Below are 258,451 nucleotides of genomic sequence, written 5' to 3' on the forward strand. Positions count from 1 at the left end.
ACACTCATCTTTCAAATGTAGACATCATACACTCATCTTTCAACTGTCGACATCATACAGTCATCTTTCAAATGTAGACATCATACACTCATCTTTCAACTGTAGACATCATACACTCATCTTTCAACTGTAGACATCATACACTCGTGTCTCACTATGTCTACGGCCATTAAGAGCCTACATAGAATATTCAGACAGAAGTCCATCCTCCATGATTCCAGTGCAGATATTCTATTCCTAAACCAATATTTATATGTTCAGGGCTTTGTGAACTTGAAAATCAGATGACTGATTTTATGAATTGTCGGTTTGGTTCGAAATTAAAAGGAATTTATGAAGATATTACCTCAGATTGAGTTATTTTACGATAATATCCTTAATGTTTTGGAGGACGACAAGAGAACATTATGTGGTCTCTTTTTATTGGATAAGCCAGTTGACCATAAGCAGAGTTGTGGTCAGTTAGTCACTGGTTTTGAATTGTGCTGTCTCTACAGTGAGTTCACAGGTATGTGTTTTATTTTAATTTTCCCTTTACATTACAGAGTGGTGCTCTGATGCAAACACTGAATAAATATTCCACTTGATGGAGACAGTTCAAACCCAGAAGACTGCTTATTCTGGAGCAGATCTGACGTGTTAATTTGTTCGTTCATCAGTTTTTCCTGCTGTCGATGCATTCCTGTTATACCACTCTTTTCTTCCAATAAATGAACACGACACTGAAGAAATCTCTCCATCCTCTGTGTTAAACCATGACCTGATTCATCAAATATTCTTAATACATATACCCCTAGATGGGCTGATATTTACACCAGTTAGCCTGGCTCTGACCAGTGTCATAAAGTAAGCACTACCCATGTCTGAGGCTTCCTTTAATGCTACAGGTACTCAGAGTTACACAACAACGTTAAACAAACAGGACCCTAGGTTCTCAGCAGTTGTTGAGCTTGTTGAAATTCCTGTCTACCACTTAATGTGACTCGGCTAGTATTATTATTAGAAAATGTAACTTATATGTAACTAAAATAGCAATTACTGAACCCCCTTAGAGCAAGCACAATGGCGACAGGGGCAAGAAAAAACTCCCTGTTAATAAGGGGGTCCCATCTGTTAATAAGGGGGGTCCCATCTGCTTGAAGTTGGCGGGGAACAGTGGTGCCTCCTGAAAAAATTCTTAGGTGGAGCAATTTTTCTGATAATGATTAAGACGACCTATTCAGTAGGTATATTAAGCAAGACATAGACCCTTCCGCAAACTCCGCCCCCCTTAGCAACGGTTGCTTTATCAGTCAAGCATTCACGTTTCCCAGGTTCTCAGCATTGGTATGAATGGCGTGGCAACATGTTTTCAACCGTGTCAATTTCAGCTTTACCCAAAGAAATCACAAGCAATTTTTGGAAAACGGCAAGATCTCAGATCGAAGCCGTGTTTGTAGACAGACAAATGCTAAGGCTAACAGGTTCATTCCAGCGATGTTTATGTGTTCTATTATCTACACAGTCGCCGCTACGCAAACATGTAATGTGGTAAAACTGAATCGTATTTTAAGCAAGGGTTTCCTCACGTTTTCGATGCAGTGGGCAGATTTTAGCGACATAGCTTCTTGGAACAAACGTAGGTGCTTCTGTTTATGTTGCTGACATTCAGCTTATGGGGGGGGTCGTACACATTGTTTGATCCACAGCAGGCATTTCTCTCTCTGGGTCTTGGGTTTCGGGAAGGGATAAAATGTTACCCCTCCCTCCAGCCTTTTTGGATATCGACTGTCAGAATTACACACTCCATAAGCACAACATTTCATTTTCTCTTCTCGAGCAGACGTCTCTCTCATTGACTTCCATTCATCAAAATGGCTCGCTTGACTGAGGTCCCGAGCTTAGTAACCGTTGCTATGCTATGATTGATCAGTTACCGTTTTGGGGGAGTGGTCGCGGAAGGGTCAATTGTTGATAGCTGATTAACTCATACAGCAAAACCTTTTTGTCCACTAGATGGCAGCACACAACAGAAATATTTCCCCTCTAGCTACATAAGTTACAGGTGGAAAGCTATGGAAAAAGTAGCATCCATGAGCCTTCATAAGCAAAAATGATTTGGCTCCACAATACATTTTACCAATTATTCATTATTCACATTACTCAAATGTTGTATGATATCTAAAAGCTTAACAGGACACATTATATGTACATTAACCACATAAAGATATAAGACATCTAGCGTACACATTGACCCAAATGATTCAGGTTAATTGAAGCTGCGTGACATTTTATTTATTGTATGGCTTTGTAAAAAGCCGGGAGATAGATATATATGGGGATGCGAGAAACCCTCCAAAAGTTAGCAAAGTCAAGCAAGCATGGGAAGATATTGCCGTGATTGTTTCTGCTACGGGGCACCCGAAAACGGCTACACAATGCCGAAAATGCTATAATGACGTCCAGAGACGTGGGAAATCCAAGCTGGCAGGTAACACACGTTCTCGTGGCCTCACGGGAGGTGGATCTGCCTCGACCCAGGACCTGACAGCAGCAGAGGACATCGCCATGTCTACCCTCACACCTGAGAGGGTGCAGGGATTTTGGGGCATGGAAATCGGCACCCAACCCAGTGCAACAGCTGACCAAACCCAAGGTACATAAATAAAGTCCACATACACAGAGATGAGTTTACAAGATTTATAATAATACTGGCATGAAATAAATGCAACAAAGCCATACAATAAATCAAATGTCACGCAGCTTCAATTAACCTGAATCATTTGGGTCAATGTGTACGCTAGATGTATGCCTATTTTTAAAATATCTTGGATCTGGATATCACAATGATTTCCTCATGTAGTAAATACGTTACTTTCCTTGTAATTATATACGGCTTGCCAAAAAATTGGTGTAAATCTCTCGTGTAGACGACAGAAGTAAAGTGTAGCCTATAGGTCCTATACTGTGCAGCCAAGCACGCGCCCTTAAAATAGCGTCTGAATACCCGCCACAGACTCTACACAATGCGCCTCTGACATTAGACTATGTTTTTTCTGGTCAACGACGCACTGTCGTTTTGAAACTGCAAGAAACCATAAAGGAAGATTTGCGCCTGAGAAACGCCTTCTCTGTTCCGCCCCGCCCATGTCGGCGCAAGTTCATTTCGATGCGCGCCTCTGGAGGGAAAATCCCGCTGTGCGCCGGGTGCAAGATAGGAATGATACATGCGTCGGTGACAATGTCAATTGCGCTGGGTGCAAGATAGGGCCCTAAGTGTTACTTGGCAGAGTCGTCAGAAGGCATGTTGATCAAATCCATTCGTGGACAGTCACCTGATGAGATTTCAGGTGTAGAGCTGTTTGAGATGTTTCCCCACGTAGGATCACAGCTTTACCAGCACATCCAGTGGGCAGCCGTGGCCTACTGGTTAGGGTTTCAGGCTGGAAACCAGAGGGTGGCCAGTTCCATCCCCGACCAGTAGGAAAAAATGTGGGCGGGGGGAGTGGTAGACCACTGCTCTCCCTTGCCTACATCCATGGCTGAGGTGCCCTTGAGCAAGGCACCTAACCCAGATCACTGCTCCCCAGGCACCGCCAAAGGCAGCTCACTGCTCCGGGTTAGTGTGTACTCACTTCACTGTGTGTGTGTCACTTCCCTGGATGGGTCAAATGCAGAGGTGGATTTCAGAGTGTGTGTGTCTACACCACCTCTGCCATAGAGTCACTTTCACCTTCACCTTCATCCACAAGGCATTCAAGCGGAAGTACCTCTAAAGATGGCCCTCTGGAGGTCCATTATGCCAGGCAGAAGTACCTCTAAAGATGGCCCTCTGGAGGTCCATTATGCCAGGCAGAAGTACCTCTAAAGATGGCCCTCTGGAGGTCCATTATGCCAGGCAGAAGTACCTCTAAAGATGGCCCTCTGGAGGTCCATTATGCCAGGCAGAAGTACCTCTAAAGATGGCCCTCTGGAGGTCCATGATCTCAGGCAGAAGTACCTCTAAAGATGGCCCTCTGGAGGTCCATTATGTCAGGCAGAAGTACCTCTAAAGATGGCCCTCTGGAGGTCCATGATGTCAGGCAGAAGTACTTCTAAAGATGGCCCTCTGGAGGTCCATGATGTCTGGCAGAAGTACCTCTAAAGATGGCCCTCTGGAGGTCCATTATGTCAGGCAGAAGTACCTCTAAAGATGGCCCTCTGGAGGTCCATTATGTCAGGCAGAAGTACCTCTAAAGATGGCCCTCTGGAGGTCCATGATGTCAGGCAGAAGTACCTCTAAAGATGGCCCTCTGGAGGTCCATGATGTCAGGCAGAAGTACCTCTAAAGATGGCCCTCTGGAGGTCCATGATGTCAGGCAGAAGTACCTCTAAAGATGGCCCTCTGGAGGTCCATGATGTCAGGCAGAAGTACCTCTAAAGATGGCCCTCTGGAGGCCAAGAACAGCTTCTTGGTGAGCATGATGTGCACAATGCACACATTACTGCACCAGAGCTCTCCCTCTCTCTCTCTCTCTCTCTCTCTCTCTCTCTATGATGTGCACTCATCCTTTGGTGACCGTAACTGCGGAAGTCCTGTGCAACAGCCATGGGAAAGCCGCCCAAGGTGTTCTGGGGGACATGGCGCCTGGCGTTTCATACCATTTTCATCTTGTATAGCATGTGTAGTTTTTATGTTCATACATTTTAGAAAACTATTTACGTGTTTTGAGTATAGGGCTGCTCCTAGATGCAGGCTGTACACCACTGTATGAATACAAAGTGTGTTTTTAGCCTCCATCATGGCATTTTTTAACAAGCGGAGGGATACAAACCAGCATTATGAATGTTGAGTGATTTAGCACAAATGTGACGGATCTGAACACTAACATAACAAAAAGAAATATAGCTGCAAGCAGCGATGGCGGTTTCCTCCTCCAAACATTGCGAACCAGGGAAAAATGTAATTTTGTGACAATTTGTCACTGTATAGAAAAATCCATGCTGCAGACTTGCCAATGGGATATTAAATTTCAAATCCAGCATTTACAACGCTTTTGCCTTGAAGTTCAGACTGAGTGGAGGTTGTGTGTGTGCGCTTACCCTGTGTGTCTGTGAGAATGTATGTGCGTGACACCAAGCTGTGTGTTTGTGAGAATGGGTGTGCGTAAAACCAAGCCTGCGCATGTGTCAAGAGAGAGACTGAGTGTGTGAGACACGCGCGGAGGAGCAAAGTAGCAAAGTAGCAGAGAGGCAGACCTTCTATTGAAAATCACCCTAGAAATTAGCCAAGCATGCATGTTTCAAATATTCACCAAAAATCTACTTTTCATCTTACAGTCAACTTTTTTTCAGATTTGTGTACTAAACATTCTAAAGTGTCTTCACATGCACTTGTGATTGAATCAGAGTATCACTTTTTGACCTGTGGATGTGTAAAGCATTATTTTAGCGTTAACACTGTATCCAATTTGCTTTATATCAATCATTTTTCAAGATATGAAGTTGCTTTTGCACATGGGAACATGTTGTAGTGTCTTCCAGTGAAATATCAAGTTTGGTGTTGATATCTCAAAGATTTGCCAAGATATGACTTCACTTCCTGTTTGGCGGCTTTTCTGCTGAGTTTGAGTGGCTGTACCGGACAAACGGTTGTAAGGATCAAAATTCTGTTCGATAACTTTTGTGAGGCTAGGTCTGAAGATCATCTCTGGTGATTTTGAAGAAGATTTGGCAAAAATTGTAGGAGGAGTAGGCTTTCAAAGGTTTTGATAAAACCGGAAATAGCGGAAAATCTATATGCCGGAAGTTGACGCGAAGCGGGGGATGTTTTATTCGTCTTGATCCAGGGAATCCAATGGTACCTCATTTTTGAAAATCGGTCATACGGTTCAAAATCTGCGTGTGTTAAAACAAGTCCAACTTTGACCTGTTGGTGGCGCTAGAGTGGTCTAATGAGAGCCATGAAACTGAATGAAGAAGGAACTGTCCTCAATGAGTTTGCCAAATGTCACAAAATGTTACCATATGGTTCTATGGACTGCCATTGACTCCCATGGTACAAGCATTTTGCCTACAATAACAATAGGTTACCTCCCTACGGAAGAAACCTAATGACAGAAAGTTTGATTTAATCAAATACAATGTTGTTGTTGTCGCCACAACATAGGTATATATTGCACATAATGCACATTGGCAGTGTAATTTATGTCAAGCTAGCTAAAACAGGTTTCTGTGAGATTGACAAAGACTGATCAAACCTTTTGAAAACAGGTTTTCATTTATTTATTTACAAGTTAACCTGAGATGGGACTGACGTTTGGCATCCGGAAAACCAACAAACGTCCTTGAGACAAGGATGACACTGATAAGTTCAGCCTGGTCTCAATCAGCTGTCGTACATATGTATACGAAAATCTTGAACATACAAATTCGTAACAATACTTACAAATCAAGTGAAATTTTGGTATGGCATTATCAACCACGCACATAATAGATAGTGAGTCAACGTCTGTCTCAGCCATCTTGGATTTTGTTCGCTTCCATTCACTTCAAATATACCAAAATGTGTGTAATAACTTGTTTTCTGCTTCATGAAATACAGTTTTTCTGTTATATTCTTACAACTTAACATTGATTTCTCATTAGAAATGCAATCATAACATGTTTATTTTACATCGTTTGACTACACTAAGTATGTTTATGAGGAACTCAAATCCTCATTCCCTCCGAATGGGGGGACGTCATCAGTTCCATTTTACCTAAATATGTGTAATTACTTGTGTTCTGCTTCATGAAAAACTGTTTAGTTGTTATATTCTTACAATTTAACATTGATTTCTCATCAAAAATGCAATCATAACACGTTTATTTTACATCGTTAGACTATATATCAGATCGCCATAGGCTTTGCATGGGATGACGTCATCAGTGGTTGCCCGTTTTGCGCTCGCTCAAAGGACCCGTTGTGTTGGCAAAGGCTATGTACTTTGTACTCAATGTACTCAATGTTAAATTAAACTAGAATGCGTTTCGTGAACGAACTGCGAGAGTGTGCTTGCTCTGTTGCGGCCATGACCGAGAGAACAAGTGCCTTGGAATTGGGGCAGGTGTCAGCTCTCCAGCGCTCCCTGCTGGATGAGCATGCACAAATGAGTATGCATGAGTGAGTATACATGAGTGAGTATGCATGAGTGAGTATGCATGAGTGAGTATGCACGTGTGAGTATGCATGAGTGAGTATGCATGAGTGAGTAAACATGAGTGAGTATGCATGAGTGAGTATGCATGAGTGAGTAAACATGAGTGAGTATGCATGAGTGAGTATGCATGAGTGAGTAAACATGAGTGAGTATGCATGAGTGAGTATGCACAAGTGAGTAAACACGAGTGAGTATGCATGAGTGAGTAAGCATGAGTGAGTATGCATGAGTGAGTAAACATGAGTGAGTAAACATGAGTGAGTATGCATGAGTGAGTAAACATGAGTGAGTAAACATGAGTGAGTATGCATGAGTTAGTATGCATGAGTGAGTATGCATGAGTGAGTCAACATGAGTGAGTATGCATGAGTGAGTGTGCATGAGTGAGTATGCACGAGTGAGTTAACATGAGTGAGTATGCATGAGTGAGTATGCACGAGTGAGTAAACATGAGTGAGTATGCATGAGTGAGTATGAATGAGTGAGTATGCATGAGTGAGTAAACATGAGTGGGTATGCATGAGTGAGTAAACATGAGTGAGTATGCACGAGTGAGTATGCATGAGTGAGTATGCACGAGTGACTAAACATGAGTGAGTATGCATGAGTAGAGCCCTGGTATGGAAGGTGTTTCTTAATATTCCTAGTTATACAGTTGAATGGAGAGGGACAGAGAGAGAAGAGGAGCCTTGGCGCAGGTGTCAGTGAAGCACAGGTGCAAGCCAGTTTAATAACCCTATTATGATGTCATAATGGCACAGAGTTCTGCCATGCAAGTCTATGGAGAAAAAAGGTGATGGAAAAAGAGGAATAAAAAAGGAGTGGCAAGGAGTACCGCCACGAAAAGTCATAGCAGGTTGCACCGGATCGGGCCGGACGTTTCGGTGTTTGAACGGCGTCTCTATCTCAATCGGGTGAGGAGCAGTTAGCTGCAAGAAAAACGGGGAGAATAAATAAAGAAAACTTGTCAACAACAATACTTCGGGCAAGCACACTAATAATCATAACTTGCTCAATTTTCAACCGATTTTTAAACTGTTTGGTTTGTTATAAACGTCAGAGGTGTAGTTATGACAGGACATACATATGAATAATTGTGTTATTTTCTAAAGAATTATAAACACTTTAATAACGTTTGTAACAAACCAAACCATTTTTAAATCCGTTGAATAATTGGGCAAGTTAGGCCTACGGTTATTTAAAAAGTACATACCACTACCAACACAATGTTATGGGTGAGCAAGCTCATATATGTCTAAAGACATCTAGCCCTTATATATATTGTAATAATTTTCTAAATGCCACAAGATGGCGTTGCTAGGAAGTTACGTGAAAGTGACCAGCGATGCTGCCACCACCTTAAATTAAATCCCGGTCAGGTCCGGTCATGAAGCACTCTGAGCAATCAGGAAATCTGCAGCAGTAACAATTATCTTTGTTAAAGTTCATAAACGTAGCTCACGTTGGCGCCCTCGCCCCACACAACTTTGGGTACACAATAGTCTGAATAAATAACACAGCACACGCAGGCCACAAGTCTTTGGTTGCACGCTCGTAAGGATAATTCCACTGGCGTCCACCTATGCTCTCCTGGCTATCTGTGTAGTTTCCCCCACTGCCTTCCTCCGGGCCAGTAAGTGGTTCCCCGGTCTCTTCAGCGCCGGTGGTGCTAGCCAACCACGAATGCCTCAAAGCATTTCCCCAGTCCGTGTGAAACACCAGCGGCTTCCTCCAGCGTGCCCTCTGTCATGTCTCTCGACCATTTTCCTCCACCGTTATTAAAACCATCAGTCTCATCACTTTCAGGTGTGTGCAGCCATTGCTGTCAATCAACGACTGCAGTAATCAGTGTTGTGTGTCCTGTCACAGTCAATCGTTCCATTTTCACCGCAATATCTATGGTTGCTCTCAGTGATGAGGCCCACAATGGTTGTGTCAATAGCAAACCTAACGATGAGATTGGAACGGTGCGTTGCCGCACGTCATGTGTGAACAACATCATGTGTGAACGTGGAGAACAGGAGGGGGCTGAGCACACAGCCTTGGGGGGTGCCTGTGTTGGTGATCACTGTGGCTGAGATACAGTCACCCACTCTCACCACCTGTGGCCTCCCCGTAAGGAAGTCGAAGATCCACTTGCAAAGGGAGATGTTAAGTCCCAGGTCCACGAGCTTGGAGACGAGTCTGGAGGGTATGATGGTGATAAATGCTGAACTGTAGTCAATAAACAGCATCCACACATACGTATTCCCTTTGTCCAGGTGGGAGAGAGGTGTGTGCAGTCAGGGAGATGGCATAGTCTGAAGACCTGTTGGACTGGTATGCAAACTGCATAGGGTCCAGGGTGGGGGGCAGTGAGAATTAAATTCATGATTTGACTAGCTGCTCAAAGCACTTCATGATGACAGAGGTCAGTGCTACCGGCGATAGTCACTCATGCAGGTGACCTTAGTGTTCTTAGGTACAGGAACGATGGTGTTCCTCTTGAAGCAGGTGGGGAGTACAGACAGGCTGAGGGAGAGGTTAAAGATGTCAGTGAAGACCCCTGCTAGCTGGTCAGCACAACCCCTACCTGAAATGTCATTTGGGCCTTGTGAGGGTTGGTCTTTTTGAAGCAATGTCTCAAATGCTCGGCTACAGCTAATGTAGGTGTTAGGTTCCGTAGGGAGGGAAAAGAGACCCAATAGCAGACCCAAATTGCTGGCAAAACTTGTGTTTATTTGTCCACAACAGGTTACCAAAAAGGGTTCAAAAAGTCAAAACATAAAAGATGCAAAAAGTCAGAGTCCAAAAGGTAACACACAAAAGATCCAAAAACAAAGCAGGCAGAGCAAAAGAGAAAAATACAAAAACCAAGAACTTATCTCACACCGGCAGATAATCAGGGAAGGTGGAAGAGTTAAACTCTAGAATCACGGACAGACAGACAGAGTCTTTCATACAGACTTTAAGTGACGATCAGACATGGAACACTGGGGAGACTGAACTTAAATACTAGAAGGGAGACATTCAATTGGTGGGAAACAAACAGGGGACAGGAGAAACTAATTAAGACAATGAGTACTGAACTGATTAACGGACAGGTGTGGTTATTGGTGACAGGGAATCCAGGAAGTGACAGAGGGCAGGTGGGGGCGGAGTCTTAGGACAAAACAGAAAACACATGGCATAACAAAAACACAAAGAGCACATGTAAAAACAAACGCAGGGAAACACATGGAGAACACACACAAGAAACACGAGACAAAACAGGCAAACACAAAATGGACCGAGCAGGATCCTGACAGTACCCCCTCCCTAAGGGCCGGATTCCAGACGGCCTTTGCAAAACCTGAAAGAGTCCGCGTAGGGTGGGTGGAGGGGGTCAAGGGTAAGGCAGGTGGGCAGAAAGCTGGACACAGACCACGGGACAGGAAGCTAGCCGGGTGGACGACCGAAGAGCCTGGTGGATGACCGGGTGGGTGGACAATCATGGGCAGAGTGTCTGGCGGCCGACCGGACGAGCGGCCAAACAGGGGCAGGGTGTCTGGTGGCCGGCCGGATGAGGACCCAAACAGGGGCAGAGTATCTGGTGGCCGGCCGGATGAGCGGCCACCCAGGGGCAGAGTATCTGGTGGCTGGCCGGATGAGGGCCCGAACAGGGGCAGAGTATCTGGTGGCCACCCGGATGGGGACCCAAACAGGGGCAGAGTATCTGGTGGCCGGCCGGATGAGTGGTCAGACAGGGGCAGAGTCTTTGGCAGTTGGCCGGGTGGACGCCCCGAATGAGGCAGGCGACTGGGAGCCTTGTTGGGGGCGAGGAGGTCACAACACGCCTCCTCGACCAGGATAGGAACACCTGGGACAGGGGCGCCTGGGGTGCTCGGGACAGGAGCGCTCGGGACAGGGGCAGGAGAACCTGGGACAGGGACACAGGTGCCCGGGATAGGGACACCTGGGACAAGGACAAGAGAACCTGGGACAGGGGCACAGGAGACATGGGCACTCGAGACAGGGGCACAGGAGACATGGGCACTCGAGACAGGGGCACAGGAGACATGGGCACTCGAGACAGGGGCAGTCAGGGCACTGGAGACAGGGGCACTGGAGACAGGGGCAGTCAGGGCACTGGAGACAGGGGCAGTCAGGGCACTGGAGACAGGGGCAGTCAGGGCACTGTAGACAGGGGCAGTCAGGGCACTGGAGACAGGGGCAGTCGGGGCACTGGAGACAGGGGCAGTCGGGGCACTGGAGACAGGGGCAGCCGGGGCACTGGAGACAGGGGCAGCCGGGACGCTGCGGACAGGGGCAGCCGGGACGCTGCGGACAGGGGCAGCCGGGACGCTGCGGACAGGGGCAGCCGGGACGCTGCGGACAGGGGCAGCCGGGACGCTGCGGACAGGGGCAGCCGGGACGCTGCGGACAGGGGCAGCCGGGACGCTGCGGACAGGGGCAGCCGGGGCGCTGCGGACAGGGGCAGCCGGGGCGCTGCGGACAGGGGCAGCCGGGGCGCTGCGGACAGGGGCAGCCGGGGCGCTGCGGACAGGGGCAGCCGGGGCGCTGCGGACAGGGGCAGCCGGGGCGCTGCGGACAGGGGCAGCCGGGGCACTGCGGACAGGGGCAGTCGGGGCACTGCGGACAGGGGCAGTCGGGGCACTGCGGACAGGGGCAGTCGGGGCACTGCGGACAGGGGCAGTCGGGGCACTGCGGACAGGGGCAGTCGGGGCACTGCCGACAGGGGCAGTCGGGGCACTGCGGACAGGGGCAGTCGGGGCACTGCGGACAGGGGCAGTCGGGGCACTGCGGACAGGGGCAGTCGGGGCACTGCGGACAGGGGCAGTCGGGGCACTGCGGACAGGGGCAGTCGGGGCACTGCGGACAGGGGCAGTCGGGGCACTGCGGACAGGGGCAGTCGGGGCACTGCGGACAGGGGCAGTCGAGGCACTGCGGACAGGGGCAGCAGCAGGAGGGGTTGCGGGAGAAGTGGCAGGAGTGGCTGCAGTGGATGCAGGAGGAGCAGCTGCAGGAGGCGCAGCAGCAGGGGTAGCAGCTGCGGGGGCAGCAGCAGCAGGAGCTGTAGGAGAGCGGAATGGCTCAGGGGCTGAAGCCCGACGAGGCGCAGGAGTCAGTCGGGCATCTGGGGCCCGAAGAGGTGCAGGGGTCAGCCGGGGAGCTGGAGCTCGAAGAGGTGCAGGGTTCAGCCGGGAAGCTGGAGCTCGAAGAGGTGCAGGGGTCAGCCGGGAAGCTGGAGCTCGAAGAGGTGCAGGGTTCAGCCGGGGAGCTGGAGCTCGAAGAGGTGCAGGGTTCAGCCGGGGAGCTGGAGCTCGAAGAGGTGCAGGGGTCAGCCGGGAAGCTGGAGCTCGAAGAGGTGCAGGGGTCAGCCGGGAAGCTGGAGCTCGAAGAGGTGCAGGGTTCAGCCGGGGAGCTGGAGCTTGAAGAGGTGCAGGAGTCAGCTGGGGAGTGGACACTGGACGAGGAGCAGGGGTTAACTGGGGAGCTGGAGCAGGAGTCGTGTCCGCCATTTCCAGCTCATCGGTGTAGATGAAGTGCTGATCACGCATGAAATAACCCCCACCGATCCACCCACCGGGCTCACAGTGGAGTGTTGGAACGGGGATCCGGCAGGGTGCTGGCACTGGCACTGGTGTGAGAGGTGCAGGAGGTGCTGGAGATGGAGTCTTAGGTGCGGGAGCAACGGAGGCGACGGCGGTCATCTGAGCAGGGGTGGGAGCTGTGTCCATCTCTTCCTCCTCATCCGAGTCATCCTCAGAGTCATAGGCCTCCCAGTCATCAGCACCAGCTGGCTTCTCAAAAAAGCGGTCCCCCAATATAAAGCCCCCATCGATCCACTCGCTGACATCCTCCTCAATATCATAAGGGGGTGCTGGAAGCGGAGGGGACGAGAACAGAGGTGGCGTTCTGAATGGGGTTGGACGGATGGCCAACCGACTACCCGCAAACAGAGCGTCTCGGCAGGGTCCGGGTTCAGGAACTGGTTGTGGCGAGACCAGAGGTGGTGTTCTGAACGGGGTTGGCCGGATAGCCAACCGACTACCCTCAAACAGAGAGTCTCGGCTGGGTCCGGGTTCGGGCTCAATGACGCCACTCTCAGACCACTCACCCTCTGAGAACTCGTCATCAGTAACCCAGTCCTCTCCACTCGCTGACTCACCGTCCCAAAAGATCTCCCACGGGAGCAGATGTATGGCCTCATTAGCTTTAAAATCAAACGATGTGCAATACGGGTCAAACTGTGTTTGTCTGTTCTCCATCAGGTTCGGGTCCGCTGGGTCCATCTTGGTCTGATCGTACTGTTAGGTTCCGTAGGGAGGGAAAAGAGACCCAATAGCAGACCCAAATTGCTGGCAAAACTTGTGTTTATTTGTCCACAACAGGTTACCAAAAAGGGTTCAAAAAGTCAAAACATAAAAGATGCAAAAAGTCAGAGTCAAAAAGGTAACACACAAAAGATCCAAAAACAAAGCAGGCAGAGCAAAAGAGAAAAATACAAAAACCAAGAACTTATCTCACACCGGCAGATAATCAGGGAAGGTGGAAGAGTTAAACTCTAGAATCACGGACAGACAGACAGAGTCTTTCATACAGACTTTAAGTGACGATCAGACATGGAACACTGGGGAGACTGAACTTAAATACTAGAAGGGAGACATTCAATTGGTGGGAAACAAACAGGGGACAGGAGAAACTAATTAAGACAATGAGTACTGAACTGATTAACGGACAGGTGTGGTTATTGGTGACAGGGAATCCAGGAAGTGACAGAGGGCAGGTGGGGGCGGAGTCTTAGGACAAAACAGAAAACACATGGCATAACAAAAACACAAAGAGCACATGTAAAAACAAACGCAGGGAAACACATGGAGAACACACACAAGAAACACGAGACAAAACAGGCAAACACAAAATGGACCGAGCAGGATCCTGACAGTAGGCACACCACTGGCTAGGCCTGCCTGTCACTCTACGTGTACACTTTACCCCAGGCCACACACATGACTCCCAGGCAGGCCCACTCTACCCGTCTCATTGTTCAGCTCAGCCTGGGTCACACACACACTCATGCACTCACAGGCCCTGCCTGCATATCTCTTTGATTGTACAGCTCATCCCAGGCCACACACATGACACCCAGGCAGGCAGAGACTACCTGTCTCATTGTACACCTCTCCTATCCTACTCTGTACCTCAGCCACAGTGATCACCAACACAGGCACCCCCCAAGGCTGTGTGCTCAGCCCCCTCCTGTTCTCCATGTTCCCACATGATGTTGTTCACACATGACGTGCGGCAATGCACCGTTCCAATCTCATCGTTAGGTTTGCTATTGACACAACCATTGTGGGCCTCATCACTGAGAGCAACCATAGATATTGTGGTGAAAATGGAACGATTGACTGTGACAGGACACACAACACTGATTGCTGCAGTCGTTGATTGACATGGCTGCACACACCTGAAAGTAATGAGACTGATGGTTTTAATAACGGTGGAGGAAAATGGTCGAGAGACACGACAGAGGGCACGCTAGAGGAAGCCGCTGGTGTTTCACACGGACTGGGGAAATGCTTTGAGGCGTTCGTGGTTGGCTAGCACCACCGGCGCTGAAGAGACCGGGGAACCACTTACTGGCCCGGAGGAAGACAGTGGGGGAAACTACACAGATAGCCAAGAGAGCATAGGTGGACGCCAGTGGAATTATCCTTACGAGCACGCAACCAAAGACTTGTGGCCTGCGTGTGCTGTGTTATTTATTCAGACTATTGTGTACCCAAAATTGTGTGGGGCGAGGGCGCCAACGTGAGCTACGTTTATGAACTTTAACAAAGATAATTGTTACTGCTGCAGATTTCCTGATTGCTCAGAGTGCTTTGACCGAACCAGACCGGGATTTAATTTAAGGTGGTTGCAGCTTCACTGGTCACTTTCACGTAACTTCCTAGCAACGCCATCTTGTGGCATTTAGAAAATTATTACAATATAAGGGCTAGATGTCTTTAGACGTATATGAGCTTGCTCACCCATAACATAGTGTTGTTAGTGGTATGTACTTTTTAAATAACCGTAGGCCTAACTTGCCCAATTATTCAACGGATTTAAAAATGGTTTGGTTTGTTACAAACGTTATTAACGTGGCTATAATTCTTTAGAAAATAACACAATTATTCATATGTATGTCCTGTCATAACTACACCTCTGACGTTTATAACAAACCAAACAGTTTAAAAATCAGTTGAAAATTGAGCAAGTTATGATTATTTAAAAAGTACATATCTTTTGCCAACACAACGTTATAGGTCCTTTGAGCGAGCGCAAAACGGGCAACCACTGATGACGTCATCCCATACAAAGCCTATGGCGATCTGATATATAGTCTAACGATGTAAAATAAACGTGTTATGATTGCATTTTTGACGAGAAATCAATGTTAAATTGTAAGAATATAACAACTAAACAGTTTTTCATGAAGCAGAACACAAGTAATTACACATATTTTGGTAAAATGGAACTGATGACGTCACCCCATTCGAAGGGAATGAGGATTTGAGTTCCTCATAGACATACTTGCACTGCGGTCCAAAGCTAAGAGAGCTCTCTTGACTCCTCCTCTTGACTCCTCGATGCCCCGACTCCTTGATGCCCAGTCAGTGACGAGAGATCAAGAGACCGTTAATTTTCAACATTCGGGACACTCTAATCAGAGAGGATGTGGCATCATCACGCTGTGTGTACGTATCTGCTCGCACTAGCGCGCTCTGTCAGACTGCAGTATGTGGTGCCGTCACTCTGTGCGTTAGCAAGCACGTTGTTAGCAAGCGAGCAATCATAATAGGCTACTGACATCGACATGGCTAACGTATACCTCCCTAACGAATTCAGACAATTCTTTGTTAATCAATCACGGCATAATTGCCCCCGCTAGTCAAGCGAAAAGTGTCCGATTAAAAGTGCACCAACGGGCTATTCCCGGGTGGTGAAATAGCCCATTGTACAGTCCCAGGTGGGGGGATAGCCAGCTGCTTAGCATAACTGCCATTTAGAACCAATGGTAATGCTACCAAGCTAGGCTAGCTAGGTATGCTAGCTAGGTATGCTAACTCGGTATACATCGTGAATAACCACCAAAATACTCATGTCACTGGCTTTAATTTGAGAATGGCATGTTATTAGTACATTTAATATCAGTACAGTTGTTTAATTACTGCTGATATGTACATTTACGGTCTGTATCCTTGTGGTCTTCTGACTCTGCTATCATAGCCACCGTAGCCATTATGTCCGCCATTGTTTTCAAAATAAAACGAAAAGCTCTGGTTGGGAATGGCGCACAGAGTTATGGGTAATAATGCCGCCATTAGGGCATCAAGGAAGCTCAGACCCTCTCTTGAAAAACGACCGTTATGTGACGTATTTCAAGGAGTCGGACAAAAGCGGAACTGAAGGTTTAAGAGCAATGGGACACTCCTTGCTCTTTTGATAAGAAGGAAGGAAGGAGGCATTTTAGGACCTTTGGAATGGGGGGTTAGTGTAGTCAAACGATGTAAAATAAACATGTTATGATTGCATTTCTAATGAGAAATCAATGTTAAGTTGTAAGAATATAACGGAAAAACTGTATTTCATGAAGCAGAAAACAAGCTATTACACACATTTTGGTATAATTGAAGTGAATGGAAGCGAACAAAATCCAAGATGACGGCAGTGGTGGGTAGTAACGCGTTACAAGGAACGCAAATGAGTAAAAAAGTCAATTTTTCGGGTAACGAGTACTTTTTGCGTTCCTTTATAAAGTCTGCACTTTTACTCTTACTCAAGTAAATATTTGAACTAGAATTCTACTCTTTACTCCATTACATTTCCATTGTGCTTTTATTAAAATGAGTATTGTGATAAAAGTACACATATCTTTGTTTACTGGAATACAAGCGCACGGCAACCAGAGGGTAAAAACTGAGAGGTCAGTTAGCTATGCGTTATCGACGCGCCCTCCACAGGTCGCAGCATTGTTGTCATTTCATAGCGTTCAAAAACTCCACATCGAACCTTCGCAAACATGTTCAGGTAAGTTGCATTTGTTTTATCTGTACTGCAGCTAGTCCTGGAGATAAATGTTACATCCTTTACCATTTTACAAACTCACATCCTATGCACAAGGCGCAGTGCAAACTCTTGCACATAAAACCAAAGAGTATAAAACTCTATACTGCTAAGACGTTTCCATTTAACGTTAGGCTACATTGGCTGCAGTAGTCACGTTAGAATGTTAGCGGCTAGCATAACGACTAGATGGCCACCGTTAGAGTTAGCAGTTTGTTTGACTTACTGACATAGTTGCCAGCTAACGTCCGAATGCACGTTTGCTATAATATGCAAGGGCACAAACAAGTAGGATATACCTAGGCTACAGTATGTTAAAATTATGTATCACATCAATACAGCTGGTATGGTTAATAAAAAACGGTCTTGATATTTGCGTGTGTGTGTACATCTCTGGAGTTGATCTGATATCAGATCTACAGTATGTAGTCTAGTCTTGTCTGGTTGGCTCAGCTTTAAGTGTGTGTGTAATAAGGTTTAATGAAAATAAAAGTAATGTATGTGTGATCTATTAGATGTGTAATGGGAAAAAAAATACATGATACAATGAAGCAACTTGTGAAGAAATGTTTCAAGAGTGCATTTCTTTCTGAATACTCATGTTATGTTTTGCATTGATCCAAACACTCCAACACAAAAAAGTAACTTGTAATTTGAGTAACTTTTAAACAGAGTACTTTTTTACTCTTACTCGAGTAACTTTTCCAATTGGAATATTTACTTTTACTCAAGTCGATTTTGAAGGAGGTAATTGTACTTTTACTTGAGTACCAATTTTCAGTACTCTACCCACCACTGAATGACGGAGACAGACGTTCTCTCACGTTGTAATATGGGCGTGGTTACAATGCCATACCACTGCCAGTCGTAAGTTTTGTTACGAATTTGTATGTCATAATATTTCGTATACATTTTTACTAACAGGTTTTGGAGATCACATTGCAGCCGGTTACAGCCTACGTCACAATCCTTCATAACCTTTGCAGGGTGTGAACGCCCAGCATTCGGAAGGACACGACAAGGACATTTCAGCAATGCAGGTCCTTTATTAAGCCTTAAATTAAAAAAACTTGGGCACTCAAACATAACTGAAAACAGGTAAACCCACTGACTTTCACCCAATGTTACTGCCACCTTTCCCTGACTCTAAAACTCTTTGTCTTATGTGCTGTGTTATAAGGACAGACTCATTGCTTATGTGCTGTGTTATAAGAACAGACTCATTGCTTATGTGCTGTGTTATAAATCAAATCAAATCAAATCAAACTTTATTTGTACGGCGCATTTCATACACGAAGGTAACACAATGCGCCTCACAGTAGGAAGGAAAGAAAAAGGGGGGAGTTTTTTTTTATAAATACTTGTAAAGAGACACAGATAGGAAATAAGTAAACGTTACATAAATGTTAAATAGATACATTTTACATGATACCAGGGCACCACACTTGATACCAGGGCACCACATTAAACGTGACATAAATGTTAATTAAATACATTTACAGGTAACAAAACACAGTTTTAAAGAGACACAGATTTTGCCAGAGAAAATCAACAGCAAATGATGTACTAACAGCACTGGCACTGTAAAGGACTACACAGCACGGTTATCATCATACTAAGAGACAGCTGCTTGGGCTGGGGGTTACAAACAACTTGTAAAGAGACACGGATGAGTAAATAAATAAATGTTTCAACAATGTTAAATTAATACCTTTTTACAGTGAGTGATAAGCCAGATCAAAGAGGTATGTCTTAAGTCTATGTTTAAATGTTTCAACCGTTTCAGCCATTCTTAGGTATTCTGGCAGAGTATTCCAAAGGCTGGGGGCATAGAAGCTAAAAGCTGCTCTCCCACGTCTCTTAGTCCTGGCTTTTGGTACTATTAGGAGATCAGTGCCAGCGGACCTCAGGGTTCTACTGTGTGTGTACCTTGAGAGCATGTCTGTTATATATTCAGGTGCTTGACTATGAAGTGATTTATAGACTAGTAAAATAATCTTGAAATCTATTCTAAAACTAACAGGTAGCCAATGCAGGGATTTTAATACTGGTGTGATGTGCGCTCTCCGTCTTGTTTTAGTGAGGACTCACGCTGCTGCATTCTGTATTGTTTGTAGTTAACTAATCACTTTTTTTGGTAGACCAGACAAAAGAGAGTTACAGTAGTCTAGCATGCTTGTGATAAACGCGTGCATCAGTCTTTCGGTGTCAGCCTGAGCAAGAAACGGTTGCACCTTAGCAATGTTTCTTAAGTGATAAAAAGATGTTTTAATTATAATTTTATATGGGTTTCAAAATTGAGATCTGAGTCTAGTATGACACCTAGGTTTCTGGCTTGGTGCTTGGTGTTAAGTGCCAGTGTTTTTAAATGCGCAGATAGTTTCTCTCTTTCATTTTTTTCACCAATGACTAATATCTCTGTTTTTATCTTGGTTGAGCTGGAGAAAGTTTTGTGACATCCATACATTTATATTAGAAATGCAGTTTATCAAACAATCAATAGAGCTGTAGTTGTTGGGTGTTAAAGAAATATAGAGCTGGGTGTCTTCCGCATAACTATGATAATCAATGTTGTGCCTCCTTATTACACTACCAAGGGGTAGCATGTATAGACTGAAAAGTAAGGGGCCCTAAAATGGACGCTTGAGGGACCCCACAGGTCATAGAAATGTTTTTTTGGGCTGTGGTCTCCGAGGGCAACAAAGTATTCCCGGCCTGTTAGATAGGTCCTAAACCAGTTTAGGGCTGGACCAGTGAGGCCAACCCAATTTTCAAGTCTTTCAATAAGGATATCATGATCAACAGTATCAAAGGCTGCATTAAGATCCAGAAGGGCCCAGACAGATAGTTTTTTGGAGTCAGCATTAATCCTGAGATAATTTACAACCTTGACTAATGCTGTTTCTGTGCTATGATTGGATTGAAAACCAGATTGAACAGTGTCAAAGACACAATTAGCATCTAGGAAACTATTTAACTGTTTAAAGACTAATTTTTCAAGGATTTTGCTTAGAAAAGGAAGGTTGGAGATGGGTCTATAATTATTAAGAACAGAAGAGTCTAAATTACTTTTTTTCAAGAGGGGTCTCACCAGGGCAGTTTTTCCTCACCAGGGCAGTTCTTATGGGAAAACACCTGTAAGCAAGGAACAGTTAATAATGGCTAGAATGTCCTTAGACACAGAGTCAGAGATGGTCTTAAAAAATGTGGTGGGAACGGGATCAAGAGGGCATGTACACGGCTTCATTTGTGACACTACTTTGCTCAGCATTTCTATATCAGTCAGTGCAAAAAAGCTCATATTGGTACAGCATGGTCAAGGGGGATCGGAAATCAAGACATTTGGAATTTCTTGAGCAATATTATTTCTAATGTTTGTTACCTTATCTCTGAAGAATGCTGCAAACTCCTCACATTTGGAGGTGGAAAAAAGACTTTCATCTACTTTGGGTGCAGGGTTTATAAGGCTGTCTATTATTGAAAAGAGGACTCTGGAATTGTTAGAGTTTGTAGATATGAAATTAGAAAAATGATCCTTCCTAGCATTTCTTATTGCTTTATTAAAAACTGATAGTTGATCCTTAAAAATCTCAAGGTGGACCTGTAGCTTGGTCTTTCTCCATATACACTCAGACCTTCTGCAGGATCTCTTAAGTTTAAAAATGTCCTTTTTTCTCCATGGAGCTTTTTGTTTGGCTAAAACCTTTTTTTGTTTCAATGGTGCTACAGTCATGTGCGGTCCTCAATTTTGTATTTAGAGTAGTTACTAGATCATTAAAACATGATGGCCCCGCCTCTGGCGTTTTTGTACTAGTTGTGTTTTGTCTAATTATCATTATTTTGAAATTCTCAGCTGCTGCAGAGTTAAGATACCGTTTCTTAATAAAACATTCAGCACTATTTTTAACTTTAGGTACCAGTGCTGTAAAGAAAATACAAAAGTGGTCAGAAAAAGCAAGGTCATAGATGGACGATGTAATAGTTGTAAGACCCTTTGTAATAACTAAATCAAGGCTGTGGCCACGGTTGTGAGTGGGCTCAGTGATGTGTTGTGTGAAGTCCATGGAATTTAAGAGATTCATAAAATTCCGGGCCTTTGAGTCGTTCCCATTATCAATATGTATGTTAAAATCGCCAGTGATAATAATCTTATCGTAGTTTGTATGGATAATGGAGAGTAGTTCTGAAAAGTCTGGAAGGACAGACTCATTGCTTATATGCTGTGTTATAAGGACAGACTCATTGCTTATATGCTGTGTTATAAGGACAGACTCATTGCTTATATGCTGTGTTATAAGGACAGACTCAATGCTTATCTGCTGTGTTAAAAGGAAAGACTCATTGCTTATATGTGTTATAAGGACAGACTCATTGCTTTTATGCTGTGTTATAAGGACAGACTCAATGCTTATGTGCTGTGTTATAGGGATAGACTCATTGCTAATGTGCTGTGTTATAAGGACAGACTCATTGCTTTGTTTGTGTAACTGTAAGCTTGTTTAGCATGGTGGGTCAGGAGGCAATGAATGAAATCAAATTATTTGAAGCTGTATTCATAGTCATCATGTTTCACCTTTCCTGATGTGTGACTGAAGATATCTTAGGCCAAATTAGTGAAATCTTGTATGGGTTACCATTATTCCCCTTCCATATGACATGTGAATTGTCTTTGACCCATTAACCTAGGTAATCGCCCTTGGTAGGAGAAGCTATGTTGTCAATAGGTAATATGAATGGGTTTATCTGCATGAAGAAGATGCAGAAGTGTGAATGGGCGGATCAATGTCCAGAACGTACGGTTTTATTCTATTGCGACTCTCACATGGAGATGTTATCAGCAGTTCATTCTAACTATAGGCAGTGGGTATTCAAAACAACACTACATACTGACTGTATTTTTGTGTCGTGAAAATGTGGAGGAAGGCAGCCCAGATACTGCAATGTTGTGGAACACAACACATCGACTTACTCTGATACCACTGAAGGCTTCAAGGAAAGCCAGGAAATCCCCGTCTTGAATTGGAGGAGGGAGTGGAGGATGTTTCCACTGCAGGCACTGAGCCACAAGATCAACCTGTGAACCTATCAGCAGTCTGGTACAACTGAGACAGTGTCACACCACTTTTGGATGTACTTACATTTCTCTAACACTGCAGCAATGGTTTCACCCAATTTGAGACTTTGCACCCCTGTTGGCAACTGGCTTTGGTTTTGAAGGTGCAAATCATGAACAGCGGCCAGGAGACGTCGAGTCTAACAGTTTCACAAAAACAATTCTTCAAAATGTGCAAACAATTCTTCAAAATGTGCAAATAGAAAAAGTCATGTTCTCACTTCACAGGCTATGTCTTTAACCCGGAGGCCCTTGTCTTGAGATGAAGCTGCCCATGACCCCTCCTTCTTTATGGGGATCCGTCCAACTGATTCCTGTGCCTCAGGACCTGTCTGCTGTCCCTGCATCACAGGCCACCCGTGGAGCAAGTCATTGCTGATCATGTGTAGCGTTTCAGTTTCCACAAGAACACGTGGTGAGGAAAAAATATATTGATAGCCATTGATGTAAGATTATTTACTAAAAGTAGGCTAAGGAGATAAGCCCTAATTAGATAAAGGTAGAGGTAAAGGCTAGGCTAAGGAGATAGGGCCTAGTTAGATAAAGGTAGAGGTAAAGGCTAGGCTAGGTATTTAGCAGGCACTTTTATCAACGTACAGTCAACTTGCAGCAATGGGGAATCGACTTAGCAATCGGTGATGCTAACCACTTTACCACATGGGACTTAGATAGTTATGGCAGTTGCTAAGGTGTTGCTAAGGGTAGTCAGGGTTGTTGCTAGGGTGTCAAACGGTTTCTTTTTCACAGTAAATATGGTGGTTCATGTGGTTGCTAAGGTGTCATTATGGTAGTCAAGGTGTTTGCTAAGTTGTCACCATGATAGTGGTTGTTAGGATGTGGCCATGGTAGTTGAGATGGTTGCTTGGGTAGTCATGGTGGTTGCTATGGTAATTGAAATGGTTGCTAGGGCATTGCTAAGGTACTCATGGTGGTTGCTAGAGTGCTGAGTGTCAGTTAGGACATAAAGGGGGATAGAGAGAGAGGGAGCAAAATGTATGGCTTTATATGTTTTGTCATAACCTGGAAGGGCGCATTGATTCTGCAATGCAATTAGTAATGGAGATGGATGGGTCCTGACAAAAGCATTTTTTATCAAAAATCATCTATAATGAAAGTCAAAATGTCGTAAAGAAACCTTTATTTTAAATATAACGACTCCACTGACTCTGGTGAATTGTTCATCTACTGTTGACAAGGACATTAGTATTAAAAAATCCTGGTTATTACGTATTATAAAACAAGTGGGTTCTATCGCGTTATTTAGCTGTTTCTGATTGGACGAGAGACGTTCCAAGAGTTGGATTATCCGTCAACATACCAACAGTTTGGGACTTTTCACAGCTAATAATAAATCACTCCGCGATGAAATATTCGCGTTGATGATAACCGTTAATTCAAAATTCCAAACCAAGACGTTGACAATGTAACCATTTTTTGTTGCGGAGAAACAATGGCGAAATAAACCATTTTTTAATCAATAACTTTGTGTTGAAATGTTAATTTGTTGACGGTAGAATTGTTTTATAAAAGCAATATAGCACTCGTGGGAGTGGGGTAGGTAAGGAATGATCCCACGGGTGTTGTGAACCTATCCCACTCCCACTCGTGCTATATTGCTTAAATCAACTGGTTTACAAGTATGTGCTGTCAAGGAAGTCTCCATACTTCCACGCCATCCAACCATTCCATCCTTGTCCTCTTCTTCCTCCCCCTCTATGTAGGATCTGGCTGTTACTGTCAGGATAATAACCAGTGTTTCGAAATGTACTGTGGTTGGGAGTGGGGTGTAATGAATAAAATGCCGATCACTATCTGTTTGCAGATCTATCAATAAGCTCTTTAAGGTCTATCTTTCATTTGTGTGTGTGTGTGTGTGTGTGTGTGAATGAGTAAGTGTGTGTGTGTGTGTGTGTGTGTGTGTGTGTTGTCTTTGATAACTAGTAAATAAGCATCTTTGCATGCTGCCTCATTTTATAAAATGAGACCTGTGGTACCACAAGCTGGGCTGGTGGTTCCACTAGGTTGGAATGGGAGTGAATTACCTCAAAAGGCCTATACGGGGCAGGCTCTAGGACCCTGGGGAGGTGCTCTGGGGACTAGGAAGGTCAGGTCACTGATTGCAAGCTCAGGTGAAAATGGTTAGAGTAGGTTGGCACCTGAGCAGGAACGAGTTTGAAAAGAGTTGAGAGTGGGGACAGACCACGGTTGGTATGATTTAAGTTTGGAGCAACTGTTTTGCCTTTGAAGAAGTTTTATGTTTGACTTTTTGTTAGTTAATAAACCAAATTCCTCGTTTTAAAGCATTTTTGCCTGCTCTGTCCAGTGATTACGCACTGCCCTACACCCCGCTCAGTGGTAAAGCCTCTCATGATGCCACATGTGGTGGAGAATGCGGGCAAGAGGGCGTAGGTGCTAATGAGCAGAAGTGAAGGAATCGACAGCTTGGTGAAACTTTTTCCAGGACTTCACACAAGCTGAACGAAAAAAACGAAATGGAGGAACTGGTGAAGATGCTGTTGGAGAGCCAGACGGCCCAGCTGGAGACCAGTGCAGCCTTGCTACAGATGCAGCGGATGGACAATCCGTCTGAAGCTGACCTACAGGAGGTTGCGAAGAAGCACGCCCGGTCTGATGAGATGTTTGAGAGAGTCCAGGAGAGGCTAACTCAGATGAGCAGGGCCGCTGCATTTGAAATGACTGCCACAGGGAAACGTCCGGCAGAGGTGTTCAAGAACCAACAAGGGGCTGAAGGGCAGAAGGTAAGAGAAATGCTTTCTGCCGTGATTCAAATGGTGCAGCCTGAAGCTGACCAGGTCTGGGAGGCCCTGCCTGAGATTGCCGAAGAAGGGGCAGCAACGCTGGCCAGCACCAAAGAGCTGGTGGCCCTAGGGGGCGATGATGAATGTGCCGATGATGAAGAGTATGACAGCGGTGATGATGAAGATTTCGATGTTGATGAACATTATGTCGATGAAGAGTATGACCGTCACGGCTGTGTTGAAGATGTTGATGTTGGTGAAAATGATGTCAATGATGATGAAGAGTATGACAGTGACTGTGAGGTTGAAGATGCTATTGACAAAGTTACTGTTGATGAAGATGATGATGATGCCGTCGATGAAGCTGGTGGTGAGGAGTATGACACAGACGATGATGCCGACCTCGGTGAAGAGGGGGACCAGACAAGCGTGGCTACCCCTGCCGAGAGGAGGGAGATGTGCCTGTTCACCGGCTACCAGCACAGAGTGGTAGTAGCATGTCCCACAGTCGAAACTTCCAAAGAGAGGGGCCCCTTTGAATTAATTGAAGAAGGCAAATACAGCGCAGCCAAGGGCAAAGCTAGCTTCAAAATGGTCATTGAGAAGATTCCAGTGAAGCACAGCTGCAGCAAGAACCTCGACATCCATGAGGTACAGGTGGGCTGGTCTCTGGCCAATGGCAGCCTTCGGTTGGGTGAGGAAGAGCACTCCAGTGTTTACTCCAGCAGGGTCAAGAAGTCCACCAACAGCGAAACTGAGGGCTATGGTGAGCCCACGGCACGTCTTGATGCACAGAGACTGAACGCTCAGAACGAGCAAAAGAGACAGAGGGTCCACGACCGGAAGGGGGATGGATAGACTCCAAGGAAAAAAGAAGCTGGACAGACAAACTGGGAACTGACACAGGGAAGAAACGGACTTGATAATTGTTAAAAAAAGGAAAAAAAAAAAGGAAAATACCCTCAATGAAGAGGGGGGGTGGGAAGGACATTTTGTGTTTTGTTGTTAAATAACCTATTGGGGTCCTGAAAAGTGTTATGTAAGGTGGTTTTGTGCTTAGCTTTGGATAATCGAATTAAGCCCTTCTTTAACCTCCCGGGAGGGGCATGAAGTTGAGGGGAAGGGTATGTGGTACCACAAGCTGGGCTGGTGGTTCCACTAGGTTGGAATGGGAGTGAATTACCTCAAAAGGCCTATACGGGGCAGGCTCTAGGACCCTGGGGAGGTGCTCTGGGGACTAGGAAGGTCAGGTCACTGATTGCAAGCTCAGGTGAAAATGGTTAGAGTAGGTTGGCACCTGAGCAGGAACGAGTTTGAAAAGAGTTGAGAGTGGGGACAGACCACGGTTGGTATGATTTAAGTTTGGAGCAACTGTTTTGCCTTTGAAGAAGTTTTATGTTTGACTTTTTGTTAGTTAATAAACCAAATTCCTCGTTTTAAAGCATTTTTGCCTGCTCTGTCCAGTGATTACGCACTGCCCTACACCCCGCTCAGTGGTAAAGCCTCTCATGATGCCACAGACCCAACAGTATAGTAGCCTGCTGCCCCTTTTGTGTTGTTCAGAGGACATTAAATGCGGGATGGAAAACAACCTCCTTCAGCTGAAAATGAAAACAAACCAGAGGTCATCATTTCTGGAGCGCTTTCTTACACTGAATTACCTATTTAAGTCCCTTTTCTACAAATGTGTAGGCCTGAGCTAAAAATAATCAAAGCCACTGTTAAAATAAGGTCTATCAGCTTAAAGCTATAGTTTATCTTAGGAATGGAAGGGAGCAATTCATGCTTTTGTTACATTGGATGAATGTAACTCCTTGAATCAGCCTTAATGTGGGAATAAATCAAATCGCCTTCAATAAGTCAAAACACAGCAGCCAGATTTAAACTAGATATAAGACATCAGTCAAGTATTATTACATTAATACAGTGCTCCCAAATAACATATTTTCACTTTGTGCATTATACATAAAATCCATACTAAAATACTTGACATGTTTACCTTACATATATAAATTCAATACTAAAATACTTTACATATACCTCACATAGGCCTACGTCTAAAATCCATTTGCGTCCGAGATTCTCCTGGACACTGCAGTCAGAAACTAAATTTCAGCTTGTCCAGCTGTGTTACCCAATCAAGAATACCACGCATTAAATAAAAGCCTGTATCAAGTATGTCTTGCATGATTTAGCAATGATACTAACACCAACCTACAGAATTTATGAGCAACTGAATTTTAATGAAATGCAACAAAATGCATAGTTGTGTGTTTAATAGACTATTCTAGAGTATAGTGTTCATAAATGAAATATTATTAACCAGTCGCACGGTTCATTGGGGCTTGGCCAGGAAGGAAACTACACGACGTGAAAGCTGTCCTCCAATGAGAAGTTGAAAAGGATAATCTTACACAAAGTCAATGATTTCGAAAGTTCAGAAACCGTCTTTTGTGAGGAGTTTCTGCTTGTGCTAAGTCTACGTGACAACGCAGCGAAGCCTCAGCAGCGGCGATAAATAGGTTGGTCCCTTCTAAAATATCCTTTCGTGAGTTTGATTCAGACAAACGCGTATAACATAGGATATAATCATTCATAGACAACGATTGTTGTCCATGATTTAGGCAACATAGGAACAACTGTTCGAATTTCATGTAGGCCTAGTTGTAGAAAAACATTCTGAATCTGAAGATCTCAAGCTCCTGCATTAGCACCGAATCATATAGCGTTTCCAAACGTATATTCTGGTAAAACAGTAACAGGCCTACTAACAGGTGTAAGAGGCAGTAGGCTTCCATGTGTCTTTCTACAGACATGGTGTGGTCACCATTACACTGTCGGCCTTGTGTATGCAGTTTCAAGTGCTTAGCCTATCTGCAATGTTCTAATATTAATATGTATTTGTATTAATGCACTGATTTCACTTAATTCCTGTTTATTGACATTATGTAAACACCCTACATTTGGGTAGACTTCACTTTCTTGCATCTTATAAAAAATATAGTGTAAGTACAGATTTGGGCTTACATAGTTATTTAGAAAGCTTAAGCTGGCTCAAAACAGGAAATAACAGCTTGTAAGGTCTTTCGGTAGCCTACCGCAAACGAACAATATCACAGTTGTCATTGTGAAAATTGCCTTAAGTACATATTTGGAGAAGTAATACATTTTGAGGGAACTAGGATGTCAAGTGACCACTGATATTTTAAGCTGAGGTGGTTGCTAATGTGAGACATTATGCTTGAAAAAAAAATGAGGTGATAAACACATTTTGTGAGCAGGGAAATAGGTTACATGAAGTAGACATAACTCAGTAATCAGGCTCATATTACCATCATCACCATACATTTCAGTGACTTGAAAATTAGGATTAGTGTGAAGTGTAGGTGTCACTTTCTTATGAAGCTCATATTCACACCAGTTCTGAGAATTTGACTCTTGCTCAGCACTCCATTATTAAGAACAGTTGAATAAGTAATGATAAAGATCTAGAATGAGCCTGCTTGCCTCCATTACCATTCCCATAGACCTAGTCCAGCTTGTGTAAGCCCAGAACTAAACTTCACTGCAGCACATTTCGTTTCCATTTTCTGGTGAAAACAGTGTAGTTCATAACACAACTGTGGTTATACTCACTGTCAGGAAGTGGTGTTGTAAGCTTGCGGTTTCATATTAGAACTGCCTTCTCCCTCAGACTTGTCTGTCGCTAAGGAATCCAAAACAGTTATTTATTCTGAAAATAATTCTTTATTAAACACAAACATCTGTTTATGTTTAGATCCCTTTTGCTCTTTACCTTCCAGCTTCCAACTGGCCAATCTCTTGCAATGAACCTACTCAGCAATATTTGTTCAAACTTCCAACTCCATTTAGTTTTTCTATATTGCATATGTCAATACAGTGTGACCTTCGTGATGCTTAATATCTGAAATTATTACAGAGGACTTGGACAACCATTACTGAGCATTACTATCTTTCTTAAATGGAACTTCCCATCTCGTCTTAAAGGAAGTTGTTCAAATGAAAAAGGACATGGTAAACTGACATACAGTAAATCAGACCAGGGCCACGTGGGTGAATCAGTTCTGCATGGACGTTACCCTTGCTTATTATCCCCTGTTATTTAACAGTTTTGTTACTTATTTGGTATGATCTGCCCAAATAAGAGCATATTCGAACTTAAACTTCCCCTAACATCATTGACTAGTGTTATGATATCTGGTAGACTGCCAACATACTGTTGTGATCTAAGCTTAAATCTGTATGGAGGGAGAGGCAATCTCTCAGATGAAGCTAGGCTGTTGTGTCAAAGGTATCAGGCCAAACCCAGAGAGATTCAAAATGTATGCAGACATTACAAACTTGTAAAGTTTTCCAATGAATGGTGAATTACGTGGTGCATAGTCTCCTAAACCTTACGAATCACTTGCTGAATCACTTGCCAGTGAGACTTATTTTACCCAAGAGAACAGGGGTGTGAGGCCCCCTACTGGAGAAGGGCTTTGCTGAAACAAAGTCTCTCATCTTAGCACAGATGCAAGGAGCTATGGTTTGGTTAGTGTCGAAATGCAGGACCACAGTGATTTTCTAAAGTCAAAAGTGGGTGTTGTGTGTGGACCTCTAAACACGTCTTCCTTTCTCAATGCACCCTAGTGATAGAGATTATTTCCAAACACTGTTAATGACTTAAGAATATAATAATCAAGTTTTCACCTATCACCTAGAGTCATAGAAGCATCTCAATGCCATTTGTTGCATTGATCAATTAAAGCGAGCTAGACATAGGACTTTGCTGTTACTGCCTTCTGATATAACCAATGAGGTTAAACACTCTTGACTCCAGTGGCAGGTGACTCTGACATGCACTGATATTTCTCCAAATGTAACCGACTTTAAGCACTGCTTCCAAAACCTTATGTTCAGATGCAATAATATGTATGTGGTAGTCAGGACATATTTGTCATAGTTAATAAACATATTGTAAAAGTAGTTTGTAGCCCACTCCTGCTAAACACAACAACTTGGCCAGCAAGAAGAAGTAGAGAATGGTGTGACAGCCTATGGGTTTTTGATGCATTAATCATGATTATGGGATACTAAAGATGAATGTCTTAGTCTCGGTTTGAATATGGAAAGGGTGTCTGCATCTCGGATGGAAGCAGGAAGATTATTCCACAGGAGGGGGGCTCGAAAATCTTTGGAAATATAAGGAGACCTGCACTCTGGGAATGAAGTGATCTTGGTGAACAATAGGGGACGGCAAATTCCTTGAGGTAATTTGGACCTAATTCACCGTCAGGAGCTTCAGTAGCGGGTGGAAGATCCATACGCAGCCACAACAGCCTGGCACGTACTCTAAATGTACATGTTAGAGGGACCAACACAACCACGCTGGCTGACCTGGCAACAACTCATGGTTGAGGAATGGAATACTATCCCACAGCAACGCGTGACCAGCATGAGGAGGTGGTGCCAGGCTGTTGTGGCTGCTGAGGCTTCCACCCGCTACTGAGGCTCCTGACGGTGTATTCAATTAATAAAGTGTAAAATTGGCGATATGTCTTTTTTGTCCCTAGTTACTGATTGAGAGTTCAATCATCCTATCCACAAAACAACTCAAAACAAGAGTCAATACCAAAAGGAGAATACACTGTTAAGCATTGGCACAGATTTTTGGCACATTTTACTTGGGCACTACCCACATAATCATCCCACAAGTGCATGACCTTAGAGGTTGGACATCATTGTAAAGGTAAATAAACAGGCTTTACAAATTTATAAAATACAAGGCCAATTATCATTGTATCAACAAAGGAATAATCGACAAATCACACATTTCCAAACTTTTTTTCCAAGTGTAGTTGAGTCTAAAACAGTTCTCATCTGTGTTTGTTTGTTCATTTCATTACATGCGAAAATGGTTGGTTTGGTTCCTGAGCAAACTGCTTCTCTCAACACAAGGTATATTTAAGCAATATGACTCAAGTGAGAGTGGTTGGTAAAGGATAAACCCACAGCTGTGTGTCATATTGCTGTAACACAACAGTTCTACCACCAGATTGTGTTTCATTTCGTTTTTGTTTGATTCATTCTCTCTGCCAAAATGACTTGCACATGTTAATACAATACCCCTGTGTAGTGAAGTGTGAATGCAGCTCAGGCTGGGCACAGTTCATCCACGGGTGTAGGTGTCTTGTGTGCTTTTGCTTTTTAAGAACAAATTGAATGTTGAGGTTGTAAAATGAAATGTTTAAATGTTCAAACTTGGAGTGATTACTAGTGGTGAAGAGTCTGCATTGGGTTGGTCCAAGATATCCCCACTCATGGAATGCTTCTTTTTCGAGCAAAGCTAATAGTTGTAGTTAGCCTGGATACAAAAATGGACATATTTTATGTGATTTAAGCTATCTACACGACTTTTTTATGTTTACATTGACTCGGTTAGTTGTGTATGTGCAACACGAATGTTGCTGAGGATTGTAGGTCTTAACTGAAGCACTCTAGACCATTATTGATAGGTTATTGCTAACGCTTAGACAAAAAATCCATTGAAACACATAGTAACTAGCTAGCCTTGCTGCTAATTTTTAATTTTTAATGTGAGCAGGCATATCTCAACAGATATTGACAGCGCATTCATTTTGAAAGAGGAACAGAGAAACGCGATCAAGGCACAAATTGCCGTCCTTCCTACGGGATCAGGTTAAAGTTTGAATGTATCAGATGGTCATACTACGTTGCTCTGATTGGTTTTAGGTATCCAATTGAGCAAAGAGGCATTTTTTCCCCCTGGTTCGTTGAAACACGCCCCATAATCACAGCCCAATAGTTCAGTATCAGACTCATATTCTGACTAGAATTATGAGTATGACATCGTCAGGCTAAGTTGTAGTATGTGTTTTATTTTACTGTTTACCACTTTATATGTGGGAACTTGGATACTCTGCAGGATTGGTCTATGAGTGAAAGATTTCAGTTCTGTAGTTAGTTTGGTTTTATGCAGTATCAAACTGTATCAACAGTACAAGGGGATACAATAATAACTGGGTGATGTTATATTTAGGGCTGAACGACTTGGGAAAATAATCTAATTGCGATTATTTTCCCAATATTGCGATTGCGATTTAATGTGTGATTTTTTTTTTATCCTCTTTTTTTCCCAACACAATATTAGATACATTTAGTGTAAAATATTGTTTCCCACATTTTACATTTGTATTTAACTGCTCATTACAGGAACAAGAACAACAAATTGGTGGCTTTGTCACTGTGCGTTAAAGTAATTTAAACAAAGTCGTTGTAAGTATAAACACAAGGCATGCACTTTTTAAACACTGTGTGCAAAATGTACCATCTTTAGACCACGTTGTAATCGCAGACGTTGCGGTTAGAAAATCGCGTTACACCATATCACGATTTAATCGCAAATGCAATTAATCTTTCAGCCCTAGTTATATTTATGGGTATTTTTACAAAGTTGAGTAAAAAGGTTTCAACGGAACACAAAAATGTATCAGGGTTCTTAGAACTACTGTATGTATTTAAACAGGTCTATTGGTGTGGCAGTATGCGCAGAGATATTTACTTTTACTTAATGTTGATGAATCTTTAATGTTACCTTTAATGATTTCATTATGATGTTCCTAACATGTGTTAGTTGCCACAAGCTCATGCAGTGATATTGACTATTCCCATGCTCCTCCATGCAGTGCCAGATCCAGGAGACAGCTTGGCAGAGGACTCAAACTCAGTGGAAGTGTGTCAGGACGTTGGAGCTATGGAGCCTTCTCCTCACAAGGTAGAAACACCCTAACCAATACAGAACCAACATATCCTTATAGTGTTATGTGCTCCATTCTGCCAAGGTTGTCACTTACACTAATCAAGCTTGATGTGCCTCTGCCATTTGGTATGGTTATATTGAAAACAAATTAAAACTATTATTTGGTACAGTTATTATTATCATCATTGTTACTATTATTGTTATTATTTGTTTTGTAAGTCGCTTTGGACAAAATCTGGATCTGGAAAAAGTGTGGACATCATTTGAATCATCATCATCATCACCGGCGCAAGTGTCAAATGGGTTGGTCCAAAGGAGTTTACTCAGCCATAGGTGTGGTTTGGGCGTAATATTCAATAAACCAATCAGAGCGTCATCTCACATTTCCTTTAAGAGCGAGGAGCGCATATTCCATAGCGGCTTGTTATTATAATGGCGGAATTACCTGGAGGAAGACCGTGAGGCCACCAGAACGTGTGTTACCAGAAACAATCACGGCAATATTTTCCAATGCTTGTTTGGAGAAATGTTTCTACTTTTCATTTCTCGTTTGTATTTTTTCAGTTACTAGCATTCGTTTTTTGGTGGCAACATATTTGAAATAAAAGTCACAAAAACATACTTTCCGATGTTTTGGGTTCACCCTCACTGAATCACTAGGTTATGTATGCATGGTAATAATAATGCACCCATCGGCACATGCAGTTCAACCTCACGTCTTCTAAAGTCCTCTAATCTATCCTCATTTATGTCATTGACACATCCATGATTCATGGCAATGTTGTGTAAAACACTGGGGGGGCACGTATGTGAATATGGGTGCAGTCTATAGCGCCAAGGACGCCAGGGAACCCATACTTCTCCCAGAACGCCTGCTTAGCCCTCTCTTGGCTGTCGGGTGTATGAATTTTTATGAATTCCCCAGCATGTCGGACTAGACCTGACGTAACTGCATGTATAGCCGAACTTATTGCAGACTGTGATAGGGACAGTGTGCGTCTGTCCCCAGCTCATCTGCCAGAGAGAGAGCGAGTGAGTGTGAGTGTGAGTGTGTGCGGCCAGCCACTGATCAGGCTCTCCTCTCTTCCGATCTCTCCCTCTCCCTCCCTTTTCTCCTTATCTCGCCGCAGACTGTGATAGGGACAGTGTGCGTCTGTCCCCAGCTCATCTGCCAGGAGATGGCAGACATCAGAACCGCCATTACAATTAACCTGAATCATTTGGGTCAATGTGTACGCTAGATGTATGCCTATTTTTAAAATATCTTGGATATGGATATCACAATGATTTCCTCATGTGGTAAATACTTTATTTTCCTTGTAATTATATATGGCTTGCCAAAAAATTGGTGTAAATCTCTCGTGTAGACGAGAGAAGTAAAGTGTAGCCTACTGTGCGGCCAAGCACCGTCCTTAAAATAGCGTCTGAATACGCGCCACAGACCGCACCGATGCACCGATCCGCTTTACCGATACCGATATCTGAGGTTTAGTATCGGCCGATACCGATCCGATACCGATATAAAAAAAACAGCGCGAAACTATGGTAACTGTGTGTATGTGTGTGACCACACGTGCGAGAGGGAGAAATTAGGAGTGCATGATATGAGATCTTGGTGCATTTTTTGCTCATTTGCTACTTAACATCATGTCTAGTCATCACTATCAATTCATAACATAGGCTAAAAATAATCACAAATAATGTACGTTCTAACTAGCGCTAGTGTTCATATTAGTTAGCAATCATATATCCGCTAGCGTCAACTTTAACGTTACATTGTAGAGGCTCAGCATGGTGACCTGTTAATGTATTTGCTGGTTCTAATATTACTAATATTAAATTACACAACTAATATTACTCGATACATATAATTGTGGACATTACACAAGGCAACATATATCTCATTCATAGCTCATCCAGTCGAAATCTTAACAGGATGAACCCATCTTTATTACAGCCAATCAACATCAGGACATAACTAAATCTCCGCTTAGCATGCTAATCGCTACTAATAGCAACGTGAACTCATAATACACTACCAATATACATAAACATATAAAAAATAAAAAATAAATGTTTTTTTTTTTTTTTAATTGTCACCGATACCCGATCTAGAAATGTCTGCAATATCGGTACCGATACCGATACAAATATCGGATCGGTGCATCCCTAACAGACTCTAGACAATGCGCCTCTGACATTAGACTAGGTTTTTTCTGATCAACGGCGCAATGTCGTTTTGAATCTGCAAAATACCACTTGCGCCTGACAAACGCCTTCTCTGTTCCGCCCCGCCCATTTCGGCGCAAGTTAATTTCGATGCGCGCCTCTGGAGGGAAAATCCCGCTGTGCACCGGGTGCAAGATAGGAATGATACATGCGTTGGTGACAATGTCAATTGCGCTGGGTGCAAGATAGGGCCCTTAGTCTCCCTAGGTTGAAGTAGTAGTTTGCCGAGAGGGCAGATTTCTGTTTGTGAAATTCCCAACCCACACATATTTAATGTAGCTTATGCTATGCCTGCAGTAGGTACCATAGCATGTCATTCAAGACAAGATGGTAAAATGGTGCTTGTATGTATGTCACCTAAGTGAAATTAAGCAGGAAAGTTTTCAGCTAACCAGATAACATGCCTGAAACATACTCCAGTTAACAAGGTTGTGACGTTGTGTGTCAAGTGTAAACTGAGGATAGTCGACACATTTAAAACATTTTCAAACTATTTAATGGATTTTGTGGTGTCATGCCCCATATTTGGACCAGTGCTCTGTATATTTGAAGGAGTATTTCGACAGGAGGCCAGTAAGCAGAGGCCAGTACAGGAAACATATATTCATATTTACTAGTTCTTGGAATTGTGTGAGCAGCTGCAATTTGTATTAGTTGGAAGCTCTTAAGCTTTTTGCTACAAGACCATTTAAGCATGAATAAGGTTCTCTGTATTTTGAAAGGATTAGACTTCAATCAAGTGTAAGTAGCTGGCTAGATAGTGTGCTTCTCAAATGTTTAAGGCCTACAATCACAACCTCAAATATTCTCATTTCAGAGGTCAGTAAGTGGCGTTATCTGTATTGATGAACATGTACAGTTGAGTGTTATTAGAATACCAATGAAATATCATGCCATGCCTCCTTATAACAGTGCCTAAGGGCAGCATGTACAAATAGAAGTGGGAAGATCCAAGTACAGAAGCCTGGGGAACTCCATGACTTACTTTGGTATGACTATGATTCTCTGCGGGTGTGTGCAAACTGAAGATCGTCTGAGAGATTAGACCTATGCCAGGCAAGGGCATAGTGCAAGTGTCACACCAAGTCTTTTTGGTAGAATGTGATAGTCTATAATGGCGAGAACAGCACTTAGATCTAAAATAACTAGTATTGTAACGCATCTATCATTAAATCATTAACAACGTTGGTCTTTACTGGAAGTTTTCTTGGATGTTGTTTCTGTGTGAAAAAGAGCAAAGTTGCCTTGATACTGCTTTTGAAATGAATTTAAAGGAGAGGGAGGTATGCAAGTAGCCTGTCAGGGCCAAGGTTTGGCTTTTAAAAAATGTTACAAATGCTTTTTAAGTGTTACCATTTTATGCATTTTAATGGAATACAAAAGAATAATGACTTTAAAATGGTTTGATTACATTAGATTGTACACAATTGTAACAAAGACAGCTGTCTACTACACATGATCCAATCATGTTCTATATTTAATATATACTGTATTTCATCTCTGCATTGTCTCTTTTGAGGGCTTATTTCATGGCTACAAACAGACTAAATGTAGGACAAGTAGTAAGTTTGTGTGGGAAAATGTGGGGCATGTTACCAACGCTGAGAGGAAACCTAACACTTTGACATCATTTCTCTTTGACTGAATAAGAAACTTTGTTATTTGGCCTTTTGTCTTCCCTTGTAAACACCTATACTTTGATCCGTAGTCAAATCAAAAGAACACCAGTTAAGCCATCAAATATACAGGCTACAGCACAATGCTGTTTTAGGTACAGTAAGAACTAAAAGAACATTTTCTTTTCTTTGTGGCCATGCCATGATTTCACCTGGTAGCTTTTACCTTTTCTGCAAAGTTTGTGGAGGCCTAAGTTGTTTGTTTTTCTGACAGGGAAGAGATGTTCACTGTAGCTCACATGACGGGCACATGATGGGCGGGTATAAGAACACATCCATGCGTTCTTATTTCTGACCATCTCAAAACTAAATTTCAATATGCAGGATGCAAGACAAATGGTCAAAATGCTATGCAGGACACCTGGGATGCGGGACACCTGGTCGCCCTATGTGAATACATTCAGAAAGCAACTGGTCAACTGTAATTGAATACCCAAACAGGTCTTGCCATGGCAAGATAGCGAAGGGATGTGAGTTAATTTCTCACACTCAGTTATGGTGGAATGAGGATTTATTTCAACCCAATTTCCTGAATGATTTTATATTATGGTGTAAGAATGGCGAACAATGTGGAGTGTTTTTTTTTTTGTATTAACTTTTTTTTTAATTTTGTTTTGTCTTTGAGCCAGGATATAATGAACATTAAGGCATATGACTCTTACTATTGATTGTGAATGTGCTTTGTTATAGGATTATTATTTACGTGCATCATGTGTAATATAATATACTGTGTTAATGTGTGTTATACAGAATATCCCTCCCCACAACTTATAACCACAAACCCTAGAAACTAAACTGTGAGCTCGGAGTCCATGGGGTATATTCCCTTTCTTTATTCCTCCTCATTCATTTCAAAACACAAAGGGGTTTCTCTAGCACACCCATTTCCATACGCTCTGATGTGTAAAACTGACACAGTCCAACACACATTTCTGGTAATTGCAGAGAAGTTTGTGCAATGTCACTGAAATGCTTTTAATTTCCAAGACATGCTGAAGGTTGAAAGCCTGGTGGTTTTGTGGTGAAGGCTAGCCATGTGATAGCATCTGCCCCGGCGCACCGCCAGTGATCATAACGAGAGTCTTATTGACACACTGACATCAACCGTTCCTACACACTTTTCCGAAATTTGAATGTGATGGAAATTTAGAAAGGCCTTTTTACTGACAGTCTGTCTGTAAACAGCAAAAGTAATTTGGGGCCTGTGGTTCAAACCCAGGGCTGGGAGTGCAGTATTTTGACAGCTACTTCCTGTTTGAAACCTGTAAGGTACATTTTGCACTTTTCTTTCTACCCTGTTGTGGTCTAAAAATGACTCAAATAAATATCATCTATCAACTGTAACGAGAATAATAACAGGATTTGAGATTTTAATGAAATCCAGACTAATAACAAAACAAGAGCTTCCTCTGCACTTAACTGTTTACTCACGATACAGTTGTAAAGAGATAGGTCATCAAAGAAAAGGCAAAGTTTGTACTGGTTGTCTGTTTGTGGAATTGCCTCCTCCTCTGACCATGTGTCTGTACAGTGTCAAAAGTCTCTAGTATGGAGGCCAAGAGTGCTGTTCAAGTTGCCAAGCCTTTTGCAGAGGACTTGGATGTGACTCACTTAGGGCTATCCCAACCAAAGGCATCTTCGTTTTACTCACATCCACTGCGCTGTTTCTCAGAAACCAGTGACCACACAGGAACACAATTCAGTGTGAAACTCAATGTGAGTGTGAGTGTGTCTCTGTCTGCACATACACATATGATATGCAAAGTTACATATCCACTTGCCATTACAATAAATCATTGAAAGTTCAATGTTTAGAGGAGAATTTATTTGAAATTTGTTCAAATAAAAAAAAAACAATCATGGGGAGTTTTGCTTGAATTCTGCTTCCTCTTGATGGGGTTAGAAAACAGGTGTGCTAAAAGGGGCATATGAATTTGTGTAAATCATTACAAATCCACATATGTTTAAGTGGGTGTTTGGTTTAGATAATGTTGGTCATCTTTATACAAATTACATTTTAGTTAGTTTTAGTTTTGTGATCTTTGATGAGTATTTCGCTCGCACATACAGTTTCATTTCGCATTTGTAGCATATACCGTTGTCCTATGCGGTTTTCTGCAGAGATTCACTCTTTGCTAACCCATTCATTTCCCAACCTCAACCCATATCTCCAATTTTAGCAGAAATGTAAGTGTAACATATGTATCATGTCTGCATGTGTATACAATGCCAGCTGAAAGCTAAAGTCCAAAGAGTAAAACGGTGAATTTAGTATACTGAAATTGAATACTTAAAGATTAAATAATAGACCCTCTCAGTCTTCATACACATGAAATTGTTAGAATGTGAAACTAATCATAATCTTTCCCTAACAGGTATATTTTGGTGTTTTTTATCGTAAAAATCCCAATTGACCAATTTCTGATATGAAAATACTGTAAAGCGTTTTGATTTCATATTGGTATCCAAAATGTATGTTAATGTGAAGTGCATTCTCTGAGACTTTGAAAAATGAATTCAATAATATGTTAATACTAAACAGAGAGGCTGCAGCTTAATCCATCTTGCCTAATCTCGCAATGAAAGTGAAGTGAAGAGAGTGATTGTTGTGGATCCACTCCAAAATCGTATTGGTTCTTTCTTGGCCCATGTTTCACCCCTTTACCAAGTTTCATGAAAATCAGCCTGTTAGTTTTTGCGTAATCCTGCTGGCAGACACAGACAGACAGACAGACAAATAAACCAAACCGTCTAAAGCAGCTTGCACACTGCCCCGACTTTGGCCAACATTCTCCAACTACCGCCAACAAACCCCAACAGTCGGGGCAGTGTGCAAGCTGCTTAATAAAACATTTACTCCCTGGCACAGGTAATAATACAATGTACCCCAAACTGTAATACAGGCTCCAACCTTATCAGCTTTACCTCTGTGTCCATGAAGTTTGACATTGCTGATGTAACTTTCCCTTTTCAAGGACACCGGAGGGCATGAAACACTTGACCTTACCGATACAACTGATGTGACCTCCAGCCCTGATCAATTAGAATCTGAGGATAGAGCCTTCGTTGATAACCTTTATCGTTTCATGAAGGATCGAGGCACACCCATTGAGAGAATACCACATCTTGGCTTTAAACAGAGTGAGTAAAGTTCCACAAATGTTTTTTGTTAGGCACATTATGGGTTCAGTTTCTTTTGATTCTTAAGGGTTCTCACTATTTGTTTTCTGTCTACAGTTAATCTGTGGAAAATCTACAAAGCAGTGGAGTCTCTCGGGGGATATGACTCTGTAAGTATTAGTCTTAAACTTATAATTAATTGCTAACAAATTTGGATGAGACAAGGCAATTCTCTTAATCATACATCAGGTAGGAATTTGCTAATGCAATCTGCAACTTACACCATTCTTCAAGGCTCGGTATAAACAGTTGTCTTTGCTTTTGGAAAAAGTCCCCGGGTCAGTTATATTTACAGACACAGGCTCTTTGTGGTGCGGGCACTTCCTTGTGTGGAAAAAGTGTCTTTGACTTGTGAAGTGCACACACAGCAACGTGTGACCACAGTGAGAGCAGGATGTCCATCTCTTAATGTATCTGTGTAACAAGGCAGGCTTCAAAGGCTCTCAACTCTTTCAAACCTTGTTCTATTCATCTAGGTAAAGTTTCCCCTCTGTGACTGATGGGACTGGAAAGATCTTTCTCTGTTATACATATAAAACAGTTCAGTTTCATGTGTTTGTGATATTAGGAAGCCCTAAGAACAACACTTATTGGAGTTAGTCAGCTCAACCAGACCAACAAAACGCCCCATAAGAAAAGACAATCTAAAAAAGAGATCTCCTTACTATCTTCTTAGTTTCTTCTAGAAAACAATGAAATTAAATGGAACTAAAAAGTGAGATTTAGTCTAAAAACTCAGATTTCTATATGAAACACATTTCTCAAAGGAAAGATCTAAACAGGTTCCCAAATCATTCTGAGTTTTGACTAAAAGCTTTCGTCTTAAACACAGACTTCTCAGTATTAACCCTCTCTGTTTCTCAACATCAACAACTTCACAAATGTTAACAATCAAGTATATTTCACTAGTCTATGAATAGTGGAGAGGGGTATGAGAAGAGGACATTTGTGGCAAATATGAGTTTTATAATGAATTATCATTTTTCACTGACAAACCATTTCTCCTAAGGAATTTTAGGAGAAATGTCGGTGATTCAATTTATATTAAAATGAAACAATAATGAGTCACATCTAGATGTCCTGAGCTCTTTGGGAATTAAAAACAAACAACAAAAGGCATTGTTGATATATGACTAAATACATTCAACAGAGTGTCACCATAAACGTAATGGTTTGTTACAGCATTCTCATAGCATGGTTTAAATCACTAGGGCCATTCATTGGTGATATCTGTATCAGGTGAACATTCTCAGGTAGTTTTATGACAACATATGCAATATTCTTTTGTAGGGAAGTCACTGAATGAATTTTAAAGATGAAGTGCTCAACAAAAATTCAAAAACTAAATCCTGTAGTTCCTGTCATTTAACTTGTGACACATGACGAGTACAGTCAAGAAGATAAGCCTGTTGGATTCCAACACAAACACAAGACACAAGACGAGCAGTCCTCTTCACGCTAAATTATTTGGGGTAAAATCATCAGCCTTGACTGCAGCAAGTGTGTATTTGCATGTTGGATATAACGTGTGTTCAGAATTCCTGCATTCAAATAATGTATCATGAAAGTTTTGGAAGAAATGGTCATTTATTATCACATTAGCATTTAATTATCACGGCAAACAATTACGCTGCACTGAATTGCAGAGCCGGACAGGAACGGAGTACATTTACTTGAGTACAGTACTTAAGTACAATTTTGAGGGATCTGTACTTTACTCGAGTATCATTTTTGGGGAGTACTCATGACTTTACTCAAGTACATTTGAGAGGCAAATATGGTACTCTTTACTCCGCTACATTTGTATTCATAAACGTGAGTACCCGTTACTTCTACAAATAAAAAAATAAATAAAAAAATCCTCAATTTGTTGTTTCACTTTCAAACGTGATTGGATTGTGCAGGCACCACTGATTGGGACAGCCTATCAGCAATCACCTTCAGTTTTCCGCTAAAGTCAACTCCATGGTCAGATTAGATGAGAGATGAATCCATGGACGAAACGAAATAATGGAAGATCCCGGGAACGTGTTAACCCGTGGCCCCACCTCGCCAGCCTATTTAAATTTTCTGAACAAGTTAATGATAGTTTTCGCTTCAAGTGTTTGCTCTGTTTACCAAAAGAGAACTTCATCACCGCCTACAAAAATTAATCCTCCAACTTGCGGAAGCATGTCAAGGTACGTACATTCAACTTCCTTACATTTCTAAGCTAGATTCTACCTACAGAAAAGTCCACTAAATGATTGGCTAGATGCGATATTGCAGCTTTTTACATTCTCGGTTACGTTTGAGTAGTCGAAGCCACATGCACCTAATTTGCCACCCAATTTGCCACCTGTAGCTAGCCATTCAGATAGCTAACTTTTGCCTGACAATAGCCAAGGCAAGCTAATCGTGTAACACAGATAATCAACTGAAGTCCTTTCAGCTTCATGTTTTGACATGCCCCTGACAAATAGAAAGAACATACAGTGTATCTTTTCTAGTCTAAGATCGAGTATGAAACGTCTTTTTTAACCATACAAAAGTAAAAGCCTAATTAGTTCAGTTGTAGGCTATGCTAGTTGCAAGCAGGGCATTTCAGCTCACTTGTTTCACTGGAGCGAAAAACTAGAGCTAGCCCTACAGATAGTCTAAGGGGCTATTTGCCTTTTTAAAAAGTAACATCTCGGCTGGCCTAGACAGGATTACAATAGTGTTTGTTGAACTGTAAGGCTTAAATGCCTATTTAAGTGGGGGTACGCTCTTGAGTGTACTTATACCTGTCTTGTTATACCATAACATAAATGACTCTAGCCTACAATTGTAATTAAATACATGAGAGATATGCTACCCAAAGTCTTGTATTTGCCTGACCTAATATTGCAGGACTTGTTAGAATGTCAGAAGCACCTGGTGGTCCCCGTAAATTAAAGTTAGTTGCACCAGAAAAAACTATTAAAAAGTTAGTCTGGAGCCATTGGAAAATTATGAAAAACCAGCACTTCATAAGTAATACTGCTATGTAGACTATATGATGGGTATCTTTTCTAATATTTATTAGTTTTTAATAGTGTAAACTGAAATGTTATAATGTGTTTTACAGAGAAGGCATGAGACACATCTAGAGGAATACTGTCAACTGACTTCAACAGCCTGCAAGAGGCCATCAGAAGGTGGAACAGGCTTCAAGGCGAAGCAACTGAAGTTGTTGGAGACCAAGAATTTTGAGAACAGAATTTTGAGAACCAACTTCTCCTCAATTTGAACAAGGACTTCATGACATTTGATTGAACTGAAGTACAGTACACACACACACACACACACACACACACACACACTGAGGACGATGCGATACACATCTCGATGCACTGCCAACGATCCGATACATTAAAGATACATAAAAGCAGCTATAATGCGATACAGTACGATTCACCCCTATTGCGATGCAGTGCGATTCGAAACGATGCGATTCAACGAGATGCGATGCAAAATAATATAATTCTATGCAATTTAATATGGTACATAATGAGTCATTTATTTGTCATACAACGAATCATCAACAAGGTGTCTAACAAAAGATAACATGTGTGGAGGCTTCCGGAATGCAGCGTGTGGAGTAGACGTGTGCGCAGCTCGCTCCCACAACTAAACTTTTCATCTACCTTTTTATGCTAGCCTTTAAAAAAAATTATCTCTTGCAAAAAGTTTTAGAAATAGTATTGACCATATAGGCAAACTCACAATGTCCAAACCTAAGGGCAAAGTAGATAAAAGCCATCCTGCACTGTCTTCTGCGTCTGCTAGTGCTAGCATCAGCGTGGCAGAGATTAGCTCATTACTGGAGGGCACAGACTTGCGCTTGCTGCTGACTTCAAGAAATCCTTCGATTTGCTGACTTCAACACTGGACACCCTGCACACAAAGGTCGCTGACCATGGGCAAAGAATATCTTCTTTGGAGGATAATGCCTCCGACACTGATCAACGCATCCTAAGACTTGAGACGGCGTGCTCTGCCATGAATCGTGACAATGAGTCTCTTAGGACCAAGATGGCTGATCTTGAGGGTCGTAGCAGACATCAAAACATATGGATAATCGGCCTACCTGAGAACACAGAAGGCAATCGTCCGTCCACTTTCTTTTCTCAACTGCTCCTGGATGTCTTTGGCGCAAATGTGATTGGCTCTCTCCCTGAGCTGGACCGAGCGCATAGAAGCCTTGCTCCAAAGCCTGCTCCAGGCGAGCAGCCACGACCTGTCATCTTACGGTTCCACCGTTTCCAAGGCGACCTGCTCTACAATTGCCACAAGATTCGCTTTTTTAGCCAGGACCTGTTGAAACAGCGTGCCGAGTTCAAATCCTGCATGTCTGAGCTCTACCAGCGGGGCTACAAGTCGGCTCTTCTTTATCCAGCAAAGCTACGCATTACCATGCCTAATGGAGAGAGGGCATGGCTACCTACTATCGCAGATGCTACTAAATTTGTACATTGTTTGCAGGTGGATAAACAACACATAAGGGACTGAACTTTGCATTTGCTGAACTTTCCATTCACTGACAGAAGTGCCCCTTTTCTTTGGGTATGTATTTGGCAGCGTCAACTAGCGCAATGCGTTTCATTTGTCTCGTTAGCCAAAAAGGCTAGCACTAGCTTGAAGTTTCTGCTACATTAACAACGAGGCTAGCTTTGATTTGCGTAGCCTATAATGCAGCCTTTATACTGATGTATGCTAGGTTCATGTTTTCGGTCTGCTTGGATGGCACACTATTGCTAAATCTAAACTATTCAACTGTTTTTTTTAATATAATTATTTGTAACATTAGCACAATCAGAAATATGAAATATGAAATGAAATATGAATTATTTTTCTTATATGTTTACTTCCATTACTGTGGTTATCTTTGATTTGCGTAGCATCCTAGCACTAGCCTCTTAGCACTAGCCTACTATGCACCTGTTATGTAGCACCAGCAGCAGTTGTTTCCGGCCTGCTTTATGCAAGGTTCGTCGTATTGGGTTTCTGACAATGTTTGTGCTTGTCTGGCGGCCATTGCTAAATGTAAGCCTGTTTATGCCTGTTGCAACTGTTCTTTTTTTATTTTGTGACACTAGCAGAATCTAACACGTGAGTTTTTTAATATATATACACTTCCATGGCTGTGGGAGCAGCGCGTTGACATTAGGAAGTTTGGAAAATATGCTGATCAGAGAATCTGAGTGTTCCATGTTACTGCGTGTCAATGCAGTAGCGGGAATTATGGGGGGGAGGGGAGGGGTTTTGGGTTAAAGTAATATCATTTATTTGTTATGTGTTTTATGTGTTTTTTCTTTTATCATACGTGCATGCTGCTCTTAGTGCCCAACTTAATTTAGTGCTTTACCTCTCATCTATGGTGCTGGGATGGGAACAGGCGTTGTCTCTAATGGACGAATCAATGAGTGTTATTCCCACACACCCCCAAAAGTACCCTATCATATGATGGCGAACACAAATACCCTGCGTACACCTGGTGGCGCTTTGGGATTTGTTAGTTGGAATGTTAAGGGTATGAACTCACCTGTCAAACGCAACAAAGTGTTTAACCATCTTACTCATTTAAATACTAAAATAGCCTTTTTGCAAGAAACTCACCTTCTGCCTTCAGATCACCTTAAACGCCGGAGGGGGTGGGTGGGCCAATTCTTTCACTCCTCTTTTTCAAGTAAAGCCAGGGGGGTTGCAATTCTTATTCACAAATCAGTGCCATTCTCCATGACCAAAGTGGTGTCTGACACAAATGGGCGCTATGTCATCATCACAGGCAATATAGGATGTCATAACCTGATTTTGGCAAATGTGTATGGCCCAAACTGGGACAATGATAATTTTTTCAAAAATGTTTTTTTCTCTCTTTGACTTGAACTCCCACCAACTCATTCTTGCTGGTGATTTCAATTGCTGTCTTGACCCTTCACTCGATCGATCATCCAATAAGCCCTCTGGTCTATCTAAATCACATGTGTCAAACTTAAGGCCCGACAAGCCATTTAATCTGGCCCGCCAGCTCCTCAGAATGTTGCAATAAAGTTCCATTGATTTGAATGAGCAACAGTGAAATTTTATTTGGTTTGCCTAATTTTCCCTCAGGATTAATAAAGTATCCATCTATTTATCTATCAGAGCTTGTCTGCCTCGGTCGCTGGTATGTCAAACGCACCACAAATACTGCAAGTCCCACAATCACCGTGTTGGTCACCGCGTTGGTAGCATACGCCTATTTAGGGAGTGCTTGCCCCACTGTCTGGCCCTCGACTTACACCCATTTTTTTTATTTCGGCCCTCTGTGTATTTGAGTTTGACACTCCTGATCTAAATCCTCCAAAGTAATTCAGATGTTTATGGAGCAATATGCAGTCACAGATGCCTGGCGCTTTCTCAACCCTAGTACTAAACAGTTTTCTTTCTTCTCTCCTGTTCATGGCACATCCTCCCGTATTGATTACTTTCTCATTGATAGCAAACTCCTACCATCTGTCAGTTCATGCTCCTACAATCCTATTGTGATATCTGACCATGTAACAGTGGTTGTCGACATCTCTCTTCCTGGTAGATCTATGAAACGCTCCCCCTGGCGCTTTAATTCTTTATTACTTTCTGACCCAAACTTTGTTTTGACTTTTAAGAGCCGCATTGATCTTTTTATCTCTACCAAAGTTAACCCAGAAACATCGGCAGCAGCCATCTGGGAGGCATGCAAAGCTTACCTGAGAGGAGAGATAATATCTTACGATTGGTGAACTCAGTAGTGCTTTAATGCTGATGCAGAGTGGCAAGGTTTCGGGACCAGATGGCCTACCTGCGGAGTTCCTTAAAACATTCTCAGATCAATTAGCTCCAATTTTACTTAACATGTTCAATGAATCTATGCAAAATGCCAATCTTCCCCCCACGTTAAGACAGGCCACTATCTCTCTCCTTTAGATGGCCTACCTGCGGAGTTCCTTAAAACATTCTCAGATCAATTAGCTCCAATTTTACTTAACATGTTCAATGAATCTATGCAAAATGCCAATCTTCCCCCCACGTTAAGACAGGCCACTATCTCTCTCCTTTTTAAAAAAGGACAAAGACCCACTTCTTTGTGGTAACTACCGTCCAATCTCTCTGCTATGTGCAGATGTCAAAGTCTTGGCCAAAATGTTGGCTAGGCGTTTGGAGACTGTACTACCAACTATTTTAGGTACGCACCAAACAGGCGTTTGGAGACTGTAACTATTGTAGGTATGGACCAAACAGGCTTTGTTAAAGACCGACATTCTTTTCATAATGTTAGACGTTTATTTGATATTGTTTATGCACCGACTCCCTCTGGCACCCCTGAGGTGGTTAACTCCATGGATGCAGAGAAGGCATTTGACCGTGTAGAATGGTCCTACCTGTTCTCTTTGTTGATACGCTTTGGCTTTGGTAATACCTTCATATCATGGATTAGGCTTTTGTATACGTCCCCCCAGGCTTGTGTTCGTACAAACAATGATTACTCTGACTACTTCCCCCTCAAGCGTGGGACCCGTGAGGGGTGTCCACTCTCTCCAACTTGTTCGCTATTGCCATTGAACCATTGGCAGTGGCCCTAAGGTCAAGTCAGATACCAGGTATTACAAGGGGTGGCGTCGAACATTAAGGGCCCTATTTTAACGATCAGAAACGCAAGTAGGACAGCGCCAAACGCAAGTAGCTGTGTGGGCGGCTCTATGGCGCATTTGCTATTATAACGGCGGAAAAAACACACTTGCGTCCGGCGCAAATGTCAAATGGGTTGGTCCAAAGGAGGTTATTCAGCCATAGGTGTGGTTTGGGCGTAATATGCAATAAACCAATCAGAGCGTCATCTCACATTCCCTTTAAGAGCGAGGAGCGCATATTCCATCGCGGCTTGTTATTATCAGGCGGAATTACCTGGAGGAAGACCGGAAAGGTTCACAGCCGAGGAGACCGACGTGCTCGTCAGGGCCGTAAAAAGCCGGGAGATAGATATATATGGGGATGCGAGAAACCCTCCAAAAGTTAGCAAAGTCAAGCAAGCATGGGAAGATATTGCCATGATTGTTTCTGCTACGGGGCACCCGAAAACGGCTACACAATGCCGAAAGCGCTATAATGACGTCCGGAGACGTTGGAAATCCAAGCTGGCAGGTAACACACGTTCTTGTGGCCTCACGGGAGGTGGATCTGCCTCGACCCAGGACCTGACGGCAGCAGAGGACATCGCCACGTCTACCCCTGGATATCACAATGATTTCCTCATGTGGTAAATACTTTATTTTCCTTGTAATTATATATGGCTTGCCAAAAAATTGGTGTAAATCTCTCGTGTAGACGAGAGAAGTAAAGTGTAGCCTATAGGTCCTACTGTGCGGCCAAGCACGCGCCCTTAAAATAGCGTCTGAATACGCGCCACAGACTCTACACAATGCGCCTCTGACATTAGACTAGGTTTTTTCTAGTCTACGGCGCACTGTTGTTTTGAAACTGCAAAATACCACCAGGGAAGACTGGCGCCTGAGAAACACCTTCTCTGTTTCGCCCCGCCCATTTCGGCGCAAGTTCATTTCGATGCGCGCCTCTGGAGGGAAAATCCCGCTGTGCGCCGGGTGCAAAATAGGAATGATACATGCGTCTGTGACAATGTCAATTGCGCTGGGTGCAAGATAGGGCCCAAAGTGTCCCTGTATGCGGATGACCTCTTACTTTACGTCTCTGATTTAGACAGTGCTCTCCCTCTTGTCTTAAACTTATTGGAGGAGTTGGTCAAATTTCAGGCTACAAACTACATTTTCAAAAAAGTGAATTAATGCCTATCAATGCTGCAGCCATGGCATATCCATTGTCTGACCTGTCTTTCAAAACATCTCTTGAACATTTTAATTACTTAGGTGTTTGTATAACCAAAAAATACTCAGACTTACAGTACTGTGCAAACGTTTTAGGCAGGTGTGAAAAAATGCTGTAAACTAAGAATGCTTTCAAAAATGGAAGTGTTTACAGTTTATTTTTATCAATTCTTCATCAATTAACAAAATGCAGTAAATGAACAGAAGATAAATGTAAATTAAATAAATATTTGGTGTGACCACCCTTTGCCTTCAAAATAGCATCAATTCTTCCAGATACACTTGCACACAGTTTTTGAAGGAACTCGGCTGGTAAGTTGTTCCAAACATCTTGGTGAACTAACCACAGATCTTCTATGGATGTAGGCTTCCTCAAATCGTTTTGTCTCTTCATGTTATCCCAGACAGACTCAATGATGTTGAGATCAGGGCTCTGTGGGGGCCATACCATCACTTCCAGGACTTGTTCTTCTTTATGCTGAAGATAGTTCTTAATGACATTGGCTGTATGTTTGGGGTTGTTGTCCTGCTGCAGAATACATTTGGTGCCAATCATACGCCTCCCTGATGGTATTGCATGATGGATAAGTATCTGCCTGTATTTCTCAGCATTCAGGACACCATTAATCCTGACCAAATCTCCAACCCCACTTGCAGAAATGCAGCCCCAAACTGGCAAGGAACCTCCACCATGCTTCACTGTTGCCTGCAGACACTCATTATTGTCCCGCTCCCCAGCCCTTTGGCAAACAAACTGCCTTCTTCTACAGCCAGATATTTCAAATTTTGACTCATCAGTCCAGAGCACCTGCTGCCATGTTTCTGCACCCCAGTTTCTGTTTTTGTGCTTAGTCGAGTCACTTGGCCTTGTTTCCATGTCGGGGTAGAGCTTTTTGGCTGCAACTCTTCAAAGAAGACCACTTCTGGCCAGACTTTTCCAGACAGCAGATGTGTGTACCTGGGTACCACTGGTTTCTACCAGTTCTGAGCTGATGGCACTGCTTGACATCTTCGATTTCGAAGGGAAATAAGCTTGATGTGTTTTTCATGAGCTGCATTAAGTCTCCTTGGCCTACCACTGAGTCTATGATCCTCAACGTTGCCTGTTTCTTTGTGCTTCTTAAAAAGAGCTTGAACAGCACATCTGGAAACCCCTGTCTGCTTTGAAATCTTTGTCAGGAGAGACCTTGCTGATTGTTGTGTCTTGTTGCTGTGCTCAGTCTTGCCATGTATGACCATTTGACATGAAACTGTCTTCTACAACCTCATCTTTGTAGCAGAGTTTGGCTGTTCCTCACCCAGTTTTAAGCCTCCTACACAGCTGTTTCTGTATCAGTTACTGACTGTGTTTCAACCTACATGTGAAATTAATGATCATTAGCACCTGTTTGGTATAATTGGTCGATCCTACACCGCACTATAATCATACAAAATCCCTGTCTTTGTGCAATTGTACCAATAAGAATTGATGCTAGTTTGAAGGCAAAGGGTAGTAACACCATATTGATTTGAATTTGATTTTTCTTTTGTTCACTCACTTTGGATTTGGTAAATTGATAAAAATAAACATTTATTGTTTATATTTTTCAAAGCATTCTTAGTTTACAGCATTTTTTCACGCCTGCCTAAAACTTTTGCACAGTACTGTATATAAATTAAATTTCTCCCCTCTACTGGCAAGGCTGACTCTGGATCTTCAGCGTTGGTCTCTTTTGCCTCTCTCTCTTGCAGGGCGGATAAACTGTGTTAAAATGAATGTGCTCCCGAAATTTCTATATCTCTTCCAATTTTCCCATTTTCCTTACTAAACGTTTTTTTCGTTCACTTGACCACACAATCTTCCAATTTTTATGAAACAAGAAGCCCCCTAGAATTAAAAAAGACACTTTACAAAAACCTGAGGAGTTGGGTGAGCTAGCCCTCCCCAACTTCTCACTCTATTACTGGGTGACAAACATTAGGGCCTTGTTACACTGCTGTTGCACTAATGACCTACCCCCGCCCTGGCTACAGGTTGAGGAGGCCTCATGTGGTTCATCTTCTCTAATGTCCCTCATGTGCTTCCCCACAACTATTTCATCATATGTGCATTCAGACAGTGTTGTTGTGAAAAACTGTCTTAAAATCTGGACACAATTTAAACAACAATTTACATTGCAATCTATACCTGGTCTGGCTCCTGTTTACTCTAATCCCCTGTTCACTCCATCCATTATTGATAATGCTTTCTTAATCTGGAGAGACAAAGGAATTGTATCCTTTAACCATCTTTACATCGATGGTAAATTTGCTTCTTTTGGTCAGTTAGCAAAGGCTTATAACTTGCCTTCAACCCACTTTTTCAGGTATTTGCAGATAAGAGATTTTGTGCGTAACCGTTTTCCCAATTTTCCAACCATTCTGTCTCCCACGCTTATAGAAACCATCCTCAAAATTAACCCTTACCGCAAAGGTACCATACAAGGATTTACTACACTCTTCTTACACACCAATCCTCAACCTCTGATGCCCTGCACACTGCATGGCTGGTTGATCTGAATTTAGAGATAGACCCTGCAGTATGGGATCATGCTTTGAAATGGGTCCACTCATCCTCTGTCTGTGCCCGGCATGGAGTCTTGCAATGCAAAGTAGTGCACAGGGTCCACTGGTCCAAGAGTAAACTGGCTTGTGTATTCCCAGGTGTAGACTCGCGCTGTGACAGGTTTAATTTAGGACCAGCCAGTCTTGGCCATATGTTCTGGGCTTGTCCTGTACTTGCGCCGTTCTGGAAGGGTGTCTTTGACACTCTTTCAGCTGTCACTTCTACCAATATCTGTCCCTCACCATTAGTTGCCCTGTTTGGTGTCCTTCCTTCTGGGAACTCACTACCATCTTACTTCTGTGAACTTGTGGCCTTTCTCTCACTTTTAGCGAGGCGTGTTATCTTGCTACATTGGAAGAACCCCCAGCCCCCCTCCAACTCTCAATGGCTTAGAGATGCCCTTCATTTTATGACTCTGGAAAAAATTAAGTACTCTTTGCGAGGCACCTCTTCTAAGTTCTGTAAGGTCTGGGAACCCTTCTTAGACCACGTCAGGTCTATCCAACTAGATATTGCCACCATTTATTTGATTCGCCCCAACAACGCACCAGTGCCCTGTTTTAACTAGCTTATTGGTAGCATATATGAGCAGCATGCAGCAGTACTAATTTTAATTTTATGTATATTAGGTTTATTATTATTATTATGTATTTTTTTTAAATGTATTATTTATTGTTATGTATATGTTTTTCTCTCCTTATGTATAGTCTTTACTTGGCTCAATTAATGCATGTGTGTGTGTGTGTGTGTGTGTGTGTGTGTGTGTGTGTGTGTGTGTGTGTGTGTGTGTGTGTGTGTGTGTGTGTGTGTGTGTGTGTGTGTGTGTGTGGATGTGAGTGAGAGAGTTGAAGGTCAGAGAAGGTGGGATAGAAATAATGAGCATAAGCATATGTTTCTACAATATTATCTGCCACTGCAAGCACTTAATAGCCAGTTATTGTTGTTGATGTGTTTTTTGTTTGCTTTTATAATTTTCTTTTCTGTCTGTGTCTTATATTGCTTTAGTTGTATATTTGTTTTTGGAAGGGGGGAGGGGGTGGGTGGGCTGTATTGTGTATCCTCACCATTTGGTTGTCTGATATGTTATCCTCTTACTTCTTATCTTTGAGGACTATTGTACATTTAAGTCTTGTTTTGAAATTTCTACAAATAAATCATATATATATATACAGTGGTGGCCAAAATTATTAGAACACCTTACAGATCTGAGAATATTGACCTTTTTTTTGTCTCCAAAACATTATTTAATTTCATAATGTAAATGAAACATGCAGATGGTTGTTCTAAGCACAACAAATATCAGATGAAGTGATTCCTACTGTTTTTATCCACTTTTAACTCTAATATTTGGTACGCCCACCTTTTGGCAGCAATTGCAGCAGCACATCTCTCTGGCATAGTCAATATATTTCTCGAGAACTTCAACACTAATGTTATCCGATGCCTTTTGCAACTTCAGCCAAAGGCTTTCCTTTGAATGTACAATAGATCTGTCCAGTTTATTTTCCAACTCGCCCCAAATTTGCTTGATGGGTTTGAGGTTAGGACTTTGAGGGGCCCGGTCCATAGATTCCTTCTGTCACAGGTCGTACTGGCACAGTTACAAGAATGTTTAGGGTCATTGTCCTCTTGGAAAATAAATCCAGGCCCATTAACACCACTCCCAGAAGGTACTCCATGCCTCACCAGAATGTTATGGTTTACTTTCTTATCCATGATGCCATCAATTTCGCCAAAGTCATCTGTTCCTAAGAATTAAATGGCACCCCACACCATAATACAACCCCTTCCTTGTTTAACTGTTGGCCAGAGACACTCATTTTCTCAATCTCTCCCCCTCACTTTGTTAAACATACACTCTTCGCTTGTTGCCAAACTATTCAAACCTGGACTCATCAGTCCACAACACTTTATACCAATCTTTCTTTGTCCATTTCTTGTGTTCTTTTGCAAATTTCAGGCGTTTCACTCTATTCTTCTCTTTCAGTAATGTTTCTGTGCTGCTATTCTGCCAAAAAGTTATTTTTCTCACAGCTTCCGACGCACAGTTCTTGGGAACACTATTGAACCATTAGTCATTGTGGTGTTGATCTCGTCACCAATTCTCGTGAAGTCTTTCTTCAGTCCTTAAGACTGATAATTCTGAGATGATTCACTTCACACAGTTTATTTTTTTAGCCTCTCCCCTTTCGGTTCTGGTGGCATGGCGGTCTAAAGTGTATTTTACAGTGCTTGGACTGCATGTCAAGTCCTTGGCTATGCGGCGGTAACTACAGCCAGCATCAAAAAGTGCCTTTATTCAAACCCGTTGCTCACTCATTAGCTCATTCTTCACCTTAGCCATGTTCAAAGAGCAACATTTGCTTCAAGACTGCCTCTAGAGGCTTTGAATCTATACCAATTGGTGGTGTGGCCTCAGTGACAAAACCCTTATGTTACCAATCACTTAATGCGGAAGATAGGCCTTGTACATTCAAAAGAATCACTGAGCTGTGTCCTGAGACTCTTGCATCACCATCAATTTAACCACGACCACACCTGACAATGATTAAACAAGTAATTTTTCTTCTTCTGTGAAGGAACATGATTGTGTGACATTGACAGTGAAATAGGCCTAGTTTGTTTTTGTACGGAAATTGACCTAAATCTACTTATGATCGCTCTATTCTATGGTTTAGAGAGCATAATGATGACTTTGTAGGTATTTCATTAGTTTTAAGGGTATTTTAATGGCCAATTCAACAAAAACAACTGAAACCTCTTAAATATGCCTAGTGTTCTAATAATTTTGGCCACCACTGTATATAAAAAAGATAACATGTGTGTGTATATGTGTGTAAGTGTTCTTTGAATGGATTTTAACTATACCTGGCAGTCACAACACAGTTGGCTTCATCCTAAACGTGTGGATCATCTGGATGAAGCAAACTGCGCTGTTCTGTAACTATGTCACCAGCTATGCAGAACACTCTTTCAGAGGGTACACTTGTTGCTGGGATGGACAGGTAGCTCTTTGCCAAGGCTGAAAGCATTGTTTTATAACTTTCGGCACAGTTCCTATCAGAACAAACCTCTATTTTCCCCTTTGTGTGCCACTGCCCTTCCAAAAATCAGCATAATGGAGACTAGCTGCTAGATTTCCATTTCCAATTTAAGGAAGACAGGTAAATTCAAGTCACAAATAGAGAGTTTAGCTACGGTATATGGAGTATATTCTTACCTCTTCCTCCATCATTACCGCCTCTGCTATTATCTTAATGAATATTATGTCTTTGGTGCTGTGGTCTTTCAAGAAAGCCAGGTCTTTGAAACGTGGATCAAGCGCCAGTGTTGTGTCTGAACGCGTTCATTGAAAGAAAGTGCATGAACTTGTTCATAATTTTGGTGAACGTGAACTAAACGTACTGTATTACTGCCGGATGGCCGATACTGTGAACGCGAATAAGGTGCCAGATTTCTTGAGACTTCCAGGTGAAAAACAAACCGTTAACAGTCCTTTATCCAGGGTTGCCGCACTGTCTTTGCCTGTGAGAGCGCCAAAGTTGCGCAGAGGCACGACAGCGGTATTGCAGACAGATAGAGATTATAGAAAAAGTATAGACTTCACGAGAATCGGCCATTGACAGCAGTGGAGATGAGAGCGCACTTAAAGCAGCGCAACGGAACAATAGCTATTCGCTAAAGGTATGCTAGCAGCTAAAACTAACGAAATCTCTTGAAATGAGCTGACTTTGACATTATGACAAACTAGTTACTCAACGACTGTCCTTACACTGTGGAACATCAAGCAAGTGCAACATAAGACAAAGCAAGACGGCAAATAAGCTACTCACTAATAGTAAACAAGTCAGGTCGGCGGGCTGCAAAACTACAGAACGCAGTTATATGCCTATAGACCCTGCTATCGCAATGGCACGGACGCGATTCTCCATATTAAAAGTCATTGTAGCGCCCCAATTTTTTTAAGCTGTTATTTTAAGGTTAAACTGCTTATCCTAACCCTAATCCGGAAGTATAATTGTTGCATATCTGGGCTTTAAGAAACAGTTAGAGAGGAGGAATCTATCTAAATATAAAATTATTGGATTTATATTCGGATTATACCGATGCAAAAATGTTAGAAACGATGCATCGCGATTCATCCCACATTGTATCCGGTGCACACTTTTTTGATCCGGGCCATCGCATCGTGAGCTTTTATGCCGGTGCATCGATGCGAACCGGTGAATCTTCCCATCCCTAGTGCATATACACTCTCTTGGTGCTGCTGACATCTATAAATCACAAACAATGTGCATAAACACTCTCCTAGATGTGACATTTATAAATCACAAACGATGTGCATATACACTCTCATAGAGGTGATATCTATAAATCAGAAACAATGGTGAAATTGTGCACAGCTGAAAGGTTTTTGATCTCCGCCTTTTAAAATGCTCCTTCATCATCATCATCAGCAGCATATAAAAATGCTTTATTGAAATCTATAGCCTAACTAAATGGTATCTTAAAATGAAAGTTTAAAAAAAAGAATTCATGTCTAATTTGAACTAGATGCACTCTCAACTGTTGGACTAACCTGTAGCCTAATGAGTGTCATAGTTTGTTTATTAGCACATACTGGAAAGGGTCTTATGCTTGCAATCAGTCCTGCTTGCACTGTTGTGCAGAACCAAAATTTTACTTTGCAAGGTCACAGGTTTACCTTGGTAGGGAATAGTAACGGCTGGTGACGCATTCCCCTTAAAAAACATTCCAGCAATCATAGGCTCTTCCCCATTTCTTTGGAACACAGTTTTTGACTCAGCATAGATTGAGGCAGTCTGGATGTGCAAATTAGTGAATGACTTGTGGCACGCCGGTTTCGATGTAGGCCTATATCTGCAAGTGATTCAGTGATGGTGGCATGACAGGTTCCTTGTTAAATGTCTGCCTAACACTTTGGGCGAGAGGGAGTGTAAGTCTGAATGATGAAGTTAAGGTAGACCCACTAGTCACTCTGTAGAAAAGCATTAGTGGCTGAATGATATTTAATGTAATAGCATAGCAACGTTTATGATTAGATAGATTAGATTAGATTCAACTTTTTTGCCATTGCACAGAGTACAAGTACAAAGGCAACTAAATGCAGTTAGCATCTAACCAGAAGTGCAAAAGCAGAAGAGTGCAGAGTATATGCATATGTATGGTGGTAATATAAAAATAGATAAATAGGATATATACAGTATGATTTAAGATATAAGTGGTATGAACAGTAAAAACAGTAGAAGTATGTGCAAATGTATAGTGGTAATATAAACATAGATACATAGGAAATATGCAGTATGATACAAGATATAAGTAGTATGAACAGTAAGAACATGAGCAGCAATAGTGGTGATTAGTGCTGATGTGATATAGATATATGTAAAGTGCAGGTGAAGTACAGGTGAAGTTGACAGTAGATGTTATAAATGGGGTAGGAGACATGATAAGATATAAATACGATTGAATATGGATATGGACAACAATTTTAAATAAATAGATATAAACAAATGAACAATTTTAGTGCAAATGTTCAGTGGCTGGAGCGAGGTGTGTGGCAGTCAGGCCAGGGTAGAGGGGGGAATACAGTCACTGGAGGAAGGAGTGTGAGTGGGGTAGCCAGGGGGGCTATCACCGTGGTGCAGAGTTCAGCAGGGTGACAGCCACAGGGAAGAAGCTGTTTCTGAACCTGCTGGTACGGGAACGGAGGGCCCTGTAGTGCCTCCCTGAGGGGAGGAGGGCAAACAGTCTGTGGTTGGGATGGGAGCATCTTTTGCGCTGGACAGCCTCGATGGTGGGGAGTGGGGAACCAGTGATGCGTTGGGCAGTTTTGCGGTCCGCAACAGAGCAACTGCCATACCAAACTGAAATGCAGTTGGTTAGGATGCTTTCAATGGTGCAGCGGCAGAAGTTCACCAGAATCTGAGGAGACAGATGGGCCTTCTTCAATCTTCTCAGAAAGAAGAGACGCTGGTGAGCCTTCTTAACCAGGGTTGAGGTGTTCAGGGTCCAAGAGAAGTCCTTGGAGATGTGGACACCCAGGAATTTAAAGCTGGCGACACACTCCACCTCCGTCCCGTTGATACAGATCGGGGTGTGTGCGCCACCTTTGGTCCTCCTGAAGTCCACAAATAGCTCTTTGGTCTTCATGGTGTTGAGAGCCAGGTTGTTGTTGGCACACCACTCTGCCAGGTGCTGGACCTCTTCCCTGTAGGCTGACTCATCGTTGTTGCTGATGAGGCCAATCACTGTTGTGTCGTCTGCAAACTTTACAATGGTATTAGAACCATGTACAGCTGTGCAGTCGTAGGTGAAGAGGGAGTAGAGGAGAAGGCTCAGCACGCAGGGTACACCAGTGTTCAGATGATGATGATCTTCTTTATTTAAACCTCAGGAAACTCATTGAGGGAAAAACCTTCATTTCCAATGGCGCCGTTAAAAGTTAAAGATCAGAAATAGCAATTCCAAATGATTGATGTGTGACCCATTCAAAGCATCCATCGTCTCCACAGCCTGACTTTCACCTAGTTTTGCAGCCTCCTTCAGTGCATCTAACGTTAGATGCTGTTGCTCCCCACCAGACATGTTGATGATTGAGGTAAACTTTAGCTATCTGACACTTAATCTAGCTGAATGTCATGGCAGAAGGTACCAGTAGGCCACTTATGTTGATACAATTGTCTCGCATATCACTCGAAACAGCCATGGTCTTCAAGTTGAGCGCTTGACTGTGACTGAAGAGGAAATACTTCAAATATTGCAGACTATTTTCTCTATATTTTAATATATAAAGGTAGCATCTAACTCAAAATTCATAAGGTGAAAGCCAGCTCTGGGACATTTCAATTAGAGATGAGTGTAAACCATAGTTTGTCCAGAAATATCTTCCAGTGTTGTTGCCTCCTGACAGATAATGCTGGCCATCCAACTTTGTTGTATATAATACAGTGGCTTGTGCTATAGCAATCACCAGTGATAAAACGCAAACACAACCCACACACATACATACATTCAAACAGACTCAATAATGTGTCTTCAGGCATTCAAAGTGAACCAAGACTCATTCCTACAGAAGAGGACCAGTTGTGAGCAAAGCTTTTAAGCAAGGTAGTCAACATGAGTTGTGAAAGCAAGCTTTTATATAGAGGTATTCACTCTACAGTTATCACATATAATGCCACACTTTGACATACATAATTGAGAAGTGACCATTTCTGTCTGTGAGGCAGACAGACTTCTGGGTATGCATGAATTCATTGCAATGTTGTTGTGCCAGTGTAATTACTGCTGTGGATCAATGTTGTGCCAGTGTAATCACTGCTGTGGATCAATGTTGTGCCAGTGTAATCACTGCTATGGTTCATTGTTGTGCCAGTGTAATTACTGCTGTGGATCAATGATGAGCCAGTGTAATCACTGCTGTGGATCAATGTTGTGCCAGTGTAATCACTGCTGTGCCAGTGTAATCACTGCTGTGGGTCAATGTTGTGCCAGTGTAATCACTGGTGTGGTTTGCCAAAACAGGTGACTGCACGACGCTTGTGGAAGAATGTATACGATGAACTGGGTGGAAGTCCAGGAAGCACAAGTGCAGCTACTTGTACCCGCAAACACTATGAGAGGTAAGATCAAATCATTAAACACTATGAGAGGTAAGATCAAATCATTAAACACTATGGGCCCTATCTTGCACCCAGCGCAATTGACATTGTCACCGATGCATGTATCATTCCTATTTTGCACCCGGCACAGCGGGATTTTCCCTCCAGAGGCGCGCGTCGAAATGAACTTGCGCCGAAATGGGCGGGGCGGAACAGAGAATGCGTTTCTCAGGCACAAGTGGTATTTTGCAGTTTCAAAAGAACAGTGCGCCGTAGACCAGAAAAAACCTAGTCTAATGTCAGAGGCGCATTGTGTAGAGTCTGTGGCGCGTATTCAGACGCTATTTTAAGGGCGTGTGCTACCAAACGTGAAGAAAAATTGCGATTGTGAACTCACTTTGACCTTTCATTATTTGATTCGCTTTGGTAAAAAGGAACGAGAGGTTTTACTTAATGTAATGGAGTAAAAAGTACGAAGTTTCACTTTGAAATGTAGTGGAGTGAAAGTATAAAGTCTCACCAAATAGAAATACTTGAGTAAAGTACAGATACAAAGATATGTTACTTAAGTACAGGAACGAATTACATTTACTTTGTTACTGTCCACCACTGAGTATAGGACTGTATAGAACAGGGTGGAACAGTAGTGTAGAACTGAATCAAATGGTTCCATGTCAATGTTCCGAAAGCCCATTATTCCGACAGCCCGCTGTTCCGAAATTGTGAGCACAGCAACGTGAACCACTAAGGCCCACATGCACATCCCAATGAATTGAACACTCATGCACATCTAAATGCATTTATTTCACAAGCATGAACTTTAATTCAGATTATTATTATACACACATGGCATTTGCATCGCGATGATAAAATACTTTTATGATAGCCAACGCATGCATGCTTTATCAGTGCTTGAAATGTCCTGCGACAATCTGCCGGTGATTTCCTTCGCACGAACGGTACCCTATATTCAAAACCAGAGTTGGCTAAATTAACGAATATTGCATAGAAAAGTGATACGTGAACCTTTCCGGTTTTCCTCCAGGTAATTCCGCCATTATAATAACAAGCCGCTATGGAATATGCGCTCCTCGCTCTTAAAGGGAATGTGAGATGACGCTCTGATTGGTTTATTGCATATTACGCCCAAACCACACCTATGGCTGAGTAACTTCCTTTGGACCAACCCATTTGACATCTGCGCCGGACGCAAGTGTGTTTTTTCCGCCGTTATAATAGCAAATGCGCCATAGAGCCGTCCACACAGCTACTTGCGTTTGGTGCTGTCCTACGTGCGTTTCTGATAGTTAAAATAGGGCCCATTGAGAGGTAAGATCAAATCATTAAACACTATGAGAGGTAAGATCAAATCATTCAACTATGAGAGGTAAGATCAAATCATTAAACACTACAAGAGGTGAGATCAAATCATTAGACACTATGAGAGGTAAGATCAAATCATTAAACACTATGAAAGATAAGATCAAATCATTCAACTGAGAGGTAAGATCAAGTCATTAAACACTATGGGCCTGATTTACTAACATGCGACCGCTGCTTAATCTGCGATCGCACATTAACGCACGGTGTTTTTGCGCATTTTCCGTGGTATTTATCAAACCACATCCGCGTTGGGCGCTGTGTGCTTACTCCGCCCTGTAAGGACCTGATTTGCGACCGCAGCTTAATCAGCGCCTTTGCCAGGCGCACATTAACGCATGGTGTTTCCCCGCATTTTCCGTGATATTTATCAAGCCAGAATCGCGCTGGGCAATCATTATTTAGCGCACCGTTAAAAGACTGGAGAAATTGCCTGCAAGCTACTGCCACCATGGAGGTTCAGCGAAGAGGATATAGATATATTGGTTCACGTTCGCTCAATCACTGAACCTGATTCAATGGGTCATATTGTTGTTTTGCCCGCCATCACCTACAGCGAGATGTTTAAAAGAACACGATTATAAATAATATGCTATTGGTGGCATTAATGCATAAACTGTCTATTACGACAATATAGATGTGTACATGGCGAGATTAATACGTTCTACAAGGGACATGGGTTCACTACAATATATCCCCACTGAAACAAATACATTTACCAAGTAGCCAGGCCTCTCCAAAATCACTGTTGCTCAATCATGGATAGATGGCACTATTCCGGAAGATAAAACGGTCATGGACAGACCACTACCACGTAAGTAATGGTCATGTTGGCATCATATATGACCTGGACATTCATTGAATATGTGTGTTCTCTGTTTCGTTAAACGTGTTCGTGGATTGAAGGTGGGACTGTTTGCATGTGGGTGCGATGAATGGCTCCAATTACGTTCGGAAAGTTTAATTTCAGCTATCGTAGTGGGGAAATGTATATTGACCAGTGCGCCGTAGCAATGCGTCGAGTACCTGGGTGAATATTTGGCTGAGTGAAGGCTGAGATATACCAACTGCTGATGCTATAACTGTTTGAAATGATCCGATGCCAATATTTGCAATGTTGTCCGGAGTTTACCAGCTGATTGAATGGAATGTGATCTCCGGTTGGAGGGTTCGATGTCGTCTCTGATCTGGTTCAGTAATTGAAGTATTGCGTGGCTGGTTAACCTGTACCGTCTAATGATTTGTGGTTCGCTTAACTGAAAATGTGTTATACGAGTTGAAAAAATGTATTTCTGTGCGCTGTCTCTGTCTTCTTTCTTCGCCTTGCTCTTATTACTGCTGCCATATCAATGTTTTCAGACTCAATGGAAATGCGCTTCCTGGTTAAGACGTGCTTTTATGAGGCGGAGAATTAGCCCGCAAATCAGAGACGTGCGCTCGCCGGGCAGTTTAGTAAATACCACGCAATACATCATTAGGCGCACTCCTCCCATTAAAGTGCGCTTCACGCCTACGTTACCACCCACGTCTCCGTGCCATCCCACCTGTTGGCAGGTACACACCCTTGAAGCGTTAATATGCGACTCTACTCAAATGTAAATAGTAGTATATTTAGTAACTTAGTAAATACCGTTTTATGTTTACGACCGCTATTTTACGCCAGAAATGGGCGCAATCCTGTTAGTAAATCATGCCCTATGAGAGGTGAGATCAAATCATTAAACAAACTGCTGTCTTTGGTATTAAAAGGAAAGTAGAGTATTGAATGGACACTAGTCACCCCTCTGTGGCCTTTCGTTCGCCACACATTATATAACATACAGTATTGGTGTGAATATCACATGCCCAACACATTATATAACATACAGTATTGGTCTGAATATCACATGCTCAACACATTATATTACATACAGTATTGGTCTGAATATCACATGCTCAACACATTATATAACAAACAGTATTGGTCTGAATATCACATGCCCAACACATTATATAACATACAGTATTGGTCTGAATATCACATGCCCATCACATTATATAACATACAGTATTGGTCTGAATATCACATGCTCAACACATTATATAACATACAGTATTGGTTTTAATATCACATGCCCAACACATTATATAACATACAGTATTGGTTTTAATATCACATGATCAACACATTATATAACATAAAGTATTGGTCTGAATATCACATGCCCATCACATTATATAACATACAGTATTGGTTTTAATATACCACATGCCCATACATTTGTGCATTTCCCTCATCTCATTTAGGGTAGATAGACCAGAATACTTTTCTAAATTAAGGTGCACAGTTGATCTCTCTGCTAAATATTAAATTGTCCTGCTGCTCAATGGGTAATCTAAATGTGTTGGCACCTAATAGTTAAAACTGTCATCTAACTTAACACCACTGTTGGTGATGTTGATCTGTCTCTCTATAGGCTTGTTCTACCTTTTGAAAGACAGCTAAGAGGAGAGGAGTATAAACCTCTTCCCCCATCTAAACCTCGCAAACTGTACAAGAAGAGCCCAGACCTTAAGAGTGTCAAACCTGAGGCCAAGAGGAGGAAGAAGCTGACTGAGAGGAAAGAAAAGACACATTCTAAGGTGCCCGACACACTCACACTCTCCCTGAACTAATACCATGTTGCAGGAAACTCAAAACATGTTTTTTCCCCATTTGAAATTGCCCTGTTCCAACTTTGGTTTTGGTTATAGCCCTAACCCTTTAGCCGACGCTTTTGTCCAAAGCCACTTACCAAATACTAGAAAACACATTAGGAAAAAGACACATATTTAAAAAGGAAGTAATACAAGTTCAAGTTCAAGTATTTTATTGTCAGATGCACAGATAAACACAGGTCAGACTGGGCACTGAAATTCCTATGACAAGACACCAAACAACAACCTGACATAAATACTCTTAACATAAGTTACACATAAACATATAATAAGCCCATACTTACGTAGGACTAAAAATATAATAAATATACAAACTATTTCAATATAGAAAATAAATATACAGTACAATATACTACACATATAATAAACCTATACTAACCTAGAAACAAAAGTTATGCTTAATATACTTACTGTACTAAATAAACACTACAGAGGGACAAGTCAAGTTTGGGGATAACGGGTAGTGTAATAATACCAATAGTGCAAGCAGTAGTTGAAAATGTCTAGGTGAAAATTGGTGAATAAAGTGGCGAGAGTGAATCACTGTCCATTTAGAAGCCTGATGGCCCTCGGAAAGAAACTGATCTCCAGACTTCGTGTACGACACCGAATGCTCAGGTAACGCCTGCCAGAAGGCAACAGGGTAAAAAGTCTGTAGGATGGGTGGTAACAGTCTTTTAGAATCCTGCCAGCTTTTCTGAGGCATCATGTATGGTAGGTGTCCTGCAGTGCTGGGAGCTCCCTGTCGATGATGAACTCTGCAGACCTGACCACACTGCGTAGGACCTTGAGGTCCCTGGCTGTGCTGCTCCCATACCTCACTGTCAACACTGCAACCAGTCAGGATGCTCTCTATTGAGCATCTGTAGCAGATTTTGAGGACCCATGCCAAACTTCCACAGTCTCCTCAAGAAGAAAAGATGTTTCCGCTGATTTGACCACCTAGTATGTGTGAGCAGACCAGGAGAGATCTTCTCTGATGTGAACCCCGAGGAACCTGAAGCAGCTGTCCTTTTCCCGATGGATCCGTTGATGTGTAGGGGTGCAGGGTCCTCCTCCTGCCATCTCCTATAGTCCACATTCATCTCCTTTGTCTTACTAACGATAAGAGAGAGGTTATTATCCTTTCACCATGTTGGCAGGGTATCAACCTCCTCTCTGTAGGCTGACTTGTCGCTGTCTGTGATGAGGCCCACAATGGTTATGTCGTCAGCAAACTTAACGTTGAGGATGGAACTGTGCGTGGCCGCTAGTGGTGGTGGGGGGGGAAATCGATTATGTTCAGTATCGCGATATTTTACGAACGCAATTATATCGATACAGTAGTGCAAAGTATTGCAATATTTAATTATATAATTATGTGTTTTACTTTTGGGTTTTCTCCATTGTTTTTCTCGGAGTTCACTCTGATAATATTACATTTGCATATTACATCCACAAGGTGGCGCTTGTTGCGTTGCTTTGTTGTCGTGCATTCAACAGCAAATTCAAAAGGAAAATGGCGTCACCATTACAAGCGGTTGTACACGACGCTCTGTCTTCTTTCAAATCGAAAGTGTTGGTAAATTCCGGTTTTCAACAAAAGGGAAAGTAAAGACCTTGACATACAGTATGCCATCTGCAAATAATGGCAAATGAAAATCTAGTACTGTTGGAATTCGACAAACTTTAGAGCCCATCTCACAAGGTACCATTTTGAGTTAGCGGTCCCTATACGGATCAAGCAAAACAGAATGAGAACGGCAGAAATACAGTCAGGCCGTCAGACGAGAGGACAGATCACAGTGACACAGGCTGTTTTTTTTTCTTTATATGTAAAGAAGGAGACATTCATACCATTAAATTCAGTTTTACTGGTGGTCCTCTTACATCAATGGAATGTTAGCGAATGAGGGTGAGAAGCATAACTTCTAGCTTCGTTTGAAGCGTAACTTTTAGCTCCGGCAGATTGTTAATGTCAGATCAGCAAGACTAAATAGGTTCTACGCATGCGCTCAACCCAGTTTGTCAGGGATTGCGCAATCTGAGATGAGGCTCAGCTCGTCACTGCCTCATCTTCTCGCTGTCTCCTGTCTGTTTGAACAGGACATGCTCAAATTCAATGATTTGATTATATCAAATGCTCAAAATGATTGAAATCATGGATAAATTACATTTATAGCACAGATCAGTTGAGAAATATTAATTTATTTTATCATATATATATATTTTTTTTACTTTTCATGCTCTGCCTCCCCTGACCGCACATCCGTGGTGCAAACAGCTAAAAACACAGCAACTTTTTGGAAAAGTTTTGGCACTTGTTTTTAATGTTTAGAAAATAATGTTGTACGCAGAATTAAATGTGACATTTGAAGTGAGTTAAGCAGTCTTCTTTTCCTAATTTTTTGTAATGCCTTCTGAATAATATTGGGGCCATGAATCGCAATGTATCGCAGAATCGAATCGCAATACTTGCTGTATCGCAATATGTTAAGAATCGCAATAATATTGAAACGTGGCCCAAATATCGCGATACTAGATACATAAAAGCAGCTACTAATGCGATACGTTATGATTCACCCCATTACGATGCAGTGCGATTCGACACGATACAATTCGACTAGATGCGATTCAACGAGATGTGATGCAAAATAATACAATTCTATGCAATTTAATATGGTACATAATGATTCATTTATTTGTCAGACAACAAATCAGTAACAAGGTTTCTGACAAAAGAAAACATGTATGTGTATGTGTGTGTATGTGTGTAAGTGTGTTCTGAATGTAACATTTTTGTTTGTCAGACAACAAATCAGTAACAAGGTTTCTGACAAAAGAAAACATGTATGTGTGTGTATGTGCATAAGTGTGTTCTGAATGTAACATTTTTTCACTATACCTGCCAGTCACAACACAGTTTGCTTCATCCTAAACATGTGGATCAACTGCCTCACACACTAAATTTAACTCATTTGTCCTATTTTAAGGTTTTTCTTAAGGAATATGAGTTGATCCACATGATCAGGATGAAGCAAACTGCGCTGTGCTGTAACTATGTCCCCAGCTGTGCTAAACACTCTTTCAGAGGGTACACTCGTTGCTGGGATGGACAGGTAGCTCTTTGCCAAGGCTGAAAGCAGTGGAAGATCCACTTGTTTTTTCCACCACTTCAACACATCACCACTCAAAGCTAAAGAATCCCTCTCTCTGTACTTTAAGATTTCTGCCCTAGCCCTCTCCTTTGTGGTCTTCATTGGTGCTCTCGCAGTGAGGAAATCCCCAAACATCTGGTTCAAGGCTGTCTTCTTGGGGGGGACATCATCTATGGAATGGAACAGAAAAGCACAGTGGATTATCAGTTGTGTTAAAAAAAAATGTCAAAATTATGATTTACAATACTTTCTTACTATATAATATATAGCAGGGGTCTTCAACGTTTTTCAGGCCAGGAACCCCCAAACTGATGGCGAGATGAGCAGGGACCCCCTACTTTATAAATTGCATAAAATTTTGTTTATAATATACTGGGCCTAGTGCCAAATAAACATAGCTACCCTGTTATTGTGTATTCCAGGGGTCTTCAATAGGGGGTCCATGGAGGTACTGCAGGGGGGTCGGCGAAATCTTTGGTTGATAAGATTTTTTTTTATATATTTAAAAAAAATAAAAATAATAATAATTCAACCAATTTTTTTCCCCACAAATTTAAATGTCTTCCGAATCAGAATTGTATTTATTCCCTTTAAATTTACATTAACATAAATCCAACATATTGTAGCGAACGTATAAATTGATCGAGAAGACGTTATCTTTCAGTCCAATCGACACATTCAGCTACCCACAGGAGCTCTCTCAAGCTGGGCACCGGTTCACTCACAGCACCTTTCATGAAAAAACGACAGCACAGGCACTAGCCAATCAGATCGCGTTTCTGCTCAAGTCTAAAGAGCGCGAAGATCAAAAATAAAAGATGGCGGACCAAACTCCATAGATGGTCTTGTTTGTACCTATAAATTGTTAGTTTGACATTTTTTTGCTTAGATTTAAAAAAATAAATAAAGAGAAATAGACACTGTACAAGGTCAAAAAACAACTTTCATCATACATAAAAAAGGGACAGTGAATCCTCAAGCATGTGTCGATGGCACACATCCTCCCACATTAGTGAGATGTAGCCTATCTTCTTTTCAATAACTCCTGACTGACACGATCCAACGGATGACGGAGTTGTGTTGACAACATAGATGTTATAGGGAGATTGACAGGTCAACAAACCAATCACACCGCTAGCAAGTTGTTACGATTGTAGGTAGTAGCATGCTTACATTAGCTAGGGGGCTCATACACCTCGCAAATCCTCTCAGACTTATTTTTCAGTTACAATTAACATTTTTTGGCCTTGTACGGTGTCTATTTCTCTTTATTTATTTTTTTAAATCTAAGCAAAAAAATGTCAAACTAACTTCTCGATCAATTTATACGTTCGCTACAATATGTTGGATTTATGTTAATGTGAATTTAAAGGGAATAAATACAATTCTGATTCGGAAGACATTTAAATTTGTGGAAAAAAAATGTGGTTGAATTTTTTATTTTTTTTAAATATTAAAAAAAACTAGAAAATGCATTTCCTGAAGGAAATACCAGTGCATGAAATGCAAAAGTTAGGAAAGGAAGAAGAAAAGAAAGAAGAGTGAAAGAAGGAAAGAAGAAAGGAAAGAAGAGTGGAAGAAGGAAAGAAGAAAGGATAGAAGAGTGAAGAAAGGAGAGAAGAGAGGATGAAGGAAAGAAGAGTGAAAGAAGGAAAGAAGAAAAGAAAGAAGAGTGAAGAAAGGAAAGAAGAGTGAAGAAATGAAAGAAGAGTGGAAGAAGAAAAGAAAGAAGAGTGAAGAAAGGAAAGAAGAGTGAAGAAAGGAAAGAAGAGTGAAAGAAGGAAATAATAGTTGAAGAAGGAAAGAAGAAAAGGAAAGAAGAGTGAAAGAAGGAAAGAAGAAAGGAAAGAAAAGTGAAAGAAGGAAAGAAGAGTGGAAGAAGGAAAGATGAGTGGAAGAAGGAAAAAAGAGTGAAAGAGAAAAAGAGAGTGAAAATATTGAAAAAAGGAGATAAAAATGGAGTGAAGAAGAGAGATTGAGTGTGAGAGAAAGTAGACTGAGAGGGATAGAGAGAAAGATGGAGAGATGGAGAGAAAAAAAGTAGAGAATGGAAGGTGTCTTAATGTTCCTAGTTACAGTTGAATTGAGAGGGACAGAGAAGAGGTTCCTTTGATTTGGCGCAGCTGTCAGTGAAGCACAGGTGCAAGCCAGTTTAAAGACCCTATTATGATGTCATAATGGCCCAATGTAAGTCAATGGGAAAATTTCGATTCGTTTTTATTTACTATCTTAAAAATTATAAAGTTTAGAAGAGTGAAAAATACATAGCATAAGTCTCCTTTACAAGACCTACGCGACAAAGTTTGAATGAAGTTTCTACGTTAAGCGGTTCGGGCTGAATTAATCGCAGAAAAAGGTAAGAAGAAGAAGAAGAAGAAGAAGAAAATGCCTAGGAATAACAATACAGGGCATTTCATGCACTGTAATAAATCTTATCAACCAAAGATTTCGCAACCCCCCTGCAGTACCTCCTGTTGAAGACCCCTGATATATAGTAAGATAGAATTGTCAGTCATAATTTTGTAAGATAGTATTGTATGTCATAATTTTGACATGTTTTTTTTAACACAACTGATAATCCACAGTACTCTTTTGTTCCATTCCATATATATTATTACAGTGCATGAAATGCCCTGTATTGTTATTCCTAGGCTTCTTCTTCTTCTTCTTCTTCTTCTTATTCTTGTTACCTTTTTCTGCGATTAATTCAGCCGAACCGCTTAACGTAGAAACTTCATTCAAACTTTGTCGCGTAGGTCTTGTAAACGACACTTATGCTATGTATTTTTCACTTTTCTAAACTTTATACTTTTTAAGATATTAAAGAAAAACGAATATAAATTTCTCCCATTGACTTACATTGGGCCATTATGACATCATAATAGGGTCTTTAAACTGGCTTGCACCTGTGCTTTACTGACACCTGTGCCAAATCAAAGGAACCTCTTCTCTCTCTGTCCCTCTCAATTTAACTGTAACCAGGAACATTAAGACACCATCCATTCTCTATTTTTTTTCTCTCCATCTCTCCATCTTTCTCTCTGTCAACTTTCTCTCACACTCAATCTCTCTTCTTCACTCCATTTTTATCTCCTTTTTTCAATATTTTCACTCTCTCTTTATCTCTTCATCCAGAGCCACTCGTGTTCACTCTTCTTTCCTTCTTCCACTCTTCTTTCCTTTCTTATTTTCTTCTTCCATTTTTCTTTCCTTCTTCCACTCTTCTTGCCTTTCTTTTTTCCTTCATCCACTCTTCTTTCCTTCTTCCACTTTTCTTTCCTTTCTTCACTCTTCTTTCCTTCTTACACTCTTCTTTCCTTTATTCTTTCCTTCTTTCACTCTTCTTTCTTTTCTTATTTCCTTCTTCCACTCTTCTTTCCTTCCTTCACTCTTCTTTCCTTTCTTCTTTCATTATTTCACTCTTCTTTCTTTTCTTCTTTCCTTCTTCCACTCTTCTTTCCTTTCTTCACTCTTCTTTCTTTTCTTCTTTCCTTCTTTCACTCTTCTTTCCTTTCTTCTTTCCTTCTTCCACTCTTCTCTCCTTTCTTCACTCTTCTTTCCTTTTGTCTTTCCTTCTTCCACTCTTCTTTCCTTTCTTCTTTCCTTCTTTCACTCTTCTTTCTTTTCTTCTTCCTTTCTTAACCTTTGCATTTCATGCACTGGTATTTCCTTCAGGAAATGCATTTTCTAGTTTAAATAATACTTTATAACTATACACTACCGTTCAAAAGTTTGGGGTCACTTAGAAATGTCCTTATTTTCAAAGAAAAGCACTGTTTTTTTTACTTAATCAGAAATACACTCTTTACATTGTTAATGTGGTAAATGACTATTCTAGGTGGAAATAATTGGTTTTTAATTAAATATCTACACAGGTGTATAGAGGCCCATTTCCAGCAACTATCACTCCAGTGTTATAATGGTACATTGTGTTTGCTAATCGCCTTAGAAGACTCATGGATGACCAGAAACCCATGAAAACCCTTGTGCTATTATGTTAGCACAGCTGAAAACTGTTTTGCGGGTGAGAGAAGCTATAAAACTGGCCTTCATTTGAGCCAGTTGAGTATCTGGAGCATCACATTTGTGGGTTCGGTTATACTCTCAAAATGGCTTGAAAAAGATAACTTTAATATGAAACTCGCCAGTCTATCATTGTTCTTCGAAATGAAGGCTATTCCAGGAAAGAAATTGCGAAGAAACTGAACATTTCCTACAACGGTGTGTACTACTCCCTTCAGAGAACAGCACAAACGGGCTCTTACCAGAGTAGAAAGATAAGTGGGAGGCCCGGGTGCACAACTCAACAAGAAGACAAGTATATTAGTGTCTAGATTAAGAAATAGACGCCTCACAGGTCCTCATCTGGGAGCTTTTTAAATTGTACCCGCAAAACGTGAGTGTCAACTTCTACAGTGAAGATGCGACTTTGGGATGCTGGTCTTATAGGCAGAGTGTCAAAGAAAAAGCCATATCTAAGACTGGCCAATAAAATGAAAAGATTGATATGGGCAAAAGAACCCAGACATTGGACAGAGAAAGATTGGAAAAAAGTATTCTGGACGAATTTAAAGTTTGAGGTGTTTGGATCATACAGAAGAACTTTTGTGAGACGCAGAACAGGTGAAAAGATGCTGGAAGAGTGACTGACGCCATCTGTCAAGCATGGTGGAGGTAATGTGATGGTCTGGGGACGCTTTGGTGCTGGTAAAGTAGGAGATTTGTACAAAGTAAAAGGGATTTTAAATAAGGAAGGCTATCACTCCATTCTGCAACGCCATGCCATACCCTGTAGACAGCGCTTGATTGGGGCCAATTTCCTCCTACAACAGGACCCAAAGCGCACCTCCAAATTATGCAAGAACTATTTAGGGAAGAAGCAGGCAGCTTGTATGCTGTCTGGAATGGAGTGGCCAGCGCAGTCACCAGATCTCAACCCCATTGAGCTGTTGTGGGAGCAGCTTGGCCGTATGGTACGCAAGAAGTACCCATCAAGCCAATCCAACTTGTGGGAGGTGCTTCAGGAAGCGTGGGGTGAGATTTCTACACATTACCTCAACAAATTAACAGCTAGAATGCCGAAGGTCTGCAATTCTGTAATTGCTGCAAATGGAGCCTTTTTTGAAGAAAGCAAAGATTGAAGAACAAAATTAATATTTCAAATAAAAATCATTATTTCCAACCTTGTCAATGTCTTGACTATATTTTCTATCCATTTTGCAACTCATTTGATAAATACAAGTGTGAGTTTTCATGGAAAACATGAAATTGTCTGGGTGACCCCAAACTTTTGAACGGTAGTGTATATATATATAATAAATGCATATTAAAACATTATTTTATAACTTTTGGCACAGTTCCTATCAGAACAAACCTCTCTCTTCCTCTTTGTGGGGACTCCTGTCAACCTCTGCTTCACCTGCCTGGCACTCATTGAGTGTGCCACTGTCACTTGCCTGACAAAAATCAGTATAAAGGAGACTAGCTGCTAGATTTTCTTTTTACAATTTAAAGAAGACACAGGCAAATTGAAGTAACAAATAGAGAGTTTAGCTACGGTTTATGGAGTATATTCTTACCTCTTCCTCCATCATCACCGCCTCTGCTGTTAGCTTTGTGAATATCATGTCCTTGGTGCTGTGGTCTTCCAAGAAAGCCAGGTCTTTGAACAGTGGATCAAGCGCTGCAGCATAGTAGAGGAGGTCTTGGAGATATGTGTAGCGACCATCAAAGTCCTGTCTGAATCGCTCCTTCATCAGAGAAATTTCCAGTAGATCACTCTCATCTGGCTGGAAATGCTTCTGCAGTAGGGCCTGGATTGGGGAGATAATTGAGATGGTGTTTTTTTTTCCTCCCTGAGGAGTGTGGTTGCCACTTTCAGAGGGGACATCAATTTGATGACCTCTGGGATCAGTGTAATCGTCTTCCTCTGTCAGGCTGGCTAATCCTTCTCCCCTCTTTATGTTCCTTGACAGAAGGGTGTTCAACACAGCAGGCTGCTGCTCCCAAAAACGCTACAACATGTCAAGGGAACTGTTCCATCTTGTGGGGACATCATGGACGAGCTTGTGATTTGGCATGTGTAACTGGGCCTGCATTTCACATAGAACCTCAGTTGCTTGTGGGCTTCTGTAAAAAGTTGTCATCTTCCTCACTTTCACCAGAAGCTCTGACACCCTGTCCACCTTCAGGGATTTTTGCGAGGCCAGATTGAGTGTGTGCGCGATGCATCGCACATGGGGGTTTATCTCTGCACAAACTCCAGCCAGTATCATATTTTTAGCGTTGTCAGTGACCAACGCTGGGTTCTTGTCTCTGATCTTCCACTGGCAACAAATGTCGTTCAGTAAAAGTCCCAGATTATTCTCTGTGTGAGCCTCGTTGAACGGTCTGGTTTGAAGGACGTTGTTTCGCAAAACCCACTCGTCATCGATGTAATGTGCCGTTACTGTGACATACGAGTCAGTGGAGTGAGACTTCCAACCATCAACAGTAATAGCAACTCTTTGGGCATTGCTCAACGATTCAGCTATTTCATGCCTTACTTTTTCGTACAGAAGAGGGATTTCTTTATCTGTGAATAGCTTTCTATTCGGGATGTGGTACCTCAGCTCCAGAATGTTTAGGAGGTATTGGAAGCCCTCGTTTTCAACAACACTGTAAGGCTGAATATCTTTACAAATAAAAGAGGCAATGGCTTCGGTTATTGCCTTTGAACAAGACAAGTTGGTAGCCAGCGGGGCATGAAAACAAGTGGAAATACTTTGCTCAGTCTGCTTGCTAGATGAACTTGTTGAGGTAGCCACTGTAGCCATACGTCTCACCATGGCGCCTCTTCAGGTGAGTACCTAAATTAGTACATTAGACATATTTTGCATGGGTCTTATAAAATTTCCCATCTTTCTTTGTAAAGCCAAAGTGTTGCCAAACCTTAGATTTATTGCAAGATTTAGGGACGTATAACTCCTCATCAGCCATGGTAACTCTCTCCCGAACACGCCTTCAACTAGCGCGATACTTGGCTGCGACACTTCACGAGAATCTGCCACTGACAGCAGTGGAGATGAGAGCGCGCTTAGGAAACCGAAGGGGGAATCTATCTAAATATAAAATTATACAGATGCAAAATTTTTAGGTACGATGCATCGCGGTTCATCCCACATTGTATCCGGTGCACCCATTTTTTATCCGGGCCATCGCATTGTGAGCTTTTATGCCGATGCATCGGTGCAAACCGGTGAATCTTCCCATCCCTAACCTATTCTCACCACCTGTGGACTCCCCATCAGGAAGTCGTAGATCTCCCTGCATAGGGAGGTGTTAAGTCCCAGGTCCACAAAGTCAGGGCGATGGCGTCATCTGTAGAACTGTTTGACCGTCATGCAAACTGCATAGGGTCCAGGGTGCGAGCAAATTAATGATTTGACTAGTCGCTCAAAACAATTCATGATGACAGAGGTCAGTGCTACCAGGTGAGAGTCATTCATGACGGTGACCTTGGTGTTCTTTATAATTTCCACCAGGGGGCGCTCCAGGGTATGGCTATTCATTGGCAGTGCCTCTGACACCTTGCACTAAGCACGGATTAGGATCTGTCACAACCACCATCAACTTATGACTAATAATGATCATTTCAGAAGGAGAAACTCTTGAAACTTGGCTGTCACCGGATATGTTACTCTGTTTTGAAACATTTTCAGAAGACTAAAGGCATTTGCATGGTTATCCAATTCACCTCGTACGACTTCACGAGAGACACGCCCTTTCTAATCTGATGATTGTACGACTCACCTCTACCTGCATGGTTCTACGAGGGGCTGTGGAGATTACCAACGGTTTATTATGATGTTACAAGGCCATTACATCATCAACAACAAACTATAAAATAAGAAATCGTTTGTTTTTATCCGTGTATTTTCAGTTAATGATCAGAGGCTGTTGTTGTGAAATGAATTACTAACGACAATGACCAAGCTCGCGGTTATTGCCGAATATTTTCTATTATTATACCACACAAACAGTTCTGCTTTTTTACGTCTACAATTCAGGTTATTTTACAATTTAATCATTTACACTGCATGCTCTGCTAACTCAAACACAAAGAGGCTGTTCGAAAACCAAGAAATGTTTTTATTATTGCTGTAATTAGACAACGTCTCCCTATGCTTTATATGCGGCGAGAGCCACGATAGAGCAAGGAAGAAGGGAGATGTCGGTTTTCCTCCTGCATCGCCGCTGGTGCCCTTCATAGTTTTTTTCATTTTTACAAACTTGTCCCTGATCTTCCTCCAACTCCTAATGCACTCCTGGACCTCCAGCCTCAGGTTCCCAGCGATCTCTCAGAGATTTTTTAAAAACGGAGGTGCTGTCATAGGGAACGAAACAGGAAACGTCATTTTAGCTAGGGGTGTCGGACAGCTCGGATCGGATAGTCGGATCGGATAGTGAGAAAATTCAAGAGGTGCTCCAGATGGCTCTCCGAGGTGCTCAAAGGTGTGGTCCCACTTCAAGGAGGGCGTTTAAATGCGTGCCTCGTGAGATCGGAGAGCACGATCGGATAAGCATGTGAGCGCCTTAAGGGCCTCATTTACTAACATTGCGACCACAGCTTAATCTGCTCTGCGCCTTTGCCAAAGCACGCACGGTATTTTGCATCCTATTTATCAAACAAGAACGTCGTCATGTCATTACCGCCTTACCCCGCCCATTAGTGTTAATAGCGCCCCGCTAAAATAGGGTAGACATAGCCTGCGTTTTCCTGCCACCATGGATGATGAGTTAGAATTAGAGCTTTTGGTTGACAAGGTTACAGCAAACTAACCCGGGTAAATATAGAATCTCATAAATATTTTTTCAGACATATTAACATGAATTTATCACACACAGGCAACTGCAAACTGTTAAGATGGTTCCCAAAGCTAGAGATAGCTAGGATAGTTAATAGCCAGGTTAACTGCCCATAGCATCCTGTTAAAAAGTCTGGTAGGTATACACAACACCCCTTACTTTAAAACGGTGTATTCCAATACTTAAAACCATGCTTTTCAAAAACGCTGCCCTCGGCGGATACATTTGAAAACTGGATTTGTAGTGTGGACAGGGCAGGGGAAACTGAAGTTCAGACGTTCGGTTGCCTTGGCACTGATTTGGGTTATAACGTCAAAATAAACATGGAAGGTGAAATGAATATGCTGATCTGGCTCTACAATTTGGAAATGGGAAAAGTGTAAGTCGTGTTGAAAAAATTCTTTCTGCGCGTTGTCTTTGTCTTTGTCTGTGTCTTCGCCTTGCTCTAATAACTGCTGCCATATCAAAGTTTTCAGACTCAATCAAAACGTGCTTCCTGGTTAAGACCTGCTTTTATGAGGCGCATAATTATCCCGCAGATTTGAGACGCACTCTTGCCAGGCAGTTTTAGTAAATACTACGGAATACATCATTAGGCGCACTTAACACCTCTCCTCCCATCTCTTTGCGGCACACACCCACTTTCCATTATACCCTCCTAGCAGCGGTAATCTGCGCTTCTACTCAAATGCACCTCCTTTGTAAATACCGATTTATGTTTACAGCTGCTATTTTACGCCTGATATGGGCGCAATCAGTGGCGGTTCTACATGGAAATACGCCCCGGGCGAGACCCCCCTCCAAGCCCCCCCCCCCCCCCCCCCCAGCTGTGGCTGCAGTTAACTTTGTGAAGTCGAGGCCAAAGCAGTCGCGTCTGTTTGGGCAACTGTGTCGGGAAATGGATGCGGGCTAAGACACATTGCTGTATCACTGAAGTGAGGTGGCTGTCCCATGGAAAGGTCCTTCAGCGGGTGTTCGAGCTACGAAGAGAGGTCGCAGAGTTTCTGGGAACGGAAAAGCCCGACATAGGCAAGTTTTTTTCCGACCCTGAGTATGTTGCCAAATTGGCATATCTGGTGGACGTATTCAGCGTTCTCAATAGCCTCAACCTCTCCGTCCAAGGACGCTACTCATCCATCCTTGATGTGAGTGATAAAATGACTACGTTCATGAAAAAGGTTGAACTGTGGAGAAGTCGACTGTCAGATGGAGTGACCGAGATGTTCCCTCAGCTCACTGACTTTCTAAACGCAAACAACCTTCCAGGGACTGTAGTTAAAGAGGTAATCACCTCTCACCTCACTGCACTTAGCAAACACTTTGCGGACTACTTCTCTGACGTAAACACGGATGCTTGGGACTGGGTGCGTGATCCCTTTGCTCCAGCAGCTACACGTAGCCTCACCATCAAAGCAGCGGAGGAGCTCATCGAATTGTCCTGTGATCGGACTTTGAAAGCCCGATTCAAGCAGGAGAGCCATGTGGACTTTTGGCCCTCCCTCTCACTTGAGTATCTCGAACTAACAGCACAGGCCATGCAAATATTGCTACCGTTTCCTACGACCTTCTTATGTGAGTCATCTTTCTCGACTTTGACTGCAATGAAAAACAAATACAGAGCTCGTTGAGAAGTTGAGAATGATCTTAGAATCACCTTGTCATCCAGTGCACCAAGAGTGGAGAGACTATGTGCTGAGAGACAGGCACACCCTTCTCATTGAATTGATCAGACACACACACACACACACACACACACACCCACACACACACACACACACACACACCACCACTGAAAAAAGTGAATCATATTTTTTGTTAAGTGATTTGTGTGGGGATTTCATGTTTGTTAATGTTTGTTTGTTAATGTTTCATGTTTGTTAATGTCTTTGTTCAAAATAAATCTTCAGAATCATCTCTTGTAAAACCCTACAATTTATTAATAAAAAAAACATTATTTAGCTTCTCAGCACATTTTACAAAAAGATAATTTTAAAATCATCCTACATACTGTCAAGTAATGCCAAATATAATCAAATGAAAAAATCTAAACTCTTGTGGTATTAGTACTATATGAATTTAGAGAGTAATAGAGTCCAAAAGCATATAACACAGTGGCGGTGCGTCAATACAGGGCGCTGGGGCGCCGCCCACCCTACAATTTTGAGATGAAAAAAAAACAAAACATTATATATCAAATAATTTAATAAGAAATGTACTGTTTTAAAGCGTTAAATGTGTGCCGGAGACCGTAAGCCCCTGTCAAAAACCACTTAAATGTGACCAAATATAATATATTGCCATTCGTTATCACTGAGAGAGAAGCCACTCCTCCCTGTGGGCACCGGCCAAGTGGAAGTCTATGGAAGCCAAAAAAAGGGGCAGGAACATTTGAGCAAGGACAGCTTCTCATTGGCGGATGACAGTTCGAGCCATGGGCGCACTTCACTTGCGCCCCCAGCCAATGAAAGGGTTTCTTATATATCATGCTGACAGGACTGTCCAATCAGAGACCTTTTGTGATTCCCTCACATCAGATTTAAATATTACATATCTACCAGAATCATAGCCAGCAGAAACTTTTAATCTGAGAGTATGGCGACTGAAAACTCAGTTGTATCTATACGTGGAACACCTTTCAATCGACGATCAGATGTCGATAAAAAGAAATTAAAACACAGGGAACGTCCGGATTTAAAAAATACAGACAACCACTGATCGCGGGAGGACCTAGTTACTTCTCCAGCCTGAATGCTAACCGGAGCTGATAGAGGGCTGTTCAGTGAGTAATGCGTTTTCAAGTTACAGTTTTTTGATAGTTGTTATTGGATAGTGTTGAGCACTGTGTGTTCTTGAAATAAAGCTTTGTTTTTTTTTTAAATATTGTACAAAAGACTCCGTTAGTAATGGCGTGACGTGTGTAGCTCCCTCAGTTAAGATTAACAGTTATATATCGATACATTTCATTCCTAGCCAATTCAGTGGCAGTAATAGTTCATTTGTTAAACATACTGAGTGCCTAGTTTTCCAATCATCATTGTTTCAATTCGTATGTGAGGCATTGTGTGCGTACCTGATAAAAGTAAGTGTGTTTCATGAAGTTAGTAGTGGGATTTACATTGCTATTAGCAGCGATTTGCGATTAGCATAATAAATAGCATAATAGTAGCCATTAGCATGTTCTCTAATAGGTGATCTTATATTGACTTATGTAATAAGGATTGGTTCATACAGCTAATACTGTAAATATAATACGAATGAGACCTATGTTGCTTAGTGTAATGTCCACTATGATATGTGACTTAATAATATTGGTTATGTGTAATTGTTATAGTGTAACAAGCATTCATATTGATGTAATCCAGTGCAGTGTTGATTGGTCCCTATTCCCATTGCAGACCACACCCATATGTACCATCTCATGCAGTGCCATGTAGTGAAAGCAGAAATATGCAGTCCTTTAACCTCAGTAACAAATGTTTTACTCAAAACCTGTTTTCTTCTCATTGTGGAGTGCTATTTAAACCGCGCCGCCGAACTGCGCCCCCCCTCAAAAAAATGTCACCAGCCGCCACTGATTACAAATAGCTATAAGCCTATATGATTTTATTTGGGATGCAATTATGAGGGGGTCCCCGGAATATTTTTCGACCGTCAAGGGGTCCCTGGCCCAAAAAAGTTTGAGAACCCCTGTTCTACAGGGCACCATCACATTGTCCCCCTGAAAAGGGCAAAGTAAACCCATCGAGCCGCTTCCTTTTCCTACCTCAAATATCTTGCTTTACCCATAACTGAGATTACATGTTATCACATTGAATGCATTTTATCATGTCTGCTCCACTGTTGGGGCAACATAGAGGTAACTTTTACTGTATTTTATTTACCCAAACTGCTTGAGTCTGCCAGATAGTGAAATGGGCTGAATGTAGGTAGGACCAATCCCATCATTAAAGGTATTTGGAATCCAAATTCCAAATGAATCAATCTATGAGTCCAGATAATTCACAGATGAAAAGCCTTGTTGGCATTTGTTTTTGACACACTTCTAGGCCACACTTTCAGCCACTTGTCTCCAGACAGTATAATGTCATCACATAAGTGCATAGTGAGGAGACTATTATGAATGCAACCTTACACAACCCTGTCGATTTCAAAGTGCAAATCCAATATATAAAGGATCTATTGGTCTTATTCTGTGTACAAAATCAAAACTGACTACTCAGGTGCGGTTTAATTAATAATAGTTGCAATAAACATTAAAATATAACAATTATGAATACAGCAAGTTAATAACCATATTATTAACTATTACTATTATTAAATGCAAATAAGTATAGCATAAATGTAATATGATAATGATGATGATTACCTTGTATTTTTACCACATTTTGTCTCACAGCCTCAAGATTGAATGTTGGATAAGCTCACTATTAAAATCTGAAACCTGCAGGTTCATTAAAATCCTCCTGTAACTTTGCCTTGAGCCCTGACCTGGTGTCCAATTCGTCAGCCTCATCTGAATTCACTGGCATTTTTCAATTGTACATTTATTGCCATTTTTAGCCCATGCTGTTCTCTCTAAGTGGTGTTAAAGTTAAATGAATGCTGGTGTTAAATGAATGCTACATTTATGTCCTCAGGAAACAGCACATCGTGGCCACCACTGTCAGCCAGGGACATGCCATCACTCCAGTCCCTGGGCATTTTACCAGGACCAATCCCACCTGGATTGCCCAGAATCCCAGAAGAAATTTGGGGATGATCAGACAACTGCCCTTGTAGTCCATGAGCCTCCCCTTCCTGCCCCTTTAGGCCCCACTGGGATCATCTCTCCCTTGGAGAAGAAGAAGCTTCTGGCACAGGCCAGTCTGTGTCTCCTGAAGAATCCAAAGGCAGAAGACAGCTCAAAGAGGCCATCGGTTATCCAGTGTCCTCCTTCCCCAGACTGTTCAGTGCAAGGCAGTGCCCACAACTCTGTGGATGATTCCCCACTCCCTCTGTCCTCACCCTCTAGCACATGCTCTCGCAGCCCCTCACCTAACTCACTTTCATCTGACGAATGCTTAACAACGACTAACCCCATCAGCAGCTCATCCACAGACTCAAAGAAAAGGACCCAGTCCTCTGCTCCTCCTGCAGGACCCAGCAGGCCTGCATTATGCAAACCTGTAAGCTGTTACCCAACACATCTGGACAACCGTCACCTGCACCATCACCAAGGTGTTCTTCAGGCAAGCCCAAACCAACCCGGTTCCTCTTCTGCTGCCAGTGAAAGAGCCTTCCACACCTGGAGCCCTGAGAGCCAAGGGGGGGGTTTCCGGCCCCCTGTTCGAAAACGTCCCATACTAACCCAGTCCTGGGTGTCCTCAGCTTCTAGTTTCACAAAAGTCATGCCCAAATCCAAGGATGTTTTCTTACCAGTGTCCCTCCATCCTTTTTACAGAGCCTTGCCTCTTACCCATGAGCCAACCTATAAAGTCTATATGAGGAGCGGTCAGGAACTCAATCAGTCCCCCAATAAACTCAGAGTGCTTCCTTTGCACTTCACAGACAAAAAAGATAAAGGAATGCATGTCTTGTCCAAACCACCACCCATCCAGCCGTCTATACAACATTCAGCCACAGATCTTCAACTACCTTACTTGGGGGCAGAGAACCACCTTAAAGGTCTACAAGGTCAAAAGGCAAATCACTGTTCAACCCACCTGACCATGCCTCAACTGAACCCACACCAGCCACATCTTATGCCAGCGGTTGCCAGCTTCTCTCCCCAATATGACTTTGCCCTTCAATCATACTCCTATACCCTGCCATTCTGGCAACCCCTGACTGGCCTGTACCCATATCCATCCAACACTAGACTATGACAATAAATTGTCCTACAAATGGCCAGAACAGATGTTGGAAGTGAGTGTTATACATATGTGTGTGTGATTGTTCAGATAGTTTCCTAGGATTTTACACAGACTGCTTTTTATTTCAGTTTGATAGTTAATCCATCCTGACAATCGAGGACTGAAAATATGGTCACACTTATCTCTCTTTTTATCATGAATTTTGATGAAATATTTAATTATCTATTATTATTATGTGTCTTAATATCTTCTCTCTGATATCTAGGGTGACTGATTGTTGACACCTTCTTTAAAGCACTGCAGTTCCTGGAGGACGACCTAGTGTTATTACAGTCATAGTTCTGAACATTTGCTTTTCTAGAACATTGTCATGTATTTTAAAATGTTACCAACAAAGTGTCTATTTCAGGGGTCTTCAACGTTTTTCAGGCCAGGGACCCCCAAACTGATGGCGAGATGAGCAGGGACCCCCTACTATATAAATTGCATAAAATTTGGTTTTTAATATACTGGGCCTAGTGCCAAATAAACATAGCTACCCTGTTATTGTGTATTCAATACTAAGCTATCCAAATAATACCAAGGTTAATATATTCATTAACATTTTTATTTTTTTACATTTTTGAACAACGAATTTAACTTACCATTTTTTTTACATTGAATTGAATTTAACATTTAACAACGTGAAAGGTACAGGGTGGCCGTGCCACTGCCATTTATAAACATACATCTTGCAAACAACTCTGAGCTAACAATTAATAACAACTTATTAAAATAATTTACAGATATGTTTTTATTTCATCATACATAAAAAAGGGACAGTGAATCCTCAAGCATCTGTCGATGGCACACATCCTCCCACATTAGTGAGATGTATCTTCTTTTCAATAACTCCTGACTGACACGATCCAACGGATGACGGAGGAGGAGTCTGGCGCATGGAGTTGTGTTGACAACATAGATGTTATAGTGAGATTGACAGGTCAACAAACCAATCACACCGCTAGCAAGTTGTTACGATTGTAGGTAGTAGCATGCTAACATTAGCTAGGGGGCTCATACACCTCACAAATCCTCTCAGACTTATTTTTCAGTTACAATTAACGACCTTGTACAGTGTCTATTTCTCTTTATTAATTTTTTTAAATCTAAAAATGTCAAACTAACAATTTATAGGTACAAACAAGACCAGCTATGGAGTTTGGTCCGCCATCTTTTATTTTTGATCTTCGCGCTCTTTAGACTTGAGCAGTAACGCGATCTGATTGGCTAGTGCCTGTGCTGTCGTATTTGCATGAAAGGTACTGTGAGTGAACCGGTGCCCAGCATGAGAGAGCTCCTGTGTATAGCTGAATGTGTCGATTGGACTGAAAGATAACGTCTTCTTGATCAATTTATACGTTCGCTACAATATGTTAGATTTATGTTAATGTTAATTTAAAGGGAATAAATACAATTCTGATTCGGAAGACATTTGAATTTGTGGGGAAAAAAATTGGTTGAATTTTTTTTATTTATTTTTTTAGAAATATTAAAAAAATCAACCAAAGATTTCGCGGACCCCCTGTTGAAGACCCCTGGTCTATTTGATGTGAAATGAGCTTGTGTCAAACACTGGCAGCTGTCTGCATCTCCCTTCACGATGTACGCCACAGGCCAATTACCTACTAACACACCAATCATGTGTCTTAATTATGTGACTGAGCCTAACCATCTCTAATGTGATGGCATGGCTAAATGCACTTGCTTTTAATTACCAACTGCACAATGCAATCAATAATATCTCAGAACAATTGCTAATCAGGTGAGTTGTATGCCTAATGTAACCATTCTTTTGTTTCACAACCAGAATAAAGTGCCTTTATGAAGAATAAAGTGATCAACTGTTTTAATATCATTCAGTTTTTCATTGACTTGCCCTGCAATGCGTTGTACAATTCTTGTGGAACAAACCCCCTTTTTCACAGCACAGATGTGACAGGTATATGCTGGTAGGTCAGCACATGAACGTTAAGGCTCCACCTTTTTTAAATGGATTTTTGCTGGAGGGGCTTACTAAAAACTTAAAAACAACGCCAAATTTCTCAGTTGCGTTTTCAGGCTCAGTTGTGTCCTCAGCCCTAAGGCCAACATATGCTTCTACGACTGCATTAATGTGTGGCCACGCAGTTGCCTTGACGGAGTCCCTGATCAAGACGGATCACTTGACTTGGTCCCCGGGTGCCTAACGGCTGCTCCTGGGGGGTCCTGGAGGAAGGACAGTCCATGAGGGAGAAATGCAGAGACGTGTTTGTGTGTGTCCTGTGTCGCCACTATATATGCACGTGTGTGTGACTGTGTGCCGTTTGTGCGTCTTAAAATTGCCTGAAGTCAACCTTGAAATTATGTCACTGGTGACGTCTGAGGCCTCATTTGCGATCAAGTGCTTCACAAAGTGGTTTGTTCGTTCACTTTTGGCGGGACGTTTCGACTAAATTATGTCCCAATTCCCATCTCGTATTCGTGGTTGTTGTTGTCAGTGGTTGGAGATTAAGCGATTGTTGGAGATTAAGCGATTGTTGGAGATTAAGCGATTGTTGGAGATTTAGCGGTAGTTGCAGATTTAGATTGTTTGGTGTTGTTAGTAGTATAGATTATTTTAGATAGAGTTATGAGGAGCCAGTTAGGAAGAAAAACCCCTTGATCCAGTTGCACAAAGCACTTTCGCCCCCTTTTCACTGTCCCGAGAAAATCTTTCTTACACCGTATCTTTATTGACCAGCAGCTGTCACTAGAGAGCGAACGATACTTTGAGTAGTGAACCTTTTTTCAACACGTCTTGCTTGAAAGCTTCGAAGATCATGAAGCTCCAACTAGTAAACATTCCTTAGACACCTCGGTCAAAGACATTGGCGATTCTAGAACATTTTACATGGGGTGGCAGCAGGGTGGCAAGTTGAAATTCAAGGGTGGCATATCACAAACACATTTTTTTGTAGGGATAGGCGCGCTCTACATCCAAAATAAAGGCGTTTTTGGGTGCGAGTAAAAGATTGTTTACTTACAGTAGAAAAAAAATGTTGTCTTTTTTAATAAGACTTAAAACACTGTCAGATATTACATATATTAACATATTCAGCAGCAAAACGTTCATAACATATTTCCCTTCATAATGACAAATGTGTTTCTAAATGGCCAATTTCATTTCTAATGGCTTGTTCTGTATGTATTGGGTTATCACATACAAAATCATTTATACGTGACAGAACGGTTAGTGGTATCTAAAATCTGATTTCTTAATGATACGTAATGAAAATAAAAACTGCAATAACATTTTCTGTCAGTCCACTTTACTGTAGCCTACTAAAGACGTTAGTAAGACGTTGGTTAGCTAAGCTAGCTAACAGTGGTAACTTCAAGGTTAGCTAGCGCAAGCAAGCTGTATAGCGAGCTAGCTACTGTATGCTACCGATTTTTGCAAGCTAGCAATAAATAAACGATTGAAATTACAACGGAACTGTCTACCACATATGACCACCCATCACATTTTCTTGATTCACGATTCAGCTGTACTGTAGATTCTTTTATCACTGCAAGCCTACAAAAGGCTTGTCTAAAGTTTGTTTTTAGCTTCTCAAATGCTTTCAAACTGGTTCTTTCCTTCACTTGAATGTAGCGGGCAAGTTGGGGCAACCATGCAAGGAGCAAAGCGAACTCATGGACTCAACCATTTTACAGGGGAGGGGGAATTAAAAGATTTAAGAACAAGTTGCCAAAGAGATCAACAGCTTAAGTAGCAAAAATATAATACCATTCAATAAATGAATAGTATATTATAGGAAACACTTCTGACAACCTGGGTGGCAAGTGGGGTGGCAAGCAAAAAATGTAGGGTGGCAGCTGCCACCCCGGTGGCTTCGCCACTGGTCAAAGACAATGGCCTTTACGCAGTGGTTTATAAAGTACTTAAAAGCCATACTTGAGTAAAAGTACAGATACGTGACTGGAAAATGAAGCAGTTCCTTGAAGCTCCATTAAACCACCTGTTGCTAGTGATGTGTCGTTCGTGAACGATTCGTTCATTTTGAACGAATCCTTACAACGACTCGAGAGTAACGAGTCCTCTCAAAAAAAGATTTGTTCTTTTTCTCGTTCATGACCGCGCATCGGGACAACTGGGACTGTTGCATTGGCTAAGCCAAGAAAACAGAAATGATTTGTTGAATGCAGGTCACGTAAAAATGATCCAAAGACCCGTATCCGAGAGACCCAGTCGGAAAAAGAACGAATCATTTCTGTTTCCTCTAGCTGACTGTACTGAGCCTATGCAGGTCACGTGGAAAAGGATCCAACGACCCATATCCGGCATATGAACGAATCATAGATCCAAAGACACGGTTGTCAAAAGAACGAATCATTGAACGAAAGACACGTTTGGCAAAAGAACGAAACATTGAACGAAAGACCGATATCCGGCAAAAGAACGAATCATTGAACGAAATACCCATATCCGGCAGATGAACGAATCATAGATCCAAAGACACGGTTGGCGAAAGAACGAATCATTGACCCAAAGACACGTTTGGCAAAAGAACGAAACATTGAACGAAAGACTGATATCCGGCAAAAGAACGAATCATTGAACGAAAGACCGATATCCGGCAGATGAACGAAACGTTGATCCAAAGACGGTCGGGAGGTGAACGATTAGGTCATCTGCCGGATACAAGTATTTGGATCATTTTTCACGTGATCTGCATAGGCTCAGCATGGGAAGCTAGAGAAAACCGAAATGTTTCGTTCATTTTGCTGGGCTCTGGATATTTTTTCACGTAACCTGCATAGGCTCAGAAGAGGAAACAGAAAGGACTTATTAACCTCGTTCACTTTCGAGTGTCTATGTTTAGTAAGACGTGAATGATATTCGTTCACAAGAAATAATTACAGGTTTAGTTATTTTAACTTTTTAAAACTTTACTTACAGTTCAGTGCAGCGTAATTGTTTGCCGTGATCATTAAATGCTTATGTGACCATTTCATCCAAACTTTCATAATATATTATTTGAATGCAGGAATTAGTATATAATATAGTGAATTGGCTATAAAATTTAAAAATGTTGAGTAGCCCCGTCCCCCCACCCCCCCCCCCCCCCCCCCCCCCCCCCCCGTTGAAATGAACGAATGAGTCGAAAAAAGATTTGTTCATTTTACTGAACGAGATTCAAAGATTCGAGTCGGTAAAATGATCCAAACTTACCATCACTACCTGTTGCTCCTGTGTCTGCGTCGCGTGTATGACGTAGCTTATTTTTGCGTTGGTTAGAACTTTGCGTCAACCATTAGTTGAGCTGGTGAGTCCTTCCGCTCCCAATTTAAAATTAAATCACAATTTTTTTGTCCGTTAATTTCTTCTTTTTTTTCAGTGTATTTTCTTAAACCCCAAAGTGAAATTAAAACCACAGTTTGACTCGAGACACACACACACACACACACAGTAAGCCTAGATACATTGAACAAACTGTAACATGATAGGCTTGGCTGGTTAGGCAACTTATCAGAATGAAATATGTGATTTCGGAAATTGTGAATAGATACTACTTAATTTAATAATGTAATTGTCATGTTTACAATAAACTAATTTCAAGAAAATTGGTTCAGACGAGTTACAGTCGATTTTGTAGACTACAGAATGTTGCGCATTGTATGCAAATGGAGTGAATATCTACTGCCACGGGGTTGCGTCCTAGGCGTATATGGCGGGATTAAATCACTAATGTGAGCTAACAAATACGGCTAAAAATGACTTACGTGTTGTTACTATCAGAATTCTATCAACTGTTGATAACACTGCCATAATATAATATAGCCTATATAACACTAGCCTACACTGCACAAAACACACCTAATTTGTCAACGACAACCTAACCTATTTGGCAATTGACTGAACGAAGTCATCAAATGATTTTAGTCAGTTTATCTACCTTACCTTACACGTTAAACACGGCCTGAAAGTAGCGTTAATGCTGTTACAAACGTCGAAAACGAATCTGACGACGGGCCTGCTTGCTGTATCAATCAATCAGGAGCAAACTAATCCAGCAGGATGTCCCCCTGATCTAATAACTAAATCTGAATCCGGCTCCGTGGTTTATGGATCTGCGCTTGTTCCGAGTTGGTTGCTTCAGATTCAGTCTAGCAATCTGAATCCGGACCCATCGGACTCATACCGAATGGGATGGCCTCGTATCCGGTTGGGTGGAAGACTAACTCAAAGGACTCAGGTGAAATGGGTCGGACTGGTATCCGGTTGGGTGAAAGACTAACTCAAAGGACTCATATTGAATGGGTTGGACTCATCCTGTTGAGTGGAAGACCAACTCAACGGACTCATACCAAATGGGTCGGACTCATACTGAATGTAAATCGTTAAACTCTTTTGTTACAAAGGCATTATTTTACGAGAGAGGGTATTCTAAAATGAAAGTAGTGTAGAAATTGCATTAATACGTCAGAGACAACTTCTCACGTTCTCAGTACACAAGTGTGTGACTCGTTTAATTTTACAAGCATAAATCCGAATAAACAAGATGGCGTTGAACCGTGACTAAACAAGCAACGTCATAATCAACAATGGATATTTAAAGGGAAACCGATCCCTTAACAGTCAGTCATACAGTATGCATTATACATTCATATGTAGGTATGACAACGGTGTGTAGAACCACACTATAACACAGGTGAATTATGTAAGTCACATTCACTACACACGTCCCCCCAGAATTCACCATGTAAGAAAAAAAATATCATCGGCGAGGTGGTCGTATCAATCGGCCAGAACGGCTTTTAACAGGGGGTCGAGGAGACACTACCGTGGCAGGTGTCCCGCCCTGACACGGGTGTGGGGCATGGAGTGTGGGAGTTTTTGGAGGGCGGGGAGCAGGGGGTGGGTGCAGAGCTGGAGGACGCCCGCGTCGTGGGGGCTGGGCCAATTCAATAGGCCTACCCACGTCCAAATGAGCTGGTTTGAGGCGGTCAATGGAGAGTCTCTCCGGTTTACCGCTCATGTCCACCACAAAATGTTTGTCTCCCGTCTCCAAAACACGGAATGGGCCCTCGTAGGGTGGGCGTAGTGGTCCTCTGTGAGCGTCTTGGCTGGAGGGCCGCTGACCAAGGAACGGTGGAGGCAGGAACAAAATCCCCTGGAACCCGCAGTGGCTGGCCATAGACCAGCTCCGCGGATGAGGATTGTAGGTCTTCCTTCGGTGCAGACCTGATGCCCAGCATCACCCACGGTAGCTTGTCGACCCAGTTGCAGTCTTTGAGGCAGGCACGGAGAGAAGCCTTCATGGACCTGTGAAACCGCTCACAGAGTCCATTAGCCTGCGGGTGATATGCAGTTGTGCGGTGGAGTTTCACTCCAAGGCTCTGGGCAACCGCGTTCCACAGCTCAGACGTGAACTGTGCGCCCCGGTCAGAGGATATGTCTGAAGGGGTGCCGAAACGGGCAACCCAGGTACCAATGAATGCCCGTGTCATCTCAACAGATGCCAATGATGTCAGTGGCCAACGGGTGGTCCTGTCAACCATGGTCAACAGGTAGGTGTAACCATGAGAGGAGGGTAGACCAGACCAGGCCAACCAGATCCACGTTGACATGGTCAAACCGCCTCTCTGGCACCGGGTACAACTCTAACGAGGCTTTAGTGTGACGGTGTACTTTGGCCCGTTGGCAATCAAGGCAAGTGGAGGCCCAGTCTCTGACGTCCTTTTTGAGGCCATGCCAAACAAACTTTGCCGCCACCAGCCTCTGTGATGCTTTCGAACCAGGGTGGGAGAGACCATGGATGGCATCAAAGACGCGTCGTCTCCACCCCGTGGGAACGATTGGCCGAGGACTGCCTGTGGAGACGTCATACAGGAGCGTGGTGTCGGCTTCACCAAAAACCACATCCTCTATTTTCAAACCTGTAGTCGAGGTCCTCCAGGTGTGCACGTCTGGGTCTGTGGACTGGTCTGCTGCCATGCGGCTGTAATCCAGGCCAAGATGGACTGCCCCCGCCACAGCCCGTGACAGGCAGTCCGCCACCTGGTTGTCCTTACCGGCCACGTGCTGTAAATCCGTGGTGAACTCGGAGATGTAGGACAGATGACGTTGCTGGCGGGCGGACCACGGCTCGGCCACCTTTGCCATGGCGAAAACCAGCGGCTTGTGGTCGACAAAGGCGGTGAAGTGTCGTCCTTCCAGCAGGAAACGAAAGTCCCTGATGGCGAGGTAGAGACCCAGCAGCTCTCGGTCGAAGGTGCTGTACTCGTTGGCACGAAGTTGGCGGCTGAAAAAGGCAAGCGGCTGCCAGGCCCCGCCAACCCACTGCTCGTAGACGGCACCGACAGCGTAGTCCGAGGCGTCCGAGGTGATGGCGACTGAGGCTGTGGCTGAAGGATGAGCCAGCATGGTGGCGTGCGCTAGGGCTGCCTTAGTGTCGTCAAAAGCCTTGGACATGTCCTCAGTCCAGTCCACAGCGTGCATGGGCTTACCTTTCAAGGCCTCGTGCAAGGGCTGTATGAGCCGAGCGGCTCGAGGGATGAATCGATGGTAAAAGTTCACCATGCCGAGGAACTCCTGTAGGGCTTTCACTGTGAGTGGGCGCGGAAACTGTGTGACTGCCTCCACCTTTGATGGAAGAGGGACTGCACCGTCTTTGGTGACTGTGTCCCAGGAAATAAATGGTGGAGAGACCAAACTGGCACTTGGCAGGGTTGACAATGAGGCCATGCTGGTTGAGCCGCTCCAAAAGTGTTCGGAGGTGCGACAGGTGCTGAGCTTTGGTTGTGCTCGCTACTAGAATGTCGTCCAGATACACAAAAAGAAAAGGCAGGTCTCGTAAAACAGAGTCCATGAGGCGTTGGAAAGATTGGGCTGAGTTTTTAAGGCCAAACGGCATCCTCAAAAATTCAAAAAGGCCAAACGGCGTAATCACAGCTGTTTTTTGAATGTCCAGTGAGTGCATAGGCACCTGATGATAGCCCCGGACGAGGTCTATCTTTGAAAAAATCACCGTTCCCGCCAGATGCGCTGAAAAATCTTGAATGTTCGGGACTGGGTATCGGTCAGGTGTCGTTGCCTCATTAAGCCGCCGGTAGTCGCCGCATGGGCGCCAGCCGCCACCAGGTTTGGGGACGATGTGAAGGGGTGACGCCCACGGGCTGTCGGATCGGCGGACTATGCCAAGGCGTTCCATGCTGGAAAACTCAGCCTTGGCGACGGCAAGCTTGGTCGGGTCGAGGCGCCGAGCGCGGGCGTAGACGGGTGGACCTGTAGTGACGACATGGTGCTCCACACCATGCTTCACGGCAGACGTGGAGAAAGTGGGCTGAGTGAGTCCTGGAAAAGCAGCCAGTAAACGGTTGAAGTCATCAGAAATGGAGAGCATGCTAGACAGTTGAATGGAGTCAGTCCCGCTAAGCGTGCACGTATATGAACAGAACGTGATGGTGTCGATCAAACGGCGGTTCTTGACATCCACCAACAGTCCATGCGCACACAAAAAATCGGCGCCAAGGAGGGGAACGGCGACCTTTGCCGTAACAAAATCCCAGCCAAACCGATGCCCTCCGAAACTCAATTCAACATACCTCATGCCATACGTGCGGATGGGGGTCCCATTAGCAGCTTCCATAGGGGGGCCATGGCTGTCAGTCACCATGTCCAAACGGGATGCAGGCAGTACGCTCCTCTGTGCACCCGTGTCGCACAGGAAACGTCGTCCGGAGATGCTGTCCCGGATAAAAAGCAGCCTGCCTAGGCGGCCGACACTCATGGCCACTGAGCGCCGGCCCTGGCGTTTCCCAACCCGCCGAAACTGCATGGCGAACGGCATTTAAGGGCCTTTAGTCCAAACTTTTCATGGTAAAAGCACAAGCCTGAAGAAGACTGCTGGGGGCCTGAAGACTGCTGCCGCCCTGAAGACAGCTGCCGACGAGAAGAGGTCGCCGCGACGAGCGTGGGATCCTCCATTGTCACCGGAGTGACGTGCGTGGGAATAAGGGCGGCCATGACACCGTGCCCTTGACTTGCAAGAAAAAATGTATCAGCCTCTTCAGCCATTTTTCTACAGTCAGTGATAGTGGTGTTGGCCAATGCAGCTCTGACTTGGGAAGGCAGCTGACGCAGGAAAAGTTGGGTGAAAAGAAAATGCTGCGGGTGTTCACCCAGGAGATCCAGCATACGGTCCATGAGCTCAGATGGTTTGCTATCACCCAGTCCTTGGAGGGACAAAAGCCTGCTAGCTCTCTCAGCATCAGACAGTTCAAACGTTTTTAATAGGTGGGCTTTGAGCGCTGCATATTTCCCATCAGCTGGAGGATGTTTAAGCAGACTCACCACTCGGGTCGCTGTTGAGTTTCCCAGAGCTGACACAACGTAATAGTACTGTGTTGTATCTGCGGTTATCTCCCGCAAAGCGAACTGCGCTTCAGTCTGGGCAAACCACGCCGACGCTGACGATTCCCAGAATTCGGGGAGTTTGAGAGTAACAGCGTTTGCGGCCATGTTCGAGTCGTGTTTGTGAAAACGTCAAGCAAACAAATATCGTGGTCACCAGTGTAGAAATTGCATTAATACGTCAGAGACAACTTCTCACGTTGAGTACACAAGTGTGTGACTCGTTTAATTTTACAAGCATAAATCCGAATAAACAAGATGGCGTTGAACCTAATTAAACAAGCAACGTCATAATCAACAATGGATATTTAAAGGGACAACGATCCCGTAACAGTCAGTCATACAGTATGCATTATACATTCATATGTAGGTATGACAGCGATGTGTAGAACCACACTATAACACAGGTGAATCAGGTGTTTGCTGACTATGTGAACTTTCAGAATATTTCTGTGTTTGACGAGCTTCAAAGAGAAAACAAATATTTAATTCATACGTTTTTCCTAATTCAGATAGCAGTCACGTTGGCGACATCTCTGATGTTTGCATCCTTTTTAACATTAAAATATGTTCAATGTTCCACCCATTCAATATGAGTCCTTTGAGTTAGTCTTCCACTCAACCGGATACGAGTCCGACCCATTTCAACTGAGTCCTTTGAGTTATGGTGCATTCGAGAAAGCTGGGATGTCGCATTCATCCCACTTGGAGTGTACTAGGTGCGACCTCAAAGTGTTCGAGGCGAACGAAGTTGAACGTAAACAACAAACATGTCCGACTGCGCCAAGCTCTTATTTGCGTTGTCTTTAAATAGACATTTTGACGTGAAACAATGCTGTCTTCTTGCATATGCGAACCAAGCAGAGGAGGCGAAAAGACGGATGAGGTATTGAGACACTGTAGACTGTCTCTTTTATTTATAATCTTGCTAAAACATTGTATTACATGACGATATCTAGCATAACCAAAAAATACAGCTACATGCATTGTTTTTAGCCTAGAAAATTATATTTTACCATTCACGGTGTCCATGGCACACATCTCCACGGGCGCCGCCATTGTTATGTGACGTCAGGTTGCTCCGATTCGTGGAGTCGGGGTAGATCATTTTGCCCCCACCTCACGACTATAATCTTCCACTTCAAGTGCCGTTCGAGTGCACTTTTCCTAGTTGGAGGTCTGAAATCTCCGATCTCCCAGCTTTCTCGAATGCAGCATATGTCTTTCACCCAACCGGATACGAGTCCGACCCATTCCACCTGAGTCCTTTGAGTTAGTCTTTCACTCAACCGGATACGAGTCCGACCCATGAGTCTGCTCAGTCTATGGATCGGATCTGTGTACAGCTCTGTCTACAGGAGGTTCTTATTCAACCACGCAGCTGGCAGCTCCAGGTCCGTATATCAATAGCTATGCTTAATCTTAGTTACTACGCAGATGAAAAACGGATGTGTTAATGTTGTTATAGACCTACAGTTTGATGACATTCGTGCATTGTTTTAATAATGTCGTCCGTAGCAGCCAGAACCGAAAGATTCGGGTGAATTGAGACCACGGACTCGTGACTCATGAGTGAATTTAAGGATCCGGATCTTTGAATCCGATTGACTGAGATTCAATCACCACTACAATGCTGAACTAAGTTTGTATAGCCGCCTCGCCAGACCGAGTCTGAAGGTGAAATCAAATTGGCCGGAAGAAGAGGGGCGGGACTTCCCAGACTAGTTGAATATGTGTGTGCTTGGTACAATGAACTCATGTTGTTCTAGTTGCTGCACTGAAAAAAATCAAACATTGGCTCAAATTAAAAAAATTGAGGTAATCGATCACACCTAATATTGTAGTGTTATACAATATAAATAATCAATTTGATTTGACCTGAAATATTTCATTTCATGTAAACCCATTTCTGAAGGTTGAACCAAAGCAATTATTTCAGATTTTCCTAAATTAAAATAAATACATTGGTTTTATTACTTAATGTAAATAATCTACTTGGTTAAACCTGAATATTTTAAATTAATTTAAACAACGTTTGAATATGGGAGCAAACTATTTTTTTAAGTTATCTCAAATAAAAATGTAAAGTCATCATAATTTGTTTATAGACCTGAATTAAAAAAAAAAAAATCAATACCTTTTGATTTACACTCAGAAGCCATTCCTTTTCAGCACATGTTGTTGAACTTTTTTTTTCAACATAGACCCGTAACGGTCCTTCAACATTTTATGTTTTACAAACAGCAACTGTTTTTTTTCACAAAATGTATTACCATAGTCCTAACAGTCCTTCTGAATGGTATTTTCCCTCAAATACAACAGCAACCAGTAAAAGTCTGCATCTTCAGGTAAAATGATTTTTTTTAACCACAACATTTTTTCTCCATATTGTAGTAACATAGAACAGTGCTTCTCAACCATAAGTTATTTTTCTCTCAATTAGAAACGGTAATCAAGACATGCATTTTCAAGTGAACAAACAGCATTTGGGCACATTTCTTCCTCACTGAACAGTGAACATTTGAAAATGGAATGTAATACAGTCAGAGAGGAATTATTAAATAGCAAAAAAAAAAGAGGGAATGTCCTCAGTTCCATAACCTGTGAGGTAGCTCCTGACCCTCTCTTGGTCTGAACAAATCAGTGCTCTCCAGTTTTTCAGCACAATGCCCACTTGTGCCTGTGAATACTTAGGCAGATTCTTTTGTCAATAGGCCTACTGCTGCAGAAATGCAGTTATGCAAGTGTAAGTTTGAACATCAATCCCAGATAAAAGGGTACAGTCTTGGTTATAGAAATACCATTAAATCAGGCCAGACAGTGGAACTCAACTGTGCTTACTCTTGGCTGTAAAGCTGGGTACTCAGCCCATGAATTTTTGGGGACATCTTTTTTCCACCAAGCTCCATCAGGACTTTTTGCACAAACTCAAGGGTGTACTGCAGATTTTTTGGATATTTTATGTTGAGAGCATAGGTGAGCCCAAAGAACATAGCAACAGCCGTTGCTATTGGGCACCTCTCTGAGGACCTAAGCTCCGTCAATGACGATTTTAATGTCCTCGTTTCCACTGACGATTGCCATGGCTGCTTCATTTTCCTGCATATCCTGCACACACAAAAAAACAACAAATGAGGACAATAAGAAAGAGCATTTCCTGAAGCCAATGCATTTCAATGCTGAACAACATTGTTGAAGCAATGCTGAATCCACTGAAGACTGCTGAAGATGAATTTAAGTGTAATAGTTGAGTAGTTTGAATAATTGTTTTAGTGGATTTAGATAAAACAGATCAAACTAAAACAGTGGATTTAGATTCTTCAATCATATTTGCTGGAACTGTCACTATATTTTGATTAATTAAATGGGTAATTTAGGACAAAATCTGACTCCTCTGGTTCCACTTACATCCAATCACAGTTCTTCACCTTCACCCTCTTCCTTCAATCAGTCTTAAGATGACATATGTAGTGATGTTTTCTCTCTCTACCCTCATCCAGCACACAAAATTACTCGACCCACCTCCACCCCTTCACCCCCTCAATCAAGATATAGACCATCTCCATCTTAAACCAGAGGTTTTCATGTCAGGAGGCATCATCCCTACCACCTACCTGTCTAGGCCCGGGGAATATTTTCTCAGAAAGAAGCTTCACATCCTTTGTTTTCTAAGCTGATCTACTCCCCAGGGTCTAAGCACCTAAGTTGATTTGTGCACAATAAATGTCTATCTGCCTCACAACCTGTCTTATTTAAATCTTAATAGCCTGTCCTGATTGAAATAAAGTGTTTTGCTTCTCAAAACTATGTGTTCAAAAGAGTAATACATTTTCATCACAAAACTCCAGGAAAAAGTCGTATCACTGTGTGCTGCAGCTCGTACAGTTAACATAAACATGACACAAGTGTTGAAGACATCCCTTTTAGCACAGAGCCAAAGGGATAGGCTACTTCGTTAGCTGGAGTTTGAATGGGCAGAGAGAGGGGAGCTCTGAGCCCACTGAGCTCTGGCTCCACTGAACTCTTTTTACACAAAGTGCAGCAAAACACCAGGCTGAGAGAGACAACTAGCAGAGACCCCTCTGACAGCTGCAGGTGGGCTACAGGTGACTGTGCTGCATTACTGATCATCAGGTCACCCTGTCATCACAGCTACAGCTGTGGGTCCAACTTCAGCTCGGACCACTTCTGTCCCTCCTCTCTCTCTGCCAATTCAAACTCCAGCTGACGAAGTTCAGCATCTGTATATTCAGGGTCATGAAGGTAGCCTATAGGCCTACATTTGGCTCTGTGCTAAAAGGGATGTCTTAATCACTTGTGTCATAGACATGTTTACATTAACTATCAGAGCAGTAACCACCGTGAAACAGGTGATGGAAAACTGTTCTCAACAGACTGCAGCACGAAAATAGCACCACGTGATTGTGAGGTCTGACTTTTTCATGGACAACAGTTTGGTGACGTAAGCAAAAAGCTTTATTTTTGTGATTTTATCAACACCAAAACCAGGTTGCCAGGACGTCAGGTTGCTCCAACTTGTGGAGTCGGGGTAGATCATTTTGCCCCCACCTCACGACTAGAATCTTCCACTTCAAGTGCCGTTCGAGTGCACTTTTCCTAGTTGGAGGTCTGAAATCTCCGATCTCCCAGCTTTCTCGAATGCAGCATATATCTTTCACCCAACCGGATACGAGTCCGACCCATTTCACCTGAGTCTTTTGAGTTAGATTCAATCACCACTACAATGCTGAACTAAGTTGTGTGTGCTTGGTACAATGAACTCATGTTGTTCTAGTTGCTGTATTCAAGTCCAATTACCATATTTTGCTGCCCTCCCTCCAAAAGTGACATTTCTCCCTACTTAGAAATTATCTGAATGTATGCTGCGTCGTAGTTGGCCTTTATACGTCAACATTGCGCATAATTTGCGCAACCTTTTGCGCTCTGAATTACGTCACAGAAACTTGTGCGAGAAATGGCGGGAGTTTTATTTCGAGGCGGAAGTTATTTGTGTTACCAAGTACGTCGGCTGCGCCCGTCTATACGGAGTGTGTAGGACAGCGCGACGTAAACGATTAATGTCAACCGTTTGTTTGCGGCATGTTTAGAGATTCAGAATACTTCCAACAACTGAATATATTGTTTGTGGGATGTGTTACCGAAGCAGTAACATATGAACAAAGAGACGCTGACTATTACTTCTTTGTTAGGTTTTAAGGGAGCCACAGTCGGCAAGCAAGACGGTTTAATTTTCCTACTAGTAACTTCATCAATGAGGAACAAATATGTGTTAACACTGTAAGGGGTAATTTATAAAGCGATCTCATTAAGTCGTCATCTAATATTAATTACCCGTGTGGAACGTATTTGCACTATGTCGGATTGTCAAAGTGACAACAGCGATGAAAACGAAGATGTAATCACCCCTGCGGAGCTCATCGTGAAATTAGAAGAGGTAACGTAATCACTTAACTTAGCCTATTTTGTTTGTAAATATCGTATAAGTTGTCGTGGAGATTCCAAGGCGAGTTAGTGTGTACATATACTGAAGAAAGAAGAAATAAGAAAAGTGGATATTTGTAATTAACTCTTCCTAGCTGAAAAAAACATATCCGCCAATGTATTTCACGAAGAGAAAATATGCATGAATGTCGGTTGTCATGAAGGTATTAAACACAGTTTATACGTTAAAGATCGAGGACTGTTCCTTTTGACGTTATCCAGTGTGTTTAGAATGACATTCATTGCTAGTGATGTGCATCAGTGCATGCCATGATGAGATGTCCTTCAGGTCTTTGCCAGAGTCTTCCTGAAGTGACATGTCCTATAGGAATTTGGAATATGATTTTGGCAAAAGGTTATTGATATGATCAAATGGCTTCCGTGTTCCTGAAGCAGTTATTGATTTGCTTTAACTATATGCCTCGGTCCTTGCTACTATGTTTGTTTCCCATTTACAGACCCTGCTGGGAAAAAAAACTGCTGCTAGATGGTGGATTGACCTACAAAACCCTTAGAAATCATGCAAAAAAAAATACCTTAAGGTTGTGTACTAGTTGGTCAACCACTGTGTGCAAACCCCTGAGGGTTTTTATTTTTGTTTCTTTTTTGAGTGCACACACTTAACGGACAGCTACAGGACCCAGAGGCAATTCACTGAATTTGACAAAAAAAAAAGTGTTTTGAATTAGAATTGTGACCTATTCCTTTTAAAATGTATTTGGTTTGCTGTTGAGCTCAAATATCAACAACCTTTCCCCAGAACTCTGGACTGTAACTCTTAATTTCTGGAGTTTTATGTGAGCGATGGTGATGTATGTTCACGAGCGATTGGTTCTTTCTCCTCATAGGCATGGCTCAATGAGAAGTTTTCCCCTGAACTGCTGGAGCACAAGAGTGAAATTGTAGAGTGTGTGATGGAGCAAATTGGGCACATGGTGAGGTCAAATGGTCTAAGACATTTTATACAATCCTGTTTAGTTCATAACAGTTCTTATCCTCTTGTGATATGTGAATGAGTGACTGTGGATGTTAAGGGGTATAACCTTAGCACTAAGGAATGAAGGTGCATCTCTGTCTGCTCATATTGGATGTATAGATAGTCATCTATATCTAATCTCATTGATCTGCCAATTTATCAGTGGGTGGTATAGCTGTAAACTTAATCCAAACTGTTTTTTAGAGAGATAACAACATTTGCATTTCAAATTAAGTAAAATACTATTAAAAGTAATTCAATGTTAGTAGGGAGACGGATAGAGTAGAAGGAAGGCAAAAAGGAAGAGGAGGGAGATAGAGCGCAATACGTACAGACTGATCAATTGAAAGAGGGGTTATTCCAATGTATTAAAGAAAGATGTAGACAGTAAAGTGTATTTAATGAAGAAAAAAGAGTGAAAGAGTGAGACAAAAATGTAAAGATAGGATAGAAAGAGAAAAAACAAAGAACATGATTGAGACGTTGGAAATTAAGATAGAAATTTGAATTCACACACATAAACCAATGCCACTACCATCACTACAACACATACACTGGTCATTTATTATTTTAAAAGAACAACTACTACAGCCTTTTCTTCCCTGTGTTTTCGACGAAGCCAGTAGCCTGCATTTTATATCCAACCTTGCTCTACCAAGTAATATCTTGCACAGAATCTATAAGCCTACCATTATTATCATAATATGCATGTAAGTCATTCATAAAACCTATGCCTTGAGACCTCTTGTGAGAGACGATGGCTTGAAGTTCAAAGCTCAAAGTGTTTTCTGACCATGGTGATATAAAGTAGAACTTCTTGTAGAATTAAAACAGTACGGTAACAGTTATAATGCGAGTTAACTCCTTCCTTTAACAGTGCATCAGCTGACAAGAGAAAACATTATTTCCCTCACACATGTGCACACATGTATTTAACACGTACCGTAATATAACAAGTTCCAGATCAGCTTCAGCTGGCCTACACAAAGCTTGCTGGCCGGGTGTAACTATGTTGGTCTTTTTAGCCCTAGCTTGCCTCCGATCAAAACCAGTTGTCAGCAATACAGTACTGTATACAATATGCATGCACGAACATCCCAAACGAGAAAGTCTCCCACCAGTTTGACAAGCCTCACTGTTTTGTCAGTGAAACCCATCATGTCATCGAAAGAAAAATACTCACACTATTGGATTAAACAAGCTGCTTAGCAAACAGGCTTGCCTCTTGAGTCATTATCACCACATGATGGTTTTAAGGGTAAAACATAATTCAAACAATAATATTAAATTGTAAATAGAGAGACGATGGCTATGCTCCAGCTATATGCTGCAACATTATCGTTCATATATAAATCTTTCTGGTGTTAATGGTTACAATGCCTTCTCTACAGATCCACAAAAAACTTGAGTGTGCCCAACACCCCAGCAACCAGCGTAGCAACCACTTAAATTACCATGGCAATGACCATGAGCAACATCTTAGCAACCACTACTATAAAATACATAATTTAAAAATGTAGGTTTTGGGAGTTTAAATGGTTCATAGCTATGGAATATGTTTATGGGCTCAGTTATGACAATTCAATTAAATGGCTGTTTTAATTTAATTAAAAACTGAACTGGAACTTGCCCACTTCAAATTGTTTGTGTACTACAGGAAGAAAATCTGCAGCGAGCGAGGAAGGGTGATATCAAAGCCAACATTCATCGTATGGAGATTGACCGCATCCGCTTTGTCCTTAACAGCTACCTGCGCTCTCGCTTACAGAAGGTACAGAATGTTTTTATTGAAACTGAAATGATGTGGCTTTTGCCATGCATAAGGTGGGGATTTACTGTTTATGAATTTGCTATTTCAGAGGTGTTAGGAAATGGCTTGGGGTGCCACGTTGTGTACTGTAGCTTTGTATGGAAAAGGAATATTGGAGTAGCCAATGACCATTTTGGTAGAGGAGTTCAAGTGTGCTCAGACCAGCCCGGAGAGAACTTTGTCAAAGTCTAAGGATCCTGTAGTTAAGAACACTGCTCCAACAGTAAAAATAGGAGGAAGTTGGCTCCCCGAGAAGTGGTTCAACATGCACAAGGTGCAATACAACATAGGGTTATCATTGGAAGAGCAGGGTTTGAGCTAGTTTACAGTGGGAAAGCATGAGGTGAGGCTACATTCCTCGAGTGGAGGCAGATGTAAAACTAGCACAACCCAGGGTTGAAGACCTAAAGACATAATCAGATTTTGAGATTATTTGCATGTCTGTTTGAGAATAAACGAGTTGAGGTTACCTCTTTGCCAGTTAATGACAGTAATAGTAGGATTTATTTTGTACGAGAGGGGCAGAAAGGTGGACATCAGGCATGTACAAACAGCACTGGAGAATGGGGCAAAGCATGGGATTAGAGATTGCTAGCTGATGTTGGTAGGGAACTTCAACTTCCACGATGCATTGTTACATCTATGAGAAAAATGTAAGGGTTTTATTGTTTATTTTTACAAACCAATACAAAACTTTGCACGGATATTTGTCAGCATCATTAATTATGCTCGTCACTGTGTTTTCTTAGACAGTGACAAAATAGCAAAGTAGTTTGTACTGTGAAATGAGTGCTGTGTGTACTAACGACAATAATGACGACATGCAAGGTACTACACGTCACTATTTCATACCTAGTGCTCTTTTGCCATGATGCTTCTCTGTCACTTTGAAAGTATGGGCTAAGTGACCAAAAGTAGATTTCATATGTATTGTCCAATTGTACAGATATTTGAAACCTATTTGACCTGTAGGAGACAACAGTATACTGTATATGAATTCAACATTCTGCCACAAATAGTCACATCATTGTAGTATCAGTTAGATTCAAAGATTCAAAAGATTCAAAAAGCTTTATTGTCTAGTATGTTGCCATACTAGAAAATTGTCTTTTGACTGAAGGCTTGGAGGTGTGTGTGCGTGTGTGTGTGTTATTTGTGTGAGTTCTTCGAGGAATGAGTGTTCTGTGTGTGTATAGCTATGGGGATGAATGATTTTTTTGTAGATAGCTTTCCTGGCCAAAGGCATTCTGAATCTTCTGCCAGAAGGAAGTAGATCAAAACAAGGATGGAGTGGGTGGGAGGGATCTAAGAGGATGGAGTTGGTCTTCCTTCACACTGCCTGGATATACAGATCCTCCAGCGCTTTCTGGTGTATTCCTATTAGCTTGCTTGCTTGCTTAGTTAATCTATTAAGTCTGCTTTTGCTTGGGTTTGTGAGGAAGCCGTACCAGGATGTAATGTTGCAAGTGATGATGGATTCCACCAGAGATTGGTAGGCAGTTGACAAAATGTCTTTACTGACATTGAAGGTGTCTAGTTTCCTCAGGAGATACATTCGTTGTTGTCCCTTCTTGTAAACCCCATCTGCATGCTGGCTAAAGGACAGACGTTGGTCGATCTCTGTGCCAAGGTATTTGAACTTCACCACCTGTTCAACTACTTGTCCTCAGGGTCAAAGGTGAGTTAAGTGGATGTGGGGTGTTAGATGCCCTCCTCCTATGGCAACACAGTTCTTTGGTTTTGCTGATGTTCAACTGCAGTGAGCTTTCTTTGAACCACAGGGCCATTTCAGTGATATATTGGGTGTACTTGGACAGGGTGCTTTGATCTGTCAGTTTGGCCACCAAGGCCAGATCATCTGCATATTTAAATAGCTTGAATCCACTGATGTTGCATGTGATCTCATTGGTGTATATTGAGAACAAGATGGGAGACAAGACACAACCCTGTGGGACTCCAGTGTTAAGGATGATGTTGGACGATGTTACACCCTGGACCTTTACATGCTGGGGTCTGTCCTTTAAAAACTCCTTGATCCAAAGTGTCAGTGCTGGGTTGACCTGAAGCTGCTGAAGGCGATGCAGGACTGTGTTGATGTTAACTGTATTAAATGCTGACGAGAAGTCCATGAATAAGATCCTGACCAAGGAGTTCTGGGAGTCCAGGTGCTTTGTGATGGTATCCAGTAGATGTAATGTAGCGTCCTCCACACCTCGTTTTGGCTTGTAGGCAAACTGCAGTGGATCCAGATTCTCACCGATGGTGGTGGTGAGCTCTCCTGCAACAACTCTCTCCATGCATTTGCACAGGATAGAGGTGAGTGCCACTGGTCTGAAGTCGTTCAGAGCTTTAGCCCGGGGCTTTTTGGGAACAGGGATGATGGTGGTCTCCTTCCACGCCCTGGGAACAAAACTGGCATCTAGGAAGAGCTGAAACATTTTCGTCATTACACCGCCCAGCTGACTTGCACACTCCTTCAGTATTCTGCCCTTCAGCCCATCTGGTCCAGGAGCTTTGGAGGAATGGAGATGGGAAAAGATGGATATAACCCGCTTCTCTTCTATGCAGATTCTGGGGGGTGTAGGAGAGTGACCATTTCCTCCATAGAGTCAGTGTTGTTGAATCTGGCATAGAAGGTGTTGAGTTCTTCAGCAAAGGCAGCAGGGTCCGGGCATTGTACTGCAGCAGTGTTCTTATTCCTGCCCATCATGGTGTTTAGGCTCCTCCATGCATGCCTTATATCTCCACTGATGAAGAGCATTGAATAACTACTGTTTGTAATATAATACATAGAATAATAAATAAAAATAATAAAATACACAATGGCTTAATGGCAATGCCCTAAAGAACAGGTGGTGTTGCTTGTGGTTTGACAATATCCAGAAGATTATTTTCATTTAGAATGCATGTCAGCCAAAAATTGTCTGGCAGAACAGTATTGTAGAATTATGTGGCAGTAAAATTAACATGGTGTTCTCACAGTCTGGTCTCGTCATCGGGTATTTTATTGGCAGACGAAATTAAGTAATCTTTATTTACCTTCTACTTGCAGATAGAGAAATTCTTCCCTCACATTCTTGAGAAAGAAAAGTCCCGTGAAGAAGGAGATCCGTCATTCTTGACAGCTGAAGAATCAGTATTTGCCAGAGAGTGAGTTGTGAAATATTAATGGCCAGAGTCCGTTGTCTGTAAATATTTTGTACAAATATAATTTTGTCTTGGCGCAGGTACCTGGCTAACACAGAGAGCTATATGAATAAAGTGGCTCTAAAACACATGCCCCCAAACCTGCAACATATGGACATGCTTAAAGCAGGTGAGCACGCAGGAAAAACAGCTTGAAGTGAAGTAATTCTTTATCCGTTGTTAATGTTCTTTATGTCCTTCAATTCGCAACAGGTTAGTATGTTCCTTAATTCAACATCCAACATACAGTATTTATTTCCTTCATGCCAAAACTACATATTATTAAAAAATATATATATATACAGTACTGTGCAAAAGTTTTAGGCAGGTGTGAAAAAATGCTATGAACTAAGAATGCTTTGAAAAATGTAAACAATAAATGTTTATTTTTTATCCATTTACATGATAAGACTGAGCACAGCAACAAGACACAACGTAGTTATACTGCATCAGCAGGGTCTCTCCCAGACAAATATTTCAAAGCAGACAGGGGTTTCAAAATGTGCAGTTCAAGCTCTTTTGAAGAAGACGTTGAGGATCGTAGACGCAGTGGTCAGCCAAGGAAACTTAATGCAGCTGATGAAAAACCCATCAAGCTTATTTACCTTCGAAATCGGAAGATTTCAAGCAGTGGCATCAGCTCAGAACTGGCAGAAACCAGTGGTACCCAGGTACAGACATTTACTGTCCGGGGAAGTCTGGCCAGAAGTGGTCTTCATGGAAGAGTTGCAGCCAAAAAGCTCTACCCCGACAAGGAAACAAGGCCAAGTGACTGAACTAAGCACGAAAACATAGAAACTGGGGTGCAGAAACATGGCAGAAGGTGCTCTGGACTGATGAGTCAAAATTAGAAATATTTGGCTGTAGAAGAAGACAGTTTGTTCGCCAAAGGGCTGGAGAGAGGTACAATAATGAGAGTCTGCAGGCAACAGTGAAGCATGGTAGAGGTTCCTTTCCAGTTTGGGGCTGCATTTCTGCAAGTGGAGTTGGAAATTTGGTCAGGATGAATGGAGTCTTCAATGCTGAGAAATACAGGCAGATACTAATCCATCATGCAATACCATCAGGGAGGCGTATGATTGGCACCAAATGTATTCTGCAGCAGGAACATAACCCCAAACATACAGCCAATGTCATTAACAACTATCTTCAGCTTAAAGAAGAACAGAAAGTCCTGCAAGTGATGGTATGACCCCCACAGAGCCCTGATCTCTACATCATCGAGTCTGTCTGGGTTTACATGAAGAGACAGAAGAATTTTAGGAAGCCTACATCCACAGAAGATCTGTGGTTAGTTCTCCAAGATGTTTGGAACAATTTACCAGCCGAGTTCCTTCAAAAACTGTGCGCAAGTGTATCTGGAAAATTGATGCTATTTTGAAGGCAAAGGGTGGTCACACCAAATTTTGATTTAATTTAGAATTTTCTTCTGTTCCTTCACTGCATTTTGTTAATTTATGAAGAATTGATGAAAATAAACTGTTAACACTTCCATTTTTGAAAGCATTCTTAGTTTACAGCATTTTTTCACACCTGCCTAAAACTTTTGCACAGTACTGTATATATTGCAAACATACGTCATAACGGTTATTTCTTCGTATTGTGTTGCTGTCTATGGTTCATTTTGAAATGTGTCCTTCTTACATGTATTAATAGTAATAAAGTTTAATACATTATTCATTTTCAACATTTAAAATTATCTGGTGCTTCATCTTACTGGTTCGTTTGACCGATATTTCAAAGATTTAATTCCACCTTGAACATATGAACATTGGGTTTGGACAACACTGTTACTCTTCCAACTTGAGCATATGGGCATTGTGTTTGGACCACTCTAATACACCTTGAACATATGGGCATTATGTTAGACAGCATTGATACTCCTCTCCACCTTGAACATTGGGTTAGACAGCACTGATACTCCTCTGCCTCACCAGCAGTTTGTCACCAATATTTCTTATTTCTTCACAGTCCCCAAGCCCTGTCTGGACACTTTTGTATTTCTCAATGTGAAGGAGAGACAGGAGAATATTCTAGTCGAACATGAAACCGATGATCAAAGGTAGGCAACTGGTTTGAAGATACTGCATGGTTTTCCAGGAATTCTATGCTTTTTACCATTTCCACTGTATGGAAGAATGGACCTTTTTATGTCAATCATACTGTTTGCAGAGGAATGTCTATTATTGACTCCTTCACATCATTCCCTGATTTCTTTGTGTGACCTCACAGACCCATGTTCTGTCTTTGTGTGAACCTGCATACCCATGTCATGTCATCTCTTGCAGAGAATATGTCGTGGACCTGGAGAGGGGATCTCAACATTTGATGTGCTATCGCACAATAGCGCCCCTAGTGGCCAGTGGAGCAGTGAAACTTATGTGATCGATGTTTGTGATTGATGTTGGTGTGACTCATTTTATCATAGTTCTGATAAGAATTGTGAACGTTTCTTCACAAAATAGACATTGTCCTCCTCTGTCTCACTTGCTCAACCAATATGTCTTTTTTTTTTCAGCAGCATAATAAAATGAAATGGCAGTATTTCAACACTAACCATTTATGTGTGTTGTGCTTAAGAGTTTAAAAATGCAAACTGTACATTGATTAAGAGTCTTCACTTCCCTGAGGGGAATATTGAGGTTTTTGTAAGGGTAGGTTTAGATTTGATTTAAATACATTTTTTTCCCCTAAATTCCTTTTACTGTCATGGTGTTATTGCTGAGGACTTCTAGAATGTAATCAAACATGCCACTTTTGCTTCAGTGTTTTTAGTTGGGGGAAATAAACCAAAACATTAAGGCATGTCAGACTACCTAAAAGAGTCCAAGACTACCAAGTGTTACGTTTTTTTACTGCAGGCATTTCTCCTCGAATAGAGCAGGATCAAAACTGCTATTTACAGGCTTTGGAGATTCTTCTGTGCTTCGGCTCTTATTCTGAACTTGAAACAAAAAAGGATGAAACATGACGGTAAGTCTGTACATCATAACATATTTTATTTTTACAGTCTCCTAGCCTGTAAAATGATATCGTCATAACATAAGTAAGTTCATTGGTTTGTTTGCTGGTTTAATTCTGAAATGTGAGATTGTGGCATAGCAAAGCCCCATTTGTACTTTGGTGTGTAGCAGGCCAGCTTGTAGGGCATGAATTCTGATCACTGCATGTTTGTACCACACCTAAAGAAACCTATTTTATTTTAGTCAGTTACCCTTGTATAAACCTTCCAATACAATTCCATCTGTTGACCATACATTAGAAATAGACTGTAAATGAGAGATGCATTAGGATGCAGACAACCTCTGGAGAACATAATATCTGAATGTGCCTCGCAAAACTGATGTGAATAGGCATCAGCTACAGGAAACCCCTTTTATTATGTTGAGGTTCCACCAACAACCCAGTGAGTTGGTTTCGCATCCCCTCAACCTGTTGTGAGTTAGTATTTTTGGCTTTGTGGTGAACTATTTAATTTATTACATGTATACTTTGGCCAAAGCAACATTAATAGTCATCTATTGTTCCCTCAAAAAGTTTGCAACATTGTCAGCTATGGTAAATGTAGCCTTCATGGTTAAAAAAAGTTTGTTTTTAAGTCTTTAACTCCATTGACTTCATTTCCTAGGACGTTTAGTTTATATTTTGGATTGTGTTTAAATCTTTGGCGCTGGGATTTGTAGTTTACTGAAGCTGATACTTTGTGTTACAAACAAAACAAATGTAAGGTCTACAAACAGGCTACAGACAATTATTTGGTAGACAAAGTTACTCAGATTGTGTGTAAGTAAGTAGTTCAATGTTGCATTTACATTTTGTCATGCAACAAGAAATACGCAAAATCTGATAAATCTAAATATCTATGTTAATATTTAAATAAAACACAATGATTGCAAAGGTCAACAAAATATACATGGACATCTAATTTAGCAAATTTTCTGTATGAATACCCATGAATTATTTAAGGCATTGCTTTCTTCACATGAATTTCATGAACCTGCATTCTACTCAAGCTTTTCTATGCCACAAAAAGCAAGTACAGCAAGAAAGAAGATGATGGATTATGAACTGTATAACTCACTCGAAGGTCACTGTGCGGTCCTCAAGTAGTTATCACCATTCATTAGGGACAATAGGTTTGGCATTTCCTAAGGGGACCAAGATCAAACAACTGGTTATGATTACATAATATGAAGGGGGGCATTTGACCGTTGAGACAGCAGGTATTTCTTACCCTCTTGATTATAAATAATGTGGCTTTTCACAAATACAATATTATTTCACTTTTAAAATAGCATGCAACAACTTATCTGAACATTTGTTAATAAATACCTAGAATCAATTTTGCACATACTACACAAAGGTCAAGTGTGTGAAGGTGGCTGGTTGACGAATACTTAGGATGGGCATGCCTTCACAGCGATCAGGATGAAAGAAAAAGGGGACTGGGCTAAAAGGTGGCTCAAATACAGCAATGGTAAAAAATAAATAATTCCTTTTGAAATTGTTTGTAGTTTCAATGGCAAAAAAAGTAATTTAATACTTAATCACTATCAATGTATTTTAATTACCAGGCAGCAAGCCACTGCAAAATGTAGTTAAACTGTAAGTTTAATGTAGTTCTTTACTCCCCAACACTGAGGCCAACTTACAAGTAATACACAAATGTTGTAGATGTTGGCCTAGCTCATTTTGGTGTATCTACCTGAAAATAATGTAAGCTGAATATAAATATGAAACAAAACAAATATTGCAGCATTAAGTTTCAGATTTTTTTTTAACCAGATGAAAATGCAATGTTTCCGTCCTTAAATAAAAATTACAAATACAGAAACAGACAGCCCTCATGTTGTAGACTGTAGCACTTAACTTAAAGACTCGAGTCTTTGAAATGAATCACCTGAGTCAGTATCACCAAGAGCATAGAAATCCTACTTGTGAAACACTAGGACAGTCCACTACTTCGTAAACCCGGCTCTGTTTAGTGAGTGAAGGAAGAACTCGAGTCAGTGAAAAGAGTGGAGCTCGTTATCACTACGGGGGGGTGTGGTTGAAGGAAACGAGCTGTTGCTATGACGACTCCAAACTTTCAGTTGGTGTCATTCTGCTAATACAGGAGGGTCGTTTGCCTTTATGGAGATAGCATGTTGTCGTTGTAACGTACACGTTCATTTTAGTTTTGGGAATGTCTCTCGACGACCCACGAGTGGAATGGATACGACAAAGAGTATGCTCCGCATTTCATATGATGGAGACAAGTTGTTTCGAGGACCTGCTCAGCCGTGGAGACGGAGAAGACGGGCAGAAAATAGTACATTTTCTGAATGAGGTTACTGAAGACGAGATACCATCGACCCTTCTGTTTTCCCAACAGATACGAGAGGAGGAAGTCGAAGTCCCAATAACTATTGGTAAACTGTTTTTTTTATTTTTTTTCCCCAACTTACTTACACCCCAGACACATACAATGGTAACGTCAGTTGGCTGAGGTCAGCTAGCGAACAATAAGACATTATAGCTATAACTAACTTTATTCAATTACTCTTCAGCCAGAGGACCCTTCCAACGTTTAATTTTCATTTTGACACTTAACTCTTGGTAGTCCTAGGCCTGTTAGGCTCTTTTAGGTTGACTGACATGCCGTGACATGTTTGTATATTCCACCTAGCTACACGTATCGCCTTTTGCCATTATAATATATAATAACTTCCTGAGAACCAACCCATAGACTTGTGCCCTCTGTATTTGACATTTGTTTTTAATGCACCCTCGTGCTCTTTTGATCTATTCTGTTCATATTTCTTGTTTCAAAGGAGGCTAGAGCGTTTTTTGGTCGGATATGATCGCACACGTACACACACTGTAGCCATAACAACGAGTTTGGCGTTTAAGAAACCGTTTATTTTGATATGTGATTCATGACTTAACTGTCAAACGTTAGGACTTCTATGCTTTTAGAATGACATAATTCCCAGAATTACCTTAACATTATTGTGATGGTAAAAGTGGCTGGCGAAAGTGGACACAAAAAACAGCATGGGTCAGCGTTCATTCAAATCCATTTTTCTGGCATTGTTTAAATGCCTAATTACTCTGCTCTGTTCCTCAAAATGACATAAATCATTTTTTTTTTATGAAAACAACTTATTTTACTCATTTAATATTGGCATATCTTTGAATATGAAAATGAGCCCCGCCCCTATATTAAAGCAGCACAACGGATCAATAGCTATTCGCGAACGGCATGCTAGCAGCTAAAACTAACGAAATCTCTTGAAATGTGCTGACTTTGACATTATGACAAACTAGTTACTCAACGACTGTCCTTACCAGTGTTGGGCAAGTTACTGAAAATTAGTACTTAGTTACAGTTACTAGTTACTTCTTTTAAAGGTAATTGTATTACTTCCCAGTTACTGTACATCAAAAGTAATTAGTTACTAGGGAAAGTAACTTTTAAGTTACTTTTATATCTGCGTTTAATATAATGAATATGAACAGTACTGACCAAATTAAAAGTTACTTTTAATTAAAAGTTACTTTTATATCTGCGTTTAATATAATGAATATGCACAGTACTGAACAAATTAGTACTTAGTTACAGTAACTAGTTACTTCTTTTAAAGGTAATTGTATTACTTCCCAGTTACTGTATATCAAAAGTAATTAGTTACTAGGGAAAGTAACTTTTAAGTTACTTTTATATCTGCGTTTAATATAATGAATATGAACAGTACTGAACAGTCAAACCCAATAAACATATATATTTTTTACCTAATTATTTTAAACAATAGGGCAACATGCCTTCAAATCAAGCAGTAGTACAAAAGTCCCTTTTAACACTTAACTTAACACAAAATAACTGTCTCAGTCATTTAACAGTTTTTTTTTTTTACTACATAAGGCCCAATGTAGCAGAGTACAATACATTACCCTAGCAGACATAGTGCCACTTACAGCAAGAGTCAAGACAGTGTTGAACAGGAAGTGGTTCAGTGTGCCAACCATGATACTTGAAAGCAATCCTTTTGAATGAGATGTTATGACCTTAATGGTAGACTTCAATTCATTGAGAAAATACTGTAAGCTAGATTGATTTAACATTGTGTCTAATTTTATTTTGTGCATCATTCTAGAGCAAGAGCCAGAATGGGAAACTGAAGGATCAAGGTTTTCTGAGGTTCAGAAGGAGGAAGCTCCAGACCATGTTGATGGTTTCCAGAGTCAGCCACTTGAGTCTGATGCTGATGCTGATGCGGATGCTGAAGATGGACCCTCTGTCCCTGTAAGAGAGCCATTATCATTTACAAATTCCTTACTATCTTGACTTAATCATTAGTTTCACAATCTACAGTATATGGTACCAAGTGAATGGCCAATGTCTTTTTTTGTGAAGAGGGGAATTAAGGCAAATTTATACTCCAGACTCAAGTGTTGCTTGACAAAAATGTACGTGTAAGAGACAAAATGTGTGTCTGCTAGGCATATTGATAGGATGCAGATGTTTTAAGTTTTAATCGGTGACTGTGTTTAGATTAGAAGAGACTCAATGGATGCTTTGTATTGTTGACGTTGATATGGACATTTTGCTAATCAATGTTTTTAGCGTCGAGGTAGCTAGCAGTGCCACCTGTAGTTAATATCTGATGAAACATTGACTTAATTAACTGTCCGATAGATTTCACTTCTATGTTAATGATAGGATCACAAAATGTAAAGATTGTTCTGCCTGTCTTCGGTGGTCAATACGACTTGAACTAGTTGAATGAATGTTTGTTTGCCAGTTAGCTGAGTTACTATAGAAATAGAAATACACGTTATGCTCTGAGACAGTTTATCATCAGCGACAGATCTTATTTAATTCAATACAGTAAATATTAAGTAATGATCTGGAGGGATTGGACACGAAGATAGCACAGGGTGTCAAATTCAGTGACATTCCAAAATGTGTCTGTGTTTCATTAATTCATCAGAGGTTTGAAATCCAAGTTGTGTACCACATTGAGCTTCACGTGTCAGTGAACCAAGTCTCTGAGAAGTGCTTGAAGTCCAACATTTTCTACATCCTCCGGAATACCAAAGGTGAGTGGGCATAATTCATGTGGATTCTCAACTTTAATGATCTAGTTCTGCTCACTGGCAAGCAACAACTAAACCTAGCAGATATTGCATACATACTGTAGAGGCAGTTTTAGAAGTACCTTTTGATGACCTTTTTGTTCTTTGTGTTCTATGACCTCATCTTTCGTAGAAACCATCTATGAACCTGTGGACATAAATGAGGCCAACAACGTCATGCCAAAGTTACTTGAGTTTGGTATGCTGAATGGGCATTCCCTGTTGATGCTGAAGGACATCCTCAATCATGTGTGTAGCAACTAGCTTTCACTTTTGAGTCACTTTGCTTCTAATGTTGTATGTACAGTATATTACATTGTTAACTTGGAGAACAATTTGTGTGTATACTCGTCGTCATATTGTTGGGTCAGAAACATCTCAATGATGTGATCTGTCCTACTCTCAATATGTAGGTGTACATTCCATTGCTTTCTTGGAGCCAACTGAAGCTTTCAAATGGAGGCTACGGGCATATGATGTCCTTAGACAAAGATGCTGTGGAGGAAGACAACATTAAGCCTAAGGAAACTCGTGGGTCAATCATGATCCGGGATGAGTTGCTCAACAGTACGCATAAATTCCTAGGCCACATTGAGAGGACTCTTCAGCAGCTGGAAGGTATACTACTATGCTCACTTGCAACTGATTCTATGTGCTTTGTACATCTGCTTTGTTTTTCTTGAATTTAAATATGTATGACTGCTGGGGAAGAGTATCTATTGGTCTCTTTGGTTGTGTACCGTGAAGGCCTGTCAAAATTAGATCAATATATTTTTTATTTATGTAGTGCCTAAACAAAAAGTTGTCTAAAGGCGCTTTACAGAGCCCAGAGCTTGAATCCCTCTTGGAGCCAGCACAATAGGCGACGGGCAAGGAGAAATCCTGTTATCAGAAAGAAACCTTGAGGGAGAAATGGGGAGAGAGGATTCAAGTATTGTAGAACAGCTTAGTGGGTATACAGTGTGCTGGTAAGTTTTCTATTACAAACAGAAAACTATGTCGATGGTGGCAATTATTTACATTGACATTGTGGTGGGTTTGGACAGGTGTAGGCAGAGGATTTCTGCAAGTAGATCAGGTGGAGAAACTACAACTGCATCCCATAGCGGAGAAATGTGCAAGCGGCAGCATTTTGCATTAGTTGGAGGCTCTTTATTGAGATTTTGCTACATCCAGACAGAAGAACATTACACTATGTAGTCGCAAAGTAATAAAAGCATTCATTTGTTTTTCTTTATCTTGGAGGTATAGGAGGGGAAGGAAAAAGAAACTATGCAGAGCTTGTTGGCCTAAAATGCTTGTATGTACTTAATGGTTATGGTGATGACGATGAGGAACAGCGTGTTCCCTGCCATTGGCATCGGCAACATTATTATTAGGGATGCACCGATATGGAAATTCTTGGCCGATACCGATACCGATGTTCAAAACAACAATCTAGCCGATACCGATACCGATATTTGTTTATTTTGTTTTTGTTGTTATTCATTCACCCTTTTGTGCCAGGAAAATAATGAAATCATTATCTAAAAAGCAATGTGTTAAATTATGTCAGCTCTTTATCACTCTTAACTTTGAATGAGCACAAATTCAATCAGATTTATGAAACAATCTTTAGTTTAACTAAACTTTATTTAATATAATATCACCAGGCATCAAGACATCATTTCAACTGTAAACAGATGCTTGCAATGCAGCCTTACATAACACAAGCATAAACCCTTAGGGAATGCCATATAAATTCAAGATTAAAACGAATATAATACAATATTTTTCTTTAAAAACTGCCTCCCATAAACATCGGCCAGTACCATCGGTGAAAGTCAAGTTTATTACCGATAGGCCGATAACATTAAAAGAGGCAAACATCGGCCGATACCGATGTACGGCCGATGCATCGGTGCATCCCTAATTATTATTCCAACCTAATCACAATTATTTGCCAATAAAGTTATGCATTAAAGCTTTTGCTGCTTTCAATTGTGGACCAACACCTTGTTTGGTTGTGTGTCATCATAGAGGTGGGAGTTCATGTCAGATGTTTTGAGCAAGGCGCACTGCCTTTTGATATAATAATAATAATAATAATAATTCATTTTATTTGTTATGCACTCTTCATTCTAGGCAGAATCTCAGAGTGCAAAAGGACAAAAGGACGGTTTAAGAAAATATATACATTTTTTAAAAAGTAGGAAATGCCTTTATGAATAAAAAGGTTTTTAGGCCAGTCTTAAAACAGTCTAGTGTCTGTGTTGCCCTTAAGTGGTCCGGGAGGCTGTTCCACAGTCGAGGGGCTGCAGCGGCGAAGGCCCGGTCGCCCATGGTGCGTAGCCTGGTGTTTGGGATCTGCAGGGACAGACTGTTATTGGATCTGAGGGGGCGGGTTGATGTTTGGGGGGTGATGAGTTCTTGCAGGTAAGGGGGGGCATGACCATTTATGCATTGGTGGGTGAGTAGGAGGACTTTGTAGTCAATGCGGGATGAGACAGGGAGCCAGTGCAGTGAGTGTAAAATGGGGGTTATGTGGTTGTATTTCCTGACTCTCATCAGGATCCTGGCAGCGCTGTTCTGGATGTACTGCAGCTTTTGGATGTTCCTGCCAGTGATCCCAGTGAACAGTGAATTGCAGTAGTCCAGTCTTGAGGAGATGAAGGCGTGGACGAGCTATCTGTGTTCTAAATCTGATATCTCTGTTATTTAATCTGGAGCAGATTGACAGCATAACATTGATCACTCAGTAATCAAAATCCCTTCAGGACGCTGCACGTCGGGGTGCTGTTCACCCCGTCGGGAATTATTTTTGGATAATGACCTCTGGACAATAAATGATCTCTTACATATAGCACAACTGAAAGGAAAAGCTCTCTGTCTGCAAATTGTAACTGTTATTACCTGAGATTAATTGCAATGCAAGTAAATCAATTTACCTTCTCTAGAGGTTGTCTGAGTTCCTGTTAAAGTTGACATGTTTTCGTTTTTTTTTTTTTTTTTCTGTTGAAGGTCATTTATTATAAAACTGGAAAACTTTTTGTTTTCATCATACACATCTCGTACAGTTTACCTTACACATCTTACTGGACACTGTCCACCATTTAGCTTCTTTCTCCAGTCTAATTTTTGTGCTTTTCACACTGGGTATCTGTGAACTTGCCTCAGCGGCTCCTCCCATGTTCTCTTGGGACTAGGACACCCCGCAGTCCTGTACCCATACAATGAACTGAGACCCGGTGCGTCTCAACCCTTTTTGAGAACCTTGTGTTCAACCAGGCTCTCCCTGAGGTCTGCAAAGGAAAGAGTTACAGCAATATCAATACGGGCTGTGACCGCCTCTTACTCTCATATAGAGTAAGTTTGACAGACGACTCATGTTCGCCTCAATCCCTTTGAGGAACACAGTCACCTAAACTACAGTCAACAGACTCAGAACAGATCCTTTTTCGCAATGGTTACTTCCTGGACTATGATCACTCACGAAATGCAATAATTCAGCATGATTCACCCTCTCAACCCTCTTCACTTCTGTGATGAGCATCTGTTGTCTAGACTCTTTCTGTTTGTGGTTCCTTGGTGGTTGGATGATCTACCTAGTGCTGTACGTTCCAGTGACAGCCTTGGTACATTTAAAAGCATTTAAAAAAACTTGCCTTTTTAAACATCATCTGTCTAATTTGTTATTTTGTTTAAGGCATACTTAATTCATATAATAATAGTTTGGGTGTTTGGAATTATTTATTATTTTTAATTTAAATCTGTACTTTAAATTATTATTATTTTGTTTCATGTTTCCTTTATGTTTTGAATTGATTGATTACATTTAAATGTGTAACCATGCCCATACCTGACATCATGAGTTGTCATTGAACTAAACTTTTTTGCAGGTGAGATTAAGCTGCATATTCCTGAAGTTGACTTGGAGCCAGAAGTGGATGTGCTTCTAGCTACCCGAGAGGTTGTGGAAAAGCTTGAACAGTGTGTAATGAATTGGCAGACCCAAATCACCGTTGTTATAGAGGAACAGCAGAGGAAAAAACCTCAGGTTTGTAGTCTATTTAACCCTTGGGTGGTATTTAACCCACTGGGGTCTGAGGCCCGTCAGACAGCTTTGAGGTAGTTGGACATGCCTTGACATTTTCCTATTTTCCCCCAAACTTAAAACATTTGGCCTCATTCTCAAACGCGGTTAAGAGGAATTTAAGGAGAAATTTAGCATGTTTTGGGGAATTTTTTTTAATTATTTGAATCCGCGGATATCTGTGGAGTTGGTGTGAACGCAATCACCAACGATTTCTCACAAATTCAGCCCTTAACCAACCTAACACGGAGAGGCCCCGTGGGGAATCTGGTGTTTTTTCGAGGAAGTGCATTTATGAAAATTCTGGGTGATTTACGACTGCTATTTAGACAACCACTTGGTTACATCAGCATTTGGCGAATCAACTGAAATCACTAAATCAACCACGTATTCGCCATATGAATTGCTATACAATCTGATAACCAATGGATTTGCCACTTTCTGGCAGTAGTAGCACATTACTAACTCAGGGTAAGACTTAAGCAGATTCATTTCAATTTTATTTACAATCAAATTGTCTCAATGCGCTCAATTATCTCGTATGGAATGTCTCAGAATCTTTGATGCTATAGCAGCCTGTGTCATGCTTTTAAGATGTAATTTTTCAAACGTTTCCAAAACTGTCAGTGAAAGATACATTTTTTTTGTAATGCTCTCTTTCATTAGGCGCCAGGACCAATGGCAGAGATCGATTTCTGGCGTGAACGGGCAGCTATCTTGAGTGCTTTGAGTGAGCAGCTCAAATTACCTGCCGTAAAGAAGATCTTAGAGGTAATGTCACGGGCAGATCCTGTGACTGTGCAGAACCTGGATCTTACTGTGACAGAACTCAGCAAGTACCACGTGGAGTCTGTAGAAAATGTACGGTTCCTCAGCACTCTGGAGAGGCACTTTAAGGTGAGAAAGGAGGAGACTTTCTTTGTGAGGAACTGGTATACAAAAAAACTCCAATTCACCAAATATTTATAAACAAATAGACAAATACATATAATGGGCCCTATTTAAATAAATGTTCACCATGTGTTCTAACAGGCAACCAATAAGGCATTGAGTAAAGCTATTCTGATTAGAAGAGCACATTCGTAAGTGTAATGTAATGTACTGTCATAACATGCGCACAGAGCTAAGCGCTTCTGAGGGTGGACCTTCAAGTATCTGTGCTGTTTTGCAGAATTTAGCCTCAGGAGTGGATTTTGCTGTGATTTTGGACACCATCCCATTAATGATGAATGGACTGCGTATGGTGTGGATCATCTCCAGCCATTACAACACAGATGAGCGTATGGTGCCCCTCATGGAGCGTATTGCCTGGGAACTGTCTGAGCGTGTTGAACGTGTGGTTAATGTTCGAATTCTTTTTAAGTAGGTGAAAACAGACTTACGTCACCATACATTCAGGTCATATCGAAACACTCCTATGATATGGATTTTAAGGGGTCACAGCTTTGGCATATAGGAGGACATTTCATAGGCATACGATTTAGTTGGGGGTTATACACAAATGTGAATGTACCACCGTTGTGTGTCACATCTATCTAATTAACTGAATTAGCTTATTCCTGAGAACTGTATATCATATACATAAAACAGAGGAGAGAATAATCAACTTAAAACAACTCTATATCAAAATTCATAATTGACCTATTGCTAAGCCCCGCCCCCCATTGTGACAGTTGCTAAATCGGACACTTTATCAGAGCTGACTAGAGTTTACAATGGCAGCTATCAGTGACAAAACTATATCCCAAGAGGCTCTAGACAACTTTTGGAGACAAAAGGACCTGATTTTGCCTAGAAGCCTTCAAAAGGGACTTAATTATGCAATGGAGGGATATGTATACAATTTAAAACTCGATATGGTGGATAACAAGCTTAAATTTGAGGCGAGAATTTACAGAGCTCAATGCAAGAGGGAGAAGCCTCAACTCACGGTCATCGCGATTGCAGATACATACATCCAATACCAGCATTGTTCATGCACCGCATGGGAAAGATACAATGAATTCACAGTCAGCTAATTTAACTAATCTGGAAAGCACCGAGATGTACACCTACGTTTATTAACTAGCAGGAACCTGCCCCTGACAGGACAGTGTCCTAACCATAGGCTATCTGTCTAGCTTGTTAATGTAACCTTGTTAATTACCGGCATGCGTGTGTTTCGTTCATGTTGTCATGTTAATCCATTATTAAACCTATCGTTTGTTTAATAGAATGGCCGATTTTTAATAAACCGTCCCATAACTGACAAAGTTACGCTAGCGCAGCTATTGAATCATTAACGTTAGCTAATTTGAACCAGAGATAACTTGCCTAAGCTTAGCATAACATCAGTGGTGAAAGTAAGCAGGTACTGTGAATAATGAGTAGGCCTATGCCTTTTATCATGTAGGCTTAGTTGATTGCTTTAGCAAAGGGAAATTCTAACAAGAGTATGGCAGAAAGCTAATGAACGTAGCGTTCACTGTGTGGTCTGTCACACAGCTTAATCCACCGGAGATATTTGGACCGGTCTTGTTTTCGTTTAGGAAATGAGATACAGTATACCCCATTGCCTATCTTCTCACTATAACTTGTATCAGTGTTGTATCTACCCCATGCACATCGTTTGGCCATTTATGTTGAAACTACATTACCACAATTACACACTTGTTTTTTTCCCGTTGTGGCTTGGGGAAAGGGATGAAATATACCCCATTCTGCAGCCTATCGGGATACCTACTGTCGGTGTTACATGTACCCCAAGCACATCGTTTGACCATGTTTTTTTTTTTTCATAAGCAACATCAATCGATCATTAAATTATTGTAACATGTCTCCTCCCTGTTGTTTTCAATGGAGTTATCGGAGCTGATGTCCAAGTCCAGTTCAGGCTGGAATGTCATTGGTTCATCTGCGTTCTAAGGGCGGCGCTTAGCGACAGGTCAATTGAGATTTGATTGGATGACACATGTGCTGCCTCTTGAAAAGTTGAACTTTTCTCAACTTTGGACACAAGTGACGCAACGGAACCACAATTCAGTTCGGCAACACATGATGTCATCCCATTCAAAGTGAATTGGGATGCGTCTCATTTTCTGTGTTACACTTATGCAACAGAATGAGTTTCAGATTCTTACCGTTGTTCTTAGTGTCGTTCTGTAGTGCAGGACAGACAAACCCGTGAAAATGTATCAAAAAGTCACGACATTGTCAGCTATATCACCAAATACACCAAGCCTAACCCTAGCAAACTTTCATCTGTTTTTGCGTGCCTTTTAGGAAATTAACATCTTATGTTTTTGACAACTTATCACTTTGGATAACTTATCTGCTGGTATTGAACCTCTTTGTTTTATCATAGAGACAAGAGGGAAATAGCCAAGGCCAAAGCCCGGGATGGAAAGCACGTGCTGGACCAGTGGAAGGCCTGTTATTTTGAGGTGCGGGCAAGGATAGAGATCTCAGGTCGAGACCCACGCTGGGAGTTTGACCGTAAAAAACTCTTTGAGAAGACTGACTATATGGCTTCCATATGCCAGGACCTCTACGATAGCCTTCAGGTCAGTTTAACTTTCAATTTTAAAATATTTAATGGATAGTTTTTGTTGTAAATAATCAAAATATGTGGAAGGCAACAATGTGCGATGGTCTGAACAATGACAGTAGCAAGCGGGAGATGATTGCTCAAGCTATCTGAAAATGTTTACTTAGTTCCGACCTATTCCTGTAGTTGAAAGCATGGTGTGAAACCACATTAAAAGTATTGCATTTCGCTGTGATGTGATTTTAAAGACGTATCCATCAGAAATAAGACTGCTCAAGGCAAAAGTGTAGTTCACCAAGATCTGCCCAATAAAGAAATTACAGTATTTCACCTTACTTTTACCCTCAGTGTAAAGTATGTTTGTGTTTAATTTTCCATATTCCATATATTATTCATATTCCACAAACAGATTCTAGAAGAGTTTTATAACATTTTTGGGCCAGAGCTCAAAGCAGTTACTGGTGACCCAAAGCGCATTGACGATGTGCTACGCTGGGTGGACAGCTTGGTAGTACCCATTGAGGAGCTGAGCTTTGATCCCTTCAACATCCGTAAGATGGGCAGCTGGAAAATGGTTATGCAGGACTTTAAGACGAAAGTTCAGGTAGGTAAACATGGCACATTTGAAGGTTCTGTCGGTTTGCTTTAAGACCCTGAGGGATTGTATTTGCTTCTGTTCACCAAGGCTATTGAGGGAGAGGCCATCAGCTTCATTGATCAGTCTTTCAAGACACTGAGATCAGCAGCGGCAGCCTTTGACATGCTGCTGAAATTCAAACACATCCGCTCCAGAGAAGCAATTAACAACCAAATGATGCAGAAATTCAATGATATTCTAGCTCAATACTGCAAAGAGGTATGTGGGATTATTTAACAACCAGTCTTTGATTTTGACATACTTTATGTTTCCCTTGCCTTGGACTACATGCTGTGTAGACATTCATAATCTTGTATTATTTAAAACTAGTGCAGTGCCCGTAGGAATTCTGTAATGTTAGCAGACGTAGGTGTAGCTGTTGGGTAGTGTAATAGCAAGACATATTTGCACTCCACATAGGTACAGGTTACACTGAAATATTATTGTGATGCATGTTTCCTTTTCATGTTTATTTGCGCGTATTTCGTGGACTCCATAGCAACAGATGGGAAAGCAATGAACAATCTGAAAGCCTCCGAGGCTTATCAATATTATCTACCATTTGTAGCGTTGTAGTACTCCACTCTTGCGTTGTGATTTGATTGGCACCAAGCCGTTTATTCATACACTCTGACAGGTTTAATGAACACAGAGCAAAGGCGATCACACACAGTATCTTCGGAATGACAGCCTCTCCCAGCCAGGGTAAATGCAGACTGAGGTTTATAGTATTGCAATAATGAGAAAACAAAGTACACACGAATTATAACAGATACATCGGGACACTAATACATCGGAAAACCTCTCTCATTGCGTCAATAGATGCATGCCATGAACACATGGTCACTGGTCTAGGCTAACCGGCAACGTTGAATAGAAAGCTAACTCTTATACAAATACATCAAACTACAATATACTACTTAACATGGTAATGAGAGTTGGTTAAATGCCAGGCCCATACGCATCAGCTGGGGTAACATCTATGACGACGACTGTTCTATGACTATGACATAATTCACGTCGCTAAAATTCATGCGTTTTGCATATGCCATGAATAAGTGCTGTAATCACAGTTACATTTCAACCATGCTTATGAAATGAGTTTGCTAAGTTGTAAGTCAAATAATTGCAGAAATGTACTGTAAAACGATACATTTATAAATAATAACAAACGATATATTTACGAATGGACATCTATGTGTACCAATCATAGCACATTTATATAAATGCCAACTTACAAATAGGGTTGGGTACCGAGAACCGGTACCAATACGGCACCGGTTCCATACAACCGATACCTACCCGGACCGAAATGCAACGCAGATTTCGGTGCTTCCTTTCGGTGCCTGAGCAGATTTTTTATTTTTTTTTTTTATTTAAATTTTTATAATTTAACAAAACTAGCGATAGCTAACGAGATGTAACGTTAGTGGCGTAGATCTTTCTGAGTACGATCTGTATACTTTTTTGTGTTGCTAACAGATTTCGTGGGGCACATATAAAACTGCTCCATCTCCCAATGTAGACTCTCGCCTGTGTCGCTCACGCTGCATTCTGTATGGGACTAGTGGAAACGAGATTTGTGTTGAGTAGTTGCCATGGTAATGGGTTGACTTGCGTGTGGTTTCGGTTTCAAGATAAGTGTGGTTGTTCTAAGCAGAAGTTGGCTACGCTTTATTAAACGGAGAGCTACCGTCTCATCCAAAGATATTCCTTCTCAATGTGAGTTCTTAAGAGAGCACTCGGACGCTACAATAACATTGCAACAGTCTGACAGCGAAGAGCAGGCAGCCTTGCACAGAGCAAGCACAAACAGAGCTAGCCATCAATATAACGGAGAAAATGTCGAAAGGTAAACGATCAAAAGTGTGGCTGTATTTCGCACAAAAAGATTCAAACAACGAGACGTGCAAAATTGCGTGTAAATGGGGGAGAGAACTCAAGAGGCCCTGAAGCTAAACTCTTAAAGGGGCAGTACACATTCACGAAACCAGTGGGTTTAAATAAATGCAAACTAATTAATATTTTGTTTTACTCTGAAGGCAAACATGCACATATTTCTGCAAAAGTATTACTGAAGTGTGAAGTGTGTGTACAGAGTGTGTTATGTATTTATTTATATTTATTTAAGTATACTGTAAACAGTTGTTATAAGTTAATATATTGTTCATAGTTGAAGTTAAAAGGTTTGAAGCCAATTGTTTTGTATTTATTTTTATTTATAGTATACCTTAAACAGTTAATATATTGTTAAATTTGAAGAAAACTATTTGCCTTGGCAATAAATAAGCCTAATGTCTTTAATTAAAAAAAAAAAAAAAAAAAAAAGTATCGGTTCTGGCACCGTTTAGGCACCGGTATCGTTTTAAAAGTATCGGTTATGTACCGGTATCGGAAAAAACCCAAACGATACCCATCCCTACTTACAAATCACGAGTAAGAATTTTGTTTGTGTGGATCGCAAAACACATTTGTAAATCGTGGTGCTTGCATTTACGAATACTTTTGAGACATATCTCTCTCTGTAACGGAGGTAATGTTCCCCTCGCTGTTTCACTCTCTGCGTTGTGTTTCAAGAAGGACACATCCACCGACCTGATATGCAAACTTTTATTGCGGCTTCCTGATAAATGAGCTAGCCAGTCGCTCAGCTCCTACCCCTGTCGCATACATCCAGAGAAAGAGACAGAGGTAAAGAGGAACCCAGAGATAAAGAAGTCATCACGCTTACTTCAAAACATTGTTTCCAAACAAACACAGGAACCAATTATCTGCTTCTTGACCGTTCTAGAGAATTAACCCATGAAGGGAGGGAAATTCAGGGAAGCCTATTTAACCCTGTTACACTCACCCCCACTGACTTCACTGAATTGACATCAATAAAATAAAAACTATAAAAAAATAATAAATGCAGGGAAAGTGTAACCCATAATAAGGGCCGTAGGTCAGCCAGCATCAGAGTGGTGTCCGTTAACGGACTAGAAGAGGAAAGGAGCCAGCTAGAGGGGTTAACTAGGCCCTAACTCATCATAAGAAAAGGTGCCATATACACCTTGCTATTGAGGGGTACACCTACCTACAACCATAGCCTAATATAAAAGGCAGAATATAAACATTTCTCCCCACAAGGGGAGATACACAGGATCAAGAAAGAGAAAGAAAAAAAAATACATTTTTTTTTCCAAAAGAAAACTTATATACAGTACATCTATAAACCTGTACATCCGATCTACACAGCTCCTCTAAGGATATTCCGCACCCACTGAAGAGCCATAGTCTGTATAAGCCTCTTCACAGGCCTAACAAGTCTACCCTGCCTAGTGTAAAGCCCACCCCATAATGACCAGGTGAAGCACGCGTGTGGCCAGTAGACTTAATTGTTGAGGGGGGCTCCACGGACAAAGACACCTCAGCACTATCACCTGGAACAGCACAGGCAGGATTGCTGCTGTGCAAAGACAGCACAGTGCTTACTGAGTCCAAATGAACTGTATCCGGAGCCACTTGAATCCCCTGTGAATCCCCTGTGTCGCTACTGTGAGAAGTGGAAGCACCAGGAAGCCCAGCCACCCACGAAGCTGTGCGGTCGACAGATGCATTGTCCCCACTGGACCCTGAGACACAAGCCTCACTAAGACTACCCCCAGAAAATGAGAGATTCTCCTCATCATCCACATCGGTCAGTGGCAGGAAGTTAACTGGCATGATGAGGTTCCTATGTACGGTTTTCACAGTACCTGATGGGCTCCTGATGTGGTATGTGTGTGTCCTACTATTCACAGTGACAACAGTGTAAATAGTCCCCTCCCACCTATCTGCCAGTTTCTTCTTGCCCCGCTCACCCTTGTTAGCCAGTAAAACTCTGTCACCCACATTAACAAAGTGTCCCTTTGCCTTTCTATTATACAGCTCCGTCTGACGAAGCTGTTGTTTCTCTGCGTTGGTCTGCGCCAGAGTCATGAGACTCTCATGAGAGACGGCCCTAAGCCTAGCACCGTCCCCCCAATGGTGAGAGGACTGTAATACAGCAGACACTTCTTCACGCGAGACTCTTCCACCCACCTCAAACCTTACAGCATGTGCAGCCCCGACACACACATCGTCGGGCCCAGAAACCACCCGCCGTTCCCTCGCTTCAGAAAGCTCAGTGGACAAGCGAAACATGTCCTGGACTGCATCAACTTGCAAGTTCTCTGCCTCTTGGAGCAGATCAGCATATGGCGTTCTGGTCAAGCAGTGCATAACTCTAGGCCTCACAAAAGGCTCCCTGCTAAGAGCATCTGCCACCACATTCTTGGGACCTGGAATATACAAAATATCAAAATCATACGGTGCTAGCTTAGCCACCCAACGCTGCTCGCATGCATCCAGTTTCGGCTTTGTCAAAATATACTTAAGTGGGTTATTATCAGTCCACACTGTGAACTTGTGACCCTGTAGCCAGTGACTGAATTTATCACAAATAGCCCACCTCATGGCGAAGAACTCGAGCCGATGAGCAGGACTTGCTTGCAAAAGCAATGGGCCGTGCTTTGTCTAGATTAGGTTGCACCTGGGACAGTACAGCCCCAAGACCACTAGTGGACGCATCAACAGACAGCAGAAAAGGCTTATACCCCTTTTCCACCAAAGCTGGTTCTGGGCTGGTTCCGGGCTGGTTCCCGGCTGGTTCTGGGCTCTTTGGTTTTCCACCGAAAAATAACTGGCTCCGGTTCCAAAAAACAGGTTCTAACTCAGCACCAACTTTTAGGTGGGCCAGAAACAAGAACCGGTGACGTCGGGGTTAGTCCCGAGGTTATGGGCGGAGCTACCCCACCAGAAACAGAAATTTCCGCAGCCATTTTTTCCCCACCGTCAACTGAGTGAAAACGGTGAAAACGTAAATGAAAAATCCAAGGACAACAGACCAAATAACAAATTAAAAATAATAAAGAAAGCTTTCATTCATCAAAATGTTTTGGTTTGTCTGCCTAGTATACATTAACTCTTTCAATCGGACTTGTTTTTTGTGTGTGTTATCACACTTAAAATTAGCTGTTGACCTAGCAAGTTTGTGTAGCAGTTAGCTAACTAGCACTAGCTGCCTTGAGGTACTGCTACAGTTGTTATACCAGTCAACCATCATGAGCTGCATTGCCTGTTCGTTTGATATATGTGAGGAAATAAAGAAAACCCGTAGTTGTATCATTAACTGAGACCGTAATGTAGTGCTGATTTTTATAATGTTTGTACTGAAGAAGACGTGCCACTTGAAAACATAAACAAAATTGCTCTTGACCAAGCAAGTTCATGTAGCAGCTTGCTAGCTAGCTGCCGTGAGGTATTGCTACAGTTATGGCAACTAGTAAGCATATATCAGTAGTAGCTAGTCAACTCCCGTCATGAACTGCATTGTCAGTCGTTTGATCTACGTGGGGAAATATAGAAAACCCATTGCCAAGTAAACAGAACATTAACTTAAGCTTGTATGGTACTGCATGGTATTAAAATTGAAACATAATAGAAGTTTTATCGACATTTGTTTGCCTTCTCCCTGGAAGAAAACCACTCGTGAATAACTAGTAACATTCCAAAATGTTCAGCTAGGACAACGGAGGCGTATGACGTGATTTAAAGACGTAGCTAGCCCTACTCTGGCTCTCAGTCGGTGGAAAAGCGAGCCGGTTCCAAGATAAGAACCAGCACCGAACCGCAGAAGCACCAGCCCAGAACCAGCCCAGAGCCAGCTTTGGTGGAAAAGGGGTATTAGTGAAATCTGGATGAGCTAGAGGCACACTATTCACCAGTGCAGACTTAAGGGCCTGAAAAGCCTCTAAACACTCAGGGGACCAGTCTTGAGGGCAGAGCTTTCTCCTTTGCAATGGCCTGCTCACCCCCTTATTCCTACGTGGCCTTTTTGACCCACCTGTAAGTACAAACAGTGGCCTAGCAAGCACAGAACAGTTCTCAATGAAATGCTGATAGTAAACCACCATACCAAGGATGGAGCGGATCTTACTAGCTGACGGTGTGGCACCATCAGCCTCCATCAAATCTGCCTGCGAGACATTCACAATAGCCTCAACCTTGTCTGGATCACTTGCAACTCCCTCCTGAGAAACTATATGACCAAGAAATTTCACAGACTTCCTAAGAAATTTACACTTTGCAGGCGACAACTTTAGGTTGTGTTCCCTCAACCGCTCAAAAATCATGCGCAATCGCTGCAAACTCTCTTCTTCAGATCTCCCAAAACATAACAGATCATCCAAATAACAGAGAAGGCTTACGAAATTTTGATCCCTAAACATGGAGAGCATCATTCGCAAGAGGCGGGGCTATTACACAAACCCTGCGGGAGCCTGTTATATTCATGCAATCCTAATGGAGATGAAAAGGCGGTATACTTCTTATCATCATCATGCAAAGGCATGTTGTAATAACCTGAGGTTAAATCCTTAGTGGAAAAGAACACATTACCACCTAGAGCAGCAAGGACATCCGCTTGATGAGGAAGTGGGTGAGCATCCTTAACCGTGCACGCGTTAAGCCACCTAAAGTCAGTGCATAATCGCAGGTCCCCGTTCTTCTTCCACACCAGCACTAATGGAGAAGCGTACTCACTACTAGATTTTCTAATTATCTCCTTTTCCTCCATTTCATCCAAAGTCTCTTTCAACTTCTGATAATGTGCTGGGGACAACCTGCGATATGGCAACCTGAAAGGACGGTCATCTGTTAACCTGATCCTATGGCAAAACTTGCGCGCCTCACCACAGTCAAGCTCGTATTCCTTTATCAGATCAACTAACTTGTCCTTCCCACAAGGAGAGGCCTGACAATCGTCAATGGGAATAGACCCTAGTCCGAGACCCTGCAATGTACTATCAACATTCCCAACCACGCCACCAGAGTCACTGTTAACAGACAAACTGCCATGAGAACTGTCTGACCTCACCGTAGCTACATTCTGTGACATCAAGTCATGATCAAAATCCTCCAGGGCAGTGCACGGGTACACATCTGCTACCTTTGCATTCCGGCGCAATGTAACTGCGTCTTGCGTGGGATTAACAATCTTAACCGGAAGCCACCCATCTCCCCACATAGGAGAGACAATACGTCCAACAAGCATCTGTCTATTTATGCAGCGCGTAGTGCTGGGCTCCACAACAACCGTGCTGTCAACAGAGATATGCGTTTTCGGCGGCAACCTGGCCCACACCAGATGCTCAGTCATGGGTTGGAGTGTGACTGCACTCTTCAGCCTCAGTGTACCCACTTTATCTGGAATGGACTCACCTCTCCATCTCTCTAAATTCGATAAAAGGCGTAAAAACTAGCTGCTATCACCCTGACCTGCTCCATCAGGCTGACTCACAACCCGCCAGAAGGCATCTCTGGACTTAAATTGCCTGATTAGAGGCTTCAACACATTAGTGCCAACAATCAATGGATCCACCTGTCCCTTGATAATCAACACAGGAACTTCAAACTTGAATCCATACATCTCAATGACCATGTCAAGCACACCAAGAGGACTAGTCTGCTTACCCCCGCAACCAACCAGGACAATATCCACAGTAGTTGGAGACTCACCAAGCAACACACCTGCTTCCCTCAGACGTGGCACAACGTCTGCACTAAGCGTTGTTCGCCATGGACCCAGTATCCAACATCCCCTGTACTTCAACCTTGCCCTGCACTAAAACCGATGCATAAAACAAGCTGTCACTCTGTGTCACTCTCATGGTGTTCTGCATGACTACTCTGCTTGACTTTGGTGAGGTTTCACACAAATACGAATACACAGACTCAATGTCATCATTCAAACTGGAAGGTAAACTAAGCTGCCTGCCACTGCCCTCCCCTGAATGGAGGCTCACTAGTTTCCCTGAAACGGCTTCAGCCTCTGTGCCGGCTCCACCGCCACAGGCATAACATCCCGACTCCTACCCAGAGACCTATTCTGACATTGAAGTCGTGTGTGTCCAGGGCTGAAACACAGAAAGCACAAATGATGCAATCTACAATGTGACTGAGTAGAGTGGTCGGAACTCTGACACACTCCGCACCCGAGGTTGCGCGTCACACTTTGCCTAGGCTGGCCAGTTACTTGCGCATTACACACAACCATCTTCTCTAACACGTCAAGCAACCTGTCAATTTTGGTCCCCTCTGCAGCTGTACTACCTGGCTTGCCCACCCCCACTGTAGACTCACCAGTTGGCACACTGCTGACCACCGCCCCACTTACAGGTGTGGCTGTCAAAGTGGTGTGCTGAGATACACGACCCACCATTCCCGCACGGCTCCTCAAAAACTCATCCAACTGTGCTTGGACTTCACAGGCCGTCCAAATAGTCTGTGGCTTACTCATGAACATTAGGGACAGGCCTTAGTCAGGGCAATGCCTTATAAACATGGCCACAACCTCTACCGTTTGCGGATGTAATGCCCCACCGCCATCAAAGCACATCAAAGTGCTGCCGGAGCACCCCAAACACAGTCTCAACATCACCAGAGTCAAACACATGACTATTGCTGCGCAGCAAAATGCGGACTACATCTCTAGCCCTGCCCACCAGTCTGCCCACCAACTCATCCACACATTCCCGCCCGGTGCAGCCACTTCTACCTAAGTATGCTCTCATTAAACCCTCCCATTCAGACAGCGAGAACTTATCACTATCACCCCTGTAGAACGGCGGCTCCTTCTTCTGTGATTTAAGGACCAGATTTAACTGTGAGCCATCTATAAAGGAACCACCCCCCGGTGAATGGCCAGTAGATAGAGATGGAGAACCAGAATGCATGGTATGCAAAATATTTGCACTGACTGCCTGACTAATGTTAGAACTGATATCCCTAACTTGTTCACTGGTCAGTACCGTAGGGGTGTCAGACCTAGTAGATGCCTGGTGCACAGGTGTAGAAAATGAGATCCTATTCCTAACACTGTCGTCACCCATCAACCCAGGACTACCTGAGGGACTATATGTAGGAAAGCCCCTCCCCCTCCCAACACTGAAGTAGTAACAACCAGTAGGCTCCTTAATAATTACAGGTTAATAGAAAGAGAGAAAAAAAAAATTGAGAAAGAGAAAAAAAATATATATACAGCCGCGGAAAAAATTAAGAGACCACTTCAAAATTATCAGTTTCTCTGGTTTTACTATTTATTGGTATGTGTTAAAGTAAAATGTACATTTTAGTTTTATTCTATACCCTACTGGCAACATTCCTACCAAATTTCAAATAAAAATCTGGTCATTTAGATCATTTATTTGCAGAAAAATGACAATTGGTCAAAATAGCAAAAATGATGCAGTGTCTTCAGATCTCGAATAATGCAAAGAAAACAAGCTCATATTCATTTTTAAACTACACAATACTAATGCTTACACTTAGGAAGAGTTCAGAAATCAATATTTGGTGGAATAACCTTGATTTAAAATCACAACTTTCATGTGTCTTGGCATGCTCTCCACCAGTCTTTCACATTGCCGTTGGGTGACTTTATGCTACTCCTGGCGCAAGAATTCAAGCAGCTCGGCTTCTTTTCATGGCTTGTGACCATCCATCTTCCTCTTGATCACATTTCAGAGGTTTTTTATGGGATTCAGGTCTCGAAATTGGGCTGGCCATGACAGGGTCCTGATCTGGTGGTACTCCATCCACACCTTTACTGGCCTGGCTGTGTGGCATGGAGCATTGCCCTGCTGGAAAAAACACTTCTCAGAGTTGGGGAACATTGTCAGAGCAAAAGGAAGCAAGTTTTTCTTCCGGGACAACGTTGTACTTTGCCTGGCTGAGGTTTGTAAAAGACCATAAGGATTGAAAAAGCGGACTGGAGGTTCTTCTAAGTTCGTCTTCTCTGATGAGTCCGATTTCACAGTAGGTGCAAGACTCTCTGGCTTGTAGGCCTCTCCAGGTCTCCGTCTAACCATCAGACGACCATGTGTTGGGCAAAGCTGAAAATTGGACTCATCAGAGAAGACGAACTAGAAGACCCTCCAGTCCGCTTTTTTCAATCCTTATGGTCTTTTACAAACCTCAGCCAGGCAAAGTACAACGTTGTCCCGGAAGAAAAACTTGCTTCCTTTAGCTCTGACAATGTTCCCCAACTCTGAGAAATGTTTTTTCCAGCAGGGCAATGCTCCATGCCACACAGCCAGGCCAGTAAAGGTGTGGATGGAGTACCACCAGATCAGGACCCTGTCATGGCCAGCCCAATTTCGAGACCTGAATCCCATAAAAAACCTCTGAAATGTGATCAAGAGGAAGATGGATGGTCACAAGCCATGAAAAGAAGCCGAGCTGCTTGAATTCTTGCGCCAGGAGTAGTATAAAGTCACCCAACGGCAATGTGAAAGACTGGTGGAGAGCATGCCAAGACACATGAAAGTTGTGATTTTAAATCAAGGTTATTCCACCAAATATTGATTTCTGAACTCTTCCTAAGTGTAAGCATTAGTATTGTGTAGTTTAAAAATGAATATGAGCTTGTTTTCTTTGCATTATTCAAGATCTGAAGACACTGCATCATTTTTGCTATTTTGACCAATTGTCATTTTTCTGCAAATAAATGATCTAAATGACAAGATTTTTATTTGAAATTTGGTAGGAATGTTGCCAGTAGGTTATAGAATAAAACTAAAATGTACATTTTACTTTAACACATACCAATAAATAGTAAAACCAGAGAAACTGATAATTTTGAAGTGGTCTCTTAATTTTTTCCGCGGCTGTATATAATATTCCAAAATGATATAAAACACAGTATTACTATTCAACCATATTAATTGTTCATTTGCACCGCCACTGACAGAGACAACAGACGCAATCACCCTTGCAATGCACTCAATACACTTCAAAAGATACACGGATATGTATGCACGCGCATCCAGCCTCAACCATGCTGTAAAATCAGCGACGTCAGTAGCGGTGCGAGTTGACGATGGTCTCAGGTCGGCGTGGCTGTCGTCGAAGCAGCTATCAGCCCAGTGTTCGGCTTTCAGTCGAACAAAGATCCGGGTCGTCACGGCACCATTGTAACGGAGGTAATGTTCCCCTCGCTGTTTCACTCTCTGCGTTGTGTTTCAAGAAGGACACATCCACCGACCTGATATGCAAACTTTTATTGCGGCTTCCTGATAAATGAAATGAAGAAAATAAAAGCATTCAGACAAAAGCTAGCCAGTCGCTCAGCTCCTACCCCTGTCACATACATCTAGAGAAAGAGATAGAGGTAAAGAAGAACCCAGAGATAAAGAAGTCATCACGCCTACTTCAAAACATTGTTTCCAAACAAACACGGGAACCAATTATCTGCTTCTTGACCGTTCTAGAGAATTAACCCATGAAGGGAGGGACATTCAGGGAAGCCTATTTAACCCTGTTACATCTCCATAATGCTGGAGGCTCTGCAGACGCAAGGCTGGGACAGGGGCACCAGTGATTTCGCCTGCTGTTCTCACGGTCCTGTTCAGCTGGTTATGTTTAGATACTGTGCCGATTCCAAACCAGACGGTGATACAACAGGTCAGTACACAATGGTGCCCCTGTAGAAGGTGGTGAGTGTCGGAGTGGGTTGGCTCTGGGGTGAGCCTGCCCTGTGCTGAAATGTTGATTGATGTGTGATTGGCTGCTGATTCTGACTGTTTGCTGCCCATCAGGAAGTCCAAGACCCAATTACAGGTGCCAGTATCCACCTCTAGTGACCAGACAGCACAGCTCTGGCTGACAGGGACGTGCAGTCATAGGAGGCAGGGGATAATAATCATATATATTTCTGTATTATAAAATAAATATTCATATTTCTCTAGTTATCTGTGTTACAAGTGTCATTTCTGCATGATTCCGATCATTTCGAGCATTTTTATTATCAAAATCGCTGAATTTGAGCATTTCCGGTTCCCAGTGACAGTGATCAGCCAATGAACATGAGGCGTGCCGTCAAGGGAGGCAGATGCATTGGAGTCTATGGGCAGGGTAGGCAGTGCCTCCCCTAGGATTGCGAAATCACTCCAAACTGGGTTTTACGCATGCGTGCGCAAGCTAGAACCTTTTGAGTTGAGCTGAAAACACATTGAAAAATATTGCAAGGGAGGCACGCACTACCACTGCTTCAAGAAGGGAGGCGAGCGAGAGGGCACTTGTTGGGTATATAATCTGACGTTGGATTTCTTCTTCACTTCTTGAGCTTGACAGCAAAAATGGAAGATTGCATTGCTAACCTGAAGCAGTTCTCAAAACTGGACTTTCAGTCCAAACAAGAAATGATTGATAATGGGAGACCAATGCCGGAGCTAAAAGGTTTGGTTCAAACGACGGGGCAGAAGGTATTGACATTGCATTGGAGTGTTTCATGTTTTCCAACGGGACATATTCATGCGCAACACAAACCTCGCTTAAGGCTGCTAGGTGCAGGGGAACCGTGAATGGATTACGAGCTTGCGAGTGCACCAACTTTAAATTATACCGGTCAGTAGAACATTTTGGTATTGTGTGCTATGTCTGTGGTGTTTAACTGTTTGCTTGTTAATACGTTGTGCAAATAAATATGTAAGTGTCAACTTCGAATTCAAGGTGTCCGCGTTGCAGTGTTGGGCAAGCTACTTGATTTTTGTAGTGAGCTAAGCTATCAGCTACTCTACAATAAATTCAGCTTCACTACACAGAAGCTACCACTCAAAAAAAAAAGTAGCAAGCTAAGTTACATAAACCTGTCAAAAGTAGTTTGATACATTAGAAGCTACTTTCAGTTAAACAAACTGCATGCCAAGTCAATGCAATTTTAGGGATCAACACAACTGTCAGTCAGATAAAAACGGTTGAATGGATGAAATTCGTGTGTTCGTATGTTTGTGTTGGATGTCATTGACGTTGACAGGAACTTTTTCTTTGGATTACAAAGAAGGCATCTGAAAACATATTTAGTTTCACTCGTCTCTTATAAAGTGACGTACTTTTGAAGGTATGGCTGTTGAGTCAGGTATTCAAACGCAGATGAAAACAAATGAGTGCAGAAGACCTCGCGTCTATTTCGTGCATTTTTACAATTCGACTCCCTGAGCAGACAGCACGGACTTTTCACTTTTTAACTTTCATCATCTTCAGCTGTATCTAAATATCAACAGCATTCTAGTTATCCGGTTGTCTAGAATCTGCATGCAAACTACTCATTTAAAATTAGCGGAGAATTCATTTTAAATGTATGAGCAGCGTCTGGTGTACTTGAAATGACGATATCTATCAATCTATTTTCACTCGTCTCGCCTAAAGTGATGTACTGCTTAATTTTTGTGTTTGATGGCTGCAGAGAAGCCTGTTATGAATGAACATCAGAAAGGTCCAGGATAAATTAGCTTTCGAGGACGCTACTGCGGTACTTGATCAATAAAAGAGCTTAGCTACTGAAAAGTTGCTTTGTTTTGTAGTAAAAATAGCAACGTTACTGCCAAGCTACTGACAAATGTAGTTAAGCTAGTAACGTCGCTACAAGTAGTGACGCTACTGCCCATCACTGCCGAGTTGTGTAAAAGGTTATATTTTCCCTAGACAAATTGAAATGAGCCATATCATTGGTGGGAGGGCTACATACGCTACCTTGTAACTATTAATATCTTATTTGACACGGTGTAAAAGTTCAATTACCACACCGATTGTACGTTTAGTATTGAGCCGCATAACTTCTTATAATAATAATCGTTTAAAAGTAATAGTATTAGACAATAAAACATAAAGCTTTTTCAGTTCTGGTGAGATGACAATTTTTAAACCATAAGCATATATACATGTATGATGTATACATTTCTATTTTTTTTAAAACAACTAGAGATCGGAATGACGTAATCACTTCCGGTTTCTGTGCCTCACCAGCTGCGAACCTCACCGCACGTCACTGCTGGCTGACCATTTAGATGTTAATGAACATGGAGCAAATGTAATACATTCTTGTGGGGGAGGAATTCACATGAGTTGTCACTACTTATAAAGTATATAAATAAACCCATGTTCTTCACTGCATCCCCACTAAACAGAGGTGTTATTCTGTCATGTTTCACAGGTAGACATCATCAATGATATCTTTTTGAAGCACAAGGATAACCCCCCTCTGAACAAGAATCAGCCGCCCGTTGCAGGGGCCATCTACTGGGAGCGCACTCTGTTCCACAGAATCAAACACACTATCATACGCTTCTTGGAGGTGGAAGAGATGCTCGAGAGTGAGCAAGGCAAAATGGTAGGAGATTACGATGCTAGTTTTTGGTATCTTATTTCTGTCCGTATGTTATGTAATCAGAAAAACCAGAATGTACCCACAGTGTGAGGGGTGCTTCATTGTCAACTGTTTGTCTCTAAGGAAACTGTCTTGAATATATTTTTTATATTATGTGACTGTCAGCTGACTTCTTCCATTTTTGCATTCTTTCTATTGTGAATGTGCATGATTGTGGACTGTTTGTGATATGTTGGTTGCGCAGCATGTGAATTATAGATTTCCTTACCCCAAATATATCTAATCTGGTAGTGCAGGTGCAGTATTTGGTTGTTCTTGTTTTGCAATGCAAAACTCCATTAATCTCTGGGTCTCCTATGACCACCGGGTAGCGTGTACAATCCACAATATTGTACACAATTCAGTGGCCATTTTTTTTTTTAGCAAATGTGGCTTGTGTTGTCACATAAAACTAGAGATACATTTCGGCGTTTCAGGTCGGCGTGCATTGCCAAGGCGTTTTTGAAGCAGCTGCGCCTGTAGTCTTCTAATATGTCCTCTTTGTTAGTTCTAAGACAAGGAATGACCTGTATCTTAATGTTAATGATATCTGTCTGTGGGAAAGCTTACTTGAGACAACGGGTGGTGCCGCACCTACATAGGTAGAAAAAAAGCCTTTAAAACTTAAAATCTTTCAGCCAACATGGATAAAAAGCAGAGGATATGATAGCAGTGAATATTTTCTGTTTGTCAGAGGGATACATGAAATTGGTTTAGTTTTAGTTGTTTCCAGTTGACTCATGAATTCAAATTTGTCCTAAAAATCTAAATAATACAGGCTAATTTGGTTGGTAATGTACATATTTTCAACATTAAACAGGTAGATACACGTATTTCTTCAAAACCATTATGTGTAGATAGATGCATTTCTTCAAAACCGTTAAGTTATCAAACAGGTGAGCAGTGTAGCCAGAGGCGGACTGAGAGCCGAAAAGTACGAGAGGGATTTTATGCATAACAGCTTGCAAGCACCGTGTTTGTATGATAGGCTACATTCACTATCCCAGGTTGATTCTTTAGGACCCAGTGAGACACCAAATTAATTAGGTGCTTTTGTTTGGCATATGCACATCAAGTTTCTAAGCCATCTGAATATCAAGAACCGCTTGGCCTTGAAATTTCATTCAAACTTCATACAAGACTTTTGTAGGTAAATACATCTTGGGCTATATTTTGATATTGGTACATTTCATACTTTAAAAACTACAAGATACATGATTGTAGCGTCCATTCAAATGAATGGTGAAATATTCGTTACCTCAACATTTTATAACTGTAAACAGTCAAGTGTCACTGCTGCAGATTTTGCAACTCTTTCCTATCTATCTATGAAGCTATGTATCTATCTACCTATCTATCTATCTATCTATCTATCTGTTTTTTTCTTTATATCTTAATATTTAACTTCCCCATCTATTTAATACATTTATCTCTCTCTCACTCACAACTCTCTTTCAATCACTCTATCTACAAACAAACTAAAGATTGAATTAATCACATTTATTAAATTACCAACAAAACAAAAACATGAGCAAAACCAAAGGACTGGGAGAGGCCAAAGTAACAATATGTAACAACAGAAAAGTGAGTTTCAGCAGTAACTAAAGGTCCTCCATCCCTGCATCTTACGATGTTGAACACTGACTGACAACTCTGAAAGCACTCTTGAATCGATAAGTATACGTCAACATACCTCCAAATAATGTAAAGCTGTGCATGGCAGGACATTTTCTCTTGCAGCGTAAACAACTGAATTGTTCACTTCTGTATATTCTTTTCATTTCAGGATGCATCACTATATGCATATGTATATGACAATTTTGTTACTGTTGTTCGCACCATTTCAGATGTGTCTTGACCATTGTTTTTAGTTTTTTTTTTTCTTGTCTTGCACTTATATTGATCAGTTATTTGAAAGAATTTGGGGATTTTGTGTTGAAATTGGCCTGTTCTGTATTCACTTGAAAAATGTATAAAAACAAATACAAATATGAAAATCAGGGAAGGTTAATCTGATGGTGAAAATTCAGCTTCTGTTTACTTCTGTCTATTTCATCTTATTTTTCAGGTAAAAGCCAAATATCTGGAAGTTGGAATGCGTATGAGGGACTATGAAGTCAAGAAGTATGAACGCTGGCGTGAGGAAACTGAACAAAGCCTACCACTACTCATGAAACGAACATTGCTGACTGTGGTCAATGGTGCAGGAGGCATCTCTGTAGACACAGGAATTGTGAGTTTAAAGCAATCACATAGTAGTGTTATTTTTATTCTCAAGTGAGAAGAACAGCATTTCAATGAATTGAACTTTGTCTTTTTCTAGGTGGCCCCTGTATTGGAGCGGGATTTGGAGAGGGGGATGCGTTATGTGATGAACTTTGCTCCAGAATTGAAAGAAATTATCTCTGAGACAAAGTATATGGAGCAGTTGGGTTATTCTGTCCCTGAGTTGGCTCGCAATGTTTCCCTTCAGGAGGAAAAGTTCCATAAGTATGAACACTATCAATTTTTTTTTGTTGAGAAAACTGTCTGCAGTGGCCAGTTTGTTGATCTTGCCAAACACAGTTTGCCTCTTGTGGGGCCTAATTTATAAACAGTCCTTGGATTTGCCACTGAAGCTCATCTTATGAACTAAACAGGAACTTGTGTTTGCTTACATTTATTTATAAAACAGGGCTTATTCACTTCCCTACACAATTATGCATTCATAAATCCCCCAAAAACATACATGAGTAAAAGCTCCTTGTTCCAAGTATTTTACACATTTGTGTGAGTGCTAATCTTTTCTGAACAAATCTTATCTGGATTTATGCTATATTTCCAGGTATGTGGATGGCCTGAAGAGTTTAGTGAACCGCTACCATTCACTGATGGATTCTCTGAATGATGCAGAGTTTAATCTACTGTCAGAGCAAATCCATGACCTCAGGAGGGTAATGCGTGCTGGATTTAAACGACTGAATTGGAATGCTCTGGGTAGTTATATTTTGCTTCCACCATATTATCATAGCATTGCATCTACTGTTCATCAGTACAAATCATCATCTTTTTGTGTGTAACTTAAAAAGGAACTCATTTTGTTTGGATTGGATTTCCTATCCTGACAATTTATTTTTCCCCCCAGGTATCTCTGAATTTATTAATCGTGGCACCCAAGCGACCTCCAAATTTGAGTCACTTGTTAACCAAATTCAGAAGAATGAAAGGGACATAGATGCAAAACTGCTCTCCATTGAGACGGCAAACCTCTTCAAATTTCCAGCCCCTGACAAAACTGGAGATCTACCAGGTTGAACATTTTGATTTAAAACTCTTTCAGGATGTAGGCAATAGATTGTCTGTACCCTCTGTATTGCAAAACGCTATTCTTGTATGCCATTGGTATGCAGATTCATCTTTGGGTAAAATAATGTGCTTCCGACTACATACTGGTAAAATTTAACTTTTTCACATCAGTTTAAACTGCCAACTGATAGTCTAATGATTAACATTGTAATGCAAGCTTTTGGATCTACTGCATATGTAATGCTTATTTTGGATGTGGTTGATGATGTGCTTCTTAACACAAAGTTCAGCAAAGCAGCCCTCCTTACTAAGCTGTATGAAAGCCCAGCATGCTGTGGGTGCACTGTCAAGTTGCTTATAACATCTGACATCAGGCAGTTTTATTAGTTTAATATGACATGCTACGGGTGCACTGTGAAGTTGAAACTTACTCATGTTTGCCACAGGCTTTTTTTCTCATAATATCTAACATCAGACGCTTTTATTAGGTTAGACAAGTCTTCAGCTAAATGCTTCCAGTTGCCTGAAATAGATCCTTATTGATAAATATAAAAGAACACAACCAAGCCAAAAAAGGAACATGCATTGTAATGGATGAGGGAGTTTCTCATCTGGCTCAGTTTCAATACTGCAATTGTACGGCCCAATTATTCAAAAGTCCCAGATCAGCTCTACTCTCTCAACTAAAGTGCTTTGTTCTTTGGGCAGATGTTTTTTTTCCAGCCTCTGGTCATGTAGACATGTTGTCATTTTACCAGCTTCTGGTTTACAACACTCTTTTTTTGTTCTGTGAAATGCTGTAATTGTTATCGTAAAGTGTGCCTCGACTTGGAAAAACAAACCAGGCAGGCCACCTCTGTTTCAGTATTTGTGTTTGTGCTTGATTGGCATGTTTTGGTTTACTTTAGGGGTAAAGGAATTCTTCGAGAAAATTGAAAGAGAGCGGGTCAAGGATGAAAACATGCTGGGCAGGAGATATACAGCCATAGGCCCTCTGCTCACTAAGATGGAGAGTCTCATCATGCAGACCAATAGTGGCAAGGCCCAACGTATGGCCCAGTATTACGCATACTGGGAGCGGAAGGTCGTCAACTCCCTTATCAAGATGGTACTCTGGTAGGTTCAGTCAGGATTTATCTTTCTTTTCCTGCCCTTTTGTTTTGTTTTACAGAAGAAATGCCCTGGAGCTGTTTTATTATACAACACTATGGAGGAAGGAGAGCTTGTAGTTTTAAACCTCACCAAAGTACCATTTTTATGGTTTATTTCTGGATATTTTATCACAAATGAATGTCAGTAGACATGGCTTTATGTCCGGTTTTAAGCGTTCACTTTCAATGAAATGCTGATTAAAGTTAGCTGTGCTGTTTGGCGGTGAGCTTGCTTCTTACTTTCTAGTTCAGGTGTCTTACTTCAAGACCTCAGGTCACAGGCTATACGTAGTGGGGGATATACACTACTAAGGGAGGGTTATAAATATGCACGATCTTCAACAGTTTTTTAAGTTAAGCTATTATTTTTGTATTAATTTGACCCTGTGTCTAATGATGATAAGACCCGAAAGACTTTAACAAGGGCTGGGTTGTTGTGGCTGGTGAGTAGGGCTGGAATATGTGTAAGACTGCCATCTGGGTGTGTTTAAAACCAACCACATTTTAACAGTGAAAAATGATGTAGCACTCTCTCTTTCTCTCTGACCGGTGCACACACACACACACACACACACACACACACACACACACACACACACACACACACACACACACACACACACACACACACACACACACCCTACCCAGGGTTGAAGGAAAGGGGGCATATCGGCAGATGTCACCTCCACTCCTTCCCAAAACAAATAATTAATGAAATACATTATTTTGTATGTAAGTATATCTTATCGTCACAAAGTCCATTCCCATTAAACAGTATTGGAAGAGACATTTAGAAAACAGATTTGATCCAATCCTGATTTGCTCTCTTCTGAAGCTTCAGCCTGCGCTCAACCTTTCCAAAGCCCTCACCACAACCATAGTAGTGTCAGTGAATAAAACATCTGCTTCTAAGGATGTCATTTAAATATGCAGGCAATAGATACGTTTAGAAAGAGCATGGCTTGCATGTTAAATTACCACATTTGGCAGCTTTCTTAAATAGTATTTTCATGTTTTGGGAGCATATAGGCTTCTTTTATACCACGACTCAGAGGAATTTCCTATTGTGACACTTCAAAATGTCAGTTCACTCCTGATATTTGCACACCTATGAAGTAGTCCCAGGTTTTTGACTGTATTTAAGACACACTAGCCCCGGATACATGTGTCAATTTAACCCACCAAATTTAACCAGAATCGCGTTTAACCCAGTTAAAGCTCGTAACTCGCTTATAATTGCCTCATGTAGCTCACGCCTAAATTTAACCCTCTCATTTTTCCGACGATGTCTGAGCCTTTCGAGAGAGGTGGTCTACGCCAATCGGTGAGCTCAAACAAGGCGGGTCAAACAAGGCCGATGTAACATGGGGCTAGTGGTGACAGGGAAGCCACTCATAGGGAGTGTTATGCGCATCCGTGTCTGCGTGGAGATGACACAGCCGCTTGTACACAATCCATCCCCATACACCGGATATAGCCTGAAGGCTTTCAAGAGTACAGATGCACAGTGACGGTTTTAGGCACGGGCGACCCTTTTTCAAGTCACGTGGGGGGCGGCATGACCAAAAATAAATAAATAATTAAAGCTGCAAGCAGCGTTGAGTGGGCCCGAGCACGCGCGCTGGTCGACGGCCGACGTGCACCGCACAGCTGCCGTCAAGCGTAGAGCAAGCTGTGAGAATGCCACGTACATCAAAACATCACAACAATACAGCGCAAAGAATAAAGAAAGCGACGTTTCCAACCACCAACAGGTGGCGCTATAGGCGAGTGGCATTATGGGCATATGTCCGCGTTCAGGCCGGGTCCAGCGTCCACCCTATGACTTTTGGTCTGGATCAGACAATGTGCGATGTTTCCAACCACCAACAGGTGGTGCTATAGGTGAATGTCACTATGGGCATATGGACGCATTCAGGCCGGGTCCGGCGTCCACCCTATGACGATTGGTCAGGATCGGACAATGCAGGCAGGAGTTTTAAGTGACTTTGTGGTTTGTGGCGAGCACTGGCGAGTCGTAAAAGTTTGAGGGTCTGCCACGCCCACACCCTTCACACTTTGGAAAAGACCTAAATAGCTTTTGATCCCCCATGGCTGAAGAGTATCCTGACCCAAGTTTGAAGGGATTACCATTAAATCTGTAGGAGGAGTTCCATCAGATGCGAGGTGTGGAAATGGCGAGCACTGGCGAGTCGTAAAAGTTTGAGGGTCTGCCACGCCCACACCTTTGAGATTTTGAACAATCCCTCAATACAATTTGATCCCCCATGGCTGAAGAGTATCCTGACCAAGTTTGAAGGCGTTACCATTAAATCTGTAGGAGGAGTTCGATCAGACGCCAGGTGTGGAAACAGAGTGACGATTCCAACCACCAACAGGTGGCGCCGGGTCCAGCTTCCACCCTATGACGTTTGGTCAGGATTGGACAATGCAGGCTGGAATTATAAGTGACTTTGCATTTTGTGGCGAGCACTGGTGAGTCGTAAAAGTTTGAGGGTCTGCCACGCCCACACATTTTAGATTTTGAACAATCCCTCAATACAATTTGATCCCCCTGTAGGAGATCTGTAGGAGGAGTTCGATCAGATGCGAGGTGTGGAAACAGGCAAAAACGCAGGCAAAACGCACATTCCACTCAAAATTGCCGACTTCCTGTTGACCTGCCGCCATTTCCTCAATACACTTTTTGGTGCGTCTGGGCATGATAAAAAAGTGTACCGAATTTTTTTTGCCAAACTAACCCCAATGCATAGGGGTATTTGCAATGTTCTAGGGGGCGCTACAGAGCCATTTTGCCCCGCCCCATAACGTTTAAATGCAAAAGATCTTAGATTTCCCGGTATAACGCCTCTGCCAAATTTGGTGAGTTTTCCAGAAAGTTTCGCACAGAATAAAAATAAAAAGAATAAACAGTAGAATAACAATAGGGTTTCGCTGCTGTAGCAGCTCAAGCCCTAATAATAATATGGGCCGCGAAGCGGTTTTCTATTATCTATCATATCACTGTGTGGGGAATTGGCAAATTGGCACCCCCTGCAGCTGCAGGCGCTCCTGCTTGCGCCCTGCTTGCTAATAAGGTGCCGTCTATGTGTGAAAAGGGGGAAGGGAGCGCGGGGGGAAAGTTCAGCTCTGTGTCTCCCAACTGAAACGGACAAGTGGGGGGACTGGGGGATCCACTGTAGGCTATAGACACACCTCGACTTTCTTGCAAAAAACGCACATTCATAATATTATAATTACAGGCCTATAATTCCTGCACGTTTTTAGTTTTTCTGAATTGTGTGAAATGGCTTATACAAATAGGTAATACTGAACGATGATGTGTCACCAAGGGCAAGGTGAATAGGTTTAGTCTTAACTTCTGTACAAGTGAGTTTTGGGGGATGGGGAATTTGTTGATTGTCGAGTGTGAAATGAGCACAGAGATGGATAGGAAAAGGCCAAAGCCGTCAGGTGCCCAATTTCGAAAAAAAAAAGAAAAGGAGAGGAGAAACGAGCAAAACATAAAGGTATGCCACTTTGTTCTCTCTGTTTGATTACGGTATCCATGTTATGATAACGGCAGTGTTTCCCCTACCATTGTATAAGGGGGGCGCCCCGCCCCCCCAACGGCACCCCCCGCCCCCCCTGGAAGGTCAAGTTAACTTTGCTAAATTTGTGTGCCAGATCACAAGTCATTTAAGGATACCTTTCCTATAGAACAGGTCTATAGCTTGTTCTTTTATTAAACACAATACATAGCTTTGTGTTATTTATCTTATTTGCACGACGGCATGTCATTTTTGTCACTAAATGATCGCGCGTTTACAATTGTCCTCTGCGCTCTGTATCGCGCAAGGCGGAGTTCTGCCCCGATGCGCACACGTTACTTTCTATTTGATAGCAGTTAGTGTTTGCCGGCTGACGTGCGGCTCGGCTCCAGCTCGAGTGCTCACGGACTTTTCTCTAGGTGTACAGAATTTTCTTATTGTAAAAAAAACCCATCTAAAATGCATATTTTGCACGCAATATATTTGGAAATACAGACAAAAAGCTGTCCGATTTGAAAGGGGTATTTATTCATGTATATTTTGTCATCACTTGATCTTGAGAGATGTCTTCAAGTAACGTTAATGTTTCAAACATAAAACATTCTAATGTGTGCTGTGCACCCAGTCTCGGAGAGTTACTAGCCAGACTAGCTGTAGCTACTGAAAGAATGCCATGGATCCAGCAAAGCGTAAAGCTGAAACAAAAGCATGAAGATGAACACCGGACGTTCTTGCCTGAAATATGCAGACGTCACTGTCGCATTTTAAAGCCTTGAACTTGGAGCACCGTCTCTCCACACACAACGCTAACATAGCCCAGGAGTTCATAAAGGCACAGAGCTGGGCAAGCACAAGGTACATACTTTGATACGTCAGTCAGAGAAACAGACTCGGCTTTTTGGGAAATTTACGAAGTACTCTGAAACTCACGTTGGCATCGCATCAGGTGTCATGGAATATTGCTCGATCAAAAAAGTCATATAGTGAGGGAGAGTTTGAAAATTGAACAGAGGATATCTGACATTAACTATAATGAGCACCTATCTCAGCAGATGTCTTCAATATGTTTATTTTTGTGCCATATTTGAACTCTACATTTGTTAATTTCTCTTCCTAAAACCCACTAGAGGACACTATTTAAAAGGTTATTTTCAAAAAAAGGGCGGCAACTGCTGTGATTAAGCTCTTCTCCAGGCACAGTTTGTTTCTCTGCTTTGTTTTGATCACAGTCATTGCAGAGAAGGAGGCCTCACATTATTATGTGGAGGCAAAGGGTAGTAGCTGCTCTTAAGCTTGCTCTCTAAGGTCAGGGTGCTCCTGCTTCACACACATCCAAAACAAAATCTCAGCAGATGTCTTCAATATGTTTATATTTGTGCCATATTTTAAATCTAAATTTGTTAATTACTCTTCCTAAAACCCACTAGAGGACACTATTTAAAAGGTTATTTTCAAATAACCTGGGTCACAGGAAAAATAATAGGTTTTATAAAGGGGCTTATCCCCCCCAAAATGGGAAGCTCCCGCAAAATCAGGATTTTTTTGTCTTGACTTAACTTCTCCCCTTTTTTCCTCCAGGAATATCCAGATGTTCAACACAGCTTTACTTGGTAACACGCCTCTATTCCAAATTGAAACAATCCTCTCGGCCCCAGAGATTATGCTTCATCCTAAAAGCAATGAAGTGTATAAACTGATCATGCAGTGTGTCCGGGACTGTGTGGAAAGTACTAAGGTAACAGCTTGAAACTTCCAAAGTGTCCGTTAATGCAACTGTATCTGTTTTTAGACCTAAGAGCAAATTAAGCACATTTTATATGCATTTTCCTTTTTCAGTGGAGTGGATCAGTTTTAGCCGATTTCTTATTAAGATGTTTTTACTTGGCAGTTGAAAAGGCTACTTGAAAGTGGAATACCAAAACATTCATAAATAGTGCCTGTAGCTGACGGGTTTTTTTCCCCGGTGGTAGCAACTAGACCTAAAGTGGCCTGTATAATTAACTTGAAAATAAAGAAAACGCACTGAAAATAAAGAAAACCCGCACTCAAAATATAGAAAACGGTGTCTCTGAATAAAAGAGCTTGAGTCCATATATCTTACAGTCAAACAGTTTAATAATATTAGAACAAGGCCTACTACCGACTTGAAACCGAATATAATGTTTTGCGTTCTACAGCCCTCGCAAGTACATACATGAAAAGCATGCAAGTCAAGGGAAGAATACATGAGAAACACAGATTTTGTGATTGCTGGGATGGATAGATTTAAGTCGAGAGGAGAGTACGCTTAAGCGCATCAGAGAATACGGCACTTAGTCCTTCAATCAGCCCACTATGCCACTTTATCAGAAAAACATGGCAGAGGTAGTCAGACATTTGGAAGTAGAATTGTTCCCACTTAAACCCTTACATATGGCACTTTTCTTTAAACTTTCCTTTAAATTTCACAATGTTGTTAAAAGCTTTGTGGTCCGTATGGCAACCTCTATCGGTCTGGATCCGATCTGGAGTTCACCCATTGCTGACCACTGTGATATTCCAAAGACAAATAAGAGTTCTCTCCATTCTACTCTCTCCTCCTGCTCCACTGTGATATACAAAAGAATAATAAGAGTTCTCTCCATTCTACTCTTTCCTCCTGCTCCAATGTGATGTACCAAAGACTTATAAGAGTTCTCTCCATTCTACTCTCTCCTCCTGCTCCCTACTCTGCCCAACATGTGCCCTCTCCTCCTGTTAAGATATTATTCTGGAGGCTTAGCTTCTCTACACTACTGATGGTTTCAAGGCAGAAGCTTGCTGACTAAACATTAGAAGGGAATATCTTGTTCTAAGCTAATTTTTTGACAAAAAATAATTTGGTAATTCAGACACATGGAACTTCTTTGACAGACATACTGCCTTTTATCTGACATACTGGCATATCATAGTTAAAAATTCATAGCCTACAAAGCTAAATCAGAATAGAGCATGGCATATTTGTAAGTTTTGATCAGAAATTGATTACGAATTAATCAATCTCTATTCTGCACTTTTCAGAGGTTCACGCGCTGGATGCACGGAACATGCATTGAATGTCCTCCCCAGCGTGTTGAGGGCGAGGACGAGCCTATGGTCTTCAGTTTCTACAATGAGATTTGCCAGCACCCACTGGTGACTGAACGTGCTATAGGGGTCTCACAGAGTGCCCAGCGCCTTCTCAACTCTGTGGGCCGTTACCTCAACCGCTGGAAGCGCTACCGCCCTCTCTGGAAGATGGACAAAGCCATCGTCATGGAGAAGTTTGCTGCCAAACGTCCCTCCTGTGTCATGTATGATGAGAAACTTCAGTTCTACACCCGCATAAGCAAAGAGGTGGCAGAGCAGCCATTTGTAAAAGATGAACATATTGTTCGGCTTAACCTGGAGCCACTGGCCAGTGCTGTGCAGGAGAATGCCCAGGCCTGGGTCACTTCACTTGGGAGACTGCTCAATGAGTCTGTCAGGGAGGACCTGCTCAGCCTGCGGAACCATCTGATGGTAAATTACTATACACGCTCAGCGCCTGATTTACTAACAGGATTGCGCCCATTTCTGGCGTAAAATAGCGGTCGTAAACATAAAACGGTATTTACTAAGGGGGCGCATTTCAGTAGTCGCATATTAACGCTTTGGGGGTGTGTACCTGCCAACAGGTGGGATGGCACGAAACGTGGGTGGTAACGTGGGCGTAAAGCTCTATTTAATGGGAGGAGTGCGCCTAATGATGTATTGCGTGGTATTTACTTAACTGCCTGGCGAGCGCACGTCCCTGATTTGCGGGCTAATTCTCCGCCTCATAAAAGCACGTCTTAACCAGGAAGCGCACAGAAATAGTTTTTTCAACTCATATAACACATTTTCAGTTAAGCGAACCACAAATCATTAGACGGTACAGGTTAACCAGCCACGCAATACTTCAATTATTGGACCAGATCAGAGAGACATCGAACCCTCCACCCGGCGATCACATTCCATCAGTTGTTAAAACTAATTTGCAAATATTGGCCTCCGGATAATTTCAACCAGTTATAGCATCTGCAGTTGGTATATCTCAGTCTTCACTCAGCCAAATATTCACCCAGGTGCTTGACGCATTGCTACGGCGCACTGGTCCATACATTTCCCCACTGCCATAGCTGAAATTAGAGACATCAAACAGGACTTTTTTTGAAATCGCAAACTTTCCGAACGTAATCGGAACCATTGATTGCACCCACGTAGGGCCAATAGTTTTCCGCGTCAAAAAAAAGCAAATTCCGTGTCACGTTTTTGGTAATTCCGTGATTCCGCGTCAAAAAAATAAAAACAGCCGTATAATGCCTTTCTGCACGTTAACTGTATGAAAAACTCTGTTGATACAGTGATGTTGCCTAGCAACGCTGTTTGCGTGCGTGCAGCACCCACAGTTAAGATACTGTCGAGTTCAGTTTGTCGCTAAGTAGTTGACCATACTGTGCCTTATACATTTCCAATGCTTAAATCATCATTGTTCGACCTGTATGTGAGGTATTATGTGCATACTTAATGAAAGTAAGGGTTTTCATGAAGTTGCTTCTGTAATAGATCGTGTATTAAATACCAAATTTTGGGCTACCTGCTCGTGCTATTACTAGTGATTAGCATGATGCTAAGCGGAGATTTAGCTATGTTCTGTTCTTATGTTGGTACGCTGTAATAAAGATGGGTTCAATCCTGTTAAGATTTCGACTGGATGAGATATGAATGAGATCCATGTTGCCTAGTGTAATGTCCACTATTATATGTATCTAGTAATATTAGTTGTGTAATTGTTATTGTGTAGCAATAACTCATGGTAATGTAATTCAGTGCAGTGCTAATTAGTCCCCATAAATTAGACTGCTTGGTAACTCAGTGAATAATACGTGCCCTTCTTAGATTGTTGTTTGCCAGCCATCAACACAACAGAAGACTTAACATTTTTAGTTTTAATGTGATTGGGAAGATGAGCAAATTAACGTGACTACCGTTGAAAAGGGGGGCGTGGCCGGAGCAGAGTTCAGCGCAGACGTGACATTTTCTGACCGCTTTTGTTCTTTAATTAATGTTTGTTCATTGTTGCGATCGTTGTTGTGTTTATTTGAAAGAAATTCAGTCTTACAGGGTAAAATACAGGGGGTTTTGGGCGATTTTGATGCACAAAATTATGTTTCCGTTTGAAAAGTTGCAGTTCCGTTTTCAGTGGTCCATTCCGTTTCAGATGGTCCATTCCGCGTATTCCGTCCGTTTTCCGTTTTCGCGGAAAACTATTGGCCCTACCCACGTCCATATATATTGTAGTGAACCCATGTCCCTTGTAGAAATTATTAATCTCGCCATGTACACATCTATATTGTTATAATAGACAGTTTATGCATTAATGCCACCAATAGCATATTCTTTATAATCGTGTTCTTTTAAACATCTCGCTGTAGGTGATGGCGGGCAGAACAACAATATAGCAGCGCACACATTGAATCAGGTTCAGTGATTGAGCGAACGTGAACCAATATCTCCCCTCTGTGAACCTTCATTTTCTCTTCCTAAATAAATACCACGGAAAATGCGCAAAAACACTGCGTTAATGTGCGACAGCAGTTTAAGCAGCGGTCGCATGTTAGTAAATCAGGCCCTCAGTGTTGTACCTGAACGCGTTCATTGAACGAAAGTTCATGAACTCGTTCATAATTTTGGTGTACGTGAACTGAACGTTCTGTATTATTGCCTGATGAACGATACTGTGAACGCATTCATTCTGGTGTCTGTGAACGGCACGTTCACTCTTTTTAATTTCGTTCAATAAGGTGCCAGATTTCTAGAGACTTCCAGGTGAAAAATACACATTTAACAGTCCTGTTTCCAATCGCTGCCTGTGCTTTCTTTTACTGTCAATGCCTGGCAGATGTGAGAGTGCCGAAGTTGCGTAGAGGCCGAAAGCGGTATTGCAGACATATAGAGATTTTGAATTCTTTTTAGCTTGCAACATATTGAAAAAAAAACTGAACTAGATATAGATAATTTTTTGGAGCTGTGAACTTAGTTCAAAATGTTTAATTATGAACTATGAACTGAACTAGTTCATTTTAAAATTTGTGAACTATGAACTGAACTAGTTCATGTAGAAAGTGAACTTTCCCAACACTGTACACACTAGGGTTGGGTCAGTTGAGCTTCTTGGAAAACTCTGTTAATGTTGTTTGTCTGTGTGACAGCAATTGTCAGAAAATCTCAAGAGGACTCCAGATACCTTGGAAGATCTGAAGTTTGTCCTGGGCACAATCTCGGACATTAGAGATATGTCAATGGCTGTCGAGATGAGATTTACTGATATCCAGGAGAGATACAGGACACTAACCATGTATAATATAGAGGTATGTCAATTTTTTCTGCTATCATTTTTCCCCTTATTTGATTTGATGGTGAATTTCAGCATGTTGTAAGAACTAATTACAAAATTGGACAAAAATGCATTATATGACATCATTTAGGCTTCAGGCGAAGAGTTGAAACTGGCAGCCGGCATAGGAACGCTCTGGAATGAGCTGGTTGCAGAGTCCAGAAAAGTTGATCGCAGCCTGGGTAAAGTCAAGAAAACATTCACTGAAGTAAGATCCATTTTCCCCTCTTTGATCATATGTGTCTATCTACAGTTGATATAAGTATGACTCATACCATTACTACTTAATGACATTATATTATCATCATATTGGATTCATTGCGTGCATGGAACAGGAAGGAATAGTCAGGGTACCCGCAAGGTCTTAAAAACTTGAAAAAGTCTTAAATGTAGTATTCATAATTTAAGGCCTTGAAAAGGTATTACATATTGTCAGCAGGTCTTTAATTTCGTCAACAGGTCTTAAATTTCGTTCATCAAGTCCTCATTTTAGCAGCGTTCTGTGAGCAACTATAGTCAAATGAGCTCTGGCAACTTCCGGTTACGATTTTTCAAAATAAAAGCGCCTTTTTAGCCCCGTGTTTCTTTAACTGTCAGAAATATTAATTTCATAGGAACATCAAAATTGGTTAAAAACGATTCACTGATGTTAAAAAATTATGATTTTCTTGTTTAAATATAAGGAACACTGACTAAACAGGACATTTTGCTATTATTATAGTAAGAAACAGTAAAACACACCACAATCTGCTGATAAAAGGATTATACCTCCATTAAAGTTGGTTGAACATGTTCAGTACACTGTAAAGAAAGGGTAAAATATGTTTAACAGTAATTATTCTGGTCATTCACTGTGAAAGAACACTTGACACACAGATCACACAGGTGAAAAAGGATTATCTCCAATGCCAGGGTATTGCCATGTGACACATGTCACACTATGCTGAAGAAACTAAAGATTGTGTCTCAATGAAAGGGGGGTGGAATATGTTCAGGACACTCCAAACATTAAATAAAATGTGTGATGAAGATGTGAATTGCGTCATTGAATGCTCCAGAATACTTTAAACATAGGCCTACACACAGGCGAAAATGCAGTATTTTTAATTGCAGGACCATATGACACATATCACACTATGCTGATGAAACTAGAGATTGTGTCTCAATGAAAGGGGGGTGGAATATGTTCAGGACACTCCAAACATTAAATAAAATGTGTGATGAAGATGTGAATTGCGTCATTGAATGCTCCAGAATAATTTAAATATAGGTGATCAGGCAGGCGAAAATGCAGTATTTTTAATTGCAGGACCATATGACACATATCACACTATGCTGATGAAACTAGAGATTGTGTCTCAATGAAAGGGGGGTGAAATATGTTCAGGACACTCCAAACATTAAATAAAATGTGTGATGAAGATGTGAATTGCGTCATTGAATGCTCCAGAATACTTTAAACATAGGCCTACACACAGGCGAAAATGCAGTATTTTTAATTGCAGGACCATATGACACATATCACACTATGCTGATGAAACTAAAGATTGTGTCTCAATGAAAGGGGGATGGAATATGTTCAGGACACTCCAAACATTAAATAAAATGTGTGATGAAGATGTGAATTGCGTCATTGAATGCTCCAGAATACTTTAAACATAGGCCTACACACAGGCGAAAATGCAGTATTTTTAATTGCAGGACCATATGACACATATCACACTATGCTGATGAAACTAAAGATTGTGTCTCAATGAAAGGGGGGTGGAATATGTTCAGGACACTCCAAACATTAAATAAAATGTGTGATGAAGATGTGAATTGCGTCATTGAATGCTCCAGAATAATTTAAATATAGGTGATCAGACAGGCGAAAATGCAGTATTTTTAATTGCAGGACCATATGACACATATCACACTATGCTGGTGAAACTAAAGATTGTGTCTCAATGAAAGGGGGGTGGAATATGTTCAGGACACTCCAAACATTAAATAAAATGTGTGATGAAGATGTGAATTGCGTCATTGAATGCTCCAGAATAATTTAAATATAGGTGATCAGACAGGCGAAAATGCAGTATTTTTAATTGCAGGACCATTTGACACATATCACACTATGCTGATGAAACTAAAGATTGTGTCTCAATGAAAGGGGGGTGGAATATGTTCAGGACACTCCAAACATTAAATAAAATGTGTGATGAAGATGTGAATTGCGTCATTGAATGCTCCAGAATAATTTAAATATAGGTGATCAGACAGGCGAAAATGCAGTATTTTTAATTGCAGGACCATATGACACATATCACACTATGCTGGTGAAACTAAAGATTGTGTCTCAATGAAAGGGGGGTGGAATATGTTCAGGACACTCCAAACATTAAATAAAATGTGTGATGAAGATGTGAATTGCGTCATTGAATGCTCCAGAATAATTTAAATATAGGTGATCAGACAGGCGAAAATGCAGTATTTTTAATTGCAGGACCATTTGACACATATCACACTATGCTGATGAAACTAAAGATTGTGTCTCAATGAAAGGGGGGTGGAATATGTTCAGGACACTCCAAACATTAAATAAAATGTGTAATGAAGATGTGAATTGCGTCATTGAATGCTCCAGAATACTTTAAACATAGGCCTACACACAGGCGAAAATGCAGTATTTTTAATTGCAGGACCATATGACACATATCACACTATGCTGATGAAACTAAAGATTGTGTCTCAATGAAAGGGGGGTGGAATATGTTCAGGACACTCCAAACATTAAATAAAATGTGTGATGAAGATGTGAATTGCGTCATTGAATGCTCCAGAATACTTTAAATATAGGTGATCAGACAGGCGAAAATGCAGTATTTTTAATTGCAGGACCATATGACACATATCACACTATGCTGATGAAACTAGAGATTGTGTCTCAATGAAAGGGGGGTGGAATATGTTCAGGACACTCCAAACATTAAATAAAATGTGTGAAGTAGATGTGAATTCCGTCCCTGAATGCTCCAGAATACTTTAAACATAGGCGATCAGACAGGCGAAAATGCACTATCTTTAATGGCAGGGCCATATGACACATATCACACTTTGCTGAAGAAACTAAAGATTGTGTCTCAATAAAAGTGGGGTGGAATATGTTCAGGACACTCCAAACATTAAATAAAATGTGTGAGGTAGATGTGAATTGCGTCCCTGAATGCTCCAGAATACTTTGAACATAGGCGATCAGACAGGCGAAAATGCACTATCTTTAATGGCAGGGCCATATGACACATATCACACTTTGCTGAAGAAACTAAAGATTGTGTCTCAATAAAAGTGGGGTGGAATATGTTCAGGACACTCCAAACATTAAATAAAATGTGTGATGAAGATGTGAATTGCGTCCCTGAATGCTCCAGATTACTTTAAACATAGGCCTACAAACAGGCGAAAATGCATTACTTTCAATTGCAGGACCATATGACACATATCATACTTTGCTGAAGAAACTAAAGATTTTGTCTCAATAAAAGTGGGGTGGAATATGTTCAGGACACTCCAAACATTAAATAAAATGTGTGATGAAGATGTGAATTGCGTCATTGAATGCTCCAGAATAATTTAAATATAGGTGATCAGGCAGGCGAAAATGCAGTATTTTTAATTGCAGGACCATATGACACATATCACACTATGCTGATGAAACTAGAGATTGTGTCTCAATGAAAGGGGGGTGGAATATGTTCAGGACACTCCAAACATTAAATAAAATGTGTGAAGTAGATGTGAATTCCGTCCCTGAATGCTCCAGAATACTTTAAACATAGGCGATCAGACAGGCGAAAATGCACTATCTTTAATGGCAGGGCCATATGACACATATCACACTTTGCTGAAGAAACTAAAGATTGTGTCTCAATAAAAGTGGGGTGGAATATGTTCAGGACACTCCAAACATTAAATAAAATGTGTGAGGTAGATGTGAATTGCGTCCCTGAATGCTCCAGAATACTTTGAACATAGGCGATCAGACAGGCGAAAATGCACTATCTTTAATGGCAGGGCCATATGACACATATCACACTTTGCTGAAGAAACTAAAGATTGTGTCTCAATAAAAGTGGGGTGGAATATGTTCAGGACACTCCAAACATTAAATAAAATGTGTGATGAAGATGTGAATTGCGTCCCTGAATGCTCCAGATTACTTTAAACATAGGCCTACAAACAGGCGAAAATGCATTACTTTCAATTGCAGGACCATATGACACATATCATACTTTGCTGAAGAAACTAAAGATTGTGTCTCAATAAAAGTGGGGTGGAATATGTTCAGGACACTCCAAACATTAAATAAAATGTGTGAGGTAGATGTGAATTGCGTCCCTGAATGCTCCAGAATACTTTAAACATAGGCCTACAAACAGGCGAAAATGCACTATCTTTAATGGCAGGGCCATATGACACATATCACACTTTGCTGAAGAAACTCAAGATTGTGTCTCAATGAAAGTGGGGTGGAATATGTTCAGAACACTCCAAACATTAAATAAAATTTGTGAGGTAGATGTGAATTGCGTCCCTGAATGCTCCAGAATACTTTAAACATAGGCGATCAGACAGGTGAAAATGCACTATTTTTAATGGCAGGGCCATATGACACATATCACACTTTGCTGAAGAAACTAAAGATTGTGTCTCAATAAAAGTGGGATGGAATATGTTCAGGACACTCCAAACATTAAATAAAATGTGTGATGAAGATGTGAATTGCGTCCCTGAATGCTCCAGAATACTTTAAACATAGGCCTACAAACAGGCGAAAATGCATCTTTAATGGCAGGGCCATATGACACATATCACACTTTGCTGATGAAACTAAAGATTGTGAGGTGTGTAAAGATTTGGACAAGGGGAAAGGTGCTGTGAGAATCATGTTCTTTGATATATCCAGTGCTTTTAACACCATCCAGCCCCTCCGACTGAGAGTGACAAGCTGGTGCAGACGGGTGTGAACGTCCACCTGGTATCCTGGATCACTGACTACCTGACGGAGAGGCCACAGTTTATGAGACTGTGCTGTGCAGCACCGGCGCTCCGCAGGGGACTGTGCTCTCACCGCTCCTGTTAACCCTGTACACATCGGACTTCACCTACAACACAGAGTCATGCCACATCCAGAAGTTCTCTGATGACTCTGCTGTTGTGGGATGTATCAGGGATGGGCAGGAGGGTGAGTACAGGAGCCTGGTGGACAACTTTATGCAGTGGTGCAGGCACAACCACCTGCAGCTAAACACCACTAAGACCAAGGAGATGGTGGTGGACTGTAGGAGGTCTCAGCCTCCTCTGCTACCAGTCTCCATCGAGGGGTCAGTGTGGAGGTGGCTAACACCTACAAATACTAACGAGTGTATCTGGACAATAAACTGGACTGGTCAGCCAACGCTGATGCAATCTACAAGAAGGGTCAGAGCCGGCTCTACTTCCTGTGGAGGTTGAGGTCCTTCAATGTCTGCAACAAACTCCTGCGCATGTTTTACCAGCCTGTTGTTGCCAGCGACCTTTTTTATGCTGTGGTGTGCTAGGGTGGCAGCATAAAGAAGAGGGATGCAGGGCGACTGGACAGGCTGGTGAGGAGGGCGGTAGCTGTTGTTGGCACTGAACTGGACTGCCTCACAACAGTGTCGGAGAGAAGGACCCTGAGTAGGTTGCTGACCATCTTGGACAATGTCCACCAACCACTACACAGTACTCTCAACAGACAGAGGAGCATATTCAGTGGCAGACTCCTGTCGATGTCATGCTCATCGGACAGGCTGAGGAAGTCCTTTGTCATCAGGGCCATTCAGCTTTATAACGCCACTCATAAGGGGAGGAGGAGGGAATTTGTGTATAAGCTACTGGATGACCTAAATTTCCCTCGGGATTAATAAAGTATCCATCTATCTAAACTGTATGGCAGAGGGGAGCGTAATGTACTTAATGTTACACCTTTCAAGAACACTGAACATAAAAAGTTTAGAGGGAAAAAAACAGTTCCTCACTTGCAATAGGATAGCACTGCAATTTATTCTCTCTAGTAAAAGAAAGTGTTACATCCAATTTTCCCAGCTATTTATTGGCCCTATGAAAGACCAAAAGGTCAAAGACGTAGTGTGAAGCTACTTAGAACAATTTGGAGATGTAATAGGGGTGATATACAACAGTTAGTGAAGAGTATACATACTCAAAAAGAAAATAACACTAAGATTGATTTAACCACCACACATCAGGTATATAATCTGAGGCTGGTCAATAGAAGACATGGAACCACTATTAATCCATAATTTCCTCTTGAATTTCAACAGAGACTTCATAATAGGTATAATTAGGCATAATTTGACTACATTGGACCTATACTGAATCCAAAATAGGAGAATATAAAAAATATAAGCCTACACTGTTAATACAAATAGCACCAATACAAATATAGACAGTTTGAGAGGGTTCATGTCTGCAGGAGATATGATTTAAAGTGAAGTAAAACCTGTGCTTTCATGATGTAGTCCTGGTTATTAAAGTTTAGGTTTTTTTCAATCTTATACATAGGCCTGCCTAGTCAATGGTATCTTATAACCATTTCAAGGTAACTTTTAAACAGTACCAAATATGTATACTATATGCATTGTAATCCTGTTTTGCTCTTATAATGCAAGTGCACTGATCAAATACATTATTTTTAATATAGTTTTCAGCTACAAGTATCAAGTACGTTTAAAAGTAATTTAATATATCTCACCTTGTTTTAAAACAAGTTAATACAATGCACAGATAACACAATACTATTATAAACAATGATCTAGCAAGTAGTCAGACTCAGACTTTATACTGACAATTAGGCTACAATAGCTTTCAAACACGCTTTCAACTATTTTCCCGATAATTACGACAAATGCAACAAAAACTCGTTCCATAAAAAAGGGTTTTATATAACCCAGTCGATTTACAGGGCTGTTTGTTGTAAAAACCTTTCATTTGATACAAAAAACATATTTTACTTCCTCGTTTCCTTTTACTTCCTGGGGTTATTGTGGGTTATCGTTGCTGAAAGAACGGAACTCCTCATTTTTACCCCCTTCCTTATTTGATACGGTGCCACATTTGTTTATTGTTCGTTGTTACAACCCAAACGTCGCATCCAGACAACCTAACTGGCTGCGATGCTGACACGATACATACATTTATAAAGGTTAAAACTAGCTAACGTTAGCTATTCACTAGCTGCGCTAGCTAGCTAGCTAGACAAGTATCTAGGTCCTAGGACACTGCCGTGTCAGGGACAGGGTAATGCTAGTTAATAAGCTTCTGCTTCTATCACAGGCAACAGTGGAGCAGGGCTTTTTGGTGAATAAAGAAATTGAAACGTCTAACATTCAAGAAGACACTGACAGGGATGCAAACAGTGCGCTTTTCGGCGCCTCCCGCTTTTTTCACAACGTTTGGGTGACTTGATTATAATTTCATCAACACTAATTCTGGATTGCCTCCACCAAACATGTAAATAAGAAGTAATTAAATCAGCAGCGATTATTTCCCAAACCCTCGAAAGCTATTGCAATTGAGATTTAACGTTACTTTATGTTTGAAGATAAGGTACCATAGTGTTAAAGAATGGGTTACTTGACATTGGACGACTTTAAATTAATATATGAGATTGAACAACATAAACACCTATACAGATAAAATAAATGAACAAGGATAGCAAAACCGATTGATAACGGCAGAAAGGCAGGCAGGACAGGACGTCAGATCACAGTAACACAGGCTGTTTTTTCCCCCCATTATATGTTAAGGCTGAGATATTCATAACATTTTATTCAGTCTTACTAGTGGTCCTTTTGTAATAACAACAGGTGCACTTCGTTGTGGATAAGTATACCTATGTACTGTTATCACTACGTTTTTAGCATTACATCGCATAACTATGTTTCTAGAATCTAGATAACAGCTGTTTCCATTTCCACGAGACGAACGTTTGAATGATGTCAAAGTTAAAGTCCAATACTATATGTTTCCATAACAAAAATACAAATAATATACATTTGCTGACCTGAATAAGCAGAGGCCAGAACAGCCTATTTTGCTAAATTTTTGTAGTCCCCGATCTTTTGTTTGGAATGTTGGTGAGGTTATTTAGAGGACCATTTCTCAATGGTTTTGTTATTTAATGAATGTTTATTAATAACTTATTTTTAACAAATAACTCAATTATAATTACAAAGAGGGAAATTGACAACTCTATCGCAACTTCCACTTGCTCCCGCAATTTAATTGCAACAAACTCCTAAAAAACACTGCAACTTTTATGGAAAAGCTCCCGCTATAATACGTTGGCTGAACTCATCAAACTGGATGATCAGATTGCTGCCAAAAGCGCAGAGCTCCAAAAGGCTGTAGGATCTGTTGTATTACAACCGCACACAGGTGCACCCACAGACGTATCCAGACACGCATGCACACACACACACACACACACGTATCCAGACATGCATGTGCAAATCCACACACACATGTACACACACACACACGTACACCCCTCACAGTTATTGTTTTAAATGGTTCTGTCTTATGGTTTAAATATAGTGTAGATTGCAACAGCTTGATGTGACGTAGAGAGATAAGATCTTTGAAGGCTGTTTACCTCAGAGCATATTGTTAATAAAGTTATTTGATTGATTGATTGAGCTCCTATTTTTTTTTTCATTCATATGCATATCAGGAAAGGTGCGATGTTGGTCTTAAATTTCATTTAAAGTGGTTTTGAAAAGGTCTTAAAAAGTCTTAAATTTGAGATGAAAAATCTTGGGGGTACCCTGAATAGTGCATGGATCGGTCCAAGGCACAATGTTTCCTCCCCTTTCTACTAATGTTCAGCAATGATCCATACCCTTTTTTGGCATTATCAAGTGATTGTCACAACTTAAGGCTCACAACAAAGTTCTTGCACCCGTAATAAGACATACAGCTGAGGTTACTCATTTGGGGCCTGATTTACTAACAGGATTGCGCCCATTTCTGGCGTAAAATAGCGGTCGTAAACATAAAACGGTATTTACTAAGGGGGCGCATTTGAGTAGAGTCGCATATTAACGCTTTGAGGGTGTGTACCTGAGACATGGGTGGTAACGTAGGCGTGAAGCGCACTTTAATGGGAGGAGGATTGGCCTAATGATGTATTGCGTGGTATTTAATAAACTGCCTGGCGAGCGCACGTCTCCAATTTGCGTGCTAATTCTCCGCCTCATAAAAGCACGTCTTAACCAGGAAGCGCATTTCCATTGAGTCTGATAATGTTGGCAGTGGCGCCTGCAGCCGTACGGCTGTACACACTGTGCGTACCTTCTCTTACGCGAGAAGAAAAAAAAGAGAGAGAGTCTGAAATCATGAGCTGAGCCTGGCAAAAGTGCACAAGGCACAAACAAACGAATAGTGATTAAAGCACAAACAAACGCTTACAAAAGTTATCTGACACACGCTGGTCCCAGCACGACGCATGCATTGCCACTGTAATCAAATATTATGAACGCATATTACAAAAGGTAAACTGCAGACAGAGGTGAGCGCAAACACTAATGCCCGTTGAGGATGCAGATACAGAGCTGGAGCTGTGGAAACAGCTAAATGAGTTACAGCCAAATCGCAGTGAGCTTTGTCAAGCCCTGGAAAGTTTGGCAAATTTCTACCCAAACATTCATTGCGTCTTGTTGACTATGCCCGTTTCCACATCGTCTGCTAAGCGGTCATTCAGTACAATCTTAAGACATATCTACGAAGTACGATGACTGACAAAAGACTGACCAGACCAGCTCTCATGAATATTCACACAGATTTGGAAATCGACAGTGAAAAAGTACTAAAACAATATGCAGAAGGAGAATTAACTTAAATTACACCGCGTTCCACATTATTATGCAAATTACACTTTGCTCAGATTTTCCTAAATAGTAATGCACATTCAGTCAGTATAATTTTCAAGTCATCAGCTGTTAGAGTATAATTCAAATTTTATTGAACAAACCTCCTAATGATAACAGTATTTTTTCAAAAATAAAAAACTCAAAATGCAGTGTTCCAAATTATTATGCAGAGGTTCAAAGTCTCAGAGTTTCAGGATATTTTATAGGTTGTAAAGAACTAAAAATTGTCATTTGTTGAATTTGTAGCATTAGGAGGCCATATTTACTGAAATCAAAAAAAAAAAAAAAACATCTTAACAGGTCAAGTTACATGTTAACATAGGACCCCTTCTTTGATATCAACTTCACAATTCTGGCATCCATTAAACTCATGAGTTCTTTGACTGTTTCTGCTTTAATGTTTTATCAGGATGCCATAATAGCCTCCCAGAGCACCTGATTGGATGTGAACTGCCTTCCACCCACATAGATCTTTTGCTTGATGATGCTCCAAAGGTTCTCAATAGGGTTAAGGTCAGGGTAAGATGAGGGCCACACCATGAGTTTCTCTTCTTTTATGCAAATAATACCTCTGGGGCATTGGCTGCTATAGGATGCATAAATATGACTTTGCTATGGAGGCGCAGCTCTTCTTTTTGTACCACGGAAGAAAGTGGTCAGTCAGAAACTCTACATACTTTGCCGAGGTCATTTTCACACCGTCGGGGACCCTGAAGGGGCCTACCAGCTCTCTCCCCATGATTCCGGCCCAAAACATGACTCCGCCACCTCCTTGGCACTCATCCGTAAACAAAACAGTTTGAAAGTTAGTCTTTATGAAGTCCTGACCCCACTGCAACCTTTTTTGCTTGTGAGCTGGGTTTAGGAGTGGACGAATAAGGTTAAAGGACACTTGCAAACCTCTTGAGCATCCTACATCCTGAAGTTCGCGAGACTCCAGAGGCACCATCAGCTTCAAACACCTGTTTGCTGCTATTCAATGGCATTTTAGTGGCTGCTCTCTTGACCCTATGCATTTGTTTGGCAGAAATATTCCTTATCTTGCCTTTGTCTGAACGAACCCACTTGTGCTGTGAATCAGTGACAAATTTCTTCCCCGTCCGATGATCATGCGCATTTCTTTTGGAAATATCCAATGTTGTGATACCTTGACAAAGGTATTACACTATTTGCCGCTTTTCAGCAGCAGAGAGATCCTTTTTCTTCCCCATTTTGCCTGAAACATGTAGCTTGCTTAATAATGTGGAACATCCTTCTTAAGTAGTTTTCCTTTGATTGGGCTCACCTGGCAAACTAATTATCTCAGGTGTCTGAGATTGATTACAATCATTCAATTAGACCTGAGACACAATACCACCCATGACTTTAATTGAAAAACAAAAAAATTAATGTTTATGACCCATAAATCCAATTTGCATAATAATGTGGAACGCGGTGTAGAAGGGCAATGCGTTTAGGCTGTAAACCATTATCTGCGCGCGTGAGTAGGCTAATGTGCGCCAATGTGGTTTTTTTTTGGGGGGGGGGGGGGGGGGGGGGGGGGCGTTGGTGGCTCGTGCGTACCTCACAATTAGTGCCACTAATAGCATATTCTTTATAATCGTGTTCTTTTAAACATCTCGCTGTAGGTGATGGCGGGCAGAACAACAATATAGCAGCGCACACATTGAATCAGGTTCAGTGATTGAGCGAACGTGAACCAATATATCTATCTCCACTTCGCTGAAGCTTCATTTTCTCTTCCTAAATAAATACCACGGAAAATGCGCAAAAACACTGTGCGTTAATGTGCGAACGCAGTTAAAGCAGCGGTTGCAATGTTAGTAAATCTGGCCCTATATAGGGCGGAGTAAACACAGTTTGCCCAGTGCAGATCTGGTTTGATAAATACCACGGAAGATGCGCAAAAACACTGTGCGTTAATGTGCGAACGCAGATTAAGCAGCGGTCGCATGTTAGTAAATCAGGCCCTTGGTATCTTTGCTTTCTTGTATGCATTTATTCTTCTAAAAGAGTACTTATATGGGTGGGAACTCTGTGAATCGACTGCTAAGAGTTAGATAAGATTTATCGAACTCATGACAGAATTTAACGCCTTTGAAAACATTGTCTAGCTACAGTTGCTATTCTTAGGTGGTGACTAGTAAGAGTTTGTTCTTAACACATATTTTTACATGTAATTAGTATTATTTGGAGAACTTCTGGCCTGTTGACCAGTGTCATTCAAAATACAATTACCGCAGCTACAAACTTATTTCCCACACTTTTTTCCAGCTGTTGTGGCCTGGCTCAAAGACTGTAAAAACAAGGGAGGAAAAGGTCCATTTTACACATTTATGTAGGCAAATACACAATTCAATTTGTCTCAGTGTGCTGAGGTATGAATAAGTGGATGCAAAACAAATGGCCAAAGAGACGCAGCTCTCCAAAAGTCCCAGTGAGATCAAAGAGTAGTAGCCCAGCCAACCCCAAAAGGGGAAGGGGAAAGCCTTATACCTCCAAAACAAAACAAACAGATACAACCTCCTGAAAGTCACAACTGTAATTATCTGGTGCACTGAGGACAAGTCAACTCCTTACATACACTTTTACAAGCTAGTACACTTATGGTAGTACAGTTGTGGCCAAAAGTTTTGAGAATGACACAAATATGCATTTTCACAAAGTTTGCTGCTTCAGTGACTTAAGATATTTGTGTCAGATGTTGTTACTATGGAAGACTATGGTTTTGACCCTTCTTTTTCAAGACCTCTGCAATCCCCCCTGGCATGCTGTCAATTAACTTCTGGGCCACATCCTGACTGATGGCGGCCCATTCTTGCATAATCAATGCTTGGAGTTTGTCAGAAATATATATTTTTTGTTTGTCCACCCGCCTCTTGAGGATTGACCACAAGTTCTCAATGGGATTAAGGTCTGGGGAGTTTCCTGGCCAATGGACCCAAAATATCAATGTTTTGTTCCCCGAGCCACTTAGTTATCACTTTTGCCTTATGGCAAGGTGCTCCATCATGATTGGAAAGGCATTGTTCATCACCAAACTGTTCCTGGATGGCAAACTTTGTGAAAATGCATATTTGTGTCATTCTCAAAACTTTTGGCCACGACTGTATACTGCTCTTCAACATTTTTCCTAAATTGTTTCTGACTGCTCATGTGCCTATTGAAAGCAAATATGCCAAATGTCTCTGAGGCGTTATTCAACTATTATTTTCTCTCATGTTTTGAGCAAAACTAAATTTGTGCATCGAATACCATGGTTCCCCCATTTTTTAAGCACACATTTCGTCTGCAACAGTCAGGTTAATACTCTGATTAATGAGCAGCCATTTTGATGATACATGGATTGTGTTTTTCACTGCCTTTCTTAGATCACAAAGGGACAGATAGATGAGTACAAACAGGAGCTCAGCATTTTTGCAGAGAGCTTTAACATGCATGGCCCTGGAGCAGTGGGAGAGGACCTGGAGAAAGGTAGGTCAAGCCCACTTTACATTCTGCATGCAGACACACAGTATTCTTTCTTTGCAGTCAATTCAACCTACTATTTGTTGTCTTAAATGTCGAAGGGCTAATGGTCATGGGATCATATGAGACTGAATTAGCCCAGATTGAATCTGGCCGGCAAGAGCTAGCAAATGCTGAGAAGCTGTTTGACCTACCAATCACCATGTACCCGGAACTGTTGAACGTACAGAGAGAGATGCGTGGACTTCGACAGATATATGAGATCCACAAAGCCCAGAAAGTAAGAATAGTTGAGCAAGTTAAGTTATAAAATAACAATGACAGCAAACAATTGTCTTTGTAAGTTGTTTTGTGTTTGTATGCACTCTTGTCTTTCAGGCAGCAAAGACAGAGTGGTCTCAGACCTTGTGGGTGAACCTGAACATTCAGTTTTTGCAAGAGGGTGTTGACGGCTTCATCAAAAGTCTCCGGAAGCTTCCCAAGGATGTGCGGGCTCTGCCTGTGGCCTTCTTCCTCGAGGGTCGCATGAAGGAGTTTAAGGAGTCGTTGCCACTTCTGCTGGACCTAAAGAATGAGGCTCTTAGAGAAAGGCAAGGGCTACACCACATATATCTGCCCTTAGAGAAAGACAACAGCTTCACCACATATATCTGCCCTTAGAGAAAGGCAAGGGCTACACCACATATATCTGCCCTTAGAGAAAGACAACAGCTTCACCACATATATCTGCCCTTAGAGAAAGGCAAGGGCTACACCACATATATCTGCCCTTAGAGAAAGACAACAGCTTCACCACATATATCTGCCCTTAGAGAAAGGCAAGGGCTACACCACATATATCTGCCCTTAGAGAACGGCAAGAGCTACACCACATATATCTGCCCTTAGAGAAAGACAACAGCTTCACCACATATATCTGCCCTTAGAGAAAGACAAGGGCTACACCACATATATCTGTCTATGGTCCTTCTCATTTGCAAATTTTCTTTGAATAATATTTAGTTTAACTGATGATAATAATTTTAATAATAACAGCGCAGTAAATTGTGGAATTGAAGAGTTGGGCAAATAGATCACATTATTGTTACAGTGTTAAAGTAAAACTGTATGTTGACTTGCAAAATAAGAATCATACGGAATATGACTACAGACATTGGAAGGAGCTGATGGAGCGTGCAGGCACAACCTTTGAGATGAACCCTGAAACCTTCACCCTGGAGAACATGTTTGCCATGGAGCTCAACAAATATGGCAGTGTGATTGGAGACATTGTCACCTCAGCTGTCAAAGAGCTCAGCATTGAGAAGGTGAAAAGCACTTATTTTTACGCACCTGTATAGAACTGAAGTATAAACTAACTATGGCATGTACTGAAATGTTTTAGGACTGTGTAAGGTGTAAATGTCACTGAGTTTTCAAAAAAAGAATGTTGTATGTTCGCACAGGGGGTAAAAGAGGTGGTGGAGACCTGGGAGAACATGAAGTTCAGTGTGCAACGCTACTTCAAAGGCACTCAGGAGCGTGGCTCCATACTAGGTGCTGTTGATGAAATCCTTCAGAACTTGGATGACAATGCTATGAACCTGCAGAGCATGGCTGGAAGCCGCTTCGTGGGGCCCTTCCTGGCTACTGTACAGCAATGGGAGAAGAACCTCTCACTCATCAGTGAGGTCATTGAGGTCAGTCTATAGTGATCAGATAATAAACAGTATCTATCTATCGATAGATCTATTGATTAATCTATCTTATACATACAATTTCCAATAATGGCCAAGTCTCTGTGAATGGCCAAAAATCGCAGTAATTTTCATGCAGTTAACGGAAGTTTCCAGCCTGTATCATTCACATTCGCCTGTGACATTTGCATCCGCCCGTGCCATAAATCTGATAATAGCCATGCAGAATATCCTATTCAGTCAATTTAGCAGCAGCCTCTCATAATTGCTGGGTTAGAAAATAGTTCAGCTTAACTATCATTGGTAGCATAGCCTATACTGTCAAGTTATAGTTAGGGTATTTAACAGATGTTTTTGTATAAAGCAACTTAGGAAACATACGAAAAACATTGCAAACAAAAAAATGAAACTATATAAAGTAATAAAAACAATCAAATACTACTAGTAGTAGTACCAAAACTACTACTCCTACTACTACTAATAATAAATATTATACAGTTTATTATTTATAAAAATAATTCAATATTTATTAAAATTCAAGCATATGATGATCATTTCTTTGTTTGTCTGATCATTTATTTTCATTCATAAACTGTGACATCTTATTTTACATTGTAGGTTGACGTGGGATAATGCCTCTGTGTAGGATGCTCTTTTTTCCTAGCTTACAGGTCACCAGAGGAAATGAATGGATTTTGTCCATGAGCGTGAACCTGTTTAAAATGTTATTAAGTTATTTATACCATTACTTTTGGTTGCCCATCCGCAAACTCTAATGCAACTACTGCAGCAATATTGTTGCATGAGTAAACCATTTACTACTCATTAGTTTAGATCTTAATGAATCAGGGCCTTTGTGTATATTTGTGTATATAAAAAGCACCTTGTCTGAAGATCCACAAGCAGAAACTGCTAGTTTTGACCACTAGGGCTAACATTAGCCACATTTCTACCATCGAGGCAGTGTGAGCTAGGGATATCTTCTACCATCGAGGCAGTGTGAGCTAGGGATATCTTTTACCACTGAGGCAGTGTGAGCTAGGGATATCTTCTACCATCGAGGCAGTGTGAGCTAGGGATATTTTCTATCATCGAGCCAGTGTGAGCTCAGGGTTTTTCCTGCATAGAGAAAATTTTGGCGCGTGCCTAAACCGTAATCCCGAGCGCCTATGAAAAATCCCGACCGCCTAAAGCAAAAAAAGGAGTCTGCGATAAAAAAAACCTGTCATCCAATTCAGTTTAACGGTGTTTTGAGACCTCACGTTGAATTCAAGACAGCAGCAGCAGATTCCGCCTCCCACCCCCTCAGCCAATCATTGAACAGAGGCTTCTCCAAGTTGCCAGTTTAGAGAAGATGTTAGTTAAAAAATGTGTCCGACCTATTAGCACCCACGACCTATGAACACCTACGCGCTGGTACACGTTACTTAATATTGATTTCGGTGTCAACCAGGATAACGGATTTTAAACAACATACGCTCCAGCCCAAAAGGGGTATTTAAATTATATGTGTGCAAAACATTACAGTTGTAGAACGTAATTAAGTGTACTAGACAGCCATTTATTTCTGTGCGTACAAACTGTCATGGAACGAACTGAGCGAATTCGATTTTGCGACGAGAACTTGTGAGGGTCATACAGTTTTCAACCGACCCCGATACCGCTCTCCCTCTTTAAATTGAGGTTTACCCGCTTATCACAAGGACGACAGCTGACAACCGAGTTAGGAGATGTTCACGAGAGATTACGGATTCTGATAGAGATCATACTTGGTCATATCGGTAATGTTTTTCTAATATCCATACACCACACGTACCACAGGTAAATCACAATTGTGAACTTTAACAAGTTTGTCCACTAAACATCGCATTGTCCCACCTGCAAAGCAGTTTCATTAAACTGACCCGATCCTCACGATATCCAGTTTTTCTTGAAAAGTCCGTCTTGAAAATGGCGTTTCTATTATATTAGCGACCAGATCGATATCTCCTCCTTCAGCCATTGTGGGTTGTAAATAAACAGAAATTTACGTTTTCGCTAATTCACCACCACCATATGCAACTAAAATGAGCACTTTTCTGAGGCACTGCCTCAATCTGCCGCACTAGTGTGTATCCAATCAAAGAACGTGTACGTGTCACGTTCAACGTGATGCCTGCTAGCTGGCCCCAATGTCGCCAACTCAAAATCTGATTGGTTATCACAACTGTCTGTTTCAGTTCATTCAACTTAAATGAACTGAAACAGCCAGTTGTGATAACCAATCAGATGTACAGGCGCCTTCAGTGTTAATTCTGAAGGCCTCTGGAAGATTTCTTGGAGCCTGGCAACACATGATAGCTGAAATATGATTGGATGAACGCTCTAATATAAATAAACAACGCTGGAAGCTATGAAATGAAGATAATGGACTATGGGGAATAATTTAATACATATTTATGAAAAGAAAATATTAAAATTAAATGTATTTTATTACATTTATTTTCTGATGATGTTTAGGCCAGCAGAGAAGGCCTTGCTGGCCCTGACGGACCACCACTGGTGAAAAGCTCCTTGCTCATCTTATTTTAAGTGATCCATCGGACAGGCAGATGCAGATAGAGTACTTTATTGGTCCCCAAAAGGAACCGCCTCTCTGTTCACATCTCTTAATTTTGCCAGATAGCAGCCAAATAGGAAATAGGAAAGTGTTGTTTCAGGTTGGTTTTGCAACATGTACTTTGTATAGGACTAATAACTCGTCTCCACTCATACATAATAAGCTTGTCATGAACATGGAAGCAGAAAAAAACCTTACAAAAATGGCTTTACAAGGGAATATGGGAATTGTATTGCTGGAAAAGGTTTTTAATTTAAATATGAATCTCAATTATTGTTTTTTCTAGGTTTGGATGTTGGTGCAACGTAAATGGATGTACTTAGAGAGCATTTTCATTGGAGGAGATATTCGTTCCCAACTTCCTGAAGAGGCCAAGAAGTTTGACAATATTGACAAAATGCTCAAAAAGGTTTTTTTTTTCATGAATTTCTTGAACACTAACTAGCAGTGTGTCCACTCAGACTAAATATTAATGTACGTTGGTCTGTTGTACAATGTTTTTGTGTAAAACAGATTATGGCAGATACAGTGAAGGACCCAGGAATTAAGAAGTGCTGTCTCGTGCCAAATCGCTTAATTGACCTACAGAATTTGAGTGACGGCTTGGAACGATGCCAGAAGAGTCTTAATGACTACCTGGATTCTAAGCGCAATGCCTTTCCTAGATTCTTTTTCATTTCTGATGACGAGCTGCTCAGTATCCTGGGAAGTAGTGAGCCAGCTTGTGTACAAGAGCACGTGATCAAGGTAATTACTGAGCACAATTTCATACAAGATGTTTTCCAGCACATTATGTCTCATTCTGCTCAAAGATGCAGCCCACAATTCTGGTGAAAGATTATTCATATTTGAGCTCAACAGCCAATCAAACTACACTCCTCCCTCCTGTGCTCCTGAAGCAACATATTTGAGGCTGATTGGCCGAGTCTCTAAAATTGTTATCATGTATCATGTAAACATTAAAGAAAATTCAGAGTCGTTTTGGGGGTGCACACAGGGAACAGACAGCTAGTGGACTGTGAGGAGCAATTAGTTTAATTTGCCAAAAAGTGTATTGGCTATTACCTCCCATTGATTAGAATGGTGTCTCAACTGTACCCTGCTATGTCTCAACTATACCCCACCGTTTTTAGCTAGGGTACAGTTGGGACAACAGTGCACCGTTTTGTTTGATTAATTACATAAACATTAAACATCCTAGATATATAATGCCTTGGTTATATATTTGCCCACACCCTGAAAATATGTTCTGACCAAAACAACATTCTTTTTAGGACGTTTTAATAGTTTAATTTGTGCGTGGAAAGGGACAAAAATAAAGTGTACTCAACTGTACTCAGTCTACCACTGTGATAACTACAGCTCTGTTGTAAACCTCAACAAAAGCCAGTGGCCTTATATCCATTTATGTTTATTTTCCGTTTGAGTGTGGGTTTGATTCAGTGCTTGTGCAACAATAACGTGTATGGTTTTGAGTTGGGGGGCGTTAACAGTAAAACAGACTGACGTAGGCCTACCGAGTCTTTTCCTAGCCTGAAGAAGTGTAGTATGACCTGCAGTGAAACATGATACTGATGTAAGGAATGGATACGAATATCTCGATAGATAGACTACCTTATACGTCTTGCTTGAAGAGCCTGAATTGTCATAGCTTGATGAGCAGACATCAACGCTATCCTCCGTAGCCGCCTGGCCCTTTGACGTCGTTGTTGACAAATGACTTGTACAACAGCATTGTTACACAGTTGTGAAAATAGCAAAACATTGAAAATGCATATAGATTTGATAATATTAGCAATAACGGCACGGAAAGCGTCCATGACTACCATTCACTTTATTTGAACTGTCTTAGTACTTTGTGTTGCGGGTGTCGGTTCTGACCAATAGCTGAACGACCTCGGGGCGCGTGGCTTTGTTGACAGAATTTGGTCCGTTTACTGAAACGTACAGTCTGAAAGCGAACCGCACCAAAAAAAAAAGAAGGTTTGGACCAAAGCAAGTGAACTATCGGACTTTCCTGGTCTGAATACGCCCTTATACAAGTAAATCACGATGACAGTCTTGCACGCTGTACTATCTGTAACAGTGATTTCAGCATTGCCGATGGTGGGTTAAATGACTGTAAAAGACATGTTGGGGTGAGTTCAACAAGTTTCATTTCATGTGCATATTATTCATGCCGGCTAGTTGCCAGGGCTACATGAAAAAAGAACCTCCTTAGACTTGTTTAAAGTTACAATGGAATACAAATAAAAGCAGTTAACATAAATAGGATAGTATTAGCAGCATATAATAAATAGTAAAAGTAAACTACATATTTAAACATAAATAACAAAGAATTGCATAGGGCTATACCCTATAGAATGATATTATGCTTTTATAACTTTTAGGGACCACAACAGAAATACGTAGGCCTAAGGGGGAATATACCTCCCTGAAATGACTTTTTGCAGGTTGGGATGTCTGACTTAGTGTTTTGAATAATTGAACGACATTGAATTGAATCGAATCGAATCGCATCGTATCGCATTGTATAGTACTCAATAGTTTTTTATCAACATGCATCTTTTCTTGTATTCTATCGTGCGAGATACGAATCGCATCGTTTTTGTCATGAGATACGAGATACGTACGAGATACGAATCGAATCGTTTTTGTCATGAGAGTTTTACACCCCTAGTGTCTTGTATTGCATGAATGAAAAAAAAAGAAGTCTCCTCGTTCCCTCCCTCTGATGTAGTGCTTCAGATGTTGTGCATGCACATGTGCCATTGAATATTTATATCGTCTTCAATTGTCTTCTGTTTTTTTTATCACACACCCAAACACACAGATGTATGACAACATTGCATCTATACAATTTGATGTGGGGAGCAACGGAGAGACGATAGCAAAGGCGCTGGTGTCAGCAGAAGGAGAGGTGATGACGTTGAGGCAGGCTGTGCCAGCAGAGGGCCGAGTGGAGGACTGGATGACCAAAGTCCTGCTGGAGATGAGGAGGACAAACAAACTCATCACTAAGGAGGCCATTTTTTACTACAGCCACCAAAAGAGCAGGTTGAGCATGCTTCTACCTCTGAAATACCAGGCCTAATATTTAGCAATAAGGGCTGGGTGATGTATCAGCATATAAAGTCCATCGATATATTTTTCAAAAGAGATATAGGATGAGACAAATGTGCAAGAGATCAGTTCTAGTCTCCTTACAAAGTGCTTATTTATATTTAATTTTCGAACTGTATGTATTTGAAAAAAAAGGGTTCAAAGTTATTGTGGGGGTTCTTTTTATGTCTCTAGGACAAAAACTTGTGGAGCTTTAAAGGCATATTGACAACACACTTTCCCACCGGTGGGAAAAGCAAATTAGAGACGCGCTCTCGTCATGCAGTTTTAGTAAATACCACTGAATACATAATTAGGTGCACTTTACGCATCTTCTCCCATATCTTTGCGGCCAACTGCCACTTTCCCTTATACCCTCCCAGCAGCAGGTTTTAACTCAAGTGCGCCAGCCACCTTTGTTAAAACGGTTCCAGGTCTTTACCCTGAGTTTGAAAAAAGCAGCCTCTATATTTCTGAACAGAAAAGACATAGTTATGCGTGTCCTTGTCCAACAGTATTCTTTTGTTTCTGCTTATGTGTTGTCTCATGTGATTGATTATTTTATGTCCTACTAACAAAATAAAGGTTCCACTTACATTAAAATGTTTTCTCTGAAGGATCGATTGGATGTTGGATTATCAGGGCATGGTGGTGCTGGCTGGAAACCAGGTTTGGTGGACGTGGGAGGTAGAGGATGTCTTTAGTAAGGTGAAGAAGGGTGAGAAACAAGCCCTGAAAATCTATGCGAAGAAGATGCACCAACAGATCGATGATCTGGTAACACGTATCTCTCTGCCCATGAAAAGTAATGATCGCCGCAAAATCAATACTGTCCTCATCATTGATGTTCATGCAAGGGACATTGTCGACAGTTTCGTTCGGGACAGGTAAAACATATTGCATTGTCACCATAAAGTAAAGTTTCTAAAATAAAAATAAAAAAAAAACATTCGCAGTTTAGGTAATGAAGAGATGAAATTGTGATAATACATTTTGTCATGTTGTCTAGTATAATGGATGAACATTCAAGATAATCCTATTCATTATCTCATGTTGTCTAGCATAATGGATGCACGTGAATTTGAGTGGGAGAGTCAGCTTCGCTTCTACTGGGATAAGGAACCAGATGATTTGTTTGTGCGTCAGTGCAGTGCTCAGTTCTCTTATGGTTACGAGTACATGGGTCTCAATGGACGGCTGGTCATCACTCCACTCACTGACCGTATTTATCTGACCATCACTCAGGTACAGTCTTAGGATCTGCAAATGATTGAATCAAGACTAAATGAGCATGGCACACACAATCCAGGCTAGATAGTTGAGGCTATAAGATTTTATATTTACCTTTTTTTAACGGTCCATTTGGCCAACCTGATATTTGAACCTGCATCAACCTGCATGGTTTGTCCTACTATTATCATTGTTATTTGTTATTTGTTGTTTTTATTTATTTACTTTCCCTCCATGCCTGTCAGGCCTTGTCAATGTATCTGGGTGGAGCCCCTGCTGGGCCGGCTGGAACAGGAAAGACAGAATCCACCAAAGATCTGGCCAAGGCTCTGGGAGTGCTGTGTGTGGTCACAAACTGTGGTGAAGGAATGGATTATATGGTGAGGGGGCTTTTTGTATTTACTTTTGTAAGAAATGCAGAACTAATCTTACCATACTTTATGGAAAATTCCCCTTAAATGTCTAAGCCACCCTCAACCCAGAAATAGAACCCTGATTAGGTTTTTATGTGGAAAACCAAAAACTAGAAGTCTTAGAGGGTATATCTACTAGGGGTGGGTATCGCCAACCACCTCGCGATACGATACGCATCCCGATACAGGGGTCGCGATACGATATGTATCGCGATACATGCGATACGTACGTATACTATACGTATCCCGATATTTTAGGCTTATAACAAAAAAAAATTGCCTGTAACTCCTTGACAGTACATCATAACATATTTCTCACCTCATGTGGATTCTACAGAAACTCTGCTTTCAAATTATACCATCAACTGGATGATGGGCAAAGTATGCAGGCAGGCACATGAACCAAGTAGACGCTGTACAAAGAAACAGAAAAAAAAAAAAAAAATTTTTTTTTTTTTTTTTTTGCACGTGAAGTATCGATACTGACGCCTCCGTATCGATACACGCATCGTAAAGAGGCCCGCGACGATGTATCCCCGTATCGATATTTTGAACACACCCCTAATATCTACTAAGTAATTTTGTGTTGTATTGTAGGAATGAACAAAAGAGTCTGGATTACAAAGAAAACAAACGTTTATTGAACAACCATAATCCAGAAAATACCCTGTGCAAAGCTATATACAAATATGCAACAATATGCTAGTGCTTAATGGCGGTTAAAAATAAATGGAAAAATCAACAACTGGGAGCATGACATTTAAAACAAGGTGCATTGAAAATAGTGATTTTTTTCAAAATAAAGCTAACAATTAAAATTGTGTCTGAAAATCAAGTTTATATCAAAGAATATGTCATGGAAGCCATTGCGCTAAGGTTCTGATGTGGTCTGAGATGGAGAATCCAATTAATTTTGTTTAGCTGTAGGATAAATGTTACAATAATGTAAAAATATAAATATTTTGAGAGAAAAGACAATGAATAACATGATCACTGAAATGGCAGTGACAAAAAAGACATTACGAGTGCAACAAAAAAATGTGTACTGAGTCACGTAACTAACGTGAGGGATGTAGTAAGCTTCGACCATTGCTCTGCAGAATCCCCCCTAAGTTTCATACTATTTCATACCTTTCATACCCAGAAGCTATCGAGGACACTTGTGGACGATGTCTTGGCTCAATTAAAGAATTAAGACACAAGTTGTTGTACTTCGCAGTGAGATGATTCAAAAATGTATTGATTTACTACTTTGCACAAATTTGGACTAGGTAGGCATTTTATTTGTATGATCAAAGTCTGATACGCAAATCCCTAAGCAATGGTCTGAATGGGCAGCATTTGCTCTGCCCAGTTCCCAGTATATAGGGGTACTTGCCAGGTCTGTCCCCTGGTTCTTTCCCTCAAGCCTCTGGTTTAAAAAATCAGACAGCATCCATCAGTACGTCTAAAGATTATGATTGTAATTCAAATCACTATATTAAATAAATGAAAAAATATTGCAATACTAGGTGCAACTATATAATATTATGCAGAAGAATCTCGATATTTGTATCGATATTTTCTCCAACCTCTACTTTTTAAGTTTTTCAGATAATTACTAAATTGAGTAGCCTGTTGAGAAATTTGTGAAAACACTTGTAAAAGCTGTAAATCTGACTTCAAATGAATGGGACATTATGGTGATTGGTCTCTTACAGCATTTTTGACATTAATAGCTTTCAATTGATACGACCTAAAGGTTGTAAACAATTCTCTCTGTTACAAAGGGCCGGCGTGTTTAATTTTCTTTGACACATTTTTGTCAGTTGTACTGTTCTAAAAAAGCTTTTTTCTTCTGTCCTCACCGCTCTTATTTATCCAGGCAGTTGGGAAGATTCTCTCTGGTCTTGCTCAATGTGGGGCATGGGGCTGCTTTGATGAGTTCAATAGGATTGATGCTTCAGTGCTCTCAGTCATCTCTTCTCAAATTCAGACAATCCGCAATGCTCTTATTTTACATCTCAAACGCTTCCATGTAAGTATTTCTTGGCTTCTGCTTCCAATTATTTTGTGCTATTTTGTGTTATTTTATTTAGTGAGAAAATTAAATCTGTATATGAATGTAAGGATAAGGCATACATGCAGTGTGTCTGCTGTCTCAGTTTGAGGGCCAGGAGATCAACCTAGATGAGCGCATGGGCATCTTCATCACCATGAACCCAGGCTATGCAGGTAGAACAGAGCTGCCTGAGTCAGTCAAAGCATTGTTCCGTCCTGTGGTGGTTATAGTCCCGGACCTGCAGCAGATCTGTGAGATCATGCTGTTCTCTGAAGGCTTCCTCGCGGCTAAAGTAAGACATTAGTCACACATGCTTTTAAAATGGAAAAATAATAAAATAATAATGATTTTATTAAAAAATAATAATGTAATACTCCTGTCATTACATTACACTTCCATTTGCATTGGTTTTCTATTTAACAGCTAACTATTCATAAGTCTTACATACATCCTCTAAACACAGACTTTGGCAAAGAAGATGACGGTGTTGTATAAACTGGCACGTGAACAATTATCCAAGCAATCTCACTATGACTTTGGCCTGCGTGCTTTAAAGTCTGTGCTGGTAATGGCAGGAGAATTGAAGAGAGGTTCACCAGACCTTCATGAGGTAAGAATTGCTGGCCCCATATTATTTGGCAGGGATTCAAAATGGAATATTTGTCTTTGCAGTTTTTCTGTGCATTTCCGTTTTCTGTGGCCTACTCTCTTGGTCAAAATGGGTTACACCATCAAAGAATGGGGTAGTAACAATCTTTTTTTTTTAATGACATCGAAATCAGTGCTGCTAAATGATTTGTTTAAAGATTTTGTGGTAGGCTGACTAAAAATGTAAAGAGACAGTATTCAAAGTAGTGAACGCTGTACACTACAATTTAGCAAGATTACCAAGATTACCAAGATGGCGCCGCGGATGGCTGACACGGTGTTGCGCTCTCTTGTGCTTTTTATGTTTTTGTTTATTTGTACGGTCTTCGGCACTTCCTCGACGATTGCTTTTTCCAGAGAACAACTCATGAATGTTCGACTTTCCATTCCTCAAACCCTTTCACCGGACTTTATTGACCCAGAAACCTTTTAGGAGACCTTAGTTAGAGGATCAGCAGCTCTCTGTGGAGCTTGGAGGAGACGCAGACGTGGGAAGCGCGCTGGAGCGCTGGTTAGACTGCGAGAGCGGGGGTTCCGTACTCCGCTCCCATCGTTACACCTGGCAAACGTTCGCTCTCTGCCCAACAAAATGGATGAACTGCTGCTCTTAAACAAGACAAACAGGGACTTATCAGGATCTACTGCCCTATGTTTCACTGAAACCTGGCTCGGTGAGTCCATCCCTGATAACATCCTCCATTTGCCGGGCTTCCCACTCCACCGCGCGGACCGTGTTACGGAATTAACGGGGAAAACGAGGGGAGGAGGAATCTGTTTTTATATTAATGAACGTTGGTGCACAGATAACACAGTGCTATGTAAAATATGCCCTCCTCACCTGGAATCTCTTTTCATTAACTGCAAGCCTTTTTATTCACCGCAGGAGTTTTCCTCCTTTATTCTGGTCGGTGTATACATACTACCTCAAGCCTGCGTTAGCGACGCATTACGGCACCTGGCTGACCAGATAACCAGCACGGAGCGAAAACACCCGGACTCTATTCTGATTATACTTGGAGATTTCAACAAAGCTAAACTCAGCTGCGAACTGCCAAAATACAGGCAGTACATAAACTGTCCCACCAGGGACAAAAACACTCTGGACCATTGCTACACAACACTTAAAAACGCATACCGCTCTGTTTCCCGAGCAGCCTTGGGACTCTCCGATCACTGCCTGGTTCATCTCCTCCCAAACTACAGGCAGAAACTAAAATCTGTAAAGCCTGTGGTGAAAACTGTGAGGAAATGGACCAACGAGTCAAAGATGGAACTACAGCCCTGCTTTGACTGCACTGATTGGGGTGTTTTTGAGGCCGCATCCACATCACTAGACGAACTCACAGACACGGTGACGTCATACATCAGTTTTTGCGAAGGCATGTGTGTACCCACCAAAACGTACCGCATATTTTATAACAATAAACCATGGTTCAAAGCTCAAGCAGCTTCGTCAAGCTAAAGAGGAGGCCTTCAAGAGTGGGGACAGGATCCTGTACAACCAGGCCAGGAACACACTGACTAAGGAGATCAGAGTAGCAAAGAGAAGCTACTCTGAAAAGCTGAAAAACAGGTTTTCAGCTAACGACCCTGGTTCAATGTGGAGAGGCCTGCAGGACATTACTAACTATAGGAAAACCTCCCCCTGCTCCATGGAGAATCCTCAACTGGCTGACGATCTGAATGTGTTTTACTGCAGATTTGATCACCCCACATTCACACCTCTCACCAGCTCCAACCCAGACTTCACACAATCATCGGCACCCCCTGTTATCACCTCCCCCCCTGCACTGACGGTCTGTGAAGAGGAGGTGTGCCAGCTCTTTCAGAAGCAGAAGACACGAAAGGCCGCAGGCCCAGATGGTGTGACATCCTCCTGTCTGAAAGCCTGCACTGATCAGCTGGCCCCCATCTTCACACGGATCTTCAACAGATCTCTAGAGCTGTGTGAAGTACCCTCCTGCTTCAAGCGCTCCACCATCATCCCAGTCCCTAAGAAGCAATGCATCACTGGTCTGAATGACTACAGGCCCGTCGCCCTGACGTCTGTGGTCATGAAGTCCTTTTCAAAAACTTGTGTTAAACCATCTGAAGGGCATCACAGGCCCCCTGCTGGACCCTCTGCAGTTTGCCTACCGCGCAAACAGATCAGTGGATGATGCAGTCAACATGGGGCTGCACTACATCCTTCAACACCTCGACTCCCCAGGGACCTACGCAAGAATGCTGTTTGAGGACTTCAGCTCAGCGTTCAACACCATCATCCCAGAAGTCCTCCTCACCAAACTCACCCAGCTCACTGTGCCCGCCTCCACCTGTCAGTGGATAACAAACTTCCTGATACAGGGGCGGAGTGGGACACAAAAATCCACCGGGACTATTCTGACTGCACTGGCCCACCACCGGCCCACAAAGTGCCCAAAACTGCCCCAACCCATCCCCTCCACCTCCCATCTATCAACTTCACAAACTATTTTTGTTATATTTAGTGTTGATGTGATGTGTGGGTGACAGTCATGTGTATTTGTATATGTACATTTATGGAAATACGGAACAAATCGCGTCCAGTATTGGCTCAAATGTTATGCTAATTCGCAACAATGTGTCCTGTCAACTCACTCGCATCTAGTTGACGGCTGGTTGAATAAATCCGTAATTCTTGTACATTTTAATGCACTTTCCTCCAGCATCCGGCTCTTTTTCAGTCTGCCCTTTTCGGCACCTCCTTTCTCCTTTCTCGTATGTCCCTCCATCAGGTCCACTTCACCTGCTCTCTCTCCCTGATAGCCGCTAATCTCCCTACGTTCAATTGATAAAGGCAGAACGATACGCATTTCCCATGAGGCTTTGCGACCATTGTACGTTAATTTATGAGCAAAAAAAACGAATTAAATCGCTGGCCAATTTATATTTGTGGTCATGAAAGTAATGTAGCGTCTGAATAAAAAGAATTACATCAATATAGGAGGCTAAACAAAAACAATAGGCTGGATTAATGAGTGAGTTTAACACCCACCATGAGTGAGATATAGAGAGACAAAAAGTGGTATAAATATTGGTTGGACCGCTCTCTCCTACAACTCTCGGAGAACTTGGAGCTTTTCACGCAACCAAGACTTCACGTACATGCTGACTGAATGGGCCGCTCATGAATTTAACACGTTTGCGAAGGCCGGCCTGCAGGCTGCTTCACGCAAGTTCATTGGCCGACCGGCCCACCGGGAAAAATCCCGGTCCTCCCGATGGCCACTCCGCCCCTGTCCTGATAGACAGGAAGCAGCAAGTGAAGCTGGGTGAAACAACATCCAGCACCCGGTCAGTCAGCACTGGTGCACCTCAGGGATGTGTGCTCTCCCCACTGCTCTTCTCCCTCTACACCAGGGGTCGGGAACCTTTTTTGCCTGGAGAGCCACTTTTACCATATTTTTTATTTTTTAATTTTTCAGAAGAGCCACAAAAAGACAGTTACAAGAAAAAAGTTTGGATATTTAACTAACAGTTACTTTTATTCAACAGAGTTTTTTAAATACATTTGCTACTAGTTTTAAAAGTTATTGTACTAGTAACTTGAAATGTAAATGGCAATGGGAAATGACAGAAGTTAACAAAGTTACAGCGTAACAACGACATGAAGTTAACAACGTTGACAACACAACACTTGAAATTGAACATTAGGCCTACCAGAGATTAATGCGACTTCTGGTGCTGCATAGATTTGCTGATGGCCTTGTAGTCTGGCTCATATTCAGTGAGGGGAAGCGTCATGCAAGCATTGAGGCTTTCGTCGTTTAAACGCGAGCGCAGCTTCGTCTTTATATTTTTCATATGAGAGAAAGATTTCTCGCATGCATAAGTGGAACCGAACATGGGTAACACATCAATACTAACATATTGCAATGTGCGATATGTAATGGGCAGTTCATTCCAAGTTTTTAGAAGCAGTTCGTCTTGAGATGGAAGCTTTCCCATGTCAGTCCACTTGTGTTCACTCGCAAGCTGTGCTCGCTGACGTGCGATTCCTTCCAGCTGATCGTTCAGTGATTTGAACTTGCCCACCCAGATGCCAGACGAGGTCAGGTCGGCAACCTCTATTTCGAAATCGCCGATAGAAACACCAGGGATGCACAATAAGTTTTTTTCCTTTTCGATATTTTTCTCTAGCCCATGGGTCGGGAACCTATGGCTCGCGAGCCACCACTGGCTCTTTTGCTGATGGCCGGGGCTCTCGGACGATATGGGTTGGAGAAAAACACGGAGAAAAAAAACGTGTAATCAAGAGATCAGCCTAGGCCTAGTAGAAGGCTTAAAAAACAGTCAATACTAGTTATATTAAAATGACAAGGCTTCGTGACAAATTCGTAGGTCTATCTGAGTTATTTAAATTTAACTTTCCACCTCACTTGACTCCGTAACCATAGCCTGCAAAATATTGTTACATTCGCGCCTGGTTGCCATGCCAATATCTAACAAAATCACAGATTTCCCTACATTTCCGTCAACGAGAAAACTTCCATTGTTAAAGTTGATAGGCTAGAGAAAAATATTGAAAAGGAAAAAACGTATTGTGCATCCCTGGTGTTTCTATCGGAGATTTCGAAATAGAGGTTGCCGACCTGACCTCGTCTGGCATCTGGGTGGGCAAGTTCAAATCACTGAACGATCAGCTGGAAGGAATCGCACGTCAGCGAGCACAGCTTGCGAGCGAACACAAGTGGACTGACATGGGAAAGCTTCCATCTCAAGACGAACTGCTTCTAAAAACATGGAATGAACTGCCCATTTCATATTGCAAATTGCAATTTGTTAGTATTGCTGTGTTACCCATGTTCCGTTCCACTTATGCATGCGAGAAATCTTTCTCACATATGAAAAATATAAAGACGAACCTGCGCTCGCGTTTAAACGACGAAAGCCTCAATGCTTGCATGAAGCTTCACCTCACAGAATATGAGCCAGACTACAAGGCCATCAGCAAGTCTATGCAGCACCAGAAGTCGCATTAATCTCTGGTAGGCCTAATGTTCAATTTCGAGTGTTGTGTTGTCAACGTTGTTAACTTCATGTCGTTGTTAGGCTGTAACGTTGTTAACTTCTGTCATTTCCCATTGCCATTTACATTTCAAGTTACTAGTACAATAACTTTAAAAACTACTAGAAAATGTATTTAAAATACTCTGTTGAATAAAAGTAACTGTTAGTTAAATATCCAAACTTTTTCTTGTAACTGTCTTTTTGTGGCTCTTCTGAGATAAAAAAAAATAAAAAATGGTAAAAGTGGCTCTCCAGGCAAAAAAGGTTCCCGACCCCTGCTCTAGCCTATCAACTTTAACAATGGAAGTGTTCTCGTTGACGGAAATGTAGGGACATCTGTGATTTTGTTAGATATTGGCATGGCAACCAGCCGTGAATGTAACAATATTTTGCAGGCTATGGTTACCGAGTCAAGTGAGGTGGAAAGTTAAATTAAATAACTCAGATAGACCTACGTATTTGCCACGAAGCCTTGTCATTTTAATACAACTAGTATTGACTGTTATTTAAGCCTTCTACTAGGCCTAGGCTGATCCCTTGATTACACTTGATTTTTTTTCTCCGTATTTTTCTCCAACCCAATTTCGTCCGAGAGCCCGGCCGTCAGCCGTCTGTTATACTCCTTAAATTTGCAGACGACACATCAGTCATTGGCCTCATCCGTGATGATGATGAGTCTGCATATAGACAGGAGGTTGAACAGCTGGCCCTAAGGTGCGGTCGCAACAATCTTGAGCTTAACACGCTCAAAACTGTAGAGATGACAGTGGACTTCAGGAGGAGCCCCCCAGCACTGCCCCCCCTCACCATACTCAACAGTACTGTGTTGGCTGTGGACTCAGTTGTTCCTGGGATCCACAATCTCCCGAGACCTGAAGTGGGAAATCAACATAAACACCATCATCAAGAAGGCCCAGCAGAGGATGTACTTCCTGCGCCAGCTTAGGAAGTACAACCGGCCTCAGGAGCTGCTGATCCTATTCTACACAGCAGTCGTTGAGTCTGTTCTTTGCACTTCCATCACTGTCTGGTTTGGATCCGCAACCAAACTGGACAAGAACAGACTTCAACGGACTGTCAGGACTGCAGAAAGGATCATTGGTGCCAACCTGCCCACCATCCAAGACCTGTTCACATCCAGAGTCAAGAAGCGGGCAAGAAAAATAACTGCAGACCCCTCCCACCCTGGACACAACATGTTTCAACTCCTCCCCTGTGGTAGGCGCTACAGATCTCTCTACGCCAAGACCTCCAGAAACAAGAACAGTTTCTTCCCTCTTGCTGTCTCTCCTGAACAGCTAACCCTCTGTGGCACTGTACAAATAACCAATGTAAAATTACCCCGTAACCATATATATTTATTTCACCCTTCCTGTGTAGACCAATACCATATAGTATTTATTTATGCTGCTCTTCCTGGACTCTCCACTTTGCACTATTGTTTATCCATTGCACTGTTGTATTGTATTGTTTTGCACTGTTGTATTGTATTGTTTTGCACTGTTGCACTGATTTGCACTGTCTCTGCACACTGAGAGCCACTGCACCAAGACAAATTCCTTGTTTGTGCAAACTAACTTGACCAATAAAAGCTGATTCTGATTCTGATTCTGATTTATCCAGTATACCACAATTCAATACAAGGCCAATTGATTGAAGAAAAATAGCACTCATTAGTTTACAGGTTTGGTGTTGTGAGATGGATAAAGTCTTCCCTGTAAGCAAAATTACGTCCCCTCGACGTCCTGTAATGGTCTCTCTGAACGTTCTAAAAACGTAAATGTGTATGGTTCCCTTGACAACTCAAGGACGTTTTGCACGACGTTCCAAGACCGTCCCGAGGACATTGCGGTGACAACTGGGAAACGTTTTCTATAGGTCCTGGGGACGTTATGCAGGACGTTGCAAGCACCTCCCGAGGGCATTGTGGTTACGTCTGGGGAACGTGTTTCTATAGGTCCTGGGGACATTCTGCAGGAAGTTGCAAGAACGTCCTGAGGGCATTGTGGTGACTTCTGGGAAACGTGTTTTAGACGCATAGACATATATATGTCTATGTTTTAGACGTCCTGGGGACGTTATTCAAGGACGCACCGCGGACGTAGCAGGCACGACCGTTTTTGCTGAGCTAAATGAAGAAAATAAAATAATAATAGATCGCGGAGCAGTCATACACACACACAAGTTCAAGTTAATTTATATTACACATTTCATATGATATGCATAGACACACACACAGACACACACTGTTACAAACTTGATTGCAGGCATGGGAATTGAACCGTAAACCTTCCTATTACTAAACCACATCGCTACCCACTGTACTAACACTGTCCGATTACTATTGTGGCACTTTAACACGTTTATCACAGTGTGAGACAGCCAACAAACGTAGTCATTTTTTCCGAGGGTTTGAGGAAAAGCATATTGTAGCGATCTCAGTCACTACGCATTGAGGGTTTTCCTTAATGATTCCTTTTTTAATTAACATCCATGGCACGTAACTGACGTGCGGGCAGGGAGGCAGAATAACTAGCCAAACTAAGAATGATGAAATAAAATAAATATGAATGCTTCTCTACTGATCTGTGCTATAAATGTAATGTCTGCATGATTCCAATACAATGCATACATAGGAAGGTATATCAAGTGTCTAGCTTTAACATTGAGCTTTCCACAGGCCTTCAAAGATGCTGCAACAGAACGTAGAGCTCACCGGTCAAATTGTCTGATTGGAATTTCTTAAAAATCCCGTCTCGCAAACATAATCTGGATTTGACAACAATCCTAATATTTAGGCCTATAAAGCAAACGTGTACTGCCCTTATTATGTTTTAAAGGAACAGGCTAATCTGCCGTTAGAAAGTTATTTAACAACATGCATGCTGCATTTTAAATTAAGGGCAAACCCTCGGTTTCAAACGAGGAGCGAACTGAGTGAGAAGGATCCAACATGGCCAAGCAGACTAGCCTTAGCTAGTTCATGTAGAAAGTGAACTTTCCCAACACTGAATACCTGAAGCCCTATAGATGTTCGAACAGCATCACCAGAGAAAAAGCCGAAATGTCGGGCGTTTATGTCGTTATGGAGTGACAAGTTCTCTTGGCTAAGGTGCGAGGTAATTGATAGTGTTAGATATCACTGAGTTGATGCCCTCAAACTAGCTTCCTGCTATTCATGGGGATTTAATCAAGGTACTCATTCACTGTGATTAAATCAGGTTCAATCATCCACTCAGAAATAGTACCCACCTCTAGACACACCCATTCCCTCCCATATCCTGGATGACTGTATAAATACCTGTTACTCCTCTCAGTATGTTGAGAGATACCTATCGTGTACCATGCGATAGGTTTGTCCTGTGACGCTGGAATAAACATATTTCTACTCTGGACACTCTCCCAAGTTTCCTGATTATCTGCAAGCCTGACCTTGGATCCAGGACTAAGACAGACTTCTTTCAATAGTCACAGTAAAATGTTCTGTTAGCACTGCGAAAAGGCGACGCAAAGGATTCACAAGAGGGTTGAATAATTTAAGAATCTCTGTTCTCATTGAACAGAGCAATGACCATGTTGCGGCGCTCATTTAAACGCCACAGCAGGTTGCGATTAAAGGCCACTTATTGACGCGCATCAGACATTAATGTTTTTGTTTCCCATTGTAAACTTAGGAAAATAAACATGTTGCATTCTAAACTACCTGATTATGTTATTATTTAAGCTACGCAGGCCGTCAGTTTTCTTCAATAGGCTAATTTAGAGGCAGAAATAGGTTAGATATTTGGCCGGCTTATCATTACAATGTCTGGCAAATGAAAAACATTTTTCTCTTGCGGAACCTCTGGTTCAGAGAGGACCATTAGAGGACGTCAAGGGGACGTTTTTGAAGGACCGAATGCGAACGTCCCGCAGAGGACCACAGGTAAAGGTTACGGGGACGTTTTTGATGGTCGTTCTGGGGATGTGTGCCAAGAGACCAAATCAGAGTGTTCCCTAAAAGTCCGATTTAAGGCTCATGCGAACGTCACGCAGAGGACCACAGGTAAAGGTTACGGGGACGTTTTTAAAGGACGTCCTGGGGACGTTTGCTGAGAGACCAAATCAGAACGTTCCCTAAAAGTCCGATTTAAGGCTCATGCGAACGTCACGCAGAGGACCACAGGTTAAGGTTACGGGGAAGTTTTTAAAGGACGTCCTGGGGACGTGTGCTGAGAGACCAAATCAGAACGTTCCCTAAAAGTCCGATTTAAGGCTCATGCGAACCGCACGCAGAGGACCACAGGTTAAGGTTACGGGGAAGTTCTTAAAGGACGTCCTGGGGACGTGTGCTGAGAGACCAAATCAGAATATTCCCTAAAAATAATTTTGAGGCTCATGCGAACGTCAAGCAGAGGACCACAGGTAAAGGTTATGGGGACGTTTTTAAAGGACATCCTGGGGACGTGTGCTGAGAGACCAAATAAGAACGCTCCCTAAAAGTCCGATTTAAGGCTCATGCGAACGTCACGCAGAGCAGGTAAACGTTACTGGGACGTTTTTAAAGGACGTCCTGGGGACGTGTGCTGAGAGACCAAATTAGAACTTTCCCTAAAAGTCCGATTTAAGACTCATGCGAACATCACAGAAGGGCCAAGCGTAGACTTGCTACGAACGTCAAAATGTTCTGGTAACATCCTCTAGCGAACATTGTGGCAGGGACCAATTGGGGACGATTGGGGACGTTGCGAATGTCCTGTAAAAGTCCTGGGGACGTCCCCTGTTTGCGGGGTACATACATTTATTTATTGCAAAAGGTATACATTAACTTTGTTTTTGGAATACATTTTACTTATGGAAAACAGTTACTATGTCACTACTGGAGTGTTCTTAGCATTCTGTTGGGGCTTCCATAGTTTACATGGGCAAACTTGGAACAGCGCCAAAATTCCCGCCAGATACTGATATCCAGTAGTTTTGTCATTTGATGTATGCTTGAATGTAGCCTACTTCAAGGATGACTAATATTAGAAATATAATTCGTCTGGGTGCATCAAGCAGTTATAGAGATAAATCTGTGCACAAGAAGAAGCTAAGTAGTTTGAGAACAGAACTTAGGCTGATGGGGAAACTATATAACTGGAACAACAATACATTTTGTTTTTAAAACTATTTCTCTGTTTTTGGTTGAATCATCAATCCCTTTGATATGGTATGTGATAATGTTTCATAAAACATATTTTAAAATGTTTTGATGTTTTCTTTGTCCAACCCTGTCCCCCTGTCTGTCTCTGTCTCTTTTGTCTCACAGGATGTTGTGTTGATGCGTGCGCTGAGAGACATGAATTTGCCCAAATTTGTGTTTGAGGACGTTCCTCTGTTCCTTGGCCTTATATCGGACCTGTTTCCAGGGCTAGACTGCCCTCGTGTACGGTACCCCAGCTTCAATGACGCAGTGGAGGACATCCTGGAGGAAAACCGATACGTCATGATACCCAACCAGGTCAAACACTTTAGTTACACTAGTGACCCAGTCAATCACAGCTTTTTCTTTTCCAAAAGCTGATCAGTTTTGTTTTGACTTGAGCAGGTGGACAAAGTGGTGCAGATGTACGAAACGATGATGACCAGACACACCACAATGATTGTTGGCCCGACCGGCGGAGGGAAGTCTGTGGTTATCAACACCCTGTGTCAGTCCCAGACAAGGTTCTTGTCCTAAGTATTACATCATATAAACTATTCATATTCTTGAACTGCCACTGTCAGGGCTAAGCCTTGTATCCAAAAGCCACAAGTCTCTTCATGTTCTTACTAACTACAACAAACAAGGTGTCACAAAAATGATAAAGCTCACAGAGACACTGTTGGAACACAAAAATAACTATTACTAAAGTATGTGGCAATATTCATTAACTTCTGTATGTTCATGTGTTTGTTTACATATATGGGTATATGTACTGTAAGTCAATGTTTTTAGTGTGGGCACTATATAAAAACTGTATGGACAATTAGTAAACCAAGTCTTGTTTGCCTATACAGGTTGGGCCTGATAACCAAAATGTATGCACTGAACTCCAAAGCCATGAGTGTTATTGAACTCTACGGTATCCTTGATCCTGTGACCCGTGATTGGACAGATGGAATACTTTCAAATATATTTCGTGACATCAACAAACCCACTGACAAAAAAGAGAGAAGGTGAGATTCTGGATTGTATCCACCATGGAACATATCATATCACCTTTGGGGGGTAGCATCAATTCCTGAGGGAGACCTGAAAAGTAGCAGCAGAAGTATTGCTGCCAGGGACGATATATATTAATGGGAGAACTGACCCAGCCCTCAATTTCTGCCCCTGGTATCCACAATGGTACAGAAATTAAACAGAAACCTACTTGCTTTCCTTCAGCATATGGCTGTTATGTGGCACATCCCTTGTATTTCCCTTCTCCCTCACTTTGTATGTACCAGTTCTCCAAAAAGCAGACAAAAATGAATTCCATATTTCATAGGTACATATTGTTTGATGGGGATGTCGATGCTCTATGGGTGGAAAACATGAATTCTGTGATGGATGATAACAAAATACTGACCTTGGCCAATGGAGAGAGGATTCGCCTGCAGAATCACTGTGCACTACTGTTTGAGGTACTCTTCTATCAATACACTAGTATACACAGTCTCATGTGCATAGAAGATCCACAGATGTCCTTTTCAGTCATGTTGTATTTGAATTGCCTCTTTGCTGCAAACATTTTGAAAACTTGCTATTATGTGTGTATGTATTTGTTAATGTATTTTCAATTCATACCTACTAGCTCAATCAGTTAGAAGAGTTAAAATCAGCTCAATTTAATGCTCTTTTGCGGTCACGTCCACCAGTGTACATGTGAAATGTATTTTGTGTAGTCTGCTTTAACAGGCTATTACAACTTATTGGCTTTGTCAGATTTAGATACTGTTCACAGTGCAGCGTGAGGCGCATTGCTAATGTTTCAGTCAAGAAAGTTATATAGTTACCTCTATAGCTGGCTACCTGGCACTGCAAAGACAAGTAGCTAAACAACCGACATTTTCAACAACATTGTTGAAAAACAAAAAAGTGACTCTAACTGTTTTAACAGTGAATTCTCACGTATGTGCTGCGTTGATGGATGGGTATTTCTTGCAAATGGAGTTGTGTAGATAGCGGAGACGTTTATAGCAAAATTGATAGGTCATCAGCTGTTTACCTTGTGGGTATTTACCTTGCTAATTAATATGACCATCTACAGAGTTTGGTCCACCATCTTTTTTTTTTGTAATATACGCAATTTGATTGACTAGCGCCTGTGCTGCCTCTCAAAAAGTTGAACTTTTCTCAACTTTCAACACAAGCAATGTGACAAAATATACTCATATTTTTTCTTGTCTTAAGAGGCCACGTCAACCATTCCACTACCACTTATTTCATGTATAGTGCCACCTAGTTACAAATGAAAAAGCAAAAATGGAGTGTTGAACATTTTATTTGTAAGTTGACAAGGTCAGAACTGCACGAAATCGGAGGTGTGGGATCATTATTACACCTTCTGACTGCACGTTAAGTTTCGTGGAATTCCGTTCTCGGGGGGGCATGCAATAAATTGATTTATATGATTATACACCAACTGGCCTGTAGGTGGCGCGACACAGTTTTCTTCGAATATCCCGAGAACCTAGGGCCTTGGAGGGCCAAATTGTTCTTGTATGTTTGTGTCAAGGGGCCATGTCAACCCATACCATAACCAGTCATTACATGTATAGCGCCACCTAGTTAAAAATAAAAAAACAAACATTAATCGAATATATGTCAAAGTGCTCGAAAAATTACAAAATTACATCAAGCCTGTAACCGTCCATCTTCGGTAGAGTTTTTGTCCATGGATGGAGCAAAATGGCTCTGTAGCGCCCCCTAGAACATTGCAAAAAAACCTGCGCATTGGGGTTATTTTGGCGTAGCTTGACGGAATTCGGTACACGTCTTCATCATGCTTGGACACACCAAAAAGTCTCTCGACGCCATGGTGGCAGGTCCACAGGAAGTCGGCCATTTTGAGTGGAAGATGCGTTTTGAGTGCTTTTGCACACCTCGCATCTTGAACTCCTCCAACAGCTTTAATGGTAATGCCTTGAAATGTGGTCCGGCTACTCATCAGCCATGGGCGACTAAAAGTTATATTGGATTTTCTTAATAGTCGGAAGGTGTAGGTGTGGCAGACCCTCAAACTTTGCCAACTTGTTAGTGCACAAAGTCTCTTATAACTGATGCGTACATTGTTTGATCCAGAGACAATGTCTTAGGGTGGACGCTGGATCCGGCCCGAACGCGTACATATGCCTGACTGATATCACCTATAGCGCCACCTGTTGGTGGTTGGAAACCTCACTTTGTTTCCACACCTCGCATGTGATTGAACTCCTCCTACAGATTGAATGGTAATGCCTTCAAAAGTGGTCAGGTTACTCTTCAGCAATGGGGAGTTAAAAGTTATGAGAGTCTTTTACAAAGTTTGAAGGGTGTGGGCGTGGCAGACCCTCAAACTATGCACTCTTCACAACTCCAGTCATTTATAACTTATGCATATATTGTCAAAAGTGCACGAAATTGAAAGTGGTGGATCATTATGAGACCCTCTGAATGCATGCCAAGTTTCGTGCAATTTTGTCCATGGGGGGCCATACAATAATTATTTTTTTATGTGACTGTACACCAACTGGCCTGTAGGTGGGCTGACACAGTTTTCTACAAATATCCCGAGAACTGTAGGGCTTAGGAGGGCCACAAGTTTTTTGTATGTTTGTCTAAAGGGGCCATGTCAACCCATCCCATAACCACTCATTTTATGTATAGCGCCACCTACTTAAAAATGAAAAAGCAAACATGAGGTGATGTACCGGTAATTGCAGGTATCTCTGGCTGACATGGTCAAAACTGCAATAGATACACTCACATACACAGTAGACATTCGTATGCCCACATACACACACAGTAGACATATGTACGCATGCACAAATAATTCCTTTAATACATAAAAATGAAACACAAACCAATTTACACACACAAAACGTTACGTCTAGTTCAACTGTAAGTTCAACAGTGTTCAAGTCTTCATACTTTTTGATTCATGGAATAAGCAGTGAGATTTGGAAAGAAATGTGATTCTGTAATATTTCCAGATGCATTGACTGCATTTATCGTTTTTTTCTGGTATTTGAAACATCTGTAAATTGCAGTGGCATTTTGACATAATACATGTTTGTTAAGATGTGTAAGATAAATGTAAGATAACTGTCAAATGTTTCTGAAATAAAGGTGGGAGATTTGCAGTATGCATCCCCTGCCACTGTCTCCCGCTGTGGAATGGTGTTTGTTGATCCCAAAAACCTGGGTTACGCTCCATACTGGCAGAGGTGGCTCAGCGGCAGATCACTGAAGGTAAACTGATTATATAATGGTTTTCATTCCGCCAATAGTTGAGTGTTAGATCCATACACAGATGTAACTGACTATCTGAAGAAAGGCAGTAGTAACAGTCACAAAAGCAGCATCTTCAACCTGAAAGAATCCTCTATGGCCAAGCGCACCACCTTATCACTAACATATTTATTTAACATGGGCCTGAGCCAAGGGCTACCGCCTGGAAGTGATCTGTTTGGTGGCTTAAATTGTGCTGGACTGCTGTCAATCCAATTCAAAATATGTATTTCTACATTGTTGCAAAGCATGCGTTCTGCGCTTAATATAGCATGGACTGCGTAACATGCAGGCTTTGCCAAAATATCTATTAAATAAGTTTTAACAAAGACAGGTTGGCAAAGTACATTTTGTTTACATAAAAAGCTTACATACAAATTGTGTGCTTCTCTTTTAATTGGAATATCATGTTTGCACTCTGTACTATATCAAATGTAGTGTTTCAAGCTTCACACATTATAATAGTGTGATTTAGTAATTATTATACCAACTCAGGTGAGAGTTGTTCAACAGGAAATCTCTATAGACATCAGCATAGATGTTGTACAGACAGGGTGGATTGACTACACTAGGTTTAGGTTTTATAATAACCATAAGTTATCAATTAGTTTAAAGATCTTTTGGCTTCTAAGATTGAAGTTGCTTTGCAAGCTTGGGTTTTCTTTGAGGAAATACATATCTAGTTTCACAGCAAGAAATCAACCTATTCAATATTTGTATAACATGCATCAGTGTTTCACAAGTCTTCCTTGTCAGCACACACAATTGGAGTCTTTTATGTATCTTTTTTTTCCTAACAGGAAAGTGGAGAGCTTTCCAAGCTGTTTAACAAGTATGTTTTAGGCGCCATTGACATGATTGTCGAAGGCATAGTGGATGGCAGGCAGGGAGCAAAGCTGAAAACCATCGTTCCTCAAACAGATCTAAATATGGTTGGTCGATCATTATGTTCAGCTGTGTAGGATAGATAGTTCCTGCTGGCTATATTTTTCAAACTTCAGTTAAAAAAACTGTGTATAGACCCAGACAACAATGATGTATCTTTGAACATATAAAGTCTTGCTTGACTGACTGTGTTTGTCTGTTCTCTCTTTTCTCGCAGGTAACTCAGCTGAGCATGATGTTAGATGCTCTTCTAGAGCCCGATGGGTTTAATACTGAGGAACTGGAGTGTTTCTTCCTGGAGGCTCTTTATTGCTCACTAGGAGCCTGTCTCCTTGACAATGGCAGGATAAAGTTTGATGAATACATCAAGAAACTGTCCAACATGACTGTAGTTAGCGATGCTGACGTGCTGGCTGGGCCTGGAGAGATACCTGGTGCGAACATACACTTAGACTGAAAGGGAAAACTCCAGTTTATTTAGCAAAAGTTCAAATGCAATTCTGACAATGATGTTTTGCCTGCACACAGGATATTTGCCAACCCTTTATGAATTCCACTTTGATGCATACCAAAAGAAGTGGGTGCCTTGGACTCACCTTGTCACTAGCTATGCACACTCTACAGATGTGAAGTTTGTTGACATTCTTGGTAATACATCTCTTCATACACACTTATCTCTCATTGTATTACATACCTATACTGATATAGTGATGTAAATTTTTTTTTTTCTGTTCTGTTTCCTTTCCAGTTCCAACAGTGGACACGACTCGTGCGAACTGGCTGTTGGAACAAATGGTGAAGATAAAAAGGCCTGTGGTGTTAGTGGGGGAGTCGGGCACCTCTAAAACAGCCACCACACAGAACTTCCTTAACCACCTTAACACTGATACCACGGTGAGAATTATACACAATCCAAATTGTTATAATTTGATGTCATTTTTATCAAGACTCTTATTGCTTGGAAAAGGAAAAGTTATTCCATGCATGAGATTGCCAAGTGACTGATGATTTCATACAAAGGTGTCCACTGCTGTCTTGAGAGAACAGGGCCAACTGGAACTACACAAACCTGGGTAGAGGTTTGAAGGAAAACCGCTTATGGTTTCAAATGAGGACCTGCAAACTAAAGTTTATGTTGATAAAACAGTAGTTAGCACTGCACGAAAAGCAAGATTATCGGGCCCGTAAATGCTGTGATACTGCCGCGAATGATAAGCATTCCTGGTTGATATCGGACATTCCCCCGAAATTTCCGTCTGCCGCAAATTCACGGAATTTCCCGCATACAGACCAAGAGGGGAGAGGGGGGCGATGTGTTAACTTCTCACCTCCCGCTGACAGAGGTGTGAAAGGCTCTTATTAGCATATTGACTGTCAGCAGTCTAGCCACACACACCCTGCTGCAGCCATTGGTTGAAAACGACAAGGAATTTAATTAAAACGTCTTGTGATGAGACGGAATGAGATTCTGTCTATTGGTCAGCTTTCAACTGACAAAACGTATCCCCTCCCATTTACAGCTATTGCCCCATAAAAACGAAATTAAAATGTACTCGATAATAATTTAATTAATATTCTGTCTTTATGGTTTTGCTCCGGTGTTATGACTTTTCTTGATTTGCCTTCCGTTTTCAGAGTTCTTTCTTTAGGGTTTTGATTTCGGGGTTATCACGATTCTTGCTTTGCCTTTCATTTTCAGAGTTCGAGAGTTGCAATGTCACGTTCGAGGCTGTTCCACTCATATTACGGAGCTTCCTCTCTGTAATATTCTTGAGATTCACGTAGTACGTTTCAATAACACCATACTATTACATATCGACATTCAAGGAGCAAAGATGAGACGTCGAAATCGCCTGCCTTCTGTTTTCCACGGTAGATCGCAGGTTATGCTAGAAATGGCTTAGCATGGGTGGGATGGGGAAAGATAACACCTTTCCATCCAGACGCAAATTTAGCTAATCGGAATCTGTAAGTGGTTTCCAGCTATATATATAGTTGATCTGTCTTATTTGACGAAGCAGTGAGTTAGCTGTCTTTCAATATCTCTTGTCGAATTATCTCACATGTTTATGGTGGTATGTGTTTAAACGTTTTAACTTAGGCTATGTGTAATGTTCCTAACTTATATATTATTATTTCACCTTAATGTTCTTGAGATTCGTTTCTGGCATGTAATTATACAGAGTTAGGCTTACTCTGATAACAGTCATTAATAGTCGTTAACAGTCGTTAAGCAACTTTGGCCATGGTTGCCACTAGTGGGGATCGAACCTGTGACTTTCAGGTTTTTTAAATCAGTGAAGCAGTGACGGGGTGCCTCCCCTGGCGGGGGGGGGGGGGGTTGTTTTCAATCCAGGTCAATTCAATTAACATAACAAAAGCTAGGCCTGGCCAAGGGGAAGGGAGGGGGTTTTCACACCAATGTGAGCTTCTACGGCAATACACAGGGTCGAAGATTGTCGTAAATCCCACATTTCATGCAGTGTAGGAAGTTATTAAGCTGTGTTTTTTTTTTTTTTTTTTCAAATTTGTTTTTATTGTTTTATTGAAGTAACAACACATGGAAAATAAAATGTGACGGATTCAAGTTTTACAAAGAATTCTCCCTTCCCCCCTCCCCCCTCCCCCCTCCCACGGCCCAGACAGCAACCCTAAAATAAAGACAAATCATAGTCTGTACACATGCATATATGTATATACATTGAAGAAAAGAATAACTAAAATAATAATAACTAAAATAATAAATAATACATTAAAAAGGGGGGGGGGGGGGGTTCTCTGGATTCCTAGATTATGGATGTTTGTGAGTATTAGGCTGTGTTTGTGTGTGTACGGGGGCACGGACTTCAGACTTAAGATACTAGTAGGGTAGTAAGTTCAGTAGCGCTAAGAGAAGAGAAGAGGGACATAAAAGGACCCCAGGTGGAGTGGAATTGCTCTGTCTTATTTCTTCTTGTATATCTAATTTTCTCCAGGTGAATGCAGTTCATTAGATCCCTCATCCAGTGGACATGAGAGGGTGGCTGTGGAGATTTCCATGCCATAAGAATGGACCTTTTGGCAACTAAAGTGGCAAAGGCTAGGGCATCTTTCTGGTGTTTTGAAAGAGGGATATTTGTAGGTGGGAGGTTAAGGAGGGCAACAGAGGGAGAGCGCTCAATGGGAGGGTTTATGTTTAAGGCTTTAGAAATAGAGCTAAATATGGACTTCCAAAAAGAAATGTATTTGGGGCAGAGCCAGAACATGTGCATCAATGTAGCTGGAGCCTGCCTGCATCTATCTCATATAGGGCCAATGGGCCTCATTCTCGACAGCAGTTGGGAAGACTTTCCGAAGGATTTCAGAAGGAACTCCACTTCGGAAACATTTATGAAAACATTTGCATTCTCGTTATTTTTTTCTTCTGTGCTTTCTTCTGAACTTCAGACAATTTTCAGAACTCGAAATAGCAGTCGTAACTCTACCGGAATCTTCTCAAATGGGATTCCACGGGCCATCTTGTGGTTATTTGAGGAATCGCGTTGAGGAATGACATTTGAAAAAACTCCGTATTACAGTAAAAGGGTTAACGGGCGAATTTGTGAGAACCCGTTGGTGATTGCGTTCAAGTCAACTCTACAGACATCCTCGGATTAAAATAATTATGATAATAATAAATACGAGAATATTTGTATCATTAACAATTACGTTTCACATTTATAGTCATAATTTTACGAGGTAGGCCTAGTGTTTATTGTTACACTAGGTCTATATGGCTCGCTTGACTGTTCTCTCCCTTGTACGTCACTTTGGATAAAGGCCGCGTCTGCTAAGGGACTGATTGTGAATGACATGAACACTGCAAATGTAAGTGAATAAATAAATAAACACTAAGCTCAATCTCTAAGAACTAAGGGATGAATTCATTGCAATTTATACTACTACTGGTGGCCAGTCTTCACCCCTATGGTGGCCATTTCGAACGACAGGACGAACTACAATTTATACTCGTACTTGGGACCGGTCTTCACACCTATGGTGCTAATTTTTCGATTTAAAAAAAAAAAAGTGACTACTTAAATGTGTTTTACGGACTTCGGACGTTCAACGTTATACAATATCTCCACCTTATTAATGAACACCTGTTACGAGGTGGATTCGGGAGATTGCGACAGCACACGTTTCTAAAATTGCATCTCCTAATAAGGAGCTGGCAGGGCGTGTATGTATGCAAATCCACTTTCACGAGAACGCGCATCAATCTAAGAAGCTAATCGGAGGGAACCCAGCTGAGAAGACTTCGGCTGCTTATGAACACATTTTCAAGCGTGCGGGAATACAGCGGAAGCGTTTCTCTTACGTTGTTTTTGCGAAGTCGTGTAAGAAACATTTCTGAAGAATTACAGAAAAAGGTCGAGAATGAGGCCCAATGTCTGGATTTATTTTAGAAAGTCTGGCTTTGGTCCAATATACTCGGTGGATAAACTTAAGTTGAATAAGACTGTGACGAGCACAGATGGAAGAGGAGTGGATTCTGTTTAGGACTTCAGTCCAGTCCTCATCATCAAACTTATAGCCCATATCTATCTCCCATTGTTGTCGCACAGACAGATCTTCAGGTGGTGCAGAGCCTATGATGCGGGCATATAATGAGGAGATGACTGGTTTGGGGAATCCTATCTAGAAGTGTCTCAGTAGGGGGTCCTGGAAAGCCTTTAAAATTCTTTTGCACAAAATCCCGTATCTGAAAGTATCTGAAAAGGTGAGTTTTAGTGAGCTGAAAATGTAGGGATAGTTGAGAGAAGGAGGCAAGTGTTTTATCTATGTATAGATCTTTAAATACTGCAATGCCTTTCCTGCGCCATACCTCAAATGCATTGTCAGATGGGGGGAAGGCTGGATTATTGTTGCAAGGAGAGAATATAGAAATGGCTTTAATTCCATAACTACAGGACCACAGTCTGGTTTGAGAGAGGGCATAGGCAGCGGTGCACAAGCCAGTGCTTCAAGAGACATTGTTCTGCATAAAGCCTCCTCCAATTTTACCCAGGTCGGGACCCAGTCACTAAGGCCATAATGGCAATGTAACCAGTACAGTATGCGATGCTGACCAATAATACACTTGGAAATTTGGTAGGGCAAGTCCCCCTGATGTTTTTGGTTTTTGTAGAAGTGACTTTCGTATTCTAGCAGGGCCTTTGTTCCATATGAAAGAGGAGATGATCTGGTCAAGGGATTTGAAAAAGGACTTGGGAATAAAGATTGGAATTGCTTGGAAAAGGTACAGAAACTTTGGCAATACGTTCATTTTAATTGAACTTACACGGCCCATAAGGGTTAGCTGGAGGGAAGACCAACGGCTAAAGTCAAGTTTGGTGCGCTCTAAGGTAGATATGAAGTTCTTTTTATACATGTCTGTACATTTTCGGGTGATGTTAACTCCAAGATATTTGAATTCATTCTTAGCTAGTTTGAACACAGTGGCTAATTGTGGGAGGGCCTCCGAAGCAATATTTAAAGGGAACAGTTCACTCTTGCTAATGTTTAGTTTATATCCAGAGATAACACCAAATTGTTCAAGACGGTAAAGAACTTGAGGGAGCGACGTAGCTGGATTGGATAGATAGAGTATGACATCATCTGCATAAAGTGATATTTTTTGTTCTATTCCGCCCCTCGTGATGCCAGCTATTTTATCGTCTGAGCGTATGGCTATAGCCAAGGGTTCGATGGAGAGAGCAAAGAGAAGAGAAAATTCTAATGGAAGAGTCCTTAAATGAGAGCTTGCCTTGTTGGTTTTGAGCGAGACGGGCGATCTCCTCCTTCATCTGAAAATGGTGGAAAGTGACGATAATGGCTCGTGGAGGCTGATGGGGTGCTGGTTTGGTGTTTAGGGTGCGGTGGGCTCGATCTATAACTGGATGTCTAGAGAGCTTACTGTCCCCGAATAGGGTGGAAAAGAACGATGACATGAAGTCAGTGGGTCGTCCTTGTTCCGAGCCTTCGGGGATACCGACAACCCTCAAGTGCATCCGGCGGGAACGGTTTTCGAGGTCATCAGCCTTATGACGGAGTAGCTGGTTTTCCGTTAGCAGGCTAGCACACTGTTTCTCAGTGTTGTGGAAGCTAGCAGACATCTCCGTTAGCGCTGATTCCAATGATGAAATCCTGTTCTCGTGGTCTTCTACGGTCGAGATGAGCACGGCTTGGGATTTACGTATTTCGACCAGCAACTCAGCCCTTAGCTCTGAGATCTCCCTTCAGAGGGTGGTGGTAAGCAGCTTTTCCAGCAAAGCAGGGGTAAGTTCACTGTTCTTTGATAGCCCTCCAGGCTCGGCTATGCCATGTGCTAGCTCGTTGTCATTGCCAGCAAGGTCATCAGCAGCAGTTGATCCTAACTCGGATTTCTGCAGTCTTTTACGCATCTTGGTTGGTTTGTGATTAGGAGGAATTATAGTGTAAAATGTATAAACAAAAAAAGATTTAAAAAAGCTTCGCTTGAATTATAAAGATTGAACGTTGTTCACAGAGAGCTCCCACGCACGTCTTACCACTCCGAACGCATACCGGAACTCCATTAAGCTGTGTTTTAATTGTAATAAAACACTTAACTTTTTCAGCAATTGTCTGAATGTGTTTGTGTGCATTTTATTTCCACAGACGATGCTGACCATAAATTTCTCATCAAGGACCACATCCATGGATGTTCAAAGAAATTTGGAGGCCAGTGTAGAGAAGAGGACTAAAGACACATATGGTCCCCCTATGGGCAAAAGGTTGTTGGTCTTCATGGATGACCTTAACATGCCACGGGTGAGTCAGCAGTATACATTTGATTGATTAGAATGGAACGGTAAATAGTATCAAAACATTTCACTAAATAAATTGAAATGCAGAAATGTATGCCCATCCTCAAAAGGACACAACACATTCCACAAGCAATTGCCAGGTGGAATGTATTATTTGACATACAAAAGCCCCACTCAAATGGTGTATTTAACCTCAAAAACTTTAACTCCGAAATAAACTTTTTATTTTTAAAATAATTTATAATTATTTTTTTTAAATATACAGCCATGAATATGTATCATCAGGCATGAGAATCACTCACCTTTCAGCGAAATTCGCCGTTTTGAAAACAAAATAGGTGACCTACGTGAATCGTGTAGATTCGATGAGTTTTGTTTTTGTGGGGGGGGGGGGGGGGGGGGGGGTTGGACATATTTTTCATATTCAGATGACATGTACATTTGTACTGAACTAGTGCTGGCGGCGGCAAGGTGCTCAGTGTTGCCAGATTGTAAATTGCGTATCATATCAAAGGCTCAAAATGATCGTATTTGGAGGATAATGAATTATATCTGTCAACACTGGGAAAGTTTGACCAATGACAGAGCTCGCGCAAGAAGGTGGAACGTAAGTGATACCCTTTCCAAAACGTGTAAAGACGTAATAACTCATTTGTGAAAGACCCAGAGAAACAATAATATCCGACGAGGCAAAATCCCGGACAATTTTGGAATCCCTGCTGGACGCATTTTTTTGGTGTGACCGTAATGTTACCATATAAAACGTTAAAACATGTGTTCGGTAACTTAACGGGATGATTCATTTCAAGGGGCATAACCTTCAGATACAAGTATGAAAAAGTTAGCAATGATGTGATTAGCCTGGTTACGAGACGGCTACGGTGTGAATAACTGATGGAGTAAGATAATGTAGCTACATTAACTCAAACGCCACGGAGACTCCCTGTTCTAACTTTGAATCGCTCTGTTGGGGCAAAGTGACCATTGCAAAGGTGTTTGACTACAGACTGTTAACGTAGCAAATAATTCCTACTATTTCAGCCAGTCAACTTACAAGCCTTGCAGGTATAAAACAAATCATGACGTCAGATGACCATTTTCAGTCTCGTTACCATAAACAAGACCCAATACAGTGCAACCCTGAGCACTGACATGATAAGCACTTTGGTGACAAGAAAGGTGAGCATGGCTGCAAAGGGGACTCTTGTCACATGGAAGGCTTCAGTGATGCTCTGCTCAAAAAGGCCAAGTCGCCAAGCTATGAGGCAAAGCAGTCAAGAGCAAGTGCCACTGGAAGTAGATAGATGGATACTTTAATAGGAGCTTAACATATTTTTAAATATATATATCCAGTTATTCAACATAATAAATCAGCGGCGAAAAAAACAATAGAATCATATTTTCTTGACAAGAATTCCATAAATGAAAAGAGATCCTTACATTTTGCATCATTTAGTACTTCTAAAGAATATATGATTGTATTGTTTTTTTCGCCGCTGATTTATTATGTTGAATAACTGGATGATGCGAGTGCATGGAAATATTAACGCGAAGGGCCTCGCCAATAAAATTTATTGAAATCTGAATTACATAACATTGTATTGGCTGTCAATCATGATGGAAGAGTAGACAAGTTAAGTTACGGCATCTCTCGTGGGGGCTATGCATTAAGCCATTTGTGGTGCCCTTACCACATTGTGCCTCATATACTGTAAATGATAGACCCAGTGACAGGCTGGCATGAAATGGCTTGCATAATACTAAGTAAGGAGGCCAAAATATTTTTTGACTCATGGCTGAAGCTAAGTTTCTCCAGCTCTCCCCAGGTAAGCATCTCAAACTTCATCAGATTGACGCTTTAAAATATGGAATATTTAAATTTTACTTACAGGGGGGGCACGCCCCCGGACCCCCCCAGAGGGGTAATATCCTCCTCACCTTTTTCACCCCTTACCCGTTTTCATGCCTGATCATGGTTGGAGGAACATCACATCATAGGAGGGGAGATACAATGGAATATACAGTATTTGTTAGGCATCATGACACACATGCATTCACAGCTTTGCAGCCATGCACCACAACACACCGACCAAACTAGACTGTACGCTACGTAATATGACCGCCGTTCAAAGTAAGAGAATGAGCATGGACTGATTCTGAAATCAAGGGCCCATGGGCATGAAAGCGTCCTGGGCCCTTCAACTCCAGCAACTCAACCAATTGCGGCAGGCTTTTGCAAGGCAGGCTTGCTTAACGTTTCATAGAGATATACAAATCGCAGTAGTTTGCTTTACTATTTGTTAAATGAAAATAAACATGCTGAATGTGTTCAGTTTGATTGCCAGTTATGATAAAAGATAACAGAGACATCATCTGCATACTTATAGCATCAAGAACATATCCAATCTGATACCTTAGATGGATATTCAGGTGCAACCACAACACAACTTATTACAAAATGTTGATTAGCCAGACTTTTATGAGGAAAATGGATATTCCAAATATTAAGATCTTCTATCATTCTATAGGCCCTCAGAAACCCTTAGAATTTGAATCTGAGAACCTCGCTGGGGTGGAGGGCGTACTGAAATACTGTTTCTTTTGGTCATGTCAGTAAAGTGAGTCTCTTTGAACTTAATTGAACTAAGAGAGAGAAAGAAACCTTCTTTTGACAGACTTGGTTATCAGTTCCCCAAAGGTCCATTTTTGGTGTAAGGGCTATCTAGCTCGGGTTGCTATATAGTCACGCTTGTAAACAATTTTTGTGTAGTATCCATGCTAAATGACTTGCCCCTGAGCTTTTCATCTGGGTGTATGTGTCTCAAACTTTGTGTGCACTATGCAGCGTTCCCCCTCATCCGGATGCTGCAAGTCAAATTCCAGTCTGTTACAGTCTGTCTGTTGTTTTGCTATAACCACTTACGTTTTCAGGGCGAAAATACTCAGGGCTAGGCTTCAAATATCTGGGGCTGTAGGCCCAAGGGATCCAACCTAACGATGCTACTGGATCAGACTAGCTCTAGACCACTTGCATTCAGGCTGGGGCCCATGTTTCCCTTTATGTATTGCTAGGGGCCTTTAAGGGTCTCTCATTGGTCAACCCTGGAGCAGTGGGGCCTACTTGGGGTTTTAGGACCCTTTTGACTTCTAGGCCAGTGCCCGTTAGGCCCAGAGATGGGCAGTATTTCAATTACTTGTATTTGAAATACGAGTTAATTTACTTTTGAGTATTTTGTAATTTGTATTTCATAGGGGCGATAAAAAATCGAATGTAATTTGTAACAAAATACTTTAGAGTAATTTTGTATTTAAAATACTCAAAATACTTTCTCCAGTGTTTAGGCAGAAGGAGATTTCTACCACTAGACCATCTGATCTGCCTCTGAATTTCATTGTCGAATCAGGCATCAGTCAATTTGCCAAAAGTGGTGCTTCCTATGGCCCGCCCCTTTTTGGGACGAAAAGGAAATCACCCCAGATCTCTCTCATTGACTCTCATGTTAAATCCATTTTTTTCACAAAACAGGGCTGTGTTCGAAAACTTAGATAGCTGTCTTGATCTTTTTCAATTTATCTTCATTAGTACACCGACTAAAAGGAGATTCTTTCAAAGAGTGAATCAGGTTGTTGCACTGAACGTTAGCCATCTTGACAGAATGTGACTTGATCAAAGCCGTATGATGTCCTTATACGCAATTACGTCTGACGAAAGCACGGTGGGGATAGCCCTCCCGGAAGCCATAGAGATTGCAATGAGAGCCCTGTTTTGTAAAAACATGAAAGTTACACAGCTGCTGCCTGCAAATATATATATATATATATACATAATCAATCAAGTTGTTGTTTTTTAATAGCTTTGCTTAGTTACACTGACATTCTGTGACTGTTCTTCCTTTTTTACGGGGTTCACCAGAGCTTTGTGTACATTATATAGCCCCATAGCCAGGGCCCATAGACATATTTATGTCAATCTAAATATTCTGGAAAACCATGTCGCATTGCCAAAAATATTGATGTATACTCATATTCAGCGAAAACATTACACTGACAGGTTTACTAGGCGGAATATGTGTGCGGGGGGAGGGGCGTGGTGGCGGCGGTTACAAACATGAAAAAAAAGATACGGGACTCAAATGTTTGGGAACCACTGCCTTACAACACTGACAAGGGCCCGTCATAATAGCCTGCACCTGGGCCTGTGGTAACTAAATTACGCCATTGTATAGCCCAAACCTGAATGTTCTGAAAACAGAAAAAGTATTTCCTTTATTTTAAAAATACAAAATACATGTATTGTATTTTGTTACATTTTCTGGCAACAGTATTTTGTATTTTATATTGATACATTTATTGGAGGGGTATTTTGTATTTTGTATCAAAATACATTTTGATGTATTTTTGCCCATCTCTGGTTAGGCCCATGCAGTAATCGAAGCCAAAGAATGAGCAAAAATGTATTGAAATAAGAATTTATTTTCCATTCCAAGAGAGCAAATACATTCTTGTGCAGTTTGTGGAATTTACATGTATACATAAAGAACAATGTGAGGTTCTTTTTATCAATGTACTTGGCATTTATTTACACAGTTTTGAGAAATATGCATGTATGTATAAAATGTAGGATTATTAGTTGAAGCAAAAATATGTAGAGTATCAACATTTATAACAGGACAGGCAAATACACTATCATAAAAATGTGTTTTAATATAGCTGCAAGCAGCGATCATTGGGGTCCAAGCAGATTTTCATTAGGTTTCAACCCTTACATCACAGGCATGTATTGGCTGCCAAAATATCATTGGCCGTTGGCTACCAGTTTGTTGAGCTAGCCAAATGGCACCTTAAGAGATGTAAGCAAAAGTAGCCAAGTATAACCATCAACCAAATGTAGCCAAGTATAAGCATAACTCATTTCAAGATGTTTGTTTTAGTTTAAGTTTCTGTAGAAAATGACTTTAGAAACACCTACCCTCACCAACCACTTGGAACAGTACTCTCGTAGTTATGATGTGTTCTTGGTTTCCAGTGGTTTGAAACATCTCAGTCTATGTATATGTTCTTAGGTGGATGACTATGGTACTCAGCAGCCCATTGCTTTGCTAAAGCTACTACTGGACCGCGGGGGCATGTATGACCGTGGAAAAGAGCTGAACTACAAGATCCTTAAGGACCTGGGTTTCATTGCTGCCATGGGCAAGGCTGGAGGTGGCCGCAATGAAGTAGACCAACGTTTCGTTTCCCTCTTCAGTGTATTCAACATACCCTTCCCTGCAGAAGAGGCTTTAAATGTCATCTATTCCTCTATACTCAAAGGCCACACCAAGGTGACCTGTGCATTACCATTGAGCTTAAGTAACACTTCAAATATAGAAAATAATATCTAATTCAATTATTTTTCCTCCTATATTAGTCATTTGAAGATTGCATCCAGAATATTTGTGACAAGCTGACGTTTTGCACCTTGGAGTTGTACAAAATGATCATTAAAGACCTTCCACCCACACCCTCCAAGTTTCATTATATCTTCAACCTCAGAGATCTCTCACGGGTCTACAGTGGTTTGACCCTGACCAACGCTGAGAGGTGTGGAATACTCTGCGCTGCACTTCCACGTTTAAGTCAATAATTGAAATCACTGTTGATCATTAATATTGAGGTTTTTTTTTCTATGAACATATATAAATGACTGCCTTTTTGTAGGTTTCTTACAGTCACCCAGTTCGTTCGTGTGTGGAGAAATGAATGTCTCAGAGTGTTCCATGACAGACTCATCAACACAACTGATAAAACACTGGTGAGTCACTCTCTATAGCAAAGGTTTTTCAGTGCCAAGTTTCATCAAATGCAGTTAGGTTTGAAGGTGCAGTAATTCCCTATCGCAGTTGGGACTGTAATGTGACGGATGGGAAATGACGCATTCATTGACCAATCGAAGCACTTTCTATTCACGCCGGAAGGCCGAATTGCAACAAATCACTGCCCTGAGCCCGCCCCCTCAGGTCCCCATATATTGGGGGTGATTATGTCGCCCATTCTCTTTGACAACTTCGCCTTTGAGGCTACGGACCGTCAGAACAAAACTCTACACGCTTTGCGTATCCTTTGTCTTTGTGTGCAAAATTACTCTTTCGAGTTGGTGAGTTGCGGATTCATTCCCTTACTAGCTCTGAGTGCTACAAGAATATTCTACGCTTAAGCAAGCTGCTGTCTAGCTGGTGACCACGCTCGTCCTCGACTTGCCGTCTCACTACTGCTTACAACGTACTACGTTGTTATAGCTCTTGCTAATTTGTATCTCTTTTTCAGATTTATGATGACCAAACTCTACCCAGACTGTGGTCATCCCCGCGAGAAGGGAGACCGACATCGCTGCTGTGTGCTCTGCCTGGGTAGAGCACATGCTGAGGCGGCGTTGTCCGGGGATATCCCTCCCGCATGTGCGCTCTGTGCCGCGACCACGACGGCACGAATCACGAGGCGCCTCTCTCTATGGGAGAGAGAGGACAGTCGTCCGGGGGCGCAGCCTGTTCCGTCCGGGGTGGTGTCCCCGGTCGGACGAGGCTCCCCTCGCCCTGGGAGCAGCAGGGGCCAGGCGGTTTCCTTCGGGAACTCGCTGGGTCCTCCTGTTCTTCCCCAGCGCGCACGGTGGCCCCAGTCGCGGTGACTGCGGTGGCCGCTGAGCCGCTGTCGAGTTCGAGTTGGACGAGTTGGACGTTGACGCCGGAGGAGAGAGTCTGCTGGATGAATCGTTCGAGAACGACTCGGACAAGGACACAGACATGGTTTTGGGTGACTGCAGCGCTCTCCCGGAACCTGGGCCACCAGCTACACGAAGTAGCGAGGAGGGCGCCGAGCCGGCTTGGTCTCCCCCTCCCTCCCCCGCCCAGCGTGCGTTCTGCATTGCTGGACGGGGAGTACTATGGTGGCCCAACCCTGCCAGCTTCCTCGGATATTCCCTTCTTCGAGGAGGTTCACGAGGAGCTGGAAACCTCATGGGCTGCGCCCTACTCAGGGCGCGCTCCATTTCCGGGGTTTGCGGAATACCTCCGACTGGACCGTGCGAAAGAGAGGGGCTATCTCTCCTTCTCAACAGTGGAGGACACCGTAGCAGGTTATCTCTCGCCTGCTTCCCCGACGATGCTCCTCGGCCAGAAACCCGTGCTACCCACGAAGAGCGCGAGACATATGGCGGTTCTGGCCGAGAAGTCTTACCTAGCTGCGGGGCAGTCAACGTGTTCCACCGCAGTCCTCGTCAGGGCAAACCACACCTGCGCAGACACAAGACAAGCTTGCTTTTCCCCTCCCGCGATGTACCCGTTGCACTCGCAAAACCAATTTTTTATTCAAACCATGAGGGGGAAAACCCAAATCCACCGTCCTCCCTGGGAGTGGGGTCAGATCAAGGTTTAGACAGATTGGTTATGAGCGGACTAAGATCCGACCAATTCAATGTAAGCCCCAGGCTTGCAGACTGCGTTTTGGGCTGGCGCGCATGCGCAGTCTCGCCCTGGGTGCTGAGGACAGTCTCAAAGGGCTACACACTGCAGTTCGACAGACCTCCTCCCAAGTTCACGGGTGTAATTCAATCAAGGGTGCCACAAGCTCGCGCACATTTCATTCAACAGGAGATAGATGCGTTACTCGTGAAAAGGGCTATAAGCGTAGTGTTGCCAGAGAACACAAACTCGGGCAATTACAGCAAGTATTTCCTCGTCCTCAAAAAGGACGGGAATTATCACCCTATATTAGATCTACGTGTACTGAACAAATCACTCATGCCGCTGAAGTTCAAAATGTTGACTCCACGCCGTCTGATTCAGTTCATAAAGCCGAGCGATTGGCTGATCACGATAGATCTCAAGGATGCGTATTTCCATATACCGATTCATCCCAGACACCGCAAATATCTGAGATTCGCATTCGGCGGAATAGCTTACCAATTCCATGCACTCCCCTTTGGTCTCTCCCTAGCTCCGAGGGTGTTCACAAAGTGCGTAGAAGCTGCCATTGCCCCATTAAGAAGAATAGGCATTCGCTTATTCAATTATCTGGACGATTGGCTGCTGGCTTCTCGCTCAGAGGCAGAGGCGGTGCAAGAGTGCCATCTTGTGGTGGCACACCTGTACCGCCTCGGATTCATACTGAACGAAGAGAAAAGCTTGTTGCGTCCTCAGCAGTTAGTGCATTTTCTGGGCATGACAGTATACTCCGTCTCAATGACGTTGTGTCTGTCGCCAGCACGAATAGATGCCATCAGAGAATGTGTGCAGCTGTTCAGACTAGGGCAAAAGGTCTCATCCCTTCGCTGTCAGAAGCTGTTGGGGTTGATGGCAGCCGCGGCAGTGGCACGCCCACTCGGAATGCTACATGCGCAACCATTTCAGGCGTGGTATCTGTCTTTAAAGCTCAGCTCCACCAAAGACAAGTTTCGCTTGATCACGGTGGATCGCAGATGCTGGCAGGCCCTGGCCGTATGGTGAACCCCGTTTCCTCTGGGCACAGTGACGCGCTGCGTTATCGTCACCACAGACGCCTCAATAGACGGCTGGGGTGCGATATGCGAAGGATATTCTGTGAACGGGCGCTGGTCATCAACGCAAGCCGCATCACATATAAATGTGTTGGAACTGCGAACGATTTTTCTAGCGCTTCGGCATTTCATACACATACTAAGCGGGCGTCATGCTCTCGTCAGGACGGAAAACACGTCCGCCATGGCATACATAAATCGCCAAGGGGGGTTATGCTCCCCTGTGCTTTACCATTGGGCAAACCGACTGCTCCTGTGGGCAGCGAAGCGCATTCGCTCTCTCAGAGCATTGCATATACCAGGTCATCTCAATTACGGAGCCGACCTGTCGAGAGGCAACCCTCAAGCAGCAGACTGGTGCCTTCACTGTCAGGTGGTCGACCAGATTTGGCTACGGTTTTACAGGGCACAGGTAGACTTGTTTGCAAACAGAGAAAACGCCTGCTGCCCTCTGTGGTTTTCGCTAGGAGGCGACAACCCTCCATTAGGCGTAGACGCGCTTAGCCAGCAATGGCCCAACATGCGTCTTTACGCATTCCCTCTGATCCCTCTACTACATCAGGTCATCTGCAGAGTGGAGGAGGAGGGTTTAGAGCTGATATTAGTAGCGCCCCATTGGCCCAGTCAACCATGGTTAGCGGACTTAATCAGATTGTCAGTGCAACCTCCGTGGGAGCTCCCTCTGCGCAGAGATCTCCTCTCGCAAGCTCACGGGACGGTCTGGCACCCCAGGCCAGAGCTGTGGCGGCTCAGGGCCTGGCTCCTGAGAGGAACAGGCTCTTAGCATCAGGCCTGTCGGATTCAGTGGTGAATACTATACAGAGCGCTCGGGCAACGTCTACCCGATCTCTGTATACGCTCAAGTGGTGCATGTTCGAGCGATGGTGCGCTGCACGTCAGCATGACCCTATTGATTTCGCTTTGGGCATCATCCTAGAATTCTTACTACAATTATTTGATGAGGGAAAGGCGGCTTCTACTATCAAAGTGTATTTAGCAGCTATTTCCGCCTGCCATATTGGCATTAACGGCACATCTCCCGGTAATCATCCATTGGCTTCGCGCTTTATGGCTGGGATAAGGCGTCTTAGAGTGCCTGTCAGGCACCTATTTCCCTCTTGGGATTTGCTTGTGGTGTTACGGGCGCTCACGGGTCCCCCGTTCGAGCCCTTAGAAACGGTGGACATAAAGTTTGCTTCTTTCAAAAACGCGCTGCTCCTGGCATTGGTGTCAGCGAAGCGCGTCGGTGACATGCAAGCGCTGTGTGTCAGCCCGTCGTGCATTCAGTTTCCGATTGCCGGGGATAGGGTAGTATTGCGGCCTAACGCAGCATATACTCCCAAGGTGGTGACAACTCCGTTCCGTAACCAGGTCATTGAGTTGACCGTATTCTCGCCCCCCTCCTTTCACATCTGCAGAGGAGGAGCGTTTGCACAAGCTCTGTCCAGTGCGCGCTCTACGCACTTATGTAGAGAGCACTGGTTCATTCAGGCAATCAGATCAGTTATTCGTATGCTTTAGTGCAAGCGCCAAAGGCAAACCTCTGGCAAAGTCAAGCCTCTCCCGGTGGCTGGTGGAGGCCATCACTTTGTCCTATACAAGTTTGTCATTGGAACCCCCGGAGAAGCTTCGTGCGCATTCAACTCGTGGGGTTTCGTCATCCTGGGCCCTGTTTAAGGGCGTTACAGTGGATGACATTTGCAAAGCTGCAAGCTGGAGCTCTCGCCACACCTTTATTAATTACTACATGTTGGATGTGGCAGAGCCTGGTTTCCTGCATAGTGTATTGCACGCGAGTGATCTGTGATCATATGCAACCTGCGAATATGCTTATCAATTGTGTGACCATCTCCCTTTATGAATTAAAGGCGGATGGCGCAGATGGGTGTATGTTTTCACAAGCAAGGGATCGGTGATCCCGTTTCACTTATATTGAATTAATTCCCCGTATAAGGCACACTGCCACCGCCACATGAACCTCTCTGAGGGCAAGGCGAATGAGTTGGCGTGTGCATATATGTTGGCCGACACTGTTGCATGCGGGGTTAGACTCGGTCCCATCCGTCACATCGCAGTCCCAACTGCGATAGGGAACATCTCGGTTATAATTATAACCTCGGTTCCCTGAGTAAAGGGACCAGATGTGACTAAGGCTGCGTGCACAGTGCGTGTTTTTTCTTCTGATAGGCTCAAAGGCTCAGAGTCTTCAGAGAATGGGTGACGTAATCACCCCCAATATATGGGGACCTGAGGGGGCGGGCTCAGGGCAGTGATTTGTCGCAATTCGGCCTTCCGGCGGGAATAGAAAGTGCTTCGATTGGTCAATGAATGCGTCATTTCCCATCCGTCACATCTGGTCCCTTTACACAGGTAACCGAGGTTATAATTATAACCGAGATGTTTTTTATGTGCAGGTTCAGAAACATGTAAAGACCCTCATAGAAGAACACTTCTCAGCAGACCTGGAGTCAGCCATGAGAGATCCCATCCTGTTTGGTGATTACAGGGCAGCCCTAAACGAGGCTGAACCCCGTGTCTATGAGGACATACAGGATTATGATGCTTCTAAAGCATTGTTCCAGGTAATGAAAATTCAGAAATGAAAGGAAAGCAAACACCACCTCTTTACCACGTACTTGATACATGTAACTTTTTTTGCTGCAGGAGATTCTTGAGGAATATAATGAATTCAAGACCCGAATGAATTTGGTTTTGTTTGACGATGCATTGGAGCACCTGACCCGGATCCATCGCATTATCCGTATGGACCGTGGACATGCACTTTTGGTTGGGGTGGGTGGATCAGGCAAGCAGTCACTTACCAAACTGGCTGCCTTTACTGCAGGATGTGAGGTAATGTACCATAATGCACCCATCTATTAAGTGAAAGCTTAATCAGTAAAATTATTATTTCTTTATTCTTTTTAACCTGATTGCTATACTGCTTTGCTAATCCAGTTTTGAGAGTGTTGCTTTTATCGTTTTCTTGTCTGTTTTTTTTTTTTTTTTAAAGGTATTTGAGATTGTGCTGAGCAGAGGTTACAATGAGACATCCTTCCGTGACGATTTAAAGACTTTGTACCTGAAGCTGGGGATTGAGAACAAGAAAACTGTGTTCCTCTTTACTGATGCTCATGTGGCTGAGGAGGGTTTCCTGGAGCTCCTGAATAACATGCTGACCTCAGGTAGTTATGTCAATTATCACAAGCTAAAATTAGCTACAAATCTTAGTTTTCTTATCCTTCTCTGTGAAAACACTTTGACTAAGTTTCATACATATTTCAAAGTTACCTGTGAAAATGTCTTTTCCATTTGTCCTTTTGGAATGTGAAGCACTGTTATTATTTTCCCCTTATATTCATTCATGATTTATAAAGGTAAGGAATACACACACAGACAAAACCCCCAAAAGGCTTTTTTTGCAAGGCTATTTTCAGGGTCAGCTATAGGTGCTATTCTTTTTTCAGACCAGTCCAAAATGTTGGAACATTTAAAAGATGCATAATCTGCAATGTAGGGAAAGGATCACACCAGTGGTGGATAGTCAGGACCTGTTGAGAGTTCTTTTACAGGCCTAAACATTTTCAAAATGAAGAAAAATGAATGCATTCATAAATAGCATTTAAGTTGTTGGTTATCTATCTGCATCTTCACATTTTCCTGATTGCTTCCTCCTCCCATCATATTCAAATACCCGGTTTAACAGCATAGAAACAGAGGGGAGAATGTCAATGATGATGGTGATTGTTATTAGTATTATTATATGCATCTGTAGTTTAAATGTCATGGATGCATTTTCATGCAAAAAAAAAACTTTAGTCTTCATGGCCTTGATTGGAAGAAATCTTTTATCTTGTTTATTTTTAAATCTTTTTCTTTTAAGGGATGGTCCCGGCACTGTTTTTGGACGATGAGAAGGAGTCTGTTTTAGGACAGATCCGTGATGAGGCCATGAAAATGGGATTTGGTCCATCGAAGGAAAGTGTGTGGCAGTATTTTGTGAACAAGAGTGCCAGCAATCTTCATGTTGTCTTAGGAATGTCTCCAGTAGGGGACACCCTTAGAACACGATGCAGGAACTTTCCAGGTACAAGAGTTTGAACTGTATTTTTTTTGGATGATCTGAGGTATTCATTGTTTTGGTGCTCATTGAATGTGTCTGTAATCTTGTATTTCTGGTATACCTCAGGTCTCGTGAATAACACAGGTATTGACTGGTTCCTACCCTGGCCTCCTCAAGCATTATATGCTGTGGCACAGACCTTTTTGGGTATGTACTAAACAGATTCCTACCTTTAACAGATCATAAATTGGAAATGATAAGTTGTCTCTCTCACTAAATCCACCACTTACAGTTAGTCAAAGCTTTCATAAGGTTTCTGGATATACAATGTCATTGATGTTTGTAAGTGTAAAGTGTCAGAGTACCTATGCTGACCCCCTGATGCTCTCCCTTAGGTGAGAACCCCATGGTTCCAGAGGAGCATGCTGAGGCCGTCATAGGCCATGTGTGTATGGTGCACGCCTCTGTGGGGGATCACAGCAAGAAGTTCCTCCAGAAGCTCCGCCGTAGTAACTATGTTACCCCAAAGAACTACCTGGATTTCATCAACACCTACTCCAATTTGCTGGAAGATAAAGACCAATACATTCTTGGTGAGAGCTTTGATTTTGACACTCACTGAAAGTTTCTTAAGCTTTCCAAGAACTGAAAGAGGACCAAGCATTGTTGGACTGACGTGTGACTGAGGGTATTATTGACTTCCCGTCAAGGAGCTTTAAACAATGAGTTAACACCATGGAATCTGTTTTACTATAAGTTTAAACATAAACTTGTTTGGCATTTGGTAGAATCTCAGGAATATGTATAAGCAAGTAAGTAAATAAGTAGTATTCATCTAATATTAGTATTTGTACTTTCAAATACTACTTCACTATGAAATAACCTGTAACTGTAAAAGCATTTTTTTTTTTTTATTATTATTTATTTATTTTTTACTTTTGCTGGCATGTGTGCAAAAACATACTGCTTATATAATCCAAACTACGTCTTTAGCAAGTGAATAGAAGGGATGGATGTTTACTCTGTCTTACCGCAACAATGACTGAGAGATGTGCAAACCTGCACACTTCACTTATTATATGGATAGTTTTTATTGGAAGGAAAAACTTTAAAAGCAGCAGTATGCAGCAATTCGTCCCTTTCTGAGGAACATTTTTATTAGGTACTAGTTTGGTATCATCTTAAAAATGAATTGTCATGGTATTTGGTCATGTGAAGGACAGATAAGCATACCTGTCCCAGTAGCTGCCCAGACTAGGCACTATGTAGTTCTCTGGTACAGGATGGACCATCCTCTCAAAAATCTAAGAAAAGCTTTGACAGAGTGATGTGGCCAACTATATTGAAAGAAATCACTAATTGGCTTGCTCGCATGCTTTTAAAAGTGTCATGATAATGTGGTGCAAAGGTTCAAAAAATGACAATTAAAATAATTTTTCTCAGCTTTTCCAACAATGCAGCCTACTTCAGATGGTTAAAGAGACATGTAGATTTGAGTATCTAGTTTGTCACAAGTCTCTTGACTGAATAATGTACTCTTTTGTGTGTATGTGTGCTACAGCTCAGTGTAAGCGCCTCGAGGGAGGTCTGGATAAACTTGAGGAGGCTAGTGTCCAGCTAGCTGAACTCAATACCAAACTCGCTGAGCAGAAAGTGGTCTTGGCTGAAAAATCCACAGCCTGTGAAATCTTACTGCAGGAGATCTCCATTAACACTACTGTGGGTCAGTATGAAGAAAGAAAAAAACATTGTATTGCCACACAGTTTTCCTATAATGTTTTATTTCTCAGCAAGCATGCAGGTTGGCATGCTTTCATTAAACAGCATCTGTTAAATCACTCTATAGAATAAAAAGTGTCAACAATTGTGCGACTGTAAATATCCTGTGTAGTGCGTTTGTAGAATCAGATAGTAATTATATGGCATAACTGCTGGTGGCTGATGGAGGTAGATCGATAGCCGAAAACTGCACATATAGAGAAATACTAAATTGTGTGGATGAATTTACAGACCTAACCAAAGAAACTTTTTGTTCAATGCAGCTGAGGAAAAGAAAAAGCTGGCAGAGGACAAAGCTAAAGAGATTGAGGTGCAGAACAAGGTGATTGCAGTGGAGAAGAAGGATGCAGAGAGCTCTCTGGCTGAAGCCCTGCCAGCTCTGGAGGCAGCCCGCATCGCCCTGCAGGGCCTCGACAAGTCTGATGTCACTGAGATCAGGTCAGTCATGAGTCATATGCATCACTCTCCAGGGCCTCTACAAGTCTGATGTCACTGAGATCAGGTCAGAGTCATGAGGCATACCCATCGCCTTGCGGGGCCTCGACAAGTCTGATGTCACTGAGGTCAGGTCAGTCATGAGTCATAAGCATCACTCTCCAGGGCCATGTCAAGTCTGATGTCACTGAGATCAGGTCAGAGTCATCAGTCCATACGCATCACTCTCCAGGGCCATGACAAGTCTGATGTCACTGAGATCAGGTCAGACTCATGAGTCATACTCATCACTCTCCAGGGCCATGACAAGTCTGATGTTGTACAACTTAGCAATAAAGTCTTTTAAAAAGACTTAAAGGTATTATGTTGATTTAGTTGATACCTGCAGAGTTGTCTGACTCTAAACCTGAACTGTATCCTACTGATGTAGGGTACAGTGGGGAAAATAAGTATTTGAACCCCTGCCGATTTCGCAAGTTTGGCCACTTGCATATAAATTTGTGATCTAGAATTGTAATGGTAGGTGTACTTTTACAGTGAGAAACAGAATATCAACAAAAAAAATCCAGAAAACTGCATTTTATAACATTTATGAGTTTATTTGCATTTGAAGCAGAAAATAAGTATTTGAACCCCTAGCTAAACATTGAACCCCTAGCTAAATACATCACAATGCCTCGTAGAATCATGACTATAAATGTGAAGCGTAATTGTTAATGATACAAATATTCTCGTATTTATAATTATTTTAATCCGAGGATGTCTGTATGTAGAGTTGACGTGAACGCCCCGTTGACCATCTTGTGGTTATTTGAGGAATCGCATTTGAGAAGATTCCGGCAGAGTTACGACTGCTATTTCGCGTTCTGAAAGTCTTCTGAAGTTCAGAAGAAATCCCAGATGAGAAAACTATCGAGAATGGCAAATGTTTTCCTAAATCCACCGAAGTGGAGTTCAGAAGAAAGTCCTTCTTAACACTCTAAGGTCCAAGGCCTTTTAGACTTTTCTAAGTTGTCTGACATGCCTTGATGTTTTTGTACATTTTGCTTAACTTAAAACATTGATGCACAAATGGAATATATGATTCTATTCTAGACGACCTCAGCAATAATATCATGTAAGTAAAAGGAGTGTAGTAAAAAAAAGTTTAATTTAAATCAAATGTAAACATACTACCCTTGGAAAAACCTTGTTTCAGAGGTGCTCAGACTTTGTACATAAACACATTGTAAAGATTTATTCACAAGACTTTTTATTTCTGAGCCTTGTAAACATAGGTGTTGGCTAAACACATGTTAGTTTAGCATTCAGAAAGTATGTCTTGTTTCACTACCACATATTTATAATTTCAGAGTGTCCTGTACCATTCCTAAATCTGTGCCCCTACAATTGCATATTGATGAGTTGGTGTGAACAAACCTGTGACACCTCTCGCAAAGACAAAGGCCATATCCTAATGGCCCTAGAATGTCTTTGTGGCCCAAACCCCCCGGAGTGAATCTTGCCCCATCATGACCCAATGGAGATCACTGAATCACCATCTCCTTATCATATGAATAGCTGTCATTTGCTAATGGGTGGGTCCTTAGCAGCAGAAACCCCACTCAGATACTAGAAAGTGCAACACATCAGTTCTATTCCCCTGACAAAGTGCTTATTTATTTTAAAATTTTGAACTGTATATATTATAAAAGAAAAGGGTTCAATGTTTCCGTGGTTGTTCTTTTTATGTCTCTAAGACGAAAACTCGCGGAGCTTTACATTTTTTTGACAAAAAAATAAAAATATCCCGTACCAGGGATATAGACCTTAGACAGTTAAAGTCTGTTGGTGTGCTGTCGAGAATGAGGCCCAATGTTTCCACCTCCATGCTTGACTGTGGGTATAGTGTTCTTGGGGTCATATTCAGCATTCTTCCCCCTTTCAAACACGGCAAGTCGAGTTGATGCCAAAGAGCTTGATTTTGGTCTCATCTGACCACATCCTGTCTCCCAATCCTCCTAAGAATGATTCAAGTGTGCATTGGCAAACTTCAGATGGCCCTGTACATGTGCATTCTTGAGCAGGGGGACCTTGCGAGTGCTGCAGTACTTCAAAAAATTACAGCGTAGTGTATTGTTAATGGTTTTCTTGGTGACAGTGGTCCCAGCTGCCTTAAGAACATTCACAAACTCCCCTGTGTAGTTCTGGGGTTATTCTGCACCATTCGGATGATCATTGATACCGCACGAGGGGATATCTTGCATGGAGCCCCAGACCTAGAGCAGTTGACAGTTGTTTGGTGTTGCTTCCATTTACGAATAATCGCACCAATAGTTGTCTGCTTCTCACCAAGCTGCTTGCCAATGGTTTTGTATCCCATTCCAGCCTTGCGCAGGTCTACAATCTTATCTCTGACGTCCTTGGACAACTCTTTGGTCTTGCCTATGGTGGTGAGGTTGAAGGTGTGAAGTATGATTCTTTGGACAGGTTTCTTTTATAAATGTAACCAGTTGAGATCAGGTGAACCTTGTTAGACCTAATGAGGACTAATCTGTGTGCTTCTTGGGCACATAAGTGATCATTGTGAGACAGAATTCTTGCTGTTTGGTTGGGGGTTCAAATACTTATTTTCTGCATCAAATGCAAATAAAGTCATAAATATTATAAAATGCAGTTTTCTGGTGGTTGATATTCTGTTTCTCACTGTTAAAATACACCTACCATTAAAATTTTAGATCACACATTTCTTTGCAAGTGGCCAAACTTGTGAAATCGGCAGGGGTTCAAATACAGTACTTATTTCCCCCACTGTACAGTATGTGTATGTTAGCTCTCAGATTTATTGCAGTGCTTGCAAGGCAAAGTGTTGTGTTATCACCCCAATTGATTGAATAGATTCTTACTCTTAAATATGTAATAAGCTGTTAAATGCATAGACTTTACTCTGCTACCATTTTGAAGATTTTCTAGATGAAAGCTTTAAATCACTTATACTTACAGTGGTAAAATGTTTGTAACTTTGTAAAAACTGCTTCAATGTTGCTTTTCATCATGGTCTGTTATCTTCATATGGCAGCTTGCTTTGCACTCATACTCTTTTACGTATGTACAGATCATTCGCCAAACCACCTAAACAGGTGCAGGTGGTATGTGAGTGCATCCTGGTTATGCGTGGGTACAAGGAGATCAACTGGAAATCGGCTAAGGGCATGATGTCTGAGGCCAACTTCCTGCGCTCTCTGATGGAGATGGACTGTGACTCGATCAGTGCTAGCCAAGTCAAGACTGTTCGAGGTGAGATACACTCAGGATGGTTGAGTTTCCTCAATCAAATCCATTCTTTTCATGCAGTGGGACATTTCAGATGTCGTTATGTAAACATGTGATGCCGTACCTTTAAATCAGTCAGAAATAAGAAACATTGAAGGGAAACTGCATTTTTGAACACTGGTGTACATGTTGAGTGTCAGTTTGGGTAAATGTATCATTTTAACACGCTTTTCTCCAGTTATGTATGCAAATCTACCATGTTTTTTCCCGTTTTGTTCATATTTTCCACCAGGCTTCTTGAAACATCTGAACACCACCTTAGAGGAAATGCAGGGAATCAGTAGAGCTGGCTCAGGGATGCTGAAGTTTGTGGAGGCTGTCATGGGCTACTGTGATGTTGCCAGAGAGATCAAACCAAAACGAGAGAAGGTGAGAAACTACAAATCATGCATCTACAACAGTGTAGTCATTGACATTAAAACACTCATTAAAACAGTGCTGTGCAAAAAAACTGTTTAGTCCTCTGGAGTCCGAGACCTGTTTTTAATACTTGTCTCCTAACTACAAAACATTGAAACCAAAGCCAGATATACTATTCAGTACAAAGCCAGATATACTATACAGCACAAAGCCAGACATAGTATTCAGTACAAAGGCAACAGCAATAATAAGAATATGTGCTATTCAGTACTTCAGCTGTTTTTCTCCACAGAGGTCATTGCCACCCTGTGCTATAACTCATAAGGAAAATGGACACCTTTAGGGTTTACAGACATTTTTCGATTTTGTGGTATTCCTATAATTATGGACATTGTCCATGTTTCCTGGGTCCAAGATTTCTGGAAAGTTGATCATATCTGACAGATTCCTTTTATAAGGAGGTTTATGACCAGGGAAAGATTCCACGCTATCAGTTGCAGTCCAGACACAGACCTCCTTGAAATAATTAAAAAAGAGGAACAGCAGGCTATGAAAAGCCGTGTTTGGTATTAGCTAGCTACATTAGCCAACAAATTGAGTTATTGGGAAAATGTAACGTTATGACTTGGCCAGCTTAGTAAATGGGCTGAGATCTAGAAAGCGGATCCATGCTGTATTTGGAAGGCGGAGGACCATAATGAAATGGAGCCGGACCCCAGTGCTGGCTTGTATCTGCTTCAGATCCATTATGTGGATCCAGGCCACTTTTGGGCCAATGTGAGTTTAGAGTAAGGAATTGATCTGGTTGGCGGATCCAGGCCAAACCGTTTTTTGGATCCGGCACAGATCCGTCGCTGTGTCTTTTTTGCTCTCTGGGTTTCCATCATGAGGGCCAATTGTTCCATACATTTTTGGTGTAATGTTAAACCTGTAAATCAAACCAAATAGATGGGCATAAGTAATTTAGGTTAGCCGGGAATAGCTAGAGTAGATCTTGTTCCATAGCAAGAATTTGATGTCCATCTTTGGGGATCCAAGTGTGTGATTTGGACCATAAACTTAATATAGAGGCTCAACTCTTTTTTACAATCATTGGTTTGGACTAACATGCCACTGTGAAAATAGGCTTTTCATCAGAATGACACACTCGTATGGCGTTTAACAAGTTTAGGCTTAATGTTATCTGTTTGAGGCTATTTGAGGCTGTTTGAGGCTAAGTCAAATTGGCTGTCAACTGCATTAGTAACTTGTTAAAGCTCAAATAATGAAACAACTGAATTAAAGTGATCCAGCCAGCACTGTCTTCAACCACCTAGCCAGCGGCTGGGTTACAGAGAACAACCCAGAAGAAGTTAAAGTGACCCAACAAAATGACCCAACAGTCTCAACCCAGTGTTTGGGTTGAAAAAAACAACACAATGTAGTGTAGTGTAGAGAACAGAGTGTAGTGTACTCATTTGTTATTATGCAATGTAAAAAGGTTGAGTCCCCGTCCCCTTCCTTTACTGCATACCACAACACACCACATCACACCACACTGCCCCTTTCAACAGACTGGCAAACGTCCTTCATTCTTCAGTGACAACAATTCAGCCACTGCAAGCAAGCAAAGTAATGACAAGTGCTGCTGCGTCCTCAAAAGAGGTTACAATTGGGAAATAGGCCAAGTAGTTATTTTTCAGTTAATAGGATAATACTTCATTATTGAGTACTGTATAGCCTACAGATTGATGCTCAAGCAAGCTGTTTGCAGTAGTGTAAACATTAACTAGGCAACCTTTATCAGTGCAAATGTATACATTTGTGGTGGTTGGATTATTATGCTTCATAGTCTCTCAATTCAACCCCATGTGATGCAGACCAAGTAGACTTACTATGGCCCAATCTCAATACTTCCCCTTACCCCTTATCTTACCCCTTACCCTTGAAATTGCGCGTTCATGTGAGAGCTAGTGGTGTCTCAATACCCAACTTGATCAAGATTAAGGGGTAAGGTTAAGGGGTGTATGGCCCTCGTTTTTGAGATGATCGGAGGGCTACCTTAACTCCAAGGGCTATCCCAGAGCACACCGCGAAACCAGCTCGGGAATTTTCAAAAAAACATGGCTGCTTGAAGCGAGGAATATTTTACATGAATAAAGCTATCTACACAACTTTTTATATGTTTATAATGACTCGGTTTGATCTGAAATGTGCTACTCGAACGATGTATAGTATTTTAGGTCTTAACTGAAGCTTTCAAACGGTAGTTTTAGGATACATTTAGCGCGTATACCACCACTCCATTGGCTTATATGGTAGCTTGCCAGCTATCATGCTAAATACACTACATGTAAGTATTTTTGGCTTATAATTAATTTAAAAATGACGACAGTCTTGTTTCGTGCTCTACACAGTTGTATACATATATATTTGCAACCATGTTCTTCATTAGACTTTTTTTTAAATCGCTAGTTTCATAGCTCATACAGTCACGCATGACGTACCCGAAACCTAGTGGCGTCTCATTTCATAGGGGAAAGATCTCAGCCCTTGGCCCAACACTTGCAAGTGCTAGGGTTAAGACTAAGACCAGATTAAGCAAAAGGGGCAAGGAGAAGAATCGAGATTCGGCCTATGTGTATTTTTGAAAGAAATACTGCAGTCATGTAAATGACTAACACTTCCCTCTTTACTACAGGTGGCACGGTTAGAAAAGAACTTCTTCCAGAGTAAGCGTGAACTGGAGAGGATCCAAAATGAGCTGTCTGCTATTCAGAAAGAGTTGGGGGCACTGGGAGACAAATATGAGGCTGCTATGAGTGAGAAGCAGCTATTACAGGATGAAGCTGAAGTGATGGAGAGAAGGCTCATTGCTGCTGACAAGCTTATCTCTGGCCTGGGCTCAGAGAATGAACGGTTGGTGAAAGAGCTTCACATACTAAAAGTTATATTCATAGCAAATTTTCACTGTATCTGTGTTGCATTGCGTTCGAGAATGAGGCCCATTACTTTTTGCTCTAACTAGATCAAAATCGTTTTTATTTTTTGATGTCACATCAGTGTACATTTTTGACTGTGGAACGAAGCACCTTTTTACTGTGGTGATACTGGTGTTTACCTGATCAATTTGTCTACTCCGCAGCTAATGGGTAATCAGGCTTCCATAGCCTGCAATCTGATTGGATGAACAAATCCATTGACCTGTGCTCATTCACAGGGTGCGATTTGTCCAAAAACCAGAGGGGGGGATGTTTTTTTTTTTTTTTTTATCATGAAAAAAAAACAAGCAATACATAGGCCTAATTCTCTTCAAATTAACAATAGACACTATTAGGTTACATTTTGAACAGTATATAAAATAGCCTACATGAAATATATTTTTTTCTGAAACAGGTTACTAGGAGATGCCTAATTTAGTTTCAGGACCGCACCATCAAAAGAGAAAAAGTTTCAGGACCGGAAATGGGCCGATCAGGTGAACATAAGGCCAATGGGCAACTCATTCAGACTGTAAAACAAAACTTAATCACTGAGCGAATAGTTTGCTCTGATGTCAGACTTCGTGTGGCCCTTTCGGCTTCCCAGTTGGCGTGTCATCTGCAGCGTGTCGCCCTTCTTTTATCCACATCTCTGCGAACTTTTGAGCAGGGAACGAGCGCACGTCCGGCCCATTAACAGCGATGAGTTTATGTGCATGGGGACGTTCGCGAATTCTGAGAATGCCGACAGTTCGGGTAAGGTGAACGTTAGTGCCAGCGATGTAAGCAAGTGTAAGAAAACGCTGTCACAACCTGTCTGTTTTTTCATTGTCTTTTTAATAATTGAATAATTTAATACCCCCCCCATGTATGAAATTCATCCAGCTGAGGTGGGGATGTAAAAAACAGAGGGGGGGTAAATCCCCACCATCCCCCCCGGCAAATCGCACCCTGCTCATTCATAGCTCTCGTTGGTGACCCTGTTATACCATCGGAGGCAGAAGCTGTTTGCTACACTCCTTGTGTTTATTAAATGTTTATTTTTAAGCATTCTGAGCTTAAAGGCACCCAGTGCAACTTTCGAGGCTTAAAAATAAACATTACATTTCTAGTCTTTTTTACACGTAGTAAGTTTTAATAACTCCATACCGACATTCAAGGAGCAAAGATGAGACGTCGTTGTGTGGTGAGAACTGATAGAAAATCGATAACAACAACAATCGCCGCTATTTTCTTTATTTTTTGTGACCTACAATAAATAAAGCAGGATTCCAGTCAATGGAAAAATGGCCTCTCCCCACCGGCGATTGTTGTTGTTTACGATTTTCTATCAGTTCTCACCGCACAACGACGTCTCATCTTTGCTCCTTGAATGTCGATATGTAATGGTATGGAGTTATTGAAACTTACTACGTGTAAAAAAGACTAGAAATTGAATGTTTCTTTTTCATTGAATGTTTATATAAAGTTGCACTGGGTGCCTTTAAGTGGAAAGGATTTAAGATGTACTCTACTTTCTTAAATTAATGAAAGCAAAATACTCATGAAGGGGCTCCATGAGGACATTTTAAATATAAAATCCCTTTCTCAATCATTTTAAAGAAAAAGGAATCCAGCTTCTTGCTCCTGTTTTGGAAATTATATAGCCCTGTTCAAACAACATAGTCATTTTTGTGACATATCGTCTATCTATTTATTTTAAATTATTGGGGGTATTGTTTTATTGTACTGTTACTATTACTTTCAGTTATTTACTCTGTATACATATTGTTATATTAGTTTCAATTATATTAAAATGAATGAGCTGTTACTAAACTGAACAAAAACACTACCCACACACTCTAGTAACTTTGGTAAAATGACATGCATATAATGCAGTTGAGTGCTCCCATGAATATGACAAGAATATATGTTAACAGCGTAACAAATGACTATACGGGTGTGTCTAATTATCACATTATTGATACTGTTTGTTTCTGAGTTCTCAAGATTATCTTTTGGGTCTGTTCCTATGAGCAGCTGGACAGATGACCTGGAGGAACTTAAAGTGCGGCGCATTCGTCTTCTGGGTGATTGTTTGATATGTGCAGCCTTCTTGAGCTACGAGGGAGCTTTCAGCTGGGACTTCAGGAATGAGATGGTGTATGATGTGTGGCAAATAGACGTACTTGAGAGAAAGATTCCTCTCAGCCAGCCCTTCAGAGTGGAGAGTCTGCTCACAGATGAAGTGGAGATTAGTAGGTGAGTTGTCATTTACAATAATCATCACTAAGTGTGAAAGATATAGTAGACTGATATGCTAAACTTAAATGACATCCAATTGATGGAGGAAAGTGCAATATCGCAATCCATCACAAATCACAAATAAATAATTTGTTGAATTTGGGTGTTGTGATTTCATACATCTACTGTGTTTCTTCTTCAGGTGGGGCTCAGAGGGCCTTCCTCCTGATGAGTTGTCAGTGCAGAATGGCATTCTCACTACCAGAGCGAGCCGCTTCCCCATGTGCATCGACCCCCAGCAGCAGGCCCTAAACTGGATCAAGAAGAAGGAGGAGAAGAACAACCTTAAGGCACACTTTTATTACCTGCTCACATTTGTTGTTGTTGTTAATGCTATTTGAATTTTACAAACTACTATAATCTATGGTGGAACCAAACCAGTTCTCTGTACATGTTTAAGTCAGATAGATGTTAATAGTGAGTATTATTACTTAACGCAAAGTTAATAATCAGTATAATTACTTAACACAAAGTAAGTTAATCAACAGCATTCAATACAAGAGCTAGTGAAACGAATATAACTTACTCACAATTATCCTCTTTTCTACCTGCCATGCCCCTATCATATATACGCATATAATAGCCCTCATTTGCTAATGGGTGGATCGTTATACCAGCTGCTTCCCGACTCAAAGACTGAAATGTGCAAGATTTTAGTTTAAGTCCTCAAGAGGAATATTGTTTCCCAAGGGTTAATGATTGGCTATTGTCTATGTTTGGCTGCAAGCTGCATGGAGTATTTAAAAGAGGTTATATGTCACTACGGTGAAATGCCAAGGATAAGGGCACAGTGGCATTACCTGTTATCTCTGGACCCTATCTCTCACTCTGGCCTATAGGAAAGCCCCTGGATTGGCAGCTACCTAATTTGAATGTATCATTCAGATCTATGGACCACTTTTTTTCCACTGATGAATTCTGTGGTCTTTCCGCAGCAAAATATTGCAATTGAGACTCTTTCCATTTGTGATATCTTTGTAGTAGAATGACCAATCTTTTGCTACCCTCTCTAGTGACAGATTTGGTATATTAAAGAATCTTTTAAAGACCAGAAAATCTCTACCAAATACAATGACCATAAATATCACTTGCAATATCTTTCAGATAACATTATCCTACAAAACCTGCAAATCTCCTAGAAGTGGTATTTCCATGTATTTGCTCAGTTAATCCGTAGTTGTAGTTCATCAAGTTCCACACTCCATTATGTTCCATTGTCCTTAGAATAGGAGAACTTGGCAACATTTCTATGACTTGATCTCCTTTACCCCAAACTAGTATGTAAGTGTTACTATTCGGCTAACATTCATGGCTTTAGCAGGCTAAATAAAGCTTTTCCATTTCGCTTGCTCTTCCAGATTTCTTCATTCAATGACCCAGACTTTCTGAAACAGCTTGAGATGGCCATTAAGTACGGCTTTCCCTTCCTCTTCCAAGATGTTGATGAGTACATTGACCCTGTCATAGACAATGTCCTGGAGAAGAATGTCAAAGGGGCCGAGGGACGTCAGATGATTATCCTTGGTGACAAGGAAGTGGACTATGATCCCAACTTCAAGCTCTACCTTAACACCAAACTGTCCAACCCCAAGTACTCCCCTGCTGTGTTTGGCAAAGCCATGGTCATAAATTATACAGGTAAGAAAAACCATGTCTGTCATATCTATGCCAACGCTAATTTGAGATTTCCATCCATTACACTGTTTATATCACACTGTCCCTGTTGTGTGATATAAATAAAACCAATCAGTCAATAAATAAAACCATCAAGTATTTTATTGTTACTGTTTTTAACTGTTAACAGTTGTAGTAGTTTCTAAGGATGATCATCTCTCTTCCAGTTACACTTAAAGGTCTGGAAGACCAATTACTTAGTGTGATTGTTGGCTTTGAGCGGAAGGAGCTAGAGGAGCAGCGAGAGCGGTTAATTCAGGAGACTAGTCAGAACAAACGCCTTCTGAAGGATCTGGAGGATTCGCTGCTCAGAGAACTATCTACTTCCACTGGAAACATGCTGGATAATGTGGAACTTGTCCACACATTGGAAGAGACCAAGTCCAAGGCCACTGAGGTGAGTGAATAACACTGGAATGCACTGCAGAAATTAGAATTCCTAGTAATCATTCAAAAAAGGTCAAGACACAGCAGATTCATTTCAATGCTGTTCTTCAGTTGGTCTGCACTGGGATTGTACCATGTGGAATGTAGCAACAATTGTCACATCCTCCACTTGCATACATTTTGACATTCAGCTATCTTTCAAAAGGCTTAAACAGTACTGTTTTAATAGCCATCTGGGAATAGATTATTTGCAGTAAAGTATGTTGTAAGCAAATTACGACACAGATATAGAGTTGCCGTTTTAAGTACAGGTCTTAAGCAACAAAAGAAGCAGAACGATAATCTTGTTAGATGTGCCTTCTTCTCCACTTGGTCTCTGACAATAAGGCCTAAAAAAAAATTCAGAAATGTAATTAAATTATTTAGAACTGCAACCATCATTATTTTGCAGTTTGCAGCACCCCACAGTATTGTTAGGTAAATTCATTCTGTTGTAAGGTTAGCTTACTCATAGCCTGACGATGTCATACTCATAATTCTAGTCAGAATATGAGTCTGATACTGCCCATTGGGCTGTGATTATGGGGCGTGTTTCAACGAACCAGGAAAAAAAATGCCTCTTCGCTCAATTGGATACCTACAACCAATCAAAGCAACATAGTATGACCATCTGATACATTAAAACTTTTACCGGATCCCGTAGGAAGGACGGCAAAAACATATTTTCGATCGACAAATGCCTTGATCGCGTTTCTCTGTTCCTCTTTCAAAATTAATGCGCTGTCAATATCTGTGAGATATGCCTGCTCACGTACTAATTAGCAGCAAGGCTAGCTAGCTACTATGTGTTTCAATGGATTTTTTGTCTAAGCGTTAGCAATAACCTATCAATAATGGTCTAGAGCGCTTCAATCCTCGGCAACATTCGTGTTGTACATACACAACTAACCGAGTCAATGTAGACATAAAAAAGTTGTGTAGATAGCTTAAATCACATAAAATATGTCCCACTAAGCTCCCGAGACGCCGCCATCTTGGTTCGATTTCTAATCTATCTATCTAATCAACTCAAGCGTTGGTTGGTCATCTGTCCATCATCGTATAAAGTCCGCCCTGACAATTTGATTGGTACGACAGAATCCTGACTTCTGATACTCTCTCCCCAACTGCCCAAATCCCAATCCCAATCCCCCTGACCAAATATTTTGTGGGCGGGGTTCGGGCTGGTATCCAGGCTAGCTAACTCAACCTGTCCTTTTAAAAATGCCTCCTATTTTACTGTTGCATGCATTAGAGTACACCTTTCCCTTGATTTCAGAAAAGTGAAAAAAGGGAGTACTACAAGGATTAAAATGTTACAATTCTCATAGAAAAACTTGACATTTGGAGGTCTAATTTTGCAGACCTTCCTTTGAGGTGTCCGGGCACATAAAAACCGCGAATAAGGAACATTTGAGAGGGTCAAGCAATGCATGGAATGACTCATTTAGTAATAATTTGTCGTTGTTGGTCTTAAGCTGAATGTGTAGTCAGATAACTCTTTTATGTTTCCAAACAACTTTAGGTGTTTGAGAAGTTGAGGTTGGCAGAGAAGACATCTATTGATATTGACAAGTTTCGGGATGGATACCGGCCAGCAGCCAAACGTGGTGCAATTCTTTTCTTTGTGTTGGCTGAGATGGCTTTGGTTAACAGCATGTACCAGTACTCACTTGCCTCTTACTTGGAAGTGTTTGATTTTTCACTACGCAAGTCATTGCCTGATTCAGTATTGCCCAAGAGGTTGAAGAACATCATGGATACCCTTACATACAACGTCTACAATTATGGCTGTACAGGTAAGTCGGGGTTGGGGGTAACTGGGGGTAACTATTCCATTATTGTTGTGCTGCAGAGTACAAAAACATAGCCTCAAGCGGCAATGGTGGGGACTTGCATCTCCAGAGATACTTTACTTACTACTTTATTAATCCAGAGGGAAATGTTAGGACATCCAGTAGCATCCAGACACAACATCCAGGATCCTGGATTAATAAAGTATCCATCCATCCAAGATCAAGTTACTGCTTACTACTCATTACACAACAAATCACCCTTTATTAATCAGTTAGTAAAATGTATAACTGGAAAAACGGAGCCTTATTGTAAAGAGTGAAACACATCATCATCTAGTAATCAGTTACAAACATTTAAAACTGGTAAAATGGAGCCTTATTGTATTTTTTTTTGGGGGGGGGGCTCCTGGGGTTTAATCTCTAGTAACAGAAACAAGAATGGAAGGGAGTGAGGAATAGGCTAGTAGAGCAAGTTAAGGGATAGACAGTGGGTTGCCAAGATGGAGATCTTCCCAAATCCTGCATCGACGTATAAAAAACTGTGTTTATAACTAATTTATAAGGGCTTATTAATGTCCTACAAGGGGTTTACAACCTAATTAATAACCTATTTATAAACCATTTATAAACCATTGATAATTGAGTCTTATTGAAAAGTGGTCCCGGAGTGGACTTGGTGCTTACTGTGCCTTTCATTAACTATAGGTGTGTGTCGCCTCCATGTATCCATGTGTGTGTTGCAGTGTGTCACTTGTGCCATGCAATTATAATGCATTAATGTCTCAATAACATTCTGGAAATTCTAGTTAATGTATGTTGGGGGAAGTAGTTCTATGAATTTGAAGTAGACACCCAATTATCACCTGCTCTGCAATAAGCACACAGTGTATTCAGGTTTCAAAACATGTAAACCAGAGTCTCCATTGGAAGTTTATTGAATATGAGGTAAAGAATTATACCTCAAGCTTTCCCATACTTACATTTTTAACTCACTGTCCAACTATATATGTATATAAACTTGTCAGGTCTGTTTGAGAAGCACAAGCTGCTCTTCTCCTTCAACATGACCATCAAAATTGAGCAAGCAGAGGATAGGGCTCCACAAGAGGAATTGGAGTTCTTCCTTAAAGGTCAGTGTTCTTATTACAATGTCATATCAGGAAACACGTTAGCCTAATAGCTACCAGGATGACAAATCTTTTATTACCAATGTTATTCCAAGCTTTAACGTGAAGCTAAAAGAAAGTCTTCATGGGTCCATGTTCAGGCAACCTCTCTCTGGAGAAGAGCAAGCGGAAGAAGCCATGTGTGTGGTTGCCTGATCAAGGCTGGGAAGATCTCGTGAGACTGGCTGAGGTGTTTCATACCACGTTTGGCAGTTTATTGGATGACATAGAGAAAAATCTCTCTGAGTGGAAGGCTGTAAGTAATGCCCTGTGTGTGTGTGTGTGTGTGTGTGTGTGTGTGCAGATTGATGGTGAAGTCATGATTGAAATTGAAAGTGATAACCATTGCCATGATTATTTAGCAGAAACTTTTTATTCTAAGTGACAGACAAAATCATATACTTTACCATAAATAAAAGTGATTATTCACCTATGTCCCAATCTTCAACCAACACAAGGCTAAGCGATATGAAAGTTACTTTGGACCACTGTATACCAGCAATGGCGCCTCACTACTGCGTTTCCAAATCAGTGTTAATTTTGGCAGCTATTTTAGATTTTTAGACAAAAATGCATATTAGTTTTAGTCACATTTAGTCATTTTTATCCTTCTTAGGTTTAGTCTAGTTTTCGTCAACGAAAACTCATTACATTTTAGTCTAGTTTAAGACACATTTAAGTCCATCTTACATTAAACTCCTTTCCTTCCCTTCTCAGGCCTAGGGACCCCCTTGTGTTGTTTCTACAACTGCATAAAAGTCCAGCTTGCAGTACTTAAATTGTGGATACAATTAGGCTCTGATACAGATCTCCTAGTATATGCCTACAGCTGGATTCCAATTAATTCAATGTAAATAATAATTGTAAGGCAATACTTTGAAGATTAAGATGATGTGATAGCACAATACAACTACTACGCCGACCTGGCCTTAGAGTTAAATCAACCACATATCCTCCATATGAATTGCTGTGCAATCTGATAGCCAACAGAGTTAGCTAGACAGAGAGTTTTGACAGTTGAAAGTGGTGCCAATGATAATAACAATTCCCCAAATAGACAATGATATGTAAACCAATCACATATTCATTTATTTTTATCTTGATTAATGTAATGCGTGGCCTGTCCAAAAGTCCATTCTGCAATGAGTTTACTATCTAGCTATCGACAGCTAGTTTAACTCATCTTTAGCTAACGTTACCTAGCTAAAAGTTTTGGAGATCATTTGCCCAGGCTAACAGGAGGCTTCAATTAAAAATTCCTCTCTAGCTATCCAAGCTGACACAACCTATACACTCAACTGCCCCTTTGAAGTTAACGTAACGTTGGCTTATATATTCTAATAACTAGTTAACATAAGCTAATTATCATTGACAGTTACCAGCTAATTTACCGTGGCAGGTGCAGGTGCCTCTTGACGTTTGTTGTGTTCTTCTTCCCACCTATTTTGAAGACACAAAGTTTCTCTCCCATTATTGCGGTGCATTGTCTTTTATTTTCTGTCGAGTTATAATTAAAGACTGTCCTGATATCTATTCTTGTTTTTCTTCCAGTACCGAGTGCTTGAACTTGAGCCATCATATAAAGATTGTTAAGGTCACTTGCATGTCTGGGCATCTCAGGTGGTGGAGGAGGGATACAGGACCAGGCCACATTCAACCAATGATGTTAGGTGCATGCAAGTTTAGAAAAAAATTATAATTGTGAGTTAGTCAACCACCAACATTTTCGTCTCGTCTTGTCTCGAAAAAATAGATTTAGTCATAGTTTTATTTTCAAAGATCCGTTTTCGTCACGTCTCTTAAAATTAAGATAGCTGTCTGACTACCTTGGTGTCTTGTCAAGGCCGGTGTCTTGCGCAAGATATTTCTACGTGTGAAGGTATAAAAAAATCTTTGTTTTCGACATTCTTTTAAGATAGCGTGTATGATAACATGTGATGTTGGTATGCTGAAAGAACATTAGGCTATCTGAGGTAGGCTAACGTGCTAATGTTAGAAAGTTGGCTGACTGACGCTTCGCAAATCACATCAACCATTATTGCTGGTTACAATAACGGTGTTATCGGATAGTGCAGTGTCTATATCTCTGTAACTTTTGAAAAGTCTAAGTGAGAAAACGCAAAATAATGTACAAAACACGACTGTCAGCAGAGTTTGGTCCACCATCTTTGTTTACAATTTGCAGTTGCCGGAGGGACTTGGCGCACAGTTTTATGGGTAATAGGCAGCATCAAGGCTGTGCCGATGGTACCTTAAAATGAAGGTATTTCGAACAGTCATTCCTTCTCTTGCCTAAGAGAGGGAAGGTAGTAAGACAGCATTTTAAGAGTTTTCAAAAAGGGCCTTAGTCTCATCTTAGTCATGGGAGAAAGGTTGTTAACACATATTTTTCGTCAACAAATGTAACACTGTTCCAAATGTACATCTTCTAGAGAAAAGAGATCTTATAGAGGTCAAACCTTCCATTGTTTACCCAAAGACATCATTCAGTCTGGAAAGGACCAAAAACGCTTCTTCAATCTAGGGTGGTTCAAGAGAAAAACATGGCGCTGCTAGTGTCACTGCTACAAATTATGATCACTACGCCATTGACCACTGCTGAGTCAGACAGAAACTTTTTAATCGTTGAAAAGGATGAAGGCATTTACTAGGCTTGCTATGCTTTCAATTGCAAATGCATTCCTGGATTGGTGACAGAAAGGTTATTGACAAGTTTGCCCAGATAAAGGATAATACAAGTTGCATTATGAGTTGTATTATTACAAGGCGTGTTATTTTGGCTGTAGGTTAAGGCTCAGAAAGCAATGGGTTTCCCTGCCCTGGAATGTTGATTTGGATCAGATTTGTTATTACTGTTGCTGACCACAATGATTGTACACTGCTTGATAACTCTTGTGCCTAGTTATGTTATCCCTGATTAAAGGACCTAAGCTTCCACAACAAGTATTCTACACTGTTGACAGCTTCGGTCTTACATTTCCAGTTCAGTCTTTTGTTGAGCTGAACATCCAGGTACCTGTAGCCCTCAAACAACCTGCTTGTTGCATCAGTAACATTGTAGCTTTCAGTTACAGTTTATTAGTTAGCCAACAAGCTAACTCTCAAATGTTGAATCCAGCAAAGGCGGTCACCAATCATGGCTTTTCTTCCACGTCCTGCACATATTCCTCGATCCAGTTACTAGCCTTTCAGCCCGGGAAATCTTGCACTCATTTTTCAACGTCTTGCATTGTAAGTTCTTGTAGAGAGCAATGGTTTGTTGTCCACACAGGCACTGCCATGATGACTGATGCCTGTTTAATCGCGCTCTGTCACTGTTGGGTAGGGTGACCAGATTTGAGTTTGTGAAAAAGAGGACACTTTGTCGCGGGTGAGGGGGCGGGGTAGTGTATACTGGATCTGGCCTGCGGGGCATACAGATGACCCCGCCCCCTCCCCCGCAACAAAGTTTTAACATCTATTTCATATGCAGAGGACCCCGCCCCCTCCCCCTTGACGAAGTCTTGACATGCAGATGTCATGCGCTCTTGTCAACAATGCAACTACTGTAGGCTGGAAGGTGCTCAGTGTTGCTAGATTGGAATAATAATCGTATTTGGAGGATAATTATCGTGCATCTGGCAACACTGAGAGGGCAGTCGACCAATGACAGTTGTCTCTACAGTCAGAGCTCGCACAAGAAGGTGGGACATAAGGGAGATACCCTTTCCAAAACGCGTAAACAGTTGTTTGTGAAAGACCCAGAGAAACACAAATATCCGACGAGACAAAATCACGGACGTTTTTGGAATCCCTGCCATATGCATTTTTTAGGTCTCGAAAAGAGGACATGTCCGGGTATAAGAGGACGTCTGGTCACCCTACTGTTGGGGAACTTCCAGTTTAGGATCATACCCCCTAGCCCGAATTTGGTTTTCAACATGGATGCAAGATAAATAAGGGGATTGATAACCATAGTTTTCTCTTCTTTTGAGGGGTCATTTATTGGTATCAAGGTTACATAGTGGACTTTTACCGCATCTTCTGAAATTGTCTCTCATGCCTTAGCTTCTTGCTTTTCTTTTGCCACAGTGGTGTGATTTGGATATCCTGGAGCAGGCCCCCTACCCAATGAGTTACAAGGATACCCTGGCACCCTTCCAGAAGCTGCTTCTTCTACGCTGCTTTCGTATAGACCGTGTCTACCGTGCAGTTAGTGACTATGTCACTGTTGCTATGGGAGAAAAGTAAACATACACAAAACTGTCAAAAATCAAGCAAATAATCAGATAATACACATAGTGCATGCATGCACGCAAAGATACAGATATTCACACCATAAATATTTCTCTCTGTCTTTCCAACCAGGTATGTGCAGCCCCCTGTAATCAGTTTTGAGGCTATATATGAACAGAGCTCTCCAAACTCGCCCATAGTGTTTATTCTCAGCCCAGGGTCTGAGCCAGCCAGTGATCTGATGAAGCTGGCAGAGCGATCAGGTTTTGGGGGGAGTAGGCTCAAGTTCCTTGCCATGGGACAGGGCCAAGAGAAGGTACTGTATACCTATAAATTACTATAAGTTATTCACAGTTTACAGAGCAGCTGCTCGTATGTATGTTTACTTCCAATGTTTTGTCTGCCCTCTAGATGGCGCTGCAGTTGCTGGAGACAGCTGTATCACGTGGCCAGTGGCTTATGCTCCAGAATTGCCACCTGATGGTGAAGTGGCTTAAGGATCTGGAGAAATCTCTGGAGAGGATCACTAAACCCCATCCTGATTTTCGCCTCTGGCTTACCACTGACCCAATCAAGGATTTCCCCATTGGGATTTTGCAGAAGTCCCTTAAGGTTAAAACTATGCTTGTATAGAAACATGTAAACTATTGTATGATCTCATTACAGCCTTCCACATCTCCTTTAGGCCAATAGAGATCAAAATAGTGCTTGTAGTAACCTGGACCTCATTATTGTATCATTATTAGGGTCCAAGGCCAATGAAGGCAAACATTACATGTGTATATTTATAGGAGCCAGGCATCTGTGGTGTGATTTCCCTTTTATTATTGTATGCATTCTTATATGTGGCCTATTGTTTTAGTAAATTATAACACAGGAAAGACTCCAGAGGGGTGTACACCTATGTTCCATAATTCAGGGTTTTGCTTTATTAATAAGGCTCTTTGTGAGGTTGGAGCAAAGAACTGGACTTCCAGAGACTGATAATTTCCCTCAGTCTCTGTGATGTGTTGAATGCACACTGCTTAGTGCCCTCACTCAGTCACAGACTGGGAATGTCTGTGGAGCCTCAAATGAATGTCTTGGTCCAAACATACTGTCAGAGAGAGATATAGGCTTTTTGTCTTGTAAAAGCAAGCATTGCCTTTTGAATAACATAAACATAGCTTTACGGATTATTGGTTCCCCTCCCTTTGTATAGTTATTCTATTTCATTTTTCTTGTTTTCTGTTTCTGCACATTCTTTGTTCAAACTTCAAGCGTATCAAGAATAAAAAACTGTGGGGGTGCCTCAGAAAAACTGAGTGTGCCACATATCTATGTTTTCTACAACACACAGTCGGCTAATGAAGCTAAACTGCACCTTTGTAAAGCAGACACTATGGTGTTGCTAGACTAATATGCACCTCCAGGAAACTAGTACTATCCATCATAGCCATAGCCATATTATTGCTCTTCATAACCATAATCATTATTTTAAATGGCACCGCACAGTATTCTTTACCTAGGAATATCAAATTAACCCAAAACAGGTCTACAATACACAGCAGGCAGGCAAGATTAGAACTGAATCTGCTGAATTAAGAATGGCTTATTGGTCTGTACACCAAATTATTATACACTTGCGCCATCTAGTACCACTTGCGCCATCTAGTACCTCTTGTGCCATCTAGTACCTCTTGTGCCATCTAGTACCTCTTGTGCCATCTAGTACCTCCTCTTTGGGAGGCCCCCATGGCTAGTTGGCCAGTGGTTCAAACATCTCACCATCTCAACAGTGTAACAACTGTAACCCCATCACAGGGGTTGTGTTCCCCAGTTCCTTTCTAAAACTCAGAATGTATATTCTGGTGCTGTGACCAATGTGCATACATGTATATTTCTCTGTTCTGAGATACTTTTGATCCTGGCCAAGCTGGCAGTAAACAGTTTAATGGTTGGAAATATATTTTTGATCCATGGTTTAACAGGAAGTTAGTAGCAAGCCAGTATTTCTGTAGTGGTTGTAATCAAAGTGTGGTTGTATTTTCATGTCTGAAGGTTGTGACCGAGCCACCAAATGGTCTGAAGCTGAACATGCGTGCCACCTTCTTTAAGATCTCTCATGACACTCTGCAAAGATGTGAACATCCAGCATTCCGGAGCCTGGTGTATGTGCTGTCCTTTTTCCATGCTGTTGTGCAGGAACGCCGCAAGTATGGAAAGATTGGCTGGAACGTGCCCTATGACTTCAATGAGTCTGACTTCCTGGTGAGGGATTTCCGTTTTGATCACACATGTGACAAGTCATAGTAACCTCAACCTCATTCATACTCATATTCATATTCCGTTTCTCCTTAGGTGTGCATGGAGATCCTTAATACATACTTGACAAAAGCCCATATCCAAGGAGACACCAGGATTCCATGGGGAAGCCTTAAATATCTTATAGGAGAGGTCAGTTTATGGCAGCCTTGCCCTCTGAGTTGAGTGCGATTCAGGATAAATAAACTGGAACTTTCAAACTAATTTCAAATGTTTGATGTATGTGCTGCTCCTTTAGGTCATGTATGGAGGCAGGTGTATTGACAGCTTTGACCGCAGGATTCTTTCAGTCTACATGGATGAATATCTGGGAGATTTCATCTTTGACAAGTTTCAGCCCTTCCATTTCTTCCACAATAAGAACGTGGACTATAAGATACCTGAAGATGGACCAAAAGAGAACTATGTTGGTATGTAGAACAAATCTTAGAAGAATACAGTAAGCCATTCTATGTGTTCAATATATTTTTGTGTTTTGCATTAACAGTTTTTCACAGTGTGTGATAGGGGTGGGAATCTCTTGGCACCTCACGATTCGATTCCGATTCAGAGGTCAACGATTCGATTTTAAATCGATTTTGTAATTGAAAATTATTATTATTATTTTATTTTTTTAAACACATCCATTTTATGTTGAAATGCAAGCTGCATCGATTATTGCATTGCTCATAGAAAGTCAAAATTGTGACAAGAAAAAGCTTTTTCTCTAATAAAGCAAATAGAGAAGGTAATTCATCTGTTGATTTTCTTTATCAAACACAAAGTAGGAAGTGATTTTTTGAGTTGCAAACTCAAATTATTTAATAGTCGAAATGCATCGATGATCGTTTTATCGGATTCGAATTGATAATCGATAATTGCATTTCAACATAACATGGATGTGTAAAAAAAACGATGATCGATTATCAATTCTAAACCGATAAAACGATTATCAATCCATTTCAATTTTTAAAACATTCGAGTTTGCTACACTTCCTACTTTGTGTTTGATAATTAAAGAAAATCAACAAATGAATTACCTTCTCTAAGCTTTTCTTTGTCACAATTTTGACTTTCTATGAACAATCCAATAATCGATGCAGCTTGCATTTCAACATAAAATGGATGTGTAAAAAAAAAAAAAAAAAAAATCAAATTACAAAATGGATAATGAACTTTTCTGAATCGAGAGAGAATCGTTTTAGAGAGAATCGATAAAAATCGAATAATCGATTTTTTTCCCCCCATACATTTAAAAATTGTTTAGTAATGCTCATTGTAATGTTTCCTTTTCAGGAGAGATTGAGATTCTACCATTGGCAAACACTCCTGAAGTGTTTGGACTCCATTCTAATGCAGAGATTGGGTACTATTCCCAGGCTGCACGAGATATGTGGACTCACCTGATAGAACTGCAGCCCCAAACTGGTACATTTGATGTATAACAAAGTGTTTATAAGGAGCTCCAAAGCATTGAATATGCTGTATGTCCATATAAAGCTGGACAGAGCTATGCTGTATATTTTTTCAATAGATCATTTGAGAGAGACTATTATGACAAATAACAAAATAGCTGTGAATGCAGCTATTAAGCAATAGTAAATAAGAGTGCTCTATAGTGTGTTTTATTTCTTTCTTAATAACTTTTTAGCCAGTTCTAATACAGTAAAGCTGTGGTAATGGTTAAAGAAATGCTTTGAGAAGTATAACAGCGTCATTGTGAAAAGCAACAAAGAAACAACAAACCTCGTAAAAGGTTTTATGGTAACTACATGCATGCATAGATAAAAACAGCCTTTGGAATACTCTGCCAGAGGACCTAAGAATGGCTGAAACTTTGGAAACCTTTAAGCAAGATCTTAAGACATACCTCTTTAATCTTGCCTATTATTCTCTGTGATATTTAGCTGTGGCTCTGTAGTACATGTGTGTGTGGGCTTTGTAACATGTTTGCACTTCACATTATATGGCTTTTATATCCCTCTTGAAAATATGTGTTATATATTAGTGGTATAAGTGTTTAAGTGCTGCAAATGGGGAATTATTTTGATAAAAAAAACTATTGTAGAAATCCAAAGAATAAGTGGCAATCATTATTTTAAATCCTTTTTAGAGTGTAACTATAGTTCTATACATTTTGCAACTTAAATAATGGATAAGAATATATGTTTCCACAGAAAATGTGGCATTTTAAAGTTTCCAAAAAAAAGTTGGAGTTCAAAGGGTCGCTTGAATACTGATGTGTGACCTAACTTCTATATAGTTGTGTTTGGTTGGAGGGAAGTTCTGGGGATTGTTGTTCTCCTAAATCTGCTGTCTATCAGGAGCATGTCAAGTGAACCCCACATTGACTCCTCTTTCTGCTCTGTATGAAGGTGATTCTGGTGGAGGCATTAGTCGTGATGAGTACATTAGCCAGGTGGCACGGGACATTCAAAACAAGCTGCCTCCATTGTTCGACATGGATGTGATACGCAAAAAGTTTGGCCTGGAGGTGTCTCCTACTACGGTGGTGCTCCTGCAGGAGCTGGAGCGCTTTAACAAGCTCATCGCCCGCATGTGGCGCTCACTGGCTGAGCTGCAAAGGGTAAGTTAACCAACAATGGATATTGACCTACTGTATGAACTGTTCTTGAAATTATCATTGCCTTGGATATTGGATAGTTTTGAGATAATATCAATGATGTGCACAACAGCCCTGTGATTTAACTGTACATAGACTTGGAGATGTAGTTAGAGTGTTGTGAAAGCTTTTCTTACACTTTCGTGGGGTGTGCCATCTTGGAGAACCACATAGCTTGAATGTCGAGTGGGAATGACAGGCATGTTCATCTGTCGTTAACATGACCGTATAATATAAAAAATACATTTGAAGATGATACCAAAATGAGTTACCATGAAAACGAACATCAAAAAAAGCGAATTGCTACATAATGTTGCTTTACCTGCTACATGCTTATACGTAAGTGTTCAAGTTCAAGTATTTTATTGTCAGATGCACAGAACAACACAGATTCAGACTGGGCACTGAAATTCTTGAGACACAGCACAACAACCTACCATACCATAACATAACATAACATAAAATAACATAACCTAGAATATAAGTACTCTGAACATAAATAACACATATGATAAACATATAATAAATATAAAAAATAAATATACACTATAATCTGCTAAACTATAATACACACATATATAGTAACCTACAGTATACTATCCCAATACACCTATACAAGGGGTCGGCAACCATTTGTTTTGAAAGAGCCATTTTGGCCCCTCTCCCACAGCACAATTTAATTTGGAGCCCCAAACTTTTTCATTCGCCCCCTGGTGCGCCCCTGGTGTAATTTATTACTGGCTGCCCCTCAGTATTTTAACCATGCCTTTCTGGTATAATGTATAATAAATAGACATATTATTTGTTTTACCAGCCTCTGTAAAATCCTTAAAGAACTATGTGACATCTTTTCTTTTTAACTTCACGAAAGTGCCCGGGGCAATTCTGGCATTCATGAAAGTTTTCTTATCTGGTATTCATTCTTGGCTAAGAACAGGACATAAGGCTTTACCCCTCTTCTTGGCACGTTTCTCATCTGTGTACTTTTAAAGTAATTGCCCATGGAGCCACAGCAAACTATTTTAGTCACTTGAAGGGATTTGGCTGTCTGTATTAGATAATGTATTACATTATTCAATTTGTTACACATTCAGTCATTTCTACTGCAATCATTCAAAAAGATTTAACAGGTTTACTGTACCTTTGTAGCTTCACAATCAGTCAAGTCTTAGTGGTGAATAAAATGTATATGTCATATATGTCTAACCATTTCCTGGTATAATTCCTACAAATACGCAATAAGGGTTTTCTGAGGGATTGTTATTGCTGCATGCAAGTAAGGACTCAAATGTATAAATACAGTCATCACACTGCTGTCCAGAAAAGAGGAATGTGGAGTATCAAAACATTGTTGGTTAACTGTTCATCTTCACTGTCTTTGTCAGGCTCTGGCTGGTGAGGTGGGTATGAGTGGTGAGCTGGATGAGGTTGCACGTGCTCTCTTCAATGGACAGATCCCTGCCATTTGGAGAAAACTGGCACCTGATACTCTCAAGTCTCTGGGCAACTGGATGATTCACTTCAAGAGACGGCATGAGCAGTACACCTCCTGGGTGAGAGAGTTATTGAGTTATTGTTTGATATTGTTTTTCCTTAGCGAATTTAAGGTCGTTTAATTTTCAGAAGCCATTCAGAGTTTGGGGTATCCATTGATTCATTATTTATTAATTTGTTAGTTTAGGTCAGCCTTTTTTTTGGCATCTCCTTTTTCCTGTCTGACTAGACAAAAAATTAACCACATTACATATTTTATTTTTCACATTTATGTCAAAATTGTTCCTCACGGTCCTCTCAACTAACCCTTGGACCCACAGTTGGTCACTTAAGTTGCGACCCAATTTCAGATTTATTTCTCCAAAATAAGATCATACATAATGCCATGTATTTGTTTAACATAAAAATATGAACATATACATATTTCATCCCTATATCCTGGGCACATTACTATTATTAGGCAAAGGCAACTGTATGAAAATTGCAACTGATTGATCCTGATGAATATGAGTTGAATGCTAATTTTCTATCTTGAGTATCTTGGTGTATGCCTTCTAAACAGTATGTTTAAGGGCCTCTAATGAATTCATTTGAATACCCTTTACTCCTGACAAGAATTTCAATGTCTGAAATGATGGTAGATAGAGCTACTCGAAGATCATGATCAATGTCCAAACGGTTCCTCTGCTTTGACTTCAGCTGGACATCTTGTGAAACTGAAGTAATTTTTGGTTTGTAGGTGAATGAAGGGGAGCCCAATGTAATGTGGCTGTCAGGACTACATATCCCAGAGTCCTACCTGACAGCAATGGTGCAGGCCACATGCAGGAAGAATGGCTGGCCACTGGACCGGTCCACTCTTTACACACAGGTCACTCAGCACTGCAGCCCAGATGAGGTCAATGAGAGACCAGGACAGGGTATGCGCACTCATAAACCTGCACATTCGCATACAGTATATTTTCACTGGATGTCTTCTAAATTTTACAGCTGGGTGACAAACATGCACATACACATAGTTGAAGTTCAAATATACACCCAAACGTTTGGTTCTCTGGTTTCTTCTCAGGTTGCTTTGTGTCTGGATTATACCTTGAAGGAGCAGACTGGGACACGGAGAAGGGATGTCTGATTAGGAGTAAACCCAAAGTGCTTGTGGTCCAGCTTCCCATCCTCAAAGTCATTCCAATAGAATCGCACCGCCTCAAATTACAGGTACACAATCAACTTAGCTGTTTTTTGCATATGGCCATTAGGGATGGGCACGGTAAAATGGTTAACTGTTTGAACGTAAATTAATTCCTAACTGTTTAATAGGGATCGAAAAAAGTATTTAAACAACCAATATATCACGTGACAAGATGTATTGTTTGTCTATCAGTGATGTGCAGATCCACTCTCAAGCAGCCTAAAGTGCATTAATTCAATCCAACTGGAACTCAAATCACTAATATTAAAGAGGATCTATTATTCTCATTTTCACTGATCATAAATCAATGTTTTGGGTCTACTAGAAGAGATTTACATACTTTGTTCCAAAAACCCAATTATTTTTTTCATACTTTACATCTCTTTTCATCCTCTGTCTGAAACACTCAGTCACAGTAAATCGTAAACAAAAATGGCGGACCAAACACCACTGACAACCGTGTTTTGTATGTAGATGTAATTTCTTATTTTTTTATTTACATAGAAATAGGCACTGTACTATGACGTGATCCTTTGGTCAAAGAATGCAGTACAAACACTAAATATTCTTGAGAATTCAACAAGGATATTAAGCTATAAGGCAGCCGACAAGTAAAGACATTATGAAATAGCTGTATGTAGGCCACACTAAGGGCCTAATTTACTAACAGAATTGCGCCCATTTCAGGCGTAATTTCTGCGCAAAATATGGGGAAAGACATGGAACCGTTTTAACAAAGGTGGCGCACTTGAGTAAAAAAGGCAGATTGCCTGCTGCTGGTAGGGTATAAGGGAAAGTAGGTGATCGCCCCAAAGAGATGGGAGGAGATTTGTAAAGTGCTCCTTATTATGTATTCCTTGGTATTAACTAAAACTGCCTTACGAGAGCGTGTAAATTCTCCGCCTTATAAAAGCAGGTCTAAACCAGGTCTGTTCCATTTGTACCGAAACAAAATGTGTTTTAGCATGACATATCAGCTGCTAAGCAAAAACGACGTGCGTGCGAGGAATTTGACACAATTCATTTTTTTTTTTATATACGACAATCAGAAATGTTAGAGGGTGGAGTAAGGAGCTGATTACGCAACGAGGTTCTTGTTTGATAAATACTTCGCCAACATTTTTTTTCTTTAGGTGGTATTTCACTTAGGCTATCAGTTGAAATTTGATCTGTGGGTGTCCACTAGGGGTGGGGGAAAAAAAATGATTATTCGACTTTTCGCGATTCTCTCTAAAACGATTCTCTCTCGATTCAGAAAAGTTCATAATCGATTTTGTAATTTTTTTTTTATTTTTTTTTTTACACATCCATTTTATGTTGAAATGCAAGCTGCATCGATTATTGGATTGTTCATAGAAAGTCAAAATTGTGACAAGAAAAAGCTTTTTCTCTAATAAAAAATAGAGAAAGTAATTCATCTGTTGATTTTCTTTAATTATCAAACAAAAAGTAGGAAGTGTAGCAAAGACTCTGAGTAATCGATAATCGTTTTTTTACACATCCATTTTATGTTGAAATGCAACTATTGATTGATTATCGATTATCAATTTGAAAACCGATAAAACTATTATCGATGCATTTCGACTATTAAATCATTTGAGTTTGCAACTCAGAGTCTGAAATCACTTCCTACTTTGTGTTTGATAATTAAAGAAAAATAAACAGATTAATTACCTTCTCTATTTTCTTTATTAGAGAAAAAGCTTTTTCTTGTCACAATTTTGACTTTCTATGAGCAATGCAATAATCGATGCATTTCTTGCATTTCAACAAAAAATGGATGTGTTAAAAAATAAATAAATATATATCATAATCGATTTATAATCGATTTCAAATCGAATCGTTGACCTCTTAATCGGAATCGAATCAAATCGTGAGGTGCCAAGAGATTCCCACCTCTATTGTCCACACACTTTTGCTTTAATTTAAATGCATTATTGTATTATTAAAAATGTGACATCATAAACAATTAACCATGCTTAACCACCAGGGTTTCAACGTTAACCAAAATTTGCCAAAATGCCCATCCCTAATGGCTATACAATCTTAATGTTTTTATTTGAGAAATAATTGTCTACATTGTGTGTATGTTTCTGTGTTTGTGTTTGGCTTTTTATTGAATAGAACACACTGCGTACACCAGTCTATACAACTTCGATGCGAAGAAATGCGATGGGAGTCGGCTTGGTGTTTGAGGCTGATCTTTTCACCACCAAACACATGTCTCATTGGGTGCTGCAAGGTGTCTGTTTATGCCTCAACTCAGATTGAGCTCATATACAGGAATTTAGAGTAGGATAAACCATTTGTTAAACCTTTTTATGATTTTCCCTTTTATGGTTATCGAGATTAGAAATGTATTAAATTTTTCTTCATCTTCATCATTCCACATTAAAAGCTTTTGGGGACAGAATGTTGTACTTGCTGAATCATGGTTTACCCCTAGGAAATGCAGATATGGCTAATATATGTTTGTGCAGTATGTAAATACACTCTACCAGGTTTTCTCTTTATTTCATAACGAAGAGGTTTTGTACTTAAAGGCACAATATGCAACAATTATGCTTCAGGATTAGGGTTAGGATAAGCAGTTTAACCTTAAAATAACAGCTTAAAAAAAATTGGGGCGCTACAATGACTTTTAATATGGAGAATTGCGTCCGTGCCAATGGCATAGCAGGGTCGATAGGCATATAACTGCCTTCTGTAGTTTTGCCTGCCGATGCCCGCCGACCTGACTTTGATTACCTTCTGCCGATCTAGTAAGTAGCTTATTTGCCGTCTTGCTTAGTCTTGTGTTGCACATGATTGATGTTTGACTGTGTAAGGATAGTCGTTGAGTAATTAGTTTGTCATAATGTCAAAGTCAGCACATTTCAAGAGATTTCGTTAGTTTTAGCTGCTAGCATACCTTTAGCGAATAGCTATTAATCCGTAATGCACCTTTAAATAAGGAGCAGATACAAAACATTAAACAAATTTGGGTGGAACCCACGTCCGGCAGAAATAATTAAGTATAAAAATAACTTAATAAAAATAAGTATGCCCTCTTGTGTAATTACTGACCCATGGCATTATGTAAAATAAAACAAAACGTATTAATACAATTAAACCGAGAGTCAGCTATAATACAGCCAATGTGAAACAATATTCTTATCAAATAAAGCTTAGTCTAAACCGTTCATTATTTTGGATCCAGGCGTGCTAGCGAAATCTAGCTAGACTCACTCACATCATTGTTCCGTTCAGTCTGAGACCTTTCTGTCTCGATCTTTTGGATGAAGGCCTCTACATCTGAAGGAGTAGGAAACGTAAGCAGTTTACCCTTGTGGTAGATTCTCATCTTTGCTGGAAACTGTAATCCAAACTCAATATCCAGATTATGCAGTCGGGCTTTCACGCCATCGAACATTCTCCTCTGTTGCTGGATCTCCGCGGAAAGGTCTGGAAAAAACACCAAGCGATTCTCCCCGAACTGTAGCGATTTCTTCTTGCGAGCTGCCTTCATCACTCGGTCTCTATCGGCCAGCCAACGGAATTTCACGAGAACTGCCCGTGGGAAAGGTTTTATGTTTGGCTTGTTAGCCTTAGAAGTTGCTGCTTTTGGAAGCCTGAATGCTTGGTCGATGGAAGGAGTAATCGGGAAATTTTCTTGACCAAGGAGGTCGGGTAACCACTTGTTGAGGAAAGATACTAGGTCACCTTTCTCTGTGTTTTCTGGCAAGCCTACCAATCTCAAGTTCAGGCGGCGCTGGCGGCTTTCCATGGTCTCTGTGGGTAGACGATGGATTGACTCCTAAAACGATCGGTGGACAATCAAATTCTAGAATGTTGACGCAAAAAGCGATGGGTTGACAATGTAATTCTAGTACATTGATTGGTTAAGATTAGTTACTAGGCAGGAACTGGCTAATACCAGGACCTCTATTTTTCGCTGAGCAGCAACGTCGTTTGCCTGACTTTTAAACGATCGTTTTATTTTTTAAATTTTAATTCTGTGAAGTTATACGTTTTAATACTCAACTGTTTTGTTAACCAAATTTTTACGAAGTCATACGGCTAAACACACAAACGACTTGTTAACCGAACTTTTCAACAGTGGAAAATACATAGCTGCAAGCTAATGTAGCTAAAATGATGAGTTAGTTTAACCTGGTGGCCAACCTGTTGACATCGTATCTTGGTCGCATCGGGTTTAATTCATTTTGACACGTCTCTTACCTTGAACATCTACTCCTCATGTCACGAAGTTGCTACACTAACTGTCCGTAACACTATGCACAATTTCAAAATATACACAAAACAATAAAGCACATCGATATACAACCTAGAAATGCTAAGCCCCCTGAACTCCTATGCTTTGTTATGTTATTGTTATCAGTTTGCGTGGAAAAATATGTCTGCAAAGAAAAGAGCAACCTTCCTCGCAATTTACATTTATCTTAGTTACAACCAGTCAACTATTTTACAGAGGTATATAAAACCTTGGCGATAGAAACTAGGTTCTAAAAATGGTCTTTGAAACAAATCTATTTATTTAGTGGCATAGTCTTGACACATTACTGCTTAGTCATTTGACTGACAGCTGAGTACTTACACATTACAGCCATCAGTAGAGCTAACAATACATACATTTTCCAAACCAAGTGAAGTAATTGCACTAGGGTGTAGATATGCAGACACATGATAAACAACATATGTGAACGAATTTTACAATTCAATTGCCAACATTGAAAACACTATGACAGTGTATATGTTTTTTTATTTCGATGCAAGACATTCAGTGTCGAGTGATTGCAGGGAGATAGGTGCCAGTCTTCAGGTGGAGGTTCTTGTATGCTGTGGTCAAATTCATTGAGTCCCTAAATCCAAAATAGAGGTCTAAACTGGTTGTTATTAGGCTACTTGCCATGGCTAGATCAGCAGACATCCATCAATCTGTCGTAGATGTAATCGAAAAAGTTTTACTTACATCCATCATTGGTCATCCAGATGAACTCAGTTGACCGTTTAAATCTCGGAATGTGGTTTGGCAAATGTGTTGACCATGACCATGTCACTTTGCGAAATGTGCATCTGTTCCATAAGTAGGCCTACCTGAGGGATTGGTAAACATGTGGACAGAAGTTAACACACAATTAAATCCAGCGTTTACGTGAATGAAGCGTGTTAAATGCAAATTGTATCTGTAATTGCAAAGCAAGTAAATCAACTTACCTTGACCGGAGGTCGTGTGGGTTCCTGTTGATGTTGACACTTCGACCGAAATGAGTTTTCCAAAGTCCAGGATTAATGAAAATAAAGTGGTGGGCTCCTTCATCTGATACATGGTATGAGGACTGTGAGACACAAACTCCTGCACTGCACGCCTCTTCACCGGAGTTCATTATAACTAGTAACACCATACTCAAAGCTAACACAATGGACCATGTCTAATTAGTCGTCTGAGCAACACAACGGGTTAATACAATGTATTAATGGCAGTGACCAACTGAACAGCATGCATTAATTTAAGATAACCAATTACCTTATTTCCCCCAAAACATCAATTGTGTGTCTGTGAGATTAGCTAGAGCTAACCAAAACACCATATAGCTAGCCTGAGCTAACCAAAACACTGTAGCCAGCTAGGTCAATTACCTCGCTTAAAATAAGCTAACCAATTACGTTATTCTCAAATTAAAAAAACATTGTTCATATGTGTTTGTGAAGAGTAACATGTGTCCTTTATCAATCACTCACGTTATTGTCGTTTATGTTATTTACCGCTACAGATTACACCTAACACAAGTGTAATTCAGTTGCTTTTAATGTTTAACAGCAGCGTTAAGCGTGACACCCCATTAAAAGTCAGGCAAAGTCGTTGTAGCTAAGTGAAAAAAGTAGAGGTCCTGGTAATAGCCAATCAAATAAATGGTGTTTTCAGTTCCTGCCTGGTAACTAAATCTTAGACGAATTCTAGAATAATGATTGGTTGTCAACCGATCGTTTTAGGAGTCAATCCGTCGTCTACCCACAGTCTCCACTGATCTGGTAAGTGCTAGCATCTTTCTTTGAGTGGTTGCAGACACGTTAGCTAGGTTGTTTAATTGGTCCTCAGCGGAACTTATACGGGATTCTGCTCCATTAAGTCTTTTGGAGAAGGAGTCTAGGGCTTCTTTGATCTCATAGTTTGAGGCGATAACTTCTTTGAGCTGGGCAGAGAAGTCTTTTCGAAGAGCATGAATAGCTGCTAAAATTCCATCCTCCCTAGCTTGGGTTTCTGGGGCTTCAGCTAGCCCATGAGCTAACTCCAAATCGTCATCTTTCTTCTTCTCTTTACCTCTGGAACTTGGTTTACTCAACTTCATTTTGGATCCTACTTATATCTTGCACTTATATCACTCGACTAAGACTTTTTAAAACATCAAACCAACGGGTTTACATTTATATATGATATATTCTACCGGAGCACCTGGGTTCTGCGACTTCTCACATCCACGTCATAACCGGAAGCCCCTTCCTCCATGTTTTCATTCATTTTTTTAAACACGAACAAGATTACCCTCACCCACCCTCCCCATACACCTCTTGGCAGTTAGTATGTTCATTAAAACAAAAACAAAATACATTTCTCAGTCATGAATGTACATTCTTACAGCTATGCATCAATATTCTTCCAAAACATAGGCCCTCATATGTCCATAACACATTTATTGGCTCAAATATAGTAAACATTTACAATGCGTCGTCAACCATTCTGTGAGGCGATCAAATATAAATAAAAAAACGTCTAGGAAGGGATAGAGAGGGGGGAAGGTCTCAGTTACAATTAGGGACACTCACCCAGTGGGCAACTCTTTCAGACTTTCAAAATACGACAAAAACGGTTCCCACTTCAAATAGAACCTTTCCACAGACCCTCTGAGTGTAAATTTTATCTTCTCCAGCTTTAGAAAAAACATTACATCTTCCAGCCAGACCGAAGCTGATGGGGAAGAAGAAGATTTCCAAACTAACAAAATTCTTCTACGGGCCAAAAGTGATGTGAATGCAATGATGTCTGACTGGTTTGCATTTAGACCCAAGGTTTCATCAGCTACACCAAATATTGCTATAAGTGGACAGGGTTCCAGCATCACTCGAAGAACATCGCTCAGCGTTTTAAAAACTATTGCCCAGTAACCTGAAAGTTGGGGACAAGACCAGAAAGAATGAACTAGGTTGGCTGGAGAAAAAGAACATTTATCGCAGCTAGCGTCTGTCTCAGGGTATATGCTGGCAAGCCTTGCCTTGCTTAAATGAACTCTATGCAAAACCTTGAATTGTATAAGCCCCAGTCTGGCACATGATGATGAAAAATGTACTCTTTTCAGTGCCTTTACCCAATATTCCTCCGGCAGATCTATATCAAGCTCTTCTTCCCACCTACTTTTATATTTGTTTAGGCTTTGATCTTCAAGAGACATCAGCTGAGAGTAAAGTAGAGAGATTAGACCTTTATTCACAAAGGTGAGAGTAAGTTTATCCAGCACTGTGATGGCTGGGAGATCGGGAAAATGAACAAATGTACTTTTAACAAAGTGGCGAACCTGTAGATACTTAAAAAAAGAACTGCGAGGAAGGTTATATCGTTTACACAAATTTTCAAAACTGTCAAATATGTTATCTGTATATAGGTCTTTGATGTATAAGAGACTGTTCAAATTCCATTGTTTAAATGTTGAGTCAAGTGTAGAGGGAGGGAAAAGATGGTTCTTATAAATCGGGCCCAGAACAGATGCTGATGTAAGCTTATAGTGACAGCGAAATTGATTAAAAAAATTGAGAGTTGACAATACAACAGGATTGTTTATAAATCTAGAGAGCTGCACTGGCAAAGAGGAATACACTAAAGCTTAGAGAGATGTGGAACGACAAAACTGAGCCTCAAGTAGACACCAGTTTGTATCTGATTGATGGAGCCAAAATAATATCTTTTGTATGTTGGATGCCCAATAATAATGGATAAAGCTTGGAAGGCCCAATCCCCCCACCTCACGACCTCTTTGGAGAAAGGACTTCTTAACTCTCGGAATCTTATCCCCAAATAAACGATGTTATGGATTGGTCGATGGATTTAAAAAATGACTTGGGTATAAAGACTGGCAGGCATTGGAATAAATAAAGAAATCTGGGAAGTATTGTCATCTTTACAGACTGTATTTTCCCTGCCATGGTAAGTGGTAAACTGCGCCATCTTTCAAAGTCAGCCTTCATTTGATTGACTAGGGGGCGATAGTTAGCTTCAGACAGAGAGGAGAAGGAGCGAGTAATGTGTATACCTAGATATTTGAAACCATCTTGGGAAAGGGAAAAGATCCTGTTTGAATATGTAGAGCTGAGTTCTTAGGGTAAACGTACCTATTAAGCCCACGTACCATATAAGCCCACTTGTGACTTCTGAGTCAAATAAAAAAAAAAACTACATCACCATTTTTGCTGGTTCATGGTTCTTCCAATGAAGCTGCTTGTTACATAAACTATACTTTTTATTGTAAGCCAATCAGATTTGTCGATCTTGAGTTATCTAAGCACATGTGCGACATGTGCCTGCTGCTCCCAGGAGAAGACACAAAAAAACTTCATGTATTTTGATGCTATGAAAAAAGAACATTTCTGACGTATTTCTGCTCCTTCTTTTGGTCAGCACTCATTTGTTATCAAAAATTAAGAGATTAGTGCTTTAAATAAAACACATGTTAGAATTTTACTAGAATTAGACATATATATATATTTTAAGTGAAAATATGTATATTGGCATACTAGCAAACTGCTCACATGCTGCACCAATACAGTTGCTGCCTAGCATTGTTCATTGCAATGGCATAAAGCATGATAAGCATGTATAGTTTACTTTTTTATATGCAGAATATATTATTATACTATTAAATTGATAATATATGTCTGTATTTATCTTTATTTATTTTTTATTAAACACTTTTACCAAGTGGGCTTAAAGGGAACACTAGCAAAAAAATCACACCATTTACAGCGGATGTAAATGAGTATAGCTAATTACTTAAATGCATGATCAATTAATTATTTTCATGTTATGTTAGTGCCGCATATCTAGATTAATGGCATGTAGTTGTTTCTTTAATGTCATGTGTGTAGAATAAAATATTCTGACTTTTAAGCAGATATTCACTGATGTTCCCTTTAAGCCCACCTGCTCCCATTAAGCCCACTTGGCTGTGTTTCAAATGGAGATGTTCTCCCATTAAGCCCGTTTGGCTGTGTTTCAATGGAGATGTTCTCCCTTTTGACTTTTGAACCATTTTCTTGCCTAACTTTGACCTCACCAAATTACTGAAATTGACTCATTTATTAACCTTAGAATATTACTATTGAACCAGGAAACTGTCTTTCTTTCAGTCATTAGGTATTCAGATATCTAGATAAAAACAACTGCACTTTCAACCAGCTGTCTGGACCAGAAATTTTGGCCAGTTGTAAATGCCAACAGTACAATGTAGGAAAGAGATACAGACAAAATGGCAACACATATTGAAAGATGAAGTATTGAAGATACATTTCCATTCTAAGTTTTCCATTCTAAAAGTTTTTTGGCTACATTCCCAAGAAGACATGTTGTAAGTTTAGCTTTTTCTCTGTTGAAAAGGCTGATAACACATAATCACGCCTATTTCAAATGCCATTTGCAGGCCAGAGGAAAGGAGTAGAGACAAAATGAACATAGCTATTAAGAGCTAAGAGTCTACATATTTCAATAGAACAAGTTTGGATTGTTAGTACTTTTTAATATATATTTGTATTTATCAACAAATCATGAAGTGGGCTTATTTGGAACACCCATGGGCTTAAAGGGTACATAAAGTACCCATTAAGCCCATGCCAGACTTTTGACATATTTTGACAAATTAAACAATATAAACATTGAAAATTGGTATAAATGAATTATTGACAGTTCAAATGAGACATTAGACTATCATTTTAACTAAAATGTTCAAACTTAAATTTGGGCGGTATATATTATTAATGTCCGAAAAGCAGATTTGGTTGGCTTAATAGGTACGTTTACCCTAATAGGGAAGCTTTTTTGAAAATGTAATTTATAACCAGAAAAAGCTCCAAACTGATCTAAAAGCGACACAATTCTGGGACCACTAGCCAAAGGATCATTAATATAGAGCAGCAGGTCATCCGCATATAAAGATACACGGTGTTCCATGTCCCCCCTCTTAATGCCCTGAAATAGAGATGTTGATATAAGTGCAATAGAGAGTGGCTCAATTGCAATGGCGAAAAGAAGGGGGGACAATGGGCAACCCTGGCGAGTGCCACGAGTTAGTGGAAAATAGTCAGATCTAGAGTAGTTTGTTTGTATGCTTGCTAAAGGTGAATGGTATAAGAGCTTTACCCACTGCACAAATATTTTACCAAATCCAAATCTCTTCAAAACATCAAATAAATAAGACCATTCCACTCTATCAAATGCCTTCTCTGCGTCCAGAGAAATAACTACCTCTGGACACGGAGAAGCCCTGGGTGAATAGACTATAGCAGCCAGCCGTCGAATATTAGAGAAGGAATGGCGGTTTTTAATAAAACCTGTTTGGTCATCTGAAATTATTTGAGGGAGGCAGCGCTCTAAACGGCATGTTAATAATTTAGCCAATATTTTAACATCTACATTCAAAAGAGAGATGGGGCGGTAGGATCCACACTGAGTTGGATCCTTGTCTTTTTTAAGAAGAAGGGAGATAGACGCCTGTGAAAGGGTGGGGGGTAGAGAACCATTTTTCAAGGATTCCTGAAACATTTTCAGAAGGATTGGTGTGAGCTCCTCTTTGAATTTCTTGTAGAAATTTGTTGGGTACCCATCAGATCCTGGGGATATTGCTCTGCATTGCCATGATGGCACTTTTAAGTTCATCTTGTGTAAGAGCTTGATCTAAATCCCTTGATGCCTCAGAGTCCAGACTTGGTATTTGCAAACTAAGAAGTGCTCCATATCCGTTGTATCAGAGGGAAATTCAGAAGTGTAAAGAGAGTAGTAAAAGTCTTTGACAATATTATTAATTTCTTTTGGCTTGTTTGTGGTGTTTTGGTGGGTATCTTTTATGAGGGGTATAAGTCAAGAAGCAGCTTGACGTTTCAATTGATGAGCCATTAACCGGCTTGATTTATCACCATATTCAGAGTAGAGACCACGTGTCTTAAGAATGAGTTGTTCTGACTGTTTGGTAGAGAGATAATTAAATGTCGCCTGCAAATCAGCCCGCTCCTTATATAATTTAGCAGAGGGAGTCTCTGAATATTTCCTGTCCAGTTCTAAAATGGACTGCTCTAGAGCTTGCATTTCCTTCTTACGTTCCCTACTGGCAAATTAACTATAGGAGATTATGAGACCTCGCAAGTACGCTTTCAAGGTTTCCCACAGCACAGAATATGAAACAGAATCAGTTTCATTAATCGTCAAGAATGTATTTATGTTAGTTGAGATAAAACTACAAAATTCCTCACTTGATAGCAGAAGTGGGTCAAATCTCCATGGAGGTCGCTCTCTAATGTTTAATGGAAAGCACAGATCCAACAACACAGGTGAGTGATCAGATATAACTATAGCGGTGTATTCAATCCGTTTGATCATTGAAATAAAGGAGTTATCAATAAAGAAATAATCTAGACGGGAAAAGGAACGATGGAAATGGGAGAAAAAAGAGAATTGTTTACTTAGTGGGTTCACAATTCTCCAAGGATCCACAAAACCACTCTGTTGCATGAAAAGTGAAAAGGATTTGGCCATACCAGAAGATATTCGCTTGGGATTGGACCTATCCAGCAATGGGTCAATAGCACAGTTCAAGTCTCCTGAGAAAATTAGCTGGTGTGTATTTAGATTGGGTATAAGTGGCAATATCTTATTTGCAAAATGAACATCGTCCCAGTTAGGGGCATCAACATTCACAAGCACAACAGGCTTCTGAAAAAGGGAACCAGAAACTATGAGAAAACGGCCATTGGGGTCACTGATTACACTAGAGGGAGAAAATTGAGTACTTTTGGCAACCAATATAGCCACACCTCTGGACCTGCTAGTAAATTTGGAATGAAAGATCTGACTAATCCAATTTCTACTGAGTCTATTATGATCCTCCAATCTGATATGTGTTTCTTGTAAAAGTAATATATCTGGTTTTAATTGTTTTAAATGAAAAAAAAACTTTAGCTCTTTTAACAGGACCATTAAGCCCCTTGACATTCCAAGAAATAAACCTCACAGGATGGCCTTCATCAGGGTTCAACATGTTGGCAACATTAACAGACATATAGGGCAAGCAATTATAAACAATGTGAGCATACGCTGTATTTTAGAACACCTACTGAGAAAAACAAAACAAAAACGACCATCTGAGGTAAGCTGCCATGGTGAATCCCCAGAACACCCCTTTATAACATTCCCCCCCCAAACCTAGATCTACTTCCCCAATTGAAGACGATCGCAGGCATTACAAAACTAGAAACTTCCAAAATCATTTCCTTTAAAACTCAAACTAACGTTTTGATCGAGGGTGGCTCCCTTCCTAGAACATTCTCATCACCTTCAAAGCACAACCCGCTTAGCTACAGAAAACATCAGTTTAGCACAATAATAAAAAAAACATTACTCATCTCTTGATTGAGAGGATACTCATAGTTAGTATATCACAGCCTTATCAAAGTCTGTAAAGTAGCCTTAATTAAATGGGATACAGCAATCAAAGAAGAAAATCAACAGGTTACCTCGATAAAGTAGGCTAAACCAACATCAACAGTGCCAGCAGTGGGCTACTACGTGAAAGTATCTGTATCTGTTAAGTCATTCAACATCTCGTTGTTTTCCCCAGTGTGAATCGTAAAACTCTTTGGCTGCCTCTGGTGAGTCAAAGTAGTGTCTTTTACTTTCATGGGTGACCTGGAGCCGGGCAGGGTACAATAAGCCAAACCTGATCCCTTTCTCGTAGAGCAGGGATTTAACATCTCTGAACATTGATCGTTTTCTCCCCAGCTCCGCACTGAAATCTTCATGGAAAAACACACGACTTCCACGGAAGACTAGCTCCTGCCTCTGCCTGCTGACGCGATGTTTATCCTGAAAGTAGTGAAAGTGGACCAGGAATACTCTTGGTCTCGATCGCCGGCCTTCATCGGTTGGTTTAGCTCCAATTCGGTGTGCACGGGAAAGCAGGAGAGGTCCCGTAAAGACATCTGCGCCCAGTACCTCATGAAAGAAATCGGCCATGAATTTTACAGGGTCTGCACCTTACAAATTTTCAGGGATGCCGACCACTCTCAGGTTGGATCTCCGCGATGGATTCTCCAGGTCATCTAACTTCCTTTTCAACAGCGTATTTTCCCCCTGCAATGTTGCTATGGCAGTCTCAACACTCACCAAACGGTCACTATATTCACTTAGGTTCTCTTCAACCCCACGAATGCGTTCGTCGTGTGATTCATAGTAAGACTTTACTTGTTCAAGTGTGCTGTTCACTGGAGTCAACGCGATTTCTAGCGCAGAATGCACTGGTTGAGTCATATCAGTGAGGAGAACCGAGCGAAGTTTCTCAAGGTCTTCTGGTAGTGCATCAGGCATCGAGGCCGCAGCCATGTTTTCACTTCTGGTTGAAGCTTCGTCTTTTTCAGTTACTTTATTATTTCTACGGTGTGTTTTGCTTGTCATTTCGGTGTCTACGTAAGACCAAAGTTGAGCAAAAGGTTTACGGTGCAAACCCATGCCACCGTTGTGAGCGACGCGATTTCTAAACCCAATGCATTTCAACGGGAGCCAGTCCATAGATGATCGATCTGAGCGATGCGATCGATGAAAATTCGAACATGTTGAAACTTATGCAAATGAGGAGCGATTTTTCCCGGCAGCGGCCAATTAGATTGTTTGGTGTCGTCTTTGACGGTTTGAAAATTGTAGGACTGTATGCTATTTCCACACGCTACACCACGCCCACTCAAAGCGATGGAATTCGGTCACATCGCGTCGCGTCACTGGCATGGGTTTGCACCGTTAGGCTACATACAGATAACTGCAAGCATACAGTATGTTAGCAATGAAGGTGGAACAAGTATTTAGAATTTAAACGGGAGCCACACTCAAACACGTCCACTCACTCCATGTTCTAACCCGGAAGCCTCCAAACACAATAATCTTGTTTGTTGTTTGTCCTTTTGGACCCGTGCAAACGAGAGTAGGATGTGACATGAGCTGGACACAGCAATCAGATCTCAATGTGGACACTGGAGATGTATATTAATACCAGGTGTAAATGTAATCAGGTTAAAATCATATCATATACCAGATACAGTCTGGATACAAGACACATTTTAATGCCAGGTGTAAAAAGACCCATATATGTCTAACTTTATAACATATTTTGAAATTTAAAAATCATAACTGCAACATTCTCACCTGCAGTAGCGAGGCAGGACGAATGTAATAGATGAGGCCCAACACGTTATTTTCTTTTTCAGGTACACAATGTGTAGCAATATGGTGGTAAATTTATGCTACGGTGATACATTTCAAAGTAACAGTGTGTCTAATTGACCGATCGCCAGGGCTCCGCCCCCTAGTTATTGTTGCTACGTCCGACACTGCATCCATTAACATTTACATTTTTTAACATGAACACTTTAGTTGGAGAGACTAGTTATGTTATTTTAGTGGTAATAATACAAGTATTCATGAACCATAACTGTTTGGGGATTTTCTCTCAACTAGATAGTTAGCCACCATACCTAGCAATAGCTAGCTGGCAGCAAGCAGCTTAATTTACTTTGGAGCAGACATATGTGTATTCTGCGATATAAAAAAACCTCAAAGTTGTCGGACCTTCTTCTCTTAGTAGCGGTTGCTAAGGTATGATTGGACAAGGGGCGTTCTAGGGAGGAGTTTTGCGATCGGTCAATTACTTCATACCATCCATGATAATTGACCGATCGCTAAACTCCTCCCTAGAACGGCCCTCGTCCAATCATACCTTAGCAACCGCTGCTAAGAGAAGAAGGTCCGACAACTTTGAGGTCTGAGCAGCATGGTTAAACAGTGTGCCTACGGGACTTGTAGGTATGACATGAGGTACCCTGAGAGATTAGAGGGATACGTAGTTTTTTTCCGCGTCCCCAAAGCCCAAAACACAGGCGCAAAGGTGCCAGCTGTGGATTAAACAGTGTGGTCACCCCACACCCAACTCAATATATCGCAAAATGCACATATGTCTGCTCCAAAGTAAATTAACTGCTTGCTGCCAGCTAGCTATCGCTAGGTATGATGGCTAACTATCTAGTTGAGAAAAATTCCCCAAACAGTTATGGTTCAATCATGAATGAATACTTGTATTATTACCACTAAAATAACATAACTAGTCTCTCCAACTAAAGTGTTCATGTTAAAAAATGTAAATGTTAATCTATGTGACCGTCTAAATGTCAAATGTTACTGTCTGTATGAATGCACGCAGAGCTGTCGAAGCTATTGATCGCAAACGCCAGCATTGAACAAAACTTTTAACGAACACTTTGTAGTTTGTATTTATGCTTGATACAACATTGAACAGAACTTTTAACGAACACTTTGTATGCATGCTGCTGGCGTTCGCAATAGCCAGCTTTGATAACTCAGCGTGCACATTTACAAAATGTTTTACTGACGGTAACATCAACATTGCATTGAATGATAGTCACCATCCTAGCTAGCTACATACCTCCAGAGTCTCTTGCCAGAGACGGAATAAATAATAAGAATAATCTTTTGAGGTTATTAGCTAGCTTGAAATATTATATACAGATCTTACCCAGTGGTGAAATAACATGACTAGTCTACAAGGTTGTGCTGGTTGCATTTCAATGAAGAGGTCGTAGGGTTTCTATTTTCTTTTTTTTTATTGAGACCTGTATGCCTTTGCTTCAATTATTGTTGTGTCCACTTCGTTGTTGATCTTAATATTTTGGATATATCCTTCCACTGCATATTGCAGTCCCTTTTGGCTTGATCTGGAGGACACCGCGGAGGTATTACTCCAAAAATCATCACTCATACTGACAGTTATAGCGCTCGTACCCGTACTTGACATGGCTTTTAAGTGGACAGTTCCGTGAATTGTGTCGGACGTAGCAACAATAACTAGGGGGCGGAGCCCTGGCGATCGGTCAATTAAGTGTTTAATATAATATTGTCTGTTTCATTGTCCAGATCAAGTCATCACTTACTATAAAGCTAAGGGAATGTGTTTCAAAGATCAAACTAAGAATAACATAATCCAGGTAACAGATGTCTTACAATACATGCTGTGTAGGGTTGAGGACAGTGTAGGATTCATCGAAATTACAAATTATTGGGCTGCCTTGTCAGACACTGTAAGTAGGCCTGAACATCGGAAACTAGGCACTATCCCCTCATAACACAGTTGTCGAAGTAGCAATATTTAACGAACCCCCGATGATCAGTGGCGACTCCTGAAGTGCCCCAGGGGAAGCCGGGTCTTCTCAAAATTAGATGAGATTTAAAAATCTCTATAACTGTTACGGCCACATGTGTTCTGTGTTCTTTGTTTAGCCCTCCCTTCCAGTAGCTCCGCCCAGGTTGTGCTACCCATGATGGCCAGATGAGATGCACCTGGCCAGGTGATCAAGCAGAAGTTAAAGACTCCAGTTTCCTGCTTCAGGAGGGAGGCTTTTAGCTTGGGGACTGCTGGTCTTGCAGCCTCTCAACCTGGGATTTTGTTGTTCAGCTATGTTTTTATATGGTTGTCATGTAGTTTTGTATTCATAAATCCCATGGATTTGGTACTTTTAAAAGGTGTTTTTAGTAGTTTACTTGGGTGAGTGGTGGAGTGTTTGTTCGCCCCATAGGGCCACTAAAGTTGGGGCGTAACAATAACTATAACAATAACAACACGTAAAATACATTTTAATTAAACATTTAATGTGGTAAAATGTATATTATAATCAAGCTACCTACCTTATGGTTTTATAGTGATTATGGTGACAGGAAGGCTTTTTATTGTCACTTCGCTGTAGGGTTCTCACTTAACATTAGCCTATTTCAGACCACCAAGGGTCGTCAGTCTTGGTTCAGCATTGAATGTTATACTGTTGTTACATGTCTGTGAATGAGGAAAACAATGGCCAATGGGTGTGTAGAGGAGGCGTCTATGAAAACATACAGCAAATTGTCAATGGGCTGGCAAGGGACTAGCCTGACGATGTCATACTCATAATTCTAGTCAGAATATGAGTCTGATACTGCTCCATTGAGCTGTGACTATGGGGCGTGTGAGTTACCGCCGCGGCCAGCCCACGATTAGGGATGTGGACTTTGGAGATGGTGGAAAAAAGACTTGCAGGAGCAGTAGTTTACGTATTACCATTCAAACAATCTTTATTTTCTTTTCCAGTTAGGATTTTAGCAAAAGTAATAACAGCACCAAACAAAGTACTTCAAACAAAACAAAGATTCAATATCTAAAATGTAGCTCAACAGCATTACCTTCGTATCCAGCTCCTCTCAGCAGGAAAGCTGTCCTACCTTAACTCTCGATTGACACTTATTAGGGAATGCCTCCCGATAGCAGCTATCACACCACATACAACCGTAGTCTAGGGGTAGGCTATATCTGGATCCCACTGTCTACCGGAGAATCCCCTAATCTATATGCGGTGCATAGACTTGGTAGTCAGAGGTGTTCGATGCTAGGTGTCTGTGGTGTGCCAGAGGAAGTTGCCAGCTTACCTTGGTATAAGGCTTGGCCAGCCCAGACGAATGACCCGGTGCCGACTAGCCCCGTCGTAGACGCTAAGCGTTGATAGTTCACAAATAGGGAGGAAACAAAAGAAACAAACGCACCGAAATGTTCGATAGGCAAATAATCCCCGCAGGTGAGTTCACGGCGTGAGAGCTAGGCCGTCTCTCTCTCACCAGCTACATGATTCCACTCCGCTCGCCTAAGTGCTCCCAGGTGAGCCATTATCACATGTTGCCTCTTTTCGCTCAGCCAATGAGCAGCCTGTGTAAACCGGCACTCCCCCTGGTGTATGGGATGTGAAACTGGTAGTGTACTGTCTAGGTCAGTGGTTGTCAACCGGGGGTCCGCGTACCCCTGGGGGTACGTGAAGGTAGTCCAGGGGGTACGTGAGATTTTTAAAAGATATATTTTAAATTAGCCTCCATTCAAAAATAATTTAAAAATAGTTATTATACGGCTCTTCAGAATGTTCCAAAATGAAAGTTGATTTGTATGGGCCATATGTGTCACCGCTGTCATTGGCAACGGGTTTTTTGCTTCTAATTCACATCTTTCATATCATTCCGCAAGTAGTTCGGTTAGTTAACGTAACGGAAAGCCATTGAAACTTGAAGTCAGAAGGTGGATTGCTAAGCATTTGCCTGCAGACTATTTTTTTCTTAGCGGAAATCACGAAATGGCAACAAACTCATTCAAAAGAGGTATTCTGGAGGAATGTCTTCTATCGTTTTGGCAAGTAACTGTATAATAAGCACGATTTTTTTTCGCAAAATCATGGGAGCTGAACACACACAACTGCTGCTGCACACAGAAGTGCGTTGGCTCTCTCGAGGGAGAATACTCAAACGGCTGTTGGAATTACGATCTGAAGTACAGACCTTTCTGATTGAGCACAGATCCCCCAATGCCACACAGACTGGCTTGCAAATGTATGCTATCTGGCAGATATTCAGCAAACTGAACGAACTGAATATGTCTGCAGGGAAAGGACCCCAGCATTTTAAACCTGTATGACAAGGTGGTAGGCTTCCCGAAGAAAGCAGTGCTGTGGAGAAGAGCCTCTGCACAGGGGGATTTCACCTGATTCCCTCAGATGCATGATTTTCTCTCTAGTGAGGATGTGGGGACAGAGCACCAGTCCAGTTGGTCATAGTGGGACATTAGACCAATTTGATTCAACATTTTAATTTTCAATTTCCTACTTTCCTGACATGGAGGAGAAATCTACACAGCTGGATTGGGTGAAAACCCCATTTTTCTTGTCCGAAGCATGTGGAAGCTCATGTGGAAGCTCTGTCACTAATCAGGAAACACTCATGGAAGTGTCATCTGACCGTGGGCTCCAGATGAAGTTTGCCACATCCACACTCACACAGTTTTGGATTTATGTGAAGCAGGAGCACCCTGACCTGGGAGAGAAAGCTTTGGAGCAGCTACTACCCTATGCCTCCACATATTTATGGGAGGCCTCCTTCTCTGCAATGACTGTGATCAAAACAAAGCAGAGAAACAGACTGTGCCTGGAGAAGAGCTTGATCACAGCTGTTGCCTCCTTGCCACCAAGACTGACAAAGATTTTCAGTGAAGCACAAGTTTCTTACTAAAATGTAATTGCCAACGCACTCAGTTCAATGCAACAATGTTCAATGTTCAATCTTCAGTGCTGACAGTTTAATAAATCAGACAATGATGGCATAGCGCTGTGTATAACATATTTTTTTCAATCAAAAATGCTTTGAGCTGGTTAGGGGGTACTTGGCTGAAAAAATATTTCACAGGGGGTACAATACTGAAAAAAGGTTGAGAACCACTGGTCTAGGTAATGCATCTCACTTTGCCTATCGTAACATCCCTCCCCCCTTCAAACAAAAAACAAATCTATTTATATATTTTTTTTTCTTCATGGCTTCTTTGGACTCTGCAAATTACTACGGGCTACCTCACAGGCAAAATTCAGTCTGTCCTTGACCACAGCCACATACTGCAACAGCCTGCCTTGTTCCTTAGGTTCCCAACACTCCTCTTTCCTGATCTTCCTAGGCCCTCGCTCCTCATGACCATCTTTCAGAGAACAGCCTTCCGACACCGTTTCCATTTCCTCCGCGGAGGCAGCATTTTCGATTACTTTAGCAGGCGAAGGGTCCTTTTGTTGTTCTTGCCTTACTGTTTCTCGTTTACAAACCAAATCAGCTGATCCCCCAAGCACTCTACCCACTATGGTGTCGCCCAACGGAAACCCCAACTCATCCTGGGTACCTGGTACTTCTCTTTCTCTCTTTCTAGACAGAAACAGCACACACGCACTGACCACTCCGGATATTCTGCCTCCAAGGGCTGCGCTTCTGGAACTTCACACGGTGACCTGCACACTACTGGGTTGATATAGACTTGATCCCCTGCAAGGACATTGCCAAGCAGCAACTGGATGCCCTCTACTGGCAGTGAGGGTACTACTCCTAACACCACCTCTCCATTCACCAAGTTACTCTTGAGATGGAGCTTGTGTAAGGGCACTGCACCAATTTCACCACCTAGTCCTTTTAACCGCACCAAACTAGTTGCCGCCTGTGTGGATAACTCCACCACTCCCTCCAGCAGCACAGACTGGGCCGCTCCTGTATCACGTAACATGGTTACAGTGACCTCTGGCTCACCCTCACTGAGAGACAGGGCCCCCGTAGACACAAATCCACTGAAGATTCCTGGGTTAGTACCTACTGGAGTCGTCGCATTAGCCACTTGGGTCTTGGTATTAATAATCCCCATCGATTTTGGAATGTTTCATGAAAGTTTGGATGAAATGGTCATTTATTATCACATTAGCATTTTATTATCACGGCAAACAATTGCGCTGCACTGAACTGTAAGTAAAGTATAAAAAAGTTTCACGTCTTACTAAACCTGTAATTATTTCTTGTGAACAAATATCATTCACGTCTTACTAAGCCTAGTCACGTGAAAGTGAACGTGGTTAATAAGTCCTTTCTGTTTCCACTTCTAAGCATATGCAGGTTACGTTAAAAATTATCCAAAGACCCGTATCCGAAGACCCAGTCAAAATGAACGAAACATTTCGGTTTTCTCTAGCTTCCCATGCTGAGCCTATGCAGATCAAGTGAAAAATTATCCAAAGACTTGCATCCGGCAGATGACGACCGTGTTGGATCAACGTTTCGTTCATCTGCTGGATACGGGTCTTTGGATCTATGATTCGTTCTTCTGCCGGATACGGGTCTTTGGATCAATGATTCGTTCTTTTGCCAACCGTGTCTTTGGATCTATGATCCTGCATAGGCTCAGTACTGGTAGAGGAAACAGAAAGAATTCGTTCTTTTTCCGACTGGGTCTTTGGATACGGGTCTTTGGATAATTTTTCACGTGACCTGCATTCAACGAATATTTTCTGTTTCCTTGGCTTAGCCTATGCAACAGTCCCGATGCGCGGTCATGAGAAAAAGAACGAATCTTTTTTTGAGAGGACTCATTACTCTCGAGTCCTTGTAAGGATTCGTTCAAAATGAACGAATAGTTCACGAACGACACATCACTAGAATCCAGGCTAGCAGGGGACTTCAACCTGGCGCGGTCTTCTCACCAATCAGATCAGAAATGCAAATAGTGGCTGTCCAAACTGAGCAGCTATGAAACTAAATTTTAACCAGAAGGTCGTAGTGAAATTGGATTATTTTTATTGCAAAACGATTGTATTATGTTGTCATTTGAGCAACAGATTAATAATAAGGAGGGAGGCCACACCAGATATTGCTTTAGGGCAAAAAAGTTGGGTAAACCTTTCTTTACCCAACACTGCAAAGACTGCAATGTTAACTGCTAGCATGACACACAAGAGGCTATACTGCTACCATGCATGCGGTTTGAGAGCACGGCTGGGTTACCACAGGGTTTGCAGATTTTTGTAATTTTGTTTGAGCAATTGACAGACTTAAGAAATCCCACATTACATCTAGTCTTAAATGAAAGCTATTCAGCAAAGTAAGGATTGACCAGGCCCCCGATCAAGCAGTTGCCATAACCGTCCAAAAGCACAACAGCCAAGTTACTGATACATGTGAGATAATGAAGATTCTAATCAGTGTGGTGTTGTACTTGGGAAAGCAAGTATTAGTAAACGTTGATTAGTTAACGGGCCTCCCCTGTTTACTGGTAGGCACTTTACCCAAATTTAGACAGTACTACATAACGCTTCAGATACCTTTCAGGCCCACAGATGAGCTTTTGCATCATGAACGTTACATTAAGTTATTATGGTGCCAACTGCATCTAGGAATGGCGAACCTTTTGCAAAACCTGTTGTGGTCATTGCCTTTTTGGTCTAATGAAATATATTTTACTTTCAGCTTTTTTGAGAGCTCCTTATTCTCACCATGTTTGCTAGTTTCAATACGCACACAGCTTGGATTAAAATACGTAGGATATCACAACCTCAGAGGTACTGTAAATGGGGATTGTTTTTTTCTTATAGATTAAAATGACCTCAGTCTTGAAACTGTCATTGTCAATGTAATTCTCATTTTTAATGATCAGTCATGTTTACCTTGCAACGACAAAAATATGCACTCAACATAGTCTACATTAGCCTTATGAAAAAAGATATAGAGCAAAAGTCTGCTCTTGATTGGTCTCTAAATCAAATCATTAACCATTTTATAAGGATTGTAAAATGTGTGATGTAAAACATTGTAAAATGTGTGATGTAAAACCACAATCATTTTGTATAGTAATACTGCTACGGCAAAGAGAGTCTTCCCATGTAGCCTACCATTCATTTGTAGATACAAAATGTCAGTGTCCTGAGAAATTGTAGGTTCCATATTATGGTTTGAGGGCATGCTGAGAGCTTGCTGTATTTTCAATTTAGCCTATAAACACTTGGGTTTAGACAAT

At 41.5% G+C, this 258,451-nt stretch overlaps 3 protein-coding genes across 3 annotated transcripts; all 3 read left to right on the forward strand.

Moving 5' to 3' along the window:
- Positions 1–32,820: 32,820 nt before the first annotated feature.
- arid5a (AT-rich interactive domain 5A) lies at positions 32,821–80,990 on the forward strand (the record flags this gene model as incomplete). Its single annotated transcript, XM_080854232.1, has 6 exons — positions 32,821–32,925; positions 39,791–39,956; positions 40,053–40,105; positions 58,989–59,086; positions 62,902–63,067; positions 79,764–80,990. The coding sequence occupies 6 exons, from the start codon at positions 32,821–32,823 to the stop codon at positions 80,988–80,990; spliced, it is 1,815 nt and encodes a 604-aa protein (XP_080710358.1).
- A 15,782-nt stretch (positions 80,991–96,772) lies between these two features.
- Positions 96,773–105,257, forward strand: gins4 (GINS complex subunit 4 (Sld5 homolog); the record flags this gene model as incomplete). Its single annotated transcript, XM_080853688.1, has 7 exons — positions 96,773–96,853; positions 97,749–97,835; positions 99,534–99,647; positions 102,739–102,836; positions 102,914–103,002; positions 104,844–104,934; positions 105,161–105,257. The coding sequence occupies 7 exons, from the start codon at positions 96,773–96,775 to the stop codon at positions 105,255–105,257; spliced, it is 657 nt and encodes a 218-aa protein (XP_080709814.1).
- Positions 105,258–108,057: 2,800 nt separating this feature from the next.
- dnah10 (dynein axonemal heavy chain 10) lies at positions 108,058–238,037 on the forward strand (the record flags this gene model as incomplete). The annotated part of the gene is made up of 78 exons (XM_080853872.1): positions 108,058–108,283; positions 110,009–110,157; positions 110,846–110,954; positions 111,124–111,239; positions 111,404–111,608; positions 114,869–115,026; positions 115,729–115,959; positions 116,234–116,424; positions 118,406–118,604; positions 118,998–119,192; positions 119,274–119,444; positions 133,276–133,452; positions 135,557–135,721; positions 135,812–135,978; positions 136,313–136,464; positions 136,613–136,777; positions 137,682–137,889; positions 143,033–143,189; positions 144,494–144,973; positions 147,685–147,843; positions 147,961–148,077; positions 161,191–161,293; positions 161,389–161,567; positions 161,666–161,877; positions 162,438–162,594; positions 162,733–162,966; positions 165,849–165,971; positions 166,076–166,309; positions 168,396–168,619; positions 169,282–169,551; positions 169,726–169,909; positions 170,140–170,274; positions 172,172–172,324; positions 172,452–172,640; positions 172,812–172,958; positions 183,318–183,509; positions 183,597–183,715; positions 184,049–184,207; positions 184,522–184,657; positions 187,344–187,466; positions 188,306–188,437; positions 188,608–188,824; positions 188,919–189,038; positions 189,139–189,284; positions 195,030–195,182; positions 200,242–200,502; positions 200,589–200,761; positions 200,879–200,972; positions 206,123–206,290; positions 206,373–206,561; positions 206,722–206,893; positions 207,592–207,795; positions 207,898–207,978; positions 208,167–208,364; positions 209,333–209,494; positions 209,814–209,988; positions 213,080–213,261; positions 213,530–213,666; positions 216,338–216,555; positions 218,637–218,858; positions 219,043–219,190; positions 220,259–220,538; positions 220,742–220,971; positions 222,526–222,799; positions 223,822–223,926; positions 224,064–224,218; positions 228,034–228,188; positions 228,310–228,493; positions 228,589–228,789; positions 230,218–230,427; positions 230,518–230,613; positions 230,720–230,891; positions 231,757–231,888; positions 232,836–233,047; positions 234,469–234,636; positions 235,317–235,497; positions 235,647–235,792; positions 237,891–238,037. The coding sequence occupies 78 exons, from the start codon at positions 108,058–108,060 to the stop codon at positions 238,035–238,037; spliced, it is 13,770 nt and encodes a 4,589-aa protein (XP_080709998.1).
- Between the last annotated feature and the right edge of the window lie 20,414 nt (positions 238,038–258,451).

The sequence above is a fragment of the Sprattus sprattus genome (genome assembly GCF_963457725.1).
Source record: "Sprattus sprattus genome assembly, chromosome: 16".
NCBI classification, from domain to species: domain Eukaryota; kingdom Metazoa; phylum Chordata; class Actinopteri; order Clupeiformes; family Clupeidae; genus Sprattus; species Sprattus sprattus.